At 43.4% G+C, this 288358-nt stretch overlaps 2 protein-coding genes and 1 long non-coding RNA gene across 7 annotated transcripts; 1 reads left to right on the top strand and 2 right to left on the bottom strand.

Annotated features, from left to right (window-relative positions):
- Nucleotides 1–38011: 38011 nt before the first annotated feature.
- Nucleotides 38012–39366, bottom strand: LOC135989779 (uncharacterized). Of its 2 annotated transcripts, none has more exons than XR_010606335.1 (3): nucleotides 39043–39366; nucleotides 38290–38408; nucleotides 38012–38192 (listed from the first exon to the last, which is right to left on the bottom strand). It is a non-coding gene; the product is annotated as an uncharacterized LOC135989779 (long non-coding RNA). The 2 variants fall into 2 exon arrangements; XR_010606336.1 differs by having other exon boundaries at nucleotides 39096–39366.
- A 48579-nt stretch (nucleotides 39367–87945) lies between these two features.
- BRF1 (BRF1 RNA polymerase III transcription initiation factor subunit) lies at nucleotides 87946–267284 on the bottom strand. 3 transcript variants are annotated; one of them, XR_010606245.1, is made up of 19 exons: nucleotides 266958–267284; nucleotides 252147–252227; nucleotides 220908–221081; nucleotides 194858–194889; nucleotides 185788–185860; nucleotides 177293–177442; nucleotides 175570–175663; nucleotides 164846–164972; nucleotides 163306–163345; nucleotides 163124–163216; nucleotides 162146–162424; nucleotides 136169–136230; nucleotides 133906–133987; nucleotides 133760–133815; nucleotides 131631–131887; nucleotides 96855–96915; nucleotides 93622–93790; nucleotides 91413–91552; nucleotides 87946–90479 (listed from the first exon to the last, which is right to left on the bottom strand). XR_010606245.1 is itself a non-coding variant. In XM_065635197.1 (18 exons), the coding sequence occupies exons 1-18, from the start codon at nucleotides 267142–267144 to the stop codon at nucleotides 91515–91517; spliced, it is 2055 nt and encodes a 684-aa protein (XP_065491269.1). In that variant the 5' UTR covers nucleotides 267145–267284; the 3' UTR covers nucleotides 87946–91514. The 3 variants fall into 3 exon arrangements, 1 of the variants encoding a protein (XP_065491269.1); XR_010606246.1 differs by having other exon boundaries at nucleotides 91423–91552; XM_065635197.1 differs by having other exon boundaries at nucleotides 87946–91552.
- Nucleotides 180457–183961, top strand: BTBD6 (BTB domain containing 6). 2 transcript variants are annotated; one of them, XM_065635199.1, is made up of 5 exons: nucleotides 180457–180990; nucleotides 181256–181550; nucleotides 181766–181856; nucleotides 182129–182247; nucleotides 182475–183960. In XM_065635199.1, the coding sequence occupies exons 2-5, from the start codon at nucleotides 181345–181347 to the stop codon at nucleotides 183505–183507; spliced, it is 1449 nt and encodes a 482-aa protein (XP_065491271.1). In that variant the 5' UTR covers nucleotides 180457–180990; nucleotides 181256–181344; the 3' UTR covers nucleotides 183508–183960. The 2 variants fall into 2 exon arrangements, with proteins under 2 accessions (XP_065491271.1, XP_065491270.1); XM_065635198.1 differs by having other exon boundaries at nucleotides 180457–181550; nucleotides 182475–183961.
- Nucleotides 267285–288358: the final 21074 nt, after the last annotated feature.

The following is a 288358-nucleotide window of genomic DNA, read 5'->3' as shown; positions in this document are numbered from 1 at the left end:
GGTCTTCCCTCAGCCTCCTTTTCTCCAGGCTTGACAACCCTAGGTCCCCCAGCTGCTCCTCAGAAGACTTGTTCTCCAAATCCTTCACCAGCTTCTCTGCTCTTCTTTGGACACACTCTGGCACCTCAATGTCTTTCCTGTAGTGAACACAATGTTTTAGGTGCAGCCTCACCAGTGCAAAGTACAGGGAGATAATCACTTCTCTAGTCCTGCTGGCCACACTATGGCTGATACAAGCCAGGATGCTGTTGACTTTCTTGGCCACCTGGACACACTGCTGGTTCATATTCAGCTGCTGTCAAACAGCGTTTTCCGCCAGACAAACTTCTAGCCACTGTTCCCCAAGCTTGTAGTACTGCATGGGATTGTTGTGACCCAAATGCAGAACCTGGCACTTGGCCTTGTTAAACCTCATACAATTGGCCTCAGCCCATCAATTCAGCCTGTCCAGATCCCTCTGTGGGGCCTTCCTACCCTCAAGCAGATCAACACTCCACCCAACTTGGTGTCATCTGCAAACTTACTGAGGATGCACTTGATCCCCTTGTACAGACCATTGATAAGGATATTAAAGAGAACTGGCCCAAATACTGAGCCCTGGGGGACACTACCTGTAACTGACCACCAACTGGATTTAACTCGATTCATCAACATGGAGCTTCATCTCCTTTGCTTTACCTGGCACTTTATATAGATGCGAGTTGCCACTGACGTTCAGTGTCTAACATTCTTGTTTTCAGCAGGCAACAGCTCTAGCTGCACCAGTGGTGCTTCACCGGGCTACAACCAGGCCAGAGACTCATCCTGTAATTCTGCTTAGCAGATAATTTACCGCACTGACATTGGCTCCCTTCAGTCCATCGAATTACATATAATTGGAATTAGCGGCAATATGCGCTCACTGCAAACTGCTTAAATTTATGCCACAAAACTCTGGATCACTTGTCAGACCTAATATGCTCTCTGAAAATGGATGTGATAGGTATCATCTCCAGCTTTGCTGATCTTCTAGTAGGACAGTGTTATCAATCCACAGTGTCTTCAGCTTAGTGTGCCACTTTTTGTGGTACCTCACTTTGAACATCCCTTTTTTTTTGTAGATCTCCTTTCCTACAGTGTTCTGGGGTTTTGTGTGCTTTATATATTTCAGTTTAGGCTTGATAACTTCCTTTGCTTTTCGAATGTGAATTTTCACCATGCCATTCTTTTTGAGTTATTTTTCCCCATTTCCTAGTCATAAATACAGTGAGGATCTGAGACATCTAATCTTTCCATTAAACCAGTTCAGTCCCAGATCAGTACCAGATCTACCATAAACTCCAGTTCTGGGATTTCTGTACACTGCTTCAGCTTTGCCCTCTTGAGTTACAAGGAAAGAAAAAGGAAAAAAAAAAAAGAAAAAAAGAAAATACACCTAGTGAAAACATCAACTGCTTGAGAAAAAGCTATTATCAAAATCAGGTCACCTTCTGCCACATTTCTATTTGCTGGCACTTGTACCCTGCAGATACAGAGTAAAATGTTGGGGCCTTTTTCCCCTCGAATTGCATTCATGAAAATGTTTAGCTCTAGCAGGACTTTCAGTTGGTTTTTCACTCAACACGACTTCTTTTTCTCTGGGTGTTTTTTCTTTTACTTCTGGACCCACACATTGTTCAGAACTCACTCAGAGCCAAGGCATTTGAGAGCGGTTTGATTTGAAACGTTTCATCTCAAAGATGCAGTTCCCTGTGACTCTGAGCCTCTGGGGCATCAACATATGTTATAGAGAGGCAGCAGTTTAGACACAAATGGCAGGAAAAAACTTCCCAGAGCCAGAACAGTAAACATGTATGAACATCAGCATCAGAAGAGGGAATGGAAAAATACCAGTGTTTAACAACAGAATTGTGACCTCCTGACGAAACAATCAGCAGAACAAACAGCATCTCTCCGGGCACAGAGAGAAACCATGGGGAGGGAGAGCCTTGGGGTGCCAGAGACAAGAAAATCACATCTGTTGTACTCTCCTGATGTGGCTGGCCACCAGCCCTTAATGATCTCTGGCAAAGCTGTGTTCATGTCAATAAACCGGTGTTCACATTTTACCAGCTGGATCAATGGACACCGAAGTTCAAACCGAACCAGCTTTCTCCTGAAAAGCCATCACTAAATTGTTCATGTCCAGTCATTAAAAATATTTCAGCCTAAACAGATGGACTTTAAAGATTCAACAAATGGTTACTATAACACCAAAGTGTTACTAGCGTTCCTGTTCCTGGACACAATGCCCTAGTGGTAGCTGTGCCCATGCATGAATTTGCCATAAAGGGAGGGCAGGTTTTTTCCCCTCTCTCAGGCTCCCGGCTTGCTGTGAACCAAAGGTGGAGGGTGGGAATGGGGAGCTGCATGGTGCAAGTCAAAGGGGGCCCAGCTAATGACAGACGTCAGCAGCAATCCTGTTACACACTGCTTGAAAGAACATTTCAGATAGAGAGGCCTCAGGGGCACAGGACAACATGGCAAAGCTGACAAACCTGCCAATGTTGCATCATGTGTGGGAATGAAAAGGAGACCAGGGCTTTGAGAAAAGGTTAAAAAAAACATCAGACCAAGGACTGAGATGGAAGGGATGCAGAGAGAGAAAGTAGAGTGGTAAAGGCAAACAAGGAACCGAAAAGATGTCTAATTCGTAGCAGTCAGACAGCACCACTCCCATCCCTTTAGCAGCTGGAGCATTGGGCAGCTGAACTCTAATGGAGTCAATTTGCTGCTAGAAATAATGACTAAATTACTCCCATTTGCCCAGTGAAGAGGTTGAAGTAGATGGACGTCAGGAGGTAACAAACTCTTAGGAGCAGACTGATGTGTTGTGAGGTTTTTGCTTGCCTGCAAAAGGGACCTGACAACCCCCAGTACTCTTCAGCACCACCAGGCCCCTCTTGCTTACTGCAGAGCCCTTCCACCAAGTTGAACAAATTTCTAGCCCAGTTCCTGCCAAGCCCCAGGGAAAGGCAGCTTGGCCAAAATGTCAGCTGATAAATGAAAGGGTTTATTTGAAGAACAAACAAAGGACAAGCCTCTCAGTAGCAGGACTTTCAACCGCACTCTGCCCACCCCTTGCAGAGTGGGGGGAGAGGATCAGTCACTAAAGAAAAGTGGGAAAGGGCTGGTTATTTAACACTGCTGCACAGGCAACAGCAGTCAAGCTCTTTGCTCTCATGCCACAGGGGCAGCCGAAGCTGTCGGGGCTATGACAGCTCCTGGGGAATATCTACACCAGGGGCACAAAGCCCCTGTAAGAATCTCTGCATCTGAAGGTGTCTTTAGGACAGCACTGCCGGAAGGTCTGAACAGCATGTAATAGAGCGACTTGTTTATTGAGAGACTCCAGCAAAATCCTGGTCCAGATGGATACAGTTCAGCCGTTTCACCTGGCTGCCTCTGCCAATTGCGGGGTCAAGGCAGGATCCCAAAATGGAAACGAATGAAGACCTCAGACAAAATACCCATGCAGCTGAATTCCCAACTGCTCTAAAATAAGCAGGGGTTTTGCCAAGAGGCAGATCCAGAAAACTGCTTAGGCATCAAAGCCCTCGGTATTTCTCTCATTCCTCGCTGTCGGAGCTGCAGGCTCTGCCAGCAGGCAGGAGACATCTCCCTGTTGAGCACTTCAGTACTGCTTTGGGGCTGACCCTCCTCTGGCCCCACAGGCTGCTCACACTAAATGTTCTGTTGCAGCATCAAGGCCAGGCTCCTCATACTTATATCCTGTGACACCTGGCTTTTAGGAGCTCAGTTTTCTTTAGATCTTTTCCTAAGAGCCATCAAGATGTTTTTCTCCCCATCCCATCTAGACAATTACTCAATTACTGTTCCCAGGATAAAACCAAGAGTAAGGCCTTGACTATACAAGCCTCGTGTGTGACGAGCCCTGGGGAGCCCTGTCAAAGGGGAAACGAGAGTGATGGAGATGGTAGCCCCCCCTTCAGTACCAGCTGATGATTTATATGCTGCCTGTCATTTAACAGGAGAGATATTGCAACACTCCATCAGCATCACCTGGCCCTGATCCACACAGACATCCCTCAGCCTGGCAAACTTCAGAGTTAAAAGCCGCAGCAGTAGCAAGGGAAGAAGCCGAGATATTCCATAGTGAGCCTGGAGCACCTGAGGACAGCTGTGAATATACTCCTGTGGTCGTGTGGCATTTCAACAGCAGGTACCAGTCCATGAATCCACTCACCTCTCTCGTTCCTGTTACTGCTGACACTCCATCTTCCCAGTGCAGCCATCTGAGTGAAGGATCCCCACAACCCCCAGCTAGTGCTAATTTTGGATATTTGTCAATTCAGTAGTGTGTGTTCATTTTATTTCTTAAAGGAGATCAGCAGTTCTGGCCCTTCTTAGTGCTTTGGCAGGATTGACGTATTTGAAAAGGATTCAGCTTTCTGCAATGCCCCTCTCCTGAAGACGATGATGAGCAAATCCTTACACTTTGCAATAGGCAGGCATGAGCCAGTTTATGCCGTAGACACATAAATCACAGAATCACAGAATCACAGAATGTTAGGGATTGGAAGGGACCTCGAAAGATCATCTAGTCCAATCCCCCTGCCAGGGCAGTAACACCTAGGTGAGGTTATACAGGAATGTGTCCAGGTGGGTTTTGAATGTCTGCAGAGAAGGAGACTCCACAACCTCCCTGGGCAGCCCGTTCCAGTGTTCCGTCACCCTGACTGAGAAGAAGTTTCTTCTCAAATTTAAGTGGAACCTCTTGTGTTCCAGCTTGAACCTGTTACCCCTTGTCTTACTGTTGGTTGTCACCGAGAAGAGCCTGGCTCCATCCTCCTGACACTCACCCTTTATATATTTATAAACATTGATGAGGTCACCCCTCAGTCTCCTCTTCTCCAAGCTCAAGAGCCCCAGCTCCCTCAGCCTTTCCTCATAAGGGAGATGCTCCACTCCCTTAATCATCTTTGTGGCCCTGCGCTGGACTCTCTCCAGCAGTTCCCTATCCTTCTTGAACTGAGGGGCCCAGAACTGGACACAATATTCCAGATGAGGTCTCACCAGGGCAGAGTAGAGGGGAAGGAGAACCTCTCTCGACCTACTAACCACCCCCCTTCTAATACACCCCAGGATGCCATTGGCCTTCTTGGCCACAAGGGCACAGTGCTGGCTCATGGTCATCCTGCTGTCCCCCAGGACCACCAGGTCCCTTTCCCCTACACTGCTCTCTAATAGGTCATTCCCCAACCTGTACTGGAACCTGGGGTTGTTCCTGCCCAGATGCAAGACTCTACATTTCCCCTTGTTATATTTCATTAAATTTTTCCCCGCCCAACTCTCGAGCCTGTCCAGATCTCACTGGATGGCAGCACAGCCCTCTGGCGTGTCAGCCACTCCTCCCAGCTTGGTGTCATCAGCAAACTTGCTGATAGTACACTCAATTCCCTCATCCAAGTCATTGATGAATATATTGAATAGTATTGGTCCCAGAACTGACCCTTGAGGCACTCCACTAGATACAGGCCTCCAACCAGACTCCGCCCCATTGACCACGACTCTCTGGCTTCTCTCCTTCAGCCAGTTTGCAGTCCACCTCACTACCCCATCGTCCAGTCCACACTTCCTCAGTTTTGCCGTGAGGATCATGTGGGAGACAGTGTCAAATGCTTTGCTGAAGTCAAGGTAGACCACATCCACTGCTCTGCCATCGTCAATCCACCTTGTTACGTCTTCATAAAAGGCTATGAGGTTGGTCAAACACGACTTCCCCGTGGTGAAGCCATGTTGACTGTCCCTGATGACCCTCTTATCCTTGATATGTCTTAAGATGGCCCCAAGGATAAGGTGTTCCATCACTTTCCCAGGGATGGAGGTGAGGCTGACCGGTCTATAGTTGCCCGGGTCCTCCTTCTTGCCCTTTTTGAAGACCGGAGTGACATTTGCTTTCCTCCAGTCCTCAGGCACCTCTCCCGTTTCCCAAGACTTGGCAAAGATGATGGAGAGCGGTCCAGCAATGACTTCAGCCAGCTCCCTCAGCACCTGTGGGTGCATCCCATCTGGACCCATGGATTTATGGATGTCCAGATTGCTTAACTGGTCCCTAACCCAGTCCTCACCAACTGAGGCAAACTCCTCCATTGCCCTGCCTTCCTCTGGGGCCTCAGGGGTACGGGGCTCCTCAGGACAGCCTCCGGCAGAGTAGACAGAGACAAAGAAGGCATTCAGTAATTCTGCCTTCTCTGTATCTTCTGTCACCAGGGCACCCACCCCATTCATCAGTGGGCCTACATTGCCTCTGGTGTTAGTTTTATCTGCCATGTATTTGAAGAAGCTCTTTCTGTTGTCCTTGACCCCTCTCGCCAGGTTTAACTCTAAGGAGGCCTTAGCTTTCCTAGTTGCCTCCCTACATCCTCTGACAACAGCCTTATATTCTTCCCAAGTGGCCAGCCCCTCCTTCCATGATTTGTAAACCCTCCTCTTCCACTTGAGTTTGCCCAGCAGTTCCCTGTTTAACCACGCAGGTCTCCTGGCTCCCTTCCTTGACTTCCTGCGCATCAGGATGCACTGATCTTGAGCTTGGTAGAAGCAGTCCCTGAATGTTAACCAACTATCTTGGGCCCCTTTACCTTCAAGCAGCCTTGCCCACGGGATTTCCTCCAGCAATTGTCTGAAAAGGCCAAAGTTGGCCCTGCTGAAGTCCAGGGTTGCAATTCTGCTCGGTATTCTGCTCCCACCACAGGAGATTCTGAACTCCACCATCTCATGGTCACTGCAACCAAGGCAGCCCCCCACCTTTACTGCTTCAACCAGACCCTCCTTGTTAGCGAGGACGAGATCCAGCAGCGCACCTCTCCTAGTCGGCTCCTCCACCATTTGCATCAGAAAGTTATCGTCAATGCACTGGAGGAACCTCCTAGACTGAGGCTGGCTGGCTGAGTAGTCCTTCCAGCAAACATCAGGGTAGTTAAAATCCCCCACAACAACCAGAGCCTGTGACGGTGAGGCCACGCTCAGCTGCCCGTAGAAGGCCTCATCAACATTCTCACCCTGATCTGGTGGCCTGTAATAGACTCCCACAACAGTGTCACCCCTGCCAGCCTGCCCCTTAATTCTCACCCACAGACTCTCAACTCGCTCCTCAACCGCACCTGGACAGTACTCTATACATTGTGGTTGCTCTCTCACGTAAAGAGCAACTCCACCACCACGCTTGGCTGGCCTGTCTTTCCTGAAAAGGACACAGCCATCCATGACCACATTCCAGTCATGTGAGCTGTCCCACCATGTCTCTGTTAATGCCACCAGATCATAATCTCCTGACCGAACGCAGGTTTCTAACTCCTCCTGCTTATTCCCCATGCTGCGCGCATTGGTGTACAGGCACTTCAGGGAGCGAGCCGAGTACACCAATTTCACCCTGGGGGCCTGAGGGGCCTCAAATAAATGGCAAAATACAGATTGCATTTACAGGTTGTCTATCAGATGGTAGGACCAGCTCATTCAAATAAACAAAGCTTCACCTTGAGAAGAGAGGGGACCTGTCAGCCCATTACGTGCTCTTAATATAGTTGCGTTTTCCAAGCACGCTCTAGCTGCCAGCTGAAACGCTCCCTCCCCACTCCAAGTCCTCTGGACACCAACGACAAGCCAGGACCAGAGCAGCAGCACGAGACAGTGATCTCATCTGCAGTCCTGCCCTGCCATTTCAGCAGAGATGCCCAGAGCTCTTGGACTGCAACATCATTGCTGGCTCAGAGTTTCAGCCCCAGGACCAAGGGACACGGTTTGCTCAGTCCGCTGCCCACCAATACCCCAGCTCAGAGGGGGTTTGTCAGCTCCAGCATTCAGATCTCTCACCGTCATCTTTCTGGCAAGGGCCTGTTGTGTGAGTCATGCATTTAAGCAGATTAGGGATACAGATAAGGTGCTCTGCGTTAGCCATGACAGAGATGCAGGTAGTGCATGAGCAGAGCTGTTTCAGTCATCTTCCTAGCTGGAATGATCTTTCGCTCTTCATTACCCAGCCTGCTGCATCACAGTATTAGCATGCGTGTCCCGATGATTCTCAGGGTGAGTCACCAAATGTAACATATTACAGTGCAACCGAAGCTCTAATAAACAGGGCTCTTGTTTTTTTAACTTGGTCTATATTTCCATAATAAAAGCTTTCTGTTATTATCAGCGCATGTACTTGTCAAATCAGAATATTCACAGGGATATTCTCAATTCCCAATCACTCAATAACTTATAAGTGATGCAGAGCAGACACGAAAGCCAGGACACCTGGGTCCTGTGTCTTGGAGCACAAACAGAGCAATACAACTTGAGTGAATATACTGTGTATCTGCCCTGGGAAGGTTTCCCAGCCTGCTTCAGACTTACCCCTGCTGAGGTTAAAACCTCACAGCTCTGTGCCTGCACCACACCGGGGTCTGTGATACTTGCCACTTATTTTGCCTATAAAGGTAACTGGCACTCCCCAAGCTCAGTACTCAGGTCGTACCCACACACCAAAGAAGGAGCAACAGCGCTTTCTTCTCAAAAAGAAAACTCCAGTTAAGCTCTGTGGAACAGGGCTCTAGTAGACACCTACTTGTATTTCCCAAGGGATGTGCCACCTTTCTCTCTGAGCAATGACTGCAGTGTCCTGGACCTTGCACCATGCTGCATATGTAGGGGGTATAGCATTGCTTCTAGATGGGTCAAGTGTAACAGCCCCTACAGCAGAACTTTCTGCAGTCTCCTCACGCCTCCAACTGTTCATTCAGTGTGGTCTGGCTCACCTTGGATTGGAGACAGACAAAAATCGATAGTTGACCTATCTTTTGGTGGCATGCCTGACATATCTCTCCTCAACGCTACTATCATGTTTGTTTACCTCCAATGAACTAATGTTTACAAAATTTTTCTAATCAATATTTGACAGGACATTAAAAAGGTGCTGAGCAAGTTTATTCAAAAATAATCTAAATTAATCAATGAAGACAGCTAGACTGCCAACAAAGTTATTACTGCCATCATATCAGAAAGACAGAAGGGGATGCTGGGTCAGGCTGATGTTTTGCAAGTTTACTCTGTGACTCTGCAGCAAAATTCCTTGGGGCTGGCACCTTCATAAACTTCTAATGATGACAATCATGGAATAAATACAGCAGACAGCAGAGTCCTCCCCAAAATATCCACAGTTAGAGCTGGTTTGAAAATTGGTTTCAGGAAGTGCTGGAAGAAAAGGGAGGCGAAGGGACTGGAGAGGCTGATACTGGGATCTGTGCTGGAAGCCCTGGGAGAGAGAAGAAGTAAGGAAGAGGAGAAACTGGGACAGGAGGACATGGGCAATCCAGGGTGAAACCTAGACTGTCCAGAGAAGGCCAGAGGAGGGGGAGCAGGTTCCAAAGAGCTTCTCCACCTGGTCCCTCAAATTAAACAATTAAATTAATTGTCTCCTGGCAACAAGCTGTGACGGGAGGCATTTGGACTGCAGCTGTGCCCTTAGAGACTTGGCAACCTGGTCCTGCCCCGACTTTAGCCACAGGAGAGGTGCAGGGTGCCCTTCAGGGGACAGCATGGTGGCACGGGGATGGCAGGGTCCTGACACTGCCACCATACTGGAAACTTCCAGGGCTCCAGCAGGTCCCACAGCAGCACCAGGACAAAGGGTTTCTGCACTGCCAGGGGCTATAAGTACGTGTATCCTTCCAAAGGGAGTGGGGTGCATTCCAACCCCTTCACTAGCTTTAAGAGCTAAAGGCTTTGCTTCTGCATTCTTTTTAAGGAGACGTCTTTCAACAGAGCGAAGGGAAACACCCCAAGGACAGAAGGAGCTGAAGACGGGCAAAGGCCTGCTCTGACCCACGAAGCTGAAATGTGGAGATCCCCAGATAAGACTCGAAGCATGCTCTGATGTCCCAGCACCAGGCGTGCTGCAGTGAGTGGCACCACGCGGGGTCTGTGTCACTGCCAGCTCCCGAGCAAGCTGTCACGCAAAATTTCAGTGCCAGCCCTCTCCGTGCCCCCTTCTCCTTACCTCTCCCCCAGCCCACATCTCGCTGACATAATCCCACGTATGAGCCTGACTTTAAAACTCTTCCTTTGAACTGTGTTTTCTTTTCCCCTCTGCAAAATTGCAGCAGCTTAGCCTCAAAAAGGTAAATCTCTCAAAGAAGTGTGGAGGGATTGCTCTGCGGTGCCTGCTAAAAAACAGTGTGATTCATCCAGCAGCATCCCCTGATGCTCTGCACAGGAGGACACGTCCCTTGGACGTCTCGCTCTGGGGTGTCACAGTCATTTCCTTCTGTCACCTTCCAGCGAGCAGAGAGGCAAAATCTCTCCCTGACTCAGTGAGTATGCTGTTAAATTATGATTTTTGCCCACGGGGATTTTTTTTTTTTTTTTGCCTAGAGTTAAAAACAGCCACTTGGTCAGAGGCAGGACCCCTGGTGACCTGACCCTCCGATTTAGTGGATGTACTCTTCCCCCTCACAAAAGGTAAGCAGCAAGCAATTTGCAGTCTGTTTGAATGGTTAAGGCTTACAGAACAGCATATAATCTGTTCAGACATCCTAAATCTTGGGAGCTAAGACTACATGAGGGAGTGAGAGTCTCAGACTCAGGCTTTACTCTCCAGCAAATCCTGAAACAATTTCTGATAAATACGAGCTTGGAAAGAGATTTAGAAATGAACTGCCCCAGGTAGGCACAGGCAGGGAAAGGTTGAGTGGATCAAGTCTTGAGCTCCGAGGAGACAAAAGAACAGCCTATAGGGAAACTATAGGGACTGCCTGTAGGGGACACCTCCTGGAGCGAACCATTCCCAGGACAATGCGGGATTTAAATTCAAAGGGAAATAGCTAATTGCTTCTGAGGGCCCTTTTCGGGACAGAGAGACAGCAGTGGACTGCTGGCAATCAAGGGACCAGGATGCGGGAGCAAACAATGGCACAGGTTTGTTGGACAGTGCAGGTAAAACCTCTGAATAGTGGTTCATTGTGGAAAAGTCTTTTTTCTTCCTAAGAGGGAAAGGGAGTGGAGGACCTAGCTTTCCATTTGGCAAGACATATCTGAAAGGATGATAAATAGACCTTGACTATCCCTCCTGCCTCGGTCAAGGTCCTGCTCTGACCAAGTTGACCCATAAGAAATGGCAATTTCTGAATTTTCTTCTGCTGTACCAATGGGAAGGTCTTTCACCTTTTTTGGATCCATCTTAGGCATCGCCATAGGACACTGTGACGCACTGACAAGACGTTCCCAGAGAGTCTTTTTGTGTCCCTACTAATTACCTATATTTTTAATTGCAGAAAGGAAATTTTGAAAGCCACACAAAGAGAAAAATCTAAAAGCAGATTAGTTAGGTGAAACAAAAATGCCTTGAAAGTATACATTCAGGTAGCAATAAAAAGACTTTTTTATCGTTGCTTACAGGCATACAATAAAAGTATATTTTCAGTGCTTGGCTGCCACAAATAACTGTACTACAATTAGATGTGTGTATTATAAAATTGTGTAGGCGTGGTAATTATCACCCTTTGCAGCAGAATGTATTTATACAGATCCTAAATTACAGCACAAAGAAACATCATTTGAGAAGGTTTAAAAAAGAACAGGTTGAGGGGGGAGGATTAAAATTTCCATTTTATTTTGGGGAAGTATTCTATGAAAAAGTAAGATGCATCACATGTTGTGTTGGTCTTGGAATGTGTAACTATGCAGTCAGACTAGGGGCTGGGAGAGGCAGCCTGCATACACCTCTGTTCCTCATAGGGGTGTGTAAATGTGTGTGCGTGTATGCATGCACACTCCAGGCAGGACCATTATAGGTCTATTTTTAGAGCCACTCACCGCATTAAGTCCTCCTTGCAGTAAACTGTGCCCAGTGCAGCAATCCAGACCTTACTTCAGATGTACAGCCATACGATGCAAACTATACATGCATAAGATGAGAATGAGGCCCACTCTGTACAGCGTCATCTCAGCTTTTGGTGGGACTGCATCTGCAAGTACATCTTTGGCACAGGGAAGAATCTTCCTTGCTTCCCAGTCTTTTCAGCTCTAACCTTGCATTTGGTTTCCAAATGCAAAAAGTCCTTGATCCTATAATCTACCTACTGTATAGCCTGAGAATTAATTAGCCTCTTGTACTGTAGTTCATATAGTTGCCTCAGATGAATCCATCACAGCTTCCAGCTTTGCCTCTGCTATGATTTTTGGGAGATTCTCTTTATCCTAAGAAGTGCTTCTACTACATGTGGATCCATCATATTTATCTCTTATGTAAGACTGCTTAAGAGCTTGCTTGCAACCTCTTAACATCTGCCTAAAGCCACTACAGCTCTTTGCAATGAGAAGGAGCTTGACTGGGAGCTTTTTATTATTTTGAATCCAATATTCCCAGCTTGCATATTATATTTGCAGAAGCCTTGTGAAGCTTTATAAAAACTCTGTCATATATACTCTATTCTGATAAGGCTATTTTCATTGTGTTTCCAACTCTATTATTTAAAAATTGTCTAGCTTGGTCTCCTAAATGTCATTTTCAGGCAATTTCTCCTCCTAATTTGATGAGCATCTACTATTTCTTTCTCACTTTTTATATAGTTCTGTTAAAATTTTCTGAGAGGTCAACTTAGAGGGCAGAACATGTTCACTATAACTGGTGTGTTCCGGATTTCCTTATCTGTGTAAATGAAATTAATGTATTATCCTTCAGCAACATTGTATTGACTCTCCATCTGTTGAGGGCTGCAGTCTTATCTGGTCACAGTATTGTTTGTACGAATACAGGGCCAGAGGTTAGTAAGGTCATGACTTTACTACAATAGCACTGTCTCCATGTGCCTCATTTCCTCCCTTGCACATCGGTGTTTTCAAAGGACCGGCAGAACCAGCCCAATGAAACATAGTTGTGTGCAAATTCAGCATGGAGCAAGACAGAGCACCGACTGGTCTTTGTGCTGATATCACAGAGCAGGATGATGCCATTGACAGAAGTTTTTTTAGGGCATCCTTGAACTAATTCACACAGTTACTATTCACTTTAAGTGCTTCCTCAAGGCACAATTTTCTACGATACCCGCAGCAAAGCACCATATTAAAAAGATCAAGCTGTCATGACCAGTGCATACCTATGACAGATCTACCATTAGCAGAAGTCAGCGCTGCACCAGCGTGTCTCTTTTGGAGACCAGGAGGAGGCTCACATAGCCTATACACAGGAGTGCTTGTGCTTTCAGCCTTCCTCAGGTTACTGGCCCTGGGTGACACTTAGGACAGACCTGGATGACGAGGTTTCAGGTCAGGTGTGTGGGCTGCAGGTACCATCTAGAACATTAAATCAATGTTCCCTGCTGCACTACTGACAAGAAATATGTCAAGCCAGCTTTTCCAGCTTGCATAGGGAAGATTTTCCTGCTTGCCCTCGGCAAACACCAGGATTCTTATGGTGGCACTGACAGGGCTGATGAGGGCCAGGTCAACACTGTCCACTTGACACTAGTCAGATCCAGCAAGTCTATGGATTTTTTTTTTTATTAATTTTTTTTGTGAAATATGTATTAGAAGAGTCAGTATTTCTGTGAAGCTGTGAGAAGAGGTTGAATGCTGGAGACACAAAGAAACAAACGGAACGATCTCATCAGCCCATTCAGTTTGCACAAGATCACCTATAACAATAAAGTCTCTGACTACAAACTGATGCCATAGTGAAACATCACTTCCAAACTGCACCCACTGATGAGACTTGAAGGCTTTAGAATGAACAAAGAGCTGAATATCCCAACCAAAACAAAACAACACATTGTCTTCAGACGCTAGTGAAGAGAGCCAGCCCTAGTCAGGTTTCTGAGTTGCTCACCAGCCGTAGCATGTTCTTTTACACAGCAATGCAGAGAACCACCACACTGGCAGAAACAAACAAAATTTCAAGTGAAAACCGTTAGCAGCAGTTACCACCCTACTACTCATTCAATTTTTACTGTGAACGTCTTTTTTTCTTACCCCTGAAAACTTTAAAGAAAAATAATATTTTGGCCAAAACCAGGGGCTCTAAGCCCTCGTAGGAACTGTAGTTCCTTTCCATCTACAATGCCAGATCCTCAAATGTGCTATATTTCCCGTAAAGCTTCAAATCTCTGGGAAGTGGTGAGAGGCATGAAGTGCTATTGAAGAGGAGGGGGCACAGCTGAGGAGCACAAAAGAATGGAGCGCAAGGAACACCTAAAACTCACGCAAAGAACAACCACCCTGGTTTAGTTCTTCGACAAACAGTTTAACAAATCCCACAATTTTCTACAAAAGGCCTTATAAAAAACTTATTAAAGACTTTAAAGTGCCTGTTACCAGCTGTTTCAAGAACATTTTTTTGCTGAGCCACTCAGATAACCAATTTCCAAAGAAAGATGCCCGGTAGCCTTGAGAGAAGTTGCCCATACTGACCCTGTTTCTGCGTAGTCCACAGCATTTCAGGGTGAAGCGCTGGATAGAAACAAGAGGCACAGTTATTGTATGAGTTCTTGTCACTCACAGAACTTCCGAGGGAATAATCTAAATATATTTTAGTACGAGCAGCACAGCAGCTACACAGACCTTGCCGCCCTCCACCACAGATCACCTCTCCAGTTGCACCCACATAACGAGAGCCCTGCAGTGGTCAAGGAATGATCATGCTTACAAACAACCTTGCCAAGAAAGAGAGAGAGGATTTTTAACTGGGACCAGTTCACATATCCAGTTTACCACTCAGCTGTGGTGTAGGCTGGGTGCTCTCTAAGCAGGAGCTGGCAGTAAGAAACTGCTTGGGGAACCCTGTGCAAGCAGCACCTTGGTGCAAGGTGCTACAAAAGCCAACGAGGCATGACACATCCTGAGGAGATACATGTCGATATATTAAATTGAACGTAATGCTTCAACAACAAACTTCTGACTAGCTGAATCCTGAGAGCCTGAACCAGTGCTCATTGTGCCAGACCCCAGGTGCTGCCCATTGATTGCACACGGGGTTGCAGAAACTCTCACTGGGGTCACCACAGTCATACAACCAGCAGATAGCTCAACTGCTGAGATGGTTCTTGTGCTCTCCCTGACCACAATCCCCTCACTTGGACAGAAAATTCTCTTCCAACCCAAAGACTTTCTTTTCCCAGGCTCTATGATTGCCAGGTCCCTGCTCTTCCATGTGCTCCACAGGCTACGGCCTTCTAGACACCTTCAGCCTTGCTAGTTTGCAGCCTGCTCCATGCAGTCCCAAAGGCTCATCATTGTTCTTTCAAGGATTTAAGGTCAGAAGCTCATCCAGTCTGCCCCACCGACTACTGCAAACCACAGAGCCACACCACTATTGGCTAGATTTGGCCTATAAGTATTTCTTGAGCTAGATTCTTTTTGGCATACACCACAAGTATCAGAGCACCCATCCCAAATGTAGAAAGGGCCCACAGATAAAGCAGCACAACACATGGCATCCTGGTTATAGAACCATTTGGGAATCATAGAATCATTCAGGTTGGAAAAGACCTTTAAGATCACCAAGTCCAACTGTTATGAAGCTGAGTACATCCCTACAGAGCAAAGGAGACTAATGTCACGCTCATGCCGTCCCAGAGCCCTCCTGACGCACAAGTCCCCCGTGTCCTGCTCTACATCCAGTGTAGTGGCAGTGCAGTTTGGTCCGTTTCTCCAGGTTCTCTATCTGCAGTTATTTCAGGGCCAGTGAGGATGTTTTCTTTTGTGATATGACACTGAGATTTATGACAAGATATTATTCTGCAATATATTTGCCCTTTTTACCCAGCAAAAAAAAGCCTAAAGTATTAGTAACATGCTCTACAAATAACTGTGTTAAAAAAATAATGAATTGAAAATGTGTAGAAGTTTTATCTCAGAAGGTTTCCTTTTTCTGCTTGTACTTGAGGTTTTGATGAAAGGCAGATTTTAAAAAGAAGCATCTTCTTTCCTTGAAATTTTCCATTTTTAACTGCAAAAGAACAACCACTTCAGAAAAGAACAAGACTATTCAGCCAAAACCCTTGAGATTTTTCACTATTTCAGACTCCTTTTGAAGGTCCATTGTTTCTATGTGGATGAAAAATCTGTGCAAGAGTGTTTTCCCCAGTCAGTTTTGAAAATGAAAATTAGAAGTTCCTGCTTCTTTTATTGCATTTTTCTCCTATGAGCCCTTCTCACTCAGGTTTACTATTTTTACATTGTGTCCCAGCTGCTAACTAAGCCTTGGCTTAGTGCTCTTACTGCAATGATGAGGCATTTCCATTTCTGATTTCTAGCATATGTTGCACTTAATATAGCACTGCCCTTGTGCACCAGTTACCCCAGAAAAATTGCCATGCCAGCAATATAACAGTGGTATAGTCCCTCGAGAACAACCAGAGCATGAGCCCTGTGCCAATATGCAGATGTCACACAGTTAATAGAACAATAATAGATCCTTGAACTATACAGAGAGGTATTTTTTAATGTATACAGAAAGATGTTTGATACTGCAATGAAAGTTTCTTTTTTAGCTTTCCCTTAAATTAACTTGGAAAAAAAAACTCTGCAAAAGAGCCAAGAGATAATGATGAAAAGCTGAACAATTAATTCTGAGCGGATTATTTTTTCTCTCTTAGGTCTGTAGCCTGGACTAGAGGATTGCAAAGACCAGGCTCCTGTGCATGATTTATGGGACTTTATCCTTTTCAAAGAGGAGGAGACCCTGTACTGCAAGAGCTGCCTTTGCAAGGCATTTTAGGACCTTTGCTTTGGGCAACCAGAGTGAAACATCTGAAAACAGAAAATAAGCAACAGATTTGAAACCATTATTGAACATACTTAGTAATAATTATGTGCTGATCTCTGATTCTTTGCATGATCAGTGCCACAGGAGATTTTATAATGGCTGCATCTTGCAAGATGCTGAGCTTCCTTCACCACTTGTGGAGACAACAAGAGAGGACCATTGCCAGCAATTTGCCAGACCAGCCCCACCACTGACCTGACTGGGTTCTGCAGAAGTCAGGCCTGATGACTCCAACCCATTTTTTGCTTTGTTCTAGGAAAGATTTAGCTGAGCAAACAACTCCAGGGTCACAAGGTGCAGACAGTTTTCAGCTACACATGGGAGCAGCTCGTCTCCTTGCCCTGGGACACAGCACAGGCAGCCTTTGTGAAGGTGCAAACTGGAATTATTCCACAGCTTCCAGGCTTCTGGGTGGTACAGCTAGATCTGCACACCAGATCTGCCGAGCAAAATCCACCTTAAAACGCAGGTTTTGGCTGATTTTGGAGTTTTCGAACACTAGTGTTATCTCCTATCCATGCAGTGCAGCAGAAGTCAGACAGGCAAACATGGGGGTGGAAGCACTTGCAGGAGGGGCAGCTTTCCAGGCTGCAGGAGTCATGTTCATTCTTCCAGCTAAGTCGGAAGTCAAAAATAAATTCTACCCAGGAGAGAAACTCTGCATTACATAAAAATTCATGTAAAGTAAATTGTCATCTGATTTACTGCAGTTAGAAAAAAGGCTGTTCTGTCTGTTGATAAAAAATACAGACTTTGTTTTAAAAGGCTAGTGGAACAGAAGGAAACTGTGTTTGGGTTCCTTGTTTTAGGGCTTTCTGTGCAGGGACCTATCAAGCTTTTTGAGCCGAAATGTTTTAAAATGGAAAATAAAAAAATCAAACCAAACAAACAAAACCACAAACCAAAACAGATTTAATGTCCCACAGTAAATTCTCATCATTTTTTTGTTTGTTTTTCTCTCCAAGCTGGAGAAAAGGCTGAAGTATCAGAGTCCTTCTCAAAATTTAAATTCAAATATTATTTAAACCATGAAAGATCTCATTTTAACCTGTTGTTAGAAACAGCTTGCTTCAAGGGTATTTGACAGTGACTGCATCAGCTTACAGTCCTTCGTGCCTACTGCAAGTGGGTGTTTGTGAGTGCATTACTCTTGTCCTTTTTGTGGGTTGGGCTTCATACCCAGAGTATATCTCCTATGATGCCTCTGTAGGAACAACTTCCATAATGCACCACAAAGCCCAATCAAAGCAGAAATAAGCCAAGGGGCCGGGTCTGTGCAGTAGGCAGCACTTCCAAGACATGCACAGACCTAATTTAACAATGAGTTCATCCGTAATAAGATGCTTTTGTTTGGTTCAACAAACAAAATGTTTTTATTCACATCAAAATATATTGGTTTAGATTTTTTTCACCTTCTGAATTATTTTTAAATAAATAAAATATTTCCTTATATTAAATGCCAACTTTGTTTAATCTTGGTGGGGACAGTTTCTACAAAGTGCACAATTACTTATCAGGTCTTATGGACAGGAATATTTCATTCAATAAAAAGATGATTTAAAAAAAAAAAAAAAAAATCACTACGCTTGTGGTTTAACCCCAGATAGCAACTAAGCACCACACAGCTGCTCACTTATTCCCCCTCCGATTGGGATGAAGGAGAGAATCAGAAGGGTAAAAATGAAAAAATTCGTGGGTTAAGATAAAGGCAGTTTAATAGGTAAAGCAAAAGCCGTGCGCACAAGCAAAGCTAAATGAAGAATTCACTCACCGCTTGCCATGGTCAGGCAGATGCTCAGCCATCTCCAGGACAGCAATGCTCTATCACATGTCATGGTTACTTGAGAAGGCAAAAGCCATCACTCCAGATGTCCCCCACCTTCCTTCTTCTTTCCCCAGCTTTATATGCTGAGCATGCTGTCATTATGGCAAGTAACATCCCTTTGGGGTATGGAATATCCCTTTGGGGTCAGCTGTCCCAGCTGTGTCCCCTCCCAACCTCGTGTCCATCCCCAACCCACTCACTGGTTTGAGAAGCTGAAAAGGCCTTGACTGTGTGTAACAGCTGCTCAGCAATAACAAAAACATCCCTATTCTACCAACACAGTTTCCAGCATAAATCCAAAACATAGCCTTATACTAGCTACTATGAAGAAAATTGACTCCATCCTAACCAAAACCAGCACAACTGTAAAAACTGATCATCTTGGTTCTTTGTCCTTTAAGCTGATACTTTCCTGTAAGTCACACAAAAAAATCTCAACAGACAGGAAAGACAATGAATCTTGATTGGAAAGACAAGGAGGCCAGTCAGTAAACTCAGATCACAATTAGCACCAGCTGTAACCCGAGTGAACTCCCCAATTTAATGGTTCACAGGAGAACATATACATACAGTAAAAGCTACCAACCAAATCAGTTCACTCTCCTTCCCCCAGACTCCCCTCCTCCCCCAGATCCTTCAGACAAAAGTCTATTTCCCTCCCTAGCTGTTAAAAATATTTTTAGAACTCTTCAAATATGGAAAGCAGAAAAGGAAGAAAAAAAACAATAGAATTTGACACAAAAGCACCCTTCTCATTAGGGCTTTTTAAATAGCATTAGAGCTCATTGAATTTCATGCACTAATAACATTCCTACTAAATCCAAGGCAAACCAGTCAAATCTAAGTCTATCAAAATTTACAAGCAAAGGAATATTGCCAAGTTCTAATATTTCTCCTACATTCATTGTCTCATTGTCAGAATAGGGGAGTCTCTTCCAAACTCTAGATTTCCTTTATTCAAATCCCTTTTAAAGCTACTATTCCATGGTGATTGGGGGAAAAAAAAAAAAAGTTAAAAAGGAACTTAAATCTCAAGAGCAACATCTCTACAAGATTCTCAGATACACAGTGTCTGGGGAGTGAAGCAGTTGTGAATCTGGCTTTAACACAGTAATCAGCCAGGATTTGAGATTAAAAAGTAGCTAAAATCCTATCAGACAAAGCCCTTGGGCAGATGAAGCTGACTGCACCAGTAATAAAGCCCCCAAAGACACAGAGCTCTGTCTGAATCTTTGGCCATTTAACACCAAGCTGCATCTTCGAGTTCAAAACAGCAGCCAGTCTGGTGCCACCGAAACCAGTGAGACCAGTCACAGGCTGGAAACCCAGCTGGGATGTTGGTTCCTCTTGTGCTGCAGGGTGCAGGACACTGCTGGATTGAGTCCCTCCTGCATAAGCAGGGTAATGACAGAGACCTGGCTGTCCCAGCCGTCTCCAAACAGCCTTGCTACAAGTGCCAGATGCTTGCAAAACCTCTGGAGGAGCTGCACGAGGTGCTGTGGCTGCATGAACAGCTGCCTGGTGTGCATGTAGTACATTTTCACTGAATGGCTGGTGAATATAAGTGATAAGGAGGAATAAAGCATGTAGTTAGAGCTCATTTTGTATGGTATGGTATGTCTGGAGGGTTTTATGGGTTTAATATATTCGCTGCTCGTGCTGGATCTCAACACAGACCTCCAGATGAGAATATCTACTTGTGATGCAGGTTGCACTACAACTCATTTATAATGAATATAACAACTTGTGAAGTGGATTTAGAAGTCATTGAGTTATAGATTATTTGGGTAAACGGGGCACAAGCACTGCAGCAAGAAACCCATTTAAATATTAAGGAGACCTATAAACCGAGAAGAGAACGGATGGCAGTGTAATATCATGTCAGAACGTGCCCTCCAGAGAGAGACTGCTACTGCGTATTGATCAGAAAGAGCTTCAGAAGTCATTCTGAAAACCCATAAAGCTGGGTCATAAATGTGCCCAGAAAGGTGAGCTTGCAAAGGCCAGTGGAGAGATGGGATATATAAATCGGACCGAACCCTGTCAGCCTTATCCCATGCATAATCCCACAGCAGGTTCCTCTACCCTGGTCTGTAGCATCCCCACCAACATGCTGTTAATCCAGTGAGTAGGACTGGAAGAGTAAGGTGGTGGGACAGAAAATCCATTTCTGGGAGGATTTTCACCCTCTGTATATCAATTCTTCTAGTGTCCTCAGACACCTTTCTTATGTGTAAAGAAGCACATTTCTGGAGAGGTAAGAAGATGACTTGTAGGCATCTGTTATTTTGCATCACACCCAAGGGTTCAATTGGCATGGAATAAGGACCACATGATTAAGCCTCTGCTGGAAATACCATGTTCAAGGCAAAGGCAAATCCTGGAATATAAACTGCCGACTGGACCTAGCACAGGGTTTTATTCCTGCTACGGCCATTCAGAATGCTGTTCCTGAAGGTAAGGGGAAAGCCTTACTGATTTCAATCTAACACCAGGGGCAGAAGAGGAGTGAAGAGAGAGCCCAACACTGCATGGTACAGAGGCCTTTCAGAGAGACACTGAGCACCCTCTGAGTCTGCTGAAAACCTACAGCTCCTGACTGCTTCAAAGCCACCCAGCAAAGCAGAGTCTGACATATGCACCCAAAAAAGCATGAAGGGCTTCATGCATAGTGATTCAGATGAGTAACCTGTACACAACCGCTGCCAGCGGTCACCATTGCTTGTTGCAGCACTCACCAGGTCAGACATACCTCTCCAAGGAAGGGCTGCAGAAGCAGGCTCCGACAGATGACTGAACGGCAACAAAAATAGTCCAAAGACTGTAGAGAACAGCCAGGGAAGGAAGGAAGAATGAATGACCACTCAGGACAGAAATACTGGTGGTTCTTTCAAACCGTAACATAAGCAACAAGTGGGCTTTTCAAACACGCCTAGTGCACAAACCCTGCTTAGTTCAGGGGCATTTCATAAAAGTTTCAGAGCTTCTCTTGAACCCAGCACTGTCCCTCCCTGCTGCATTATGCACACAGGTACAGCGAGATGAGGTTGCGTGATTCAGCAGGAAGCAGCTTTAAGAACTCAGCAAAAGACACAAGCATCAGCCAATTCAAGCGTATGCAGTGCCTGAAAAACAAGAGGTTCCTGTTTGGCATGCAAGGGCCTTTTGAAATACAGAAGCACTATTACAGTTATTTATTTCGAGTTTGTCCTCTTCCCTTCCCCCACTCTTGTTCAGAGAATTCTCTTCCATTTTTTGCAGCATCAGGGAAAACTCTCGACATCTGGCTGATGGGCCAGAAGCATCTGACACCACCTACATGAGGCTAGCAGTTGCTTTTGTCATGAAAATTGAAGCTGCTTTGGAGGATGAAGCACTCTAGACAGCTTAAAAAATGCTGAGGAGCAAAATTCAGGGTGAAGTGCAGGAAACTGTGAAGGTGTGAACTGCTGTTGAATGAGCACAAAGAGAAACATGTTCCCAGGGAGATGGAGACTGGGGAGACGGGATAGCTCTGTCTCAGTGCTACCGCTAGTCTTATTACAATTTATAGCACGACATTATAACCGGTAATAATAATCTAATGGGAGGGCATAGTTGGCACTTTTGAAACTCTTGGATGTGAAGGTCACCCATTTTATCACCGAGGCAATCTTTTAAAAGCACCATAGGTGTGAAGCATTAACAGGATGTGATCAAGGCTTTTAATCTAAAGCCTTCTATCGATAGCAGTCTGCAGTGGCACATCATGCACCTGAAGACTGGGATGCCCCGCTGGGCAAAGGCAGTATCAGCCCCTGAATCAAATTGCCCAGACATCCAGGAAGGAGACTTTGCGCTACGTTACTCCTTGCAGGCTGCCGTCTGCGGCGGTGGCTGCTCAAGTGGTGCAAAGGCGAATTCCTGCGCACGTAACTCCATCCAGTGCGTCTGCCGCTCCGTCACCTGGGTCGTGGTGCAGTGGAGGCACCACGCCAAAGGAAGTGGCTTTTATTAGGATTGGACCACACCTGTAGGACTTAGTGGCAAAGCTTAATAATAGGATTAATTAGGATATTGCCAGAAGAGACTCATTTTCTATTGCAAGGATGAGTCTAACCAATTTCTTGGCAGAAAGCTTCTCAGTGGCTTATGTGAGAGGTCAGCAAGCCAAATGCAGGCATAGATCTATAAAGAAGGTGAGAAGGAAAAGCACAGTAAGGGGCTGTGAAGAAAGAGAGAGAAAAGCCCTACAGTCGTAGAACTTCTTTTTAAAGGACATGGACAAGGTCCCACTGAGCCTTGCCAGTTAAAGCCACACTAACACCAATCAATGGATGACAAAGTCTCATCTCTGCTAATATCCATTTTTCTAATGGATAGGTAATTTATGTTTGAATCTACACTGAAGAATAACAAAACACCACAGTTATTTTCCCCTTGGCTGTGACACTAATTCATTTCAGGCCAGAATTAGAAACATGCTAAATACAATTAATCTAATGTCTTCTGTGTCTTACCTTTTACACCCACATCAACTGAGAGGACACATTACTGCCTTATTAAAACATGCAAACAAAAACCAAAAACAGAAAAAACCGAAACCAACCAAATAAAAAACAAACACGGGAAAAAAAACCCACAATGTCATTGCTTTTCACAGGGATTTTTGCATGTATAGAAGTGGAGATGTATATGCACAAACCAAACTTACACTCTTCACTCTTGCATTTTATAAAAATCTAGGGATCAGAAATCACGTTGCACTTAAGGAACGTGAACTACTGGATATTCCTTTTCTCCAAGATAATAATAATGAGATTTTCAGTTAGAATTAAGCCCTGAAAATCTGGTCCTTAGCATTTTGCTGTTGCCCTGGGGTTATGAATTAGAGGTGCCGTAAGACAGTAAGACAATTCCACAGTATATCCATCTCAGTCCTCCCTGGGGCTGCATGGGAAAAACACGCTCCAGTTCCTTACAGAACTGCAAAGGTTTTCAGAAACATTCTTCATCCCAAACTGTGGCAAGAGGCCAGCACTTCAAACATTTTTTGGTTACACTGAAATCCCCCGGGACCCCATTTTGGAAACATCAAAGCACAACGTGCTCCCCAGCATTCTCCAGCTGCTAGTCTGGCACACAGCAATGAAACCGTAGCTGCTTCAGATTAAAAATGGCACGGTTTCTCTCTTACCTCTTGCTTGAAATAAGTTTAAAATGCATTGTTGCTGCTGCTTCAAAGGCCTCCACCATCAAAAAGCACACCACAATCTGCAAGTGTGAATCACAAACTTTGGTGCAGTCAGCCAGCCCTTATTGGGTGCCTGGGATGCTTAAGCACCCATCTGGGATTCATGGCTCAGCACACTGATAAGAAGCCAGACAGGTGAGCGGACAAGAAACTATCAGGAGTTCCTTGGAGAAGTCTAGCAGTGAGAAAGACCTGCAAGAAAAGTCCCAGCCCTTGAGGAAGTAGGATTATTCACCAACAGCTTGCTCTCATCCTCATTTCGCCCACACCAAGTGATTGCAGTAAATCCACCTACGGGAATTACACACTATCCAGTTTCCTGGTATCGCGCCACAGTGAAGAGCTCAGGTCACACTAATTGCTGCTTAATGTTCAGTGCCCACAGCTTTTAGCAGCAGGATTTATCTTACCAGGTGCATCCAGCTTCCCTGGAGAAAGAACCTGTGCCAGCACCAGTCAGGTGTGACATGGAGGAAGATCTAATCCTGGACAAGGTGGAGAAGAGAAGGAGGGCAAGGAGCAAACAAGTGAGGAGTAATGGGAACAGATGAGAGCTAGATGTGAGAGGGAAAAATCTGGAATAGTCACAAAATGATTCTTCCAACTGGCTGGGAGTTGCAATTCCCTCCTGAGGAGCATATGATAAAGTAACTGTGTGTAAGGGCAGCTCTCACCCTGGCTTCCACCATACAGGATCACCTGCTAAAAGAAACTCTTTTTCAAGATTAGGAGGGATAACTTGCCAGCTTCCCTGTCCAAGCCTGACACCAGGACCCAATTTCCCTGGCTCACAGCAAGGCTGTTGAATAAATACAGAATACTCACTCCATCACCTGAGCAATGAGGCTTCCCAGCAGGCTGAGTAGTTGCTCTTCATCTTGATATGCCGAGCTGATGGCTAGCCATTCCTCACCACAAAACTTTTGTTTACACTGCACATTTGGGATGTTGGATAATCACATGTTCTCCCTCCATTTTATTCCCTCTTTCACTTATCCATGTAAATATTTTATTGAGTTAAAGTAGTTACTCTGCTCTGCCTTCACCTTTCCCCCCACCACCAGTGTGATTTAACTAAAATGAATTATTTGTTTATTCCAGTAAAGTTTTCCACACTCTAGAGCCAGGCAAGAGGGAGAAATAAGCTTAATTTAGAAAGATTTGAAATTCCTGAAATAGATGACAGCTGAGAGAAGACTGGCATGTTAAATCATTCCACTTCATAAACACCCTGCTCTCATTTAGGCTTGACAGATGTAAATGCCAGCCAGGTACTACCTACCAGTGATGCTGTCTTTATTTATGCAAATACATAATACAAAATCCTTTTTATGTACATTAGCCATCTGCAGAAGAGTGGATCTATAACTGTTTTTTCCCCAATTTTTCATTGACGTCATATGCAATGGTGGGAGGACAGGCTTGACATCTTCTTCAGGTTAAATAACTAGATCATCAAATGCTTCACTTTAACCTTACAAATCATGTCACAAGTTCTGCCAGTGTCCTGTCCTGAATAACATACATTTTTTAATTTAATCACCAAGAAAAAATACTGACTAGGCCAGCAGTAACTGTGGTGATGGGATAGCGGGATAAGGCAAATCTATCAGAAAGACAGTCTTTGCAAATGTATGCTGTATAAAAATGCCTACCAGACAAAATAAGAAACTGAAGCACATTATCCATTCAGAAACCGTGCAAAAAACCCACATTCAATGCCAGATTGAAATTCAAACTGAACAGGAGGTTTCAAGCCAATTGTCAGGTCCACCAAGAAGAAACACCTTCTGCTCTGCACAACAGACTCCTGGTTATATTGGCAGGTGCAGAGAGATCTGTCTCGGGCACAGAACTAAGGTCACGATGTGAGTTTACTGAAGGTCACTCGGAACACAATACACTCCAGAGACTTCAGTTATCTTAGCTGAAGATTGCAAGGAGTGGAAGGATGGGATGGTGATATGCTTCAAATAAGAAGATCCCCATATTTTATGGTTTTCACTAAACCAAGGGGATTTTCTACCAGGAGAATTCCCAGAGGCAGCCTCAGACACAGCATCTGCCCCTTGCTTACAAGGTGGTTTACTCAAACAAGCAGCTTCCAAACCATGGACTTTTCTTGCTCAGTGTGTGAGTGCCAAGCAAATAGTCAAAAGCGGTTGTTTTAGAGGTGTGAAGTTAGGTTATTGCAGTGCTCTCTGCTTTGCAGACGATGCCTTGCTGTAGGAGGGGGGAACCGGAGCCTCTTCTCATTTTTGTACTTTCCAAGTGAGTGAACAACCAAAAATGCAGGGACAAGGGATTCAACAGCAAAAAAACAGGTAATGCTTTCTGTCTGATACAAGCAGTTCCTGCTGCTATGACAGTCCATGCACCAAATATCGACATGTCAGATATCCATCCTTGGGGCCAAGGGCTTCAACTGAGATCAGAGCCTTTCTGTGCAGGGCACTGTGCAGTTGTACATACACATAACACACATAAAACCAGTCCATGGCCCAAGCAACTTACAGAGTGTTTGAGATACTATCACTAAGTGAAGCAAGAGGGGAAAGGGGGAAAGAACAAAGACAGGTCAGTATCTCCAGATTTCCTGTCTGGAGTGGGACCACCCCATCCAGCCACCTGCACAACAACACCTTTATCTTCCACCTCTCTGCCTTTTTCAGCCCCATGTGCTGGGTAAAAGCAGTTAGGCTACCTAAGGCTGACACAGAGACCCTCTCCCATCATATCACATCACTCAAAGTGCTTGGGAGAGAAAAAAAGATTCCCAGGTCTGCACCCAAATTTCAGTCTGATTCTCCCTGTATAACCTCCTTTGGAAAACACTCAAGACTTGACCTAAGAAAATGCTTCCTAGAAGAAAAATAAACAAATAAACAAACACACAGGGACCTCAGGATGTGTCCCAGGGATGACAGAAACCTGTGGCACCTACAGGTGGGCAGATCCAGTTCTCTGCATTGTCCTACCTGCAGTTGTGCAGCTTTAATATGATTGTTCACTGCTCTTCCTTCTTGAGGCAAACACTGATAATGAGAGCTGAGCTCACCTTTTGTTAATTATATCATTCACTGGAAGAATGTCCCAATGCTTCAGATGTCTCCTAAAAAAATTCAAGGAGAGAACAGCACACTTGCTCTCTCCACCTTCTTGTTAATTCAAATCAGTTACATGCTCTTCTGAGGTTGCTCAGCTCTGCTGCTGTGTGGGTAGGAGAGGCTCTTGTAAAGGGACAAAAAAATTCTTGACATATCCTGAGAACTGCAGGTAGTTTCCACATTGCCAAGCGCAGCTGAAAACTTTGGGGCCAGTGATTAGAAGGACGACAGGTTTACACCTGCAGCAGGCTGTGGCAGTTCCACCCCAGGAGCCTCAGAGATGCCAAGATGGAGCCAATATACAATCTGCCCAAGAGAAACACATCTCAGAGCAGTAGCTCCAGCACTATGAGCTCCACAGGGGCAAGTAGGCCAGGGACCAAGTCCAAAATCCCCTGCATGACCCCTCCAAATGCTCCGCTGGGACTGCCAAGCAGTGCCATGGCCAGGCCCTGACAACATGTAATCTCTGGTGAGAGGCTGAGAGTCTCTTACCTGTATGGCCCCTTGTGAGACTTCACGGTATTCATCTCTGCCCAGGAGGTGTTCATATAGCAGTAAGGTCAAGACTTGGGCTGGCAGGACCAGGGGCACACTGTATCTAGAAAGATTATGATTGCAATAAGAGCAAATGTTAGCGTGCTAGACACTGTACACCTATATATTTAATACAAAATTCTGAATCTATAGGTTGTAAAATTTTGTATAGGTCATGAAATATATAGAATACCAAATTCTGCACTAGAGTGCCCCTTAGATTTCTAAATTGTGTCGGCTCCACTGCATTTCGGACATACCCAGATGGGAGCTCAGGCAGGGATATTTCCCTCCCTACTCAGCAGTGTTGCCTGTCCTCCAGGAAGAGTTCAGAGAGAGGTATTCCTCACTGCAGGGAAAACAGCAGCACATTGTAAACCTACCTCTAAATAACCCTGACAGTCTCTCCAAAAAAAAGGATTTGGTTTCCTTTGGCAGCAACTTCTACTTCATATCCAGATGCTTTCTGTGCCCACCCCAGCAGGCTCAGCCCAGTCCGAAATCTGTCGGGATCTTTGTCAGAAGCAAACCCCAAAGAACAGCCCTTCACTTCTCCTCAGGATGCACAGAAAAAGCCCTTCTTCTCCACGATGCAAATTCCATCTCTATCCACACCTTTCACGTGCCCTCCTCTCTGCTACCATCCCTGAGCTCAGCTGCCACCAAATTTGACTGATGAAAGATGACAGCTCTATTATATTAATTCCCCCCAGAAAATGGAAAAAAAATCTTGCATGTTTTTCATATCAAACACATAATACATTTTAGAGTTTCTCTGTGTGCGCTGGCTTGTCTTCTGCAGGAAACGTGGCTGTTGAGCTCCCCAGGCTGGGGGATGCTCTTGTCAAACAAACGGCAGATTTTCACTTATTCCTATTTTCATATTATGCATGCATGCAAGATTAAGTATGCTTGTGCTATCTTTGGCTTATGCAGCCTGATAGCTACCTACAACTGCTCCAGTCTAATGGACCCAAGCCCCATCTGTATGGCCTGAAAGGTGTGTTTGTATAAGACAGCCCTGGGGCTATAGTGCTCCAGTACATGAACTCACACCAGAAACCTTCTCTTATCAGAAAATTAACAAAAGAAAAAGCCCCAGATTTTCCCAAAGTAGGAAACCTTTTCTCTCCAAATTGTCATACTGTATAAACTCAAATTATAACAGCTCCTGTAATTACATCTTCATTTTAATGACAGCTTGCTTCCATCCTCACAATCCTCTGCCCATTGCACCATTATGGATGCTTCTTAGAGCTTAAACACCATCTTGATATCAGCTAACTCCACCAATCAGTGCAAATATTCTCCATATGACAGTAATTCCCAACAAACACTGTCATTTGGTCTCATGTGTCTCAAGACTTTTTCTTTACTTCACTTTTACAAAGCCTATAGTTTGTCCCAATACTGTGCCTTGCATGTTGGCAAAACTCCCTCTTCACAACGAGATTAACCACAAGAACCCATCTCACCTGATTAAAAGGTTATTTGTTGACAGCCTTCACTCTTTATTCAAGCTGGACTGCACGGAGGGAGACAGTTGTTTCAGGCATCTTTAGGAGTTGGTGGTTTTCCCACAGTACATTTGCTTTCTGAGCAAGGCAGTTCACACACCCTCTGCCCAGGGCTGAGTCTTTCTTGGAGGGCACCCTCAAGTCCACGTCCATCTTTTCAGCATCTTCCCCAAGTTCCCAACCAGGCCCTCTGTCCCCAGAACTTGCTCAGCCCCAGCAGAACCAAAGCAAATGTCCCCAGGACACCAAACCCACGTCAGGAAACCGGCCCAGGCAGCCAGCTTTGTAATAAGCACGAATCAGTCAGAAAAGCTGAAAACACTTGACCCTTTTCTCCACCCATGTACAAAGGAAGGAGCAAAGCTCCCAGACTCTGGTCACAGCCTGAGGACTCGGGAGCACAGCGGGTCCCAACTGAGCCCCACAGAACAGAAGGCAGCAGGATACGGAAACTTCCCTTGGCAGCCAGACATGCCTCGCACAAAAGCAGGGGAACTAAACTGCGTTTTGCCACTCCTCGGTTTTGGGCCAGCTCCAAAAGCCTCTTTGTGCTGCATTGGGCAGAGGAAGCCGACCACCCGGATGAACAAAGAACTGGGGGACAGCCCCGGCTTCGGGCTGCTGCCGCTCCCCTTGGCAGCAGACTCTTCCTTAAAAATCCCTCCTGAGTCTATTCCTTTAATACTTTGTCCAAAACCCTCCATACTTCGGGGACTGCACACCATTCGGCGACCTTGGAGCCAGCCCCTTCCTTTACATCACCCTGCTGACCACAGCGGTAGGGAACGGCTCTACAGAAGTTCTGGGAAACTGAGAGGAAAAGCAATAGGCGGTCGGACACGCATCACCTCCTTAACACAGTTTTCTGGTACAGCCCAGCCAGCGCTGCTAGATGTAGGAGTCGGCCTCTGACAGAAAAGGATTATTTAAAAATCTAACAATGAAAGATTGTTCTTCTCATTACAAAGTGAAGAAGAGAGTCAGAGGAGGGAAGACTTCTGCAGTAGTTTCTCAGGCATGAGAGAGGGTTATGAGCCGGTTTTGCAGGAGCCTACAGAAAAGGGGAATTGGGAGCACCCTTTTACCCTCTTACAACACTGTTCTGGAAAGGAGGGGAGATGCATATTTTCAAAGTGATTACAGTAGATGCACATGCAGACATGCACGTTTATTCAGCATTGCTCCTTGAGGTGGTGCCTTCCCCCTCCCAGTGTGTCCCCTCCACTCAAATGGGCCGGTTTGGGGACCCTCATGGACCCCCAAGCACGTAGGAAAGTAGGGCTCACCAAAAGGAGCAGTCTCTCCATGTCAGACCACATCCCCTGCTTCACTTCCCCAGCACAGTAACACCTCCCTAGCCCACTAAAGTGGTCCTTTGGATGTGTCAATGAGATCAAAAGCCTAGCAAAGGACAAGGGGAAATCATGCGGATGTTTCAACAGCAAGAAGACACCCTCTCAAGTAACTTCATGTGTCCAAAATGTCCAGGGAAAGGATAGCCTCCGACTGCCGCATGCATGTCTGATGACATCAGAGAAGCAAGAAAATCTCAAAGCTTTTGGATGACAAACTGGAACATAACTGGAACATCTGCATCTGTCAAAGTCAGGCACAGGAGGCAGCGTGGGTGAGCAGAAGACACAGAGGCACTTGGGGACAACTGTGTCCTGCCATGGCTCCACCATTGATGTACCAAACAACTTGTGAAATGTCATCCCTTTTTCCAACCTCCTCCAATCCAGCACGATGTAGGAGGGCTGTGTGAGTACAGTACCTTGCTGGACGCTGGGTCTGACCTCAGCTAGGGCCTTTGGACCTCACTGGAACAAAAACCAATTGTGCCATCTGTAAGGACGAGTGCTTACATCAATTTACTTGTCTTGGAAATCCATCTGCCAGTGGGTTTAGTGAGGAGGAAAGTACCACACAATCTTGTCATCCAGCCCCATCACACAGCCCATCTTCTGCCAAACCACAGTAGCACCACCTGTCTTCCCAAAGCCAGATCTGAAAACCATCAATTTAAGCTTCTTGACTGCCAGGAAAGTAGGAGGCCAGTAAACTCACCCACTATGGCCTATGCACCTTGCATTTAGGAGGTTGTTTCCCTGACACTGGGGAGATATGGCTCTGCTGGGGACAGGAGCAATTTTGCTCCAAGTTGCCCTCCTATCCCAGGCCATGGAGCCGCGCTAGGCAGTGTTAATGGAGGGGTGAGATTTTGCAGCCCTCCCTTTTTAGCCTCTCTGGGAAACCTGGATATGACATACTCAGTGTATCCTCTCTGTTTTCTATGTTAGCTTCATGGTATTAGTCTGTATTAGGAGCAGCAGTTCAGCCACTGACTTGGACAAAGAAGTGGGGAAGACCAGGCCTGTGGTTTCTTCCACAGCTGAGAGATCCCACATGCCTGAGGAATTTCCCTCTCTTGCTCTATTAGTAGCAGTAGAAGTGAGTGATGGGGGCAAACCTGTAACTGTATTACAGCCTGAAGTGTCTGTGCTCTCTCTTGCTGCTTCCCCACTGGATGAAAAGCACAAACATCTCTCCGTCGCACGCTGCACCCCGGCACACGGAGACTGGCAGCTCCACCATGGAGGTGCCCAAGGAAAAGGGGTGCAGCACGGTTTGGGTTTCTTGCCAAGGGACTGTAGGGACAATCCAGCACAGTGAAAAATCACCAGAAGGGCTGCACTTTGAACTCCCCCTGCTCTGTCTCTATCAACTCATTCCTCATCCAGCTGCTATGGAAAAAGTCTTGGAGTGTTCAGAGGTTATGTACTATGGTTTGGCTGTTTGCCAATTCAGTGAGGCTTTTTTTTTTTTTTTCTTAAGATTAAGGTCTTAAAACTCCTGTTAGAACAAGGTCTTACGACATAAACCTTCATTGCTATGGCTTAGCTGCCAAAACATTGCATCAGCCATCACAATAACCTGGCACCAACTAAAGAAATATTGCATCTTCTCCTTGTGCTCAGCTCAGATCACAGATGTCAAAGTCATCAATGGCTTGAGCTGCTCGGAGATTTCGTGATGAGACTAAAGTTTTGTCAAAACATTCAAGTCCCCTGGAGGAGGAATTGTTTTATCCAAAGCCTCTCGAGTTTGATAAACATTAGCTCGGTGTAAGGCAGGGGTTTCCAGTGGGTCAGCAACGAGAGCTGGGACCAGTTTGAAGGCAGGTGATGAATGCAGGCAAGACCACGGGACCCCAAACAGCTGTATAATGTCATTGCAATGCTGGCCACCATCCTGATAACAAAGCTGCTTTCACCTAGCAGCTGCATGGTCCAGGGACATCTACTTTGCCAGAAAATTGGAAATATTTTACTTAAGTTCATAGTGAGATCGAAAGCAGACATGCAGAGCCCAAAATTTCTGGCCAAACAGACTGACTGGTTTCCAGACAACTGTCTTCATGATCTCAGATCCAGCTTTCCAACTCCAGCCTCCCTGCACTCACCCCAACCTTCAGTTAGTCATCTCACCTTCCTAAGGATTTATTTTACTTTGGCTTCCACAATACTCTTCTGTCCTGTACACACACCTCTTTCACCATCTCTCTGAATATCCTTCTCACCCCGCTTTTCCCATGATAAGAGGACCCTGCTGGGTTCTGCCCTCAGTGCTTACTTCTCTCGCTGCCTGCAAGACCACCCGCATCCCAGACGCAAGTTCAGCCATCCTTTCCATGTGGGTGGCTCTTGGTTCAGTCCTGACTCCAGGTCTGCTCAAAGCCTTGCACTGTCCCTCAACTGTCAGCATAGACCAAATCCCTGAGACAGACTCTGCCCTCCCTCTTCTTTCCATGCCAGAACCCAGCAAGATCACCTTTCCAGGGACCATTTCCAGCTATAGTCTTCCCCAGGATCAGCACCTCCAAGCTAAACCTTCCAGATTCAGTCCAAATACCACCACTCAGAAATTGCCTTTTCTGTCGTTCTGCACAGAGAAAAGCCTGGCCAACTTCTCAGCTTCTCAGTTATGACAGCATCATCTCTTCTGCCACTCACAAATACAATCCTCACCCCTTCAGAGCTGCTCTGACTGCTGCTGCAGAGACCCACCACTCGCAGTTTGTACTGACTGCAACACAGGCCACTTCTTTTTCTTTTCCACCCATGCTTCTCACTACCTATTATCTCTGGGCCAAGAGGACACCTCAATAAGCCCAGCCTATGATGCAATTTTCCACAGCCATGCTTCCAGATAGGCACCTGATATGTTCCACATCTTGCTCTGTGAGCTGAGCTGATGCTTCAGATTCCCCTTTGTCACGACACCTCCAAAAACCTGGACCCTTCGTAAGCTTCTGCTAAAGTGCCACCACAGCCTACTCTGCTGGCTGGCATCACAGCATAGCTTCCTTGTGTGGCTCCATCTCTCTGTACCTGCCTGCTGTTGTTAATCTTATATTTAGACTACACACTCTGTAGGGCAGGCTTGGGTTTTGCTCTTTGTTAGTACAGCACCTGGTACCCCCAAGTCCTGACTACATTAAGAAAAACAACTGGTAATGGTAATAATCATAATACATCTATCCAGACTAGTGGACTTAATTCAGTTTTTGAAAAAGCTTTAAGGCATCTCATATTTTATCAGCTCCATTCACTTCTTAAAGCACTTCAGCCTGAATATGCCACTGTTCTCCATTGCTTTTGTCCAAGTGCAGCTTCTGCAAGTCCACCAGCATTGGTACCACAGCAAAAACTGTGGTCATACCCACTTGCACTGAGCTCAAAGCACTGACAGGCAAACATCCTGTATCCCATTAGCACTTCCCAAGTATCCAAGATGGTTTCTACACAGGAACCCAGCCAGCTGCCTTATCCTGCTTGAGAAAGGTGTTATTGTCCTACAGCTGAAGTAACACTTTACAGGCTTTAATTGAGTGTGCTGTGCATGGGGTTTTATGAGCCACTTCACCATGCTTGCACAAGCACCATTCTTGAGCAGGAAATAATTCAGCAGCTACTTTAGGCTGTGTCCAAAACAGTGCTACTAATATTTATGATGCATGGTGCATTAGTACCGTAACATCAGGTTTGTTTCAATGAGCACAGAATCGAGCAGAGACCAAGCTCTAAACAGACCTTGTTTAGTGCTGGCACTAGATCCAATTTTGATTTTGCCAAGCCATTCAAGCTCATGGTTGGCCAGTGACTGTGTCTCATTTTGGACCCAGAAAGACCAGATGTAGCTGCTCATTCTGTTTTACATGGTCAGCCCAGCTGGGTCCTGCTCCATACACTCATCATCAGACATTTCCAGTTTGGTCTCTGTAGGACCCACAGTGGAAGGAGCTGCTCTGTAGGATCAGTGGGGTGGGTGCTAGGGCTGTGCTGTGTGGTGGACCACAGCCCCACGCTGAGATATCCGCTCACTGGGGAAAAAGCCAGCAGGAGCAGCAGCGCAGAGCTAGAGCTGCACTGAGCAGAACATTTTCCCTGCTGATCAGGTCCTGGCACTCAGAGTGACCCAGCTATCCCATTCTAGGACCAGGCTAGTGTTGCCATGCAGCCCTGTGCTGAACAGCCATGCCATCCTGCTCAGAGGCACCTGGTGAGCTCTGTTCATATGATGGCAAGCCCTTGGCCAGCTACAGCCATGATCCTGCCTGGAAGGGCTTTAATGGCATCAGCCAGACAAGCAGAGTTGAATTTGGCTCACCTCTGACTATCTTTTTTTTCCCCACCCCAAATGCCCTCTCTCAAGCCCAAAGACTGTCCCTCTCCCTCTGCCTGTGATGTGCAGTTCACCACATATCACCCATTTACCCACCCCTGAGAGGTCCTCTGTGTCCCAGCCTGATGCCTCCAAGATGTCTGACTGTACTGTAGACCACTTATTCTCTTACTAGTCTTTCCCTTGGTATCCTTGCCAAGGACAGAGACTGTTTCAGCTCCAGGTCTGTTTGCACGCTACTGGAACATCATCTCAGGCTGCAGCATTTCTAGGTTCATTGATACTGAACTAATCTAGATTTACAGACCTGGAGCCTTTCACACTGTCATTCTTCATAAGGCACATGAAACATGGTGGCCACAGCCATCCTGGAGAGATACAAAGTAGAGAAACAACAGTTCTGTTTGAGCAGGACAGAGACTCCTGGAGCTGCCAGGCTGGGTAGGTACCTTGGCTACATCCTGACCTTGTGTTGGAATGAAACTTATTTATCCAACTTCCTACAACACCCATGTTTCCACCATAAAAACACCCTGCATGGAAAAATTATTTATAAGTCTGAAAAACAAGTTTGTGTTTCCTGTGCAGTGTAGTTTGCCTTAGCCCAACAGAAGATTAAGGACAAAGAGTTGAGTGCAAGCCAAACAGCCAGCTACAATAAATGCCACAGGCCAGAGACTGCTGTGCTTAGATGGGCATGTCTGCATCTGGTCATCAAATGCTCTATGAAGAAGTGGCCAAGGAAGACCATTGAGAGACAACCTCACCCAATAGAGGCAGTCAGACACCCGGGGCAGATCCCTGCCAATACTGATTGTACAAAAGTGCCACAACACTAGTTCAAAGCCCAGCACCCCTGAAGGACAAAGACGCCTGCTAGGCCATGACAGAATGACAGTAAAAGCTGTGCCATTAGGGTGGCCAGCATACCGGCAACCACTGGCTCCAGCAAATCAATAAACACTTAGATGAAAAATAATTAAATAAAAAAATGTTACCAAAAGACATGGTAGCCTGCCTGTAACTGGAAGAGAGACATCCAAGTTGTAGAAGGGAGAAAAATAACTTCTAAGAAGGATCAGAAGTAAACGAGGGCAGTATAAATGCCATCTCCAGGTATATTTGGGAAATAATTCTGCTAATAAGGAACCTCTGTCATTGTACAAGAAGAAAGTCTTTTTCTAATCCCCCAGCAACTGATGCACGGAACAGCAAAGGGACTCCTATGTAAGCACCAACTCTGCCCAGATCATTTTTAGTTCATGAAGTTGTTGCCACTTCTGAGCCTGTACTTCAAAGCACCCAAGACAAACAAAGATCACTCAGATGTATGTGAAGAGAAGGTAAACTGCCTATCTAGTAAAAAAATAAAGTCTAAGGAAAGGAAAATAATTTAGGAGTTTTCGTGCAAAAGAAACTTGCATGGATGGAGGAAGCAATCCGGTATTGAGCTGAAAAGCAGCACCAGCAAAATTAAAAACTCCCATAATGGTGTCACCCAAAGAGAAACTGGACTGTAGAAAATATAAATCATGTCAGAGGAAAGAGCTGGGGTGCAAATTAACAGATGGTGTCACTGAAATGAGATCGGCATTTGAGCGTAAAAGAAAAAGGCCCTGCAGTCCTCGGATTTCCAGCGAAGAGGGTGCATCCAGCTCACAAGCAGAGACGACCCTGGCCAGACCCTGCCACTGAGAGCAGGGCCTGCACACTGGCAGAACGCACACGTATTTCCATATCTGAGGAAAACACATTGCTATATTTGATAGAACTCAAAATGTGGCAATGACGACTTGACGGGTATGCAGAGACAAGGCCTGGAGCCTCACTTGGATTTCACAGTAAATGCACAATGGAAACATCACACAAAAGCCTCAAACTACTGCTCAGAAACTATCCACGGCTTCCACCTTCACACCAAGACCCCGTCCAAACCTCTGAGCTCCTGCCACATCCAGATAACATCTCCCCTTTATCAGATTTTGCCTCTGTTTCTACTTTTTGCTGGAAAGGGGAGGAAGTCCAGCTTGTCCCTGGTGCTCTAAAGCTGACTGTCAGAAATACAGCAGCTCGGTCTTGAATCTCCTTAATGTATTATATCAATTCATCTTCACTGCCGTAAACTGTGTGAATAGACCTAGGTGTGCAGAGAGACGGACAAACACAGAAGGAACAATTCTCAGGCTATGAAAGGAAAAGGGTTGGAAAGCGCCCACAGAAGGTCTCACACAGGTGAACACAGGAGGCCCGGCTCTGTGCCACCGCGGGAGGAAGCAGCTTCGTGTTACTGGTGGGTGAGGTGTGTGAAAGTACAATAAAACGCTTCAGCTGTGGGACACTTCAGGTTACAGAATCACAGAATCACAGAATGTTAGGGATTGGAAGGGACCTCGAAAGATCATCTAGTCCAATCCCCCTGCCAGAGCAGGAACACCTAGGTGAGGTTACACAGGAGGCATCCAGGCGGGTTTTGAATGTCTCCAGAGAAGGAGAATCCACAACCCCCCTGGGCAGCCTGTTCCAGTGTTCCGTCACCCTCACTGAGAAGAAGTTTCTTCTCACATTTAAGTGGAACCTCTTGTGTTCCAGCTTGAACCCATTACCCCTTGTCTTACTGTTGGTTGTCACCGAGAAGAGCCTGGCTCCATCCTCGTGACACCCACCCTTTATATATTTATAAACATTGATGAGGTCACCCCTCAGTCTCCTCCAAGCTAAAGAGCCCCAGCTCCCTCAGCCTTTCCTCATAAGGGAGATGCTCCACTCCCTTCATCATCTTTGTGGCCCTGCGCTGGACTCTCTCCAGCAGTTCCCTATCCTTCTGGAACTGAGGGGCCCAGAACTGGACACAATATTCCAGATGAGGTCTCACCAGGGCAGAGTAGAGGGGAAGGAGAACCTCTCTGGACCTACTTTGGACGTTTCACATGGCACTTTGGACGTTACACTTGGACGTTTCACATGGCACTTGAATTAGTATGTCACAAGTGATATTCGCGGTGGAGGTGATGCCACTGAGCTGCTGCAACAACAGCGCAGGGGTTTATGACACTCTCACTTACAGAGGGGCCCCTTTACATCTGTCTGGCACTGGAGAACGGCCTTACAGGGGGCACAAACAACATCACATTCATCTTCGTGCCCTTCACCCTGGCAGGGGGCTGCAGAGGGGACCTGTAGCATAAACAAGAACTTGGTCCAACCAATAGTTTTAAGGGACTATATAGCCTACATCAGCACAGTGAACATCTACTACAAGAAACTAGGTTCAGGAGACAGTTTCAGAAGGAACGCGATTTTAATATGTATAAGCTATAAGACCCTATATCAAGTTTTCTCATAGAGTCATCACAAAAATTTCTATTCTGTTACACAGCTTTATTAGTATTTTCTTAACATTGATGATGGATCCATACAGCACCTTCCAGATGCACAGTTGGATTTTCAGCTTAGGTGTATCAGCATAGCTAACTTCTTTTTTTCCACCTGAATTAGTTGTTCTTCACAGCTAGGAATAAAAAAAAAAAAATTTTTTTAAAAAGCACTGATCTTCCCTGAGCCTAGGGCATTTCAGATCTAGGTTACTGCTGAAAAATTAGCCATACTCATTCAGATCCAATTTCTGCTTTCCCAGAAACTTCAGTGGGGGCCCAGTCTTCCACCACCAAGCCCAAAATTCTTTTCCTTCCAGGCAGCGTGGTCTGTTTATGGGTAACAAATATTGCTGTGGGCAGAGAAAATGTTTTAAGTGAACCCCCACCTCTCTCCACGTGCTCGTGCACCCCCCAGCGATCCCACTGCCAGATTCTGCCGTCAGATACGTGAGGATACCAGGAACAGGACGGGGCGCAGAACATCTGGCTCACAGGCAGTACCCGAAATGCTGCAGATTTGCACGAATTCTTGACAGTGTGTGGTCAGGAATTAGGTTAGCATTGATTTGGGTGAGCTGGCGGGAACATCCTTAGCTGTACCCGTAGACAGGCCGGTCACATGAGGAACAGCTGGAGTGCACACAGAGCCTTCTTTAATTAAAGTGCTACTCGCCATTTTTCTGGCAGGGATCCCAGAAAAGCAATAAAATGGCAGCAGAGAAAACAAATGCTACATAACACACTTCCACTCTCCTTTATGTTCCCAAGTCCTCTACTCCCTCAAGCATAAAAAAATAAAAAACAAACAAACAAAAAAACATAAAAAGAAAGTAAGATTAATTTTCTTTGTTATTATTTCTGTTAATAATCATTCTTCATTTGACAGTCTAGGAAAGGAAAAGGTCAAGAGGGAAGAAAAAAGGGTCAGGAGAATTGAAGCAGCTATTCACTGACGTTCATGATTAAACATGTGAAACAATGTACCTGCTTATTAGGACATCTCCAGCTCCAAGAAAACATCTGCAGAGCATACACACCTTTTCAGGAGACGTGTGTGCCATGAAAACACACCAGCACCTCGCGGGAACATGAACAGCATTCACATGTCAGTTGTTATGGAAACATTTTCTTTTCCCCCCCTTTCTCCCTCAGATCTCCTTCCTAAACTGAGCTTGGGATTATCACACACCAATTGCTGCTGTCGTTTCCCAAATTTGCCAAAGTTCACTGGGTTTTTGCTCTGTGTTTCTCCAACCTCCACCTCCCACCAGAGGAGCCCAAGGATGCAGAAGTTCCCTGTCCTGCGGCACATGGACCACTGCACAGACTGGGTTCCCAGCAAGAAACCTATCTGACACTAATAATAACCACGCTGCTATTTTTGTTGTTGCCGTTGTATTATTAGGCTTTTTACAGCACAGGGCATGGAAGGAAAGACACAGGGACACGCGGAACAAAAATGTGAAACCAAAGACAGGTACAGGTTGCTCCCATTATAGAGGAAATGCATAATCATCTTCTGAGCAGGAGCAAGGTTATCGGGGACACACATGCTGAAACACAAAGGGTGTTTCACTCTGGGAAAGCACCTTGGAGTCAGAGAAAGCAGGAACTAATTCAGTACACGTAGTATAACTGGGGCTCAGTGGGACATGGGATCCGAGAACCAACCGTCTCCAAATGCAAGGGAAGCAGCTCAACCTAAATGATAAACCAGTCCCAGATCCTCAAACCTGAACCCTCAACAGAGCTAATCTGAAATAGAGAACATCAGAAATCTGGATTTGAATTTTTCAGCTTGAGCCCATCTCTGTGTCTGAGATTTACAGTTTGACATGTTTATATTGAAACAAGATGGCTATAAATACAGTATATTTCTCTCTCAGTAGAGTCTGAGGATAGGAATGTTTAAAAGCACTCAGCAGGGGACTAGCACAGCTCCCAGTGAATTTAATTATAAAATCTCCCTGCTTTTACTCCAAGTAGTTTAGGCTGGCAGTAGTTAGACTGCTTTTGAAAATCCCGCTTTATTTGTATATAGCTACAAATCATCTATATTTATATAACTGAATGTGCATCCTAAGAACATACACAAAACATATTTTTAGTAGCACAGATGAGGAATTTTCCATGCAGGATTTCTTTAGTTTAGAGGGTGAGGAAGAGAATACAAAATTAATTCAGTGCATAGGCAAAAAAAAAAAAAAAGTAACTTTGACCAAAAAAAATTGATAATATGAATATTCAAATAAATTATTTCACTTTAGCTCAGTTAGGCCTGAACCATCACCTCTTTGAACCGCTGGCATGCCCATGGGTGCTGTGGATGGATGGACCTGTTCTCCTCCACAAGCTGGGCTGAAACCATGAAACCAAATCTCCCTGGCCAGACCACATGCCCCATCATGCATAAGTCTCATTACTGCTTTAGAAGCAACCTGGTATAATTCTGAATAAAACCAAAGCTACTATTAACTTATTGGGCAACACTGGCTTACTTACGAGTTTTATCAGATCTGATGATCCATGGCAGGGACAAGAATCTGTTGCAAAATATTATCTGTGGCCATGTAATCCTACATGATTATTTTTCTCATCGTCTGAGCAGAATTTTGTCTCGTAAGCATTTCTGGCCTTTCACTCTGCACAAAATGAGCCAATTTTTAAAATTAAAAAAAAGGTTGAAGGCACAAAAGCTATTGTGGCTATACAGCGCCCTTAATTATAACACTTTACCTTTGGAGAAAACTATTTTTCATTAACTGAACAGGTAATAGTATATGATGGCGATTAAGTTTAATGGAGCTGAGACCAGTGTGGGGAAGATAAAGTTACAATCGAGAAACCACTTTAAGTGCAAAACCAGCTTCTGTTTGGAGAGGTGTTTGATGGAAAACTGCACTTCTTCTAACTAAATGAGGCTCGAATAAGTGTAATTTGTATGTATTAAAATTAAGATTCCTTTAGGTATAAACCATGCAAGTTTCCATGCAATTACCACTCTTGAGAAGCAGGAGAGAGCATAAACTGTAAAAAAATGGCACTTTTTAATTTTATAAATGAGACCAGACACATGCTTTTCCAATGAGAGAAGGAAATAGAGTCATCAATGAGCTAGGTTTAGCCAAAATAACTGAACAAACTTCAAAACCATCCACTCCGGCGAATTTTGTCTGTTCTAGCATAAGGGAAATATTTTTCTTCCTTTACCCTGACTTGGGCCGTATCACATCTCCTGGCTGAGTCCATCTCTCCAGCCTCTCCACCTGCTTCCTGCGGACCCTCCAGCCCCTCTGCCTTGGCTGTAGCCATGGGGCTGTGTACTAATACAGCCTTTTGGCATCTGTCACCTGCCTCTCCTCCCTGCATTTAAACCAGAGGTTTCTCCTGGGAAGGAAGGGGCAGATCTTGCAAGTGGGAATTTCTCCATCGCACTCTAATCTGGAGTCAGCCCCCACGGGCAATGCAATTACCTGCCCCCATCTCTCAAGCACCATGAAACACAGAAAAGGCTGTAACTTCTTCATTAACCGTTGTCAGCAGACAGAGCGGAATAATAGAGTAAAAAGATGGGAAGATAACAAACAGACACCATCTCACAAGGATGTTTTGACGAGACAAATACGAGACGCCGAAAAAAATGCGTCCCCTCTTAAGTGGCATTTCTATATTTAACACCATCTAAAATGTGATAATTTACACTGTCACAACATGTCTCTTAGAAACAGTCCCATTTTATTTCCAGTCAGCTAAAGCCTGGAACTCAAATTCTGACCTCCTTTCTAGTAGGGAAAAAGAAGGAAAAAAAAAAAAAAAAAAGAAAAAAAAAAAAGAAAAAAAAGGGAAAGCTAACATCTGGCAGAGCTGGGTATTTATTAGACTTTATAAAACTCTGCGCTTCTGTTAGACATAAGACAGGCACAAAACGGGCCCCCAAAGTGTTATTTCCCCACCAGTGTGAAACAAGTGGCTTATTCAGTAAGTTTTCAAAGAACAGAGGCAAATGGATTATCTCAAGGAGAAGTTAAACACAGAGAACTGCACTGTAGCTTACTGTTGGATTTAGCTGCCTGGTGGATGTGGAGCAGAGAGGGGGGAAATCTATAAAATCTATCATCGTGGTGTCCAGCTGAGACTTTACACTTCTCAGGGAAATCTGAGCTGTGAACCACCAACAGCTGCTTTTCTCCCAACTTGTGAAATCACCCATGAAAGGAAAGTGTTTTCTTAAGAAATTCTCAAAACACAGCAAGGAAGAGCCCTCTAAATCCTCCAGCTCCTGACGCCCAGTCAAGATGACAAGGTTTTTCCAGCCTAGCTGTGACTGTCAGGTGTGATGAGGTGTGATTTGTGACTAACGTAGCTGGGCTGGCAAAAGCCCTAGTTTATGGAGAACTGCGTGGGCTTTTCCTTGTTTTCCTCCAACATCAGAGGTAATACAGGTTACCCACTCAAAACCAGGTCCTCCCCAGGTGTGCTCAACCAGTTTCCCACTGCCAGGTTTCTGAACATGGACCCAGGCTTAGCCCTGACACACGGGCAGGTCTGAGGTAGAATCAACTGTCCCCTTCAGTTCCCACCCTGGCGTGGTGCTCCTGGGATCTGCTTCAATCACTGTGCCCAACGCCTAGGTCACACACAAAAATAGCGTTTTCTTAGGGGCATGGGGTAAAAAAACCATGAGTGTTAGGCAGCAAAGTTCAGCCAGAAATAGCCAGGAACGGAGAATGATCTGTAGCAACAGGGATAATTTTTCTACTTAATTTAAAAGCAGCAAAAGTGCTCTGAAGTTGGACTTTTGAGTTGTTACCATCGCTTTTGCTGACAACACCCTTTTCTGCTCATGCTGCCATCACTAAGGTCCTTCATGGCAATGAAGGAGGAGAGGTTTGCACTCCCACATCTGGATGCAACCCTTCATCTCATACTGTGTTGTCATTGCAATGAGGCACAGGCAGCAACAATTCACATGTGTGGTGGTAAACTGCAGAGTTCAAACACTCTCTTTGGAAAACAAGAGGTGCTTTTAAGGCAATCAGCTTTGAGTTTGAGGTGTTCCTGGTCTCTTTGGGATGAAGGACACAAGGGAAGATCAAGGATGAAGGATACAAGTGCAGGATAGAAGGTGGCTGGTGGGTGTCCCCATGGAGTGAGCAACACGGTGCTTCGTCCTAGGGCTTTAAGGCACAGAGGTAAGGGGTGAGCACCAGAGTGAAGCAGAGTTGCTGGACACCGGGGGATGAAGTCCTGGCTGACTCCTGGCTCTGACCATGACACAAGTTTCCCCTACACTCGGGACAGCACAAGCAGCTGAAGCTGAGCCCTTTCCTGGCAGGACCAAACTGCTCTGTGCACCGGATGAGCTAATTCATTTTCCTTCTCCACGCTGATGAAATTAGGGCTGCCATTTGCCAAAAAAAGCAGGTCCTTAACACAGAGATACCACCAACCAGTAACACCAGTTTGCGGATGGGCTGCGTTTCTTCTTGGCACAGTGGAGCAACAGGCTGGAGGAGGCAAACCTGACACAGAGAAGAGCAATTTTTTAAAGCATGCAGTGAATCTGCTAAAAGATCCTGTTTGGGCCAACCTCAAACAGTTTGGGTTGCACTCACCGAGTACTCTTCAATGTATAAATCATTTCAGGACATTTGGCACCTTTCACAGATTGAGAGACACAGGTGATGTCTCTTCTGTCGTAACACCTCAGGCATTAATCTCAGTTCAGATCCCATCCGCGTTGAATTCAAGGTCTCTCTCCTCCAAAAATATCCCAAGCATCCAAGTACAGGGCACATCCAGGGGTGGGCACAGCAGAGTACCCCCACATACCAGGATCTGTGTTTCCATCCTGAGCTTGGCCTTACCAGCCTGAAAGCAGAGCTGGTCAATCTGCCTCTTCTCCCCTCTGCCCACTCGTGTTTCACACAAACAGCAGTGGAGACGGGTGGTTGTCCATGCCCAAGGCAGCCTCCTGGAGGGCCAATAACTGAGGCCAAAGTCGAGAGGAGAGGAGAGCAGGGTCATGGCAGGTATTGGTACCTGTTCTGTGGGTGCAACCTTTCACTCTTAGTTATAGGGCTCATTTTTGGTCAAATAAAGCATTCATTTAACACTGAAACATCTCCTTTTTTTTCACTTTGCAAATGCAAAAGCAGTTAATTTGGGGCCAATCTAAATAATTGCAATAATTGCTTTGAGGTTGAGCTATTCAATCAACCTAAAGCAAATTATTCATTCAGCCTACCCCTTTCACCCCAGAGCCCAGGTTTTTACCACCCAGCAGGGGTGACACCCAGCCCAGGGTGTCTGTACAGTGTCCTACCACCCCTGAGGACGGTCCCCCCTGGCAGGCACAGAGCAATCTTCCTCTGTGTCAGGTCCTCTCAAAGCATCCAAAGAAAAAGACTGAAACAGCATCCTCAGTCCTTGCCTTATTCAGTCTGCAGCAGAGATGTGCCAGTTACCTAATGGCATCAAATTAACAAATGAACAGGTCTGGTAGACCAATTAGCAGAGAGTGCAAGCAATTTTCAAACAGGCTGCAATTGTCAGCTAATGACCTTGGAAGAAGCTCTTTTTTTTTTTTTTTTTGTTCTCCCTCACAAAAGTCCATATTAAAACAGAGTTGATAGCAGCTGAGTGTCACTTACTGGGCTTTCATGTCATGGAAGTGCACTGGGTGAAAGAAAAAAAAAAGATATATATATAAAAAAAGAAAAGATGGCAAAATTGGGAGGCTGAGTCGGTGTAATTCAAGCGGCACCTCACTGCTTTACCAGTCACCTAAGAGCACTGTACTTTGCTCAGCAGACATATCAGCTTCTCCCCAGGAGCATTATCTTCTCAACCCTGAGTAATGCACCCCACACATGCCATAATGATCCCGGGGTCAGCTGCAAGGTCCCCCACATTTTCTTATAAGCCCAGGTCTTCTCAGTTGCATCATGCTCTTTCCAGATTTAACTAGGGCTTTCATTAGTAAAAAGCATCTGCCTTCTTACACTGCTTGAGGAACAGCATAGGACTGAGCATTTGACCAAGAGACTTTTCGTGTTGCTGCTCCTGTTTTTAAAACAAAACCAAGTGACTGTGTGACTCACAAGCAACCGACAACTTCCACCCAGGAGTGAATAACTTGTATGTGCCAAGGGTTAGTTGCACTTCAGCATCTCACAGGAAAACATGGTGATGAACATAAAGTGGGACAAGATAGATACTTGCATACCAAAGTATCTTGTTTGGGACCATGCCTTTATGTATCTGGGGTGTATGTCATGTTATCTCACTTCTCCAAGTGGCCCCTTCCAAGGAGCTGAAATCAGTCCTGGACCAGAGAATTAACAGCCAGTACCACACCAGCCCTCTGGGCTGAAGATGAAAGGCTTCCTCGCCCAGAGGGAGCTGACATGGCTGTGTTGAACCCAACAAAGTCCCAGTGACCTGCATCATGGAAGAGACATGACATCACCAGGAAGGAAAATCCTGAGTCCCCAGAGCTTGCGGGTTTTGATCCATGCCCCGCTAACGTGGCACAGCAAAGTCTCAACAGGATGTCAAGCAACTTAGAGCAGGTTCCTGGTTTGTCTGGCATTCCCCACCCCTTTCCTCAGACAACTGGATTTCATGATTCCCAGAGAGGTACCACAATAGATTCCCAAAGGGTGGTGGAGCAGTGGAACAGGCTTCCCAAGGAGGTGTCGCAGCTCCAAGCCTAGCAGTGCTCAAGAATAGACTGGACAACACCCTCAGACACACGGTGTGAACTGTGGGATTGTCATATGTAGGGACAGGAGTTGGACTCGATGATCCTCGTGGGTCCCTTCCAACTCAGGACATTCTATAATTCTATGATGGTCCAGGACAGCAGAGCTACTGCTGCTTAGCTTTCTTGTGTGCCCTGGATTTTAATGTATCCTTTTGCAACTGTGCACATCCCCCTCCACACCTGCGATACTTCAAGTGCTCCCCTATCTACCACCCAACTCTGCCCACACCTGGGAAGGTCATGCTGGAGTCTCTGGTGGTGGCTGGTGGTGGCTCTCCTGCTGCCAGTTTCACAAAACCCCCCAGAATGGTGTATCTTTGAGATCTCTGTCACTCTGTCAGCTGTAGTTGGAATCAACGGAGGGGCTCACCCTTATTAAAGGTCAAGAGGAAGATGGAGAGACTGCCAGGTCGCTCCTACATTTGTATATGCCTTGTTCTTTTAGGAAAGCAGGTTAAATAAGACGTGGAAGGGATTAAATTATTTGAAAACACTTCAGAACGGCTTCTCTAAGAAATATACTCCATATCCACAACTCCTCATGGGAAAGAACAAGATGAAAATATTTTAATGGTAATTTGCCTAAGAGGAACAAGTTATAAATTACTTCTGGCTTGGATGCTACTGAGTAAGGGATCAAATGAAAATGAGCCTGACAAAGCCTTTGTAATATCTGCTTACTATGAGATAGTAATAGCATCATCTGTCCTACAGCATCGGGGTCACAGATAATTATGTAAATCAATAAAATAGGCAAGCATCTTTCATCTGAATCAGCTAACCTGATGCTGGTAGTACAGTGACTCAGAAACCTAAATTCTAATTCTGTTATTGGACCTGGTCTGAGACCTTAACAAGGCCCCGTGCTCCAGTTTCCTCCCTACAAAATAGGGGCATTAGCCTAAACCTTCCAGAAAGGGCCTCAAAACAGAAACAGATATTAAAAGGTTACTGTGAACTACATCAAATCTCCTGCTGTCACATAGCCTTCAGCATTAGCACTTTCTCAACTTGCTATTGCAATAAAAAAATAACACTTCAGTACATCTCCACATACAGGTGTAGACAAGCTGTCCTCTAGACGTTACCAGAATCAAGGAAAGATCAAAATAAAGAGAAAAAATGGACTGCTGGCCACACTTTACCACTCTTGTCTTGCAGGTGTGGGCACAGAGGTGCCTGATGCCCTGGGTTTGGGGTTGCTCCCCTGCAGCCTGCCCTGGTCCCTAACCAGTGGTGGGATGGAGCTGGGCTACCTCTGCTCTGCTGTCGTGGGGTAGTTGTCAGGGTAGTAATGAAATTCCCAGAAGTAAGACACAAGTGTTGCCAGTCCTTGCTCATGGCCAGTGAATCAACATCATAACTTCAAAAAGACTCTCCCGGCCTTGTTTTCTGTGATCTGTTTTATGCCGAGCATTTTCGTACAAGCTCTATCCCCACATTGCATCTGGGAAGCTAAAGGGCAGAATCATTCATCTAAATAAGAAGCGAGAGCCAAGAAGATTCACTAAGAGAGAAGACATTTTCTGCTGAGATAGGAAGTGAGATGATGAGCTGATAAGTAGGAGAGATTTTATGTGGCTATGAATACATTGTGTTTATATGGCCTTATACCATGAGTTAATAAACAAGACGTGCTTATATGGCTATCTATCACATCCAGCTGGCAATAAGTACATTGTAATGACACAGCTATACATCCCATATATGCAGATATAAATACATTGCTTCTTTTGGCAATACACTGTCCTGTTTCTGGACACAAGTGTATTTATTTGGTATTTATTTGGCATACATTATGTGTGTGTGTGACCATGATTACATTTAATCCACTTTTCTCTTGAACATGTGTGTTTGTACACATGTGTTTCTACCCATCTTACAGACTTATTCAAACATACCCTGCTCCTGCTGCTTAAAAGCTCACCTGCATGTTTCTCCAAATCTGTTTGGTTCAGAGCACTGCCAGACTGGATTGGTGCAAAGCGCAAGGGAACGCCACACCACAGAAATTAATACCCTAGTTTTAGGCCATCACTTTGAAATCACACTTAACATAAACCAGGTTAAGCTAAGGCTTAACAAGAAAAAATTCCAAACTGGACAATAAGATGCCAAATGTTTGTAAAGACAGAAAGGAAAGAAAAGGGCATTTCATATGGTTGTTGCAAGGTCAAAACCAACAAGAAATTTTCTCCACTGTTATAAGTCAACAGTCTGGAGACAGTTACCTCACCAGGGCCTTGCTCTTAGGATGCTCTTTCTGCATTCTCAGTTTGAATTCACAGGAAAAAAAGAAAAATAGGGTTGGTGCAATCAGTTTCTTCTCCTTGAATTCAAAGCTCCCTGTAGTCATTGCATCAAGGACCCTCCTCCAACAGGAGGCAATTTCATCAATTTTCCCTCTGGGCCAGGGAGCGCATTCCTCCGTTTGGAAATGCAAATGTACAATTGGGTGGCCAGGTGCAGTCATCTCCTGTGCTTGAAAGCCATTAACAAGTCATTCAACTACTGAAGGATAAGCTGATCTTTCCTACCTGGACAGGTGCTTCTCAGCCTTCAGTATGAAGCCTTTCTGCATACTTTGCCTCATGGACATGCAAATTACCAGCTCAAGTCTGTCTCCAGGCATGCACATATGCTAACCCAGGGTGCTCACAAATGCTTCTTGAGATCCAGCTGAAATTAGGATGCAAATGGCCTTTGGGGGAGCTGAACCCCTGAACCCCCCCACTTCTATCTGGAAGAAATACTGTCAAATTCTCCTGCTCTGCTGGAGATGAAGCACCTGAAACACCACTGTAGGTGTGAACACCTACAGAAGGGTGTCCCCCTATATTTTCTTTGGGTATCTATCATAAATAGCATTTGTCATTCATTTACAGTGAAAAAATTGTTTTAAACTTTTTACAAGATAAAGTCCACTTGGAGTGTTCTGAGATAATCAAATTTTAATGTTTGCATTCCTTCAGTCAGATGAAAGGGGTAAATTTGAAAAAATGTGCTCCTTTTCAATTTTTTTCAATTTTTTCCTCCTCGAAATCTCAAAACTTCTGGCACATTCTCCCTAGGTCTAATTCTGGAACAAGAGTTTGATCTCAGATTTCAATAATATAGTAGTAAGTTTTGGGTTGGTTTGTTTAATTTCATTTTAAGAGCATTAGCCATGGGTTAAAATGACAAAAAGGTCCCTTGGGCAATGGCCTTCTAATTTTCTTTTTGCGAGGATGTGTACCTAAATCACCCCATTTCTGATTATGGAATGTTATAAGTGATGGAGTGAAACTGTGTAAACTTGGATACGTGCATGAAAGCAGTAAGTTGCCCCAAGGATGTCACTGCAAAAGCCCTTCTTCTATACTGCCTTTGGCACGAGGAGAAAATGTTTAAACACATTAACCAATTCCAATAGGCAAGAGGAAGGAGAGTTATTTCCTTTAGAATCTATAATGCACTGTAAATCAAAGAAACTTTCTGGAAAACATAGTAGACATGCAATAGCAAATAAAAGACAAACCAAAGAATCTCAGCTAATTGCTGTAGAAAACAAAGAAAATAGTCAAAAGTGTGGTGTGTTAGATCTCTTTTCCCTGGGTGCTGGATTTTCCTTCAGAATGTAGGTCTGGTTTCTGTCTGCCTTAGTCCACCCAACATGTGCCCAAAAGATAACCAAGAGAGTTTGTTCTGTGCTGTCGTCCGTCTTTAATATCTCAGTTAGCCAAAGGGATGCTGAAGATGTTAGGGAAAAGAGCAGCCCTGATAGCCCACCTTTGATCTTTCATAAGCGAGCTATACAAATAAAACATTGCACATTAAAATTGGCTTGGTCTTTGAGCTTACAAGGATAAAGAGGCCCTCCTGAAGCACAGAGATGACTGAAAAGGAGAGCGGGTGCTGGGTCAGAGGATGCAGAGCTCAACTAGTGGCATTTGAAGACCATTTTATGCACCAGACCCCAGCTGAGGTTCACAGACCAATTTCACCATGGTGGTGGAGGAACAGCCACTGACTCCTGCTGTCCACTTAGCCACGGTTAGCAGGACTCTTGCATGGGGTGTAGGGCTTATTTGCTAATTTATAGTCCATTATATCCTTGAAAATTGCTGGTTATCTTTGTTAATGCTCTTGAATATTAAATTAAACCCTGAGAAATATGGTTGCTCAGGGACTGGCAGCCTATTCAGCCATCCCTGCTCCAGGAGGGGTCACACAGGGCAGAGGAACAGTGTGGATAACTGGACAGAACCTGGTTTGTCTCTCTCAGCCCACCCTGACAGGCAACGTGTCACAGCTTAGTTTTGCCTGTCTTCATCTGCTTTTATCTACAATGTGGGGCAAGGATCTGTAATTTAAATGTCTGAGACCGTCACTTCAAATCACACATATCCCTGCTGGGAGCCTGAGACAGATGCCAAGGATGTTGTCTGATAGTCAGCAACATCAAGGCTGACTCACATTATGAGAGAAACCCGTCCTCTGCTGAAATCAGTGAGATTCCTTTGCAAAGTGCCCCACTGTTTGGTTTGTGAACCATGAGACCCTGGGAAGTCATTTAGTATATATATATATCTTGTTGGCCAGTTTCATGACGTAGCCACTTGACATTTCTTCCACAATGTCACTCCTCACCATAACGAACATGCTTGAGGTGTGAGTTAATGCCAGGCAGCAAAGAAGAGCAATTACTGCCTTCTCTTCTGCAAGGTTAGAAAGGTGCATAAAGGCTGGGAAGAGAAGATAAATCCATTTGTTTTAGTTGGAAATCACAGTGTGATCCCCACTTCCCTCTCCTGCCACTTATGATGTGCTCAGCATGGCTCAGTCCCCAGAGCTCTGCTGGTGATGAGGGCTGAACCCTCCTGGGTGCTACAGGACATTTTGGTGCTATAAGAGGTGAGGTTCCCCAACAAATCACAGAATCATGGAATGGTCGGGGTTGGAAGGGACCTCTGGAGATCATCTAGGCCAACCCACCTGCTAAAGCAGGTTCACCTAGAACAGATCTCACAGGAATGTGTCCAGGCAAGTTTTGAATGTCTCCAGAGCAGGAGACTCCACAGCCTCTCTGGGCAGCCTGTTCAGGGCTCTGGCACTCTCAAAGTAAAGAAGCTTCTCCTCATATTCAGATGAAACCTCCTGTGTTTCAGTCAGTGCCTGTTGCCTCTCATCCTGTCACTGGGCACTGCTGAAAAGAATCTGGTCCCATCCTCTTGACACCCACCCTTGAGCTATTTATAAACATTGATCAGATCCCCTCTCAGCTTCTCTTCTCCAGGATAAACAGACCCAGGTCTCTTAGTATTTCCTCATAAGAGAGATGTTCCAGACCCCTAATTATCTTCATAGCCTGCCACTGGACTCCATCTAGTAGTTCCTTGTCCTTCTTAAACTGGGGAGCCCAGAACTGGACACAGATACTCCAGATGCAGCCTCGCCAGGGCAGAGCAGAGGGGGAGGAACAACCTCCCTCAACCTGCTGGTCACACTCTTCTTAATGCACCCCAGGTACCATTTGCCTTCTTGGCCACAAGGGCTCATTGATGACTCATGGTCAGCCTGTTGTCCACCAGAACTCCCAAGTCTTTCTCCGCAATGCTGCTTTCCAGCAGGTCAACCCCTAACTAATCAGGTACACTGCAGTAAGGTACTCAGCCTCCCTGCACACCCTTGCTCTTAATATCTCTTCAGCCCTCCACTCACTCACCTAGCAGCATTGGGCACAAGAAAAACCCAAGAGAGCTTAAAGCCAGCACAATAGCTCACGCCTGGGGCTGTGCATCGAACAATAAGGAGCAAAGCGTCTCCGATAGCTGCTCGGTAAGTGAGCACCAACGCTTCACTGCATTAACTGAGACAGGCTTCACTGGAAAAAATAGTCTGTGACAGGGTAAGTGAAGATGAGGTCATGGTGAATTAGGGTTGCATGAGCAAGCCTGAGCCTGGCCTTCCCTAACACTGAGACCTGAACAATGCTCTGTGAGCAGCAGTGGGATTTCTGGGGAAGTAGCATGTAACAGCCCACACTGAACAGGACAGTAATCACAGTGATGTGGATAAGGCAACTAAAAATACTCCAGGTTTTCAGCGCTTTTTTGAAACGTTGTTTTCCTCAAAAGCAGACAGAAAGGATATAGGACCTTCATAGCACCGTGTTCCCACAAATGCTACACAATTCCTTCCCACAAATATTGCATGACTACAGGTCACATAGTCCTGCAACACGGAAGATAACAGCTAAGCCATGGGGCAAGCTGGACGTCTCTACTTCTTGGACCGAAAATTGTACATTCCCTATGATCTCATGGCTTCCTCATCTGTTGATTTTCCTATTCTTCTCTCTGATGATGGTCTCCCAAAAAAGTAACCATTTCTGGTTATAGGTGAAGTTTAGTTGGAAGTGTCATGCCCTGGTCTTCATGCTCCCTGAGGACAGAATAAAGAGAATAGATTAAGCCTGTAACATGATGAGTTTAGACCTGACAGTATGAAACACTTACTAATGCTCAGAACAACAAAGCACTAATGCGAACCCTTGGAGATATGGTCCTGATTTCTCAGGATAGACAGATATACCTGCCAGGAACAAGTCAGGCTGAGGTGAGCCTGCCAAGGGCCGAGAGAGTGGACAGATGAGCTCCTGACGCTCCCTCTAGCCTTTGTTCCTGTGATTTGTGGCCACAATTAAGGCGTTGGGGTCAGAGAGGATTCATAGAAGCGTGGACGAGGGTAACTTGTCTGGCTGAAAACACAACAATAAGATAGTAAGAGTAGCCGTATCGGTTTATTCCATGAGTCTATCTCACCTGATGTCCTGTCTCCAAAATCAGTTATCCAACAGTGGACACCTGGGGAGGAGCAGGAGGATGGGGCAAGTGTGTAGTAATACCTCCTCAGAAAGCTCTCCTAGCTCCCAAAGTTCACAATTTGAAAACTTCCTGTGTCAAAACCAGCAACTTTGATGTTAATAAACTCCAATGGACTCTCTTCCAACTGTTTCTCCATTCCTTTTAGAAATGCCTAGTGATGAGTTCCAGTGAAGCTATGAGCCATTTGACAAACCACCTCCTGTGGTTTACTTTGAACCCGCACCCATCTAGTGAAGTCCCATAGTATTTTCTACAGAATTAGAGAAAAAAGTGGCTGAATGATGAGTTATTCCTTATTCATCTGCTCCTGATGTTGTAAGTACTCTTTCCCATCCTTGGAGGACAGCTGATGGCCTCTGTCTTCCAGACCCTCATGCAAGCTGAAGACGTCTCTCTAGCCAGGGACACATCACAAGGAAGCCACTCCAAACCTCCCCTCATCTCTGCAGCATTTCTAGATCTGTATTTTGAGGTGGGTCCAGTCATAGCTGCACACATTGATACCATTGCAGAATGACGCTGCCGGTTTTTATTATCTTTCCTATTGGCAATGATATGGCAGACTGGGGCTGGAAACAGTGCAGGTCCAACAAAATACACAGCCAGATTGTCAGCTTGATTTCAAGCTTCTGCCACTGCATCTCTACTGTTTGCATTTCCAGCTGTAGTCAGATTAAATGGTCATAGCAGGAGCGCAGAAGTGCTCTGTGTGTGTTTACAGCTTCTAATACAATGGGGATGACCCTGGGATGATCGTACCACGACGCAGTCCACAGCCCTTCCCAAGCACACGCAGCTCGTTCAGCCAGTGGGATTAAGACACACGGATGCCTGTTGCCAGCAGGACCTTTTGACTCCAACTTCCAGCTCTGAACAGCTATCCAAGAATAGCAGGGTCAGTTGGCCCTCACCTTTAGCTTGCCTCAAGAACGAGGTTTCAAATCAACTCAGGTTTATTCCCTCTGGAGACACTAGAAGTTCTTCCTCTACCACAATGTACCTGAAAAAAGAATTCGGTGAAAAGACTGACACAAACATAAGTACAATGTTCCTCTCCATAAGTTGTTGTTTTGGTTTGGTTTTTGGGTTTTTTTAATAGCAGCCAAAATGTCTAGTTATGCAAGTCCAAATTGTCTGACCACTTCTGCCTGCTCTCCAGGCTGTTAGAGCTATGCCTGTGCTAAGTGGAGTTTTACTTTGTCAACAGTATCTCTTTCTTTTTTTCCAGACCACTGCTTCTCATCTTCTTGGGAACATTTGCCATCTGTTTTATAATTTCACCATTATCTGATGGTAAGACTCAATGACCTTTCTAGACTTTAATTAAAGTTTCTTTCTTTTTAAATCATCTTCATCAAATTCATGTTTCCAAGCCACCTCTCCTGTGAATATTTTATCATTCTGACTGCAAGGAGATACATGACAGAAATATATTAATTACTTTTTATTTTATCAAACTGATGAATTAATCTGTGATTTGGTATGAAAAGGCTGGAAAATGTCTCCTGGAGTCTATATAGATGTCACGTTAGTCATTTTATAAGTCACTTTACAAGTCACTTTACAATTTCTACACTATTTGAGATTTCAACTGCAAGTGCAGGCTTCAGCAGTTCGAACTCGACATGTAACCACCCAGTTAAGCCTAGTTAAGCATTTACAGAATCTGGACTTGGCTACATCACGCACAGAGCAGTGAGATTGCTTTCCTCTGCAGTATGTGCTTAGGATGGTAGAAAGGAGGTAACGAGGTCATTATTTGTCTCAGATGGAGGGAACAGGATGGGAGTGATGGGGACATGAACCTCAGGCAGGTGACCTGAAAGCATGGCTGTGGACCAGGCTTGGGCTGAGGGGTCTACCTTCCCCTCCAGAGTGTGGGGCTGGGAGATGCTCCTCCAGACCCAGCTGGGCCCTCTCTGGTTCTTGTAGTGGCCCTGTTGGCCAATGCCACTGACTTCCTCTGCAAGCAGGAGAAATACCCGGTGACAGGCTCCTTTCTCTACTGTGGATTTCTTTGATGACTGTGGCCAAGACAGTCAAGCTGAGCTTTACCATCTCTGCTCCACTCCTCGTCCATAAAACAGAAGAAGAAGAGGAGAACACACTCTTCTGCATCCCAGGGAGCCGAGGATAAACACATCAAGCTCTGCCACGCTGTCAGATGCTGTGTCTGTGCAGGGACATGCAAAATCGCAAGCTTGGAAAGTCAGCCTCTGCTTTTGAGTAATCAGCAGGACACGAGAGATTCTGTCTCCCCCTGTGCTAGCTTCAGAAACAGACTCTTTCCTCCAGGCTGGGGAGGGAGGGTCTGTTTTCTCCACTGAAGGCAATATAACCCCAGCGATGAACTAAGTGCAAGTGCAAACTGGGCTGCATCTGTTCACCCACAATTGCTGGCAGAACTGCCGCAATGGTGCATCCTCGAGCACACGCCTGTAAGTGCAAATCTCTACAAGGGCTGAGAGATGTTATTTGAATTAGGAACCACAGTCTTCATTTAACCATCTGTGATACAATGACCTCTTTCGTGTGCTTCCAGAATAGTATTACAAGTAAATATCACAAAAGACTGTGCGTTTAATATCTTTGTAATACGATGTATGAGGTTTTACAAGAGCATGTCCAGAATTGAATTAGAGAAACAAGTAGCCTAATGTTCAGACTGATAGTTAAAGCATCAAAAAGAAGTATTACTCAACAAACCTCTGGGGAAAGCAAGGAGCACGTAAGGTGAGTCCATCCCTCTCTGGTCCCAGAGTATCCTCTGGTCTCATGCACCTCATCTCTACAGGCAACAATGGAAGGACTCGGAAGGGTAGCACAGGCAGGTCTGGAGGGTCTGGAGCATCTTAACTTCAGATGGGATTGCATTTGTTCTGTACCTTCCTCTCCCCTAGGTAAACCCTTCAGGCAAGGAAACTCCAGCTTGAGTTAACAGAGGCTGATTCCAAATTCACCTAAGGGAAACAGAAACAAAAACTGAGAGATTAAGCCCTGGATATTAAAAATGGGGTCCTGGACATCACAACAAGCGTCCAGCTCCCTAACACACAACCCCTAGGCCATTCAAAGAGCACCAATGTGCTAACAGAGTAAAAGCACAACATGGCATGAAAATTGCTGTAACGGGGTTCAGGAAAGGAAGAAGGGTCTCTCATTGTCCAGCCTGATCTGGAAAATTGTCTGGCATGGAATACAGCAGGGAGGAGCATAACTGAACACAAAGGAGCCCCAGGGAGTTTGTGAAGGCCACTGGCCATTTCTAATGCCAAAAGACAACACACTACTGCTGCACCCATAGAAGACCAATTCTTAGGTTGTCCTACACCCCACCACAGCACTTCTCTGTCTCACTGCCAGCTGTACTTGGGGAAATCTGCCTTCTGTTCAGATGCCCAGTACAACTGTGCAGAAGATACCTCAGTTATGTATGAAACATGCATGAATTGATACTCGAGTTGGGAGTTTTGGCACAGAAGGAAGGCCCTGGCTTTACAAGTGAGCAAGAAGGGAAAGGTCACAGAGCATGGACTGCTTCTCCTCAAAGGCAAGAGACCCATCAGGGCAAGTGAACACCAGCTGTGCAGTGAGCACCTGGGTTATGGATGGTGGGAGGATACATGGAGGCTTCCTGTGTCACCTGGAAGCCAAACTGACACTAACTTCTAGCACAGCAACCCTGAGAGATACTGCAGGTCTTGAAAATTTTAGAAATGAAACTAAATTTAAATTGATGGAGCAAAGAGACACCATTTTCATGAAAGCAGGACAGGGAGCAAGGTTACTTCTGCTCTGTTGTTTGGTTTACTGTAAACTATCTGTGCTAATTGGTGAAATGTGCCTCAGTTTCCCCTTCTTTTTGATGGGGAGGATGCTGGTCCACCTCTGAAAAGTATTTTAAGAGTACACAGACCCTCGCTAGGGACGCAATTTTTTCTTGACAACTCTGGCACTCTAACTGGACAGTACTGTGCCTGTCCATCCATCCCTCCATCTGCAGGAAGCATTGCATGCAGTCTACTTGGAGATCTTATCCCTGCCCCCCGGCTCTTGCAGGCTGTAACTCTTCACAAACCCTGCAGCACAGCTGTGCCTCTGTTTCCCCACTGCCCTGTCTATACCACAGAGCAAAGTGATACACAGGGCCTTGGGACCCTTTGGGACTATTAGCTGCTCTGAAAACAAATCTTTTCCCCTCCCACGCTGGAGTCTGCTTCACATACCAGCACCTTGGGGAAATAACTCAGCTCCATTGCCTGCCGTTCACCTCCCTGACCAACGATCCCACTGATGATTTCCTCCCACCAAGCAATTCTCCACTGATTTTATGACACAGTCCAAACAAGCATGTTGTGCTTGCGTTTTTTTCCCCCTCCAGTTGGAGAAGGAGGAGTAATTGCATTTGTCACCTCTGATCATACACCCACAACCCACTGAAAGTGAGCCATTATTCTAATTTACAAACAAGTAGGTAATCTCTTCTCGCATGCCCTTAAAAATCATTGTGCTATCGGAGCAGGCTGTGCAGATTAGCCGATACTGGGAGATTGTCTTCAGCAAAGCAGTAAAAGCCTTAAGTGCACTAGATTGGTTTTTGATTGACTTTTGGAGGAATAGTATATCAGAAGAATCCCAATAAGCTCTCCCTGTGGTATTTTAAGTGGATATAATGGTCAGAACTGACAGACAGTAATGAGCCTTGTAGACAGGGGCAACTGTATGTTATTTAATTTCCACTAAAGAAGATATCACAGCAAGGAAGCTCAGGTTTAAGACAACACACAAATACTCAACAACCAGATTTGGTTCCCCTCAATATGCTGAAGCACAGGGTGGTCCCATTCCTTCTACAGCTTAAAATTTGGGGGCAAACATCTTAAATGTCACCAGTCAAGGAAAGCAAATAAAAAATGACTTCCTCTTTGCAAACACTGAGCGAGAGCATCTCTCATACACCCCGCTTCCTAGCATCTAATGGCTTTCACACAAATTGTTTCAAGCTGAAAATGTGAAATTGCTGATTAGTACCTGGGGAATTTCGGCTTCGATGTGGGAGAATGAATCCCCTTTGCATCAAATGTCAGACAGCAACACACGGACACCCTGCAGCCAGAGCTACTGTGGGTTTTTTCTTTGAAGTTGTGAGACTTGAAGGAGAGTTTCTTAGAGAACATCAATTAATTACTCTGTCAGGCACTCCGCACTGTGTCTTGGGAGGATTTCCTTGGCTTTGCACTCTCCCCTGATTCAGAAGGACGAGAAGAAAAATCAAAAATAAACCTTTAATGAAAATTCCTGACGATTTTGCTAAAATAAGCAGGGGCGGTTGGATGTTTTCATCCACTCTACCAAAGAAGTAAACAGGCTCTTTTCTGACTCATGACATCACTGTTTTCTCATGGTTTCTTCCCAACGGACAACCAGACTGGATTTCGGCTCTCCCAAGCTGGGTCAAACGGGGCCACAGGCAGAGGAGGCAGCAGCCAGGCCAGCAAGGAGGAGCCACCACCCCATCCATACCCTGCCAAGACCTCTCCTGGGACAGAAGCCAGCACCAGCCCTCGCTGCCTTGGCTGTCCCACCACCCAGCTCATCGCAGGCAGCCGGATGCGCTGCTGCTCCTAACGATGCTGGAGTGATCAGCAGCAATATTTTAATTGGGAGCCCATCCAGCAAACCCACCTCTCCCAGGCTTCCTTCCAGCACCTCATCCCACTGTCTGGCAGATGCCGTTCACCAGCCTACCCATTTCCTCTTGAAGGGGGCCTGAGGTGTTGGGTAAAAACATTATAATGCCTTTTTGCCCCTGTTTCCATACGGATGGAAGTACTTGGAATGGGTTTATGCCCCACCCTGCAAGGATATAATGTCCTTCAGTTTCTCCAGAGCCTGCAGAGGAACCAGTGGCTCCAAAAATCAGAGCTATTTTTAGCATTGTTTCCTATTTTTACTATTTTCATCTCAGTTGTCTCAGCAGTCTCCCTGTTGGTTTCTGCTGCTGCCTATCCACTTACTTGCCTGTCCTCTCTTGTGGCTTTTTAATTAGATGCAGACAAAGACATTAAGTCCCTAAAAGATGTGGGTAAAACAAGCCTAAGACATAAAAGTATGTCTTTACAGTGAGAAAAAGGTTGCTATGACTTGGCCCCATACTTATTGTTAAACGCAGTGGTCGGTGGCAAGTGGCACATGAGTGTGCTGGCCTGGCAAACAGCAGGCATTGTGCCCAATAAATCACAGTGCTATTTGCCACTCAGATGTGGAGCTGGCCAGGCTGGAAGGTGCAGTGGGTAATAGGATAAAGCCAAATCTATAAGATAGTAGAAAGCAGTAGTTCTGCTTGTTTAATGAGGGATTCAGGCGCGGCGACTTGGTCTGCTTTCAGGAAAAAAAAAAAAAAAATTATTTGCTGCTCAATCCATCTAATGCCAAAGCAGAGACACCAATATTGGGAGATGCTGCAAGATGTGTAGCCAAAATGTCCTAGCTAAAATTTGTCAAGTCCCATGCAAATGACAGCCTGCGAGTCCCCTGACAGCCCGTGCCTGGAGCCGCACACACGCGTACCCGCTGTCCTATGGTGATCCTCACCCACGCAGCAGGAGCGGATGGATGCTTCTATACATCCCCGAGGGAAGGGAAAATGTCATGTCCAGAAACTCCGGTGGAGCCCAGAGCCTCAACACAGCTCCGTAAAATAACTTTTTAGTGTGTTGTGTTTTCAGCACACAGGCAAGAAGAAACCAGGCTGTGGCCAGGGCTGTCCACCACCGCAGTGCACGGCTGCATCTGCACGGGACAAAAACTGTGCTCAGCTGCTGCTGGGCCGAGGGGCTGATGAACGGTGCAACATCCCCGTGTTTCAGCTCAAGTCCTATGGACAGGAGAGGATCACAACACACTACCTCATGCTGTTTTCCCTAAAGCCCTGCTTTTGGCTCATGTAATGTCTAAGGGCACTGGCAGTGAATTAAAGGGTTAAAGGCTGCCTAAAAAGCGTGTTTCTAATCTCACTAAACCATCACAGCCCATTATTTTTCTGACTGTTTTTCTTCATTTCTTTGATTTTTTTTTTCAGCTTTTGCGGTATTCTGTGCTCTCCAGAGATGGTCTGAGACACGCTGTTTGCATGTGCGGGGGCTGCGCTGAACACCATGACCCTCCACCCATCATGCCCTCATCCTCCGACCCACATGCAAATCCAAACTATATTCACTGAACCCAGTCCTAGAGGTAGGAGAGAGACCTTTTTATCCTCCCCTCTTTTAGCAGGGGGCTGTGACAGCAGGGACACCTGACTCAATCTCCATGATTTAAATGGGTTTCACTGGGTTAGGTGTGAGCTGGACAGCCAGACAGCTCAGGGCCTTGCTTTGACTATATGTAGAGGATTTAAATAACGAAAGACGATCCCAATATCCTGATAACTGCCATAGCATTCAGAACCAAAAATTCACACAGGAGCAGTAATTCAAGACACTGATCTAGATACAAAAATCTCCTTTCACAGAATGTTAGGGATTGGAAGGGACCTCGAAAGCTCATCCAGTCCAATCCCCCCGCTGGAGCAGGAACACCCAGATGAGGTTACACAGGAAGGTGTCCAGGCAGGTTTGAATGTCTCCAGAGAAGGAGACTCCACAACCCCCCTGGGCAGCCTGGGCCAGGCTCTGTCACCCTCACCATGAAGAAGTTTCTTCTCACATTTAAATGGAACCTCCTGTGTTCCAGTTTGTACCCATTGCGCCTTGTCCTATCATTGGTTGTCACCGAGAAGAGCCTGGCTCCATCCTCGTGACACCCACCCTTTACATATTTATAAACATTAATGAGGTCACCCCTCAGTCTCTTCTTCTCCAAGCTAAAGAGCTCCAGCTCCCTCAGCCTTTCCTCACACGGGAGATGCTCCACTCCCTTAATCATCTTTGTGGCCCTGCGCTGGACTCTCTCCAGCAGTTCCCTATCCTTCTGGAACTGAGGGGCCCAGAACTGGACACAATATTCCAGATGAGGTCTCACCAGGGCAGAGTAGAGGGGAAGGAGAACCTCTCTCGACCTACTAACCACCCCCCTTCTAATACACCCCAGGATGCCATTGGCCTTCTTGGCCACAAGGGCACAGTGCTGGCTCATGGTCATCCTGCTGTCCACCAGGACCCCCAGGTCCCTTTCCCCTACACTGCTCTCTAATAGGTCATTCCCCAACCTGTACTGGAACCTGGGGTTGTTCCTGCCCAGATGCAAGACTCTACATTTTCCCTTGTTATATTTCATTAAATTTTTCCCCGCCCAACTCTCCAGCCTGTCCAGATCTCGCTGGATGGCAGCACAGCCCTCTGGCGTGTCAGCCGCTCCTCCCAGCTTGGTGTCATCAGCCCATCTTTCTAAGCCCATCTCCTGGTGCCACCCCTTCCCCTCCCAGTGCGATGAGAGCTCCCCTCTTCCCAAAGGTGTTGCCAGAAGATGCATGGTTTGTAACTTCACTTTTACCAAGCTCTCCATCCCTTAGCACTGGCTTAATGGGCCTTGTCCTTAGAGGAGGGTTCAGGAAAATTAACCCACGCAAGAAACAAATAAACAGGCTTTGGTTTGCTTCTCACACTGGGAGAGAAATGACTGAGGGGATATGTGGTAAAGGTCTACAAACTCAGGAGTAATATAGAGTGAGTAGGGAATGATGTCTCACTGCCTTCCACAGCACAAGAATAAGGTGGGATCAAACTACTGGATAGCAGGTTAAAAACAAACAAAGAGGGTTTTCTCAAAAAAAAAAAAACCAACCCTCTGGAAGATGCTTGCAGCATTGCCCCAGGGATGTTCAGGGTTTAGCTGTCTTCTAGGGAAAAATTAACACGTCCACAGAAAATAAATCTTGTTGGGGATGGTTAAGCATACAGACACCATGTCAGGCTTGGGAAGTCCCTGAGCCAACCACTGGTAGGGGCTGCGGGTTGTTGAGGGGAACCATTAGCTCATGTTTGCTTTGCTCTTACCTTCTTCGCTGTGTGGCCGGGATCCAGGCACACAAGCAGCCTTTGGGGTCCCTGGGCTGTCCCCGTGCTCAGCCAAACCCAGCGACCCCACGGACATAACCTGGAGAAGCCACTCCACCGGCAAGCTCATCTGGGGACACCTGCCACACAGCCAGAGGCTCAAGGCACAGACCGACTTCATTAGAAACATTCACACCTAAGCAGTCCAAACAAACTATTTCACAAATTCACTCAGATAAGCTGCACGGAGCATGCCCACGCAGGCAACCTGTGCCCCAGCTGAGCCCAGACCATCAGCGGTGCAGACACGTCCCGCGACACCATCTCTGACCCGCTTCATTTTCAGCTGCGGATTCAAAGGAAAAATAGTGTTGAGTGCTTAGATAGTGGTTTTCATTTTCCACCACTTTCTAATCAGCGACTAATTAATTCTCAATGCCCCTGTGAGGTAAATATATCTGTTTCATGCATTAATACATATATATATGATGTTTGATCTTTCCTTAACAAGTCCCCATAGCCCTGGAAATCCACACTGAAAGCAGAGGCGGGGGGGGAAACAGCAGCAGCTTTGAAATCCAGAAAATCTCCATTTGTATGTCAGATTGAAAGTAAAAAGAAAATAGTTATTTGGCAGGTCTGTTCCCACTGAGGGATTGGTTTGCCTCAATTTGTATTTAATAAGCATACCACCGAAAAGTATTTAATGCATAATGTATAATATAAGTAGCACTACACTAAATAATAACCTGTGACTTTAAACATTAATGACTGTTTGTGACTATTTCTTTTGAATTTCAAACTACACAGAAAATATTTGTCAGCAGTAAAAATAAGCTTGCAATAAATAAATAAAATATTAGTGCAATAAACCCAAGTCGTTATGTGCCTATTTAAATGCATATATACCTCTGTTTAATGGAGAACAGTGAACATTGTTTTTGTATAATATTCTACTAATGTGTACACTATGATATAGTAATATTCAACATCTTTTCACTTCAGCTGCAGAAAAATTGCCAATACATACAACACTTGCAGCTGAAGAATATGTTTATATCTTCTCACTTTTTTAACTTCTTGGTTTTTGTGCAAAGATGAAAGAAATACTTTCACTCACATACAGACGGAAGATTTCACACTAAGTGATATTTAGATGAGATAAATCCAATTATTGCCGCTTCACTTAATTACAGTTTTTACACTTCTGGAAACTGTACACTAGGCTCATTCTCTTTACCCAAGGAGGCAACAGCTTCCACAGGAACCTTTTGGACAGCAATGAACTAACTGAGCTCTGGAAAGCACATAGGCACCTTCGGGTGTTTTCTTAGGTCCAGTTTAAGCAAGTTTAAGTAGATGCTTAAGGCTGGAAATGCATTTAATTGCTGTCCTTCATATCTGTTTTCTGAGCCAGGGCTTAAGCTCTTTTATTTTTATTTATTTTAATTTAAATTGGATCTGATATCACACTCAGCTAGCAAAATAAGATGCCCTGCTACAGTGTGGATGCCATGCGACAGGCAAACTTTTCACAGTGATGGTTACATAGAACAGAGCCTAAAAGTTAGTCCCTGCCAACATTTTTTAGTCCTTCTGTTGCTCAGAAAACTCCTGGTCTCCGGGAAGCTGCCCTGAGTTGTCACTGGAGACCATCCTGAAGGACCTGCTGCTCTTCAAGCCAAAGTCACACTTGACAACACAAATGTCAGTTCGCCCAGAGCTTTCACGTGTGGCACGGTGCCAGAGGCAAGACTTGAGGGCATCAGATTGGGTGCTCCCTGTAGAAAAATCAGCCAGAAGTACTAAGGTGAAAGAAGAATTTGCTAAAAAATGAAGTTTTCAAGATGGTCAGATTTTGTTAGCTTGGACTGAACTTCTTGGGTATGTTCCAAACGGGGGAAAAAAAAAAATAGGGAAGTGGAATTCTCGGAAATTCAGGCATGAAACACATGGCTTTGTTTCAAATTTCATAATGAAAAAATAACAAAGCTAAGTATCCGAACAGTTAGACTTTATGTTCTCAGTAAAATAAGACATCTTGCTTAATAGTTCACCTTGCAAAAATACTTTTAAAAAAAAAAAAAAAAATCTAGTTTTAAGTGATTCAACTTGAGCTTCCTTTTCAGTTTGGTCAATGAACAAAAAGAGAAATGCAGCATTTGCAAAATTCCCTTGTGTTCAAGTGGACGTTCTGTTTTGTTACGACCCGAAAAAGGTCTTTCGCTCCTCTGATACCCAGTAAGAGGGAACACCAGTACCTCCCGCCTTGCCCAGTTGCTCTCAGGATATGGAGCTGGGCACAGACAAGTGTCTCAGGTGTCTTAAAAAGTGTTAGAAATTCTGTTTCTAAAGAAAAGTTACAAAGTGCGGAAGAAATGCAGCTGATGCAGAGATATTTTCCTGAGTTTGCCGAGAGCCTGGCACAAAGGTCTCCAGAGTGCTTGGCGCAGCTGATTGAGGGATGACTTGCAGGGCATCTGTGCTGGTTTACAGGTGTTCAAGGCAACATAGGAAAAAAAAAAAAACACCCTAAATTTATAATCTGGCAATCTACCTAAATAGCAATAGGTCAAGGGCATACTCATTTTGGTACACAGGGGCCTTTACAAGCCACTCAAATTACAAACACTACAGAAGTGCTCAGTTAACTTCTATGCTGGTAAATGTGATTTTAAGCCAGGGCACAGGCATTCCTGCAGCACACAGTTGTCAGGGTGGGGTCATGGTCAGGAAAGATGGTTTCTGAGGCATTCAGATCTGCGCCACTGCTTTATTACTCGAGAACCACTGATAGCTCTGAAGTATGGGCCACATGCTGCTCTCTGTTATACGGGATTAAATCTCTAACCCATAGGGTGCTAAATCTGGATTTACACTTGCTCTGAAAATGCAGAGTCTGGGCTTTGCCCCTACAAAATGTCAGAACATGCAAACCCCTCAGTCATTGCAGCATCTCTGGACCTCCCTGAATGCAGCATCTTCCATGACCCAGCCCTCGGTCATGAGCACCCAGCCAGTTTTCCAGACGGTCTATCAGGAAAAAAAAAAAAATGATGATAGAGTAGCAGAAACTATTCCCAAAACATAAACTGCTCAGTGTTTTAGTATGCTGCTCTACTGATGTTAATGAGGTCGCTTCAAAGAGCTACAGCGGACAGTCTGCGCTTTTACAAAGAGCCCTGCAACCTCTGTCACCTGAACTTCAATTATCCAATTTCCCTGGTACCTGGAAAGGCAATGCATGTTAATTACATTGAAAGTTATTTTAGTAACTTAATCATTTAGATTTTGCCCAGCTTCTTATAAGTTCAGAGAAGCCAAGGTTATGCTATAGACATGGATGTGTTCACATGTCCGCTTTATGTATCTAAAAAATTAAAGACTTGACAGCAATTTAGAAAATTAGTTGCTGGGGTTTTTTAAACACCAAGCAGATCAAAGGTTTGATGCAATCTGGGGATATGTGGTAATTGTTAACTATTTTAGAAGGGATCTCCCAGCCAGGCGTTCCGTTTGAGCAATTGTTTGCAAATGTGTAGGATCTCTCCCTATCTTCTAGCCTCAGAACTAATACAGAAATATGCATGTGATTTACTGCAGCAGGGAAAAAAACCCTCCTCATTTGAAGTTGGGCTAATCTCAGGGCAAGACAGCTGAGGCAGGAAAAGCCATTTAAGTAATGTAGTGTTTGAAAGGCCTGGACTGACCTTCATTTCTGTCTATCTGCTTTCTTGCAGTGCTGCCTCTGAAGTGCTGTGCAACATAAATAGCATCTGCCCTGGGATTTTTTAGCCTGAGCTTAGCAGAAAAGGCTCTGGTGGCTGTGATGCACCCTTTCACAGTGATTAGTCACTGAAGTTTTTCAGTTCTTCTGCCATTTGGGGCATATGTTACACTTCTCTTTACCCAGATGTGATTGGGGAGGTGGCTGATTAGGAGTGACTGAGGGCACTCTTGCTCAGCAAACCTGTGCACTGGATAAAATTAGAAAGCAGAAAGCATATAAAATGAGAGGACAAGAAGTGGCCCAACAGAGAAGGCAGCTTTAGGACACAAACTTCTCCTTCAGCCTCCAAGTATGTTGGATTTAAACCTGTCACCAGTCAAGTGATCAGACAGGCAAGGACTGCAAGGACTGATTTGCACCCTCTGTAGCATGGGAGATTCCTGGGGCAGTTATGCAAGAAACTGTCATTGCAGAGATTTAGGCATTGCTGATCTCTCAGCCTCTTCTGCACCCTTTGTGCTGAAATTTGTTCTTTTCTTTCTTTCTTAGGAGAAAAAGGAAAAAAAGTCTGGGGTGCTACAGGATGCCACAAAGCATCTGTAACCTACAGAGGGACATTACATGACTCCTCCTCAACATAACAGTATCATAGAATCACAGAGTGGTCAGGGTTGGAAGGGACCTCTGGAGATCCTCTAGGCCACCCCACCTGCTAAAGCAGGTTCACCAGAGCAGATCACACCTGAACGTGTCCAGGTGGGTTTGAATGTCTCCAGAGAAGGAGACTCCACAACCTCCCTGGGCAGCCTGTTCCAGGGCTCTGGCACCCTCAAAGTAAAGAAGTTTCTCCTCATATTCAGATGGAACCTCCTGTGTTTCAGTCTGTGCCTGTTGCCCCTCATCCTGTCATTGGGCACCACTGAAAGGAGTCTGGTCCCATCCCCTTGACACCCACCCTTGAGATATTTATAAACACCTCTCATTCATGACCGCAGGAGTTCATCTCCAGAGTCACGGTGGTCTCTGGCATCCCACGTGCCTTGGTATGATTTGGTGGTGCCCAAGAACCAGACAGCCCTGCAAAGTCTCATCCTTCCAGCATGAAACGCTCGCAGCTGGCTGGCACGCCCCGCTCCGAGGCTGACAGCCATCCTCAGTGCACAAGGAGCCACTGCTCTGTGCTCGCCTGGGGACACACATCCCCATGCAGCCCAATATGGGGGGGGCTCTTCCCCAACCCATCCCACAGCACTGGCTTATGTCCTGCAAAAGCACCAGGGGCTCTCGAGGTCTGCAGATTTCAACTTAGGCAGAGAGCCTGGGATAGAGACGGCAATGCACGTGTGTGACGAGCACAACCCCAGGGAGACACAGCACAGGCCACGTGCTCTTCTTCCTCCCAGAAGAGAGGAAGAGGCACAGCAGAGCTGCATCTCAGGAGGTCTTTGAACCACCACATAAGCAGACCAGCCTTTTAGGTGGAAGAAATACCGATGTGGTTTCACACCACTCCTGGCACAACCACAGAGCAGAAAAGGTCCTCCCAAATTCCCTGGTGGGCAACAATGATGACAAGGACCAAGTATCATCCGCAGTTCATTTGCACACAAGCCACAGAGCTGTTGCCCATTTCAGGAGGAGGCTGGAAACTGCAGCAAACTTTTATGCGCAGCTCAACCTGCAGCTGCTGCAGTTTTGATAATGCTTCTCTTCAGTTCACAGCCCCCTGCCTAATTGCGTTTGCAGTACCATCCGTTCTCTGGCCTCTGAATTATGTGGCCACTGGCTGGAGCTGGGGAGCAGCAGGGATAAAATGCTCCTGTGGCCAGGCAGGTGGACAGGGCTCACATCAGTGCCGCAGCAACGGAGTGACACAGGGGGGGATGCACAGCTGGCCAGGGGACAGCCATGCAGAGAAAGGAGGCTCAAAGCATACACAAGAGCAGGGGTGAGTTTGCAAAAGCACAAGAGAGGATGATAAAACAAACCCTAACTGATAGCAGAGTGTAAAGCAAACCAAATACTAGGCACGTGAATGGCCCTATTTGCTTTAACAATATTATTCAATTTTTTAAAAGCAAGCCCATACTCACACCCTTTGCAGTTTTCAGAGGGGCTGGCAGGTGGGTGCATTGCCTGCTCGTACAGGACAGCGAAACCAGAAGAGCGGCTCTTATTCCAGCAAACATTTTGTGACAAATATTTTGAGACATTTCCAAGGTCAGCCTGACCTTTTGGGAACCTTGCAAAGTTTCTCAGAGCACTGACAAGGGTAGGCTATATATTAAAGGCCTTTTAAAAGCCCAGCAATTCTTAACACGTTGCTCCTGATGGAGCAGAATCAACAGTCCTGACTGGACAGTGAAATCATTCAGAAACGTTTAGCCTTAGGCTCTCGCTTGTAACAGAAATCTGAGCACAAAACAATTTGAGCGTTTCTTCTCACAACATCTCAGATGTTATACAGGGGGAAAAAAAACAACCATGAGACATCTTCCTAGTGTAAATCTAACCTGCCAGGCTCCTAATCCAAAGCTCTGGAGAGCAAGAGACATAATTTCTCCATAGACTTACCTGACCCATCAGGAGGTGGGATCCTCCCACACTGCCCCTCCTGAAAAGTCTGGGATCCCTTTTAGCTATTAATATTTGCAAGTTTTTGCTTGAGATTTCTCACACAGTTTCTGCCTGGCCACAACACAGTGTTCCTAGATGCTCCACACAAGTCTGTAGGCATCTCACGTGGTACCAGAGACCAAAAATACTCCCTGATCCCCTGGATTTACCACCTAGGTCACTTGGACAGATGAAGGATGGGCAATGGGAACAGCAGCATCCTCAGGCTACAGACTGAAGTGTAGCCCCTGAACAAGGTATGTCTCTGGGCTCCCCTGCTTGCTCTGCCAAGGAGGCAGCTCTGCTACAGCGGAGGGGGTGATGATTCAGAAGACCCCAAGTTTGGTGGTAAATCCTCTTTCTGAAGTTCCTCCTCCCCAGTTGGCTCTGCAGCCCCCATTGCAAATGGACATTGAAATCATCCTGGGTTTGGTTTGGTTTTTAGCTGAGGCCATGTATCAAAGAAGGGTATCTTTAACCTGGATCATTTCAAAGGTTTGATATTCGGGGATTCAAAAAAGCCCTCAGTCATCACCAGGGCAAGAAAGGGCATGGTGGTCTCTGAGTGACACATCCGTGTTCCCGTCACATCTAGATGTGACCCCAGCAGTGCCACTGAGCCCCCAGGGACCCTGGGCAGACCATCATTCCCACCATGGCACTGGAGCAAGTGATAGGACAAGAGGAAATGAACTCAAGTTGTGCCAGGGAAGGTTTAGATTGGATATTAGGAAAAAATTATTCACAGAAAGGGTTGTCAGGCATTGGAACAGGCTGCCCAGGGAAGTGGTGGAGTCACCATCCCTGGAGGTGTTTAAAAGGTGTTTAGACGAGGTTCTTAGGGACATGGTTTAGTGATAGAGTTAGGTTAGGTTATGGTTGGATTTGATGATCCGGAGGGTCTCTTCGAACTGAAATGATTCTGTGATTCTAAGGGTTTGCAGAGGTGGTAGAGATATTGAAGAGTGTGCAAATGCTTTGAATTTCCCTAAAACCAAAATTGTGTGGCTCTCCAGCGGCCTGGCTGCTTCCTTCTGCCAAGATGGAAGATCACATCCCTCTTGAAAAAACCTGGAGCAACACATGCCTCATCTAAAGTTAGCCATCACAAATGGGAGCCTGGTGTTGACCTCCAAGGTGGAAACTTACAGTCCTTAAATAAACAGTGTATGAAATTAATATAGAGAGCAGACAGAAAGGGCTCATCATTTCCCGCACATTTCCAAGAAGTGGCCTTCGCTCCCAGAGATTGAGGAGGAATCCCAAGAAGACAGCAGGAAGAAGTTAATAAAGTTTTTTCCATGTGATTTTTATTTGGTGTCAAGTGTCAGCCAGTTTGCCCATCTGGGATATTAATAATTCAAATAGTGCAAAGGTTGCTTTGCTCAGAATAAGCCACAGGAACTTACAGAGTTCATTAGACTCACATATTTCCTCTTCTCCCATTTAAATAAAGAGGGGATGGCGTGCCATTTCCTTTCGCAAAGAACTGTTGGGTTTTGGCAAGGTTTTTACATTATTTAATTAGCCCACTCAAATTTCACTGAATCGGGAATATTCTAGTGACAATAATGTCTCTCTCCTGCTGAGTATCAGAAGGTGGAAAATAAAAAGCTCTGTCATGCAAATGCAGCCTCAGCAGAACGCCTAAGGTGGTTGGAAAATATCATTTAGTCAAATTATTCTTCCTGTGTTTGTTTGTGAATTTGGGGAAATGAAAACGAGCCAGAGTTTTTCCCCTCTCTAAAACTGGCTGCTGTCTCACCCCATGGAAAAAAACCACTCCACAGTTCAGCGTCACCCACTGTTGGTACAGTATCCCATAAACCCCTGCAAACACATCTTGCAATCACCAAAAAAAAAAAAAACAAACACACACCAAAACTCTAACACAACACAAAATATGATAAGCAGCCAAAAGCCTGATTCAGAGCCTAATGTAAAATATCCTTCTACTGTTCATTGAAGTTAGCAAGCAGACATATTACTCACTGATTGATATATTATCCTCCCTGCCAACGCATCTGGGCACATCGCAAAGTGGAAAACAGTACATTAATCTCTGTCAGAGGGAAATCAATGGGAATCAGGCACCTAATTCCCTTAGCTGCTTTGGGAAGTCCCATCCTTACTCCACTTATCATAAATCAAATATAAAACCTTTCTCTGTCTGTGAACATACTGCATCTGCCCAGCAGTCATCTCTTCCCTCTGAAATTCGTCCTTCAGCAGCTGGTCCTGGGGTCCAAGGACCGTGTGCCACCACGATGCTTCCTGAGGTCCACAGGCGATGCTGCAAGAGGCTGTCACGGATTTATGCACTGAGTGTAAATCAGCTCCTCTGCACTCAATCATCCCTGCACAGGTGGGTACAGGGGAAAGTAAAATGAAGGCGATGCCTCAAAATAAATACAGAATCTAGAATCAAACATTAATTTTGCAGTCGAGTACCTGCTGTCTGAGTTATTCTGTGCCTCAAAGTGGTGTAGCTTCTGCCTGTGGTAGGAACATTTGTCAAAATCACATTTGTTATTTGTTTGGTACCAGTTCAGCAATTTAGATACATATCTATGAGCAATCACTTTCTCATTCCTGGCTTGCAATGTTCTGGGTAGGTTTTTCATAAGAAAAGCTGATTAATTACAGGAATCTGAGGGTAAGGTCAGGAAGCAAGATGGACACCTGGTGGATTTGCCTGCTGCACGTTATAGAGTTGGGTCCACAGCAAAACTTTTTCCCTGCCAACAAGCTTCTGAAGGTCACTCCCAAATCCATGCCTAGTGGCGAGCTGACCAGATGCACATCTCTACATTTCTCTGGGGTGCGACAGTCGGAAGAGTTACACATAGAACAAGGTTTCTTGGGGCATCTGAGGAAGAGCTGGTGCTGCCTTCACACAAAGTGGAAACAGATGATTGCCTACCTCCCTTTTCCACACCTCTATGGCAATTAGTGCTCTAGAAAGCATCTCAAACCAAATGACACAAGGACAGGGCAGCCACTCTCGGTCCCAGCGGGCCTTACACCTACCTCGGCCATGTCTCCAGAAGCCCTGCCAGCCTTGTTCTGGCTGAGACCCCACCAGCCAAGATGTGAGTTGCTTCCAACCCTGCCGTCCGTGCTGCCTGGGCAAAGAAGACGCCACTCTCCAGCATCCACTACTGAGCAGTACAACCACCATGGTGCTAAAAGCAGATGCGTTTTCTTTTTTGTTCCTCAGGTGGTGTCTTGAGGTTTTGGTTTTTCTTTTTTTAATCTTCGAGAGACATTCATTCATGTTAAATTGTATAGAAATAATTTTCCTTTCACAGCACCGCCAGAGTCCCTCTCTGTCACGAAGTCCCACCTCTGTAAAGCTGTTGGTTCCCTGCCTATTAATTTTCTCCTTCAGAAATCAGCAGGAGGACAGGCAGAAACTATCCCCGCAGAGACAAGAGCACAACCAGGAGCAGGGAGCACGGTAAGGCCCCAGCCGCACCCCTGAAAATGCCAAGCGCGTCAATATAGAACATCACTTTCCTGTTTTAAGAGCTGAAATTGCTGTTGTAGCAAAGGAGCGATGTGAACACTTCCCAGCCGAGAACAAAAGGCAGGAGGGGAGCAGGGGCATGTGAATGCATTGGGGGCAGAGGAAACAGAGCAGCTTTCTCCAAAGCAATGAGGAAACCTCTTTGTTCAGAGCTTATGCAATTGAAAATGCAGATTCAGGTGGATCCAAAGAGTTCACAGATCCATCTCAGACTGGTTAAAGCACAAGGGAGCCTAAAGGATTGTCTAACAGGAAAGTTTGACTACAATGTGGGTTTTTTTTAAATCATCTTGTCTTTTTGAAGCAGTGTTCCAAAAGTTTACATACAGCCCCTTACTATAAATATTAGAGCAAACGTACATCTAGATGTAACTTACATTTAAGTGCGCAGGGGGAATAAATACTACCAAATACAAAGTTTATCTAAGTGAAATAAGAGATCTGGATTTAGATCAAACAAAATGTTTAGAACTGCATTTTTTTTCCCTCAGTGTTTTAGCTCAGCTAGCAAATCTAAGCATCCATCATCACCCTGCTAATTCTTCCGTCTGGTCTGAGCGCACGGATAATGCATCTCCACATGAGGATCAGAGGCAGTGGCTTCCCATAAATCCCACCTTCCAAACAGCATAAGTAAGAAACCACACACGTGAAAATGAACTAGATCAAGTCAGGGGCTGTGCATGCATTTGACAGGTTCTGTCCTCTGCAGTTAAAATAAACCTACTGTACCAGAGATGTTTTCATTGTAGTGCACAAACATCAAGTGCTAAGAGCATTTCAGTTTATTGTGAAGAGTCTGTTTCCCAGCAGCTGCTCTGAATCGAATCTCATTTCTCTCTGATCTTGCTATTTTTGCATCTATCAGAGACTTTACTCTCCTGCTACTTCTACAGCATCTTAAAACCCAACTCTGACAGGCTTTGGGAAGCAGGGCAGCCCCTGGAAACCGCTGGCAGAGCAGGCTCTCCTCTCACAAGCTGCTTTCCAGCAAAGCAGTTTGTGCTGTCACTGAGATGAGGGTTTGCAGACACGTAAAAAAAAGTACAACATTTCTCTGAAAGCAGGAACCACCAGGGTTTGCTAACATACCTGTTCCAGCACAGTTCAGGTGGGTAGGACAGAGACCAAGGTTTCCAGCTCTGCCTGTCCTGCACAGGGTCAGCAGCCCTCCACACACACCTGAGGCTCAAAAACTGATGTGGCACCAGTGGCATCGCAGCTATACTGCTGTCTAGGGCTCGGGCAATGGGGAAACAGGGTGGTCTCACCTGTTTCTGTTGAAAACTGCACCAAAAACCCCCCAGTTCCTTGTGCTTTGTGGAGCTAAAGAATGGGAACCTTGCAGTCCAGAAGCCAATTGTATCCCGGGCTGCATCAAAAGCAGCATGGGCAGCAGGTCAAGAGAGGTGATTCTGCCCCTCTGCTCCGCTCTGGGGAGACCCCACCTGGAGTCCTGCGTCCAGCTCTGGAGCCCTCAGCACAGGACAGACATGGACCTGTTGGAGAGGGGCCAGAGGGGCCACAGAAACGATCAGAGGGCTGGAACAGCTCTCCTATAAAGACAGGCTGAGAGAGTTGGTATTGTTCAGCCTGGAGAAGAAAAGGTTCCAGGGAGACCTTATTGCAGCCTTTCAGTATTTAAAAGAGATGGGGACAGGCTTTTTGGCAGGGCTTGTTGTGATAGGATGACAGGTGATGGTTTTAAACTAAAAGAGGGGAGATTCAGGCTGGACATGAGGAAGAAATTTTCTACAATGAGGGTGGTGAGACCCTGGCCCAGGTTGCCCAGAGAGGTGGTGGATGCCCCATCCCTGGAGACGTCCCAGGTCAGGCTGGACGGGGCTCTGAGCAACCTGATCTGGTTGAAGATGTTCCTGCTCATTGCAAAGGGGTTGCACTAGGTGACCTTTGAAGGTCCCTTCCAACCCAAACTATTCTATGATTCTATGAACCTGGACCTACAGCCCCAGGGAGTCCCCCAGCATGGTTGCATTTTACTCCTCCTACAAGAAGGTGTTTATTTTGCATCGCAGATGTAGAAGGTGCTTATTTTGCCTTGTGTACATGGCAGCATTGCCTGGTAGCCCTACCAGCACCCTGCCTCGCTGTGCTCTCAGGTGCACTACAAACCACCCCACAGCAGAGCAGCATCCTGCGGGAAGCCCAGCTCATTCACAGCCCTGGGGCTGCAGCTCATTCATGTGGTGGAGACAATCACCCTCCATCCTCCCAGCCTGCACTGCATGTGCTATTAATAAATACAAGGGGGAAACATGAAACCTGCCACTTTTTTAGCTTCCTTCAGCCTCTGTGCTGGCCTGGCCCGGGTCCAGCACGTCCCACTTGCTGGCAGCACAGCATCATACCAAAATAAGGATAAAACAAATCCTCAGCCATCTGAGCCTCTGCTGGCTGCTTTCCTGGGGGTGAAGGGATGAGCTCCATCAGGATAACAGTGCTGCCTGCATAATCCCGCAGCAACACGCAATTCATGCTTAACTGTTTTGAAAGCACGAACTTAGCCAGCACAGTGGGAAGATGCTACCCCAGTGCAGCAAGAATGGGGATGGGAAGCTCATCCCCAAGAACCTGCAGACATGGACTCCTGGGAAAGGCAGATAACACGATTTTGGATGAAGGCCTTTAACACAAGTTGGGAAACTCCAGTTTCACTCATTGTATCAAATCCCCTTTGCCCTCATGACTTGCAGAGCCTGCGGCAGTGCATGGACAGATAGTTGGCCAGGATGTAGCTGCCAGCAGGTTTTGAACTGAAGCTGAGGACACATTTGCAAAACTGAATGGCAGCTAGGTAAACAGAATTAACTAAATGTTATCACCTTCCTCGGCCTTAGAGTGCCTTTTGCAGCACATTAGCACACCTGACTTTTATCCTTACCTGGCTGCAACATCTCACTTCACTTTCGTTTGCCAGCTCAACTGAGATGACACCCCAGCATGCACTGTACTGGAAGTGCAGCCATAGCTTGGGAAGCAAGGGAGAGTTTTTCCTTAGAGAAGAAATATAGGTGAAACTGCTCAAGTTTGTTTTAAGGAGAATTTTGCTCAGTGCCCCTGTCAGTGGGTCCATTCTCCAAGGGATTGGTGTGACACTGCAATATGATGTGTGCCGGGAAGTAGTAGGAATGGGGGAAACAGCTGGCAAGGGAAAAGTCAGGAGCTATAAATGTGCAGAAAAAAAAAAAAAAAAACAAAACACCACAAAAACCCTGAGATGAGATTTCAACTGTTAACACAAAACTTCATCTGACAAGTGACACTTGTCACCTACCACGCGAGGGGAAGGAGCTGTCCTTGTTGCGTTTGCAGGTCACCTCACCAGCCCTTGCCACTCCATCGGGCAGGCAACCAAGGTAAGGCTCAGGTATAACCCACAGGAGGGTTGCTGCAAGGGATCCGTGTGCCAGAAACCTTCATCTTCCAGAGTGCTGGAGCCACCTTGGGTCCCACTCACCTGGTGAGCTGTGTCCTGTGAAGTATGGACACTGCTGCATGCGAGGGCAGCTGGCCGAGAAACCTGCACCCATCACAGATCGAAAACCGTATTTTATTTAATTAAATGCCAAAAGTGATCATGCAAATCAGCATGATCTCATCCCTCCCCTCTTGCCATGATATCTTTCTATTCGGTTTGACTTTTCTATTAGCCTAACATCTCTTGGTTTCTAACCAGAGGTTTTATATCACCAGTGCTTGATTCCGAGACACCACCAGGAGCAGCAGGGATAGGAAGGAGGGTGCTGCCCACCACTGGGTGCAGGGCAGAGGTCTGGATCATTCATAAGCATATTAATTTTATACTGCTTCCAGAAGCAAACAGCAGCAGGGTGGTCAGTGATGTTGTCATAGACCCGGTCAGTCATTACATTTCAAATTCATCCTCTGGGATGAAGGGAACAACCTTTACCTTCCTCCCCCAAATAAACAGAACATAAAATGAGGACAGACTCCCCAGAATACCAACAAATATTCCAGTTTTCAGCCTAGATTACTTCACGGTTAATTTACTCTTATTTATTCTTATGCAACCTTGTTTTCTTTGTTTTTCCCTTCCCTAGTGCTTGCCCCTTTGAAGTATTTATAGATTGAACTCAGATCCCCTCTTTGCCTTTGCTGGGTGAGACAAGCCACACACTTCTGAGTCTCTTTTCCTACCAATCTGTTTTTATGTCCATCCACATTATAGGAGTGACCAGGACATGAGATCTAGTAGCCACACGCACCAGGCCAGGGACAGCCTCACACAAACTCCTTCTCCTTTTGGGCCACATCTCATGGTGACTCCTCTCTTGCTCAATGTCCCATGGGCCAGACATGTCTTCCGTAAATGGGCCCCAAGCACCGGGTCTGACAGCGAGGACAAGGACGTGACTCGGTCTCTCAAGGTGGGAAGCCTCAAGATTTGCACAAAGCTCCTGGACCCCTCGCTTTTCGGTGGCTGCTCTGCTCCCACCCCTCCAGCCGCAGCTCCACAGTTCTGCCCCCGTGCCTTTCATCTTCTCTTCTCTGCCAGCAACACTTAGGGGAATTTCACAGTGCTGAAGCTACACAGTGATCAGTGGTGTTTGCCTGGGAAACAGCAAATGGCAGAAACGGTCTAAATACTTTCAGGCCTCTGGCAGTTCACAGAGCAATACCCCAGGCAAAGAAAAAGATATCTTGATTAGAATAATTATAATTGTCTTTTCCTTCGTTCTTTCTACAGAAATTCCAGGCTAAATTATCATCTAATTTCAGAGAGCTCCATGACCAAGATTATCTATGAGTCATTTGTAATTATGTGCCAGATTGTATTAGAGCATGAAAATACAAAGGTTTCTCATCAAACACTAAGAGAGGGGAGAGAGAATCGAATTACATTGGAGCAAGATAACTGTTCCAGCCACTTTCTGATTCATGGCATCCAGCAAATGCAAATTAAAAAAAAAAAAAAAAAAAAAAAATTCTCATTTTAATAATTGTAGAATTGTGAAAACTGACAAATTACAGGAAATTCCAGTTTAATGCTAACATACCATACTCTTCCAGTGCTGCTCTAGAAAAACAGTGAGAAGAGCTTTAAGACTCTCCCATTCTGGCTCTGCACTGATTCCCACGGGAATTTCTACCGCAGCTTCACCCTGGGCCTGAGTATAGCATCAAAAAATGGATTAAAACTGCCCATTTAGAAACGCAGCCCATATCTATCCAAACAAGTTTAGCTGGGAAGCAGCAAACACGCCAGCTGCCTTTCTGCACAGCCTCATACCCAGCAGCAGGCAACGTCCTCACAATTCTGCATCTCTCCCCAGCCCGGCTCTCCCGGGGCAGGAGCTGCATTGGTAAATTCGGGTCTTCTCCCATGGCGGCACATCCGCAGCCCCAGGTTTGCGGCAGCAGTGATGAGCCCCAGAGTCAATCCTGGCACGCTGCATATTGGATTTTAAACAACCAGAGAGAAACAAAGGCAGAAATGGTCCCCACGTGGAGGGGTGGGGAGGAGAGAGGTTGTTGGAAAGAGGGTCATTGGTTGCAGGGGCAAAACACGGGGCTGCGTATCAAGGGAGACCCAGCTGACAGTCTTGACAAGGCTCTAACATGTGTTCGCTTCACTTCATAAACAAATGCACACATGAATTTTAAATGAACTATTAACACACTGTACAACTTGGATTGGGCTGCTTCTCTTTCCTGAGAGAATAGAATCCTGTTTGCCCTCTTCAAAAATGAGCATTACTGTGCAGTCATAAACAACAACGAAACATCTCAAACCCCAGCAGACATGTAAAAAACAAAGCACAAGATGATGATATCTCCCATGTGACTCAAAGGTCTGAGATCTCCCACACACACACAGATTTCCATGATGGGCTGGCAGGGCAGGGACACTCCTGTTGTTAATTTGGATACTGCCCATCCAGCCATGGCTGCAGCTCCCCAGGTGCACCCACCTCTACATCCCAGGGCAGCTCACACCCAGTTCTGCAACCCATGGGCATGCAGCAGATCAAACTTACCATCACACATAAAGCTCTTCCGAACAGTTGTTCTGGGAGGAAGTGAACTCTTTTCATTTGGTTTTCTTGGCTGTGCCAATGGCCTCTCCCAAGCCTGCAGTGAGAGCTCTGACCTGTCCCACAGGGTCTCTCACTGGCCCCAGCACAAGGCACTGGGAACATATTTCAGTGGGATTTATGTCCCAGCACCCTGCTCACAGGCTCACCCAGCCCCTGAGAGAGAACAACAACAGGGCTAAACAGGTGCTTTAAATCACATTTGGCTGACACAAACCAGGTGAACGTAAAATGTCAATAGCAGCACTTATTTACTCAGCCTCTGTGAAACAGGTATAACAATCACAACTGTTTGTAAAAGCCAGGGAGAAATTAAATTAAAAAAAAAATATTTGCATCTAGTGTCTGTAGGGTGGCATGGGAACCATGTCCCTTGCCCCCGGGCAGGCAGCTGCGTGAGCCTCGAGCCACCCCTGCCAGCTGGCCCCATGGCACACCGCACTGGCAAGAGGGACCACCTGTGCCCACAGCCCACCTTTGAAGCCTTCCAGGAGACCTGGCAAATTGTATCATTTTCCCAGAAACTCAGCCCATTCCTGCTGTCTAGAAGATGGCCTGCCAGTTTTGCTCAACTAAAACAAGGGGAGGTTGCCCTCCGTGCAATGAGTCTCCTAGAGCCTCACACATCTGCCAGGCCCCTTAATGGCTCCCTGCCTCAGGGGAGGACAAAAATTCCCCTTTCCATTCTCCAGCACACTGGCATGTCTGAAAACAAGAAGATCATTCAGATGAAACTTCATTTACACAACCTCCACCATGCAGCATTTCTCCAATACATATGGTTGGCACAAACCTCTACATCAAGGGTGTCAAACTCATTTTACCAGGGGCCACATCAGCCTCGTGGTTGCCTTCAAAGGGCCGAATGTAATTTTAGGACTGTATAAATGTAACTACTCCTACATTTGACAGTGTAACCCATGTGCTCTCTTGGGAGGCAACTTGATCCAAAACATACTTTAGTTTTAGAGGGTGGAGAAAGTTCATGGTCACTGTGACTCTGGGTCAAAAGAGCTCCAGAAGCGGTTAGAAAATATGCTTTTGGAGGGATCAGAGCACCCTGGGATTGTTCCTGGAGGGTTTCTGGTGAGTCTAAGTCACAGCACAAGGACACAGGCACTGCAGCCATGGGGCAGGGACAGGAGGAGATTCATAGCATTCAGGATGTGGCTTAACTCAGCTCACATCAGCTTCAGATTTCATTGATGGAGCCCAAATTAACGACTCACATGCACCAAGACATGACACAACCTCAGTAATAGATCTGCATTGTGGGAAACACCACAGAAAGAAGCTAGCAGCAGTAATTAGTGTGCAGGGCAAATAGGCCAGCTGCAGTTTATTCTGCATGTTCTTCAGACATTTTAAATTGCCTTCATTCCTCATAAAGTTTTTGTGATGCCTGTCGCATGAGCATATTTTAAATGCCAAATTTAGCTGCAATGAGCATCGCTTAGCAGCCTCACAAATGCTCCCACTGCCTATTGTGCAGTGGCAAATAAACAAATTATTAATCTAAGATATTTATGGTGCAATGTTTTACAATGCCTAGTCAGCCTAGCTATATATTAAAAGCTCTTCAGTTTTGTTCTGTGGCACATGATGTCTAGTTAATAGCAGAAGGAACTCAAGCCTATTGCTCTTTAGAACAATTATGACTTTAAACAAAGGCTGAGAGAGATGGGAATGGGATTTCCGCACCCCACCTCACTCCTGGTGCCTACAAGGCAAACAGCTCTGTCCCAGCAACTCGCCAGCAGCTCCTTTATAGTCAGTGGAGAGAAACAGGCAGCCCAGGGAGTCATCAAGCAAAGATGATGGCTTTAAATGAAGTGAAATGTTCCTAGAGAGTTTAGAGCCCTCCAGCGTAGATATCCACATGTATTTATACAGGCACGCCTGGCACTGCTGCACCTCAGAGCTCAGAGTGGTGGATCTGGGAGTCAGTGGGATAAACAGGCCACAGCAAAGGTGTGTTGTCCAAACAGAGCAAGAAGGTGAGACCCTGTACGTTTTTGCAAGACTGTGGAAAGGTGGGTCTGTTTGTTCCCAGAATGACCTGGCCTGGGAACCTGCCCAACTGCAATGGCCTTTCTTCACCCACCTGAAATGGCAGAGGACCATACTGCTCCTTTGCCCCCTTGGCCACCACACAAGTCAACGCTGTTATTTGAGAGGAGCAGAGCCAGCAGGAGTGGTCTGACTTTTGTTCTGCAAGAGCCACAACAGTGTGGATGGCAATTTGCTGCTCAACAGCCCTGTGACCACGAGAAAGGCATGTGCCAGTGCTGAGGAGATGTTCTCATCATACAGTGCCGCTGGGGGCACAGATGCTTCTCTTCCATCCCTGGCAAACAGATGAATCGTTTTTCTCTTGGCAAGAACTCAGTCTTTCAGGACAGGCTTCCACAGAAATACTCACTGTTGGACAGAGAAAATAGCAGACTGGCAAGGGTCTCGAGTAGCCCTGGAGCTAATGGAGGTGACTGTAGGGATGGTGACAAAATGACGACGGATTCCCCCTATTTGCTGCTTAATATTAGTATTGCAAAATGGGAGAAGATGAAGAGCTGGTCCATCCCTTGATACAGAGGCACCTGTGTTATTTAGATCTCCAAGGGCAGTTCACCCCGACCTCCTTCCCGAGCAAGTCCTGAGCAGCGGGGCAGGGAAACACATCGCTGTTAGAAGAAGGAGCCTTCTTCATGCCAAATCTTTGGTGCTCACAGGGCTCTTCAGAGCAACTCTTAGGGTCCTTGGGGTTGACAAGGAGAGAAATTATCCTCTGCTGAGTGTTGATATCCCAACAAAATTTCTTGTTTTCCCTTCTATACATTTCTAACAAGTCCATCACTGTAGTTACTAGATACATTACAGCACGTTATTTCTTGCTGGTGCGTAGGTGATCCTACACACTCTATCTGGAGAGAAAGGACAAGGCTTTCCTTAGTGATCTGTGTAGCACATGTAGCTGAAAGGCTTTTCCAAACCTGAAAAATGGCTTTTGAGATTAGATGAGCCAGATCTAGAAAAACTAGGAGAACAAAGGCCTCCAACAGTGCAAAAAGCTGACGGTGAAGCTTGGCCAGGTGTAACAGGGTCAGCAGTCCAGGGGAGGAACAAAGGATCGGGCAGACTAAGAAGGCAGCCAGGCAATTACTCATTTAGCAGGCATTTTTTATTGCTTTTGTGAAGCATGATTCATCTCTTAATATGTGCAGGGACAGTGAATCCTTTGGCTGTGCAAATGAATCACCACACACTCACTATTCCCCGCTCCCATGAGGCCAAGACCCTGCACAGCCCAAACAAACTCTTGGAGGAAGCAGGTCTGAAAGTCAGCAACCATTCACCTTAAAGAAGAAAAAAAAAAAAGAGAAAAAAAGAACTCGCACATTTAAATGTATATAAGCCATCCTTGTGAACTGGCTGTTCCAGATGTGAGTCCAGATTATGAGAAGAGCATGCACCTCCAAAGAACATGGCATTGGTTGCTCAAGCAAGAAATATAGGCCTGGAAGAACCACCAAGTCCCTGAAAGGTTTCTTTGACAACAACCATGTTCCTACCTGCTTTCAACACAAGCATCTTATACCTCAGGAAATTTAGCATGGGTAGAAGAAGAAAGCCAAGGCTCTCAAGGCTGTCCCACATGGACAGGGTCTCAGGGCTCCACCTCTTCCTTTTTCTTCTCCACATGCTGCCAATGCTGATATCCAGAAAGAGATGGCCAGAAGTGGTTGGCACACTGCTGCCCTGCCTGCGAGGGGGCTGCCTATAAGCTTTCCAAAAAATCTCTTGACCATGGTGATGGAGTGAGGTAAGTATACAAGAAATGTAATATTTCTCTTGAACCGCATCAAGTTAATGACATTTCCCTCTCCCTTTGCACCTCTGTAAATCATGGTGTGACTGTGGAACTCAACAATGTCACACTGATGTAAAACCACTCTTGGGAGGGAATCAGTCAGCATAAATCTTCCCCTTCTATTTCCTTGTACATAATCTGGTGCCAAGCTCTGCCAAAAACAAGGAAAAAACATTCCCGAGATTTTTCCAAAGGCAACAGTCTGTCTAAGCACAGTTTTAAATGTCTGCCATTAAAGTTTTCTTCATCTCATTAAAATGACTTGCAAAACCATCTGCTAGCTAATAAAGACTTTTTAAAGCTTTAATATTGTATTTTATAATGAAATATACTAAGGGGGAAACAGGACATGTATTTAGAAAGACAGAACAGCAACAATCTGCTGTTCTTTCATGGAAAGCCAATGTTGTTGGCTGCCATGACTAATTAAAGAGACTGAAGACTTCAACCCTTTGAACATTTCTTGTACAAATACCATAATTCCTAAATGCATCCACATTTTCACTCAGACTGCTCCCAGACACTGCAGCATTGCTGATATCACAGTGTTTTCAAGTTTAAAAAGGCAGATTTCACTTTCATGTCTGACTCCATTCTGTTTTGTTAGCATTTTACACCTCAAATATTTATTGCGGATTGCAGGGATTCCAGTGGGTAATTTTGCTTCCTCTAGAGACATCTCCTCTTTTTGCTGGTAGATGGGGTGACCATGAGGTAGGAATTGCACCAATGGCTGCACCAGCCGAGGATGCAGCCCAAGGCGTTGATGAGCTGCCATCCAGATGCAGAACCCACTCCTATCCCTAAAGCTCTCCTCCAGCATCAGTTGGGAAGTAGCTGTCACTCTTGTTTTCCAGTTAAGCCAGACTGTCTGTGCCGTGCTCCCAGCTCAGCCCTTTCTCCCGTGTTGCACCCTCAGACACGAGGACTGTTTCCTTCCTCATGGCTCTTTGCTTTGGCACTTCTGGATGCTGCTGTGGCTGGGATGTTGCTGCCGCTGCACTGATCTCACGCTATTTGCTACACTGCCTAACACAGAAAATGAGAGCACCATTTCCAGAAATTATTTTACAACATCCTCTTCTAGAAATACCAGCAATTATTATGTTACAAAGAAGAGCAGATAACACACGGGTCTATGTGTAAAAAGGACTTAGCAGTCCCATGCCAATTTGCCAAAATCCCTTGGTGGTTCTAGATTCCCTCAGCTCCCAAGTTCATTTCCTTAAGCTACCCACAAGAAATGATACAAAACCCCAAGATATTGTCTAGGTAAAATAAACCAAACAGAGAAGTAGCCAGACGCAGCGCTGGGTGAGAACTCTGAGTAACAGCCCTGCTCTCCTTCCAGGAAAAGGAGTTTTTGCTGTGATGCCCCAGACTCTTCGCCTGCTGAGCTGTGGATCTGGGCAGGATTTGGCAGTGAGCGTGTGACCATCACTGCTCAGAGGAGACCAAGTTGGGAGTCATGCCCATGTGAGCAGTTAGTGGTGAAGAGCAAGGGATGTTGTAGGGAGCCATCTGAGATAGTTTCGCCACCTCCCTTTGCAGAATTAGGAAACACAGAGCATGTCTCAGAGATTAATTGAGGAGGAATTTCAGGTCACAGCTTACCAGACTAGATTACCTCCACTGTTCTTGCAGCTTGCTCCTCCACCTCCGATGTGGGACATCCCTGCCTCCGACACCTGAGGAACTGATGTTTTCATGCTCCAATTTCACCACAATTCTGCTTTCCCCCCCTTTTTTGTATTATTTAACATAAACGATCTTCAGTAGTGATTGCTTACTCGTGCTGGGCACTGAGGACTCCGCTTAGAATCACAGGATGGTCGGGGTTGGAAGGGACCTCTGGAGATCATCTAGTCCAACCCACCTGCTAAAGCAGGTTCACCAGATCACACCCAAATGTGTCCAGGTGGGTTTGAATGTCTCCAGAGAAGGAGACTCCACAATGTCTCTGGGCAGCCTGTTCCAGGCTCTGGCACCTCACAGTAAAGAAGTTTCTCCTCATATTCAGATGGAACCTCGTATGCCTCAGTCTGCGAAGGAAAGCTGCAATCCCCAGCAAGGTCCTTGCAATTTATGGCAATAGAGGGAGTAACTTTAACACACAGACATGACTCACAAAAGCACTTTCTTGGATGGCAAGCCACCTTATGCCCCAATCAACATAAGATCTACCCAAGAATTTAATGATAGTTAAGCTTGGTTGGGAAAGTAGGCTTGAAATGACACTGGAAGAGCCACAGCCTTCCTTCCAAACCTCAGCTAAGTCTTGTAATAGCTGTGTCTTCATCCTGCCTACTGCTGATCTTCACTGGAGGTGTCATGTGTGACTCAATTGCTTGTCTCCTCCTGAGCATCACACGTGCTGCAGTTGTCAAGGTGGATCAATGGATGGGACTGATCTGTGGGCTGAACACAGCCATTGAGGCCCCCAAACCACATCTCTGCACAGTAGTATTAGTACAACTGCTTCTCCTCGCTTACGTATGCAGCAGACTGGGACAAATACAATCTCCTAACAGATGTACCATTGTCTCTCAGCTGAGATGTAGCTCCATTCACACCGGTATTACAGACTTGAGGTCTATGCTGGGCAGCTTTACCAGGGTTTGCAATACCCCTGTTGATAGAGACCTTTTGCTAAACAAGTGGCCAGGGGAGATGAGAAAGTCTACACTTGCATGTGTGCCAAGAACGCTGACCAACAGTGTCTGAGATGGCATTTTATTAATGCAGTGCAGGCAGCTCCTCTGAAGCAATATAAAATATACAGGGAAGATCAACAAGATGAAAGATCCTTCATCTTACCAGAGGCAGCAAAATCCACTCAGACTCTTCCTTGTGGTGCCTGATGGTCCAGAAAGAAAACATGATGATTCACAATGCACTGATTTGCTGTTGGAGACCTCAGACCTTACGGTAGGTCCTACTGATTTAATGCAGCCTGCAGCAGTATCAAATAATTTCCCAGTGGTCTTGTGTAAGAGTTTGCTCGAAAACACTGACTAGTTTTGAAACCATTTGCTTTAGCTATATTTTAGCCTGTGTCAAACCATGAATCTCACTTGAGTTGTGCTGGTACGTGTGTGTGGACCCTCCTTTGGTGAACTCTCAGAGTATGGGCAGGAATCAGATGCAAGGATTCAGCCTGTTTCCCAGACAGGATGCTGCTCTGAAGAATCATGATTCCATTAAAGATCCACGTCAGAGTAGTCTATGACCACCTGGAGAGAGAAGGTTTTGACAGCCACAGCCATTCCCACGCAGAGCCGCAGAGGGATGCATTACGTGCCCTGCCCTACTATCATCGCTAAAGTTCCATTTTCTCATTTATTTTAAAATCAGCAGAATAGGTAACTTGCCTTCGCTGGTTAATCAGGCAAAGCAGTAGGCTGTGCTTGACAAATGGAGTAAGACATGGCTTTGGGCAACATACCACGATATCACAAACTGTTTTCACCCCAGAGCACTCTGCTCCCTTCCTTCACTACTGTCACCATCTCTAGGGACTGTTGCTAGTGGCACAGATCCTCAACTGATGTAAACCAGAAAAGCTCTGATTACCTGATGCGATGTTGCAGGGACTGCACCAATTTACAGCAACTTTATCAAGAACGCTTTCACGTCACCTTCCTATTAGTCATTTGCATTTTTATGAACTGGAAATCCCTCACTGCCAACAGACACCTGCTTAGGGCAAAGATCACACTCTTCGCATGGGACTTCTACTCAAAAATGGTTGCTCCGAAATCTTTATGTGTCCAGGCATATTTAACAAAGACCAGGATTAGCACTTCTGCAAGAACAGCAGACTTAGGAGACCCTCATCAAAAAGGGCAGGAATTGGGGAACACTTGCAGCCACACACAGCTCTACCAGCCAGGAGCTGCCCTCCAAAGCACGCTACTGCTCCAAGGCAAGGTGGGACACAAGTCCAGCTTGGGCTGTGCAGTCACCAGTTTAGCCTGGTTTTCGTCATGGTTGCAAAAAAGCAGAATTGAGAAATGAGCATGCGTTTTTTTTTTTCTCCCCAAAACTTCACAGATTCTTCTTTAGGACTGAGTGGCCATGGGTGGGGGCAGGAAACATCTGCACCAAGCCAGAAATGTGTCCACCAGCCCATGGGAGGGGAACATGTCTGTCCATTAACCAGCTTGGGGGCAGTTAGAAATCACACCCGACAACAGCGGACGCATGTCAGCAACAGCGGCACGGCCAAAAGCTTCCATTTTTTTAACGCGGGAGTGAGACCAGTTGGGTTTCCATAGACATGAACGTTGTCCACAGTCTGTTCCTGTGCTCACTGCTGGGGGTACCTCATTGCAATGAAATATCTCCTCCTCTTTCCAATGTTTTTAAACACGGCTTTGTCCTTAACATCAAACTTCAGCCCTTAAAACCACCCTGAATAGTTAAGCTCCTTTGTTTTTACTCAAGTGAAACAAAGACACGTCACCATCTCCTCTTCCTTACCTGGCTATGTGTACTAGTCCTTTTAATATGCTCTGGTGGACTGGCCAGTCTACAAATGATGAAGATGGTGCTGGATATAAAGGGGAGGAGCCAGGAATTCTTGTGGGGAAAACAGACAATGCTGCCTCACCTCTGCTCCTGCCAACATTCAGCTTTTTCCCCTCCGAGTCTCTGTGTATAAACACCTTTCACCTTTCCCACAGAAGAGCACTGTAGAAAAATTACCTGGTAAGCACATGTTGGTGCTGTTTCTTTTCATTGTATTGTTCAAATTCCTTTAATTCTCTGTATTCTTCTGGTTTGGAAGAACTGAGGAACACTAAGAGCACTCAGAGCAGTAAGAAGACATTCTTGCTGCAATTCTGCAGTAGAAATGTCTAATATAAAGACTGCCATCCCAGTGTCCAGGACAATGTCACTTACTGCCGACCCATACAACAACAAATGTAAGTTTCACGCTAAAATTCATTAAATCCTGTGCTCCTAGAGTTGCATGGCAGGACAGGAATTTCATTTTGCATGTTTATGAAATGTATGCGCCTCCCTCATTTCCATGAAAATGCACAACAGTCCCGTAAGAAAAAATCAATTACGATTAAGTAAATTACGCCAAGTAAACTTCTTATACTGTAAGTCATGAATTTTTACCCAGACTCCTTTCTCGTGTGCTTAACCCCTTTAAAAAACCATCACTCACCAAGACCACGGCCAGGTACCAGGGTGAGCATAAGAAATACTGAATAATATGCCGTAACTCTTCCTACACATGTGATAGGAGTAAAAATTACAACAGTCTCTTCTGCATTACAAAATATGAACCTAAGAGCAAGTGTGCTATGATCTACCGGTGACAAATGAAGCTAATATAAAGCTTTGCAAGATTTCAGCGTTATTAACATTATTTAACTTCTCAGGCCCTTAAGGGAGGTGTATTTGATGAACACAGCTGGGCGAACTAAATGGTTTTGGTTATGAAAGCCTTGTCTAGTAAGGAAGAGAAAAAATATAGGATAAAGCCAATAACTGTACAGCAGAAAATACAAGGCCAAGGTGGCCAGTACTTTTTAACAGCTTAGATCAGCTTAGCTTAAATGTAACTTTACACTAGAAAGTGTACTTTATATAGTCCTAAAATTACATTTGGCCCTTTGAAGGCAACTGCAAGGCTGATGTGGCCCCCGGTGAAAATGAGTTTGCCACCCCTGGAATAGATGTTATGAGTGAGAGAATCTGTGATGGACATCACTGGAGAAGTTCCCAACTGCCAGTGGAAAGGGTTGGAATGGCTGAAAAAGAACAAAGATAAAAGCATCCTGATGTCCGTGAGAGCAGAAGTGCACCTACATGAGAGGAAGGGGACCCAGGGAAAGGCTGGAATGACACACACTTACTGCCTTAGCAAAATTCCTGTTAATTGTCCAATGACACGCTAAAACTTGGCAGTAAACTTTCCTCAGGATCCAGTTGTAGCTACACTTCCAGAAAAAAATAAAAGGAGCAAATACTCACGTGTACAAAGGGTAGATGTGGATTCTGGCTTCCAAAGTGTGGCAATTGGATGTTGAAAAAATAATACGATTTTTTACTCAGCACACACCTTATTTTTCAAGATATGACTTTCAGAAACAAGCACTGGAACAATCCCACTAAACACACACATTCTATATTGTTCCCACAGTTAGTTAATTATACAGCTTAGTGGAAAAACCTTGTTAAGGTTAAGCAGTTTATAGAAAGTATCTACATTTATCCCTGGAACAATACCTTGTAAAAACACTTCTCTGATTAGATGTGTCTTCCCATTTAGAGACAAAAGAAAGCCCTGAATTACAGATTTTGGCCACTACCAACCAATCATGCAGCAATCAAAAATGAATGTTCAAAAGAATGAAGACAGAAAAGTGAGAAATTAGTAGCAGAGCACCATAAAAGATGGGTTATGCAAGGGTTTTACTTTTTATTTACAGCAAATATATTACAGTAAAAAAGCTTAACATGGCTCGTATTGCGGTTGTGTAAGGATGATACATATGCTTACATCAAACAGGTTTAATTTCCTTGGTACTAACTGAACCAAACGCAAAAATAGGAAACAGAACATTTATTAGGCAAACTCTACATTAAGTGTACACATCTGTGACTGGAGTTTCAATGCAATCCAAAGAATACAAACAAGCCATCAGGATGGCAAGAATTTTTTCGGCAAACATGTTCAAGCCTCAAGACAAGGCTGTCTGGCACCATTTAAAAGTTGCTGTACTGAACGCAGTGATTTTAAAGAAATGTCATAGATGATTAAGACACTGAAAATGCACTCACCATAGTGAAGAATCACATTATTTTCCTTATTTCTTTCATTTTTCACTCCCACAATATAAAAGTGTTAAAAGGCTGCATGGCAGACAAGCTGGATGCGACAGCTGAAGGGTTTTGCCTGTCAAGCAAAGTGACTTGCAGCAAGAGACATGCTTTATGCAACAAAACCGATGATACACAGCTTGTGTGGGTTCAGATACGAAGACCTAAGAACAACAAATGTTGAGGCCTTATAAGCTCTCTTCATTATAATCAGAATCCTGAGAAAAGCAGGGTCCAAATTACTCCAAGTGAATTTAGGCTCACTTATATACAACAAAATCGTCCAGATACATCAACAGCAGTAAACAGAGTTAATGCAGTGTTAATCTTTTTACGTTTTAATGACTAGCTATAAAAACAGAAACTAGCATGTTCTAATCTGTTTACATTTCCTGAGCTTAGTTAAATCAAGAAGGAATGAACATTATAAAAATCCCAGTAAGCCACCAATAAATTAAAAATGCACATAACCACTATAGCTTAAGAAGCCTTACAACGCCCCGAGTGAAGTCTGACTATCCCCTACCATGGCCTGTCCTTTAGGACTCCTGTACAGAAACCACGTCATTAACTTCACCAGCAATACTGAGATGCTATGGAATTGTAGGTCTTTATTTTTTTCTCTCTCCAAGTGCCCTTCTAGCAGACTATGCGATAGCCTTTCCTAACCAAATCATATGAGAGCATTCAAAAACTGCAATCCTCTACTTCCAGTGCTGGAAACAATGTTCTCAGAAAAAACAACATGCTACTGAAATTCAAATTTACTAGCAGTAGTTATTTGGGTGGATTCTCAGCTCCTGCTCATAACATCGGTACATGGCGGCAGGTTTAGTATCCTTTGGGGGAACAAACCAATGAAAATCTACATGAAGACTGGAGGAAAGACCCTTAGCAATAAAGAATTCATCTTAGCGGTTTCTTTAAGAGCCAACATCATGCATTTGAGAAAAGCACTCGACCTACGTGAGTCATACACGTTTATTTACGCCTGTTTATTTCCTGCATACAGAATAATGTGTACCTTGGAATAAAACCCGAGGTTTGAGAATATACTGAGTGTTATGGGTATTTGTGATAGTGCTATTGGCAGATTAATTCAAACCCTATTGGCAGATTAATTCAAACCCAAAAGCTCAAACTTAACTGTCTCAAAGACTTGCAGAGCATGAACTTTGATAAAACAAACTACTTTTTAAAAAATTGTCTGCTTATAGCATGATTTTGAATTTATGGTGTAGATAAAAGAGAGGTAGAAAGGTTTATCTCCTCAGTATCATTTTCTGTGCTGTATTTAAAAAGTATCAGATAACAATCTAGGGATTTTCGGCGAAAACGCCGGCTTTCCCCCTATGAATTATATGGAATCTCTTCTTTCCACTGAAGTGCTGCAAGCTAAGTAACTGAAATCTGGTTCAGAAGAGCTGTTCTTCCCATTAGCCTTGCTACTTCATTTTTGCTACCAAGTTCTGCTTTTAAGAATTCATTGCAGAAACAACCCTGTACAGGGCACAAAAATATCTGGCAGATACAACCCACCCAACAAACTGCATTTACCAGCCAAATAATGTCAAGTCTGCTCCTAAAAAAAAACACTCACTCTTGTTCTCCTTACATGATACCTCCTATGCAGGGAAAGAAGAGGTATGGAAGGTCATTTGGCCCTTCTCCTCTTTGGTGATGACCACAGGCATGAGCACCATCATCACTCTGACTAGTAAGAAAAACACCCATCTTTCCCTGGTGTAAGACAATCCTACAGGGATACAGCTTTCATGATTGTCACTAGGCATGGGAGAGAGCTGAAAACATCTTAGCTCCTGCAGCTGCGGTCAGCCAGACCATGATCCGGAGCACAGCACCTTTCCCGCTGAGCCGAGCACCTCGGAGCCAGGGAAAGGCAGGTCAGAGGCAACAGGGGATGGCACCTGGCATTGGAAAATGGCAACAGGGGCTCCATCCCCGACCCTCACTGCCACGGCACTGCGAGAGCTGATGGATCTGGATGAGAAGGATCCATTTCTTGACTTTGCGGGGCGCACAGGGTTGGAGCTCCACCGTTATCCACATAGCAGTGACTGTTCGAGGGTGGGATCTGAGCCACGAAGAGTCAAGACTGCTGCATGGTGACCTTTAATTTACCCAGAGAAAGTTAAATAAATTACATTCAATTAAATTCAGCCAAAGCAGATGCTAGCTTGTTTATTAAAAAGCTCAGCTTTCCCTTCCAACTGCTTTCAGAGACAGGCAGCTCTCGGGAGCAAACCTGTACTGTGACTCAGCCGGACAAGAGCAGCCCCGTGGCCATGGCCAGAGGGACTCTCCTGCAGCAACGCCAGCCGCAGCAAGACCTGGCTGTCCCTGGGGACGCCCGGCAAAGGCACAGGAGCTCGGCATCATCACCTCCTTGCTCTCCACACTTCTTGTCTCACCCAAGTGTTCTCCCTCCTTCCATGTAAACCGCACCAGACTGGCAGTGGAAGATGATTCTTCACTGCTAACGTGGCCTTCTATTGTCATACCTTTTAAGAAATCTATGAATTGATTAACATAAAGAACTATTTCATTTCAGAGAAATAGATACTGCCCTGAAAATACATAACTTGTCATTAATTTTTGATAGCCTTGGGTAAGGAAGCCTGTATACAATAACTGGGTCATGTTTACAATACAGGTTGGAAATGTTTCCTTTCTTTCGGTTGTAGCATCATGAGACAACTAATGCTACTGTACTCAGATAATCAACAGGCACACTTCTCATTTTTCCCTGTCCTTCTATCTGTCCTTCTATCTGCTCCCTTTCAACAGCATGCCTAAAAGCAGAGTCACATAAATAAGACATGTGTTGCTTTCAGCCACACAGACACAGCCTATTTTGTCTCTTTTCTTTTGTTCTCTGGAAACATTACTCCTGTTAATTTCATCCTCAAACTAAGACCCACCAAAAAAAAAAAAATTCAAGTACAAACCCAAACTTTATTGCTGGGTTAGGGGTCAATGTAAACTGACCAGAGTCAATACCAACCTAAAATTAGCTTTACAAAAGTAAGGATTGTTCAATTACATTTGCTGACCATAGACAGCTTCTTTCATTATTCATACAGTTTGAAGACTGAAGATTTGCTGGGAAAAAGACACAGTCCATGTCCTTTGGAAGTAAATGGAACTAATAGCCATCATCATCCTCCATATCACAGCCATAATCTGAAACACACAAAGACAAAGGCATATAAAAATGCAAATATTCCAGGCAGGTGGAAGATACAACAAAAGTATTGCTACTTTCAGGTTGTTTTCCTGCTGTATAACTAGATGGAAAGCTTTGCCTTAAGCAACCATTAAAAAAAATCATATATTTTCTTAGAGCTAAGTAAAAAGTTCTTGCAGGTACTTTCCTCAATGAAATAAAATTATCTGTAAGCATGTATGTGTAACTGTCTTTTCTCATTTGTCACTGGCCCCTCATTTAGTAATACTTGGCACATGGATATGTGAAATACTTGGTTTAATTTAGAGGTTAGGGTGATCAAGCCTGATTGTCACAAGTAATTTGGACCAAGGTGGCTGATAAGCAGCAGCACACGTTTACAAGTAGGCACAGTTCTCACTCGACAGAGCCACCACGAAAACAGCTGGCTTGTTTACATCATTCATGGATTTATAAGCTGAAACTGCAAGGGTTCGGAGATAGCTCAGGGTTCCCATCGACATCAAAGGAGTCGTGCAGCGAGTCCTGACCAACACATCTGACTCAGATCTCCCGTGTCTACTTACTCCTAGAGGAACAACTTAAAATTTTGCCCCGTTTATTTACCCAGTTTTGTTTTCTGAAACAACACCAAGTGCAAAGATCATGCGATGTGTGTGTCAGAAGGTACATCTGTGTGTTTCTAATGCACTGATTTCTCTTGTGTGCTTCTGAATGCAGTGGAACAGATATTTTCTGTTGCAAAGTTGAACCTAAGGATAAATACTACAAATGAGCATTCAGTAAAATTAACCTTTATATTCCAAATTCAATACAGTGCAACATTTCATCCAAAGAGTCAAGCAAATGCTCAGAAGCAGAATTAAGTGCAATCGATAATAATTTGTGCAGAATGGGTGAAGTTCACCATCTGTAATACCTGCAGTTATTCCAGGCAGACAGGTCTAAAACCCATGAAGAGAGCAGTTAGCAAGGAGTTATTTGTTTTGCTGAGCAGCTCTGCACACCTGCATTTGAATTCTGGGAATACTCTTTTCCTTTTTTTTTTTTTTAACTCTGATTTTTCAGCTGTCGTCCAGACCAGACAGGGAGTAGCAGAATGTTCTCAGAATGGTTTAAAAATAGGAACATTAACAAAGAAAAAAATCTCAGTGACCTTTATTCTATTTTTGGGGGGGGGTTATTAATAAACATAGACCCACCCTCCCCCACATGGGTGCCTTTTCTTGGGAACATTATTCTAATAATAAACGCGGGCAACAAACTGTTTTTCCTATGGTTCAGCAATCATTTTCCAGTGGAGAAATCAATTTAAAAACAACACACATTTTTGTGAAATGTATACATATTGTCCATGAAAGCTGAATTAATAGTACTGGAAAGATTTTTGCAGTAAATAACATTCCGGTAGGAAACTTATTCCCATCTTGCTTTTTCACAACCCATAATTAGCAGCTCTCATTTAAAAAATATTTTTGTATATTTTCAAAGCTTAACTTCTATGGGGAAGTTTTTAATAAAGGATAAATGTGGATGTGTCCAGCTAGGAAAAACCGCAGCGGAAAGGATACTGCCTTTTCCTGCCAGCAAAGAAGCCTAATTAAATGAGTGGCTTTGCTGGGTAACCCAAAGAAATTAGCCCCACATCTGTGTACCATACAGCACACCATATGCATTCAATGCAATTTCTGTTCTTTGTGAAGAACTCTTTCCCCCTAGCACTTTCCCCAGAAATGCAGCGTGAAATTTGTTTCGTTTTGAGCTGGACCACCACGTCCACAGGCTCACGGACAACCTGGACGTTGGTGCAGCAACGAGCCCCAAGCTCTGCTAATGGAGGTGTTACTGACCCCGTAATTCCTCAGATGCACATTAATAAACCTAATTGTAGAGAAGACACAACTTCAGTTTGTTTCTGAGAAGCCCTCTTAGCCTAAAGCTTGAGATGTGAGGTTTTCTCAGGAGGAGTCTCAAAGGAGGTCAGGTTTTGGCCAAGGGTGACTTGACTCCAGGCCAGGAGCCCCACAGCACCAGGAGACGGTAATTTAGACAGCATTGCACTTACCGTTTCCTCCCATTAACTGCAAGGCGCTCATGCAGTGATCATCATCCTCTTCTATTTCTTCCTCTTCCACCTCTTCGTCAGCGTTGTAAGCTACTGGGCCACTCTCCACTAGCACAGCTGCTGTTTTTTCTACGTCGGGGGCTTCTGCCTGTGCATTTGGAAAGGTCATCTGCAAAAAAAGAAGAGGGGACAGTAGAGCACCCGATTCCTTTTGTTCAATATCTGTACGAAACGTTACCAGCTTCCAAATGAGAGGGACAGGGGAGCTGGAAAGTGCACGCCCAGTGCTAGAGGGTTAGCTCTTCCAGGGATGTGCAAGATGCCCAGTTAAACACTGCCTAAATGAAAGTCAGCAACAAATATCCACAGTTTTAACATAACGCAGAGCCAGGTAACTGAAATATCCAGAGACGGTTACAAGGATCCTCTCACAAGCACAAGATAAGGAGAGATTTGGGAGTGAAGGCTCCTCAGCAGTGCTCTGCGGGAAAACTTACCACCTTTTCCTACTTGTGTTCAACTCACATCAGGCCTATTACACATTAACAATGTTATTGACACTTTAATAATAGCAAAAATGTACCCTTCAAATCAGAAAAAAACTCAACATGTATTAGTTTTGACAGCTCTGGTTGGATTTATTTGGAGGCACAACAAGCTGTGGAACAAATAGCACTCTTTAGACAGCACTTAATGTGATGGCAGAGCACTAGGTTGATAATATACCCCAGCACCTGTAACATTACCTATGAAATCCATCAAAATGATGATCCCCGAACACTAACTTGGGAATTGGATCACCGACAGGACCCGTTCCACACGTGCACCTCCCCAGCTGCTCCAAGGTTAGGCAGGACACAGCAGGGAGGGAGAGAAAGGGCAACACCACAAGGACAGGTGAGTTTGGAGGCGAAGGTAATATTGTCTTCAGTTCACTAATGACTGATCCAGGAACGGGGCAGGAACCAGCAAGGTGGTCTGTCCCAGCACAGCCTGGGCTCTGGTCTCTCTGGAGCTCCCATTTCCACGGTGTTCTCAGTAGAGCGCTCCATCTCCCTCCCTCACCCAGGGAAGAACCATCGCAGGGCCTTCATCTCCACCAGCTTTGCAACAGGGCACTTTTCGCCTCTGTTCTGTACTTGGACCATTTGGGGTTTGTACACTAGAGCCTGTGGCCCGAAAAGGCATCCCACTAGTGGAAACTTGAAGAACATTAACCATTAATGCTGCTTTGTCATGCAAGTAGTGGTGAGAAATGGGGACGCTGAGCAGTACCTGTCACTAGTCAGCAATTTTCAGCACTGAGTCATCATCTCCTCTGCTAGGAGAGACTGGAAAAGACTGGGAGTGCTTCCTTCGGAAGGACAGTGGTAAGGTGCTCCTAACAATGGATGGTCCAAAGGAGACCAGCAAACTCCAACTCCTCTGGTCCCTACTACAAGAAAACTCCTACAGTGCTTTACGTTTTAAATTACAGCACAGAAATATATTTTGCTGCATCTTCTCCGATTCCATTGTTAATAATTCCGATTCAGAATTGTAATTTATTTTTATTTATTTATAAATGTATTTACTTAGGATGCAGTAGCTCCCAGAATCCCTGTAACTCCAGGCACTTGAGAGACACACCATAAGAGAAAGTCCCTGTACCATGAAGTTGATGATCTAATTATTCAAACATCAAAGCTGTTCCTTAACTTGTCATATACCATGCCAGTCAACCTAAAGAATCTGCCTGAGATTTTTCAAAGTCACCTAAGGGTTTGCTCCAATAGTTCATTAATAGGGCAAAAGACACCCATTAATTTTAATTGAAAATCAAGTATTTAGGTATTCGGATCACTCAAAGACAGTTTTCATGATTTTTTAATGCCCATATTAATCATATTATTTAGTGGAACTTCCCTCCAGTTTATTTTATATTTCCTACCACTGCTTTTGCTTCTAGAGTGATCAAATTGAGTCCATTTAGGGTTTTGGTATAAGCAGAAATAGACACGACAGTTTGAGAAGAATCAGCACCATAATATATATCAATTTATATGCTTAAAAGTATCCATCTGCTCTGAAAAATGGGTGAATATAAAGGAGCTACAATTGAGTCATTATTTTTTAAAATTGTACCATGCTAATTAAAATGTGACCTTTTTCTAATTACCATGTCCACTTCCAGACTGCAATACTTCTAAAAATGTGCAGAGTTTTCTAATGAGCATAGCATAAGAAGTGAAAACGTATTTCCCCAGGCAGGATATCAAACTGTTTCTGAAAATCAATGGGTTTTACTGATTTTAAAAATAAGGCAGTCAAACAACACCTTTAAATAGAACTTCCTGAATCCACTTCCAGACATCCTGGACTTTATTTTGGCATATAGCTTTATGTATGGATGGGCAATTGGCAAAGCATGTTAAACTACCCAATTAACTGGTTCACTTTCAAAAGGGTGTCAGTGTCACACGTTCATGGGAAAATGAAGAAGGACAAATACCTCTGGTATATTAAGAGCAGAATTTTTCGACACATGGTAAACATTTTATTGTACGCAAAATGCATATGTCTACACTGTACAGCGTGAAAATAATAGTGAAAGAAAGCAGTTATCGCTCTATGATAATAATCATGATCCCTTCAGCAGAAAATGCAGGTGCACAAAGCCACCCATGGAGGGTTTCTGGTGGTGGCCGGTTACTAGCGCTAACTTTTCCATGGTCCTATTACATTTTCAAACCAATCAACCAGCCAGCCAACCCCAAAGCAAGCCATGCTCTACGGGGTAAGCTGTCGGTCTGTGTTCCGTCACCCATCTCGTGCAGAAGTCCAGCCGTCCCTCGGGCCGGTCCTGGCTGCACAGACGGAGTGTTTTGCATCGTCCCCCTTCCCCGTGGGGACAGCCCAAGTGCTGAGAAACAGGCACAAGCTCTGCCCCCTCCTACCCGCTTGTTCGATATGTACCTTTTTATAATAGATGCTTGCAGGGTTTTCTCTTTTTTGCTGTCTAACCAGGCACTATGAGGCTGTGCCAATGTTTCTCACGGATAAGTAAGGGCAAGACTTGATCTGAAAACAGGCAACCTCGGCTTTGCAGTGTTTGCAGTAACCAGCTCCTGGTCTGATCAGAGAGACAAGACTCTCTTTTGCCCGTTATCTACCACATAACCAGAACTGGGCTGAGAAAGGCTTGCGGGAATTTCCAAACTGTTGCACGAGGAGAAGTGCTGGACTTTACATACCTCTTCAGTGGCAGCCTTTTTAGCCTTTTTGGCGAGTTGTGTTGAAATCAAGGGTCTTAATCTGTGAAGAAGGAGAGAAGGAATGGTGAGCATCAGAAAAGTTACACCACGCCCAAGAGTTTGACACAGAGTATTCACTCTCCAAACAGTGAAAGCACTTTGTTAGTGTTATATTGTGCAATTAATTTTTTAAAGATGTAAGATAAAGAGCGGAGAGCCACAGACTCCACAATAATTAATATACACATTCTCTTGTAAGCGTCTGCCCCAGTTCAGGGTAACAAGAAAAGATGCCTGTCAACATGCACAATGACAAAACCTCATCTCAATCTGCAGCCCCAGCTCAGCCCAAAGGTCTTTGAATCAGGTGGTTTTGTCACATATTACAAAAGCCAAAAGACTCAACTGGTTTTTTGAAGAATGCAGACATGGCAAAAATGAGCCACACACTGAATTAGCCAGCATCGCTCTGCAACCAGTTCCCTGTATCTGATGATATACTGAAGATACCAGTAGGATTATGCACACAGTATATTATAATCATTACAGGTGAAAATCTAATCTCCAGCTACAGAAATCATCATCAAAACCAAAAGGACCCTGCATACCTTGCATGAAAAATGACAGAAATGGAACATAAATGTTTCTAATAATTCTGCATCAGATATGAAAAAAGACCTGCATATTTGGGTAGAAAAGATGGATCAGTATTACTCCACAGCTAAGTGTTAAATATTGTTCTTTCTGAAAAGCATTTCATAACCTGTTGTCTCCTCACTGCCATGAAGGCTGTTCTCAATCCATCATTTACTGCTGTTTTCTGGTCTCTCCTCCTCATCTAGATGTATCTAGTCACAAAGACGATGACTTGCTTCCTACTGAAACACTGCTCAGACAGCTCCTCAAGTATGTCTTTTAACTAAGTCTGGGCAAACAACTTAATGAATACCAATTTATGTCTCCAGAGATACAGTCTTTTATGATAAGCAGTATCTTTCTTCTCATTTTTCTATTAGTCATTCCTCCCTGTTAACACACAGATACTGGTTGTTTTCCTGCTTATTTATATATTTCAAATAATCAGCAGGAGGGAATGAAACCCCAGAGAATGAGCAGGGAAGACTCAGATCATTATCTCTGATGGAGAAGACAATTTTAAAATACATTATATTGGCTAAGCTCCAAAAAGGTTCAGAAACTGGACATCTCCGAACAGCTTTGCAAGACCCTAAAGGCATTTCAGCAACCAAAGTAGTCTAAGGTGCCTCCTTACAGTAGATCTAAACAGAAAGAAGCCATGGGAATGCTTCAGGGGCTGTACCACTGAAGAATCCAGAACACATTATTCTGTTACTGATACTTCTTGTCATATTTCATAATTATCAAAAGTTTCAAGAAAGAGATACTTGTGACCCACATAAACTATCTATTACTTACAAATCCTGGTGGACTTCTAGGCTTAGAGAGAATGTACCTGAAGGTATGGACGCACTCCTCCTCATGTGAGTGGCTTTCTCTTTTCTTTATTTAACCTGAATTGTAGAGTTTTCATGGAATCATAGAAAGGTTTGGTTCGGAAGGGACCTTTAAAGGTCATCTAGACCAAACCCCCTCCAGTAAGCACGTACATACAGAACCAGATCAGGTTGCTCAGAGCATCTCCGGGGATGGGGCATATACCACCTCTCTAGGCAACCTGGGCCAGTGTTTCATCACCCTCATCATAAAAAATTCCTTATTTCCTAAAATCTGAGACTATCTACTTAGTGTCAATCACTGTTTTCCAAAAGTCACCCTGTTTAGATGCTTACAAACACACAAATGCAGCAATGTCAAAAGGTTATGTAGCTGAAGGATGCTAATTACCAAACAGGTTGTATTTCATTCGCATGACTGGAAAAAAAACAACAAGGGTAAGAAATGAAGGACCTTTATTTTAAACCAGTACTAGTGATTATTGCAATTAACACTGTACCAAAGATAGCACCTATTTCCTCCTGCTACCAAAAGACATCAGACCTCCCTGGAGCACCCTGAAATCTTTCTTCCCCCCAATTAAAATCAAGCTGTTGAGTAAGACTCGCAAGGTAATCAGAAACTGCTGACATTTCTTTTAGAGCAAATTATATATGTGCTCATACAGTGAAGAAAACAATCACAGCTATAGGAAGCAAAGAGTAAACATTCCAGTTTCATTTTAATTAAAATGGTCCCCTAATGAAAATAAAAAGATTCACGCTTATGAAAAGCGTATTTGCAAACTCTAGTGCTAAATCTAAGAGCCCTTCTATACTATTCTTCAGCAGCGAGTGATTCTCGCACCCCAACCGAAATTAAACCTGTATTTCCTTTCCCTGATAACTGCTCACAGAGTATACAACTTCACTTCATTACCAGAAATATAGTGCTGCTGTTCAATTTGGGTAATACAGTTTCCCTCTTGGCACAGTATCTAATGCATCCCGAAGCAGCGGGTCAGATCCTGCTCCTGCTCTGGCTGGTGTGCGGACCTGAGGGGGTCACTCTGAAAAAAGCTAAAACCATCGCAAAGAGAGACAAAAACTTATTTCCCCCCTGAAATAACATATTTGATTAAAATCATACAGAAGTTATTAAAGTTATAAATGTATAAAAAGAAAAGTTAATTTTCTCCCCTTGGCTCTCTATGGGGAACTCTACTATTACTGTACAAAACCATTCAGGAAGGTTTTAAACTGGGGTTTGGTTTTGTTTCTTAAATGGCCCGATGCCCTGACCTCCTTAAACCAGAGCAGCTGCTGCCACACCAGCCATATGGAGCAATAAATTACTGGCTGCCATGGTTACAGATACGGGCTCCTTCTGCTGTCTGGCTGCACCACAGAGGGTGGAAAAAAGCGTCTTCATGGAAGAGCATGACTGCTTTCAAGGCTGGGATAGGTTTGAGTATTAATGATCACAACACAGCTCAAAAAAAGCAAGTAGCTGAAGTATCTTACCCAACTTTTAACGTGCATGACTCAACCTCATCTGTAAAAGGCTACCAAGGTATGCACAATGCACATATGTACTACATGTGAAGAATCCTGTCCATCGAAGCCCAGACTGAATTCAGAATTGCCAAGTTCCATAAATAACAATAATATCTTGCGTTAAGATATGATCCTATATATGCCAAAGCAACAACAGCCTCTGTTTAAAAGGAAATATTGCAAATGGAAAGTAATGGGGCTCTCGGTCTTCCCAAGTGTTTCAGAAGTTTTTCACTATTTATGATGATTTCTAGTTTGGGGCACTTTCGTTATGAACTTTCCAAATTAACACAGTACCTTGTGGGAGGGAATAACAAAACAAGCAACTTTCTGAACAGCAACGTGATCCGTAAAAGAGGAAAAAAAAAAAAAATATTTCACAAAGCCCAAGTGTTATATCCACATTTCAAACGACTTCAAAAATTATGCAGATCTACAAATGCTCATGTCAGCCAACACACATAACACTGGAAGCAGATAATCTTGACATGTTCGTGACAAAAACTAACAGCACAGTACATGGCATCAGAGGCTGCTCCCTGCTGAATCTGCTCCGCTCTCAGCTGAGATGTGCACGATAACATCTAGGTTTGTCCTCCAGCTTAACAATTTAAAAGAAGATTCAATATAATAGCTCCTGACAGGGCTGGAGATCACACAGACTGAACTTTCAAAGTGAGCAAATTCTCTGAAAAACAAGCTGGTTGTGACAAACATCTGTTTTTATTTTGCTTATTATTTAATAACAAAAGATTACACAGCACAGTACATCAAATTGAAAGAGCACTGCGAGGCAATAAAGCCACCTAACTTGCATCAGGCTGTTCACCCACCCAAAAGGTTTACGATACCATAACAATCTCCTCAGTTCAATCCTGCAAGTAATTTGGAAACTCACCCAAAGCTCTGTTTCTTACTGAATTTTAATTTAATCCATCCAAGTAGGGAACATCTTATTGCTGCTTACCGCCCACACTAATTTTATACGTGGATGATCCCAGAACATACGATGGAAAGCAGAGATGCAACAGAGCCCGCAGCCACGAGCCCGCAGTATAATTATGCAGGTCAGCTAAGACAAAAGCCCATAAAACCTATATATCCATACCACAGGCCTTTCTGTCATACTGTTTCAGGTATGCCACCTCAGTGACAGAAAAAGCTATTGAGCAACAATTTGGCGAGACCCTGGTGAGGTTCTCCATGGGCTGAGATCCTCTTCCCACCTGAGGCCAGATGGTTGTGCCTCAGGAGGTCAGTTTACCAGACATCTGCGTGAGAAGGAAATCAATATAAATGTTTACCCGGCTAAAAGTGCCCTTTAATTAGGTACCGTCAATGTTATCCTTACCGGAAATCTGGGATTTACGTCTCTGCGAGGATTTAATGCTCTTGTTGGAAACACGACAGCACCAGGAGATACCAACCCACTGTTCCGCCATCAGGTCAGGACAAAGGAGTGACCCTCCTGGACTCAGACCACTGCACTTTTCCAGACGGAGAAACAGAGACTGCAATCACAACCGCAACCCCAGAGCACTTTGAGGTTTGCACATCCAGCTGTGGACACCACTGTCTTCTACATCTGTTTCTGGCTGACAAGCCGGGTGCTCACAAGAGCCATTCCCACCCCCATAGAGGAAACTGAAGCCAAGGCCACGGTTGGTTGTCACAATGATGAATGGCTGCCTGATGCCTTGAGGAGGGGGCCGAGGTGTCAGGGTGCACCACGGCACGCCAGAAGTCCAGATACAACCACAGAGAACACCATGCTCTGCAGAAAGATAAAGCATCTCTGATGCTCACACCTTGAAACTGCGTGTGCCCGAATGTGAGGCAGGCAGGTATTTTTGGCTTTCTGAAGGCCAGGCTGACCAGCCCTTCAGCCTCACCATCCGTGTGAAAGCCCCTGGGGGTTTCTCTGAATAACTCTCCCCCCGCAGTGATAGGGTTGCAGAGGCTCCAACCAGTGACCAAAAGACACCAACTGAAGGGCACGTCCACATTGCAATGAGCTCAGCTCACGCACAGTGAGGTCCCTTGGAGCTGGCTAACGCTGGCGCTGCCAGCTCCGCAAATGTGACTGCTGGAGCAGCAGGCAGGGTCTGAGCCCTGACAGACATTACCAGATACGTGGGCAGCAAGACCAGGATGCGCTGAGCAGCGCCTGAGGCTGTTCCAGCACACCTGAGTTAACTCCACCAACTACACCCACACAGCCAACCTTTTCCTCCCGTTTCCGAGCAAGCGATGCGGCGGAAAGAGCCATTTCAAGTAGAAAAAAAAAAACAAAGCTGAAGTGGCAACAAAAACTAGAGTGAAATGAGAAATTGTTCCCACTTCTGATTCCCACTCAGTCATCTTTCATGCCGGATCAGAGGAGCTTCGCTTTCATCAGGGCAGCATCAGACAACGCAGTGCTGAGAACATCTTCAGCGCTAATGAAATCGGCCTCTTCTAGCAAATGCCCAGGCTTAAGTATCTGGGCACCAAAACGCACAGGAGTAAACTGGCAAAAAATAAGAATCTGTATCATTCACTAAAGGATATATTTATCAGTGAGGAACTAAGCATCTACATTAGTCACCAATACACTGTTTAAAAGCAGAAGCTTTGCTAATGTATCATGAACTATACACCTATTTCAGGCTTTTCAGAGAGAGGCAGAGGCCATGAAATCTGTCTTCAGTAACGCAACTCACAGCGGGCAATATTTTTCTGCATAGGTGCAACACTCATTCCTCAATTAGATGCTGCCAAATGGCAACTTGCTGTTCTTTCCACTGACTAAAGCAAAAGATTTTCAAGAGCAAAAATGAAAAGAATGAAATCTAAGGCCACTTTATCGGGCCCAAATGAATTATGCTACTGCAGCAGATCCAAAACAATCTCTGCACATATCTGCTTCTAAAGGAAATTGCTGCAGACCATGGGAAATTACAATTGCTTCAGGACAAGAAAGGTTGACTGATGTAGTATTTCTGGTCGACACACCTTCTTCCTGGGTTTGTCAATAAAGACAGTGATGAGCTCATCTCTCCACAGGTCAGGAAAATATTAGTTGAAAATAAGCTATTCCTTTCACCATGGAAATTTTTCCAGATGAAATTATGGCAGCAAGGCAAATCTGCACCTTGCTGGGAAAAGCTACTTAAAATAAGGAAGCTATGAAGCATTTTAATGAAGGTAAATGTGTAATCATGATGGTCTCAGTTAAGTAAGTCTAATGACAGTGTCACTTGTAAAACATGAGTGTGAGACAACTCATGTGGTGCCAATCCAAATAGGTCTAACTATCTTGTATCACCGTCTTTCAAATGCCAACAGTGCAGAATGCATCTGTGACGGCAGAAAGCACCATTATTAGCAGACAAGGCAAATATAAATCATTTTTAAATCACACTTGGAACTACAGTAATACAAATGAAATTTTAAAAGTTAAATGAACACGTTATCCTCTGAACAGAAATATTACGCTATTGAAAAGTTCTCAGCAGTAGCACTGCTGTCTCTGTTTCTGGTGCAAATACATTTTTCTAGACTCAAACAAGGAGGGTTAGAGATATTTGCTTTTGGACAGGTGTTTTGATCAATCTTAACTTCATAAAAACAGCTAATGAGGCAAAAGATGAAAAGAAAAACATCTCAGTAACCTGCAGTCTCTGAGAACAATCCGCTGAGATTGTTATACCCAAAGGTGATGCCAGATTTTTCGTTAGATCTTCCCCACTGACTTTACAAGGACAAAAATCATGCTAGGCAAAATACTAACTCACCTTTTCCACCACCTCTGATAGCATATACCACTGTGCAAATTAAGTTTCTCTCATCCAATTATGCAGCCAAAACTAATATATCAAAATTCAGGTAACTATAGATTGATACAAGTAATCCATCAAGGAATAAAGATGGATGACAGATTTTTTTTTTTCCTTCTGTCTGGCCTATTATATATTAAAGAGCAATTTCACTGCCAGCCATCTGGAAATCAATGTATTCCAAGCTTTATTTTATGATTACCAACATTCCCCTTCGTAACTCATTTCTAATTATAAGCAATAAATCATTCCTTCTTGCTTGTAATTTATAACAGCCAATTAAGGCAAACCTCTCATTTGAATAGCAAATCTAGCTTTAAAACATCACATATTTTGACGTATGCGCAGAACAACTAATCAAGCAGCCGAATGGCAGAACGATGATTTAACATGTCTTTTGCAACCACCGAGGAGACAGACGTGGAAGAACTCGCTCTCCCCTGCGCCCAGGTACACCAGGACTTTTGAAAGCCAAAGGCACAGGTCTCATCTGTCTGATTTAATGCAGAAGAGATTGATACGTAGGGATACGTGAGCCAGGACACAACTCAGGGAAGTCTGCTGTCAAGGCTTCCCTTTACCGCATCAGGAAATGAATAAAGAGGCTGAAACAGGAGAAGTAGCTGCAGGTTGGTCTGGTAAGCCATTCTGGATGTTTTCTAATTTCATTTTAGGAGCTAAAGGTGAAAGAACGCAGCTCTAAATTTAAAACATAATAAAAAAACAACTCAAGCAGCTTTTCCCGGGCACGGATTTGCACTTGAGAAATGGACCGTCCTCCTCCTCCCATGCCCAAGGACACCACCTCGCACCGCCCCGGTGCTCTCGCTCTCGGCTGCTCTGTCGTGCAAGGCTTTGCAGGTATTGACCTACACCGTGGCGCTTGGCACCGGCACGGCACTCCCTCGCATCACTCTTCCCCATCCCTCACGGCCGGGAGAGGATTAGGCAGAACAGAGCAGTGAAACCATCCGCAAAGAAAAGGTGTCACCAAATAAATCCAGCTTGTTCCTTCGGGGAGAAGTCCTTAGCGGTGGTTTCCTACGGCAACTCTTACCAACAGAAGAATATCAAAGAAATGTAGGGGAAGATGTCAGAAGAGACCAAACAGGGTGGGTCCAAAAGCACATGGAAAAGTTTTTTACTTATGTTTGTTCTTCATTGTAGGTCTGAGTAACAGGCATGTGAGTGCAAACACAAGAGAAACGCTTCTTATAAATATCTCTGCTGGGATTTGTCCGTTAGGAGGAAAAAAAACTTGCTCTTGTCAGAAAAGTATTTGATACAATTTTGGATACAGAATTTATTACATGAGAAACTGATCTCAGGAACGTGGAAGTGGTTCCCACTGAGATTTTATTCAGTCATCACACAAGTCAAGTCTGTTCCAGCTCCACATCGTGTCATCTGGTAAGCGTTTACAGCAGGAATCAAGGGAACTGGATTTGGAAAACGTCCATCACAACTGACCTAAATCTGATCTGACCTGAATAATCAAACTAATTCCAAATTCCAAAATGGCTAGACAGAAGCGAGGAGAGGGAAATCATCAACTGCAGGAGTTCTCTCATGAGTTTCCTTTCCTTAGCCACACATGAGGGTTATGCACCCCATTCTGCTTTTCTTCCCGAAGAGCAGTGGTGATGGAAGTTACGTGAGCATCCGCTTGTACCAAAGGTGTCAAAAGCCAAGTGCACGAGTGTTTGCAGGCTCTCGTGTATTCCCTTTCCTTTTTGGACACCATTCGTTCCTGAGAGAGCAGCACTTGGAGGCATGGAATGGAAGACAGCAAGTAAATGAGCAAATCCAAAGAGAACATCACAGAAGGAGAGCAGTGACCATGTCCGCACCATCTGGCCTTGCCTGTGCCGTACGGTTATCCTAAGTCATCCCAGAGAGTGACCACTGGGGTGTGGGCAACGCTGTGGTAGATCCACAGCTATGGAACCCACCTCACAACCATGTGTCCTACTCACGACCCGTCTCGTCACCAAGGCTTGTCTGTACTCCTGCTCTGGAGTCTAACGGGGTGACGCGGCAGCTTCGCTTTATTCCTAAGAGACCGAGCTGAAGACCTGCGGGTGCAGCGCCATCTACACAAACACATAGCAAATCTCCACAGATGGATCTTTATTTATATAGACCTTGTGCTGATGCGTTCAACAAAAAGTTTCGCCCCTTTCAGGACTCCTTATGTTCTTTCTATGAGAGGTCTAAGTATTATTTATTAATCTTCTCCGAACACAAAGCTCGAAGATATCTTAACATCTGGTTTACTCTCTCAGCAGTGAGAACTAAACACTCAGAAGAAAACTCAAAAATCGCTGGCTTAGTGTTGGTGAAACTTGGGTAATATTTCTGGCATAAACTTTGGATGAGGATGCAACAAAAAAGCCCATACAAAACTGTAAAGAGAGAGAGAAACAGACACTAAAGCCTACAAATTTCATTTTGAAAACAAGGCGTCACTCCTATGATGCCTGTGGATGTATATCTTTCCCATATAAAGTTTTAAGAGTTTTATATAAACTATACTTCTAAGCAAGCTTGTCATTAGCTAGGGGCAGGCTTGGCTCTAATTATAACTTGTGGAGACACACATTATGGAAACACTTAGCTAATAACCATAGCGATGCTCTGTTGATGGCTGAAGTCAGGCGGGCATGTGGTTGCCGTGTACTTTCTGTCTTGTGTAAACTGGTAGGACCGGTGTGTCAGGTCTTCCTCCCAGCCCTGCCAAGCAGGGTAGGCCAGGCCTCGCTGCCAAAGACACTGCCATGTCCCATGTGCCTGCATCTGGCTTCCCCGCTCCTTACGAGTACACTGTGGGACACCTGCTCTCACCTCAGCAGGAGATGCTGTACCAAAGGGACTGGGGAACCCGACAGAGACAGTCGAAACGGCACCATTTCAGCAACAGGCAGGATCAGGCTGCATCCACTGCACGCACCGGTCAGATGCCAGCGTGCACCGTGAACACGTACACGTGAATCTGTACAGCCTTTTTCAAAGTTAAAATTAGGCTGATCCCACATCGCATCACAAAAAGCCAATGGGATGCTCGGCTAGAAGAATATCCCTCCACGTCAAAGTTCCTGTAAAACTGCAAGTTCATACAGGTCTCTCACAACTTTGGATCCAGCCTCTACTGACATAAGAAAGGTCCAGAAAGTGAACTGTACCCTTTTATTCCAACCTTGGAAGCTGCTTTCATGGCAATCTCTACTGCGGCATAAGCATGCAAGGATAATAAAGTGCAAAAACAGTACAAATCACTGGGAAAATGGCTATTTACCATCGAATACAACACAGGTTTAAAAGATGCATTGCTGCACACTATGGGCACTTGCTCACACATACTGTTACATACCAATAAATCACTGAACCAACTCACACAAGCTCTTCATGTCATAAAAGTCCTATCTCCTTTGCAATGCATTTGGTACAGATAAATAGATGAGTGTAAAAATACAGCCACATTTTCTTATAGAAAGAAAATTCCAAATGGAAATGTTAGGAAGGAAAACAAAATTAATTGCTGGTTTAAAATCTGTGTACAATATGTACAACTCCTTTCAAGAAAAGAGGACACCGCTTGTGATATGGGGAGCAGACAGCACCATTTTCTCTGATGTCTTGTGTAAGCTCCACGTTGCAGGTCTGTAATTAAGTCAGGTTAGCTATTGTAGGGGTTCCTACATGTAAAGCAGACATATTTAATAGTGGTTTGCTTTAATACAGCTTAATACTAGTGTTAACAAATACAAATTAACCAACAGAAACCTCATTCAAACTGTAGGGGAGATGCCTCTCACAGCCTCTCGTGCTGGTTTAACTGGATCAATTAGAAAACCTCTCCAGGCGAAACCCGCACTGGCCACAGTCGGCTGCATGGGGTCGGTGAGCGGGGCAGCTCTGCTCGGGCCACCAGTCCCTAATTTGGCTCAGCCAAAACAAGCCAGGTCAGCCTAAGGAGACCTTTGCTAACTACTACCCTTTGAAATTGCTGGAGTTTTCGAAATCGGTGAAAGGGCGCTTGCAAAAGCAGGTCAGCCGGCAGATCTGAGCGACGGGAAGAAGCGGCTGAGTTCAGCTGGGAAGTTGTTTCCCTGACCTTGGCTTCCAGCCCACCCAGATGGCTCCCAACGCCTCCTCCCCACCGAGCCCTCACCGGGACGGGTGGAAGGCTGACCCCACTCTTCAACATTCAGATGGCCGAAAGTTCTGTAACTGGGAATTAGTCACTCCTCGTCAAAGCAAAACACAGCAGAACGCACGTGACAAGATTTGCTTAAAAAAACCTTACTCCACCTCATTGTTTTACCCATCCCATCCAAGAAACTGTGGTCCTGCTGCTTAGTTCTTCGGTTATCAAAAATCCATCTTCTGAGAAAGGTCAGAGTAAAAGCCAGGCAAGCGACTCCTATTGCTGAACAACATCCTTTACTCCGCTTCACCGTAGCTACAGAAGATGCATTAAAAAGAAAATTACTGCAGCTACAAGGCTCTATCCGAAAACTGCTCATGCGCCTCCTCAACTTTGTGTACACGGCAATACTGAAAAGCTCTGATGCTGCGGTTGCCTTTCAGCCCCGTGCTGCTCCCTGGGACACGTACAGCCACAGATGACATCAGGCCATCTGAAGAGCCACAGACACGCTGTGCGTGCTACATGCCTACCACAATTATTAATATATGGGCTGTGAACAGTAGAAGGAGTTCAACTGACCGTGAAATGTGCAAATACTACAATAAATAGATACTTACACACTGTCTTATTTACATAAAATTCCTCCTTCCCATTCTATCATTCTTCTTTTGTCACTGTATCCTGTCAAGCTTTTCAGACAATTTTTGACATACAGCAGATTTTAGTACAGCTCGAGTGAGAATGAGTAAAACATGAAACAAACACCGTCCACCTCAAGTAAATCCCTACTTCTTTCTTTGTACTGAGGAGAGCTTGCCCTCAAACCGCATCGTGAAATAACAATTGTATTGAACAGAGAAGGCAGTAAATTCCCACTGTAGTTTAAACCCTTCTAAATAACCTATGTTTGAAGATCAATAAAAAACGTACTTTCAGGTTAATCTTCTACCTTTAAAAAAAACCAACCAACCAAACAAACAAACAAAGAAAAACACACACAAAAAAAACCCAAAACTGTAACTCCTTGCATTAAAAATTCACAGAAAATAAGCCAATATAACTGCAAGACCCGAGCTACTTAAAGTTAAGCGCTGAGAAGCATTGTGAGATGTGGTATATATGGACCCTTCGGAGGCTTTGTGCAGCATGCACCCCTCGGCGAAGGGAAGGGGCTCCCGCCGCACACAAAGAGAGGCTGCGGGGGCTGAAGTCACGACTTCAAAGACCAGTAGCACAAAATTTGCCAACTCGCTTGGCCATTCACGCAAATGTCAACCGAAACAAAAGCACACCGAGGAAAGTTGGTACAGAATGCCACGCCGGGAAAATAATGCAAATTTGTATTGATGATCAACTTAGCTTTAACGAAGCCTAATGAGCAAGTTTGCTGCTGTTCTTTTTCATCACTGTGCTCTAAAGGCACTTCTGAAACATCGGTTAAAAAAACCCCCTCTAATTAAAAAAACCCACAACAGGGACACCCTCCTCCTTTTTTTAAGAAACATTAGTCTTGAATGCATGAAGTTTAGATTTCCTACATTCTGTACTTGGCCAAAATATGTAGCAAATGCCTAAGAAATGCTTGGCCCCAGCAAGACAGCACTGCACAGACTCACTCGTAGTACATGTCTGCCTTTCAGCTGTTTAATCTCCATACACTGTATTTCCTTTATCAGCACTACAGCATCATTCCAGTTTGCTTTAGGTTTTTTGTGTCCACAAAGTATCGTGGGAACATCAATACTTGGCAACCTAACAGTTAGGTTTTTAACATGACACCACAGATCCCCATGTTACTTAGCTCAGTTGGTTAGTAAAATTTACAGCAAATAAACAGATGTATAAAGTTTGGGGGTTTTTTAATGCAATGTAAGTACCATACTGTAACGTAAACACTTTTCACTGTGCATATATTTATGGAAAAAGCTTTTCAGAGTAAACAATTTTAAAGGAACTGAAAAAAATTTAAACATATGCACGATAGACTTCCATTTGGAAGTTAGTTTGGTAGCAATTAATGACCCTTTGAAGGGAACTTTCACAGTCATTCTCAGAGCAAGAATGTATTAGTTCAGAAGTGTTATGTTTTGCCTGGCCTCAATGGGGAAATTAGAGGTGAAGCTCCTCTAAGGTTCTTGTTCTCTCTACACTTCTGAGTATTACTAACTTATTTGAAAATCTTAAAAGATTAACAAGAAAGCAGCATAAACCTCATAAACAAAACATATGCTTCTACCACGAATCTGCTTTACACGAAGGTGGTAAAAACAATTGCCAGTGATGGCAAAAGTTGATCCATCCAATACTGAACTTATTTATTGCCTCTGCATCTTCCCACTGAGTTATGATGTCCGTGCAAGTGATCCAGACAGGCAAATTCCCCATCCATCTCACAGAACGAAAGCAAAAAAATACACTTCAGAAACGGCATACGAGTGATGTGGTATTTTTACCAAATGGCAGCACCACGCAGAGATCCCTGGAGCAGATTTCTCTCATCTCTTGACAAAAGAAACATGGGGAAGCCCTTGAGCGAGCGCTGTCCCAGCGGCCGCAGCCCGGGCTCCTGGCAGCACAGCAAACGTGTTTGGCAAAACCACTTTAGAACAGCCCTTCCTCATCCGCCATACGTCGACCCCTGCAAAACCTCATTGCCCCCATTAACAGCTGACAGCAATTAATGCACACGAGCTCAGACATAAAATTATGCCTACAGGGTGTTACAGGTCCCAGGAAGCTCAGGAGCTGGGGATCACCAAACCCTTTCCTGTCAGCAACACCTAAACCAGGGCGTCAAACTCATTTTCACCGGGGGCCGCATCAGCCTCGCAGTTACCTTCAAAGGGCCGAATGTAATTTTAGGACTGTAGAAATGTAGGAGTAATTACAACCGCGAGGCTGATGCGGCCCCCGGTGAAAATGAGTTTGACAGCCCTGACCTAAACAATTCACCCAAGATGATGCAGGAGCAGCCAGGCTGATGCTCAACCCACCGCACCAGGCTCTATCCTCCTCTCATTTTCCAGTTTTCAAAAGAGGACTCCATCGGACTCTTCCCAGCTTCAGCAACTGCATGACAGACCCAACCAAAGCTGATTGCTCCCAAACACTGGTTTTCACCTTGGCCGGAAAGCACTTTGAGGTCTGTACTCTCTCACACGACCAGCATTTTTACAGCTCAGCTTTTTGCTTTCCTTTCACGTACACACTTCAACATCACAGTTTAGATAAGATGATGCGCAAGCCCCTCACGTTTTTAACAGGATAACAAAATCATAAGTTGAGCAGGTATCTTCAGGAGCAAGACCTAAAAAGTTAGACTCTACGTGTCAAACTGCAACACAAAGTTGGCTTCATTTCTGATATAAACAGTGTGCAAGCCTCACATTTATTAAAAACAGATGAAACAAGTCCCAATTATTTCTGAATAGCAGAACTACTGAAGAGACCTGGGGGAGTTTAACATAGCGGGAGTTTCAGTTGTCTGTCACCATACGTTTAAACACTTGAGGACTTTGCAATAAATGCTGAATTGAATTCACCATCAAAAGACAAAATCCATGTTCTATCTGCCAAAACCTTTAGCAGGCTAAACAGAAAATGTCACAATTGATTTTCAGTAACGGTACAGAAATAAAACCCAACATTTTAAAGTCTTTAGGGGATAGATAGATAGACAGATAAACAGCATGACAGACAGATGGATTTATTGCTATAGGTAATTTTTTACTCCTCTTAAGCAAAAATCAGGCTTCAAATGGACTGATACAGCTAAACAGATTAAGAAAAAAACCCCAAAAAACAACTAACAAGTAATTTTATTTTTAAATTCTCTGGTCTGTCAGAACCATCGGCCTAGAGGTATAAAGTGAACACGTTTTTTTTTTCTAAAGCACTACTGTTTTATTTGCATTAAGGTTAAAGAGCTCCCTCTCTCCTTGACTGGTGTCAGATATAATAAAACAAAAACATTTGAAAGGAGAAAAAAAATACCCTGAGCTACTAAAAGTGCTGTTTGGGAGGCTCTTTTAGTCGCTCTTCATTCCTCTGACAAAGCCACAAATTACCCTTCAGGCTTGCTTCGCACCCCCCGAACCGCTGGTGGGGGTGGGTTTGCAGGGCCCCCCAAACCCCCGAGCCCCCTCGCACCCCGGCTGCCTCCCTCCAGCTCTCACTGGGCAGGAGATGCATTTTTTGTGGGAGGGCTGGTATATTCACAGATTCCCTTTTCTCTCTAAATTTAGAAGGATTTTTAGTACCCCGATTTAAACAGTGCAGCGAAATACGGAGAGAAAAACACAGCCAATGTCCGTAAACTCTCAAGGTTGACTGGAAGCATTTACCAAACATACGGTATTGGCAAGGACCAGCGGTTGCTGAGCTGATAAGCTGTCTACTGTGCTTACAGACAGGCTCCCACATCTAAAAGGAGTGAAAAATAAGCAACTTTATAAAACAGCTATAAGAAAATTAATGCTAATATTAGAAAAAGGAGTTTGAATAATCAGGCTCTGCAAAATGCAGTCCCAGTAAGCAGCAAGCTGGACCACTTTCAAAATTACCAAGTAACCTGTTTTCATATAACCTTTTTGACATGAACAACTGACCTGCATCCAGGATCACAGTAAATCAGATTTTAGTCTCCCCTTCTGTCGAAGTAACTGTTCCTACCTAAAATGGCAGAATGTCTATGAGAATGGCAACTGGACTGGGGAAAAAATTAGCCGAAGATTTGTTTCTTTAAGACTAAACCCACTTTAACAGGGTCAACAGAAGCAATGGTGCAGAGAGGTCGAGACACGTCCCCTCCATACCGGGTGGCCGCTGCCCTTCCCAGGCGTTTCCCCTCGGTCACAGGCAGGAGCTTTCGGCTGCCCCCACTCTAAGGAGCCTGCGACAGCTGAACTCCCGCAGGAGAAACAAACCAGCCCCAGGGATTTACAAACTGATTTTAAGATGTTTTCAAACCTTTTCACACTTTTGCTTGGGTGACTAGTTGAAAAAAAGCCTTAGTGTGCTGACTCCCAGGCAGGGAGATGACACTGGGCCAGCTCAGCATCCTCCTCTCGCACCCATTAGTGACGGGGACATGCGGTACCCTCTGCGTTGATGTGGTTCGAGTTCACTTCCAGCTACAGCCGACCCATGGCAGTGAGTGAATGCTTCACCATCACCATTCATCTCTTTGTTCAAGCCTACGAGTGACTTAAGGAACAACTTCAGGCTTAATCTAATCAGATACAGCTCCAAAAAGAGACAAGGATCTTCTTATGTCACTTCAGTATTTGGCCCTCAACCTGTCTTTTGACTAGGCTACCTTTGAACACAGCATTCAGCCTTACCGTCACCAAGACTTTCCTTCTGCCATCCCACTGAAATCGGCTTTTTCCTCACTGCAGTCTGGTTCTGCCATGCCGTGTGTTGCTGTTTCCCTCACCTACACTCTCAACCCTCACACACTCACATACGCGTAGGCTCCTCTCATCTCCCCACGGATAGCGTTTCCTCCAGACCATCGCCATTTTTGTTTCTTGCTAAAATCAACCCTAATGACTCCAATTCTCTCATCCGCAGAAGAGAACGGTTCTCCAAGACAGGCCTAATGCCTTCGCTAATCTGTCATGTGCTGCTTCTCCAATGCGTGGCCCAAATTGGCCCTTTTGTAGAGCCTCATATCTAATTTGCAGCCCACTATCTCTCTATCTCTTTCAGCCTTATGGCTTTTACAGCTTCTGCTCCCATGTATGTCTGCATTTCAGATTATATTTCTTTGGATGCATTAGCCTGGATATTTTCCAAGATGCTCTTTTTTATTTCCTGCTCTCAGTTATATTTTTTTTTCTTAGTGGCACTGCTCTGCACAGCCTTTTTCAGTTGTCTTTGCTGTATGACTCACTTTATTGTCTCCTGCAGATTTCATTAGCACAATTCTCCATCTCATTACAAAGTAGGACTGGATTTCACACATTGTTCGAGCTTTCCACAAAACATCTTCTCGCAAGTTAGCACTGTCCTCGTTGTTTGCTAGGGCAGACGTGGTGCTCCTCTAAATGAAAGACCTCGGGGTAAGAGAATCTGCCTAAATAGACAAGTTTCCCGAAGTGCTACGAGGAAAACGCTGATGGCGTTAGAGGAGCAGGGTATGTTAACACCATTAGCTCCTGGAAGATTTTTGGTTTTTCCCATGACCTGTTTTGTTAGGTATTTGAAGGTAACTCCTGCCAGGAACAGATGGAGTTCAAGCAGACAACTGGCAAGGGATCTAGAAGAGTGCACTGAGATGCTGGTGTGCCTAAGTCTGGCCAGTCATCCAAAAACCAGTATGAATACAACAGGAGCTGCCAAAAGGCATTGCTTCTGAAAGAAAATGCAGTAAGTAGGACAAATAAACCTGTAGGTGAGGAAATTTAAGTAACTTTCTGACACAAGGATGGTGCCTCGACTATTAGCTCCATTTTTGAAGTATTTGTATCAAACAGTCTACGGATGGCTGGAAGGGAGTAATGCCTATACAAAAGCATATGATAATGATCTTTCACAGATGTGATGGCACAATTGAAATAGCCGACAAGAGAAGCACAGAAGCACTTTTCGTGAAACACTGAAAAACAAACAAATCTTAATCCTCCACGAAATGCCTTCAAGTGGCTGAATAAATTTCCTCCAAATTTTTACTCCAATATTATCTTACTTAAGACCAAAAAAGGATAATATAGGAGACCTTCAAATGAATTACACTATACATTATGTATGTGTTTCGGATAATCCCTGCTAACTGTCCAAAAACATTTCATTTTCAGAAATTGCTACTCCTCCAGCCTAAACATTACTAATGACGCAAAATAAAACCGGAAAGGATTAATCTCTTTTCTAATGCTAAATACTGCACAAGTAACTACCATCTATGTAATCTTAATGCTGCCTCAACACAATTACCAAAATCAAATACAAAATTGAGAATAAATTGTTAGGAGAGTACTCTTCAAGAGAACTATTGCCAGTAATCTCCTAATAGGACCTGTCACTTTGACCTTCATGCATTTTTTTTCAAACACCTTCACTTGCTGCAACGTTTGTGTGAGTCTAAGTGCAATGAGGAGCCCATTTAGGAAGAAGTCCCTTGTGCATTTACGCCTGAAGAAGCCACAAGCTTGAAATATCCATGGAACTGTTTAAAATATTTATGGCCACCAAGGTCAAGCTTCTGGACAGAAATCCGTCGTGCTCTGAGAAATGGAAATATTTCTTTCAAAAAAGTATGTTTAACAAAGACTTCAAAGCATTGTTTTAAGCAAACCCTGCAGATACAGGAAACTTATACAGAATATGTCTTGTCTGTCCATAACTCACCTCTCTGCAACATACAGATAACATAAATCTTCACAACGTCCCCTATAAAATCTAGATGTAAGGGGTCCTAACCACAAGATTTCATGCCTTTGTTTTGAATTACTGTATTTCTAGGGAGCAGGGGATGCTGCAGGTGGGAAGCCAGAGGCAGCATTACAATTCCAAGTGCCAAACACTGCAGCAGAAAAGCCCCATAAAGCTGTTTACCCAAGATAGCCGTGATGCGCCATTACTCACCAGGGGACGGGAGGGCCAGAGCAGCTGCTGCACTTCAGATCGTGATGTAATTCAATGTACTGTTGCAGGAGCTCCACTAAATGTCCTGAGGTTTCATCACCCATCACACGACAGCTCCATATTTCTCTCCTATCAATGCATATATCTACCATTTAATGGACGTACAGGCAGCTCCACATTTTGGAACGTCACAATTCATTTAGAGTATGGGTTTTGCTCCTTAAGTATCCCTGCTTGGTACATGATCTTCAAACAACTTTGATAAGGGCATCTTAAGCACAGCCAAATGATTTTGGTTATAATATGACATTTTCATAATTGAGTAATTCAGGGAAAGTTATTGTTTTCAGTAGGAACCATTTTGAAAAAAGTTGCTTGCTCTGTTCCTCCCACTCAAACAGCAACATGTTCCTTCTCATTCTAACCAACAACTGAATGCTATGAAAGAGCGACAAAGCCCACAAAATGATACTTGCATAACCATTAACTAAATGCTCGCTGCGATCAAGCCAATAATTAAAAACCATTAAAAACAAGTTACAGGCTGACCTAGTATCAGTCTCAACCCTTTCAGGCAATAAGAACTGTCACTAAAAGTGACAAATTTCTGGCTCATCAGGACACTGGCAAATAAAAAGGCCCCAAGAAATCTTGTAATTTTTTTAACAAGATCCCAGTCTATCTCACAAGTGAGGTTTTCTACTGCCAGATGGTCGATAGGAATGCTAATGGAAAGAGTTGAAGCTGAAATAAATCTGCCACTTTTAATCAATCACAGACAACAGTGTCATCAATAAGCGACTCTTGTTATGACAAACTCCCTTTGGCTCGCTACAAGCAAAGTTGATAAAATGCATCACACCTACGTATTCACTGCTGATACTGGGCCACTTTAACATGGGCATTTTTGCGGGTGAAGGATTATTCTTTCACTAGCAATGATGTGGTTTTTGATTCACTCTGAAAATTGCTCCAAAGAACAAGTTACTAAATGTTAGAAGATATTTAGACAGTAGCTCAAGTGGGGGGAAAAAAACCAAACCAAACCAAAACAAAAATCCCACCACTAAAAGCTCCAAAAGTACTATTAAATCAGCTACTATATAAGAGATATTCACTCCTTATTTTCAAGTCAGCCTACACACACAAGGTGCACCCTCCACTGTATGGAAAAGATAATTATAAAAGCATAACTATGTGACAGGCTGACAGCCCATCCATCTCTCTTTCACTCTACTCCAACCCCTTCAAATACCCAGGGGCCAAAAAATCTGAGGTAGAAGTCACAAAAATAACCGAGTTCCTGCGTCCTTTGTGAAAATCTAAAATAGGAAGAGGAGACCCAAGAGTTCCCCTATGAAGGGGAAAGAGTCGACCGCATCCCATGCAGGTGCCAGCTTGCCAACAGCTACATGCTTTGCACCAGAACATCCAAGAGCCGGGTCTCTTGCTCTGGGGGAGAAAGGGAATGGCCAAATGAAAGAAGACGACAATTGGTAGAAAACGAGACTTCGCTATTTCCACTGCTCCTGGCACAGGTTGCTTTATAACCATATTTTTAACAGAGGCTTCCAAATCTGGCCTCAGTAAGAATTCTGCCTTTTTGCTTTCACTAACTATTGCCCATCTGTGTTTCAAAATATAATTGCAAAAACAAGACTCTACGATTAGGCTAAGGAAATCTAATATTTTCCCAATTTAGAGGCAATATGGCATTCAGTTGCTTGAAAGAAAAAACAGTAAATGACAAAAGTTAGTACAGCACAAGAGCAAACGAGCCATTTTGAATCCACTTATGGAGACAGAGGAAATCATAATTAGCCCAAACTTCATAACTTGTCTATCAGTCCAGCAATAAATTACTAAAGATGCTTCTCCATCCTCGCCAAATTACAAACTCCCAGTACCTAACTTATAAAGGCTGGAAGTCAACACAAAAAACTTTCAAGCTGGTTTTGTGACTCTCGCTGGGCAAAATCATGCTGACGCGGACACTCCTTTGCCTTCCCTTCATCAGCCAACTGGGATGACACCTTTGTAACACTGCACATCACATACAAAGCAGCCACACTTTGCTTGGGTTTCTTCCCTGCTTTTTTGCTTGTTATTTTTAGCATCCAAGTGTAACTGCACTGGACAGGATCACTGGAACAGCACGATCACCTTTCAATATCATTTTGAAAGAATATCAAACCGTGTGTGCACACAGAGAACACTGTTGATCCATTTTATGAAATAATGAATGCCAGGATGAGTATTCCAATATCTTCAAAATTTAAACCCAGCAATTTTTATTCCAGTAATAATACTCTTAAAGATAATACGTTAGAGTTATTATAGACTGCTCCAGCATCATAGATTAGTCTTACAGTATTGATCTTCAGGAGATCAAATGGCAGATATGTGAATGTTCCCTACAGTTTAATCAGTGAGCACTTTTCAGTGTTTCTAAACTATTTTTTCTCCATTTTCCTACCTAATCCTTTTTTGTGCTTTTGAAGTGCAAAGGAAAAGAAAAACACAGCTATTTTTTGCTTTTCTTTCAAAATCAAATGTTCTTTTTCTAGATTTGGAGAAAGACTGCGGTGAAAACTACCTAAGAGCCTAAGTTAGACAGAAAGACAGTAAATAACACTGAGATACACTTGATAAGAGCCAAAGAAAAGCAAGATCATTAAACACAAGGGTGATGTCCATCCTAAAAAATATCACACAAAAGGAAGGAAAATCTTTGCAGCAATAGTGATAGACAGCATGTTTGGTAATATCAGTGAAAGCTGTAGCACAAATTGGCAAAAATTTAGATGTTCTTAAGTAGATTGTTTTACCATTTCCTTCCAAAACCTTGCACAAAGCCTGAGAACATCCATTCAGTCAACGACCTGCCTTGTTAGGAACCAAGTCTCACAATTCTTTGCATGCTTGCGTATGAACCAAAATACACATTGCTCCACCATTTGAAAGCACGACCAAATGTCCGCCAAGGTCAGTAGGACAAAATTCCAGCTCTAGGTATGTTACAGTACAGAAAATCTTGAGGTGAGCCATTAACAGAAGACTTGGGTGACTGAAATTACTTACCTAAAGCACTCCCCATCCCATCTTAATGACATTTTTAAAGCCGCTACATCTAAATTCCTCTTTAAAAACCCTCTTGAACATTAGTGCTCCTACAGCTCCTGGCTTTGACCCTCTGGTTATGGTGATAAACTGAGAGTGTTTAAATCATTCCAGATTACCCTGTTAAGTGAATTTAAACTGGACGATGGCCAGATATCTCTGGAGCTGCCATGTGGAGCATGGCACACGAGCGAAAGGAGCTCTGCTGTTCAGAGAGCTTTACTAAGTCTCCCAATAAAAGCCTGGAAATCAAGATTTAAAATTACTTCAAAATTAGAGCCTAATATGGATGCCCTCAGCTCCACTATGTGTCCCTCAGTGTATGCCCAGCACAGGCAACAGCACCACAAACATCTGCTCTTAGAACTGGCCTGTAGAGAGGGAGGGTATTACGGGTCTTGATTACTGAGATCGAAAAAAGTCCTGGCTATTTTGTTTGCTTTAAAATGGGATTTAAAATGAAAAGAGCGGATATTGACATTGAAAAGAGAGGGAAAGTAATTTAGACAAAAATGCATCTGTTACTGTGGCTGGCTACTCTGTAAAACCCATCTTAAATCTGGACTTCCCTGAGTTGCAAATCCTATCAGCAAATGCTGAACCATAAACTTGAGTTTTCTAGTGTCGGGTTTTCACCAAAAAGTTACTATAATGCTGTGCTTAATGCCTGTGAGCTACTGAAGCAGCAACAAAATAATGAATATATACTATACTGCAAGCCCACTCAAGGCCGTGGATCTCAGGATTTCCTACTGCTTTGTAATTTAAGACCTCCTTATGTTTTAAGGAGAAATTTTAAATTGCAACCCAAAGCTAATAGAAAACTACAGCCTAGTAATCATCGGATCTTAGAAATGTTCTCTGTCACAAATCCTCCCAATGAGAGAGAAATAAATGCATAAAACCTGCATTTTCCTCCAATAGCTATTTAAAGAACTTTTTCTGTAAAACTTGTGGTTTTATATATAGACACATATGGGCACATACATAGAATCATAGAATCAGTCTGGTTGGAAAAGACCTTTAAGATCATTGAGTCCGATCATTAACATCACCAAGTCCACCTCTAAACCATGTCTCTAAGAATTTAATCTACGTGTCTTTTAAACATCTCCAGGGATGGATATATACACACACGTATCTATAAATAAAAAAATCCAGAACCTCGAGATTACCACGTGCTGAAAGACAAACTTTTGATGTGATTTAATTATATTTGTATTTTGTGTAGTTGAACAAAATATGAGTTATGTCTCCACTCCTGAATAAAATACAGAGAGCACCTGAAAAATATTGATTCAGTAAAACCAGCAAACCTTCCAAACAAGTTTGGGCAAACGAATCCCGGAGCCGGGTTTCCCATCCATCAGGTTGTTTGCCCGAGGCAGGTTTTTGCTGGCCAGCCAGGGCTGCAGGGCTGGTGCCAGCGGGCGCAGTGTCTGGAGCAGGGGGGCAGCTGCCTCCGATAAATCACTGCTGAACACAATGGGGCTCCGATAAATCACTGCTGAACACAATGGGGCTCCGGGAGACAACAGTGTCCACGGTTCTTTTTGATGTGAAGGGTTTTTCTAATCTCTTCAGGTTAGATTAAAAGAGAGGCAGCCAGGGTCGGCAAAGTTCAGCGAGATGAGGTTAATTTTTACAGAAACCTTCCCCTTCCAAGCAAGGCCTCTCTAGCTAGTCAGTCACTTGCTAGTAAGTTACTTCGCATTATACAGAATTTATGATTTCTTATGGCTTACACACAGCACACTTCACATTGGACTCAGTTCACTAGTTGCAAAAAATCCCAAACCCCAGTGGCTTTAAATCCTTAATCAGCCCTTTCTTTGTCTTCCCTTCAGGCATCCCCTCCGTTTTTTTTTTTTAAGAGAACAAAATTAAGTATCCTCATTTCATGCTTTTAGAGTTGATGAATCCGTATTTAGGTATATTTTTATGGAAAGACAGTCTATCTGAGCCATATAAGATCAATGTACATAATCCAGTTAATTCAAATTATTTCATTACCCCAAATGCTTTGCTGGTGAAAAGCAACAGGAATATTTTAAGAAATAATAGGAAAATGAAAATATGGATGCATGGATCAAAAGTAGTTCTATTCCTACAGGGATTTAAGGAAATTTAAGGTTTATATACCCTGAACTTTTTCCATGATGAGACTGAAGCTTTTCCAGCAAGCTCCTGTCTTGTACTTTTGGAGTATATATGTTCTAACTTGAAAAATAAAAATGAATTATATAAAATCTGACAGTAAGGCCCGACAATTTTTTATATCCCAGGTTGCCCAAAGGTCAAAATCCCATTTGGACCAGACTAGATTGTATGCAAAGCAAGCTCTTATTTCACCAATGCGTTCAGCAGATTTGAAGAGGTGTGGCAGAGGCGATACCACAAATGAACATGTCAGCAAAAGGGAGGTTTTTTGCACTGCCACATCACTGAGAGCCATTAGCGATCCTAATCTCCTGGACACTGTCCAGAGGAGGAGGAAGAGGAGGAGGAAGAGGAGAGGCCACAGAAGGTGCAGCCTGATGTAGGAATACCCAGAGGAATCCCCACAGGAGGCATCACCCATCGGCAACACGAGTAACACAAACTGCTCTCCCACCCACCTTGTTCCACAAACAACCGACACAAAGGGGTTCACCTTTCTTCTGCTCTCTTCCCATCAATTTTCTTCTGTAATATTTGAAAAGGTCTGAATAAAGTGCAAACATGTTTAAGATGTGCTATATTTGCATATCAATATTTTAAGCCAGTATTGCTTGCACACAGTTCATTTGGCAGGAATGGAAAAGGAACAAGTCTCTAAAGCACTTTCATCTAAGTAGCACATTTAGGCCCAGAATTAACCCTTAAATTGACTTACTATAACACAAACTGGAAGGGTCTGTCTCTGCCACCCGGAGCTGGGCAGCAGGCGATGCTCACTGGGTATCTGGGCTTTCTGCCTTGTAATAACCAGTCGTATGTTTTAAACCACCCTGATTTCTGTCTTGCTTCTCTTCATCTAATCATTTGATTCACTGTTGACTTTAATCTCCATTACTAATTCATCAGATGACTGATTGATTCAACTACAGCTTTAACCTGACGATAGTCTCACTCAACTTCAGCAATGATAGTTTTAGTTTGGATTCCAAATTATTTTGTTTCTTTATTGCTGCATGATAAAATCCATGCAGAAGCGTATAAAGCCATTTTTCTATTAAAACTACCATGTCACCACTCTAGACAGGCAAAGATCACCCTACAAAATAAATATGCCAGTTTATTCCGCTTCCAAATTTGTATGCGTGCCCTTCATACTTCAGATCTCAAAACACTCAGATTAAATACGTTGATAACTTCTTAAAAGAACATTATGCTGTAATGTAGCATATATTTCTTTCACATAAATACCACATCTAAAACTGTTTCTGAATAAAGAGACAACAAACTATTAAATATTATAGATGCCCAACACTTCTGTATGGGACCTGAGCGCTCTCACTGTCCGAGCGTCTTTCAGTGCTCCAACTCAGCAAGGTTGCACTCTACTCCAAGTATCAATACAGATTTCAAATCTATATTTGAAAATATATGTCAAAGTCGGTGTTTTCCTCCCTTACTTCTTTCTGGGTCACAAGGAAGGGGCCTGTATGAGAGAAGAGGAGGAGATGGGTGGCTCTAGAGCAAGTGGAGAAGTTATGTTGGTTCCTGCATGTCCTGAGCACGGCAATGGGTTTGTTCAGTCTATCGTTGTGTTGCACTGGAGGAAGGGGAAAACGCTGGGCAGAAATTTCTCACTCACAGTAAACTGGAAATTCAACAACAGAAGAAAATGTTAAATTTGCTGCATATATCTTCCAAGACAACATTTAGAAGTTATCTCAGTATGTTTCACCCTATATTTAGTAACAGCTGCAGCAAGGTAAAACTGAAATCAGTCAGCACACCAGAAACATCACTGGGTAATGGAACAGCACTTACATAAATGGCTAAGTTACAGTACATTGGCCAATTTAAAACTAATTACGTAGATGCTGTTAAATATTATGTGAACAAATAGTACTTCAAGTTCTGCAACAAACTGCTATAACTTTCCAATACTTTACCCAGCCATGGTGAAAGAACTGCAGTCACAACCACATAATGATTGCCAGCTACGCGGTCTGGCAATGAGTACAAACATCAAGAAACAAAATGCTTCATGTGACTGCTCTCCTAGTTTGGGTATTAGTCTTCATAAAATAACGTATGCCATATTGTAGTGAGAAACAGTTAATTTTGTCTGTGTTTTGTTCCATTTCCTTCAACATTTAGAAATATTCGCTGAAGACTCAACTTCATTTGCAAATCTAAAATGTAGCAGACATACACTCCCCTTGGTTTACACTAAAAAAATGAGCATATATACACTGTAAAGATCAACAAGCAGACTCTGCTGGACCAGGGTCAAAGGAAAATCAATTCAGAAACCAACCTTTTTCCACCCGTGAAAATACAAAGAAATAAATCGGAAAAATCTACAGACTGAGAATGAGCATTTCCCAGCACTGAAGCACTCTCAGCCGTGACAGCAGGACATGCACCTCCAGGGTTTGATACCAAGAGCTATAACACTCTCTATTTCTTTGTTTCTCCCCACTCTCCTCACCCCCCACAGCACATATAACTATTTTTGTTAACACACTATTAAAGTTCAAGAGACTGCGCATACATATTTATATTAAGTCTCCCATTAGACCTACTGAGTGTAATTTGGAAGAAAAAAGCTCGCAGAGCATTTTCTTATAACCAACCTGAAAATGAGAACATAGGAAAACAAGGCGTCCGCAATCCAACTGTCACACAAAATTATCTTCCGGGCTAAAATTGCTACTATTTGGTCTTAAAACGTAAGGCAAAATTATTTCAGGCAGTCACAAAAATCCTCTCTGCATTTTTGCACTGCCCAGTCGGCCTCCCCTGGAATCCAACACGGAGATGATTTTCTTGAGTGGGAGGCGGAAAAGCAATATCAAATTTATATTAAACAAACAAGAAGGCTGCTGTAAAAATAAGGAGACTTGACCTGGGTCTGGGCCACGAGGTCGAACCAGATCAATGCCTTTTTAGTTTTAAATTGAAGGCATTTCAATCATTTGGGGTAAATGGAACCGAGCACTGGATTTGGCAGACGCTTGTTATTGCTGAAACACTCGCACAAGCCTAGATGTGTCCTCACCCAATCTTGAAGGGTTAATTTAGATTTATATTTATGAAAGGTTCTCGTAAGCCCAAATAAGTGACAGCTCAGGAACACTCCTCTGCAGTCCCAGCGGACCATGCTCCCTTATCCTTACACTAAAGCAAATCTTGACAACATTAAACGTCTGTACTATAAAATTTGAATGCTCTTAATGAATGATGTACAACTAGATTTGCAGCATCACTGAACTTACACAAATTGGTACAGTTCACATCGAGAAGGCGCTTTTATTTTTTTTTTACATTATTTCTCCTATTATTAAGCTGTTCCAGGGACTTTTCTCTCCAATTATATGCTACAGGGCGAAAATACCGGTGGGTTTGTTGCCCTGCTGAAATATTGGCATTTTATTCCAGTGTTCAAAACCGAATGACTCCAAAAGTGGGGCTCTCAGCAAAAATACTCTATTTTAATAGCATAACAAGCTAGAAATCCTTTAACTTCATTTCTCTTAACTCACTGGCAGAACAGGTGTGAAAGAGCAAAACGATTCTGTAACTCACCTCCTGCAGGAGGATGGAAAGGATGGGATGAAGGATGAAGGAATGAGCTTTTTGGTAATCTCGCCCTAACGAAGCAATGCCGCACAGCAGAAAAGTGCAGAGTTGCAGGAGAAACTGCTGAGATGAGCTGGGAGTTGGTGGCCGAAGCGGCTCCTGCAGCAGGAGCCCAAATGCAGCCAGACCCTGTGGGCTGGGGATGCAAGCGGGGCCGGATGACGGCTGGAAAAGAGCTCCTTTCTCAGTGGTATGGAGCACAACCACGCGAAACACCATCCGTACATGCTTCAGAGTTTATTGCAGCTGTATTTTTAGGGATATCATGCTCGTCAGACAAGAAAAAGGCTATCGTTGGTATCAGGGGAATCAGTCTTCAAAGTAGCCTGAGTAATGAGAATAAGCATCAAATCCTGACAAACGTCAGCCAGCTTCTGGAAGGATGGGTTTGGGGAACTGGTTTTATTTTTTTCCCTTTTTCTGGGGAAAAAAAAAAAAAATTCTTTCTCCATCCTTCTGTCCTATCTCAGTGTCAAGAGAAATGAATTTGAGGGTAACGGGATCACCTGCCGCACCATTCCCCGGCCAGTCTGCTGGTTCTTGCCTCCCCAGTCTCGCGGTTGCATCTGCTTAACTCCGCGTCCTCTCAGGACCATGGTGCTACACACAGAAGAAATGCATTGTTCCTCCTGTGTCCTCACTTAATAAAGAGGGAAAGGCTCTCGGTCGTCACATTTTAGCCTTCAGAAGTTAAAAACACACGCTCATTTTAAAACATGTTGGGTCAGATATGTTTCTTCCCAGTCCTTGTCTCTGATTTATCTCCTTATTACAAAAGGCTGCTTAGCTCACGTGAACAGCAGTAACCTGCAGCATTAGCCAGGTTACAACAGTGCTACAGGCTTTACTAGATCAACTCCTCAAATCAACTGTGAACAAGTACATGCACGTGTCAGCTCCTTTCAAGGTCACTTGGAAAGCTCTCCCCCGTACAGCTAACTTTAATAAGGCAGATGCATGGCTTGAAAAGCAGAACCTTGGAAGTCTTGAATTCATTTTTTTCTTGGCTTTGCTTTTTGTAAATAAAATACTAAACATAATTTGTGCAAGCTTGTCCCTTGAAAAGTTACAAGACTGGAAAATACTGGTAAGATTTATTTTAAGTGGAGGTACTTACCAAATGTCACAGTTTTCCTGTTCAAAATGACTAATCATTTTGATTAACCTTTGATTTAAATGATTATATACCACAGCAAAGCACAAACATACATAAAATTACACTCCAAAGAAATTCTCAAAGCGCAGCTCACGTAAGAAAACGGTTATGTCAAAGTGGTTAGTGAATTTATTCACCACGTACATAAAATTCAAACCAAAAGCTGACTCCACACTCTCAATGGGAAGGCTCCCATATGTACATTCATACCCAGAAATCAGAGTCTGGTTAATCCTGTAGCCAACAGGAGACTGCTTCCACAGGAAAGGCCAAAAATACCAAGCAAATAATAATTAAGCTATAGAAGAAACTCCTAAGTACCATCTCAACAAGTACTGCCAGTATCTTCTGTGAGGAATTTTATTCCAGGTGGGAAATTGGTGCTAGTGAACTAGTCACATATAAAAAGAAGGCCTGAAGCACAACAAGACAAGAAATAACATTTCTCACTTTGAGTAAATACACATGAATTTCAAGTCATGTAATAGACTTCAAAGCAGAGAGAGAAAAACAAGTTATCAAAGGTAAATTAGACAAAGAGCTGAAGGCAATTCTGAAAAATAAAAATATATGGCGGAAAAATTAAAGCACATAAAAACCCCCTTAAGATCCCACCTCGAAGGACCAATTTGTACAGGGAATGCATGCCACCAGAGTCAGCATGGAAAAGACTCTCTCTCAAAAGCTTCCCAACACAGAGACTTGTCCCTCTTCAGCAGCTCTGCTCCATCACCCATTGCCAACCTGCTAAAACAATCGCTCCCTGTAGGTGCCCATCAGCCCACCAGGCTCCATTGCATCAGTTGCAGTCAATGACCTTCTAAAATATTCATTCTCAAATTTTTAAACCACTACTGCAATGTCATTTTTCCTAATGAAAAAGGTTCTGAAATAGCAACTCTCTTCTTGACACAGTCAATCAAGAGTTCTTTAACCTTTATAATCACCTCAGTCTAACAGATATAGAGGTTTTTTCAGACACCCCGGAATCCCTTGAATTATTCAAGTTGGGCTTTGTTTCACACTGGTTTGGGTCAATCTGTGTCATCTGGAAAACATGAGCTCATGCTCCTCCCCTCCACAAATACCGGTCTCGTAGTGTAAAATAAACTAAAAATATCGTACATTAAAAAACCCACTTGCTTTGGGTTTATAAAAATAAACTATAAGGCATAGCCGATGTAGAATAAACATTCAGGACATTAGCTAGGAGCACCCAACCAGGACGTGGCAGGGCACTGAGCACATCATCTCCACTCGCCTAAACAGTAAAACTACAAATAATGTGCTTATGGTTATCAGTGATCCTGGATGTGAGGGAAACGGCTGGCCTGGGGCTTCTTCCCTCCTTATTCCCCAGGAGAAAGAAATACAGATTCTGCTGGACATCCACAGTATCAACAAGTGAAGAGGAATTTTTCAGGCTGGGTGTGATAAACAGCACCCCATCTCCCTCTCTCCCATAGAGTTACCAAAAAGAATCTGGCAAAGCCAATGAGATGGAAACAAACTTCTACTTTATGGGTTAATATTCCCATCCTGGACACCAGCCGGGGCCAACTGCAACAGAGGTGGGAGCTGGGGGTAGCTGGGGCCGTGCTCCCGAGGCTCCCTCCTCCAAAGTACCTAAACGAGGCTTCTGCCCGTATTTTACCCCCCTGGGGGAAGGTGATTCCAACCAGAGCCAAGAAAGTACCATGTAATTTATCAGGTTAAATGAGATGCCAAAACCTAGGCTGTGGAAAAGCATTATAGACATAATAAAGGGGATTTTTCTGGAATCATGATGCCAATGATGAGCCAACAAAAATGTAACCGGAGCAGATAATACCCAGGTCCCGTGGCTTCGAAGCACAGGTGGAACCACGTGCCAACGTGTACCAGTAAAATGGATAGTCGGTAAATACAAGTCACACCATGGAGAGAATTTGGAGGTGAATTTCCAAAGCTAATAAAATCTGAGATCTCTTCCAAGGGCTTTTGTCATTTCAGAGCAGGCATGATTTGGTTTTCTATTATATATTCATACGCTTCCATTCAGAACAACGTTGTTTCATTACAACGGATTCAGCTGTCCTTCGTAGTCCTGCTTCATTTCTTCCAAGGCAAATTCTTCAGAAGATTAACCTGACACATTTATTCCCCTGATAATATATCCTGTCTTTTCTGATATCATTACCAATTTCAAGCACACAGCAATAAATAGGCTTAAAATTTTTAAAAAGTAGTGACTTGAAAGCTTTCTTGTTCCCGCATTTTCTTGGTACAACACATTTCACTTCACAAGTAATGTTGTAAGATTCAGCCCCAGTAAATATCAAATAAATTATTAAGCTTCTAAGCAAAAGCTTCTAGTCCTAAAAACCCTCTTTACTGGACTTTAAGAGCTGCAGAGCACAGCACAGCTCTAACTGGAGTTCAGGTTTCAAGTAGCTCGAAGTGGCAATTGTTCTTTTCTAGGAGTTCGACATATTATTCTTATGCTTCATATGCACTGAAGACATTAGGGAAAATAAACTGTGCAACTGGTAATTGAATTTGAAGTTGCAGCATCTATTACAGTAACATCCACCATGCCACATCTCTAACACACAGAGAATGAAATGGCTTTTGTGTATGAAGCAACAATCGTGATACCCACTGCAACAAAAATGCATTAAGAAATGTAATGAAATATATCCACGCAACATAACATTTCCTAAAATTACTTACATTGTCATTACCAATCTTCCACCATCTTGATAGATACAACAAGTAAAACCCCAGTATAATTCTGGCAGACGTGTCCGAGAAAAGCACGCTTTTTTCTAAAACGGAAAAACTTGAATAGCATTCAGGGTAAAGAAACCTGTTCAAAAATCCAGGTTGCTTCTCAACATATTGATGTATATAATGCCTACTCCTCTTCAAAGGAGTAATCTGCATGATCTTTGGAAGAATTATTTCAAAGTACCTTCCTAACAAAATTTCAGAAATACTAAGCACTGCTGAGACTTCAAAATCAGGATTTTGTAAATGAAATAACATGTAGATAAACTATATCATCTTTGGAATCCAAATAACTATTAAGAGTGAATATAATAGCAATAAAGCTGTATTAAAAGAGCCACCAACTGAAAGAATATCCAGTTTAAGTGTGCTCCCAGGACCACGCTGAGCATTCCAGCTCTTTCTAAATTTCTTGCAAATCAACAACTTTTTACAAGGCTGTAAAATTTGCTTATCATTATCACATCAGTAAACAAAAGCTTTCCCAGTATTTTAATGGATTAACACTATAACTGTTATTTTGCACCATATTAAAAAAAAGAAAAACCACCCAGAGATTGTACCATGTCTGGCTGCGGTAACCATTTTTTTGAGATAATCTGAAGTTCTTGATGCAGAAATAACAGTGCAGAGTATTTTATAGCAAGTGACAATTAGAAAGATGGAGATGAAGATCAACTTTCTATTTCCAGGGTGCTACATACTGTATATTAAGATGATTCCTGAGACACATGACAAACTTGGTTCCATCATCTGTCCAAGCCTAGTGAGGTATGTAAAATCTTGGCTTGCAAAAGGAAAGCAACAAGGATATTTTTTAAATTAAAAAAAAAAAAGATCTATTTTCCTACCTTCTAATTGAGATCAGGGCTAAATCACGAGCTATTTAAAATCTGACTCTAAGTCAGAAGAACTGAAGGACTGGATCAAAGCACGGTTATGCAAAGTGCTACTGCAGTCAAATGCAGCCTACTAAATATTTAAGACATCTAAAGATAAACACGCAGGACTCTAAATCACTACAAATCAAAACGGTTACCCGGATCTCTGCAAACACCTCCTGGATAAAGATACATTACGTGCTTCATTCATTTTCTAATGAGCAATGTTCAGGGGTTTTATTATTATTAATTGCATATAAATTACCATGATTTTTGTATCACTGTGAAAGTATTTAGCCATTCACCTCTCAGAGGAACAAAGCTGAACACAGGCAATGAATGCATGGCATATAAGAACAATGCAGAACACAGAAATTTATGCATGCCATTTAAAAGGCATGGCATTTAGACTACCAGCAAAAAAATCACAAGTATGTCATAAGTCTTTAATTGTGAGAAAGAAAAAAAAGAAAAAAGTCCAACTAATGTTTTGCCAAGTCCTTGGTGTTATTTAAGCAAGAACGCTGCCTGATTCTGGAGTGCAAAATCTCCTGAACTCATGTATCTGTTTGTATCCCCAACCTCCTCTGAAGTGTTCTGCCACAAAATTCATTGTAACTGAGATCTGCTAATCATCATCAGGAAACTCTGTTATGCATCTTAAGGACGTACTTTACGCTCTCAAGAGGAAAAATAAACATGTTTTATTAGCTGCTTTTGGAAAATACTGATTCGTATTTATTCAGAAACCTTTTCAAGTTGCACCACTGTTAAATTAAATATTTATGGCATGATTTTCCAAAGAGTTTAACACCTGCTAAAGGGTTTAACACGCTGACTTCAACAGGAGCTCCGAGTGCCCAGCGTTTCTGCAAACCCCAGGAGGGACAAGGTTTGGCCGTGGCAAAGCAGTTCGAGTGTGGATGTTACTGCTGAGCCCTGAAACGCAACCGGGATCCTGACCTGCCCCTGCGTCCCATCGCAGCATATCATTTCAGACAACCAAATCGGCCGCGTTTTACTAGAAATACCAGAAACATGGCTCATTACTAACTATTAAATCCAAATAAAGCATAGGCTAAGCGCTGTTAGTTAATCTGCAACGCATCTTCACTCTCGCTAGTGGAAAACGTCTGTGCTTGGGTCCTTACACGTGATCTTAAGTAGTAACTTACACAGGAGACTAAAACCCACAGCGAGTCCAGAACTGGAAAGCAAAGCTGTTGATACTAAGGGTGAGAAGCTGAAGGAGGATGAAGCCATCTTGGTAAAAATACAGAATAAAGAAGGAAAAGATGCTCGGTGCATTGCAAAAACCTGTATCCAGGTGACAGTGAGGCGGTCTTCAATTTTTGGCTGAGAAGCCGAGTGCCGACGCCAAAGCTTAGCTTTGGCGTCGGCACTCGGCTTCTCAGCCAAAAATTGAAGACCGCGCTGCCGGCCACACTGTCAAATGAAGTCAAAATAAGAGCTTTAGGTCTAGTCATTCTTATTTTGCTCAGCTTCTGAGAGACGTCCACTGACTATCCCTCCCAGCTTCACATTTTCAGGTATCCTACGTCTGCCCTTCTTGTACAAATAGACGATTTCTCGCACTTTGTGGCTGGCTGCCCTCCCCGACCCTGTATCTGGTTGCAACACAGAGCTAAATCCGAACTACGGTGCAAAGACACCATTTTACGTTTCAGAATTAAATACCTGTACTTCTGGGAGCAAAAAGCCAGGCCTTTAAGACAGCGGCTAAACAAACAAATACATAAATAACATCTAAGTAAGAAATTACTACACTTAGGCATGATGCAAACGATCAGCCAACATGATTTCATAAACTGGAGACGAAAAAAATACTTGACTAATTCGGATAGGACACATCAACCTCCTTATACACTTTACAGCACACGACAAATCTGCTTGGCAAGTCAAATATTTTACTCATTAAAACAGTAGCTTTCATCACACTATAAAACATTTGCAAATTCCGACCAGAAAACCGACATGCGTATTTACTGTAAAGCTTTACATTTGTGTCATCAATTAACAACAAAAGTTTGGAATAAAACTAAAATAAAAGCTAATCAAACCAGATAGCTGTCAAAACAGATGGGAACTATATTTTTTCAAATCAAGCAAAAAACCAAAGCTTTTGAACATTTAGTGTCATTTCAGCTGATACAGACAATTTAGAAAGGAAGGACAGCAAATGGCAGGAGTATATGAAGAAAAGGTGTCCCTGGCTGAAAGATTCACATTTATGAATTTCCATTGATTTTTTTTTTTCGGCTTCAGGATGATTAACTCACACCAAAGCAGCCTTCTGATATGTGATCTATAAATAAGGTGCTGCTGTGACACTCCAGGCAAAATAAATAAAAACAGAGCCTCGACATTATTTTAGCCTCAAACAAATGTTTCAGTCCCTACATTGTCTGGCTCAGAAAGATACATAGACAGTCTCACAGACAGAAATATAAATGAACAATTGCAGTACCTTTTTCCCACACTGTTTACAGGGTTGGCTATACTCCTACTGGCAATAGATTTTCTTCTTGACAGCTTCTTGGTGTTGGTGCTGTCATCAGTGCTGTCATCCTCTTTCTTTGGTGTGTTACTTCCTTTGCTGTTCAGGTCCCTTAGCACATTATAATTAATTTTACTCGAGATTTTCTTCTGTTCTAACATCTTTTCAATTGCCTCTCCTGCTGTGCTGGCTTGAATTGGCTCCCGCTTCTTTGCAGATTTCTTTGGCTTAATTAAAATATAAAATTAGTGATGTAGATACAAACAAAGTTTCTGTGAAGCAGAAGGGCGAGCTGCGGGTCAGCAGCCCCGGCTCAGGTGCTGCTGATGCGGGGATGCAGGCGACGCGGTGGGGCTAAGCCAGCGCTCCCTCTCCTGCCACTCACTGGGACTGAGAGGTCTGTTTTCTCCAAGAGATAAGTGTTTGCTTTTTGCCAAATGCCCACGCAGTTTATTACAAATTCTTTACTTAGTATTTGTAATGCTGCCAGAGGAGGAACACGGGCCATTTCTCACGCATGGAAAAAAAATGGAGTGAACTCCTGCTACAGGAACAGGGACCCTGATAGTATCACCCAGCATGTAAATAAAGAAATTCTCCTGCTAAAATTGCCTTTAAAGCAAGAGTTGAGCTTGGCCACGACTCTCCTAAGCACTGACAACTCCATAACGAAATGGCAATGGTATTTTATATCAAGTCCAAATGCGGTGTGGGAGACCATCTGCCCAACTCCTCCACACTGCGAAAGGCCAAGAATATTAAAATCACGGCAGCTTTCTAAGCGTGGACTGGGATCAATGCCGACGATGGGAAGCAGGAGGCTGCAGACACACAAGTGCAGTGACAACGACACCTGCAGCAGCAATGTCACTGGCAGTGACAACGTCACCTGCAGCTGCCCAGCCCAAGGCCAGCGTCACACGGCGAGGCTGATGCTGTGCAGAGCCAAAGAGAAACGACACCCGAGAACGTTTCCAGCCATGCCCCATGCCTGGGTACATACAGAAAAAAAAAAAAAAAAAAAGAACCTCTGTTTCTCACTCAGCATTTTCCTTTTCAAAGGAAGGTTTTAACACCAAGCTCTGCAGGAGATTTATTTTTAATGGATAATAGACCCTCTGTTTACCTACACGGGTCAAGTGCTACCTTGAAATTGGAAAGCACTATATTAATCAAGTTCTACTCGAGCTGTCAGAAACAATACGGAGTCAGAGAAAAACTCCTGTGTTGTTCGAACAAAAAGGTGGGTGTTTGGGTTACTTGGCGGTGCCAAAAAGTTATACAATTTTAAAAATTGCTGGTAGCCTGCCATGTCTGTGTAAGCGCAGGATGAATGAGAAACTCTGATGCGTGAAACAGTGTTTCATTGTCTGGCTTTGTTTTTATTATTGAAATACCTAGGGGAAGTAGGAAACTCTGTCTTTTGCATTAGTCAGAAAAAAAGATAGAGGATATAAGCACTAAAAACTAACACGGATTTTAGTTGCATGTGGAAGATTTGACTTGTCACTTGCTCAATTACACAAAATACTAATGCCATAAATCGTGAATATACAGCCAATTAGGCTGCTTTAAACTGCTAAAGATGGAGACAGGACATGCCATTTGTTAACATAACTGTTGCATTCTTTATGAAAGGTAGAACAAAATATTCCTTCAAGTGACTGTAACAAGGATCTGTTCAGTTCTTCATAAAGAAATCATTATTGTAAGAGCAAAGAAAGCTACTGAAGTTATGGCAAGTACAAACAAATTACCCATGCACATGTTAAAAAAAATATTAGGCATGTCTTAAGACCTGTATTTAAATAAGTAAGCAATTGGGACAGCAATCATAAATGCAAAAAGCTAGCTCTGACTTTGCCATGCACAGTTTTCTCATAATAGCAATTTAAAATAAAAGTTTGGGCAAGAAAGTGTTTTACTCACCACCTGAAAAATTATAGCCTTGTAATTCAGTAACAGGTAGAGATACAAAAGCTTTCGCTTGTTTAGCGATGACCTGTACCATTATGCCCATACATCATGGAGCTGATCAGCAAATGTAATGAATTTCCAGGACATTTTCAAACAGACACAATTAGCACACAGTTTAATACCTTGTGTTCCTTATAAATCCCAAGTTCTTTTTCTTTTGCTATTCTTGCTTCCTTTTCTGAAAGATGACAAAAGGGTAACCAGCATGAAGATTACACAGACTGCAGATTTCAGAAACACCAGCCAAAAGGAGAACCCAGTCACTTACCTTTCTGTTCCTTCAAATAATCTGCATTTTCTTTCATCCACAGCTCTGCTTTTATCTGAGCTTCTGTTTCGTTAAGTATATACTAAAAGACAAAACAAGTTTATCTACTTTCAGAAATCAACTTGAAAACCATAGAGCAAAACCAAATTGAAAAACCACTGGCAAGGTCAATAAATATATTAATAAAAGAAAACATGACTAAGATGTGACAACCAGAGAGCATTTCTAGTAACTTCTAAAGCTGGCAAAAAACGACGACATGTTTTCAAAAAACAGTGCTTGGTTTCCAAACTATGATGGGGTGACCAAAACCCATCCAGGACTCGTTGTACGTGCTCTGTAATTAACCTAAAATGATCCTGGGTTTGTGATCTTTTTCAGATGATGTGAGACGGTATCATGACAACATGGTCGTCTGCAAGTAATTCTGCTTGTTGATGGTGGTCTGTAATTCAGAACAGTTTGGGAACCTTTGCCCCGTGCTACCAAAACAGAAACATGTGCCTTCTGGGTAGGTTTCTGTGGAGGTTTGGGTGCAGTTACTGAGATTATTAGTTCATTGGCCACATCTGTGTGAATGAAACCAGCTTAGGATGCTGGAGTTTTAGTCCTCTAGGTTTTAGAGAGCTAGTTTCAGTAACCACGTATAAGCCTCTTTCAGTTAACTCCACGTAGTCTCGGTAACATCATTAGTAGGTGTGGAGCTGTAAAACATGTCTAGAACTATCAATATGAATTACAGAAACAAACAGGTAGGCAGCAGGCAGGCTGGCAGGTTGGTAGATAGATCTTCTCTTCAATTATTTAAATGTAAAAATAAACCCAATATTTAGCACAACTGTCCGTGAAACAGAAGTTCTCTACGGTTGGTGCTGTTTGGGAGTGAAGAACTTCAGCAGAAAAGAGAAGACAAATCGGGGCATCCTTCACGAACAAGACACTGTATTTTCAAGTAGCGGAACCAAGACTTGTAAAACGAAGCTTAAGTGCAAGAAAAACAAGTTGAGATTTCTCCATCTTAGGGGTTTGAGAATTGGAAGTTTTTCTCTGAAGTAAAACGTACATACAGGATTTTGTGAGAAAAATAACTTGAGTCAAATGAAACTAATTCAAGGAGGAGTTTCTCCTCTGAGGGCAAATGAGGTGAGCAGACGGCTGTGCAAGTGCTGGTTTATCAGACCAATATTTTCACTCTTTCATCTGCTTCTATTAAAGGTGAGCCATAATAGTAGAACTCCCTCCCAGCTCAGTTATTCATCCTTCTTGTGCTTTTAGGGTGTTCGAAATCTTTGGCTTACAATATTACAAGCTATTGTGACGGAAATGAACATGAGGTCGTAAAAGCAGAGTTATGAGCTCATCACAGAGCCTAGGAGGAGGAGAAAATGTGCTTGTTCTTCCCTTGCGATTGTTTAAATTATGGAATTGCTATATTGAAAACCTTCAGCCTCCCCGCTCCCTCCATATCGCATCTGCTTGATTCACAAGAGCCCTCCTAACACCCAGCCTAGCAAAACCCGGCTTCACGGCTGAAGTCAAGCTGAGCATGTTCCTGCTCCTTCATCCATCGCCAACAACGTTCTGCAGATCAGTAACCCCTATGCAATCTCATCGCTCTCAATGATTTTGTACCCCAAAGGGAGTTTTTAGCACTGGCATTATGTGTTCAAATTACAGTTTAAACCAGCGTGGTGGCTGCAGAGGGCATTAGGCTCAGTCAGGAAAGCCGGACTCTGTTGCATGTTCGAGCGCTGATCTTCTGTGTGGCCTTCAACAAGCCGTTCGGCACAGCTGCCTGTCATACCCAGGCTATATGGTAAAGTTGTCACACAAATAATAATAAATCCAGAAAATGTTACAGAAATATTTGAAAGAACGCAGAACCTGTACGTGCTGATTTTACAGTTTGGTTTCCATGGCAGCCTCCTATGTTGAATGTATCTTAATTAAATAATGAATGTAGAGCTCCATCAAACTTTAAAAAGTCCTTCTTCAGAATAAAAGACATTCTAAAACATCATTATTCCAGCATGGTGAGAGTGAGCAGCAGCAGCAGTCCCATAGATACATAAAATGCGCAAGAAACACCAAATTCACAGGTGTGCGTGAATCTAAGTTTTGATCTCAGATTACTGACACCACTTGACCCTCTCTATAGATCAGAGTGAAGAGGCATTGATGGGAGAGAAGAAACTAGATAAGAACCATTTTTCATTCCCAGATATCCAAATGCAGAGAGGACCGGGATACGAGGGCACCTTACCCGATCGATTTCACTGTCGTCGATCCCACTTAGATCTAATTCACCATCTCCTGTATTTTCATCTACAGAAAATAAAAAAAACCAAACACATTTTAATTAGGCAGATGTTTGTTCAAAATCAATCGCAATTTAAGTTCTACAGTACAGTAACACTTAACAATTGTCCTTCAGAGATTCACATCCTTCCGCGTTCATCCAGGAGATTTAACATGTTGCCGAGTATTTTCAATACGGGGGGACATACGTGCACAAATTTAGCACATTGAATTCATTTAAAATTCAGGAATCTTCTTCAGTATTAAAAATCTGTTGGACACTTCCAGTTGCCTTTATTTCTCGATTTTAATTTACAGCTACAAACACTCAGCAAGAAGCTAGGGAATCAATTTTAGGAAGATGACCATTTTTCTTTCATCATAACATGAATTTCCCTGTCAAAGCCTATAGGTCAGCGATTCATCCATACTTATGACATAGAAAATATTTTCTGTTTTCAGGGAAGCAGCAGGGACCACATCATGCTGACAGCTATAGCATGGCTTTCTTCTTGATTTTGATCTACCATTATTTGAAACACTTACCTCATACCAGTTCTGTAAAAAGATGGGTATTAGTTTTTCTATCTGCAAAATGGGAATTATTAAAACATTTCCAAATTTTAGAATAACTTTAAAAAGTGAAGGAGGGGTCTAGATAAATGTTAAATAAAAATGAGTTTCTGTAATTACAGTTTCACTGTAATTTTTCTAATGTTGTATTTATTAAATTTCTTCTGAAAACAATTTTTTTTTAAATATTCTATCCATTAAAAAGCATAACAGCACAGAACTGAGGCCTAATTTGGGACTGGCACAGTGTACAGCAGCAAAACCTGATTTTCCACATCACAGCTCAGGTAGAGAAGAAAACAAATTATTCAACAAAGACTTACGCAGGGGAATGAAGGAATCTTCTTGGTCACCTCTATTACATCTAACCAAGACTAGACAAGAGATGACCTAACCAGTTTACTTGCAGAAAAAATAAACAAATTAAGTTTCAACAATCCGCAATAACAAATTAAAACTGAAATGCTGCAGAACAGCCTGGCATCTTCATGGCTCCTGCCCCCCAGTCCTGGGGATGTGTCTCCCCACAAACCAAGAACTTTGAATGGTTGGATTTCCCAGCCTGGTGCTTTCTGGGGCTGTTCAGCCTGGAGAAGAGAAGGCTCCAGGGAGACCTTGTTGTGGCCTTTCCATACTTAAAAGGGGCCTATAAGAAAGGTGGGGACGGACGTTTTAGCAAGGCCTGTTGTAACAGGACAAAGGGTGATGGTTTTAAATTAGAAGAGGGGAGATTCAGGCTGGACATGAGGAAGAAATGTTTGAGGGTGGTGAAACACTGGCCCAAGTTGGCCAGAGAGGTGGTGGATGAACCATCCCTGGAGACATCCCAGGCCAGGCTGGACGGGGCTCTGAGCAACCTGAGCTGGTGCAGATGTCCCTGCTCATGGCAGGGGGGGCACTGGATGAGCTTTGAAGGTCTCTTCCAACCCAAACTGTTCTATGATTCTGTGATTCTCTTGGAGCAGAGCTCCTGAGCATCACAGCGCTGGACTAGTGATGGGGGGAGGCAGCTGCAGCTCTTTGACCCAACGTGGATTCTCAAGGCTTGAGGAGCACCAAATGGTGAAGACAAGCAAAGGTAGGAATTATGAGCATGCCCAGAAGATGCAAATGATGCTCTGCTTGGCAAAACTCAGGCATGTAAACCAGTGGCCTGAACTATGTGAAATCACAGGGTTGGGAATCCAACCCTAACACTTGGTTACGAATAAAGGCTGCACTTCTTGAGGTGGTGTAAAGGGTCTGGCTGCTCAGCTCAACAGACGTTTATTGGTATCAGACACTGAGCACTTACAAACGTCTTTTCAAAATCCACCTTAAACAACCAACAGAAAGTTTTAAACTCCTTCCATACCAAGTCATACACAAAACAGGTTTCGACCTGACAAAAATGCCTTGTCACAAGGAACGACATAACACTGAGCTCTAATTTTTTTCTGAGATTGCCTTGTAAATGTAAGATCAAATTTATCAATTCAGACAATCTGATGCTAATGTGACTGAAAAGGCCTTAAGGAACATTTTTCACCGCCATTGCATTTAGAAATTCACTGTACTTTAGCGCCAGGCACCAGTTTTGCTTTACAACTTTTCTCCCCTAAAATACTTTAAAAGTGTTGAGATCTTATAAGGACTATGCATGTGTTCAGTACACACGCTTTTCTTCTGCTCTCATCTCTCCGAAGCGCAATAAGAGCAGAACTTTCGGCACCAGGGCCACCAGCTCCTCATGCAGACGCCCCAGCACGCAGGGATGTGACCCATGGACATGGCAAAGCCCACCCTGGCTCGAGGCTGGAGAGGAAAAGCCAGGTGACAAAATACATCCCAGTGGTCCGCTGCCTCTTTAGTATAACTCAATGGAAATGTTTTAGCAAACAGTAATCACGCAAAACACAGAGAGGAATCACGGTGCTCTGCATCACCCACAGGAGCCCATGGTATGCTCTAAACCAGCATTATACATCCCTCCTGATGCAACCAAGATATACATTTCCAGTGAGCAAAATGCTTAAATATTCACCAAGAAAAAGAGTAAATACTGTAGTCTACTGTCTGAGACATCTTCCCAGGAGACTGTCCACGTGGGTCCAAGAAATGGTTCATTACACCAAATAAAATAGCTGGACAGCAGAGTGTAAGAGCGTGCCCAGGCCAGAATAACCTGTGTCCTGGGTCGGAAGGAGTTTGTGCAAAAATAGGAATCAAACTGGGTCTGCCATGCTCTGGGTAAATGCTTTAACCACCAAGTTGTAGGACAGAAGGGGGTTGGCCTCCCCTGTCTTTGTGTTATCTAGCTTTTGTTCCCTCAAGGGTTTGGGGGCAAAAAAAACAGCCAAACAAAAAAAAGGCAGCTTTTCAATTTGGTTTATCTGAACGAATAAAGGATTCTTTTTTTTCCCAATATTCATTGCACTAGAGAAAGTAAAAGGTCAACTATCTACACAGGCTTCAAATTTGGGATAAAGGGAGCCAACTTCAGAAATCACTAGTAAGTTTTGAAAATTGCAGGCTAGAAAATAAAAATTTGGAAGTGGTGACAGAGCTACTGAAGTCACTGCTCAACTTTACATAAAACTGCATCCCAAAATTTTTTGTTGTAAAAACTGCCACAGCACCTTAAGAACAATAAAAATATCCCACTGAAATCAAGCTGCCACTGCTTTTATTCATCATTAAACACCTCGCTCCTCCTATACCTTGCTATATTTTTGGATCGGAGGTTTAAAATTTAATATGTACAGTAGGTGTCTGCTCCTTTACACAGCCCTAATAAGCCAGACTGAAAATGATGTAATTTCAGGCACCATGAACAATTTCACGTGTCATTTTAAATACAACTTGTTACTGAATTAGGTGCTAGTTTATCTCACTGGATCAATTAGAAATGGGGACGGAAAACTCATTCTCCAACTGGTAAATTGCAGAGAAGAATCTAGAAGCAAGCTATACGTAATAAGCATTTCTTAGACCCCATAACAGCAGCAAAGGATGTAATTACAGGATATCCCTCTGCGGGCAAGTCGTCCTTTTTCCTGCCAAGGCGACAGGCAATCATTAAACACGAGGGGCTTTTCACAAGAGAAGGTGCCTTCAAATCCCTAGTTTAATGCTTTCCCTGTTTTGTTACAGAATGCCAGTTCAAAACAGAATACATTCATTTCGAGCTGAAAATTTTCACGGCAACCGTTTCCAACGTGAGTAGACCCCACCAGCCATAAATATCTGTTTGCTCGATCTTATACGGCTCACTCCACGGCAGGGAAAGTAAACCCCTTGCTTTTTTGTATACCAGAAAGATCTTCCCAGCTGCTAAACTTTTCAAAACAATTTCCAAATGATCATTTTCTCTTGTAATAAAAGGGTCGAAATGAAACGTTCGCCGAAATAAAAACACAGATGTGGCCAACATCTGGTCCAACCTCTTAAAAGCTTATTTAAAAGCAACGGCATCACGTGGCACGGCTCTTAGACATCGCGGATTTCTCCTGTTAGGAAAAACAACCACTTTACTGCAGAGCGCAGGCAAAAAATAAGTCGGGCATTAAAAACAACCCCTCCCCATCCCCGATCCAGTTCTTAAATGAAAGTACTGCTGGGAAGAGCATAGAGTGAGGCAGGAAGGAGCAGCCTCCTTCATCCTCATCTAACATTTCTGTAGCAAGCAGAGGAGGACGGGCACTTCCAGAGCTTTCCATCAAGGCCCCGAATGAGCTACATTCACGGCACTTAAAATCACCAGCCAGCCAGCCAGCTCCCCCAACATTTAAAAATAAAAACCCCAAAAAGCCTTTTCTTTACAGCCTTTTAACATCTTTCCAACCAGCTCTAGTAGACGTGAGGGCTACAATCAGACACAGGGGATTAGGTTTGTAAACCTGTAGGATTATTTACTGTTCTTGTCATTACTAAATGCACGCTAAGCCCTCTTTTAACACGCCATCTCCCCCTCTCCCTGCCTCTGTGCAGCTAGTTAAATGTACACATAGCACACTATTATGGGGATTTATTAGAGAAGAATCATTCCAACTGCTATATTTTAAATCCCGCATTTTTAAAAAGAGCCATGTGAAGAATGTGTTTTTCTGTTTCTATTACAGGAGGCAGCACTATTTATTGCTCTGCCCAGATAAGAGGATTTCCTCACAGACAGAAATGGAGGCTGAACACTTCCCAGGAAATCCTCCGGAGCAGATAGAACAGAAGGCACTCGGTGCTCTGGTCCCATGCAGCAAATACATCCTCTGTCACACCATTTCACAGCAGTCAAAGAGCCGAAAGAGTTTAAACAAAGAACCCTTCCACCTATTCAGCACAGCACCAGATGCTAAGCACCCCCAGCATTTAAGAAATACTCCGGGGCTAGTGCACAACAAAGTCTGAAAATAGTTGGCAGAGGCTTTTTCACTAACAAAAATCCTTAAGGAAAAAATGACCTGAGCAGGATTGATTGCTGCTCTCCAGGGAGGGATTAAAACCAACGGGAGCCACAGAAAGCTCCTGCAGATCGTTGGAGGAACGTGATGGAGCAGAAACGCTTTCGCGGCTCAATCTGATGAGCGGGGCCGGTGCCACTTCAGGAGCTGCAAGGAGCGCGAAGGGAAGGCGGCAGCTTAGCGTCAAAAAAGGCACCGCACAACCGCACCAGAGTCTAATTGATTAGCTGATCAGAGGGGACAAGAACCCTTCTGCAGGGGAAGATAACTGATTTACCGAGGGGCATGAAGAGAACAGTCATTAAGCCCGGGTAAGGGGAGGGGAGCATCAGTGGCGCAGGGCAGACAAAAAGTGCCGTACGATCAGGTAGGGAAGAGAAATGCGTGTGAAAACGCTGCAGCAGCAGCAGCGCAGGATGAAACGCGGTGTACGAGGATCGACGGGTGTGCAAATGAACCCGTCGCACATCCAGGTGTGCTCAGGGTGCATGGGGCCGTATGAGTGGAGTAGGCTGTGAGTGATATTATTACGGGGCTATGATTCTAGGAGCCCCCGGAGCAGGCTGGGAGTTTATCTCAGCACTTTTAAGCTTGTTGCCTATCTCACCAAAAAGCCATCTCTCCGTGCGATTCCAGCTGGCCCCACCGTGTCCCCGTCCCACCGCATGCACCCCGCGGCTGCCAAGGGCTCGGGTACCCCCAGTCACCTTTGGCAATGTCATCATGTGCTGTCGTAACAGAAGTACGCCAAAAAAACAACACATAAGGACAGAGCAAAATGAATTGCACTTACTGACAAAATAAGGTCACAAAAAAGCATGACATGTATCCTCATAGTAAGTGAAAATGTCTTTTATTTTAATGTACCTGAAGCCACCTTGAAAATTACAGCCTACTCCGTCAGAGTGCCAGTTCAACACCAGGATTTCGGTCTGACGGCATACGGAGCACAGGAGGCCACGCATACAGCACAAAGATAAATGAAGTCTGTCACTTTATTATTTCCTTCTGCCAAGGCAAGGTTACGGGGTCCTCCCCAGACGAAGCCAAGTTTCCAGCCTGCGAGCTCCTTCAGAGGAAGCCAACACACGGCGCCATGCAGAGCCAGGCCCCTTCTTCCCAGAGACTTTGGCTCGTGGCGATGGCGGCCGGCGCCGGCCTGCCCGGCAGCACCGGGACACGCAGGCCTGGCACCGCGCGGTGCCCGCCGGCCGGCCCCTCGTGCTTGGGCTGTACAAGGTGTAGAGGCAAAGCCCAAAGAGGTGCAAATGAAGAGCAATGAGAGGACAAGGGGTGACGGCTTTAAATTAGAAGAGGGGAGATTCAGGCTGGACATGAGGAAGAAATTTTTTACAGTGAGGGTGGTGAGAGCCTGGCCCAGGTTGCCCAGAGAGGTGGTGGATGAACCATCCCTGGAGACATCCCAGGCCAGGCTGGACGGGGCTCTGAGCAACCTGAGCTGGTGCAGATGTCCCTGCTCATGGCAGGGGGGGCACTGGATGAGCTTTGAAAGTCCCTTCCAACGCAAACTATTCTATGATTCTATGAAAAGACTTGAATAAAACCAAAGCAATTTCACATCTCTGTTACACACCCTGCTATGGCAAGCGTGAGAGAGCAGCTGTGCAAGGTAAGCCTGTCCAAAAGCAGGGATGTACAACCTCTTTAGCTCCTTCCCTACTCCCCTCTCCTGAAAATAAGACCCTCTCAGCGAGCAAAGTGGAACAGGAGCCGGGGTCAGCCCCGGCTGGTTTGCAGTCACCGGTCCCCCACATCGCCGGAGGCAGAAGGAGGTTTCCCTACAAGATTCCACCTTAACCTGGCACAGAACTAGAAACCCATGTTTACTTGTATCTCTATGTCCTCACACCAAGACTCGAGCTCTGGGTGTCAGGTCTGTCCTGCGGCAGCTGACAGACACCCGACAGCCTCAGCCGCCTTCCTACAGCGGTCACAGAACTATTACCCCATGGCACGTACAGAATTTCAAATTTGTGTGCTCAGTGATATATGGGAATGAATTATAAGAAAAGCTTTTCCTACATCAGTCATTTTTCACAGAATTTTTATTAGATACTGAACACATTTTTTATAAATTAAATTTCACTTTAAAAAAAAAACAAAACACCCCAAATCAACCCACCAACCCTGCTGCTTTTCTGGCAGCACATCTGAACTGAAACAAATGCTATTGTTTCACCTCGCAGTCCACGGAGAATCCAACCAAACATCATCCATGCATTTTTTATCCAGTTAAAGGCTATGCCACTAGTCTAACAGCCATGGAAACTTGTTATCTTAAACATTAATTCATCAGAAAAACAGTTAATCACTCCATTGCTTCCAGAAATCCCCCTGCAATATACGTTTATTTTAAAGCAAGTAGTACAAAAATAGTCCAGTAATAACCAATGCCATTCTGATTCTGGAAGATTTTTCTGTGAAAAGGTAAACTTGTGCTTATTGAACTACATAGCAATATAAAAAGCCCTTAAGAAAAAATTCTTTCAACCTCCCAAAATAAATACAACAGAAAGCTAAGCTTTCGAACTGAAGAACATCTTGACACTGTCCTCAAAACCAGAAGCAGATGTTCCTCTGCTGGAATAACATTCGTGTCCCCCAGAACACCTTTTAAAAATAGTGAAAAAGAGCATCCTTTATGAACCTACTTGATGCAACTCGTCATTCTTTTTCAAGCTCCCAACCCTGTTGCCATGACCAAGTGCTCGGGGGATGGCTCTTCTCAACATTATGGCAAAAGCTATTTTTTGCTGATGAAACCAATAACCGTCAATGATCACCTTGACAAATAACTCACCTGGAAACATAATAATTAGCTACCACACATGATATTTTTCAGCCCCAAAGCCCAGAAATGGTACGAGCACCCATGCAAAGACACAAGACTTCTCCAGCTCGTGATTTCTGTGTCTAACAGCGCCAAGGTCGATCACAGCGTTCCTGCCAAAGGTGCAACTTCTCCACGCATTCGCTCTCTTCTGCCTGAGAAGTTATAGACTTAAAAGTTTTCAAAATGGAGACTATAAAGACAGATTTCCCCTACTTATTGCTGTTTTCCATCCGATCACTAATTCCCCGCTGTATTTTCCTCCTTTGCCTTTTATGCTCTTCCTGGCATCTTTTTCTCTCCTTTCCCTTCCCCCACCCTTCCTTCTTTTTGGTGCCTTCTGGCCTGTATTTTCTGCATTTATTTTTTTTTTTTTAATCTCTGCAGGGGTATCCAACAGTAACAGTTTATATAAAGGGAGAGGCTTGGGAGAAGAACTGACCGGCATCTTAATCAGTTCCCTTCTCCAAACCCTGCAAGCGCAAAGCGTCGCCGTATCTCTTGTGGAAGGCAAGGGCCGTACAATGCCACGGAGAGCCGACAGATCAGCCTCCAGCTCCATTTCTCTGTGCCGCCAGACCACTGTGTAAAATCAGCAAGGGCGCTTTACACCCCAGCCAGCCGTAAAGGGAACAGCTGGTTTAATGGTTAAGTGCTGAAGCATCGTTTCAGCAACTGCAGCTTGCCGGTGAAGCGGCCAGGTCTTGCTGTGGGTGCTAAATGCTCGGCTGTTCCCCCCTGCAAGCCCAGAATCCTTCCCCAGCCAGCACTCAGCCCCCCCAGCAGAAGGACATATGTTTTATGGAGAAATAAATCTACCCCTCTAACGTGCTGCCCTCCCCGCACCAAATAAAACGAGATGGGGAGCTCTGCACTACAGAGAACTTGAAAGCAAATCCTGGAATTTTGCTTGGATTATTATTTTTTTTAATCATCAATCAATATCTGTTCCAGCAGGAAGAAATTTTAAATGTATACAGCCATATAGACACACAGTTTTCAAGCTACAAAGACACAGGAAAAATTTGAGGAGGCTTGCAATATTTTACAGGCTAATTTGACTGATTGGAACTCAAGAGCAAAGCTAACCTCTTCCTAGGACATCACTGAAAAGTCACAGTTGGCTCAGGTGATGGCCCAAAAATCAGAACGATTTTTCCTTTGGTAGAAGTAGAAAAGGTTGAACTGTCACGAGGAGGTGCAAACCAGCACCCAGCCTGACTCCAACACATCTCTTGCAGGTCAGAGTGCCCAAACTTACCCTCACACCCCCACCTCACAGCTCCCCAGGACAGGCACACGGGGAAGTGCTGGGCGTCCAAAGGCCATAGACTCGCATCTATGCCAACCTGGCCTGTGTCAGCTCTGCCATTGAAGACACAGCCTTCTTCTTGCTCCCAGCACTGTGGTCTGGACCAAAGAGCTGCTCCAGGTTAAAAATAGCCCAGCGAAATAACTCGCCCAGATGAGATAGAGGACCGGAGTTGAACTTTCCACTTATAATTTTCTTCTAATCACTCTTACCTTCCACCAGCAACGGTGGGCTAACTTCCACCCTGTCCTCTGAGGTTTAGATCTCTGGTAGATCTGGTGAGAAGTTCAGTGCCAGCCACCAGAAGCCATCCAGACGACAGAAATACTTCAGCAGGCAATTATTAGTATTAAGACAACACCACAATATAGCGTGCAAAATTATATACCTGACCCTTTATTTAGAGAAAAAAAAATCAATTTGTATCCTGGCTATTTATTGCACTGTCCAGTCAGGCTGAATGGTGAGAAGCTGTTAACTGAAAGAAAATTATCAGGTAAGAAATTTCTCATTTTGCTACTCAGCTTCTTCCTTCCTTCATTGCTAATGAGAAATAGCAAGCAGGGAATTACAGAGACAGGGAGAGGAAAGAGAAGGTAAAGGTTGTGTATTATTCGTATTATTTATTATTACTACAGTAGAATAACAAGAACAGAAACTCCCCTGCAAAAAAGCAAAAGCTTTGTAAACGATGCAGTTAGGTGGGAACCTGGCCCAAAGGAGAAGGTCCCTGCGGTGGATGGGGACCGGGCTCAGAGCAGCTACCAAGCAGTGGTTTGTGCCACCAGGACTCCTGGGGACATGGAACAGAGAGAGACCACACACGTAAGATCCTGACTCTGGTTCAGTGACCAGGACCACCAGTTGGGATTTACAAACCTGCAAGTGGGAGAGATGGGTTTGAATTCGTAAAAGGTGGCAGCTGCAGAAATGCGGATCTGTGTTAACGGGGCTAAGGGGCACAGACTGAAGCAAAGGAGGTTCCATCTGAATATGAGAAACTTCTTTATTTGGAGGGTGGCAGAGCCCTGGAACAGGCTGCCCAGAGAGGCTCTGGAGTCTCCTTCTCTGGAGACATTCAGAACCCACCTGGACACATTCCTGTGAGATCTGCTCTGGTGAACCTGCTTTAGCAGGTGGGTTGGACTGGATGATCTCCAGAGGTCCCTTCCAACCCCAACCATTCTCTGATTCTCTTAAGAGCATCAGTTCATTATGCAACAGATGGCTGCAGCCAGCACAGAACATGCTTTTAAATAAAAATCACGGAGGTTGTGCCATTTCGTGTTAGATGAAGCTCTATCGTTTTGTCTCTGGTCATGCCTAAGGCTGAGAAGTAGGAGGTACAGTGCTTCTCTGTCTTGCTCTGAACCCAAAGCTCACATAGGAGCCCTGCACCAAGGACCAAGGCATTTTTGTGTCCATTTGGGCAACTCTATGAAGTATATAAGGACCTCCACATTGCCTGAGTGCCTCCAGGTGTGCGTGGAGCATGGAAAGCTCACTTGGTCGTACGGCCAAACTGCAGCACGGTCCTGCTGCAGACAGCACACATAATGCAGCAAATTCCTCCAGAGGACATGCATTTGTTCCTCCTCCTCTCCCCAGATGTTCTGGGGACTGCAGCAAACATCTTCCCAGATGCGCAGTAGACAGTGGTGAAGGATTTTAACAATTTGCCTGCAGCAGCTCTGAGGTCCCAATGCCTTGGCATTTAGAGAGGCTGAACCACCAGCACAGCGTAATTAGCATGTGTACTCCATATGCTTGAGATCCATCATTACAGCGCTGGAATGCCCTCCGACACCACAATTTTCCAAAAGAAGACAGTTGTGGAGAAGTTCCCGGAGAATAATTTGTCTTATTCTCCAGGAATGGTGGAAAAAGGCACTTCGGTGCACAGGAGGTTTCAGTGGAGCTGGAGAAATAACCTTTTCCCGACAAAGCCCAGCAGCATGATTCACCTATAAATAATGGAGCCGGTTTCAAAGCCAGCCTTTCAAGCTAATGGCTATCAGAAAGGCCAGCCATATGCTTGTACAACCTGTCATTCTGATTAATCTCAACATCCGACTTTGTATATAAAACTTATATAGCAACAGAACTCTATTTAATATGTCATTTTTGCTAGGTTACATATTGCTGATTTTACAGTTTCTCACCAATCTGCCATTCTCCAGGGTACAGGCACCCAAAAGACCCTGTTTAAATGTTGATTAGATGCAAAGTGATGAGTTTGGAAAGATTTTAGTAAGTCTCAAAAACCAGGTAGACTGGTAACACATTGCAAAGAGAGCACTGGAAAAGATAAGGTCCCGCATCCCACCACATGTAATTAATTTTGCATTTCAATATATTAGGCCTCTTCTTAACATGGTATTGCAGAGGCAAGAAGAAAGTCACAAATCATGGCTCAGTCTCGCATACACTAAAAGGATTCATGGCTCTTCTGCCATGCGCTCATTTTATTTTACAGCATATGGCATAGTATCAAAGTTGTTCTTCTTTAATTAACTGAATAACGATGCTTTCCCATGAGGCTTAATCTAAGTTCACTATAACATACTGTATTATGGCACCAATTCTCAGAAACACAACTACGTGTCCACAGCCCATTTGGAGACAGTGATGCGCATTTTATGTCCAGATTCATTTAAACACATTCAGCATTAAATGCAATATTGATTTCTTTGAAACCAGCAAAGTTTATTTCGAATTAACTAAAACAAAGTCATCTTCTGAAAATAAGCTTCGGATAACTTTCTACTATTTCATTAAAAAATGAAACCCAAACCACCAGATCACAATTTCAAATTCAGATCCACTATCCTCTCCTATGGAATAGACGTTTATTCATCTTTTATTTCTTTTACTTCTTTAGGTAAGACTAGGATCGATTGTTCTTTATGCTAGTTTTAACTAGGTAAACTCTTTCCACAGCAGACTTCAGCATCATTAGCTGTGCAGTGAAATAAGCCCAGGATAATGGGCTGACAGACGGGATAGATGAGGGAAGCGACAGCAAGGTGCACAGGCCAAAGCTCCATCTCCTGAAAGTGCAAGATTTTGAATCTTATGAGCAAGATAAAGCAGAGAATACTGAAGTCCAGAGAAAACACTCCCATGCAATTCCCTACATGCCATCAAAATCAACATAAAAATCTTAAAGTGCTAAAGTAAAGCCAAGCAAAAGGAACATTACTGTCAGTGACTGCCAACTGAAATGAATGATCTGGGTTGAAAGTGTTTGCTGACGTAGCTACAAGTCACCACAAGGACCTCAGGGCTGCGGAAGCAAACTGGCCTGTGGAGTCAGCTCCCGCTGAGATGAACCGGGCCCATGGATCCCAACCCTTCCACCACCCCCAGGAACAGCTCCTCAGCTCCTGCCGAGAAGAACCGGGCACGTGGAGCTCAACCCTGCCACCACCGCAAGGGCTGAAGGCCTTTTGGGCGCAGGACCAACTGCACCCTTCACTCTAAACCAGGCATAACAGACCCAAGATAAGGCCAAGTCACTATTTCAGGCAGCAACAGCAGAGTGCCTGTGACTTTTGGCCTTCACTCAGAAGAGGTTTGCAAGTCAATGGAAGCACCTTATAGCGGGGACACCGCAGCCGGGCAGAGACAGCCAGCGAAGGAGCACCACGAGGCCATGCCGGGGGCTGCGGAGGAAGAAATCCCAACATCTGCATCCACAAAAGTTTAATTCTCAAGGTGTTTCTCAACTGCTACCGAGAAGTGATTTCATCTCTGCGGTGACGCCGCAGTCAGTCAGCTTGACTGGCCGAACTGACTGTGTATCTCCTGGCCATAAAAACTTACAGACTATGTTATTCCACATCTTGCCCAAAAGAAGAGGATAGATTTGAACAATACAAAGTCATCTAAGTCACAGCCTTAATTATACTGGCATTTAAAAAAAATAAAGGACATAAGATCAACAATTTCAGGCTTTCATGTTATTTTTAGAAACTACATTTTTCTCAATATTGCAGTAAAATCAAAGGTAGAAATCTTTGGATGCAGCAAGGAGAATGAGGAAGCTTGCCAAATTTTGGGTAATCAACAATTAATATAGTAGCAATTAATTCAGAAGAGTAACTATGTGACACAGCGGGGTTCCCTGTCTGTTCTGTCCCAGTGATTGCTTAAAAAATTTGTTAAGCAAAGAAATAAAATAAAAAATATTATTTGATTTTTTTTTTCTAAATTACCAGCATAGCAAACTCATGGTCGTATTTGAAAGTCAGTCTGGGTTCCCCCTAGTTATACATCCTTATTATCATAAGCGTTCCACAAGTGGAAATTACTTTTCATGACGCCAAAAAGAAAATAGCTGTATTGCATCTGCAGAACCAAAAGTAGTAAAATGTAATAAACATTCATCTCTGTCAGTGGCTCTGCAAACCAATCTGTTCGGCACATAGGTACCATTTTTCCACAGTTGCTTTATTACTACATAATTATTGATGGATCAGCCAAGTGCTCTCTCAAGGAAGACTGTTCTCAAAAACAAGCTTGTTAAAAGTTTAAGTGTAAACCTTAGGATAAAAAACAGCAGTTAGATTTCATCTGATATAAACTTTAAAAGAGAAAAAAAAATTGGAGGGACAATTTCAGAAAACGCTGTGTTTGATGCGAGCATGAAATTGAAGCACACAAGAAACTGTAATGTGATAGAAAGAAAGAATTGGGGACATCTGTACAAAGAATAAGTTAAGTAGCAGGAAGAATTATCAATCTAGTGATGTGCCAGCTCTCTGCATTTCAATCACTTCAGAGACCGTACCATAAAAAAATGTTTTCAATGAAAGCAGTATGAAGAATACCTACATTTTATTGCTCCCAGTGATATTCTACCCTGTTTGTGCGTGTACACCGATTGTGGCCTTTCAAGTACAACACCGTTTCATATTAGTACCTGTTTAAATTACTCACCCACAAACATCGTTCCATGTTCAAAATGCCTGACTATTAAATTTTCTGTTTCAGTCAAAGGACTTCGAGAGTTTTTATCAAGCTTTCAAAGACAAGAAAGTTTCATGTGAGCTTTCTAAAAGTCAAGATAAAGCAATGAACTTTAAATTTAAAAGAAGGCTTTTTTCAGGAGAGAATTCAGCGTACCTTTTTTGAATTCCCTCCCCACCTTGTTAAACCAAACTTCTTCATTGCTCCCAGATTTCTGAAGTGTTGTATTTCTGGAGCTAAACTTCACGCATCAACCTTACTCCCTGTACAAAGACTCCGCATATAAAATGCTCTTGGGCAACAGCACATCTAAAACTGCCCATTCCCATTCACCGACAGATCGTAAAATCTCTCCAGCACCGAATGCCACTCTCAGTCTCCAAAACACACGTTCTTTGCTGCTTCAAAGCCATGGTACAAAGTTGAACTGGGGGAGCTGGTTTCAGCCCCGTGCCCCGTCTGTCTGCAGTGGGTACCAGCTCCACCCCACCTTCTGCTGTCCTGGCCAAGGCATCATTCCCTGACAAGCACCTCTCGAAATGACCCTGTTCTTAAAAACATCTGCATGAGCCCGTGACATTTTTGACAGACCCAGTGAGCGAGGCAACTGCCTGTTGAGAAACCCCAGGAGAGATGAGGGGGATGAGCCGGTAAGACACTTCTTAACTTCAACCAACAACACCCACATCACATCCCACACACCTGCTCCGCATTGAACTGGAGGTCAAATTAGAATCATAGAATCATATCAGCTGGAAGAGACCCTCAGGATCATCAACTCCAACCATAACCTAACTCCAGCACTAAACCATGTCCCTAAGAACCTCGTCTAACCACCTTTCAAACCTCTCCAGGGATGGTGACTCCACCACTGCCCTGGGCAGCCTGTTCCAATGCCTGACAACCCTTCCAGGGAAGAAATTGTTCCTAATATCCAATCTAAACCTCCCCTGGTGCAACTTGAGGCCATTTCCTCTTGTCCCATCACTTGCTACTTGGGAGAAGAGACCAACCCCCTCCATGCTACAACCTCCTTTCAGGCAGTTGCAGACAGCGATCAGGTCTCCCCTCAGCCTCCTGTTCTCCAGGCTGAACAGCACCAGTTCCCTCAGCTGCTCCTCATCAGACTTGTGCTCCAGGCCCCTCACCAGCCTCATCACCCTCCTCTGAACTCTCTCCAGCACCTCAATGTCTTTCCTGAAGTGAGGGGCCCAAAGCTGAACACAGGATTCAAGATGCGGCCTCACCAGCACTGAGTACAGTAGCACGATCACTTCTCTAGTCCTGCTGGCCACACTATTCCTGATACAAATTCAAACAGTGCGGTATAAAACGGATTTTATCTTTGCTCCTGGGGAAGAACTTAGCACGGGAGCATCGTGTGGGTTCTGCAGCAGCTGCTGAGACGTGGGACACGGGGGCGGCACGGAAAGCAGCGCTCCCACCGAGCGTCAAACACCCTGGCTTGATGTGCAAAGAGAGACTTTAAGGAAAAGCAGCTTCTCGCTGAAGTATGTTTTATTTAACAAAGACCACCGCCAGAAAACAATAAGAACACCAGTGACACAATTTCGTGTCGATATGGACGTTGCTGCATTTCAATACATGACTGCTATGGTCATGTGGAGCTGCATTTTTTACCCTTAGCAGGAAATTAGTAAGGACCATTAAACATAACTTCCAAAAATCAGTCATTTGCCTTGCTCCTGTAAGTGTTAACGACTTGGTCACAGAACACTGTTTTGCTTCCTTCCCATCTGTGAGCACACGGCGGCTTCCCCACTGTAACTAAACACGACATTTAAGCGGTGAATTTTGTGAAAAATTGTATCCTTCCAGCCACTGCACAGTTATTTACTTCTGGCTTCCGCATTTATACCAGTTGGACTTGATGATCCTGAGGGTCTCTTCCAACTGAAATGATTCCATGATTCTGTGATTCTACTCATCTCAAGAACCTCGTTTCTTGCTCCAAATTTCTTTCCAGGTACTACTTAACAGCATTATTTACTCTCTCATTTCATATTCATTCCCTTATTTCTCCTACACTGTTGTAAAGGTCTGGGTCTTTCGTCACAGAAAACAACAATCTTAAGTGTACACGTTTCCACGTGAAAGCTCAGCCTTACCTTAAACTGCTGACTTTAAAAGCAAAAGAAAATATTTTCTGCTTCCTTTTAGCAAAACTTGGATGCAATAAATCCCTGGAGTCAACTCTTTGCAATTTTACACCTGAATTTGCAACTCCCATCCCCATGCAGCCTGTCAGCATCTCCTCATCCGACCGCTCCAGGCACTCCTGACCCAACACAGCCCACACAATCCTAGATAAAAGATCATTATTTTTGTTATTAATAACCAAGCCAAAGCTGGTCTTCTATGGCTTCGCACCACTGTAATTAATGAACACCAAAAACTCTAAACGCAATTTTTTCAGCCCTACTGAATGCATTCGGGTGAGTCCGTATGAAAATAAAATTAAATTGAAAAGCTGAAGAGTACAGTAGCCTCACGTTGACAGGTCACTCTGGTTCCAGGTCAAAGCGGAGTCTATATTTGGCTGCTTTGATTATAATAGCTTACAGGATAAAAAATAAATAGCAATTATCTCATTGTCATGCAGGAAAAAAAAGACCTAATAAATGAACCAATCCTAAAGTAACATTGAAAAACAAATTATTTCAAAAGCAATCAGGAGTAGTCAAATTCGGTTTCCAAAATCGTTTTTAATTGCCAACAGTGTCAACACTAATATTATTCCTCTATTGGATAATACATCAATTTTAGTTACAAAAGCATTTAGCAAACAAAAAGTGTCAAATTACAATTATAAAAGGCTAAACTCCTGACTGTTTTGATCAGCAGTCTGTAGGGCCATATCTGAAATCCCTAATTACAAGGGTCATCTACGTAAGTCGCGGTCCAACCCACGCGTACACATGTTTATCTTGACTACTATGAGTCCTGTGGATTTCAGACCAACAAACAAAACAGCTGAAGTGTGTAGGGGTGTGATGAAATTAATCTTTAAGAGGATATAGGAATTAACTTTTCAAACTAAACTCAAAGCTACCAAACAAAAGCAAAACAACAAACTGCTACACAAAAATATTAAAGCCTCGCAGAAACAGAACTCCATTTAAAGGCTTCACTTCGGTGGATTTTCAGTTGGCAGGTATTGCCTTTACCAGCTGAACCTGTACCACAAGAAAATAAAGTACTAAATGGAAGATTATTTTCGCTTTTTCAGAAGATGCAAGACCAACGTGAAGTGGTCAGGATCCACCACAGCACTGCACATGGCTTTATTACTCATCATTAAATCCAAAGTAGCTAAGCCTTGCAAATCTCTCTGCACTGTATATCCTCCTTCCAAGGGCACGTTTTGTGGCTCCTTGACCTCGGTTAATAAGTCTTTATTCTCAATAACAACTGAGACCAGGAAGCCTCCCTGAACTGAACCCAGGCCTCCACTCTGGACATTTCAGATACCGTGATGAATTGCTCAAATAACATCCTCCCGAACAGGCAGCTTTCCGTGCAAATTTAACATCCTCTCCGTAGCCTCCATGCATTTCGCTTTCTGCAGCTCTCTTAGGAACAATTTCAGCTTTCAGTTGAGTTTTCTGGTGAAAGCCTTTTCTTCCTTTTTGGCAGAAGGGGCAGAGTAGGAATGTCCGTTTCTTCTTCAAACTGGCCACCTAACCAAATACCTGTGAGCATTAATGGGCTCACATTCTGGCAGGTGCAGAAAAGGAAATATAATAAAATTCACATTCTAGCAGGGGGTTATTCAGGTTTTTAGCCAGGTTTCCTGTGTGCCTGTAGGTGTCTGTGTCGTCACCCCCCAACACCACGTCCCCTCGTCTTGTTTTAATCTGCAGCCTATTTCAACCAAGATTTAGGAGAGGGACAGTGATCCCTGAGATGGTTACATTTCCCCAGGTTCCTTGAAAATCAGCTCCCAGAAGAACAGGAGCAATTAAAAATGCCTCTGAAAGTATCTCCCACACTGAGAACCAGCCATCCTTTTAGATGACAGGCAGTGCCGGTAGAAGAAAACCTTGAAAAGAAGCCCCAACAGAAGGAAAACCTTAGATGGGCACCTACAGATGCTGAGGCATCTAAGTCAACCATGAAACACAATCCTCCCTTGGCATTTGGGGAACAACTGTTTTTGTAATCCTACTATTTAGGTATGGGAAAAGGACCATTTCTAAAGCCCCAGCTGAGCTCTCCTCTTCTCCCTGCTTGCCCAGCTCCGTGCTCCTGGACATTTCCACCTCCTTAAGCCTCAGCCCAGGTAGAGCAGACATTGGTAGACCTGGGCTTTTCCTCCTCGTGAGGGAAAACAAAGCACAAAAACCTGCTCGGGCTGATCGCTTCTCCTTGCTCCTTTAAAAAGCTGTATTGATGCAGCAGCACACTCATGCCAAATATCAACCCGCAGGATGATGCACCAGAGCCCCTGTTCGGCATGTTCAACCTCTCTTCCCAGACACGGGTCTCTGAATCGGAGGGACAGCCCTGCTGCCACCTCCTTCTCCAGCGACCTGCGGCCAGCAGCTGGCTGAAGCAGCAAGGGAGGAGAAAACAGCTTTTTTGCCTCTGTTTTTTCCTCAAGCAAGGGAGGATGAGGCCTTAAGTGGCTGGTTAGCCTCATCAAAGGCCAATGTAAGGCTTTTATGCTACTCAAACTGAAAATAAAGCGGATTTTTCCATCACGCTTTTATCAGAGGAATTCAAGACAGAAAGGACGTGTTGCCCACTGCCCACTCAGCAGTCGAGAGGAGGCAGGAGTCAGGCAAAATAAAATCCAAACATGGAAAAGCTTTTAAAGGTTATGAAACATTTCCAATTACAGACCAGAATTTTATGAAATGAAAAAGAGAAGGAGAAGAAAGAAGGAGAAGAAAGAAGGAGAAGAAAGAAGGAGAAGAAAGAAGGAGAAGAAAGAAGGAGAAGAAAGAAGGAGAAGAAAGAAGGAGAAGAAAGAAGGAGAAGAAAGAAGGAGAAGAAAGAAGGAGAAGAAAGAAGGAGAAGAAAGAAGGAGAAGAAAGAAGGAGAAGAAAGAAGGAGAAGAAAGAAGGAGAAGAAAGAAGGAGAAGAAAGAAGGAGAAGAAAGAAGGAGAAGAAAGAAGGAGAAGAAAGAAGGAGAAGAAAGAAGGAGAAGAAAGAAGGAGAAGAAAGAAGGAGAAGAAAGAAGGAGAAGAAAGAAGGAGAAGAAAGAAGGAGAAGAAAGAAGGAGAAGAAAGAAGGAGAAGAAAGAAGGAGAAGAAAGAAGGAGAAGAAAGAAGGAGAAGAAAGAAGGAGAAGAAAGAAGGAGAAGAAAGAAGGAGAAGAAGAAGAAGGCACACTCCCCACACCTCAAAAAAAAACCAACCAAGCTAACAGGACAGGCAGGCTGGTCAGAGAATTCATTCACGTGGGATGCGGCCAGTTAAGGTTTAGGAGATGGCTTCGGTCTGTTCAGCTCAGGAACCTGAACCCCACTCTCCATCACCTTCTCCTGGCCATAGCATCCATTACTCTGGGGTAGTTCTTCCTGGCCAAGCCTTCTGACAAAAATGACACACATTTTCCTATAAGGAGTGTCTGTATTCATAAATCGATAATTTGGAAAATTCCTAAAACATCCACAAATGTTTTAAAAATGTATTCACATGCTTCAGCTTATGCTTTCACTCAAATTTATCTCCCTGATGGCTCTAACAAACTGCAGGTTTCTCTCCAAAACTCCTCTCTAGATTTGTTTGGAAATCTTTCAGCCAAACTATATGATTAGTTTTCATCCCTTAACCTTCCTAGTTACTCGCAGCATGAATATGGAATGAATTTATAGCATTCCTATCCTTTAACGAAATGCAAAGATCATGCATGAAGAAATGCATACACAGATATTGGAGTAACACATGCACATGCAATACTTGTGCGTGAGTGACATACACAGTCAAGTAAGAAAATCACGCCATCTGTAATTCATACTCAAGACTTCAGGTATCAAAAAACTGCAGTCAAAGCAGCTGGTGGTCTCCTATTACCATGCTGGCTGCAGCAAGCTCTTCACATCTCATTAACAGCATAATGAAGGCTCAATCAGGGATACAGTCTATCAGGACTGCCAAACATGGGCATATAGAGGCTAGATTAGAAAGATGAGCTTGTACCAAGGTTTTTATTGCTTAGATCTCAAAATTGGGAAAAAGCTGGTCTTGCCATGGAAAATATTTTCCAATGAGCAAGTGGTACATAGAGACAAAGAGCAAACCCTCAAAGTGCTCCCAAAGCATTGCACGAGGAAGGTGGCACCGAGCAGGTCACACACACTGCTCATTGCCACAGGTGGGGCTTAAAACCAGAAAAGCAACTGCAGCGTTGAAGCCAGAGCCAGAAGAAGAGTGATCAGGATGGGGACACACATGCTTATGCTGATGACCAAGTGTACTTTGCATATGTAACACAATTAGTACTAAACTCAGCAGCTTTATTTCTCGTGTATGTGGTAATTATGATTTAGTAGGGCTTCATAATGTTCTCCCTAATTACTGATTATATCTTTTCGTATACTTTTATATGCACATATACATTTATAAATTTTCAAACAGTTGGCGCTGATGTACTCAGACAAAATCTGAGGAAGAAAGGAGGGTGCTGGAGGAAGAAAGCAGAACAGGGAGGGGGTCAACACCCACCCGCTGACGGAGCAGCAATGGCAAGAGCAGTGAGCCTGTCCCCACCACGCAGGAATCTGAGCTGGGATCCGGATGGGACGAACAACCCTCCTCGGCACATGTGGCCACCGATCTCCAGCCATTTGCAGCCTGTGGGCTCTTAAGCATCCTTCCACGGCAGCTCAGACCCTGCTAGAAATGTCACGTTTCTGCAAACTTCCCTGCCCGCAGTGCTGCTGGCACTGGTCGTCTGCTGCTGCCGAAAAAAAGGGGATCACAGAATCACAGAATGTCAGGGATTGGAAGGGACCTCGAAAGCTCACCCAGTCCAATCCCCCCGCCAGAGCAGGAACACCCAGATGAGGTTACACAGGAAGGTGTCCAGGCGGGTTGGAATGTCTGCAGAGAAGGAGAATCCACAACCTCCCTGGGCAGCCCGTTCCAGGCTCTGTCACCCTCACCGTGAAGAAGTTTCTTCTCATATTTAAGTGGAACCTCCTGTGTTCCAGTTTGTACCCATTGCCCCTTGTCCTATCATTGGTTGTCACCGAGAAGAGCCTGGCTCCATCCTCCTGACACCCACCCTTTACATATTTATGAACATTAATGAGGTTGCCCCTCAGTCTCCTCAGGTCGCCCCTCAGCCTCCTCATGCACACGTGTATTTTCCTCACTGGGTGAGGGAGCTGAGTCTGCTCATGGAGGGATCCAGCAAGCGCCAGGACCAGGACAAAGTAAGAAGTGGGAGCTGGCAGCTGGAGGGGATGAAATCCAGAGGATAAGAGCAAGATCCTGGAGGATGAGCCCATCCCTGTCTCGTATAACTCATCTTTAGCCACTTTTCACATTCTCCTTTGAGTAAGAAGTTGGAAAGCGCTGGTACACAGGGACAACTATTCGATCAATGAACACTGTCTGCATGGGGTCTTTAACACTCACAGAAATCAATGGCAACATCTTTTGACCTCAGCCCGTGTCAGATTATGCCTGCAGCACTAATGGAGGCATAAATACAAGGAGCAATAAATGAGCAAACTATTAATTATGAACAAGTACAAAACCTTTCTTATGTATTCTTTGTGAAATTAGCAGCGAATGCAGTTAGCCAGGTGCCTAACCAAGCACAAGATGGTACATGCACGGTGATTTCTCACTGCAAAGCCACTTACTTTCATGAGGATGTGCAGGAGCACGTTCCCACCCACTTCACATACATTATTTAAAACTACTGCCCTAAATGACTGCATGTGAATTTTAATTCAAAACAAAAACTAAATCAGGTCTCAAACGCTACCTAGACTACGAAGGAGAAGGTATATAAAGTCAGTTGGTAACTTATTCTCTGTATTTTACCTTTATTTCTGTTTTTGTCAGACCTTCCTCACTTTTAGCCCTGGACAAAATTGAGTTTATGACTTTTGATTTATGTGGCAAGAGGAGATGAACGGCTGGTGCACGGCCAGCAGCGTGACACGGGAAAGACAGGGTGACAGCCAGCAAACATCGGAAGGACAGAAACAGCAAGAAAGACAATCAATTCTTTGAAGTGGTACAAATGGGACATAAAAATAAATTGCAATGGGAAATTTTACACCAAAGAACATATTTGTTGAGAACAGAGTCCATGGCACTTGACTGTGGCAGTCTTCTAAAGGAAACAGTGCCCTGTTTGGAGGAACTGCAGAACCAGAAAGAACCCGCAGAGCGTGGAGGGGATGCTGGGATGCTGCACAGCCAGAACCACGGACAGACTGATCTGCCTCATCTCCATCTTCGACACTGAGATCTCGCAATAAAGCACTTCCATAATGAAGAATAAGAAAGAAGTTCTTTGCAAAGACTCAAACAGATTTCAGCTTACTTGTCTCTGCAAATTAATATACTTTGTAGAAAAAAAAAAAAACAGTCAAATGTAGTGTTTATTCTAAGCACTTTACTGCCTCAGACTCATTAACCCGGTACCTTACATGCTCTCTTTGTAATGCAAATTTGCTAAAATACTATGCTTTCCATAAAACATTCATATAGACAAGCTTACACTGCTCAAATACCAATATTAAGTGGAGAAAAAATACAGTAGTTTCTTCTTAATACTTGCGCTCTGCACCTAAGTCTTATCTGCATAAGCAGTTCGTAAGAAACCTTCTGTTGTTGCTGCAGCCATCGTAGCACAAAGGCGGAAAATTTCCCAAAGCAGCTGATGTAGGCAATCATAAACTGAATTATCACACGCACAAGCCAAACGAAAAGACTTTGTAGAAAGGTACCTACAGCAGAGGTTTATTTTGAGGAAGAGAGCTCATTACAGAGAGGAGATGCCCTGTATTTAAGGGGGCCAAACATTGCACATGCTGCACCTGCTTGCCGAGCTCCTGTTCAGCAGTCGCCTGCCCAAGCACGTGGCGTATCACCGCGAGGGTTTGCTGGGAATCCTCCCCACGTAGCACCAGACATGACATTCCCAACCACTGCACTGACCAGACATGATACACCCATCCAACAACACGTGGAGCCCAGCAGGAGACACAAATTCACCCCAACTAAGGTCTCCTGCCCAACCTGACCCAGATGGTCCAGATGGTGGAAGGTGACTCAGGGCTGGAGATGGATGAGAGGAGGGAAAGGCTCCTGGGTTATGACTTACACAGCTGTGGAGAAGGACCAAAACATCACCTTAAGGATGCAACGTTATGACGACTCTCTCCCCTCTCCAATGGACTTCGGTGTTGGAACATGAAATATCACGGCAAACCTATGGCCAGCTGAGAGTCACAGTATAAATTATACTAAACTAAATTCAAATACACAGGATAAATGAGCTTTTTGATCTTTTCTTCCTCCCTTCACATGTACCAGCTACTTTTGTTTCGAGACGATCTATAATTGTGCCATCTCAAATTAAACTCTGAGCAACTGCTCTCATCCTATTTTTAGTTTTAAAAACTACTGCTTCCTTTTCGGACTTAAAGAAGGGCCTGAAAACCTGGAAATTGTCTAATTTTTTACAACTATACCAGTTGGCCTGATAGAAGGTACTACCTCCAGATACAAATCTTTCCTAGATTTCCCAGAACTCAAGACATCATTGCTTGAGGTGACGGAAACATCTTCACTGGGGTTCAGAGCTAAGACGCACAGGTGGCCAACTGGGAGGCATCTTAACAAGACGTTTTCTTTATTCTGTATAATAACATGACAACTGCAAGCCAGGTGTACCTCCCAGTCTGTCTGCCAGTTCCCAAACATCGAAAACACACAGAGGCTCCACTGCTGCTCCTGAACTCAGATGACTTGGAGGAAACCAGGTCCTCAGGGGGTTGATGCGCACAGACCGCGATGCATCCACATCACATTGGCATCACACGGCAAGGGCTTGGAGACTGGGAACTGCACCCCAGCATGACTATCCCATGGTACAGACACAGCCAAAGTTAGTCTGACTTAACGTGAAACTTTAAAATTATTAAAATAAATTAGCAGTCGCTGAAAAAATAAAGAAGTTTGGAGCAGGATGTACAATCAAAATACAACCAAAACATTAATTCAGCATATGAGCTTCGCAGAACATTAAGAAAATAAGTACTTGTTCGAACACCCGCAGTGATCTCTCAGATAAATTAAGAGAATGAACATACTGAAACCTATTTGGTTTTGAAATTCAGTTCATTTGGCACAATGCTCCACTTTTAAAAGAAAACAAACAGCAAATGCAGACAAGCCGTGGCATGAGCAGCCCTGCCTTCTCCTGCCCACCCGCCTGAAGCTCGACTCAGAGGAACACACCTGGCTACAGCAGCTTCATTTCATCTTTAACCTCAGTCCTCGGCCTGTCCATTAAAACGGTCAATAGCAACGCCAGCTGAGAAACGTCCAGTGCTGGCAACTCATTTTTACAGGTCACCGGTTAGCCAGACAACAAGAGCTCCTAGCCATTGCTGACCTCTCGTTGACATGAACCGCTGATTTCCAGGAGAAAGACAAGCCACGAGCCATCCATTTTCTTAATTGTAATTAAAACAAACCCAAAACCACTCAGCTGTTTCTATATGATTTTGTTTGTACAAAATACAAATGTGCAATCACCCTGCTATGTTTCTGGGATGCGAACACTAACATAATAAGAAACTGAATACATTCAGTTCACCTATTGAGGCAGGGAATGTCTTATTATAAGTAGGTGCTGTTGAACAGAAATTAGCATCAGAACAGTTTGGATAACAAAATGTTCTGCCACATCAACCCCCAGGTAAGCTGACAAAAGAGATTTGGACAGTTGTGTCTCATGATGGAAAAATCAACCGTGACAAAGAAAATAACAAAATGCCCTTTAGATAGGTGCCATTCTCGGTGTCATTAAGATGCAAAAGGAATTTTTAAAAATGCCATCTCCATAAAGCTCAAGCGCACATAAGGAAAAGCAAACAAACCTGCCTGGATGACTGGCTGTTTGCGGTGCTGTCTGCTTTAAGGGCTCTGGCAAAATTGCCTGCCTTAGCTGATCAGTCCTGCTCCCATTGTACTATACAGAGCCATATGTTACAGATAGATCTGGGAGTCTTAAGAAAAGTGGAGCAAACCCACCAAAACACACACCAAAGTTGGTATCAAATTAAAAAGCATACAACCAGTTATTTCCTCATACAAACATATTAACTATTTGCAAATATTCTCGATCAGAGAGACAGCCTGCATCATGCAGTAACACATCTCCTGAGAACGTCTGCATTGATCTAAAATGCTCACACTTGGGTTTTAATTCCCAGCCATATTTACAGGAATCTGCTTCCTCCAGTTTCCTAATTGAGACTGCATGGCTTGAAACATGTCCATCAGCTATCATATGACTGCAAATCTACTCAACTAAGAGAAACACATTCTCAGGCTTCAGAAAATAATTTGGCACTCCAGATTTTCCTGCAGCCTCCTGAGGAGCAGATGCCAACAACCAACATCAACGACTGCGACCCCTGGTCCCATCCCGCCTCACGGCTCCTGCACCTCAACATTACAGTGATTCATGGAACCGCTACCACAGGAACCATCAAGATACATGGAAATGACACAATAAACCCACAACTGGCTGCATGTGTCCAGGTTCCATTCTGAGCTGAACTGATCTCCTACTCACCAGGCTCCTGGTCCTTAGTGGAGATACATTCCTTTATGGATTCTGTTATGCCAAGACTAGCTGCGGTGGGGAGCGGGCCAAGCAAGGATTCCAGGGCGGGCGGTCTTACAAAAGCTTGATTTCCATTTTTGCATCCCCCGTTGTCATTTCTTTTAACTCCATCCTTCTCATGAAGTTCATTACAAAAGTCCTTGTTTAAGTGATTAGCAGCTGCTTCCAGTTCTTCATCTTCTGCCTCCTCCTCTCCAAGTACACTAGAGGTATTATCTTCTATAGAATCTGTAAAGGAAAGGAAACCCCAACAGATCATTGCATACCATCTGTTACAGAAACTAAATAAATAGAGAGGCATTCACTTAAAGAATAAAAATCTTTAGAGAAAATCTGTAGAAAAAATACATAATATTTTAGCACAATGTATGAATACATGGAGTCTCCAGCTGCTGTTCAAATTCATTACCTTGGCTATTAAAATGTATTTTTGTGAACACAGTCATCATTTAAAACAAAAGTATTGTGTTATCAAATGATGGCAGGCAAAAGGGCTTTGCAAGAGAAGTCAGCTACTTACTGGTATAATTACAAATCAAAAATAGCCAGTTCAACCTGTACAAAGCCCTTCCTTATCAATTAGTCAACTGGGAGATTCGGTGACAAAAGCATCTACATATCTGTCCACTGCATTTTCAGTGATGAAAAGGAACATTCCCAGGTGCCAGTGCCCACCTTATACTGCACCAAGAATGAAAAATAACTGAAGTCATTAATGAACTGTCATTGTAATGAACAACGTAGTTGTTTTGAAGATTGATACTTGAACCAACTAATTGGCAGGGAGAACCCCAACGCAATATATATCTTATACTACGGAAGCATATATATGATCGCATTTATCACAATAAAGTTCATACACTTAAGACTGCCTGCAGGATCTGAACCTGTTATTATTTAAGTAGACACAAGACTTTACAGACTTACCATCTTTAGTGAAATTTGCAAATACACCTTTTGCTTTCGGTCTACTGTTTTCTAATTCAATCTCTATTTCATCTTGATAGCTCGATATTTCACCTGTAGTGTTGAAATAAAAATAAAACTCAGCAATCATTGATGTAATTTTGAACAAATGAGTGATACGTTACACTAAACACAACTTATACCTTCAAAATCCTCCAGCTTTTTTGATAGCGCTTTCTCAAGCTGAAATAAAAAGAAACAAAATAAACATGAAATTACTAAAAAAACCCCAATTTTGTACCATTTGTGAGAGAGACGCAGAATTGTAGGGTATTTTAAAAGCAATACGCAAGTTTTGAATTCCAACTCAAACTACTCTGTAGTGCCAGACAGGTAAGACAGACATGTTCCAAAATACTGACCGATTTCAAATGTTATCTCACCCATCTCTGTACTTCAAAAGGAACCTTCACTCTGACAAGCTGTAAATAAAAGGCCCCATTCTTCAGCAGTCAGACTCGGTGACTGTAGATGTGAGCAAGTGCAAGGACAGGGCTGAAATCACAGTGCCCGGGCCAGACGGAGCACACGGGCGACGGCAAAGAGAAGGACTGACTTAAACACCCAGCAGGCTCTTGAGAACATCACAAACACGCCTACAGACCTTTAAATGATAGCATATTTAGAACAGTAAAAAACAAAAGCCCCAAAAAACTAATAATGTCAGAATTGGCTACGACAGTAGTCAAATCTTCTCCTCTGGTGCCAGCTTTAGCTCGTGGTTTGTCAAGAAATTAAGCCACATGAGAACTCATCTCTGTGGAAGCAGGTGTTGTACCACACAAAAAAACCCCAGCAGTCTCATTAAAGTAATTGGGTTATTGTTTTCGTATGTGTTTTTTAAAAAGTTATATGTAATGGCACTTCCCCTGACCACAGGTATCACCTTAAAAACACCTTTGCACCCCTGATTCTTGCTGACCAGGCTGGAAGAGCACAAACAGTATAGAAAAGAGAAGTACAGATTTTAGGACAGCTACTCGAGACCTCCACGCCACAAGCTCAGCTTAACTTGTCACATGAGAGCCTCCGGTTTTGTAAGGACAAAAAAGATTTGATGCTTTGGTAAAAGGTCAGGGTGCAAGAAGTGAAAGGCACATGCAGCAGGAAAGTAGGTGTAAAAGAAATAACAGTGCTGAGCGTAACGGCAGCAGCTTGTAAATGGGGGGGCATCCAGGCAGAGTGTGCTGAGCCCCCACCAATACAGCCACCGTGGGCTGAGCACCAAACACCAGTTGCCTGCAAAACACAGGAGCTCAGCTGGTGCTCGTTTGCTTGGCCACCCAGATGTCCTGATCTGCGCTAACGGGAGCAGCGAGTCTGTACGTCCCACAGCGGCTGGCTAAGCCGGTTGACATCCTTCGATCCCTCATCAGGGGATGTTTAAAGCTACATTAGAAGCTAAATATCTGAAAGGGCAGGGAGCAAATAATATACAGGAGAAAAACTTATAGATATTTTTTGTTTAACTGGGAAGCTGTCCCTTTGACAGTAAAACAAAAAAATGTCCTTTAGTTAATGGGTCTCATAAGCACTGATGCTCACTCTTTTCTTAGGAACCTCAAAAGAAATGTGACTAAACCTTATCAAAGGCTGGTCAGTTAGGATTTAGTATTAACCAATTTAAAAAGGAATATCCAGAGAGAGGAGAGAAATACAGAGAACATTTGATTCAGAATTCACCTGCTGTATCTTCAGTTTTCTTTGACCAGCTGTAAATGAAGGAGGGTCACATTCTTCTTCCAAGTCAATCTTCATAAACTCATCTATGGTTAGCTGACTTGTCGGTGTATCTTCAAACTCAGTCAACCTACCGAAGCATACAGCACATTACGATAACAACTGTAAGAACGTCTTTAAAAGTAACAAAATTTGTCAAACTGCTATGTTACAAAATAAACATACCATCCTTAGAAAATTTGGCTCCGATGCAGAATACATTAGAACTGATACTAATTGTTTCATCAGCTGCAAAGAAAGTATATTTCCATATCACAAATTAGCTTTCGGTTTATTAGATTGTGTAACACACACTTCCTTCGATGAACAAAGTCTGAACAGAAACACCACAGCCACTAAGGTCAATTAAGCATAGACTGAGAAAACTGAGACAAGAAACGCAGCCCATTCCTCCTGTCTCATCGCTTTTGTTATCAACCACAGCAATAAAACAGATTCCCAAACTATAATGTTTAGGAGTATGATAAAAAATATTCCTGATAGGCAGCATGATTAATTTATGCAAAGCAAATGTTAAAGTAATATGTCTTCAGGAGACTGGAAGAGGGACAAGAAGTAATCTTCCCAGGACACACAGAAGCAGCAGTAAAATAAAGAGCTTGTCTGCACACTGCACAGATGGAATAGATGAATGCATGTAATTTCACAATAATATACTCTGTATCTGTGTAATGTTCACATTTTAAAAGCTGCTACCTATGTGAGAGGTAGGACTAGATCCATGGGGAACTGCCATGAAAGCAGCTGAATCTTTCAAAGCAACTGAATCTAAAATGAGACCACGTTGTCATAACTTCATCCACGAATTTCAGCATTTTATACAGGTGGTTGAGAACGAGCACATCCATTTCACAGATGGAGAAAGTGAGACAAAAGGTTAAGTACAAAGCCAGGTCAGGAAATGTCTGGCAGAATGCTGACAGAAAGTGCCCTTTTAATAATATCAACATTTTCCATGGGAAAACGGCAATGATGGGTCTGCAGCTGCTTCAGTGGAATATTCCCATCTTCCAGAGGAAGCACAGCTGACAACAGCTTCCATCTGCAGAGCTAGGAAACTAAAAACTGATTCCATACACCCAGCACAGGACCTTTCAGCATTTTTCCCCTTCAAAATACAGTTGTGGTTTTCTCTTTTGCCTCCGACTGCAATAAAACTCTTTCCAAAGAGGGAGTTTTCTCTAGGACAGACATTCAGTTTCACAGAATCATAGAATCATTTTGGTTGGAAGAGACCCTCAAAATCATCAAGGCCAACCATAACCTAACTCTAGCACGAAACCATGTCCCTAAGAACCTCATCTACACACCTTTCAAACACCTCCAGGGATGGTGACTCCACCACTGCCCTGGGCAGCCTGTTCCAGCGCTTGATAAGCCTTTCCGTGAAGAAATGTTTCCTAATATGCAATCTAAACCTTCCCTTGCACAACTTGAGGCCATTTCCTCTCGTCCTGTCACTTGCTACTTGGGACCAGAGACCAACACCCTCCATGCTACAATCAACTCCATGTTTCCAACCAACTCCAGAGTCAAAGCCAAGAGCACAGGGCCACACTCCCTTATCAGTACCTGTATTTCTTATTTTGATGAACTGAGGAGCAAGACAAGACGGCCCATACAAAGGGATGTAACCTGAGGACACTTTGCCTATGGACACTCTGCTCCCGGAGCAGAGTCCACAGGCCACACACAGCATCTCGTGCCATGAAATGTGCAGGGAGAGCGAGGCACCTCCACGTAAAACCAACAGCAAGGAGCACGCTGAGCCCAGGCACGGCTGTGCCAGCCACAATTAGTGTTGTCAGCGAGAAGAAAGCCTCTGAAACCTAGTCTTGCTTTTGGAGTGCAGGCATCTCCACGAAGCCCCAAATTAACCATGTATTTGAGAGTGGCTGACAACCCGAAACCATCCCTCAGAGTACCAGGGACCAGCTCCCTCCTCCTCCCTTTCAGATCAAATTGGAAAGGCGAGGAGGATGCTGTTGGCAGCGGCAGCACCCAGCTTTTAATTAACAGACTAGAAATCTTTCTCAGTGTTAACAGGCTTCCAGCGTGCACTACCCACCTTCCAGGAGGGAGCCTCATCACCAAGCTAGAGGAAAAACCTGGCCAGGCATTGTTATTGCTGTTTTAATTCAGGATTCATTTAATGTCACTTTAGGAGCACGGATCTGCCCAGCCACCACCATTAAATTATCATCATGCACCTCTCCACAGATGAATCATGCAGTCACAGGTAATCCCACTTCAGCAAGACTTTTCCTCCCAACCAGCCTCGCCTCATTAAAATGTTGTTCTCTTCCCACTGTAAAAAGCCAACGTGCGCTTTGGCAAAGGCTCCCGGTTTGTTTACCCCACACTTGCTCAGAGTTTGAGATGAGCAGCCAGACCCTGAGCCAAAACAGCAACACCTCCAGGCGCGCAGAGCAACATAGAAAACACCAGCAGCAAAACCAGTCACTCATGAAGCAAGATTGGGGATAAGATGACCATGCTTGGGTTTCAACACTTAACCCCGTGCACGTCTCTCTGCGGACACCTGAGGTTCCATCTGTCCCTCTCCTTGTCCACAGTGTCGTGTGACTCACGTCACGTTCTCACATCGTCCCCCATGGGCGAGCGGACATGCCGGCAGCTGTGGCACCGGCTTTAGCTCCAGCGCCGGCTTCAGCTCTGAGCGCTAGAGCTAGGTTATGGGTGGACTCGATGATCCTGAGGGTTTCTTCCAACCAAAATGATTCTATGGCACACCAGCATGGGCCTCTCCTAAGCCCTTCAGTACATCTGCGCTAGGACAGGGCTGAGCTACCTCATGGTGGTGCTACCAAGGAGCTCAACCCCCCAGCACAGTTGGACCATCCGACCAGCACCCAGCCCCATGCCCGTGCCCTCCTCTTCCTCAGCCCTGACCCAAGCCAGACAGGGCAAGGGCTCAGCACCCGGCGGTGTCAGCACAGCCCCACGGCAACTCCAAATTTAGACCGGCACATTATTTCTTCACTTCTTGCCGGTCTTAAGCACGAGGCTCCAGCCTTCCTCCTGAAATGAAGAACCATCCCTGAAGGTGGGGATCACAGCTTGAGCATCACCTCTGTGGGAGAGCGAGCTGTTCACTCAACACTTCCTCCTCTAACTTGATATAAATAAATATCTGCATTTGCCAGCCACATGCCTGCCTCAGCATTTTACATTGTCTGATATCCTGTCTACATATTTTTAAACATTTTTTGATTTTATCCAGTGTTTGGACACATGCCACCAAGGCAACACACTGATGCACGCAGCAGTCTGCACCGCGCGAAACAAGGTAACATTAGTTTGGCAGCTACGAAAAACTGATGCAACCCTAATTATAAGCACAATAATTTCAGAGGCTAGGGAGTGCCCTGATGAAAAAAAAAAAATAGCTACAGGCTATTTTTTACCTTCCACATAAAGATGATATCCAAGTTCATTTTGCACTTCTGTTAATATAAAAAAAAAACTAATAAGAGTTGCCATTTCAAGTTATGCACAGAAGGAGAAAAATAAACAGATATACAAATCAAGACATTATTTCCTTGGCATGAATTTGAAAGGGCTCTAAAAATTGAAATTGGGCAGATAAGTATTTTCTATTTATAGTCAAAGCAGAGGCAACCACTACAGCTCAGGCTAAGATTCAACTTCCAGTATAAACCCTCCTCTTATAGTTTCTCACAGCAAACTCTTTCAAGCAAATTCCTTCGGGAGAAAAGTTTTTCCAGAGCTTGGTGTCATCTGCTTCTAACCCCAACCCTTTTTTTCAAAGAAAAATTTCCACGGCTTTTGTTTCATCTGTTTATAGACAAAACCACACCTCGTCTTCTGATAAAGCACTTCTGTGCACAAAACAGTAAACCAATTCTGTTCACACTTAACTTAGCTCCCAATAAGGGAAAATGGGTCAGTCATTTTGAAGTTATGAGCAACGTGGTTTTTTCACCTCGTTTTGTTTCAGGGATACCATCCAGTGAAGACTTATGAAACCAGTCTACAGCTGAGGCAAAAAAAAAAGGCTCCTGCGTGCAGCTAGCTGCTCGGTTTTAATGTTTAATTGAAATACTGCAGGGTGTGACAAAGCACATAGAAGAACAGGCTTTTCTGGAGTGCAACTCATAAATGCTTCAGGAGTCCAAGTTCAAAGTCCAAGAGGGACTTCTAAGCAGAGACCACTTAGGAAAAGCCACGGCATCATCCTCCTACGTGTGCACAGTCAGCACCTGCCTCTAGAAACAGGCAGCACCCGGCAGAGCTGTCTTGTGCCAGACCTCTGTACAGAAGGGCAAACTGATTATAACTTCAGAGACAATAGTTTTCTTTAATGAGTGAACGTGAAATTTAGCCCAAGCAGTCAGCCTTCAAGTAGTCAGCCTTCAAGTAGTCTATTTAAAGTACTTGAAATACTTTATTAATGGATTTTTAAAAGTACTAAGCAGAATATTGGCATATTGTTAGCAGAAATACACAAAAAAAAAAAAAAACTTTATTGCAAGATAAGCTAGTGGTGGTAATTAAAATTCCCCTGTTTTTTCCCAAACTAAAAATATAATTAAAACCCTAAGTAATAACCTACATGATATCTACATAATCCTAACTGTCATATCAATTACAAATATTCTAGTAATAGATCAGCTGATTTGACAACTCTAACATTTGCAAACTCCAGAAAAGTGATTTACTTTTGTATCTTAGTGAAGTACCGAAATATTACAGCATACCCCCACTGTTTTAATTTAACATTCATCAGTGCTGCCTGCCACGCTAAGCCTGCGCACTCACTCATAGGAAAAAAGTTCAAAATTTGCACTGATGTGGAAAACCATCACTAGTGTTTATACTACAAAATCAACATTCTATTGCATCGTCCTTCTCCCCCCATTTATTTCCAAGCCATACAATGTTTATGCATGAACTATTTATGGAAGCATGTAAACACATACCCTAAAAGTGACAGTTAATACAGTGATACTTAATACATTACATAAAAAGTTTCCCAGTATTCATCAGTATGCAAATAAACAGAAGTGTAATCTCCTTATATGTAATCATTGTACATATATATAATTTCACATGAACTTGCAGCAATATAAAAAAATGTATTTTTAAAGCCTATACGAATGAGTATCTCATTACTGAAGGTAGGGACAAAATTAGAGGCGATCCAGTTACTGTGGTTTTACAACTTACAACTTATCACCTGAGCTGTGCTAAATTAGTCTGTCTGTGTTTCCAGCCCAATGCAACTGTAAAGAGAAATATTTTCACTTAAACAACTTCTGCTACATTACTACATTAATACATTTCACCTCTTTTTGCAAATGAGTAAGAGCATACACACACAGAGTCATTAACTGCAAATTAATTGGTGTCTGATAATTTATGGTGCTCATTTGCTGGCAACTCTCTGTCGTTTTTCTATGTATTAAAGAACAGGTACCTGGAAAGATTTATTGTGCTAAATAAAAGCACCCTTTAGAATTAGCTGCTTTTACTTGCTCACACTAAAACAGAGATTTAAAATTATCACAAATTTGTTAGCACAAATTTTAAAGCCCTGACTCTACAAACGCTTACACGTGCAGTTAGCTCAGGTTAACCCATGCGCACACGGCTGGCCCGCCAATAATCCCACGACAGGTCTCCCTGGCCGTCCCAGAGTCTGTCAGCCTAAACAACCTGCTATTTTTTGTTCTTTGATTTTGTTTTGGTTTGGTTTTCCCCTGATTCGAGTGTTCACACCATGCTAACAGAACAAAATGCTTTAGCATTCCTTAATATTTCGTTTCATTAGCATGGTTCCTCCGCTGCGGTCTGTCAAAAACCCTCTAGGATCTCCTGGAAAAGAAAAATAGCATGCTGCTCCATTTCTTACCAGCCACTCAGATGAGGAAAGTCAAACACGGAGAAAACTGTTTACAAAATCTAAGCCTGAGTTAGTGCTAATAAGTTAATTATTGTATCAAAAGTAACAGACACCAAATAATTTTGAAATGACATTTTTTAAATAAGTAGGAAGTACTAAAATATATTAGGAATCTAATTAATGTATTAGTTTACTGGCTGTACAGAAGCCAGATTTATAAAGAGGAATGTTGCCTGTGAAACTGGATTCCTCAATAATAAAACCTTTTTTCATTAAAACAGACAATCCAACTTACAAAGGTATGCAACACCAACCCGCACGGATCAAGCTGCGTTTTACTCACCATACTGGAAAGATTTCCGGAAATCACCTATAAGCGGCTTGAAATCACTTAATTTAGTTTTCTAGCTTGTCACAACAGCAGCCAGCAAAGGAGCTGCAGGGCTGCTGACCCGAGATCAGAGCCGACACCACCACAAGCTCCTTCACATGAAGGCACTTGCCCAGTTTTCTGAGAGTTTCTCTCCACACCGCGCTTCAACCAAGAGCACTTCGACACCTCCGACGTTCCGAGCATCCTCTACCCCTCCCTGTGCTCAAACACCTTCAGTAAACAGCTCTCACCCAACCCATCAGACACAGGGTTTCAGCACGGCTTGGATCACAGCTGAACGCAGACTTCTTCGTGCCTTTCCCTTCAGTCCTGCCCTCGATACAGCTTTGGTGCTTTGGAAAATGTCACCTTGCAGCCACGTCGCAGCTGCACAGGTCCCCGTTACCTCCTCCTCCCGTCCCGAATCCGGACTCACGTACCCACCTGCTCCTCACGGCGCCTGCGCTCGCAGAAGCCCGCGCGGCTTGAGACCGCGTTGGGAGCTTGGGCATGAAGTTTACGTGAGCTACATACTGCAGAAACGAAAATAAGAAAAGCTGCAGGCGATACATTTATCTCTATGCATGAATATTTAATTTTTTTTCCAGAAAATTACCAACGCAGTGATTGAAAGAGCCGTAGCTGAGTCCCCAGGATGCGAGCAAAGGACCTGCAGTATCTCTACCCAGCCTGGCAAATGCCATTCCTTTGTAAGAAGTCTCATCTTCCTTCCCCAAATATGCTATTTTGTTGTAAGAAAAAACATTCACCTCAAAAATGAGCCCTTTAAACCCATTCTAGCCTTTCATTCCAATTCCTTCCAAAATGAAGCTTTACTTCTAAGTTCATCACAAATAGGTTTTTTTAACAGATAGTATTTAATGGAACTGAGAAGAAATATTTTTAATGTAAAAAGCAGCTCAATTTAAAGATAAAGAGAGCAAGCCAAAGAAGTAAAATGCAAGTGTTAACAAAGATAAGCTGACTTTTTAAAAAATTTCTATTGAAGAAGTGCCTAAGATCTTCAAACGGGCGTAAGGGCCACACGGTGTTACATAATGGACAAATATCACAAAAATTATTCTCACTGCAAATAAGACGGAATTTAATATGCAGAGAAATTATGTAATAGGTGAATAAGCAGATGAAGGGGCAGAGTATGTCAAGGTTAAAAAGGCAGCAGTGAAGACAGGTGCATTGAACACAGGCACAAACGTGAGGATTAAACTAAACAAAAGGGTTGGGTTTATTAAAAGTTAATTTCTGCTGTCTCCACAGATGATTATGCAGAAAATAACAATTTGACTAATTAGTTAATATTTGTACAGTACTTTGAATATATAAAGTGATATATAAGTTAATATCATTTCAAGTAGACTGGAAATAAGATAGACTTATCAGTGCATTTATTAATATTTAATATATGCACTTTCAATAAGAGTAACAAGCTTTACATTTTAATTGTGTGCTTCAAAACATAAAGCTAGAAGGCCCTGTGAAGTAACTACAAAGTTGTCTTACCAAGATCCTTGCAAAAAAACGTGCATATAAAAAAATAAACACACGCTGGTTTTTAGCCAGATAGTGAAATTATGAACTCTTGATTCAAAGATGGGTGACAGGGTCCATGGGTTGTTGTTTTTTCTTTCTAAAATCGTCCCTTTATGATCACGTCATTCATGTGCAGATGAGGCTCTTAGGGACATGGTTTAGCGCCAGAGTTAGGTTAACGGCTGGACTTGATGATCTCTTCCAAACAAAATGATTCTATGATTTTCATGACCCGAAGGCATGTCACATTTTTGTGAACCTCCTCCCAAGAGCTGCTCCTCTGGTACATGGCAGTGAAAGAGGCGATCAACTACGGGCATGTAGGGCTGGATGGACAACAGGATGAACTAACCCCCTTTTACACAGTCCCATCAGCTGCATTGCCTGGGATTAGAAATAGTGCCCTTCTTGGGGAATCACAGAATCACAGAATGTCAGGGGTCGGAAGGGACCTCGAAAGCTCATCCAGTCCAATCCCCCCGCCGGAGCAGGAACACCCAGATGAGGTTACACAGGAAGGTGTCCAGGCGGGTTTGAATGTCTCCAGAGAAGGAGACTCCACAACCTCCCTGGGCAGCCCGTTCCAGGCTCTGTCACCCTCACCATGAAGAAGTTTCTTCTCATATTTAAGTGGAACCTCCTGTGTTCCAGTTTGTACCCATTGCCCCTTGTCCTATCATTGGTTGTCACCGAGAAGAGCCTGGCTCCATCCTCCTGACACTCACCTTTTACATATTTATAAACATTAATGGGGTGACCCCTCAGTCTCTTCTCCTCCAAGCTCAAGAGCCCCAGCTCCCTCAGCCTTTCCTCACACGGGAGATGCTCCACTCCCTTAAGCATCTTCGTGGCTCTTGCTGAGATTCTTCCCAAAAGAAGCAGCCAAGCGGGGCTTTCTTAAAAAGCATCACTCCCATATCCTCAGCCAAGCCACGGGCCAACACAGCCTTACAGACTTCTGCCACAGAAATCCTTCAGCACCAAAAGCACATCCAGCGACATGGCTCTCCAAGAGCCGTGTAGCCAACTGGGAGCTAAATCAAACCACCCAGCAGAACTTGCTGGTTGGACATCTCAGCATTATATGGGCCCTGGCTTGGTTTGGTTTCCCTTCAAGAGCAAACCCATCCGCAGCGAGTGCAGCATCCAGCGCTGCCCATCGCCGCACGCTCACCCAGTGACACTCAACACCTTCACAACACACAAAGCAGTGGTAGCTCTTGACAAACCTTCGTAACTATAGCAATAATTAAAAGGAAATAAAACTGTACATCAAACTGAGAAGCAAAGAAATTTTTAAGAATGTGAAACAAGGGCTTATTAATTTAGACAACTTCTACCCGATGGCTTTTTGAGAGGAATTCTTGAAAGAAGAGGAAAAAAAAATGGAGTGCAGAAAGAGTTATTCGAAAGTATTTTTTTTATTTGCCATCATAAATACTATATAACATGCTCTTATTTGAAAAACATCAATCAAATTTATAGATTCGTGATAAATACAGTTGTAATTATAGCTGCCTGAAAATAATTCAGCTGTCACATTTACCCTGTCAAAGTAAATAACGCTGTCATTTTAGTTGATGTGTGTGACTTGAGTAAACATTTCAAAGCATGAATTTTGAAGTAAGATTTCTCCGCTTGAAACAATTGCTCAAATTAATTTTCCTTCCAACTCTAATTTATTATGCTTATTTTCTTAGTAAGAGCGACCTCTTTAACTATTTAACCAAGGCATCTTGAAGTAGATTGTGGATGCATAAATCATTAATCATAGAAAATGCACATTAAAAAACATGACCTATTGACCAGAGGAAAAAAAGTGGCATTTGTACTATTCCATCCTTATTGTTGCAGTACCTTAAAGCACTTCAAAGCTTTAAATCTATCCCTATATCACCCATGCATGGTAGGGAAATAGTATCATTCCTGTTCCACAAATTAAGATCTAGGGCAAAAACATTTTTCACAATTAAGAAGTGAATATTATTAACAAGTATTAGACCCAGCTGGATGTGCTTAAGCTGGTCTGATTGAGGTGGAAAGAAAAGAGAGACACCAGGGGAGCTTTCTAAAGAGAAACCTTGGTAGAACAAACTTCAGAATATATTGGTGGTACAAAAATTTCCAACTGGGGCAACAGAAAGCATGGTATGTCACTGGTCAATTTTTACTGAATCCACAGGGAAAGAAAATGTTACAGCTTTTCAAAACTAAAATGAGGGAAACTGGGTGACTGCTTACTTCATCAAAATATGGAAAACACTACTAGATGTTTAAAAAAAAATAAACAAACGCAAAGGTACTTGAGAATTTCCCACTTTCAGCCTCACATTCTGCTGATAATTCCACTTCAGACCCTTTCAGTGAACTTACCATTAGACTCACTGCGCTGTCTTCTATTTATTAGCAGCGCAACTGTATCAAAAATGAACACTTCAGCAAAATATTTTGAAAAGTTCTGTTCAATAACAGCTAAAGGACAAGACTTTTAGGCACTGTGTTCTGGATTAATAATAAAAAAAAAAAAATTCCCCAGTACATCCTCAGCTCTGAGAATCAATCAATTATTTCTTCTGAGGACATGACAACACTGTTAACAATTCCGACCCAATGTTTTTTGCCTTCAACTCTTCACCTGTTAAACGGGCACAATGCTCCTTACCATCTTTGCTGAGCATTTGAGGCCTTACAGGTGTTAGTACTTAAAAATGACCAGCTAAAACACGTTGTACTTGTTTTATTCTTGGCACTTCTGACAATAAAAAGAACCTGGTTTTCTCTGATATACATTCATTTTAGACTACACCACTTTTCAGTACTATAAACGAAAGATAAAAGCAATAAAACTGCACTGACCTTTTCCTTAATGTAGACTCACAAACCTTGACCACCCTGATGACCTCTTTAACAGTACGTCGGAAATCATGCATTCTTGCTGCCACTAGCAGAGCTAGAGAATAAGCAGGGAAAGTCAATGTCACAAAGAGGAAAAATTACTGAAGAAAAGCAGAAAACAGCTAACTATACCCTCTCTTTGCCCAGCCTTCAGCTAAAGAGCTGTAAGTGCAGCTGTGTCCCTGAATCCAAGTGATTGACTTCACTTTACAATCTTTGCTTCCTACCCAGTAAAATTAAGCTGATTGCAAACTGCACCCTGAAAAATTTTGTGCTTTAGCACTGGGGAAACCAAGGTCAGCTGCCTGAATACAGCACAAGAACATCTCATTGACCACATATTTTCAAAGTTCTCATATCTTTTTAGCAGAATTCACTAGTCCTGAATAAAAAGATCTCTAGTGAACCCTTCCAGAAGCCAGAACTCAATCCACTTCAGCTGTTATCCTCATTGCTGTCACCACTATCAATGTCCCAAGTGCCCCAGGGCTCTCGTGCAAGACCCTCCCCATAGCCAGGTAACTGGCACTGGCTGCGTTTACGTTAGTGTGTCGATTCAGAGCATTAACTCCGTTTTGAAGCATCACCCCCACTTACCATACAGCAGCTCAGCGCTCAAAACCAGTTTTAAGCACATAAATGGGTCTGAGCAACCTGATCTGGGTGAAGATGTCCCTGCTCATTGCAGGGGGTTGGACTAGATGGCTTTTGAAGGTCCCTTCCAACTCAAACTATACCATGATTCTATGGGAACATCAGGGACTGAACTAACAACCGGTTGCTCAGACAATGTGTGGCACAGACATGTGGGCCAGGGAACCAGACTAAATCCAGTCCACAGCAAACCACATGAACTGCATATTGTGTGGATGGGGACTCAGCACCACCTGCTTCATTCTATTGATCCGTGTCTGCTGAATCAAATTACTTGCTCGTGTGGATAAAGACCAGGCTGTTCTCCCATAGAGTTTATATTCAAATTTTTAGCAATGTGCAATAAGCAAGTAATAACAAAAAGAGGCTAGAAACTTCAAGAAGATTGCATAGTCCTGGGTTCTCTAAAGTTTGAGCACTATTTCTCATTCCAGCATGCAAATGTAAGACCTTTCACATAAAATCAAGTGCATATGTGAACTCTGTGACTATCTACAGTCTTCGTTACTCTGACCTCACTGGCTGGTACTAACTACCTTTTAACCTAGCCCTCCCAAACCGGCAGGTTTTTTGTGAGCATCGTGACAGCGATGGGTCTTGGAAAAAGATGGAGAGGAAAATAATTTCACAGAACAGGTCAAAGAGGGCATTTCTTGCATAAGACTCTGCGTGAAGACACAAATCAAAGTGCTTGCACTAATGGTGTCATTTTAGCTGACAAAAAAACCTTTTCGTATCCAGAGCCTGAGGAGAGTAGGGGCAAGAGGAGTGCCAGGAAGGAGGTTAAAAAATCCAAAATGTAAGACACAAACGATACGAGCAAGTAATATAAGAGCAAGGGTGAAACTGAAGTTTGAGTTTCAGAAAATATTTCGATGAAGACCTAAATAATCTGTAGGTGCCCGACAGCACAAACCCCAGAGAATATGGCATCACCAAGGAAATGGGAAAGTCTTCATCCGTTCCTGACTCCCAGACTCTCCCGTCCAACCCGCTGTGGGGGAAGCGACACCCCCATTGCCCAACGAACCTGCTCCGCAGAGCCCCGAGGGCCGGCGGCCGGTGTGCATCCAGTCCCGCTTCATCCTCTGCAGCAGCCTGAGAGCCGTCATGGACACCTCGTGGTTCTTATCCCCGAACTCCAGCATGTGTGCAAAGCGAGGAATATACAAACACGGATCTGCAAGAGAAAGTGAAACAATTAGTTCTCATCCTCACCTTTAATTCCGGAAATGCGGCGCTTCGCATCTCAGCAAACAACACGGACTGTGCTGCTGGGCCACATCTTCTGATCATTAAGCTTTAGAAGCACCTTTTTAGTTAAGCTAAAACAAAATCCTTTCTCGCTTTATAAACAAGAGACCTTTAAAGCACTGCACAAAGTTTTTCTTACATGCTTTTCAGGGTCCAAGGCTGCACATGCTGCCTCCGACACGTGAGCACTGTTGCTGGTATCAGTGAAATTATGCACAAAGCAAAGCATTTGCAAAAGCTTTCTGCAAAATGAGGACATGACTTAGACCCAAAATGTTTAACATCTCCTGCAAAGTAACAAATAAGGTAACTTGCATGTCCCATCTCATACCTAACCACAAACTAAGCTTTGAAAAAAATTCATTTGCTTAAAATCCCATGTCCCTAACAAAAGTCTGCTTACACCTTCAAAGCTAAATCCAGCTCCTTCTCAGACTCGCGTTCCAACAATACAAAACACTGTTTGTTACAGATACCGAGACACACTCTCCATCAGCATAAATTGCCGGAACCCAATTAACGTCAACAGCGCTATGACAATTTACATCGGCCACGGATCTGCCTCCAGATATATAAACTTACTTCAAGTGTTGGTGTTATCAGCTCAAACTAACTGAAATATGTCAGCACGGGTTGTGCTTTGCCTAAACCAATCTATAATTTATCAAACAATCCTGTAAAAGCTACACTTAACACATGTTTACTCTTTTTTGAGGTATCAATTTCTCATTTCCTGCCAGCCTTTTATCACTTGACCGAAAATCCATGATGTACGGTAAATTGTTAACTATTAGTCTCAACTCAATTTCCTTAGCTGATCCCCTATGTGGGCACTTAAACTGATAAAGATGAAAATTCAGTTCAAAACACTGGAACAATCTTAGGGATTTAAAATTAATCAAAGCAGTTTCATTTAGCACCAAGTTCTAACAATGATGCCCTGTTGCTATCCATAATTACCAAGATCACGCCATACGTGATTACCGCTGTCAGCCCTGCAGACGCATTTAAATGAAAGCATTTATCAAGCAAGAACTTCCAAACACATCTCCCTCCAGATTTAAGAAACACCAGAGTGCTGTCACCTCCTAAACACGACCCTAAAGACCAAAGGTTTAGGAAGGATTAACTGACCCACATGATTCTTAAGGGTAGTTGTCTCCAATTATCTATGTCCCACAATAGCAGGTACTCACCTGGCAGACACACACTAAGGTGCCTGTGACAAATCATTTGTCTTATCTAGAATGTTTAGGAAAACCCACCTTCAAACACTTCCTTGTAAAAAAACCATATTAATACAACCGCTTTTCTTGGAAAAGCATGATTCTGTAAAACCATACTCAGCAGAAACGACCGATTCCAAAATACAACGACAAAAAAATACCCTTTCGGAAGTGATGCCCTGGTTCAACAGACATTAAACTTTCATCTTCGCACTAAAGGAATGCATCACAAGTTAAAAGCAATGCCCGGTTTGCTCCGCCATCTCTTCTTATCCCGATAGGGCCCAACTTCAGCTCCTGGGGCCGCCGGAGCGGAGCAGAGCGAGGCAGTTCACAGCTTTCCCTGCCCAGCTGAGTTTCGGGAGCGCTTACACGTTTGCACTGTAGTGGTTCAGACATTTCTGCTGGCACTCATGCCCACAGATCGTCTTACAAAACGCTACACATCGTTAAGTTAAATCCTGAAGCTACCAAACAGTCAGAAAATGAATACGCAGATCAGTTTGAAGTGAAAGTGGCCATAAATGGCTACAAAGTAATACTACCGATATCTAAATTAAAGGCAGGGTCAAGGTTAAAATAAACATGTCCCGCATGGATGCAAACATAAAAAAAAAAAAAAAAAATTAAAGTTGTACAAGCCAAGCACTTTGAATCCTTTCCAGTGTACTAAACAACCACCGCCGCACGGAGGGTGTCCTGCTCCCCAGCCAGTCCCCTTCGTCTTCGGGGAGACCCCTGGGACTGCCACCCTTGCACACAAGTGAGCAAGTTCAAGTGGGGCAAAACCTGTTGGTTTTCCTTAACAGGGGTAGAGGGGTCGTGAGAGAGATGGCATGGAAAATAAATCATTTTTTAACAAAGGAGAATCTGTTTTTCTCAAGACTTTCCCTTCTTTCCTTATCCTACTCATGACTTGGAACTTGGGACTTCTGGAAGCACCTAGATGCCACACCGTCATTCACAGAAATATACAAAAATTCCTCGGGAACTGTTGAAAAGAGTGACTTTCCCAGCAGCAGCACGGGCAACCGGCCCCGCCGCCAGCCCAGCCCCGCGGGAACGGGCGCGGAGAGCGCGGCCGAGAGGGGCCGGTCCCCGCCGAAACACCCCCGGGCGCTGGTCGGGGACCCCAGCCGGGAGGACCCGCACAACCGGCGCACGGCGGCTGCGGGGCTGCGAGAAAAATGGGCAGGAACAAACCCTGCAGCTCGCCTTGAATTAAATAATTCCGCCCCGGCCGGTCCCCGAGCTCCGCAGCCGCCGCTCCCGGCGGGGCAGCGCGCCGGCCCGGCTCCCCCCCGCGGAGCTGCGCGGCGCGGCGGCGCCCCCGCCCGGGCCGGCCGGGAAGGGCGGTGCGCGCAGCGGGGGCCGCCAGCCCCGCCCCACCGCGGGAGCCCCCGGCCCGGTCCCCCGTGTGTCCCCCCGCTGCAGCCAAAGCGCCCCCGCGGCCTCCCTCCGGTGCCAGCGCGGGCGCGGCGGCGCTCGGGAGCGCGCACGGACACGCTGCCCAGCGCCGAGCGCCCCCGGGCGGGCGCGGGAGGGGGCGCAGCGGCGCGCGCGCGGAAGACTGACACCCGGCGGAGCGGGGAGGGGCGGTGCCCCCGCCGCGCCCCGGCGCTCCCCATTGGCCCGGGCGGCGGTGACGCGGGGCGCGGAGGCTGCCTATTAGAGCGGGAGGCGGAGGCGGGCCCGGCAGAGCCGCATCCCGCCGCCGCCAGCCGAGCGCCCAGGGCAGCGCCGCCCGCCCGCCGCGGAGGAGCCGGGCGCCCCGCGGCCAGCAACACCCCCGACGCGGGCGGGAGCAGCGCGGAGGAGCAGCGCCGTGTGGCGGCGGCCGCCGCGGAGAGAGGAGGAAAGTTGGTGGGAGCGGCGGCGGCGGCGGGGCCGCCCGGGAGCGGGACTGCAGAGAGCCGCCGCCTCGGCCCGGCCGCCGCGGATGTGCCCCCGCCGGGAGGGGAAGGACGGAGCGGAGCCCGGTCGCTGGCGGCGGGGATCGGGCGGCTGGCTGCGCTTCACCCTTCGCCGGGCTGCTGCACTCGGAGGATTTGTGGATTGACTCTCGCTCCTGACCCACCGCCTCGGCTGGATTTGTGGGGTTTTGTCGCTGGATTTTGGCTGGTTTTTTTCTGTTTTGTTTTTCTCTCGTCGTTCCTCGGGGGAAGGAACTGCCTGCCAGCCCCGCTTGGGTTCCCCAGTGCAGTCGTGGCAGTGCTGTGGAGGCTGGGACCCCCCTCTTCGAGCCAAGGTGAGCGCTGGCACCGATCCGATACAGCCTCATCCCTTTCCCCCCGGAAAGGTGCGTCGGGCTTGTAACCAAAGAGCGCGTACACTCCAAAACAAACAAACAAACAAACAAAACCAAAAACCACCCTGCATCTAGAAGCATACAAAATATCCAGATAGTGGGACTCGCATTTGGGATTTGTTAGTTCTCTTGCTCATGCCACTGCCCCATGGTTGCCTCAATGGCAGGATCATGAAGTGTTTGACTTTTTTTCTTCTGCTTCCAGAGACCTTAAAGAAGTCCAAAAAGAGTGTGAGGTCAAACGGCAAGGTGCCAGGATGCTATGAGATAGTACCCCTGTCCGTGAAGAAGAAGATGGCTGCAGAACTTTACCCTGCCAGCACCAACACCAATATTGCAAACAGTAACTCGGCCGCCGCCACCGCTGCCAACAGCAAGAAGAACGCCCTGCAGCTGCAGCAGAGCGCCCAGCCGCCCCCGCCGCCCCAGCTCCAAAACCTCAACAACAACAACTTGGAGAGCGCCAACTGGCAATCCTTCCACCCCACCCTGCGGGAGAGGTAAGGGCCAGGCCCCGCCGGACCCTCCCCGGCGGGCGGGAGAGGTGCCCCGGCCCCCTCGCCCCGCACCTGCAACCGAGGGCGAGGCCGGAGGGCTGGGCGGCCCGGGCCGGGATGGAGCCGCGGGGGCGGCCGGCGGGAGGCCCGGGGCTGGGGCAGCCGCTGAGGGGCTGCCCGCGGCTCACGGGGCTTCTCCCCCCTCCCCTCGCTTGCAGGAACGCGCTGATGTTCAATAACGAACTCATGGCCGACGTTCACTTCATCGTGGGCCCGCCGGGGGCATCCAAGAAAGTTCCTGCCCATAAGGTTTGTGCAGATAATTTTTGGCTTTTTAATGCTGCTGTGTGTCTCACCTTCTCCCCCCGCCTTACAACTAGATTTTTTTTTTTCCTAATTACAGCTCTTGTCTAATCCCAAAAGTAATTCACATAACACTGCAATTAAAGGGAACAGTCTAAGGCAGTCTTCTGCCTCCACTGCTGCTTTTAACTTTCCCTAAGTGTAGCTCTTATCGAAAGCCAGCACGCTCAGCTCTTACCGATACGTATTACTGAGGCTTCTCTCTCTTTATTTTCCAGTATGTTTTGGCAGTTGGTAGCTCTGTCTTCTATGCTATGTTTTATGGCGATCTCGCAGAGGTCAAATCTGAAATCCATATACCAGATGTGGAACCTGCAGCCTTTCTAATCCTATTAAAGTAAGTGGCCACTACAAGTCTACTAATTACGTGGACAGAATCAAAGTAGCTTATAAAATATACATCTCCTAATTGGCATTGTGCAATATGCACTTATTACTGTTTACTTAATGTGCTGAAAGATACTGAATGTCAGATTCGCTGCCAGTGATGATGACCATAGATCAATCTTTCATAGCCTGCATTTTTTTTTTTCCCCTAAGAAACTATTTTTTTTGCCCATCTAGATACATGTATAGTGACGAAATAGACCTGGAAGCTGACACAGTTCTGGCTACGCTGTATGCTGCCAAGAAGTACATCGTGCCGGCCCTAGCAAAAGCTTGCGTCAATTTTCTGGAGACCAGTTTAGAAGCAAAAAACGCTTGTGTCCTGCTGTCTCAGAGCAGGCTCTTCGAGGAGCCAGAGCTGACGCAGCGCTGTTGGGAAGTGATTGATGCTCAAGCAGAAATGGCACTGAAGTCAGAGGGCTTCTGCGAGATAGATCAACAAACACTAGAGATCATTGTAACCCGGGAGGCACTCAACACCAAGGAAGTGGTAGTTTTCGAGGCTGTTCTCAACTGGGCAGAGGCTGAATGCAAAAGGCAAGGGCTGCCGGTGACGCCGCGCAACAAGAGGACTGTGTTAGGAAAAGCTTTGTACTTGGTGCGGATTCCCACCATGACTTTGGAAGAGTTTGCCAATGGAGCTGCCCAGTCCGACATCCTCACCCTCGAGGAAACTCACAACATATTCCTATGGTACACGGCCGCCAATAAACCCAAACTAGAGTTTCCACTGACAAAAAGAAAAGGACTTGTACCTCAGCGATGCCACCGGTTTCAGTCGTCTGCGTACCGCAGCAATCAGTGGAGGTACCGAGGGCGGTGTGACAGTATTCAGTTTGCCGTAGATAAACGGATATTTATAGCAGGACTGGGATTGTATGGGTCAAGCTGCGGCAAAGCTGAATACAGCGTCAAAATTGAACTGAAACGCTTAGGAGTTGTCCTTGCTCAAAATCTGACGAAGTTTACCTCTGACGGTTCCAGTAACACTTTCTCTGTGTGGTTTGAACACCCTGTGCAGGTTGAGCAAGACACTTTTTACAATGTAAGTGCTATTCTCGATGGTAATGAACTCAGTTACTTTGGGCAAGAGGGAATGACTGAGGTGCAGTGTGGGAAAGTGACGTTCCAGTTCCAGTGCTCCTCGGACAGTACTAATGGAACCGGAGTACAAGGAGGACAAATACCTGAGCTTATTTTCTATGCATGATGCATTTCACCTTGATTGTATTCCAGTACTGCAACGATGCACATTAAGGGATTTTTCAATTTTACTACAAACTGCAGCAGTATGGAATGTTACGCTACTTACCTATCTGCTACATCAGGCTATACAAATAAGTGAAGGAATGCTCTTGAATTTAATCTTATTTTATTTATTCATAAGCTATTTGACTTAATTATTAAGACTGCAACAAGCAGAAAAAGGTTAAATTTTGCACGTACTGTGCATTTATTTTGTATATAGATAACTAACTTGCAGACTGCAGCTGACTTAAACAGAATGTTCTAAACTAGAGCAGTTTACAAATCTGTGAAATATAAAATGTTTTTACTTGCCCTAAATCCTGTGTTCTTGATCTTATGGCTTGTGTCTGTTAATTCACCTACAGTACAGTTAATGGGGGGGTGATACTGTGGTCTGTCCCCCGTGTGCATATGCACAGCGCATCACTTATCACTGCAAACAGAGGGTTCCCTTGCCTGGGAACTGTGACTATCCAGCAACAATCTTTATTTCCCTTCATGAAAAAGGGGCACTGACACATGTGGAAGCTCGGGGTGTTTTTTTGTGTTGCCTAAGCTGAAGACAGACAAACCCTGAGTGTAATCAAAGTTGTTCAAAATCATCCTGTGGTTATAGTTGAAAGCTTCTAATACCCATTTTGCACACATCAGCTGTGTTAACCTCCAGCAATCCTGACACTTGCACCTGTCAAACAGCACCCCTCATAAATGGCCAGAATCAAGTCGTACAGATGAAGCTCAATGCAGTGATAGGCTTTATCACAGGTTTAGTCCAGAGCTGTAACACTGGCAGCCACTACCTATATCTGATCCTCTCATTAAGGAACAGACATTGGAGAAATACTTTTGAAATATGGTCTTTAAGTTCACTGAAAATTACTAATTAAAGTAAGCCACCTTAAAACATAGATGCTGGATCTTTCCTTCCTCCTCCTTTATTTTTTTAAACATAATCCTTTCCATCTACCATCAGTAGTCATTTTATAGCTATAGCCTTCACTTTTCTCAGAGTGATAGAAGCTGGTGTTTTCCTCAAGTGTCTGACAATCATTACAGATAAGCCAGTTAGAAATACTTGGTTTTTATAAATCTGTGTTCTCATAATGACCTTAGAAACAATACTCAAAGAGCAGGCTAAACCAATATTTTTTCATGTTTAACAAGTAGCTTTACATTCAATGTAGAAGGGTTTCCATTTGTCTTTTCCTAAGATGCATTAATTTTCACCTTGAAACACAAATGCAACAGAAAACAGATGTAACACAAACCTGCCTGTTCTCTCTTAAAAAAAAAAAAAAAGTAACGAAAAATAAGAAAGCAACTGAATTATTGGAAACAAGAACTTTTTACCAGGCACTCAGCTATGCTAATGCAGCCAGCACGCCCGATGGCTGCGCACTGTCTGGATGTTGTTATGCTGATGCTCTATGTGCGAGCTGCTGGTTTTCCTGTGCAAAGGACAGCAGCTTCGTGCCCAGCTGAGGACACGTGAAAGGGGTTGTGTGTCATGTTCTTGAACACAAAGGCATCTCATTCCATCAGTCCAGATTAAGGAGAGTGGGCGTGAGAGTGGGTAAAGATACAGGAAGAAAATTCCATCATAGAGGTGGGTACCAGTCACAAGACCTCTCTATATTAACTAGAATTGGCATTAATTCCCTTGGCAGAAAAGCTACAGCATAGACAGTAGCTTTTTTTACCCTTTAACAGGTTAAAACCCACCTTCCTATCACTGGGCTACCATTTCAGTGATGACTTAGTAATTAAAAAGTTATTTGCATGCTCGGAAAAAGTTGCTCCTTGTTTTCCATCAAGCCACTTGTATCTCAAGCATTGAACACCTCAGCTACACGTGATGGACAGATAGTAAATTTGGCAAATATTTATCGAATGTTGCACCTCTGTGGAACTGAAGTGTGACAGGCCGTGCGAGCTTGTAGACACACACAAATTTATTATACATCAGCTCATTGTCTTGACTACTCTTAGGAAAAGCAACAAAATTATTTGTAAGAAAACTAGCATCTAGCTCCCAAAAACCTCTTAAATTAACGGAGAACAGGCTCTCATAGTCAGCAATGCTCTTCTGCCTGGATTGATTCCAGCCTCATTTTTAAGTTACCACTTTGGTATTCAGCACACAATACTATGTATATATACACACATACATATGTATTCTTGTCAAGTAACCATGCAAAAACTACCACGCAAATACTCAAAAGTCAACTCATTAAAAAAATACCTATGGCTGGAGCATTTATGCAGAGTTCTCTGGCCAACAGAAGGAAAGTTTTTCCCAGCACATAGACATTCACCTATTAAAAGACAAAACAAAAAATTCCATTATTTAAATTTTAACCACAAATGTTTTTAATAGAACAGTTATATGGAAAGGGGGGGAAAAAAGAAAAAAAACAACAAACACTTTTGAAATCTTAAACAACCTGCTTTGAAAAAATTAAATTGAAGTAATACAAGCAATATTCATAGGTATAGAATAATACTTGGTGCTTGTCAAAAGCTGCAAGAATTAGCATTGTAAATCAAAGCGTAAGTTTATACTGAAAAAATTACAAAACATTGTTAATCATGCTCCTCAGTGGGCTCAGTGCTGCTCGGTAGTACTTGGACAATTTTCAGTTGTCACCTAACATCTTAAAGCATTAAGTAGACTTTAATACAATATCAGCATATACAAAGTGCCATTTATCTTGTAACGTAATAAAACCTCAGCAAATACTCACAAGTTAGTGCAAATTTCAGCTCTGCATGGTCATGCGAAGTGGGATAATTAAGTATTGCACAAGCGCACACCAAACTTTGCCATCAAAGCAAGGAGTGGTGCTTCACGCCCCAAGGGTTATTTGTCATTTCTTACTTCTTACAATATGGACATTGCCCCAGCTCACCCCACTTTAAAAAAAGATAAATAAATTCAGGAAAACCCTAAACCACACCAAACCAGGGGTAGAGCTCTGCTCCTCACCCCCTTCATGTAAACTGAGGGGAGGAGTTACTCCTCGTACTCTGATTTGCAATTTATAGCACAGGCAACTATATTTGTATTTTTCACTTCTGAGGAAGTTTTCTTTCACTATCTTAAGATGTGTTTTTGTGGTCAGCAAGAAAGGCAGGATATACTTCAGTTCCCAATCAGCCCCAAACGTTCCCACGAAGCTCCACCAACACCTTGATCCCCCCAAGGCACGTATAATGGTCAAAGTTAGTGGAAAAAAACCTTTCTCCTCCCACACTGCAAACAAATAGATTTTTTTATTATTATTACTTGTAGGATAGTATATGCTCTATTGCTTTTATGTAACAGAACTGCCCCTCTCTTTTCCTATGCCAGGATAGTGAAGGTGTTTACTAAGCAGTCAATTACACAACCGAGCTGTTGGTTATGGTAGAAGCCTATGGAAATTAAAAAAAAAATCCTGTTACTAAGTGTATTCTCTTTCAGTTTCTCAACAGAGCTTTACCAACATTAGAAAGCAAGCTTTCCTCCCAAGTGTGTAGATACTTCTACCAAGCTAGCATGAATAAATACATTTAACAAAAACAAGTACTGACATATATTCACCTAGCCGTGTATGTCAAAATTTTCCTGTATGTAAAGATATTCTTAACATGAATTTTTCTCAAATTTAAAAAATTTTAAAAACAAGAACTCGAAAGAAATCCTCAGAATGATCACGTATCCTGAAAGTGACTGCCCATTCGAGTGTAGATGAGATGATGGTAGGTAATTCGTTCCATATTTTGTGGAAAGAGTTGAGTATCTTCCGTGCTTTGTCTGACCAGTGGTTGGACTGGCCTAGAGGATGCAAAAGTATAGTCTTAAATTTTACTGTCCTTTTTGTCCTGAAATACCAGACAACTTAGAAATACTATTCTATGGGAAGGAAGTGAATATACTCTTTTAATAAGAAGTATATTTTTTAGGAAATACGTCACTGAATTTTATACAGAAAAATAAGCATCTACGGAATCTGGCAATTCATACAAGTTTGAAAGCGTGTGACTTTCCATGAGCCACAGAGACGGAATAGACATTACTCCAGCAAAATATCTGCAGTGTTTCAGTTGGCTTGAGATGCTCTAGATTCACTGCAAGTTTGGCATGGCTTGTCTTGACCTTTTGTCTACGAAATATTAACATAAAGAGTGGGGGTTTGGCTGTAGCTTCAGCCTTCTAAGTTGGCCGACCAAGTTATTATAAATCTTAAGCTTCATCACTTAGATCTTGTTCTGCAAGGATGATTTCACGGCACAAATCAACAGGGCCAAGTATATATGATGTTTCCATCAGAAGCTTCACAAACTCATCTAGTTCTTTCATTTTAGTCTAGGAAAAAAAAAAAAAACACACACCTAAAATTCAGACAAGTATTTCTCCCTCTGTCTTTTTTTGTCACAACATCCAAATACTTGATGTTTGTCCCCATCAAACCATGTCACTGTCTAAGAAACCCGTGCCATGCAAACTTTCCATAAATGCAATCAAAGAACAAATAAATGTGAAGAGCCCCATAAAGAACCAAGGTTTTCACGGTCAAAGTGGGTGCCGAATTAAATCTAAAGCAAAAACAAATGCATAATAAAATTGCTCGATGATTGTTTATTATCCTCTCCTTGGCCTAACTAAAAGGATCCATGGTCTCCTTGAGAAATAATGTACTTAAAACTAACGTGCTTTTCCACTTCACCCACATCATCAGTGTTTTAATGACCAACTTCAAGGTGTAGGCACCGTTATTTACACAAAATAATAAATTCAAATAGAAATGGTACATCAGGGAATTTCTTTCTTTTGATCACAAGTGCATTTCTTTGCAGTTTCTAGTTACTACCAATTTACAAAGAAAGCGTAATATACAGTGGATTACATGCTCTATATTGTTTTCCTCATGAAGCTCACATGTTTTTAATGCCAGGGTAAACTCACAAAAAATAATCAGGAATATTTAATTGCTTCCAGTTTTCCTGGCGAATCAGTAGGAAAACAGACCTCAGGCCCTCTCAAACAATATGCTTCTCATCTTTAAAAGTTACCAGATATTCACAGGTTCTGGGACATTTCTCATTAATGGGAAATTAAAGATAGCATAAAGCTCAGCCAGCAATCTGTAATGGCATTGAACTGCTGAAACACGATATTCAAGAACTCGTGTTTTTAGTGGAAGAAGGCCCTTTCACTAAAATTTTATATCACTGTCACTAATTTCAACTATTACTCATGCATACACATCCTGTGGCAGATATGATGGATATATAATAGGCATATAGATAAGAGTCTTTCTTGACTCTTATCATTAATGTTTTCTTGCACTCTATTAAGCTTAGAAAATTAAGAAAATTAATTTAGAGGCCTACTTCAATTTCCAGTTCTTTCTTCATTAAGAACTTCTTATAAAAATTCATATACTCCAATCCATCAAAAGCTTAATGCTCCGAATTTAGAACCGTATGACATTTGCAGGCATAAAACCTAATTTTATGCGAGTCCTTAAAATGGTGAATAAACAAAAATGCCCTTCTGAAAGGATGTCACTGGCTTAGACTCGAATTGGTGCAGCAATGAAGCTTACCACAGCAACTCTGGCCTCTTTTCCCCCTTCATTTAAAAGAATAATACTGAAAAACAGTATTTCCCCAGTCAAAATTGTCCAAGTGTAACAACCGTTTTATAGACTTTCGTAAGACTTGTGCTCTCTCTTTGTGTATTTTGATCAGATATTAACATTTCCTAAACTCAATGCAATTACTAGGCTTGAACATCAACACCTAATACAGAGAATGGTGCCAACCTCTATCAGAGGAGATATTTTAAAATACCTGCACACCCTGGTAGTTTTTACCATGTTATTTTACATTCAGTTCACATTTAAAGAAATACATTTACGAACATTTGGACCTGCCACTGAGGTTTGGGGGGGGGCTTTTTTTTTTTAATTACATTCTTCAGCAAGAAGACATCTTTCAGACAAAAAGTATGTGCTCACCAAGGCACTGGAAAAAAAAATTACCCCTAAGTTTTTTCAGAACTTAAGATTCTGTAAGATGTTGTCCTTTACCAGCAGTTAATTTCTGCTCTTGTTACAGAATACTTTATATTAGTTAAAAGGGGCATTTGGAGAAGGAATGGCTCCCAATTACTCAGTTACATCTTTATAGAAAGATCCTTCTACTTGTTATACTCTTTGCCCTTCACGGTATTTTTTGGAGACACAGCATTTTCATTTCACATCTGTCAGTCATCAGATGCTGATTTCAAAGGGGCACTTCCATAGGGACTCTGATCCTTTCATAATTCCCCCTTACTTTCACATCATGCCCGATGTGTTCGCAAATACCAATATACTTCCACTTTCAGAAATAACAACAAATACCTCCTTTCCAGTGAGATGGGAATTCAGCTGTTCATCAGTCTAACACCTTCCATCATTTTAAACTCTCTTTGGGAAGCAGGGAATCTCCTATTCATACAGCTACCACGTCACTTTAACTTCCAAACAGTAGCAAAAAATAAAGCTGCAATCACTGAATGGAAGTTTTTGCTTGACCATTTTGCTTGTTCCATAAATTTATAAATCAAAACTCTTTCACTATGAGCAACTTCCAAAAAGGTTTTCCAAGACTATGGTGGGGCATTCTGGAAAAATATTACAAGTGGTGACAGTGGTTAAGGGTCTTCTGCCTTTCAGAAAGACAAAGACCGGGCAGTTGGAACGCGATGAGAATTCACACTGTGAAACATCCATGGCTGCTTGCCTAAATAATTAAGCAAGCATGAGAAGCAAATGAGTTTTTAAGGAGAGTGTTTGTTGCTGGGGAAAGAGGCACCTGTGGTTATTTGATTCATTATTAACATTTCTAGTATAGTAATGCCTGAAGGTCCCAACCAGGTTGTTTAAATTAACTCAATCAACATAGCAATTTGCATAGGGGCTATAAAGGCAAATGCAGTCAACATGTTAATAACTTTAAATGAACAAAGGGTATTAAAAACCTAAGCAAGTATAGTCTTCCAAAAAAATACTCTGTTTTACCCTTCTCCACACAATAAACTGAAACTTCTTATTTTTTGGATCCCTATTACAACCAGAACATTACATTTAACTTCAAAAGACAACACACGAAACTACAAATATGTACCAAACCCAGCTTGTCAGACTGCAGTTCAAAGAGAGACACAAATCAAATTTAAGCAGCTTCCTCTCATGCTTTTCTTTAAAGTGTTGCCTTCCGTCTGGGGACTCCGACGGGAGAGTCGGCTTTTGCTAATCACGTATGCATTAGTCCCAGAATTCTTCCTCTGACACCACAGCAGTACAATACACCACTATCATACCATCTATGCAAGGAAGCCAATGAATAATTTGTGACAAGCATAGAGGAATCAGGGAGGCCAATGCTGCCTTTAGAACAGATAAATAAAAACGAGCGTCCAAAAATAACTCGCAATAGAAATCCTTCTGGATAAGAGTGTAGTTACTTGACTAGACAAATTGAAGATAAAGAAACAGGGGGTAAGAGTTGTCTTTTGAAGTGGCAAAGAGACCAAAGGAGGATGAGACCAGGCAAGTACTAGTTACTGATTTTCACTTCTAGTGCGCCCTCTTCCCTCATCTAGAACCGTGGTACAGTTCAGGCTGGAACGCACCTTCAACAGGTCTCCAGCCCAACCTCCTGCTCAAAGCCAGGTCAGCTACAAGAACAGACCAGCTTGCTCATGATCTTGAAAACCTTGATGGACAGAGACTTCAAAACTGCTCTGAGCAACCTGTTTCAACCCTTGGCTGTCCTCATGGTGAAAAACCTTTTTTTTGTTATCAAGTCAAAACATTTTAATTCATTCTGTCCACAGCTGCTAATCGTTCTGCTGCTCACTCCTATGAAGAGCCTGGCTCTGTCTAACATCTTTTCAGTATGCATTAGCCTTATTTAAGAGCAGGACACACCACAGGGCACACTAAAAATTATATTTTACTAGGCTGAAATTGGAGATCAAAGCACTGCCAACACCTCTTCCCAAAATCTTTTATGACTACACTGCAAAGACCCTGACAGTGGAGATTACAAGAGGCTAAAAAAGAAATTGCCGTTTCCCAGGATGCAAAAAGTGGCATTTCCCCACCCTGAGATCAAAACTTCAGCCAACTAGTTCTCCAGGTGCAAGGAACAAGGTGCCCTGAAACAGATGAGCAAAGCTGAACTGCTCAAAAGTTGGGCCAAGGCTAGACAAGCTCCGCAACTCTCCTAAACAAGCAAGGCCTGTCGCTTAGATTGTACTAACAAAAAAAGCAAACAAAAGGCCTGATTACAGACCTCTCTAAAGATTGTATTTGCAAGTAAAATGCCGTATCTGAAAATATAAGCAAGTGCTTTCCCTGTCAGAGACTGATGATGACTGATCGTCCTTCCAACTCAATCAGCATTCATCGTGGCTCTGCCCGGTTTGCTGCCGTGGTCTGGACATTTGCAGTTCATTCCAGATAATGCTTTAAAGTCTAAATGTACCAGAGGTATACTGAATCTGACAACACTTTATAGAGGAGGTTTGCAAGACATGTGACATATTTCACCTGAAGATAAAATGGGAGAAAAACCAAAGTATGGCTTTTCCAATTAAAAAAAAAAAAAAAAAAAAAAGAGAGACAACATTTTGGCTTTTTCCTGAGACGACAGCAATTTTGAAGCTCCAAAAACTATTCTGAAATGTAGCAGTTCTCCAGTAGAACAAGACAAACTCCCACATCTCAGTCATCAGCATAAGATGAAAACTGATATGACTTCTTGAATAGACTGCCATTAACAGTGAAAATCAGCCTCCTGTATTGCGAAGTTTTAGCAGCATAACACTATTCTAAAAGCATATTACACTATAAGGGACAGCTTTTTTTTTTTTTAAATGGAGAATGGGGAACCCAAATCCCAAAGCAACTCAATAAAGACAAGTACAAACCAAAGTCTTAAGAGGTCATGCTTATGATTTCCTCTTCCTTTTTTTTTTCTTTTTTAAAGAAAAAGCTAAACAGAACAACAAGCAAGAACACAAATATCATAAGTCATTAAACAAATAATGAGCTGCAGGTAAAAACAGATTCTAATGCTTCATATTATTTTTATCTCCCACGTTATGTTGTGAGCTACAGAGGGTGTTGACTCTTCCAGTGCTTGCGAGACACTGGTTGAAGGTCATGGATGCGGATGTAAGCTGGATGCGGAATGAAACAGCTAATGTTGTTTCCAGCTGCAAGATGGCAAAAGGAAGCCACAGATGGCCTTTTTCACAGGCTTTCAGTTTTCTTTTTTCCTGGTAGCTGGAGTTAAAGCTTACTTTTTGGTTTGCTTTTAGATGGAGCGATACCCAAAAGGCTGTTATGCTTTTTTTTCCCCCTCAAATGCACTGAAACCTATTTCAAGGTGATCTGATAATTCAGTCAGTAGGCTCCATGAAGACACCCCATAAGGATGTTTCACTTGGAAACTTTTCTTCAAAAACTTCTGAGGCCGGGTGATCAGCAGCCCTGCAGGTCACTTCACCTCCCGCAGCAACTGAGCTGCATCAAGGACAGAATTCTGAACAAAAATCTCAAAATTTGCTGCTAGCCTTGAAGCATGAGTTGGTGAAGGTCAACAGTAGCTCACTTTTTAGGCTTTCAGATGCGATTTTTTTCTGATACAAGATTGACACCTTTCTCATTTTACCAAGAAAATCAATTACCTGGAGCAGTATGACATATTTTGTAGATGAGTCTGAACAAGTCAAATATTTTGGAAGGATCATACCACTGCTATCACTGCCAGTGCTAACAACCTTTCTTTTTCTTTAATGACATTCACATCCCAACTTCAAGATGGCAGAGCTGTCCTTGATAAAGAGAGACACTTCAAGGTAATATAGTACAATCTAATTAACTAATTGCTTTTCTTTTTTAGGCACACAATCTGTGGGCAAAAGCTCATCTAAAGCAGAATGTGCTGAAGTTTTCTGCCTGGGCCATAAATGTTTTGCCACTGAGTTTGTTTTGTTTGGGGTTTATTTCTGGGGTTCTGGTTGGTTGGGTGTTTTTTTAAAAAAAAAAATAAACAAAACAAAACGACAACTTAGGGTGGAGGAGAAATCAAGCTAGGACCTGAAAAACTCATTTATATGTTCTGAAACAGAACTTTCTGGATAGCTACAGTTAACAATAACATTTAAGACTCCTGTTTGCTCAGATCCACCTTAAAGAAGCTATAAAGTAGAGCACATCAGAAGTCTTCACATAGCTAAATACCTATCTATTTTGCATTTTCCTCTTTCCAGGAATGATTAATTCCCTACTACTAGCCCATTTCTGTCTCTCCCATCTCTTCAGTTACCCCTCTTTAACCCTTTGGTCCTCATATGCCCCGTGTTGACACCTTTTCTGGCTGGAATGTATAGAGGGGAAAAGACAAATCATTAAATCTTTCTTGTCTGTTCCTGTGGACAATACTTTTTTTTTTTTTCATTTACAGATACAATACCTCCTCTTCTTCATATTGTGTGACTATTCTTCATATTACTGTGATCATTCCATTTCATAACAATCACCATGAAAAATCACCTGTGTTAGAAGAAAATAAACCTCCCATTCTACACATTACAAGTAATCAAAATAATTCAATAAGAGGTTGTAAAAGAGAAAAAAAAAGTTACTAATTTGAAGAACTAAGTATTCATTTGACTATTGCAATTCCAGCAGATTGCTTCAAGCAATAAATAGTCTTCAGAGGGATGCCATTTACCAAGACAGCTGGGAGGACAAAAATAGATGCAACTAACCTACTCACATTGTATGTAAAACAGTTGTAACATGGAGAATGAGGGTAAGACAGCGTATGCCAGCAGAGCTTTCTGTTTCCACATACAGAGCAAGTACATATTTCTCTCAAAATACATTTTATAAAAGACGTCTCTGTAGTGCACTAATCCATTTACACAATATTACCTACCAAAAAAGTTATTTCTGTCTTTAACAACTGTTGTTTTAAACATGTGTAACATCTGAACCTGTGCCATTGCAGTGACTCTGAATCCTGACAAAAGCATCATACTAACTCGATACATTATTTGCAGCAGTAAAAGCAAAATATATTTGTTTGACATTTAAATTTACTGAGCAGTTACTCAAATTTACAAAACCAGTGATCTTCCAATTTAGAATTCTTAGTCAGAAATTAAAACATTCCAAACACCCCATGCGGATGGCTCTTTTCTTGCAATTAATCTTAAACTTTAACAATTCAACAGAAGCTTTAAATAAAAAAAGATACAATACCTGAAGAAGGTCACTGAGGTCAAGTAACATGTCTGCGAAGAAGTCAAGGAATATACATGCTTGTTGAATGTGACAGCGTTTCTTAATTTCATTAACAACCCCAGGTTTAACAGTCAAAGAAACTAAATACCGACCAGGTACTTGGCTGCACCACTTCGGCTACCAGCCAGCATCCAGCTGAGAGCTCAGCTCCCCAAAAATCCTGCCAGCAGAATCACAGAATGTCAGGGATTGGAAGGGACCTCGAAAGCTCACCCAGTCCAATCCCCCCGCCGGAGCAGGAACACCCAGATGAGGTTACACAGGAAGGTGTCCAGGCGGGTTTGAATGTCTCCAGAGAAGGAGACTCCACAACCTCCCTGGGCAGCCCGTTCCAGGCTCTGTCACCCTCACCGTGAAGAAGTTTCTTCTCAAATTTAAGTGGAACCTCCTGTGTTCCAGTTTGTACCCATTGCCCCTTGTCCTATCATTGGATGTCACTGAGAAGAGCCTGGCTCCATCCTCCTGACACTCACCCTTTACATATTTATAAACATTAACGAGGTCACCCCTCAGTCTCCTCTTCTCCAAGCTAAAGAGCCCCAGCTCCCTCAGCCTTTCCTCACACGGGAGATGCTCCACTCCCTTCAGCATCTTTGTGGCTGCGCTGGACTCTCTCCAGCAGTTCCCTGTCCTTCTGGAACTGAGGGGCCCAGAACTGGACACAATATTCCAGATGAGGTCTCACCAGGGCAGAGTAGAGGGGCAGGAGAACCTCTCTCGACCTACTAACCACCCCGCTTCTAATCCACCCCAGGATGCCATTGGCCTTCTTGGCCACAAGGGCACAGTGCTGGCTCATGGCCATCCTGCTGTCCAGCAGGACCCCCAGGTCCCTTTCCCCTACACTGCTCTCCAACAGGTGGTTCCCCAACTTACACTGGAACCTGGGGTTGTTCCTGCCCAGATGTAAGACTCTACATTTTCCCTTGTTATATTTCATTAAATTTTTCCCCGCCCAACTCTGCAGCCTGTCCAGGCACCCATGGCATTCACTGTGTAAATTGTCCACGTGGAGTGACGGTCTGAAAGAACCAGCCAACACCTTGTGTGACTTACGGTACTCACCATATATTGCAGCCTAAGAAAGACGCAATGATAACAAAAATAACATCAGAAGGTAAAAAGCATCGTCAGTCTCCTGTGCCAGCTTAGGAACCCAGTATCCCAGAAAAACAGACGGAACAGCAAACTAAGGAAACTGCAATAAGTTTATTTTGTCCTGTTCTGTGAGGACCTGTCAAAGAGCTGGGAAGAGAAAGCCACTTTGGCTACTCTCTCTCCTCTGGCCAAGAAAACCAGCTGTTACCTTTGAGCTCTTACTGCCTCCCTCATACCCTGTGCTGCTGCAAAAAATAGCAGGTCACTGTCTACAGCTCATTATGGGCACACATGGAACTCGTAATAGCTAAAAACAAGCCAAACCCACTACAAGTCTCCATTAGATTTTACTGAAAGCGAGCACACTTATAAATATATTACCTTAACAATAAACAAAAGAGGGGGGGAAAAAACCCACATCATTAAGCATAAGATGCAAAGGTTCTTGCTGCTATCAAGCAAGAACACATGCTGGATTTCCTATCAGCTACTCAGGTGTGGCTTACACGTCGTAAAAGGGTTCCGGTTTTACCATTAAAAGGAGTGTCAAAGTAAAGTGTGAGAGAAGGAGAGAGAGAGAGAGGCAAAGGAAACATATACGCGGGGGTGTATGTACGTTTGTGTATATAGCAACGTGTTAAGAAATGCAGTATTAAAAAAAATACAGGGACGTCAGTATAGTTTGGTACATCATGGTAACGCAAGTATTAGCATATGTTCTTCTTAAAGTGTGCCTGAGTAATATAGTGCACGTTTATCCTAAATATTATCAGCCGTGGAAGGAGAATAATTCAGATAATGTAATCAGTTTATACATAAACATTTGTCTTGCTAAGAATTTTTATCCTTGAGCATTTCTATCCTTAGTTTGCATTTAAAATTATATTAATTTAGTGCTCTAAATCTGTAACAAAATTCAATACATTATGTTAATATTATTTGGTGAAAGTTTATTTTAGCACTGAAAATAAGACAGCATAGCTGGATATTTAATTAGCTGAAAACTCAATATGTCTCTGAAAAAATCCAAAATTCCTTATAGATAATATTATGCAAGACATTAAAGTAATCTTAAATTTTAACACAGTATGGAAATTGCTAACAAAAAGAAATTTGTAAACTATAGAGCTCAGAAATTTACACAGAGCAATACCGAATTCAACGCAACTTTTTGGTCAAAGTAGTGAGAAAGGAAAAAAAGGAAAGTCTTTAGCAATGAAATTGCCAAGGAACCATAATAGCAGCTCAAACAGATCTAGGAAGAAATCACTACGTCAATTCTATGCTTGAGAAACATTCTAGGTCTGAAAATGTTCCTAGATTGTTACTGACTTGAAGTGTCTGGTTACTCCATGCCCACCCTGAGATACCTTCGCCACTGAGATAAACTAATATTATCATTCATACCTGATAGATTTTGTTGCAATTTAGAAAAAAAATAAATTAAATTAAATTAAAAAGGCACCAAAGTGAGTAACGGGGTGGTCCCAGAGCCTGTCCGCTGTCAGTGGCGAGAGTGGAGGGGACAAAACGGAGGGGACAGAAAGAGAATATCCTTGCCCGAGGGTGTTTCACATCCCAGGTGAGCCACACAGACACTTTTCTAAGCCAGGTGTTTCAGTAACAGCCACGAAACCTGTGTACCAAAGTATTTTTCGTCTTCCTCAAACTGTTAAAACCACTTTGGTGAAAGACCCAAGCTTAGTAACACATGACAAGTGCTCAGGCCTTATTACTGTAAGAAAACAAAACAAAACTTTTTGTCCAAGCAAGAAGAAATAGAGAGCATCGCATGCATTTATAGTGACAAAAAAGCAGAGCTAAGAACCGGGAAAATTCACTTGCAGGGTTCAGGCAACTCTGAAACAATTCAGAGCTACACTATATCTGCTTTAACATACAGTAGCTTTGCTCCCGAGAGAAGTTAGTTCAAGTGTCCACTGAAATCGTAAGCAAAGGTCACAGTAAAAATGCGGCATTTCTGGATTTCATTTAAGGTAGCCTCCAGCAATCTTGCTCCCTGATTAGACGTGTAGCTGCTACAACCAAGCAAAAGCAAAGGGGAAATTTGAGTCATGCAGTAGCAAAGGCCTTTACTGTGAATATTGTGAGCACAATTATCAGCAGGAAGTAGTTGTAAAAACAGGCCGTTGTTTTCGAACTTCTTTTCAGAGTCGGAACAGTTCAAGAGAATGTACAACAACAGCTGAAAGCAGCAGATAATACATAATATGTATTCAAAAATTATACAATCCTAAGATAAATGTTTTCTTTGAAGCCAAAAGAAAATAACGATAATTTTACACACAGAGACTGCTAGCACATGGAAAAGTTCTCAAAGGGATAGAAGGCTACTGGTATTGGAGATATACACATACAAAATAACAGGACATAAACACAAGGGGACTTAGGTTACAAATGCACTCGATTTAAAAAAAGGGGAAAAGAAAAAGCTAAAAGCATTAACAGTTTCAACTGCTTTTCCTTTGCTATTCATTTCACCAAGGTATGCAATTGACTGTCCATCACTAGAGACTTTTAAATCAACATGAGATGAGACTAAAGGCTTTGCTTCAAAAGATTTAATTCAAGGGAATCCTTTGACCAACGTTATACAAGAGGTCAGACCGAGCGGCCACAACGCTCCCTTTCTGCTTTTATAATCTGCTAATCTGTGGATAATGTGAGAGCACCATGAATCTCAGCAGTAATGACCTCATTCTCAGCACCAGAGCAAACAAAAGTTCGTGATGAAATGAATCGTACCGGAAACCTAAAACCCAAAAAACCAAAACAAGCATGCATTTGTCCTTCAGATAGACCCAAGTACTTACATGCAGCAAAATCCCTGTGGTTTTCAATACTAGCATTTAGCAGGAGGCAAAACTGCCATTTGCCAAAGTTATATACAGAGATGCAAGAATAAATTGTGGAAGATGCTTTTATAACAACAACTATAATTTACAATAGTTGTCCCCCCTCCTAAAAATAAATAAATAAATAAAAATCCCGATTTTAGTGTCTGACAATCTACAATAACCAGGAAACCTTCAAACAGATTATTTCATGCTATTGTGTCAAAATTCTTCCACTATATCGTAGCATGTCATATGTGGGGGACAGAGGCACATATAAGCAGCACAGAGATGACGAAGAGTCTAATATTTATTTTATTCAGTTAGGTAGTTTTCATAAGTTATCCTCAGGCTTCTTCTTACTTATTTTTACAAGCTTACTACCAAATCAGCCGTACCACAGGAAGAGGACTATTGCCAAGGAATCGTGACTGCAAGCCACTCATCAGAAATTCGACATCCGTAAGAGCCGTACTGTCCAGTAATGAAGCGTTACCTTTTTTGAGTTGAAGCTAAAATGCTTTCTGTTTCTAGCAAAAACTAAAACCAGATCCATTAAATATATAGAATATTTAAACATACAGTCTATCTTCGTACTCAACAAGAGCAATTCAGCTAGCTGCAAACAAAAAGGCAAAAGCTTAATAGGTAATCTGACTGAAGAGCAACAACATTTCTGAATATTAAAACAAATTTTTCTCAAGTTCTAAATGAAATTAAATATTTGCAATTTCAATGTTACAGTTCTGTATAAGCTACATATGAGACGGGAACTCCCCAGAAGCAATTACAATAACAAATATGTGGAGATAAAACAAAAGGGAGTGTGATACCAGGGTGAAAAACCAGTGACAGCATTTGGCTGGCCCTGAACCCAGTTTTCCACCTTTCAGTTCAACACCCAATTCACAAACTTCCCTTTCCATAGTTTCATACGCCAAGTGATTTCTGATTATGACTTATCACGACTTTATCTCTGCTGCTTTACAAACGTTCACTATTTTAATTAGCAATTAATTAAAACTGACTGGCAGCACTAATTGTTTAAAGTAAACACTTCTCTTCCCAATGACACTGAACTAAAATGATTAGAAAATAATAACCAAAACCAATTCTGTTGTAGAAAACTAATTCCTGATAGCTCTAATAAAAGCTTTGCAGTGAGGCTGAAATCCTACAGAGCCAGTTTCCAAAGTTTCTTAAGTTTACAATTTTGTCTGTGCAAATAAGTCCACACAGCACAGGCTGCACTTGAGTATAAAAACAAACCAGCATTTAACAAATCAAACCGGCAAGTAGAAATGCCATTTTCATAAAAAGCTATCTTTATTTATGTGTAGATTAACACATGAGCAAAAAAAAAAAAAAAAAAGGCATTTTGCTCTGTGGGTTTTTTTCCTTCTTTGCACACAGCTGCACATCTGTACCTCAAAGAATTGTATTTTTCTGTCTCGTGTATTCTCAAATCCCCAACCTAAGGACAAAAAGCAGTGCCGCACTCCTTCCCCAGGTAAATAGGGCTGCTTCTTCCACAGTTCCCTTTTAGCACATGCAACGCCTCCGTCTTCACAGTTAAACCAAAGTTCTGGGCAGTAATTCATCCCGGTACAACCACCTGGGCAGGTGATTAGGAAGGAAACAGGCATTTCAGGCTGCATTCGCCCTACCTCGCTTCAGGGCGTCACTGAAAGGGTTACAGGCGTCACTTTCTGGCTCACCCGAGATCTGAATTAGATCTGAATTAGCCCCCCGACACCAGTTCTCTCCCCTCCTCTATCTCCAGTGACTGCAGACAAAACCCAGGGCAGCTGGGCTGGACGGGACGGACGCAGCGCCTGCTGCGCTGACTCCCCAACACACACACAGCTCCGGCTTTCCTAAATTAATGCCGTAGCTTTTCTTAATAATTGGCTTCAGAGCCATCCCCATTCAGAGGAACATTTGCAAAAGCATGCCAGCCTAACTGAATCTTCAGCACTTTCGCAAACGCTGCCCATACAGAATACCATCTTCGAAGGATTCAGGCCAGGCTGTATTCTTAGTGTCACTGACTTCAAGTAAATAACCTGCTTTGTGGGATATTGCAAAGTATTTACATAGTCGCATGTAAATTTATGACACAGTGCAACAACAAAAAAACCAAAAAAATATATTTCTTGTCACAAAATGCTTGTACAGCCAACTCTCAATTATTCAGAATACCAGATGGATAAAATATGCGAAGAATATCCATACTAAGCTACTGAAAGGTAATCTAGTTGGTGTATTTCGTTTGGGAAAATAAAATGTAGGCACAGAATGAAAAAGTAAATATTAATTTAAAAGTTTTGAGAGACATGAGGTTAATCTTCAAGCTGGGTGATGTGACCATGTATAAATAACAGTTGGCTATATTCAAACAACGAAAAGTCTCCAAACAAGAAAGAGAGACCCCATCCCCTGAACAGTAAATTGAGCAAGTGCTGGTGAGGGAAAACAAGAGAGGTTGCTAGGAGAAGAGAGGTTTAAGGAAGAACTTAAAAGAAGTGTGGGGCTGGCAGACAAGAATGGGAGAGAGGCACCAGGAAATGAGCAAAGCTCAAGCTGTAAGGGAAAAAGAAACAAGAGTAAATAGTGAAATCCCTGCAGAAAACATCCTGCGTCTGAAAAGAGTTCAAAAACATAAGCAGATATGAAATTGCACAGTCCGAAAATCTGCACAGGATGATCATTTGATAATAAAGTGGGCATGAAAAAAGCAGCTAGGAAGGAGGATACCAACAGTAAAGATTTAGGTAAACTTAAAGAAGTTCAGTTCTGTCTCTTTTCCCTGTATGCAAACTCTGTAAGGGTTACGACTCCTGTACCGACAGTGAAAGAGAAGTTTCACAAAACTCAGAGGTGCAGATTTTGAAGAACTATTCTGAGGTGACAATCGGGTATTCACCACAGCAGCATCATGTGCATTTGGAAATGCAAAGCAGGGGGCACAGAGAAAAATGGCAAAAACTGAAAGTAGAGAAAAATCACTGCCTGCTCAGAGGCGGCAAAGGAAAACCAGCGCTGCTGTGAGCCTGATAGTCTGCTTTACAGAACACTCCAAATGGAAGAATTTGGAAAGATGAAAAAAAAAAAGTAAAAAGAAAACAAAAAGAGATAGTTGAGCTATGGTTTGCTTGGCAATTTACACCAACATGAATGAACAGAATAATCTCAGCCTGCCTCAAACTGGCTTCGTTCTGGCCCATCACCACCCCCTTCCCTGGGCTGCTGTGGCAAACCAGCCTAGGGAACTGTCTGAATTTTTTTTTTTTTTTCCTTTTATTTTCTTTTTCCCCTCCTGTTTTCAGCTGGATTCACTCCCCAGTCCACACGTAGCTGCACAAACACCTGGGCTGATAGAAGGCAGGGGATGGACTGGGGGAGGACTGAACAGGCAAGGGCAGAGCCAGATGAGTTCTTTCTGAAGCTGCGCCAGCTCACGCTGGCTTAAAACCTTCATCAGAACTAGAGCCTGAGACAGTCTGTCACTCACCCATCCCACCTTCTCGAATTTCTCTTTAAAGTAACACTGTTTGCAGAGCTCTCTCAGGCTTGCTCCAAAACAAAGACCTGCCTTATCTGAAAGAGAAACCTTAGAACAAATAAGGAGCAAAAGCCTGCAGAATAGCTGCTTTATAGTAAACCAAAATCTTATAAAAGTGATAACACCTTCCTTGTTTTAAGTACATACACAGTTCCTGTGTGAAAGTTCGTCGCAGAACTGCTCTGCTTTACCCACAGCAAAACCTGTTACACTTTTTGAAAAGTAGCCTTACGGTGCTCAATTAAACCAGAACAAAACCAAATTCTGCAGATACAGAATGTTTTACATTTTCCATGCTAGAAGCCAAGCGTTACATCTTTGCTTTCATGCCCATACTGAGTCTAATGCACTGGTATTAAGTGCTCCTCGGAGAATTATCTCAGCAGAGCTTTGCTGGGGTGGGAGCGCGGCAGCTGCTGTACCCGGCACGGGGACACGGCTGAGTTTGCACAGAAACTCAGACGCTGCTTTCCTGCCAGTATCAGTGAACTTGATTTAACCGTGCACAGGCAGCACTTAAATCTTACACGTAAAACAGTGCCGCTCGCTTAGCAGAAAATTCATGATACTAGAGCCTTTGTTTTAAGAAAAAGTGCAGCTTCAAAAAAATGAACTGCATCCCTGCCATTCTGAGGCTGCTGACTCCTTAATGGCCTTTGGTGGGAGATCCAGCCATCAGATGTGTTAAATTTCCCATTCTCAAAAGCCTTTAAGAGAATCGTATCAGCATATGTCACGTAACACAATGAGAGAATACGCCCTTCTCTATCGGATGCCCATGGGCACATACCTGTGAAAACCTCTTTTGGTTATCTGAACTGGATACCTGCCGCCGTGCACCAAAGGGAGCCCTTGTATTCAGCAGGTGGGCAGTCCAGGAACGCCCTTCTCCCTAACGGGGTGTGTGCCTGTTGATCAGAAAAATCTCACCTGGGCAGGCGGGAGAGCTCTCTGCATCCCCACGCTCCCTCAGAAAATGCCAGACGTGACGGCTTCACGGACACTTCCACAAATCTGCCACACTGTTAATTACTGGTCTTGCAGTAATCAAAGCGAGTCTGATTAAAGTCATTACAGTAACTCGCAATAACTTCCCCAATCACCTGTCTTTGTTACAGAACTTAAATGCAGTGTGGAGCTGAAAACTCGGTGATTGGAACTAGTTTATCGGCAGTGCTTGGAAGTCAGGACAACACGCCACTTCTGCACTGGCTATCTTCTCAAAATAGTCTGGTTTAGTCATTTTCAATAAAATAAATACGAAAACATGGAGCTAAACTGATGCGCGGCATCGGTGAGTTGAAAAATCCTCAGCCCATGCTTTCACTTTAAGAAATGCCCACGCTAAATATATATATATATAAAAAAAAATCACTGCCAGGAACCTTCATAAGTCGTAACAGCACAGAGCTATATGGAATCTGATTTTTAGTAGAGAGAGTACATTTTCTAAACTGGGCTTGCCTTATGGTTCATAAATAGCAGCTTATCCCAAATGAGTTACTAATAAAGTGTTTTACCAAATATAAAATAACACATCTTGCAAAGGCTATGCTTTGGAGTACCACTGTAAGAGTACTCAAGGGAGGTTTATTTAGCAGTACAGGAGTAGAAAACTCACATTACATCCTTGGACGGTTAGCCAGGTGTCTTGGGATACAGTAACAAACACAAGCAACTGAGATAGCACATATGAATTTACCAGCCTGTGGACAAGATGCAATATGCAAACATGTCTTCATTTCTACTTCACGCCAATGCACAAAGGAGAAATCACCTTTAGCTGTCACTGGCAGGGTGAGAATACACCTTCAGTTCCCAAGAGCCCAACTGACCAGGGCTCAGGAAGAACTAAAAAAAGAAAAAGAACTGCAATAGCTTTTCTAACTTTAAAAATATCAAATACCAATTTTAAATACCTTTCAGGGCTAGAGACGAGTGATGCATCATACTTTGAAATTGATACAATTCTCAACATGACACATTCCCCTTCAAGGACATAATACACTGAATATTAAATTTAAAACAAATGTCTTGAAAAGTTGCCCCTAGATTACATTTGGTCCTTGAACAAGTAGAATACAGCAGGTAGAGGGAGGAGTTCACATGGCAGGGAAGAAGGATGACGTATCTGAGATTTTAAGGCAGCTAAATTTTCAGAGTTCAATTACAAGAACGAATCTTTGAGATGATCTACTGAATAGGGAAAATACAGTCGCAGGCATTTGATACCCTTTATATTTTATCTGCCTGAAACGGCGGGAAATAAGTGCTTCTCCTTTGGAATGAGTTTTCCCCAAGAAAATGAACACTGGGCTGTGCCTCAGGACACTGGGTTTCCATTTTTTCCCTGAAAAAAAAAAATAAATTCATCCTTCTTCATCATGTTTTTATAATGAAGACAACAGTTCCCCTTTCCTTCGTAAAATGCTCTGAAATCTTCTGATTATCTTCCTATCATAATACACATTTTAACTCTGGGGTTCCCAAGTCTCTCCAAAGGACTAGAGAAACAAGCTTTCAAATGTGCTTCTGCTATAATCTCCCCATCATTAACTAACTTTATGGTCAATAATTATTTTTCGGACCATGTCCTCGCCTTTGTAAGACCTAAGAAACATCCTGTCTTAATGCAACGTCCTGATATAATTAGTGACTTTATGATATGCAAGTCAACATAGAAGTGTGCCCACCTGTCCAAAACGTGCAAAAACGGCTTAAGAACTAAGTGACATCCTGAGCGCCTGACAATGAAAACAGATGCAATGCGTATCAGAGATTCAACCCCTCCTTTCAAGTACACCAGACCTAATTTTCATGCCTTTATTACCCAAAACACAAAGTTAAGAAGCTCCTTTATTCAGTTTAAGAGTTAATTTGATCTTGCACCAATTTTCTCTAAAATCACTTTGTAAATACACACACCAATTCTCAGTGTTAAAGAATATAAAGCAAGCGTCAGCTCCTTGTTTAATGGTTACTCATCTTTATGAAGGAATCCTTAAGGAGCAAAAGGAAAACCCTTTACTGGGACAGGGGGAGAATGGTAGGAAGGGACCAGAACACACATACCAGTGTTCTACTGAAAGCTCAGGTTGTCAGTAAGCAATCTGCTGCAATTCTCTGCTTGTCACGGGTACTGCAATTCTGTTGGCATTACTGTCAATATTTACCTCACTTAAGCAGGAACTCCCAAAGCATCGCAAGATGACATGGCACAGCATCAGTTAGTGAACACAATGAAGTTCATTTACTTGCAAATGGCATTTCTCACGTTCTTAAAAGTTAACAACCTTCATTAGATGGTTTTAATCAAGATGGAAAATGAGGAATATTTTCCTGAAGTGGCATTTTAAACTTTTATCCCTGTATTATCTTTTTTTTGAATGCTGTAGCAATGGCAAGTACTTATCTCATGTCTCTCTTACAGCACAGAGACTGCTCTTTCATTATCAGTTTTTAAGAAGCTGTAAACTTATCTCAGCTGCTGGAATTCTTCACAAGAGGGAAAAAAAAATCAGTAATGATGTACATATCATCTGCCTCTGGGAAAATAAAAACTGCCAGTGATATGCTGGGAAAGATCTCCTTAAGACTCCTTTCACACAGTCTTGCAGTAGTTTTATTGTAACCAAGCAATGTAATTTCAAATAATAATCTACAGCGCGCTGAAGGCGAGCTCCTAAAAATACAGCTCTGCTTCAAACAACAACCAAGAATGCTATTGTGGGTCTCGTGTTTACAGCTGCTCGCTGATTGTGTCATATTTGCAAAGCTTTCAGGAAAAATGATAACTTTTTTTTTTTCCCCGCTGCTGAGACTTACAAATTCAGCCTAGGATTCTGATAACAAGCTCAGTATATAACACCAGAGCTAGTGAGCCTGCAGACCTCACTCCTCTTCACAATTTTGGCTAAAAATTCCTAGTGTTTTAGCCAATATACTTTAGGAAAATCTAATAGGAGAGTAATATGCAGAACAGGGCTTCTAACACTGTGGGAGGCAACATACTACTCTATGAGGTATAGATGCACATGGGACACAAACATATCTACATGATATTACTGCCCTGATGAGCGAGGCAGTTTGCTTCCCTTCTGTGCCTCAGCTTCTCCAACCAGAAGATGGGGATGGTAATACTGACCTCCATAAAATGCTATAAATTCTACACCTCCATCACCAGGACCCTCAGCTAGGAGGGAATAAACAGGAGTCGCAGTCCTGCTGCCAGAACTGTTTACATATTTAAAAAAATAAAGAAATGCATAGAAATAACCTGAAAGAAAGAAGCCAAGCTAGGTATACACCCGCTTGAAGCCTGGCCATTCACCTACAAAAGCTTCCACTTGTTTGCTCTTCTGGCCCCACAATGCCTGCGTTTCAGATTGCACAGCAACAGCAGCTTCAAAAGAAGAACAGGTAGGGTTCAGCCCTGACTGCCCTCTCGGCTTTGAACTCCCATTACAGAAGCAAATCTGGGTTTTCAGCAATTCAGGAAGGGGCTTTAGTCAGCAGCCCTAAAAATAGTAATTTAAAAAAATTAAATTAAAATTAAAAAAAAAAAAAAATCAATAAGCACCTGTTGTTGTGTCACCCAGCAGAAGATGGATTGCTCTGGACTCTGAGCAAAGAAAAATTCTCTGTACAGAGCACTAGGCAAACACCTAAACCGCCAACTGGAAGGACGTTCAGCTGCACTCCTGAGCAACGTGTCACCTACCCATCCACTTTACATGGCAGCCTAAAGAACACAGGCTTGGGGGAAACTGCTACTGTGGTGCATGCTCTTTGCCTTGACTTCAGCACAGCTGAAGACACAGTCAGCCATGTGTTCTTAACGCCAAACTGTTGAGACATCACGGTTTGGCTAGCTGGCCTAGAAGGTAAGCATGAAATTGGCTGGACTGGGCAAGTTTGAAGGGCTGTGATTAACAGTACAAAGACACAGGTAGCAGACGGGTACGACAGGTATCCCTCAGGGGCAACACTGCCTTGATTAGCAATGAGCCGGCAAGGCAGAAGGCACCCCAGGCAAGTATGAAGATGACACCAAGCTGGGGAGCAGTCAACACATCAGAAGATGGGGCTGCCATTCCGAGGGATCTGAGCAAGTTGGAGAACCGGGCTGACAGGAGCTACATCTGTCTTTGAACTTCTTGACAAGTCTCACACGCGACACAGAATAACCCCTTCAGTACAGGCTGGGAGTGACCAGCTAAGCAACAGCTTGCACAAAAGGAGCTGGAGGTCCCCATGGACAAACTGAGCAGAAGTCAGCAGCATGCTCTTAGAATCATAGAATCATTTTAGTTGGAAGAGATCCTCAGGATCATCAAGTCCAGCCATAACCTAACCTAACTCTAGCACTAAACCATGCCCCTAAGAACCTCATCTAAATGCCTTTTAAACCCCTCCAGGGATGGTGACTCCACCACTTCCCTGGGCAGCCTGTTCCAACACCTGCATCTTGCACCAAGAAAGGCCAAACACATGCCAAGTTGTATTAGCAAAAGTGCAGCCAGCAGTCGTGGGAAGTGGTGATTCCCCTCTGTTCAGGGGCTGCATCTGGAGAGCCATGTTCAGGTCTCAAGCACAACATCAATACTCTGGAGTGACTACAGCAGAGGGCCACCAAGATGGTTGAGGGGCTGGAATATGTGATATATGAAGAAAAGCTGAGAGTGCTGGGCTTGTTCAGCCCAGAGAAGGCTTTAGGGGAGATCTAATGCTGTCTTAACTACCTCATCAGGAGGCAAAGAGAATACAGAGCCAAATTCTTCTCAGACACACACAGACAGAATGAAAGACAACCAACACAAGTTGCAGCAAGAGAAAATCTGATTAGATATTAGGAAAAAAAAATTGCCATAAAGGTACTAAAGCACTGCCCAGATGCCTAGAGAGTATGACGTGCCCATTGCTAGAGACAACCAACACTCAACCAGAGAAGGACTTCAGCAATCTACTGAGGACATGAGCAGAGACTGGAGAGCTGACTTCCAGAGGCCACTTCCAATCTAAATTATTCTACAATCCTACATAGGGCCTTATGGATCATCTCCTCCATATTTCATCACCTTCAGATCCATGGCCTATACAAACATTGCCCTATACGTACCCCACCTTCATTGACTGCTGGAGAGCTGGTGGAAATGCTCTGTATTCCCTTTCCTCCCAACCTAGAACCTGTCAGCAGGAAGGGCGGTTGTGTGTAGCTTCTGTCAAGCTACTTTTTTTGCAGCTTCTTTGTTTGATGCAGTCCTCATGTTCTGGATAGTACCTCAGCCAATGTTCTTGGCTCCTGATCCTGGTCCCAGCTGCTCCAGTTGCAACAGGAGGAAAGTGACCAGTTTACAGCTCTGCTGGGAGGGCTGCCAATATTATCGGCAAAAATCAAGGGCTGGAGTGTTCTCTTGTTTCATCATTGAATGAGAAAGAGCTGAGACACTGAAGTCACCAGTTTGAAGACTGAGGAATGAGTACAGCAGCAACCAATACTTGAGTTGCTTTCCTCTGCCACAGTGAGAGCTTAGAGCCTTGGTGGAAGATGATAAATATTAAACCAAACATTGACAAAAATCTTTTTCAACTGAAAAACTATAATCTGAATATGAGCTGGAAATAATTATTGGCAATGAACTGGGTCCTCCAGATGTGAGAAGAATGCAGTGATTCGGGAGTCCCTCAGAGGCTGCAGCACAGATGCAGTCCATCTGTTGCATTCTCTAGAAGACTGATCCTTTAAGGACCAGAAATCTTCATATGGAAAATTCAACTTATATTCTGCAGTAGTTAACAGCACCCATGTGGGAAAACCAAACTTTCAACTCCCAGGTAAGTACAGAATAAAGTGTTCTCTGAATTCAGGTACCAACTGAGACACAGCAGCTGAAACCTCCAGATGTTTCTTTAAAAGAAGGCTTCTTCAGTAATGACTTAGAATTATTTCACATTTCTTTCCTCATTTCCCTGGAGATCAAGGATGGTCTGCTGGTGATTTCCATGGCAAATTTCAAAAGAAATATTCTCAATTCAGACAGCCCAGTTCTTTTGCCCAAGAGGAAAAGTCACAGAAAAGCATCCATACTCTGACAACCTTTGGAGCTGAATAGGCAGAAATTCATTACTCTCAAGCCATGGTTTCATTAGGCAGGGGGAAAAATAGGTGTATTTTTAATGCACGTTAGCTAGAAGGGGATAAAATCCTTGCAAAGTAAGGACACTGTGGTGCTTTCTCTGAAATGGGAAAGTTCAGGTAACCTCTCAAATTTTCTGCACTCTAACTTGAAACACCAGCTCTTTGTTTGTCCTAGAATTGTGCCACGCATTACAGTACCTGAAATGACAATAACAACTTTGTTTGCCCTTGGAAACTGCAAGGCCAAAAGGCCCTCTACAAGCACAATAAAAAGTTAAAAGGACCAATTATAGAAGGAAAAATACTGTAAAACAGATAAGGTGAGAAATTCTCCTGATGACGGGACACAGGCAATGTTTGGAGTTCTGGTTTTTACGTAATAAAGACTTTCACATTTCAGTTAGCACACATCATGTTGCTGAATATGCATTTTTACTGTACATTTTTCTCTTCATATTAAAAAGATTCTAGCACATTATAAGTTAGATACAGTTTTTAGTCCATTTTTCAGTCTATATCCCATCATTCAAAATTGGCTTTCCATCATGAATAGTTCATATATGATAACATTAAATATATCATTCACCATTCCTCTCTGCTTACCGATACAAAAGGAATCTGAAGAGCACTCTGATTTCTACTCCCTGTTGAGGCATAAGCTAAGACTTTATTTTTGGCAGACAAGCTGCTCCTTCATTGAAGAAACAGTTATATATCTCCTTTTAAAAATACTGATTAGCAAATCTGATAGCACTTTACCAACACATACAGTCAAAACATCAGTCAGACTACTGTGTTTCTCCCAATCTGGAAGGATGTTGAAAATTTAAATGATTCACTTACAACTGATCTGAAGATGAGAGCTCCACAATTTATGTTTTATTGTCAAATGTTTAAAGGATTAAATCTAAATAAAATGCACAATACGCAAGCTTCAAAGCACACATTATCTTCAACATCTTATTTCCAATTAGCAAGTCAAAATAAAGAAGGCATAGGGAACATTTGGCTTCAAAAGCAGAGTTCTGGAAGAAATAAAGATTTTGGTTGTTTTGGGTCTCATTTAAGGCTGCTATTTCCCCAAACTGCTGAAACTGGATAAGATAGAAAGATTATCCTCTCTCTCAAAGGGGGGAAAATAGCAGACATACCACCACGTGATTGAGTATTACATCATTCGTATTTACAACAATACTGAGCCAGTTTGGCAGTTAAACTTAAAAGACATTTTCTTTTGCCTTCAAGGAAGGACACGAACTTGCCACAAAGGCAGGCTAACAGTGAAAAGGTTAGAAAAAGCTCAGTTCACAATTTTGCTTGCCATGAGATTACAAAATGCTAAAAATCTTTCACTGAGAAGCATTTCCAGTATGAAGTTTACTTACAAAGACTATGTCATGCTAATAAAATCCTAGTGACAAACATCTGAAGAAATAAGACAGCTCTTGAGAAGTACTTTCACCAGTTTTTAACAGGCTTATATACTTTATTAGGATGTACGAAATCATTATCAAAATCACTTTCAAGATATGAGGACAGGCCAGGTATGAGAATGAATCCTGTTTTATAAAGACAAATTTGAAAGGTAATATTGTTTCTCTGATATACCTTCCCTTTGTTCTTATAACATCAAAAAGCGCAAGACAAAAAAGCTGCATAGGACTTAAAAATATGATGAAAGTGGACACAGTTTTAGAAGACTTCAAGCTAAAATAATATTTGCAGATAGCAAGCACAAAAGTGCTTACAGGTCTGAACGCACTGGCTTTTATTCACCCTATTTTGTATTACTGATCTTAATTAAACTATTTAATAATATGAATTTGTCTTCTAAGGCATCATTCTTACAGCATTAACATGCAAACACACAATCTTTGAAATGATTTTAATGAAGGGGAGCATTTAATTTTCTAATTGGCTTCTAAAGTATTAAAATGCAGAAAACATTAGTGATGGCTACAGCCATGAATATTTTTCAGTGACCGCATCAAAAACATCGACCGTAATTGATCATGTTTGCTACCAGCATTCAAACAAAGTATGGGGTAACACTTTTTTTTTTTTTTTCTCCTCTTTTTGTTCTTTTTTTAAGGGGGGTGGGCGTGCAGGGAAGGAAGGGGAAGCGGCTCCTCCACATCCCACGCCACCTCCAGCACATCCTCTGACAAAAGCAAGAACGTGCTACACAATGACCGGCGGTACCACACTGTTTTCTATTTAACTGGTGTTTGTAACATATTAGCTCCCATCGGGTCGAAACACCACCCAGTTATAAGGCTGGGTTTGCTGACATAAGCACCAAAATTCAGATGCAGAGATAAACTTCTGAATTCAGCAGAGAGCCAACCTAATCATTTCCTCTTTTAAACAAGCTTTAAGGAGATTGTTAAATATTTATTTTCACAAGCATGCAAGGATCACTGAAGGTCAAAGACATCAGAGGTGTGATCCCCTTCCTTATCGTCCCTCCTTTGTATTTATTTCACTGGAGGGAGGCCTCTCTGCCATCACACTTCCCTCCCCTCATCCATCACGCACAACTCGTCCTGCCCTCGGTCCCCTCGTTATTTCCCATGTCTCCGCCGCCACGTTTCAAAGCATCGCTCCCTCTCGGTGCTGCTGCAAAGTGAAGGGCGTCCCTCATATTTTTACCCCAGTTTTACTGACACCTTCGTAGCTCTGCTGTTCCTTGCTTTTGTTTCTTTCCTTATTTCACCTTTACCACAAAAAAGTCTCATCGGTTCAGAAACCCCAGACTGCAACCTAATTACTAAGAGGACAGGCCATGCAATGAATTCCATTAATTATTATTTTTATGTACGCAACAACAGACCACTATTACACGTATTAAAAATCTGGCTCAGATGCTTCTGCTGTAATATTTCTGTGTTACACAAGGCCTGACACAGTGACGGAGCACAGGATCGCCAAACAATAAATATTTCTCTTACCTGCCCCTAATGTAATTCAAGCCCTCAGCAACAAAGGCTTCAGTGGACCTAATCCTACAGAGTAAAGCCTGTCCCTTCCTTTCAAAGAGGGACCGTGGTGACTGGTTTTGTCCCAACACGGAAAGGTATGATGGGCAAGGGCAAAGGATCTCCAAAATTAAAACAATCAAGGTGCAACAGCTCTACTGATGCAAAGCCCATGGTTTTCAGCAGTCATACCCATCAATGTGCTTTGAGAAAGAACTGCCTAGAGAGAAACTCAAAACACTCTGCTCTGTAAAGTTTAAAAGGCTTTTAGATGAGGTTCTTAGGGACATGGTTTAGTGCTAGGGTTAGGTTAGGTTTTGGTTGGACTCAATGATCCTGAGGGTCTCTTCCAGCTGAAATGATTCTATGATTTCTGTGGTCAAATTCAAGAAGAGCATTATTTTGACCTTTACAGTTGAAAATTTCCCTTAAATGAGGAAAACAAACAAAGCTATCAAAACCAGCCAAAATCTGTAATCTTGATAGGCCATCTTGTGACCCCCTCCCCCTCTATTTCTGCAGATACTGTGTTTAATGCAGCATTATGGAAAAGTTGACAATCTGAGCCACCTGCTGGGTACCAGCATCCTGAGGGGACAAAAGGTGGTCACTCCTCTACACAAAAGCTGGTGAGAATTTTGTCAGCAAATTCAATGGGGCAAGATCAGGCCCCCCCCTTGCCAGTACCAGAGGCCAAATACTATTTTATCCTGAGTTAGTATAATAACAAGTTAACAGAAAAGCAGATTTTCATAGCGTGCAATTCTTAAACAAAATATTAGTCTGAACACACACACACACACACACATGCGTGCAAAATTACAGTCCTCCTGCTTCTTTTGGATGATATATTTAGAAATCCTATTAGCTGGAGAGATCAACATTCTTATCTGAATTTCCAGGATGCTGTAACATGCAAAATTAGAGCAGCTCTCTTAAGTGGGTCAATTATCACTACTGCACTTACAGCTGCTTTTCCCCTCCCTCCCTGCAGCATCCACAATGGGCATTTAGGACAAGGATTTAAACAGTAAGACGTTGAGTTGACACCACCACAATGTTAGGTTCCCTTCCCCTTTTATATTTTGAAAATCTTAAAGGAACAAAGAAAAAAAAAAATCACCCAAGTACAGAATCTCCATATTAAAATTACAGTCTCCCTGCAGAAAGCTTCGATGACTTTTCAGAGACAGGGCACCCCGCAGCGTAAGGCCAGTCAGCAATCACACGATTTTCCTCCCACATCCGAGTCATGCACCAGTCAGGTTTATGGCTTTCCCCGACAAGGAAAACACGAGGGAGATTGTCCAGAGGAGGGCCACAAGGTTGGTGAAGGGTTTGGAGGGGAAGCCGTATGAGGAGCGGCTAAAGTCACTTGGTTTTCTCAGCCTGGAGAAGAGGAGGCTGAGGGGAGAGCTCATGGCGGCTACAGCTTCCTCACAAGGGGAGGAGGAGGAGCAGGCACTGATCTCTTCTCTCTGGTGATCAATGAAAGAACGAGAAAGAATGGCAGGAAGATGTGCCAGAGGAGGTTCAGGTTGATCATCAGGAAAAGGTTCTTTACCCAGAAGGTGCTGGACACTGGAACGGGCTCTCCAGGGAGGTGTCACGGCCCCAAGCCTGACAGTGTTCAATAAGAGACTGGACAACGTCCTCAGACACACGGTGTGAACTGTGGGGTTGTCCTGTGCAGGGACGGGAGTTGGACTTGATGATCCGTGTGGGTCCCTTCCAACTCAGGACATTCTGTGACTCTAGGGCCACTTACCACCTCCCCAGCCCTGTCCCCCAGATGCGGGGCCATACGACCAGTTCGAAAGGCTTCAGGTTATCTTCTCCTCGAGAGGGAATTCTCTTTAAAAAAAAAAAAAACAACAATACACTGCAAATCACCAGACGCAAGTGGAACAATTCAAGTACCCAGCATCACTTCACATACTACAAAGACACCTATAGGGGACTGACAGATATGACACAGGGCCCAGGGAAACACAGGCTCTTCTTCAATCCATCTGGAGGCCAGGCAAGACACCCCAGAGTGACAGAGCCCCGACCCCTCCTGTCCCCTGCCCCGTCCAGGAGCAGCCCCTGCAGTGAGGGGACGCAGCAGGGAAGAGAACGGAGCCGCACACCAGAGCACACAACGTCAGCGAGTGCATGGAGAGGAAAATTTTACTTTCCCACCAACAGGAAAAGTGAAACATCTCATTCTCACAGCAACATCCTCACTTTATACATCTCTCTTTAAATGGCAAAAAAAAGTGTGAGGCAGTACTGCGAGTGAAAGAAAAATCACATGATTCTCCTTCACTCTGTGGAAAAGGAGAGTCCATACATGACTGCAGGTCATGAGCCCTGCTGTTGAAATTCAGCAGTCCCAGCCCTGCCTGGAGGAGGAGGTGACGGGGAGAAATCAAGGTCCAGAAATCAAACTTCTATTGCTGCCCCTGGCTGCCGTCTTCCCTGCACCTCCAGCATTTTCTCCTGTGGTACCAAACAGGAATGATCACACAAGCCAAGCATTACCAAACACATGAACTATTTGGAAATAGATGCAAATAACATGGGGTAACAAGAGCCACACCCTATTTCAGGTGGCAATTTTTCATTAATAGGGTGAAACTCTCTCAGCTAAAATCCACCCACTCAAAAGCATCCTAATTTTAAAACTGCATTTTGCAATGGACGAGGCTTTTCCAAGACTTCGAGTCCAAACAAATGCTTCATTGGGAAGTAATTCTTTAACAAGAGGGTGGTCAAACCCTGCAACAGGCTTCCTTGAGAGGTGGTTGATGCCCCAAGCCTGTCAGTGTTTAAGAGACATTTGGACAATGCCCTTAATAAGTTGCTTTAACTTTTGGTCAGCCCTGAAGTGGTCACACACTTGGACGAGATGATCATTGTAGGTCCCTTCCAACTGAAAATATTCTATCCTATTCAACTTTCTATGAATAAAGATCTTGGTGTCCTTTACCACACACACACACACAAAATCTAGTGAAATGAAATAATGTGCTTTTGTAAATATTATATGTGTTTTTAACTGTGAAATTTAAAATACATGTTTAATCTCTTATCTCCTTGTCACACTCAACACTTAAGCAAAACACATTTTGAATGCAACTGTATTTAATCAAAAGTAAAAGGTCAGTTACTAAAAAGAAAGTCCTTAACCAACAAGAAATACAAACTGGTTTTATTAACCTCCCTAACTACGGCTCTAAAATTTTGTTGATGAAAGTCTAATTTCAAAACTTAACTTTTTAATTGGGAACACTAGGGCCTGCTGGCTCCAGGAAGTTTTAGTAGAGGTCAAAAGATTGCTGGAGATCTAATTTTTCATTTCTAATAAAAAAGGAAGTCTTGCCCTTTTCCTTGCAAAGATAGACCTTGACGTGTTAGTCGGGAAACAAAGAATATATCCATCAAAGGCTCTCATGGTGAGTTTATACAAAGCTTCCCAAGACAGTATGGAAGCTGACGGAGCCTGCTAATGCTCAAAGGAAATTAGCTGAATTTCTCTTGCAAAGACCAACAAGGCAGAAAGGCTCAGTAGCTGCTGCCTAATCTAGGATGAAAGAGACCAGTTCCTCACTCCACCACAGATTTTCTGGGTAACTTTGAATGTGTCACTTAGCCTCAGTTCTGCACCTGGAAATGAAGATAAATACACCCGACTTCCCTTACTCTGACATGAAAATAAACACATTAAACCAGGAGGCATTCAAGCAGCTTGGCAATAAAGTACAAGTACTGCAGACAAATAGGAAATAACAAAGTACTGCCCCATTCAGGGAGGAGATGCCCATTTTTTTCCCAAATCCTTCTTGCCTCCTGCAAAGCCTTCATGATCTTCTCTCAAACAAAAGGGAGGTTCATGGGGCAGAGGAAGCAGGGGAGGAAAAGCGCCCTACGCTTCCCCATCCAGCATAAGACACGAAGGCACCAAACCTCCTCCTGTCAGCCTTCTCCAAACGCTCCTATTTAAGAGGTTATTTTTCTGAGACATTTTGCGGAAAGGTTCTTCTGCAAACAACTCGGAAGAGAAGCCTCGCTTGGCTGCCTTGGGCTGACCCCAGGAGGACCCAACTCTTTCCTCTGACCACATCAAGCCACTGAAGACCACCTGAATAACTTGGGCAACCTCAATCTCAGGAGGCTTCTCCAGCCCCAGGTGGTGGGAAGGGCTTGGCAAGCCCCCCCGGCATCCAGACTTTACTGGAAGGGGAAAACCTGCCCCGAATTTACCTCCAGAGGCAAACAGTGGGATGTTTACACAAGATAGCCAGTGAGGGCACTTTGCAACGACTCTTCTCATGTGAAAAAGGTTTTATTTACTATGCTCTAACAAGACAGGATTTGGTTTACAACTACAGGAGAGAGCTTCAAAGGAAAAGAATAAATAAATAAAATTAAAAAGGTGCATGTGTGTGGGACAAAAGACATTTACCATGTTGCTGTAAAAAAAAACACCAGCTGGTAGTGTTGGAAAAATATTACAAACAAAATAGTGGACAGTTGTACATGTTTGTAACAGTTGTGTACAGTAAAAAGCATTACGAACATTCCTTCATTAAAACAAACTGATATCCCACCTGGAAAATCCTGGCCAGGCTCTCATTGTTCTGAGTGACCCCGGGCAGCCCCGGGTTACAGCCCAGCCCCTAAGTCACTCAGACACCCTGCCCGGCTCTTCCCGAGTTCCCTCTCTTGGGAACGGCAGGACCAGCTAAAAAAACCCTTTGTTTCCATCCAAACATATGTAGGGGTGGAAAAGCCGTTCAAAACATTAAAGAGAAACAACTGAGGACTGTTACTATTCCAAGAAACAAATTAAGAGCCAGATTCTGAAATGCCCGGAGCGCTGGCAGCGCCGGCCAAAGTCAGATGTCGCTGGAAACGCTCGGCATCACTCAGCCCCTGCGAGGGGCACAACCCGCTCCATCAAACTTGAGGATTTAAGAACCACTATCTCCACCAGATGTATTTTTGGCATTATACCTCTCGTTCGGATAATGATGAGATAGACACATTTCATAAAGAGAATAATAAATTAAAGTTTTTATGGGTAGCTCATCAAAAGGATGAAACACCTCCCAAATTCAGCTAATAGCTTGTAAGCCATCTTCCCTTTAAAACATTAACGCTGACAAGTAATATAAGCAAAGTGAATGAAAAGCTGTGCCAAAGTTGCTGCATTGTAGGGTTTTGTATCGAATAAGCTAAAACATAAAATTATGTAAAATCAATTCAGATCTCATATATTAAACTTTTTAAAGAACTGTAAATAAAAGCTGCACTTTAGCTAAACTTTTATGTTCACTTTAAGTTTTAGAACTATTTTTTCAGATTAAAAATATTGTGTTACTGGAGTATTTTGCATTTTTATTCAACAAAGCATAAAAACCAAGGAGAACTTATGCTTTCCTATTTCAGGCTGAGGTTTATTCAGGCATGATTCAGACTGCACCAGTAGACTTGGCTACAGTTTTCCTCGCATTTTCACAGAGGCTGGCTGGTGACGTGTACATTATGAAAAAAGAAGAATAAGCAGATATCCATGTCAGATAAATACATTCCACTCCCTCAAACTGAACTCAATGCAGACACAATTAAACCCTGTTTTCGCTCTCCAAACACTTCCCACTCCTTTGGTTCTGCCACTGGAGAGGACAAAACATTTCTGGTCACTTCAGCCCCCGACTACATCCCACTGTACCTCCCCAGGCCACATACTTACTTAGTTCCTTCTACCATAATTTTTTTTAAGAAATATGCTGTCTTCTGTTTCAGAGACTAATCTGTTCCCAGCTAATCCCTCTTACCTCTACAGCTCCTGAGTCATTCCACTGTTTCATTTGTGCCACTCAAAACTAGGATGCTATCTCTGAGCTCTCAGGATGCTGCTGCCCATCACTACTTCTTCCACATTCTCTCTTTCCTCTAAAATACATCAATTCATCAACCCTTAGTCTTTAACTTCCTTTTCTAAATTTCCCCCAAATCACTTCATAAAAGTTCTATAACCACCATAATGAGAATGAACACTTTAAACTCAGTAAACCTACCTAGCAGTGTATATAAACCTCAAAGCGTTACAAATTCTGTATGTCCTTTGTATAGTATATTACACAGCATATTTTCCTCTTTGCTTGCCATCCTCTGCGGGCTTCTCCAGAAGACCAAGCCCAACTCCAAGGTTATTACCCTAAACAGGCATCTTCATCTTTCCTAAGCATCTTGTCACCAGACCATCCTCTACACCTGCTCTTGGTCTCTCTGCACCAAAGGTTCCTGTAGCACATTTCTGTATTGCTAGATCTACGCTGGAAACAAATATAACATGCCAATAATTATCATCATAATTAATCTATGGAGGCTTGAACGTATTTTATTTTCAAAGGTCAGCAATATGCACCTGTGGCTCACAGGTTTTCCAGTTTTTAACGAAAGGATAAGATACCAAATAAGGAACTTATAGTTCAACTTTCAGAATCCATAACTCATTTGGGGTTTGTTTTTCAAACTAAACTGGATTTTAAATATTAAAAATCCAAAACAAAACAAAAACCCAGACAGCGGAACAGAAGCTGAACTCGCTCTCCCAAAGTAACACAGTTAAATTCTTACTATCAACTACAAAATTAACTTTATCTAATGGATTTTTAAAAGGATCAGCGCTAACAAAATTGAGCCTTACAGTCATGTGCATCCACTTCTTGATTCCCAGGTGGCACAGTAACCATGCAATGAAGATGGAATATTTTGTGATACTGATACAGAAAGACAGAGTCCATCTTTGCAGTCTTATTCACACCCTGGTCCTAGTATTTTAGGTGAAATATCACACAAGATATTATCTCAATTTAATTAAAAAAGTGGGAAAATTAATTTAGGTATTTATGAAGTGTCAACCACACCAGTACATCTTGCACATGCTGAAATATTTTAAAGAAGGATATGTCAACCAAGAAAAGGACTTTTTTTTCTTTTTCTAGAAAAGTTAGCCACACTTGCTGCACAGATGGCCACTACATTACAATGTACCTACTTGCCTATTAGAGCTCATACTGCTTCGAATGCTTTTTTATCACTACCGGTGGGGAAAAATGGATTTGCATATTATGGTTAGGCTATAATTCACTAGCATCAAATAACGACTGTAAATAAATTACTTTAAAAATGTGACATGGGCACAAAAAATACTGGCAATGCTTTTAAATCAACACTGTTTTTATGGTAATGCTAGAGTTATACAGTTCAAAGTTCACGCAGAGATTTTACATTAGAAGAGAGCAGTGTAAGAGGGAAGCCTCCCTTTTAATGCCACTATTCCAGCAAAACCACTTTTTTTTTAAACATGCAAATGCAATGATCACAACACTATCAGAAAGCACTAATTTTAGACTCCCGAATGTAGTTTCTGAAACTCAAAAAAAAAAAAAAATCGTCTCAATCTTAAAAGGAAAGCTACACTGTCCAACTTCTAAAATATAGAATGAAAACAGCAATCTAGAAAAAGCTAATAGAATACTGATGATATGCACATACTGCTTTAAAGTAGAAAAGAACTAAAATAACACAGAAGAGATTGTTTGATACTAAACTCCAAATTCAAGCAACTGAAACAGAACATAAGAAAGAATATAACAAACAAACAAATTCGGATGGCCATCAGTATTGAAAGATTACATGAACTTTAATGAAGTTCTACAAGACAAAAATCGGGATGGTCTAGAGGCACAGAGTACTCACTTGCAACTCTGGCCTGCATGCAGTCCCACCTCCAGCCACTGATTTCCCGTATGATCTTTGAGAAAATTTCAGAATTTATCAAATGCCTTTTTCCCCAAAACTAAAATGGGAGTGATGCTGTCCTTCCCACAAGCATTAAAAGAAGGAAATTCAAATATCTTACAGAAAATCCACTGAAACTCTGATCTGTTCTTTAATGCTGACATTAGAGGAGGTTTGGGGTTAATTTTTATTTGTTTTAAAAAGTAAAACCAAAACAATAACAAAACCCACTACATCATAAACAAGTAATCCCTAGCAAATCACAGGAAAAGTACAATCTTATACTAGAAGAAAATGGTGAGAAAGAAGAAATGTAGAGTTATTGATGAGAGAGAGAGTAACATTTATAGCTCCTTGTAAATACTGAGTATTGTACATTTAGAAAGGGAAAAATTCTACTTGAACCACAGGAAAAACTCCCATTTACTTCATTATATAAAACCAACAGTGACAAGGTCAGGTCCTAACCACTTACCTTTGCATATTCGAAAACAAGGTCTATCTATCTGAGATAGTTGACTTGCTAGAAGCATGCCTTTTATTTATTTGGTTTTATTTTTTAAATGTGAAAGGATACGAGGAGTTCCTTCTGTCCTACACACCAGGTAGAGACATGCAGCAATCACGTGGGTCATCTTCCTCCCTCGGGTAAGGTGCTTGCTCACAGCCATCTTGAAAAAATTAAAGGCAGTATCCAGACAATGTTGATTGAGTTGAAGCTGGTTTCCCAAGTGGTGAATCTGACGTTTCCCTAGAAAAAATAACAAGGAAAAAAGACAAAAGCTTAACAACTTTGTAGTTGATGTGCTTTTGGGTTGGGCTTTTTTTCCATGGGTTTTTTCAAAGACAAAATTTATGGTGCGGACTTCGGATTTCATCTGTGTGTGAAATACAATAACCTCTGAAGTTTCGGGAACCGTATATCCTCAGCTTCTCAGAACAACCGAAAAAAAAGCTTTGTTTTGGACTGCTAGAATTGAAATACATGCAATCAATTAGCCCTGGAAAATGAAGCTGCAAACATGAACCCCCAGAGAGGACCAAAAACATAGCCAAGACTTCCCAGGCAAAAAGATTACGTCCCCCCGCTCCAAACATCATCTGACAATTAGCACTCGGTTAGCTGTAGCGATTAATTTCTGAATATTGGAGATCGTGGCATGTTTGACATTGACGTGCAAACAGAACAGACGTTTTGCTGCAACCCTCCAAGAAGTGATGAAGTTTGCAGTTCCTCTGACCACAACCGAAGCCCATGAGGAAAGGAGCTGAGCTCTGGGCTGGCCCCTCACCACCACCGATGGGAGGCACTTCCTTCCTCCCAACACTTTTGCACCAGAGCTTGCATCTAAGGCTTGGCTGCCAGATTGCCGAGGTTAGTTTGTGGCTAGAGGAAAACAAAATGTGCCTTTACTCTTAAATAAAATTTAAAGAAAAAAAAAAAAAAAAAGTGTGTTTCGGATGATTCATGGCAGGAAGTGGCACAGCTGCTGGGACAGACGCGGGAAGCGAGGTCTGGTCCGTCCTCGCAGCTCCAGCTGTGGAAGAGTGCACCGAGAAGACGGCTTAAGAGAAAGATGGGGGAAGTCACGAGGAAAACAGAGCGCTGGAGTTCCTCAGCATACGGCGTCAGACGGCACATCAAGAAAAATCCTTTAATTCAATGTGCCGGGCAAATGTTTCCAGTACGTGTATTTACAGGAAACGCTCATCTGTTCCCTTCGGAGATGTCATGAGCAGCTTTGCTGAGGGGGGCACAATGCCCAGCATGTACCTCGGCCACCGTCGCTCACAGAAAAGCAATGGTGACCACTCAATGCTCACCAGAACACCACCAGCACCTGCACAGACTGCACACCTCAATTTTGTGCAAATCCCTACCCCGTCTTCATTAATAATGTGGTAAAAATGCTTAACCTCCAAACAGCCTTCTGCCAAAGACGCTGCTTCAATTCGGCTTTAATAAAAAGTGACTCCAGACACAGAGCCAGGGTCAGCAAGACTCCAGCCAAACAGGAGCTGCCACAAAGCGACAGCTTCTCCTTCCTGCACAGGTGGCAATTAACGCCCTCACCAACAACATCTCCTTTAAGGCACATTGGTCAACCAGGTGTAACACATTTGGATGAAGAAGTAAGGGCAGAGGAAGGATAAGTCAGCTTCTGCAGGAGCTGCGGGTACAATAAGCTACTCAAGAGTAATCCAAAGCCCATTAACTGAATAGTTTTTCCACTGCCATCAGCAGGCCCTGGACTGCCACTCACCAGACTCGAATACAAATATTACATCTTCCCAAAACTAAGATACTAACTAGCACTCGCCCTCCCCTCAGTTTTATTACATGCTCTACAACCCACGTGCTGAAGCAGGAACAAGACTTTTATGTCCCTAAGAAAGAATCAGTTTGTACTCATCTGTGGGGTGGAAAAAAAAAAAACAACAAACACAACTCATTTTCTCAGTGGCAGCAAAGCAGCTTCCCTGGATCAGCCCCTCCCTGGACGTCCACCCCAGAGGCCAGCGTGGATCAGTGAGGCTACAGAAAGCCGCCTCGTCCTATCACCTAAACCTCCTATTTTATCTGGTTGTGTTTTGCCGTGCATGGCTGCCGACATGAAGGCACAAAGAACCGTCATCTCTAGAGATCTTAGGCACTACGTGCAGATGTACAACCATTAAAAAAACCCAACAAAACAGACATGGTCATGCCCATGTACGTCTCCCTCGGGGATCACTGCAGCAGCAAGTGCGCTGCATTCCCTTTAAGTAAGATTGTCCAGTTCAATCTCCTCAAAGTCACAAAGGCAGCTGATAACAAGAAACAATTTCAGCCGCTTTAAGTGTTGCCTGAATTTTGCGTTAAGGTAAAGCTTTTGTAAAAACATAAAGAGAACAGTGGCTCCTACACCGAGGAAGAGGTACATGCACTCCTGAATGCTCCTTGGGCTGATGGTGGAACCATCAGGGCTCCACAAGGACCAGGACGGTGCAGGCCACCACACGAGAGGTGATGAGGAAGCTCCTCATGCCACCAGCATGGCAGCAGCTGGTGCGGTCATAGGAACACACCAGAGAACAACCCAAATGAGCTGAAGATGCAGAATAAGAACAGGACAAGCATCCATGAGACTTCTCTCCCAGCACTCGCCTGGCCCATCCCCATCACCAGGTAACCCTTCTCCCAAGAACACCACCCTCATCCAGGGCTCCACACCTCAGAGGGCACTTCAGTGACAACATAACAGAACAGAAGGGAAAAAAGACCACCACCAACAACATTGGGGAATGTATTTGAAATTCATTTCTTTCACAAGCTATTTTGTCTCACTGAGCTGGACTCATCCCCAAGCTACCACCAATACTGAGTATTTAACCTTTTCTTAATTTCAAATGTTGAAATATAAATCAGCATAATCCATTCTAGGTAAACAGTATGCTTCTTTGAGTAATAAAGACTTTTTTAGCTGAGCTCTCCATCCACCATCAATGTTTTACAATTCAATTACTTTAGGGGTGACCAGTCATTGTCTACTGACAAATATCAAAGAGATCTAAGAGCACAGAAAGGTATTTGTCCAATTCAGAAATGCTGTTTCATTTAATGTTTTAGACCAGTGAAAGCTTCAATTCTGTGTGCTAGTATTCCCTCAAGCTGCTTTGTAGAAAAAATAAGACAACTGTTGCACTGCCATTGATCCCTAAAATGAACAACTTAACACAGGACAAGCAGCATCTCCATAATTATGTGCATCTTGATGCCTAACTTGGTTTTGTCCTTATCTGCTATGAGAGAGAAAAAACGGTACTGCTTATAGCATCATCTAAGAAATTTACATTCTGTAACCACTCTCCTATTTACTAAAGAAAGATCAAAAGCTTTGTTGCTCCCCCACCACCCCAGCCCCTTGAATTTAACATGGCAACAAAACTCTATTTTTCTGGCACCTTATGTAACACTAACCAAAAAAAAAAACCAAACAACCCACAAAAATAGCTGCAAAACTTAGCATTAGCAATCGTGCTTCTAGATTTCTCCACAGGGAACACAAGATCCCTTGTACTCCTTCTGGTCCTTCACAGATTCAAGAAGCATCTTGGTTCAAAAGGTAACTCCAAGAAAAGGCAGGTATCAGCTAAATGGCTATTGCCCCAGCCCTGCAGTGCAGCACCAAACTGTTGTACTGTGCCCTCATCCCAGTCAGTTGACAACCAAAAGTATGTAATTTTGTGACTTCCAACCTGTCCTGTCAATCTCACCAATATGACATTTCCAGAGCTGAAAAATGTGTCTCTGTAATATTTTATTTAACAATAAATACAGTGATTTAACCTGTTGGTATCTGAGGAGAAGGTATTATTAATAATACTTAGAGAAACTGGGCACAAGAAAATAACCCATCAAAATAAATTCTGTATCCAATGCTCCAGTTACTGTTGGCAAACATGAACAGAGACCAAATATCCATTCATACAGAATCACAGGATGGTTGGGGTTGGAAGGGACCTCTGGAGATCATCCAGTCCAATCCATCTGCTAAAGCAGGTTCACCCAAAGCAGATTGCACAGGAAGGTGTCCAGGCGGGTTTGAATGTCTTCAGTGAAGGAGACTCCACGGCCTCTCTGGGCAGCTTGTTCAGGGCTCTGGCACCCTCAAAGTAAAGAAGTTTCTCCTCATATTCAGATGGAACCTCCTGTGCTTCAGTCTGTGCCTGTTGCCCCTCATCCTATCATTGGGTACCACTGAAAGGAGTCTGGTCCATCCTCTTGACACCCACCCTTGAGATATTTAACAACATTGGTGAGATCTCCTCTCGGCTTCTTTTCTCCAGGCTGAACAGACCCAGCTCTCTCAGTCTCTCTTCATAAGAAAGATGCTCCAGACCCCTCATCATCTTCGTAGGCTCCACTGGACTCCCTCCAGTAATTCCTTGTCCTTCTTAAACTGGGGAGCCCAGAACTGGACGCAGACCCCAATACGAAAACGCCTTGTACCTGTGCGATGGCAGCTGCAAGCCTTTGCTAAGCATTGAGATCCCTCCTGATGCGAGTGACTGCCCTCCACAAACATGGTCAGTGCTGGGAGGAGCTGCAGAGCAGCTGCAAGCTCCAAGTCTGGGAAAACGAGCAATTCCCTCCAGCAAACCAACCACATCGCGTTATATCTATCAGCCTTGGAACGTGCTCCCACTCCCACTGCTCCTCGCTAGCTGGGTGGCATTTTATAACCTTCCATTTGCTGTTTTTATCTCTTGGTTGTCTCTATGGTTTGCTCTAGGCTACCAGCACGGCTGCAATCAGCCCTAACGTTTGGTTAATGCCCTTTCCACCACTTTGACCATATGGTCCCAGTGGGCGGCGAGCTGGTTCAGCTATCTGCAAGAATGCAATAAGCCTCATGACCTCAGCCCAAACAGTGGGAATATCCAACATTACAATGCAATTTATTAGCAATCTGCTCAACTCGGTATTCACCAGATTACACTGTGGCATTAGAAACTCCTCAAACAAACTGAACTGCTCTATTTGGATGGAAAAGAAAAGAACTGCCACATCTTTAAAGCCTGCCGTGCTCTGGGTTATAAAACAAAACTCAAGACAACAGCCTCTTGACTTTCTTATCCATCTTATCCAGTAGAACAATTTTTTTTTAAAGTTAGAGTGGAACACTACTCTAAAAACTCGTGACGACTGTCTCAGTTTTATACAGGAATATCATCATGTGGAACAGTCAGAAATATGTATTGCATTTTTTTTCTAAATTGTTAGGTGAGAGTACAATATATAAGACAAAATATACAGAGGTAAAACAAGCCCCCTAGTACGTGCCTCTTCTATTAGTAACTTGCAATAAGAGTTGCCTCTTTGGGGCCTTACAGTTTTTTGACAGATCCTGGCATTTTTTTGTTTAAACCAAACTAAACAGAGCTTTTAAGGTCAAAGCTTATACTTCATGCTGCCCTTGCAATTTAGTGATGGCATTAAAGTGGTGTCTAAGTATCTTTGGGAAAAGGACAAGGAACGGTGTCTTTTTATAGGCAAGACAGCTCATCGGCAAGGTTACAAAAATCCTCCCCCTTCCCTCATCAGTAAAACAGCAAAATTATTCTCCTTTAAAGAGCAAAAGGAAAAAAAAGTCTAGAAACTACAGATTTTTTGTGACACAGAAGACACATATCAGGCAGTTCCCATTTATTTCTCAAAGGCTCATCATGCCATCGGGGGAGGCGGCACGGGGAAAAGAGAGAGAGAGAAAAGCTGGCACTTCTGTAAGCAACACACAACATCAAGTTCCCAGGCTACCAAGTAGTAAAGTTTATCACGCTCCTGAATCTGCACCTAAAAACAAAAGACCCTTTTCATTTTTTAAGTCCCAAGCCTGCTAAAAAAAAGTGTTTCTAACCATTTACTCCCAGCATGCTGAAAGAAACACCATCATCTTCTCAACCGATGCCAACCTCAACGCTTTGAACAGGCACACAAGACCTGAGTTGACAAGTTCAGATAGCACCGCTGAATGCTACTGTCCTTTTATTTCAGAAAAATTCTATTATTTTGCTGGAAGAAACAGTGGTTATTACAAAACAACATGTGTAGGCTAGAAACTGCTGTCACAAAAAATATATTCGCAGAAAACCTTGGTAGTATTAAATGCTTACACAAGAGGCAGTTGATAGTAAAACTGCAGCTTAAGTTATAATAGGAGAAATATAGAAAAAGGGGGAAAATCAGACCCATTCTTTACAAGCAATTTTCTTTCTTTTATGATCTCGTTACGACAGAAACATCTTGTTCTCTTCCCCTATTCAAGAGGAATCACACCTTTTTTTGGATCCCTTAAAAGTCAGTAATGTCAAGCAGCTACAGCTATATATTGCTCTCATCTGGTTTCTGCCTGCTCATCTGCAACCTTCCCCTCAGACTGATGGTAACGCTGCTATTTCAAAGTGATACTTTTCAGTATGAAGCATAAGTTTCCAGGGAAATAACAAGCAGTACACAGCCAGAGCTTAAATGAATTGTTATAACGACACTAAACTGCATCATCAAAATCCAGGCATACAGATTTTCTCCCCCTTTCTGCAATTTGCTCGAGGGGCCCTGGAAACCAGCAGTACCTGAATTAGGCAATGGAGTCATGTTAACAGCGCTAATCCTTTTTTTGCAAAAAGGATTGTTATGGTAACAGCCACTAGATTCTATTCAAGGAAACATTTTGGATGGTTTTTGCTTGAGTTTTCATATCCAAATTTTGAATTACTTTACTGACTGAATTTTATGTGCAGATTTTATTCTGCATTTAGTTTTTCACTCCTTCTATTTTCGTTATTTGAAAAAAGCTCCCCAAAAGAGCACCCGAAAAGGGGAAAAGAACAGTTTTTATGTGTGGGCATCCCTGCGTGCTTTGTCATATGTTTCACTTTCGGCAAGTTCCAGCCCAGAGCCTGAATGAATTTCCTGCTCTTTGCTCCATGCCAGGCTTCTATGTTATTTGTATTACAAATAAGTTAAATAAACAAACAAAAGCCACAACAGGGAAAGTCCAGGAACTAGGGCTACTCTTATGAAGGCTGGTCCCAGAAGCCTAATCAAGGGTAGAGTCCCAAGATCAAAGCCAAGAAAACATTTCAAGCCCAAACAATGGGGGGAGGCAGGGAGGAAACGCAGGCGATGGCTGCAGCGACCACACGGAGCTTTTCCAGCAACACGTACAACGCCGGGAGTGAGAAGGAGCTTTATCTCCACCAGCCTGTAATGAAAAAGGCCAATGAACAGTAAAAGTAGCAGCACAGTCGGGCATTACAGCAGTGCTGACGCAGCACAATAACAACTTTAATGTTATGAAAGCCAAGAGTTATTCCCAGTAACACCTAATTGCCTGTGAGGAAAGTGATGAACATGCTGGCCTCGTTCCCACGCTCTGCCTAAGTTCATCCTGGCCCCAGATCCCCGCTTTGCCACCATCTAATTGTGGGTGCACCCCACATCCCCAGGTCCATGCCCTTCCACACGAGAGCCTCCCCAGCTCCTCCACGGGACGTGTCAGTCCCAGGGCTGAGCAACCTGGAGTCCTCGCACGCTGGGATCCCGTCCGACCGATGCGTCCCCGTGTCCCCTGGCAGAGCCGCCCAAGGGAACGTTCTGCTCCTGTTATCTCAGCAGAGTAAAGCAGTTCCCGGCCCTTTCCCGGTGATATTCCACCAGCTGCGCCAGCACAACTGCTCGTGGGGATGCCCAGAAAACCAAACCAGTAAACGGATCCTTCTTAAAAATAACCTTGTGAAATAAAAAGACTTAATCCAGACCTGTTTACTGAAGAACTGATGCCTCCACTTTATCTTCTTAGGGCCAGAATGAGACTATCTTTGAGCAGAGAGACCTGTATTCAATTTCTCCGCCTGCTGACAACGATCCAACCCATCCGTTTTGCCTCCCATGAGAGCACCCCAGCTACCAGGTGCAGCTCCCTGTCTCTCCTGGTAAAGCCCTTCCACTGCATGTCAAACATTCATTCATCCACTCAGCTAACAACAACTAGCGTGCATCTTTAAGATTAATGGCTTAAAAATCCAGATAGTGGTCACTACTCCAACCACTTCTTAAATATTTGATACTGAGCTACTTTTCTTTCACCTCGAACATCTGCTGTTACCATCTCTTCCCAGCACTTATCTGTATTTTGTCTAGTATTCATCCCCTCAAAATTGGCCCTTGTATTCCATTAATGCCAAAGCAGGCCTGCAAAGTGCCCACGTAACTTCCCCCACCCCCATTCTCAAGCACTTTTTCCATTCCCCGATTATATGATACTGCTCCCACATGGTCAGCTTCTTTGCATATACAGCAACCGGCCATTTGAATTCATTTGCCTTACCCACTCTGAAAAATTTCGCATTGTAAGTGGTTCCTCTGACTTCTTGCGTTCAGTTCCTGGAATTCAGCTTCCCTCCCAGGTGGCACTTCCACTGCTGCCACTTCATTCCCATTCCCATTATCCATCTATAACTGCTACCCTCCCTTCAACCTATTGCTAAACTTGTCCCATCGTCCTTAGACAGCAGCTAGCTTGCTTCTTACCCACGGTTAATTTTGGTTTTTTAGCACAGCTAGAGAACTTGTTGCTCATAAAGTCCTGAATTAACTCCACTTCTGGTGTCAAGTTAGAAAACCACAGCCAATGCTGACGTTAAAAAAACAACACAACACTGCAGTCTAGAATCTGAAGGCATGGGATTAGGACTGTTTTAAGTCAAGCTAAAGCCCAAGCTCTTGCTGCAGACAGTGTTCGCACCTCCAACACCACATCTACATGGCTGAATCCTGATATAGATGAGGGAACTTGCTCTGCTGAAAATCAGCCCAAACAACGAAAAGCTAAATTTTAATTTGGACCAGCTCCCCCATAGAACTCAACAAGCAGATCCCAAGCCCTAATGGCAGCAGAATGTCAGCAGCAGCGTGCACGGGGATCAACTCAAACCAAATGCGACACTGCAGCCTAAATGGCTCAAAAAGAAAAGTCCACACTATCCTGGCACCTCCTCCCGCTTCCCTGCTACTGCCCAGTCCTCACCACCCTTCTTATACCAGTGTGCTTACACCAAAGTCTAACTTATCACAGTTTAAACAAACACTAACATGTTCATTAGTTGTTCGTATATTAGAACGCTTCAGGTCGTTTAAGATTAATTTTGGAAGCAAGCAAATATGGACTTTTTTAATTCCAGAAGTTTTGTCAACCGCATTTTTTACTCACGTAAGATTTGCAGCTGTTTCAAAGCTGAAACAGCTGGAAGGCCACATTGCTGGCAAGAACTGTGAGCACATGTATGATTAATGTAGCATAGTCCTTACCTATCTGACATCAAGGGAATTTGAAAGAAAAATTTAAGATACCGAGAACTTTCAGGCAGTGGTAGCTTTTGAGCATGCAAGGCTTCCTTCTGAAAGCACCATCAGTTAGGCTTTGCTTTAATCTTCCTCTATTTTGTTTGGACAGTGATTTATTTTTTTAAAATTACATTTTAAATGACAGTTATTCTTAGAGATTTTTCTATATGTATATACATGTAAAGCTTTTTCCCCACACTTATCAATTACCAATTGTTACTCTTGTCACAACAAGAAATGAAACATTTCTGCTGTCACATAGCATTACTGCAGATCCAAGCACTACCTTCAACCATCCAAAATCACTTCTACATCACAAGAAAAAAAAAAAAAGAAAAAGAAAAAAAATTACTCACGACATAATCTGACAGTTTTGAAAAGATCACTTTGTAAAAATTTTTTTAAAACCCATAATGCTGGCATTATTAGAGAGATCAGAACCTGTTTCCTACCTACAAAGCAAAAAATGTTTAACTAAAAAGCAACTGTCATCAATCGACACAGCTAGAAAAACTCAAGAATACAGCACAATATAGGAAAAAAAAGTCTGTTGCCTATTGGTAAACATTATCAGAATCTTTAAACCAAAACAAAAATGAAGACTCAACACAAAAGGATCCATTGCTGCAATGGAAAACTTTACAGATGCGAACAGCATATAAATCAGTGCAATGTTATCTGCTCGCTGACAGCAAGTTCTAGTGCTTTCCCTGCAGATCAGAGCTTTTGCAAGGCAAAGAAGAGTGAAAACTGACGGGAGCCATTTTTCAGCATCTCGCAGACGCCGTGGAAGCGGCAGGAGCCCCAGGAGCCCAGACGTTTTGCATGGACGAGGAGATGGCAGGAGCTGAAGGTGTCCCCTGGCCAGAACCACCCCTGAGACCAAGGGGACAGGGCTGGCAGCAGAAGTGATTGAGTTACCGCAGCTGAACAATTATCGCTTCTCAGCTGCACTGCAGCAACTATTAGCTAAGGGCATGCATACTAACATCGTTCAAAAAAAAAACCAACACCATGAAATCTTCCTGTTTATTCCACCTTCTCTGCTATAAAAGCCAGTCCAGCCTTTCCCTTTTCCTGCCAAGAGGCTCCTGTGGGTCTCTCTGAACCTTCCCGACTTTCCTTGTCCACCTTTAACACTCACCTTTCATAACATGTCTGAGAATTTACTTGTCCTCAGACACGTGCACAACAATTTTCCTCCCCTAGAGCTCAGCCCTGCTCCTCTGCATGCCAGTTGTTCTGTCGAAATACAACTGCTAGTGCTAAATTATTCCACTCTCCATCATCTGACTGTGTAGGCAAGAAAGACCTTCCTGACAGAGACAAATACCCATTCTGCTCTCAACTTGTACTTGACTTACAGTTGATGCTTCTTCTCCAGGACTGAAAAAGGTCTGTAAGCCCAAAGCTGCTTTTTTGGTCTAGTTTTGGGTGTGATTTTGGTTTGGTGCTTTGTTTTGTTCTTTCCTCTTTCTTTCCTTTCCCTTCTAATTCTACATGCAAAACTAACAAAAAATCACTTTGTCACCATCCAAACCTTATCTGATGACAGCCAAAGAAGATGCATGACACAATAATTCCAAAAAGAAAAATTTCATAAAAATCAACTAATTGGCAAATTTCTTAAATCATCTCCAAAAAAAATGAAATACGGTGAGAATGCATCAAGGGAAAAAGGATGCAGAGAGAAGTAGCTGAGAGGGGTGAAGAAAAAGAAGCAGTTATTAAAGATATCAAAGGGATTAGAGATAAAACATGATCTAAAAATGGAAGCAGAAAGAGAGAAGAAGCGAAATCAAGCTGGGAAAGGCACGGTCATTACAAAAGCAAGAAAGAATGTATAAGGTTAATACTTATTTAAGGTGTTTTTATATGAAGCTGACGAGAACGGTCAAATACTTCTTCCTTTATACGGAAGGGATAAGAAACCTGGCAGTTAGGTAGGAGAGCATCAATCTTTACTCAGGCTGCAGCTAAAGAATGAAATTCTGCCCTTAGTTTGTCCCTGGCAGCTGAGTCCATCAGCTACAGATAACAAGCGAGGAGGATGAATCTGAGGGGGCTCCTCTCCTTCACCACGACAAAAGGCCTATTTAGACCCGAGCCACAACTGCTCCTGATGATTTTATCTGTGTAATTCCCACAAATGATGGAAGAAGTTACGGACAGCCCTTCGGCCTCAACTTTGCATTTCCTTCCTTTATAAACTAAAAATAAGTGAAGGTTGCCACAAATCTCAGCTAAACAATGTGGCGAATCAGGGATGCTATCTGTCAAGCCCGTCTCTTGTGCTACGTGCTTCAGCTTAGAGTTGAAAGGAAATTTATGTTTAAAGAGAAAATGCAAATGTTTCAGGAACAGCCTTATATTTCTTGAAACAATAACATTTATATAAGTCAGATGTACAGACTGTTCCAGTAAAGAATTAAAATTAAAATGCCATCTATGTATTTCTACAGAGCCAACGTGACCCTCTCAGAAAATATTTGGCATATCTGAATAGTATCTATCTGTATGTATGTGATCTCTTCCATCTATATGAAGCTGCTCTTCACATAGAGGATGTCATCAGCAACTTTTCTGGGAAGAGGGAATTCTCACTAGACTTTGCTCCCCTCCTCAGGAACCCAAATCACCCTGTAATTAAAGATGGAGAGCACGGTGGGGGGATAGAGGATGGGCATTTAAAGACCTAGACATTGAACTTACAGCCTTCACCAAATTACCAAACATAATTTGTTAAGAGAAGGGCAGAAGATCACTAGATTTCTGGAAGACGATGGAAGTTTAAGCCATAAATAGATATAAGCGTGATTTCATGCCTAAGAACTAATAATGCGAAATTAAAGGGAAATGTAAGCACCACGTTAACAGGAACTTAGAACAAAACTCATTGTACCTCCTAATAGTTTCCAAAGGGAACTGGTGGAAACTCCCACTGCTTGGAACACATGAACCCAGCAAGGGCAAAACGTAAGAAAAAATGCATGATATGGAATGAACATGTGTAAGAAAAATGGGCTAAGATGACTGACTAGGTTAAAGTTCTTATGCTTTTCCAAAACTGTAAAGCTTAAGAGAGGCTGCTTTGCATGACAGAATCATTCTGTATTCTGAATGTACAAAACAGGGGGAAAAATCCCCCCACCCTTTCCTCCCCAAGCAGCCATCCCATCCTCACTCACTCGGTACCACCAGCTGGCTCCCAATTTGGCAGCAGAACAATATAAACAGTGTCAGACAGACCAACCTCACCTGTACAGCAAAGATCAAGTTCCCAGAGTCACCACGGCATTCGAGTTTTCCTAAATTAAATATTGTATTAACAACACTTTGGGAAGGAGGGCAGGAAAAAAAAACCAACACAAACTCACAAACAAACCACCAACACATACCTCAACTTGTTCATGAACAAGTAACGAAGTCTGGAAATTTTGTCCGCAACCAAATCTTTAGATACCAACTTTCTTTGTTCTTCTAGACAATCCACTCACCTCTACTGTGCCAGTCCTTAGCAGCTAAAGAAACTTTCAGGTAAGCACAATTACATTTTTCTGTTCTTTATGTGCTAAACCTCAAAGATCAATTACAACAGGGTTTCTTCTGTGCAGTATGACTCCAAGATAGGATGTGAGATCATCCATTAAACATACATATCCAAGACTAGATGCATTATTAATTCATTTTCCCCTAGGTAATATGGCATGGTGAAAAATCGCTACCAGAGAACATACTGACTAAAGACTTAAACAGAAATCAGTGGATTTATGTGATGATTGCTATGCAGCAACCTAACGCATCTCATTAAAGGAGATGTGGATTCTTCTCCCCTGATACTGTCGCTGCTGCTACAGAGTAGATGCCAATGTTCGACACAAGCAAGAATGTTGGTTGCAACCTACCCCAGAAATGGTTTACACCAGCTGTGAAAACGATCCGTCTGAATTTAATAACATCTAAGTCTGACTACAGATAGGTCTCAACTTTATAGCATTTTTCTGATAAGTGACGGTGTTTGGAAAAATCTTTTTTTTTAAATAGATTTGCTGTAAAACATACCTGTGTCAGAGTTGCAGCTAGGCAGATGCCATGAACGCCAAAATGAGTTTTTACTGTTTTCCTCATTGTTCAGCTGCAATCAAGGAAGCCACCCTAAGAAACCGCTTAACATCAGCATCCTCTTGAACCCAACTAACATATTGCTTTGGTAGAGTCCATAGAGTAAATTCTATTTACTGGCCTCTTAAGATCCACGAGAATAAACAAACACTTCAATCACCCGCCTGCCTCTGACCTGTTTATGCTACAAGCTGCTCCTCACGGAAGGTCTCAGAAGTTCTACTGCTACATTAATCAACCTCAAGGACCATGCTTTTCCTGCACAAAACAATTATAATCTGGCCCATCCTCCTTTTTAGCTTTTGTATTTTACTCTGGAGTGTTAGGAAAAGCAGACAGGCAGATGAAATACTGCCTGGCTTTATGCAAGATGACCTTACATCCACATATCCATGGCAGCTACAGCTTCAGGACACACTTAAGTTAACATTCCTGTACGGTCAAGCGCCATCCTCCTACATTATCATGTAACAAGAAATATAGGTGCCACTTTGTTTAATCCAGTTTTAATTATCACAAGTATTCAACTTCTACAGAAAGCCATGCTCCTATAGATGGGAAGCTGATCTTGGCACAACCCAATGTTTCTGAGGGCCCCAAGTCAATTGTGGTTTTAGCTTCTGGTAACTGTGCCTCTTATCATTTTGAAATCACAGCACTCGAACTTCAACAGTATTTTGTTCCAAGTGGCTGTTACTGTGTTGTCCCCCTTTTATGCTTTCCACAGGCTAAATCAGGAATGGATATCTGGCATCAGGATCCTTCTCCTTAGCTTAATAGCGAGCGGAGACAGAAAACCACCCGCGATTCTCCGCGTTGAACCACGGAGGCAGGTGGCCCTCGCAGTCAAATCACTCCAAACATACTCTTTGAAGAACTTCACTTTTGTTTCCATGCCACCGCTTGAACTCCCTTATGCTCATCTTTATCTCCTGCTGAAGTTTTCTTAGGATTATATTTGGTATTTAATACTCAGTGTCACTGTAAACCCATAACTTGACTTTCCTAGCGTTTGTCAGAAATCCAAAATAACCTCAAAGCTTCATTTCTCTGTGTCAAAGACCTTGATCAACACCAAGTCACTTTTTCTTATTAAAGCTGGTATCAATCACTGCAATGATCTCAGAATGGAATTCATTGGATATGTCAGGTAAAAAGTAAAGAGCAGAGTTGGGGGGAAAGCAAAACTACCCGCACGTACAGTAGGAAAACTGTCTAGTCAATGGCAAAAAGAATATATGAGCACCACTGCAATCCTTCAGAAATAACATTACGTCTGTTCCCAGTTCTCCAGGATCTGAAATAAGCTGCAAACTATCCTTGAGGAGACCATCAGCCATCAATACACGGTAGACTCACCACAGACCAAGAATGGAAAGAGACAGAAGTATGTTTATGATCCACAGGATGTCGAACAATTTTATTTTCACCAGAGCTACAGACACCCATTTGCTCTCAAGAAAGAAGCTGGCAGCAAGCAAGAGTTAACTTTTAGTATAGGGCCAGCTGGAACAACACAGACCACTCAGACAACAAACGTCACCTCACAAGCACCCTGGATTTGTTCCAAAAATCACTTGAAAAGTGGTATTCTTTCTTGACACGCTCAAGGACCGATTCAGCTTGCATCAAAAGCAGTATTTTTTTTTTCTAGTGCATGTCAGGAACCATAGTTTCTAAATCTACTTCGAGATGATTTTGAATTGCCTCGAGATACACATTTTCCCACAGTATCACTAAGCAAGATTGTAAATGGTTTTCCTTGTATTTAAGCTTAAAAACAAAGATTTCATGCAGCTAAAAATTTCAGATTATTGCCCCACCTCCACCCCCCCCAAAAAAGCAGCCTTTAGATATAGAAATATATATTTTTTTAAGGTAGAAAGGGACTGTGTTTGCAAAGCTATTCACCCACATTAGTACCGCCATGAAATCACTTACAAGATTTCAGCTGACATTCAATAATTTTATTTCTAGCTATTTCCCTGAGCTCCTGGAGCTTTCTCAGCCAGGGGAGTAACCAAACATAACACCTGCTCGGATTTGGCAAGCCGCATGAGGCTCAGAATAATAATGCAAGCCTTCTATAATCTCCCTCATTTACAGAGGCCAATTTGCTGACAATAGGAAGATAGCTGCGCTCACCTTCAGAAATGGGGATGAATCTGGATTAGCAAATACTGAAGATTCATCTCACATTTAAAATGGAGGTTGGTAGTTAGAAAGGAGTGAATGATAAACTAAGAGCTATTACTGATTTACTGCTTTTTCATAGAAAGTCTGCTTTCGTCTCTTCACTCCACAGCAAACATAGGGTAAGGAACAGGAGAGGACACACAAAATCCTCAACCTGAAGATTAGGTACAACTGGAGCAGCAGGGGCTGTACTTTTCATCATTTTAATTTTGTAAGAGCATTTTCCTAATCTTCTAGTGATTAGAAGAAATCTGCTTTCTTCTTTTCTACCAAATCAGGTAAAATATCAGAGGATGAAGTTACCAGAGAGAGTTGAAAGGGGAAATCCGACATCCCCCATCCATCCCACCACCACCCCATGCACCAGCTCCCAGGGCTCTTCAGATTTTGCGCTGAGCCACAAACCAAGGAAAAAAAAACCCAAAAAGCAGCCAGTTTTCTACAGGCATCAGCCAGAGCAAGGAAGAGACGTGAGACCGGCATTGGCAAGAAGTACAGCAGCAGCAGCAGCCTTGAGAGCAATTCATCAGCAGCATGCAACTCTGATTTGTCGGAGATGCTACAAAGAGTTTGGAAGGAGAAGTTCACATCTGTCTGTGTACTCCCTCAAAACATGCAGTATACATATTCCATGAGCAATGATATCAGTCTCCCAACCTGATATAGAAAAGTGTCTTTGCCCATGTAAAAGGATTCCTGTGCATCTGTATAAACTTGCACGTACATGCACGCATGCCCAAAGGAGCTAGAAATGGCTTTCTGCAGCAAGTGGTTCTGCAAAACCCTGAAAATGAGTCCCCGGATGACTGCTACGGATGAACACCCATGTTTTAGCATCCAAGCTACCCATGAGAGTGAGCCTGGAGACTCTGCAGTGTTGATATCACACTTTAAGGCACGATAATGTGATGCTTTCTAAAAAAGAAGAAAATCAAAGACGGCTGCGTCTTATACATTAATCTTGCAAGGATAGGAAACAAGTGACTTTCAGGTTCAGTATGTTCTATACTGCTACCAAAAACCCCCTCAGAACAGATCTAACAACCAGTGTCTGGAGAACAAGCCTTTTGCAGAAATTTATCCTAAATGGACTACAAAGCAAAGTGCAAACTACTGAACTTTATACAGCTCCCTCTGTAGTCATACTAAGTTCATGATTCCTACTGAAAAAATGTATGGAATGCTTTCCCTGAATATTGCTTTATAAAAGCAATCAAATAGCATATCTAAGGTACAATGTAAATACTATTATATACACTCTCTCTAATGAATGACAATCATATAGAAAAACACGTGTGTCTGATTCTTGTACATGAGTCCAACTCTGTGTATACCCCCAGAAACTGGAACTATGATCCTAAACTGCTTTCTTCTTATTATGCATTTCATAATATATTGCCCAAAAGCACTACTAATCAACTGTGTGGTTTTACAGCACATAAGGGAAGAATATATGGCTTTCTTCTAAAAATCCCATTCCTAATTGATTTTATTAAAAAAAAATTATATGCTCATTAGCATAATAGAATTTCTTAGGGAATCACATATTTGAATATAATTAGCCACTTGTTTGGCTGTATTCAGTGCTAACGACCTTTCTTTGAAGAAAGATCCATGTTTGATTTTTCCATTTTTCAAACTTAAGCCTCTTTGGTTGAAAACGCAGGAATCCTCTGAACTGAGTTAAAACAGCTAAGCAATCAATTACCTTTTCAGTTATTTTATGCTGTGTTTGTTTGGGACGGTTTCGTTCTAAGAGCATGAAGGCTTTAAATCTAGGTGATTAAAGCTAGATTTGGGATCCCAAATGGTAATGCCAAGCAAACACAGCTCCTGCTGATGTGCAGAGTAGGTCTAAACAGCACAGCTCAAAACCAGGTTTAAACATGCTGAACCCAGCTCCTTACCCAGCCTGGGTTAGAGGAGACCATGCTGTACTTCTGTCTCTACTTAATCGTTTGCTTATAATTTCTATTAAAAAACAAAGTTTAAAAAAATGACTATGTAGGAAACAATTCAATCCACTTTTCAAGTGTTACATTCTCGATGTAGAAAGTCTAAAATGACAGCAATAGTATTGCCTTCAGGAGAGGTGTGCATTTGATAATCTTCCACTCTCCCACAATTAAACTTCCTTCGTTTCTATCTACATCGTTGATGGTACTTAAGTTTAGTCTAAGACTAGTACTTAGTTGTCTTTATTATCCAAAATTATTCAAATATTTGCATACAAACAGGAAAAAAAAAAATCTTCATCTGAAGGAATAGTCTGCAACTTTAAATTCATAATTTCCCATTCAACAGTTTATCCATAAACAGCCAGCTCTGCAAAGCCTCAGGAAAAAAACAACTTTCTTTGCCACTCTAATTACTGTACAACTGTAGAGGGGAAAAATCACTTTATTTTATATGTATGATCTAAAGACTTAAGTGAGGGGAAGAGTATTGCATTTAATGAAGACATTAAAAAAGCCATGTATTAGGAGCATGGATTATTTTTGTAAGGAGCGCCCTCCCACAGCAGGCTGGATTTTTTTTGCCCTTCAAAACTCACAAGGTTAAATCAAATGCCATTCAGCAAACAGGTCATGTTCAGCTTACGAGGAGACATCACTCTTCATCCTTCTACTTTTGATTAAAACGTGCAGTGCCCACATGTTATCCTCCTTCATTACTCACTGCAAGATTTCATGAACCCATCACCCAAGAAGGAATCACAAGGGCTACAGCATCCAACCTCCTGAATTAGCCCATGTACCATTTTTACAGCAGAGATGGTCATAAACTATGTGTGGGAAATTCCACTCCGAACAGGTATTACAACAGAAGAGCAAACTCAAAATTTTCAGGAAAAGCTCTACTTTAAAGAAAGAAATCCTCTTTCTCACCACTCCTCCCATGAAATTACAGTTGAGTAACTATGACAATGGCAGATTTTAAACTTATTTTCAAAAAGTGTTTTAAGCAGTGTGTAACAGCACCACCTGGTGATCTTAGCTGTACAGAATATTTTAGACACCCACTAAGTTAAAGCATAGTAATCGGCACGGAAGAACAGATTTTAATTCCGGTTGTGTACGGTTTTGAATTTTTTCAATTAAAAATACATGCAATTTGTAGCAGTAAACAGTAACATTTTCTGATTCTGTTAAAAAAAATAAAAATAAATCAAACTCCTCAGCACTAACATCAGTCAACTTCTACCAGTAAGTGGGGAAAGCTCTTGACATAGCAACAGCTAGCTCAGTAAAATTCATGAATTGGTTCAAATGTTTTAACCCACTAAGTTAATGAACTGTTTGTTTAAAGGTTTGGTTTGTAGTTCATATAAATGGAAAGGCCACCTCAGAGCTAGAAACAGTCAAGCCTAGGTTATTAAAATCACTTGAAAAATCAACCAAGATGTCATGCATGCTGTATATTCTGAATTGATTAATATGTAAACACAATTAGCTTTTTCGTCCTAATGAATTAAGAATTTTACTGCTGTTCCAGTGAAGTATCACAGAACATCTAATACACATTGCTGGAAAAATCCTTAGGGATCCTGAAATGAAAAAGTACTCCCTAAAGACGTCGCAGGCGACAAGAATTCTGTTAGAATGGAGCATTTCTTCTTCATCATTCCTTTTTAAGTTGCGACTAAATTAGCACAGCCCGCGCACTCCGGGGTGTGTGCTGGGCGGAGGGAGGGGGAGCAAGCGGAAGATATAAAGGCCTGAGGCACTTCAAGCAGAGAGAGCATCCATCTGCCGGCAGCAGTCAATGAACACAACATCGCTAAAAAGCTTCCCACTCGTATTAAGTCAAGACGAAAGAACAGAAAACACCTTCCTTCACTCTGACTGTGCAGGACTGAACGTAACAGGACAGTGGGTTATAAATATGTCTTAAAAAAAAAAAAACAAAAACTTGAGAGAGAAGCTCAGGACGTGGTCCTGCGTTCAGCCTCTCCTGCTGCAAAGTGGGTTTAGGAGGCTCCCGCTCATCTCTACAGCGCCTGTTCCCTCCTCCGCTCTGTGGTGGCGTGCGGAGGAGTGAAATGATCAAAGGGAAATACGAAAATAAAAACCGGGGTTGGTTCTTTTTTTATTTTGCTTGTGAAACGCAAGTCTTTTCGCTGCCCCAGTAAACAGATGCATTGCCCAGGCAAAGGCTCAGCACGTTTGGAAGAGGTGAGTGGGAGAGGGCAGCTGAGGGATGGAAAAGGCAAGGATCAAACTGGGTTGGCTATTAGAGATGCTGATTGTGGAATCGGACTCCAGAGCTGCTGTTCTGCAAGACAAAAGCCTCTGACGGCAACACGACCCAGAGAATTTCCCCACCCTTTAGACAACAGCCCGTTCCCACCCGCACACAGCACAGCACATCAGCTCGCTGGGCTGACACAAGTACCTACTGGGAGCACGGCAAAACATCCAGGGCAAAAATAACTGGGACCTGTGTGCAGAGTTGTTTTGGTTGAGGCTGGGACCAGGGCTTGCTTTTCTGAGTTTTTTGTTGGTTTCTTTTTTTTTTTTTTTGAACAGGAGGTTGACATAGGTCAGTCTGCTGATGCATGTGCCAGTGGGGCTGTCTTGGACATAGGACCTTCCCACTTAAGCACACATTTCGTAGCTGGTACAGAACTCTGTAGTTTCTATTTATTTGTATCTAAGCATTTGTATCTAAGCCCTACAGTTACATTTGGGTCTTCCACCAGCTGACACAGCAATGGCATTGAACAGGAGCCAAAGTCTTTGCCTTTCCAATACTGTACACAACAGCAGTGCTCGTCCATCTAGGAGGACACATCGCACAACCGGGAAGGCAACGAGGATGATCAAAGCCACACGTGACCTTCTGCACAAGGAACGAGGTGATAACATTGTGGAGAAGCATCACTGCGCGCACTGCTCTGACACAGCTCCCTCAGCCACCGCTGATGCCTGTGAGACACCATGCCAGATGTGCCTGGGCAGGTGCTGTCGCAGCCCTACAATGGGAATACAGCGTGCCTGCAAATCCCTTCACAGGGACACTTGAGCTGGTGCCACCTGCATCCCACAGCACCAGAGGGACGCTGGTTCCTCCAAGACCAATAGCCATGGCGAGATGGAAGCAGCTTGGGATCACACCTGTGTCCAGCTGCGAAGTGCAGGTGAAACGAGTACAAGCGTCTCTGCAAGAACACAAGCAAATAAATCATAGTCTTCCTTACAGAAACAGTGTACATAGGCACTGAATTTTCTCTGTTATTTGTTAATCCTATAGAGCAGGGGTGTCAAACTCATTTTCACTGGGGGCCACATCAGCCTCGCAGTTGCCTTCAAAGGGCCGAACGTAATTTTAGGACTGTATAAATTTAACCACTCCTACATTTATACAGTCCTAAAATTACATTCGGCCCTTTGAAGGCAACAATGAGGCTGACGTGGCCCCCGGTGAAAATGAGTTTGACACCCCTGCTATAGAGGGTCCAGAAGTTTAATGCTGTGGCCATTATTGGAGAAAAGCCATCTTCCAAGAAAACTGCAATAGCTCCACCAGTAAATCACACTTGCAGACCCTCAGGCTTAGGAAATGCTTCCCTGCACTGTCACATCACCAGCTCTCCAATTTATTTCATAGAGCAAAACAAAAAGGCACCTTCAACACATGAAAAGGGAAACAGGTGCTATCAGAGAACACAGCGTTAAAAAGCAACAACATTTTCCCTCTCAGGTTTTGAACCATAGTGCCTGTAAAATGACACAAGCACTTCAAAACTCATGTTTGAATGTTTAAAAGACAGTCCTATGCATACATATTTTTCATTATCAAAAAAGAGAGGAGCAGCAGCTACATGAAACTTAAACCAAGGCTATGTTACCTGAAGTATATTTTAAGCTTTGTATAACAACGTTCCAAAGCTAAAATAGTTTAATTCAGTAGTTTGTTCAAAGAGGCAAACTACTAGCACAGAATTTTAGACACTACTAGAGGGTGAGGAAGAAGGAGAGAGGCAGTAGCCTATTTTCTGCCACGCTGTTCGAGAAGGAAGATAGACCTATTAATATCCAAGTTCATCTCCTTGTGAATGGTACTATAAAAAGCTAATGTTTTAAAAAACATTAGCCCGCTAGGTAAACTGTCTTTAAGTAAAGGATTGCTCTCAAGAGAAATGACAGGTTCCAATTACCTACGCAAGGCTGTAGGGAGATAAATCTCTGGCAGTGAATTCCACAAACGTGATATATATTGTCCTACTCCATGTCACATAGAAATTCTCACAGTTAACAGTGAGAAATTTTAAGATACGTGAGGCCAAAACTTTAATATCTAAGCAAGAAATTTCACAAGCATGCGGGATTTCAGAAGGCATTTATTCTTTTGTTTGTCAAAATGAAGCAGAGACTTATGCTTCCCTGGCATAACAGTTTTCCTGCCCACAGCCAACTAATAAACTAAGAGACAGAGCACAGACACCAGAGGAGACAGAGCAAAGGAATCATGAAAGACGCTTTTAACTCCAGAGTCACAAACAGACCAATTCAAAGCAGCTGAACACGCAAATATTTTTTGTTATTAGCTAAGACAACAGAAGTCATCTGTTAACTCATTTGATTAAGACTTCAATTTTTTCCCTTATTTTTTCAACTTCAAGGAGAATCTTCAATGTTAAAAGTAATAACAGAGATCGTCCTGAGTCCACAATTGAACCAACGCCTCCAAGGAATATCAGAAGTCTCTTTTCTATTTTTTTCCCTCTCCTGGCTAAGAAAACACAGGAACAGAATACAGAAGACTAGCAAAACTGGACTCACATACTTCAACCAGGTGGGACACTGTGCTCGAAGTTTTAAGTTGTCCAAAAGCCTCTTGGCAAAATCCTACTGTTATATTACCTCCAGCAGATCCTCTGCTCTTTACTTACAGGATCGCAGACCCCCTTCATTAGAAACATAATAGATCTAATTAAAGGAGACAAAGCTGCTTCTCCCCTGATACTGTCACTGTAAGGACAAGCAACGCATCAAAAGTATCTCTCAGACAGGTCCTTTATTCATCATTCCCTATCAAAACACAAGGATGGCCAAGGCTTAAGACAATAAAAATTTTCAAATCTGAACTCAAGTAGGAACTAGTGAATCAATGCATAATCCAAAGGTTGTCCCAGATCAGCTGATGAACTTAACTGGTCTTTTTACAAAGGTGACTGGAGATCATGAAGCAGAGGGTCTCATCAGCCATCTGAGAAAAGAGATTCTCCATGTGCTGGAGGAGAAACCAAAGTACCAGAAGGATCTCAGCTTCCATAGATGCCTCTGAATCAAACTCCGTGGGTCCTCAAGAGTAACAGGGAAACAGGCAGGGAAATACATTATTTCTGATGTTTTTATCCAAATTCCTGGAATAACTTATGCTGGCTAAAGAGTGGGTTTTCTGCCTCTGAGGTACTTTTGTGTGCTTTTCTTTAAGTGGTTTTTCTGTCTCATCTTTGCTGATTAGTGAAGTTGCCTGCAAACTCTGAAAACTGAATTTCCAAGAAAGATGTGTAAGTTATTGAGATACCCTGAAGGTCAGCCATCAGGGACTGCAGCATCTGAGCTACGGTAGCCTGTGCTTCTGTGACTCACCAGAGCCTGCATCAAAGCAGAGGATGAGGAAAGCTCATATATACTGAGACTCAAGCAGACACTGTTTCAGCAGACACTGGAGACCATGGATCTACAAGAGAGGGGGAGGCAAGGCTGTGAGTGGCCTCAAAGGGAGGAAGCTTGAAGTTGTTAACGTGCAAAAGGGCAGAGCAGTAGGATGCATTTCAGTAGTTCAGTTTTGGCCATGTTAAGTCTGTGTCAACAAGGAGACACACAAACGCAGACACGAATGCGTAGGATTCATCACCCTTATCTTCACAGATGAGCATCTGAGTTTAGTCAATCTAGACTTCCTTTTAGTGAGTGAAGAGAAACAGACACTTAAGAGAATGAGTCATTTGACTTCCTCTCAGATTAAATTAATCACACGCTAAATCTGTCTGCCTCTATGCAGAGACCCTGAAAGGAGCTCAGGATGAGCTCACAGACATCTAAACTTTGCCGGCTGAATCCCACCCTAGCTAAAGTCATAACATGAGACTAGATGGAAAAGGTATGTTGAGAATGAAGAAGTTTACCAAAGGAAAAGGTTACACTTGAAACGATAACCAAAAAAAAAAAAAAAAAAAGAATAAGAAACCACACACACACAAAAAGAGAACCACCCACCAAACCACCCACAAAAAGACATTTAAGATCATCAGATCATCCCAAAAGAAAAGGGGAAGATGCCCCTTACCCTCCTTCAAGAAGAGATGGTGAAAATCAATTCAAATGCAAAGATGAAGGAAATGAATGAGACAAAGTTGTTAATGGTAACAAAGGACTCACAAAGGACAAGGCAGTAAACATATCAAAGAGGGTAAAACTGAAGCAATGGTCTGGCTAGAAGAAGAAGTCTTTCAAATCCCTCGTGAGTTAAAAAAATCAGGAGGATACAAGACAAACCCAGAAAAGGAGAACTTCAAGCAATGGTTAGTTTAAAAGACAACAAGAAAAGAAGACACGATGGGGTACTAACTGAAGGTGGAGATGGGAGGATTAGGATTAGCTTCTATCCCAACAGAAACGGAAGCAAGGACAAGAAAATAGCAGAGGGACTAGACTAGAAGTTTCATTATGGAAATCGAAGCCAGAGACAGGAGTTGATACAGGGGGAGGAGTCAAAGAAAATATTTCACCCAGCAAAGGAAACAATCTGGAAGAATTCAAAATCTATGCAGAGCTGCAAAACTACAAATTCACCAGGGAGTGACAGATACACGGTGGAGCAGCTCACATGACTGGAGCCATGAGATGGATGGTTACAAGCTCCACAAGGACAGGGCAGGTGACACGGGACTCGTTTTACACAAAGAAACAGCCTGAATGTGTGAAGGTCTGCTGCAACACAAGTGACAGGCCAATAAAGAGTTAATGCGTCTGGTTGAGAGGCAAGGCCAAGGGAAACACTGTCATGAGCACCTGCTACAGGCCACCTGCTCTTGAAGATGAAGCCTTCTTTAGCCAACAGGAAGATGTCCTGGTTCTCATGGTGAACTGTAACCACTCCAACATCTGCTGAAAGAGAACCATAGTGGGGCACAAGCAATACAATGGACTTCTAGAGCGTGTCAGGAACAATCAGGAGAAGCACTGTGATACACCTACCATTATCTAGAAAGGAAGAAGTGATGGAGAACGTGAATTCTGATGGCAGTCTTGGTTACAGCAACCTGGAAATGATAAAGTTTAAGATCTTGAGGGGTGTGAGGAAGATGGGTAGCACAGTGACAACCTTGGACTTCAGAGGGCAGGCTTCAGTTTGTTCAGAGAAGTGGTAAGCAGGACCTCTTGAGGTACTGCCATGAAGGGCAAAGGAGCCAGAAGGACTGGTCAGTCTTCAGGTACAATCTCCCCAAAGCACAGTGACATTCCATATGGATGTGCAGGTAAACTGAGCAGTGGGGCATGTGGCAGCTCATGAGCCTCCTTGGTCTTCCACGGTAATGTCTGTTTTCAGGCCTCACAAGTCTCTTTACATGAGTTTGGAAGAAATGAAGAATTACATACACAATTCAACAGGACTGGATGGATGCAGCTGGGGATGCTAAGGGAACTGGGAAAACAGGCATTTTTGCCATCTTTAAAAAGCTGTAGGAATCAGGGTTGGTTCTCTATTATTAGAAGCCAGAAAGTGTCAGGCTTTTCTTCCAGAGGAGGAGGTAGGACACAAGAGGTGAGTCAGCCTCCCCTCAGCCCATTGGAAGGCTATGAAACAAATCCACCTGGAAATCATTTCCATACACACAAGAGGTAAGAAGGTGACCAGGAACTGCCAGCACACATTTAGTGAGGGCAGATGGTGCCTGAGTGCAGTAAAAGCCACGTTGCAGTCAGGCTAAACAGTAACCACTGCTCTTCTCTCAGCCCAATTCATCATTCTCCCACAGTACCCTGGCAGCCGAATTGAGGAGATACAGATTAGACAGCTACACCACAAGCTCTGTGAAAAACGGGCCAGGTTCAAAGGGCAGGCAGCACTCCAACCATCAGAGTTATGAGCAGGACTGATACTGAGGTCAGTACGGTCTAATACCTTCATTGACATGTACAATGGGACAGGAGGCACCCTTTGCCAACCTGCAGACGTTGGGACAGTGGTCCATATACCGACAGCCAGAGCTGCTATTCAGAGGAATCTTAAAACGCTGCAGAAATGAGCTTACAGAAACCTCATGAAGTTCAACAAGGCAAATCCACCACTTCCTTGGAACAGGCTGCCCAGGGAAGCGGTGGAGTCACCATCCCTGGAGGGGTTTAAAAGGCTTTTAGACAAGGTTCTTAGGGACATGGTTTAGTGCTAGAGTTAGGTTAGGTTACAGTTGGACTGTATGATCCTGAGGGTCTCTTCCAAATGAAATTATTCTATTCCATTCTAAATGCATTTCTTTTTTCGTGCCTGGGACAGAAAAACTGCAGGACAATACAGGCTGGGGACTGCCTGGCTAGGGAGTAGCTTTGCAGAAAAGGATCTAGATTCCTCATGGACAAAAAGATGAACATGACTCAGCAGCACCTAACTGCAGTGATGAAGGCTAACTGCATCCTAGAGCTGCGTGACTCAGACTGCAGCCAGCATGTCAAGGGAAGTGATTATTATCCCCTGATCAGCAGTTGCAAGATTATATTTAGAGTATTTTGTCCAGTTTGGGACTCCACTGCACAAGAAAAGGCATTGATATATTGGAGCAAGTCTGGCTGCTGAGACGTTTAGGAGACTGGAGCACATGGCATGAGGCTGAGAGCTGAATTTGCTCAGTTTTAAGAATAGGAAGCTGAGGGGGAGGTCTCATTGGTGTCTTCAGCTACTCAGTGGGAGGTTATAAAGAAGATGGAGGCAGAATGGACAGAGATGCACAGAGCAAAAACAAGAGGCAAGAGTCACATTTCTTCAAAATAAGTTCTGACTAGATACAAGGAAAAAAATCTTCACAGTGAGGGTGATCAAGCATTAGAGAACAGGTTGTCCGAAGAGACTGTATCATGTCCTTCCTCAGGGATACCCAAAGCTCAGCTGCATTAGGCCCTGAGCAGCTTAAACGCAATTTAAAGCAACCACTTTGACTGTGGACCTTCGGAGGTCCCCTCCGATCTAAATTATTCTAGGATTCCACTATATTCTCCTCCCTTGCCATTTTAGTTTTGTTAAATAAAGATGTGTTTTCTGTTCCTATTCTTTGGATACTTCAGTTCTTCACATGTATCATATATTGTCCTGGTCTAATTCACACTGTACAGTTCTGGCAGGAAGTAGAACCCTCCACAATTCCTTGTAATAAATTGGCTATGAAATTAGTAATTACAACAAAGGCCAAAGAATTAAGCAAATAGTTTAAATGTAAACAGTCAAAAATGCATTAGAGAACATCTTCAGAAATGCCTGCCCTTCTAGAATTAAAATACTGTTAGCTATGTTTGGGTATTTAAAAGGACGGAGGGAAAAAACACACATTCATTTAAAGAAATTATTAAACACACAGTACAACAGTTCAGAAATTGGATTAAGCTAGACAGAGCTGCAATCTTCCAACTTAGTTTAAACCACACTTGAATATCTGCAACTGAAGCTTTCAAGTTATAATCATGCCATTGACCTTCCTTCCCCTCTCCCTTTTCTTTTTGGCCACTGAAGACTATTGAAAGTATCAGAGCTCCAAGTCAAGAACAACTCCCTTGTAACTATGACACAGATACAGTGAGAGCAGATTGCCTGCAAGGAAACAAGAATAAACCAGCTATTTAGAGAGAGTGTGTAATGCAGCACAGAGCTGTAAAATGAGATTTAAAGACACAGAACTCTGCATTTCAGCCCTGTAAGTAACCATTAAAGTTGGGCAACACTGTACCAATTTGAAGAGGCTCAGACAACAGCAGAAGTCTTGTCAAAGGGCCCCCTCTCTGAACTAGTAGGTTATCCATAATTCTCGTTTCTTGAAAAAACAGTACTGTTTGGCTATTTTGTCAAATCCTTTAAAACGAAGTTGAAGCATCTCTTCACATCATCTCACAGATGAGCAGGTTTTTACTACAAAAATGAGCTCTATATGAACAGATACAAAGCATTTTGTGGTCCTGAGCTTGCTGAACTTGTGGAGCTTAGCATGCTCCATTAGCACAGCGCTGCACACCGAAAATCAAACTGATTATGGACAAATACAACAGTATTAGGTCTTTCCTGCATAAATATTTTAACAAGTGCAAACAAGACCCCGGGTTTTATAAGCAGCCAGTTCCCAAACAAACACCCACAAACATCAGCTGGTTCAGCAAAGAAAGGCAGAGACTATGAACTGCCAAGCACCATCCCATTATAAATAGCGAGGAAACGTACAGCAAAGGCATGTGAGATAACAGAAACTAGTTCTATGTATTAGACATTCTTACATAAACCTAGAAATTATAAAACCTTCAAGGTTTGCCCATGGTTTTGTTTAGATCAGATAGATAGATAGATAGATAGATAAACAGCAATGCATAAAATAATGATTTTGTAGAAGAGTCCAGAACTGCTGAGCAGCTGGAATATTTTACTTCTGCATTTCTTCATTTTAGAATGGATGGGGAAAAAAAATATTGTAAAAGTATTATCTTAGGTATTCTAATGAAAACCTGGTTTTCATCTAACTCTAAACATCCTTTAATTACAAGCCTCAAAAAAATAGCAGCATCTTACATTCAGCCAGCCCTGGCTGCTTTGCTAGTGATTAAACCAGAGCCAGTTAGCCCACATTACCTCCCTTTCACCTCCCCTGAACAGCCAGACATTACGGCGAGGAAGAATTTGGCCCAAACTACATGGGGGAGGGAAGGGAAAGCAGGGGGAGGTGGTTGTTTTTTAAACAGCAGCAAGTCCCTGCTCCGTGGCTGGACTGTTCCCCGCATCACATCAAGCCAGCAGGTTGCTGGCAAGTGCCGCGCGAAGGCGGCCAGCGCACCCGGACCACACACACACCCGCTCCAACGGCACCCCGGGGACCATCTCCAGAGCAATCCGGGCTCCGCCGCCCGTCCCCGCCTCCCACAGTCTGGTTCTTCCTTTCGGCAAGAGCCCGTACAGAGCATCGCGCGGGAGAAAATCGCGTGTTGGCGCTACCGAAGGCTGCGGGAAGCCTTGACGTGAGAGCCGAGGGGGAGGCGCGGCACAGGCTTCAGGAGCTGCGCTGCACCAGCATCCCGGAGAGAGCTCATCCCAGCACATCATCTGCAGCTCGGTCAGCTTCGGAAACGGAAACGCAGTAGTCCAAGCAAATAAATAAATAAGTAGCCCAGGATTTTTTCTGATCAGACAGCGTTGCGCTCCTAGGATAACTGTTCATTTTTCATACAGTTGAACAGCAGTGCCCTTCAGTTTCACTCAATGAACAACCTCATAATTTTCTTTAAAATACATACAGTAAGTTCATTTACTTTGCTACGTTTTCAAGTCCAAACACAATGGATATTAACATAGTTTCAACAAAAAAAAAAAAAGGCGCTACAATCATGGACACACAGTGACAGTGCGAGATCTTGTAAGTTCACTGCCATAGTTCAATTTGCAATTAAAAATGATGTGAAGCTAAAAGTGTGATTAAATGCAGCAGACAACTAGTTCATTATACAGCAGCAGAAAGAAAAGCCTTTCAAACATCAATTGCTCTACCTGAAATATCAGCTGCTGTCATCATGCCTGGGACTGAGCAAAACATCACTTAGCTCCTTGAAAAGAACTTTCCCAGAGACAGATTGGCAGCATGACAAATGCAGGTTGGCCACAGAAATCAAAGACCAAACAGTCTTTTCCATGTAAAGGACAGCCACAAAAAGGAGCAGAAAACCCGTAAAGAGCCTCAGACAGGTATAGGTACAAAGACAAATTATTTGCCTGTTTCAGAACTGTTTGGGAGGATAATTTCATTTCAAGCAACTATAATTTATTTTATACGATGCTGATAGACTTTAAGCAAAGTCAGAATCATTGTGTACGATTAGGGGGGGCCTCATGAGTCCAGTACACACAAAAGCTGTGGGGAAGGAGGATGCTCAGGCATATTCCCCAGGAAACACTCACCCAAGAAAGAAACCATATTTATACTCCAGAAAAATGCCTACACTGTCTTTAATTGTGATTACTGTTGAGTATAACCAAAAGGGCTTTTGAAGGATTCAAACACTCCAAAAAGCAAGACGATAGCATTTTCTCCCCTCAGCATGTCACTCCTCTACAACTAAAAGACAAGGAACTGGGCAGACCTTATGCACAACGAGCCAATTTATTTTTAAAATACCTGTGCAAAATTACGGTTCTGATTAAAGTGCCTTCATCCAAAGACAAACCTCACTAACTATAAAAGGTGTTCTAGTGGTTTTATTCCACTCCTCATACAGGTTACACTTTATATAGGCATTTTTAAAAACTTCTAAGATAGTAACTGGCCCACATAAAGTGCAAGCTTTACTCTGCCAAACAAGCAGGGCTCAATGCTGTTCAGTACAAACAGCTGAATAAAACATTCTGTATATAAAACAATCCGTATATAAGTCAGCTGTAAAGCAATCTGGCTATATTTCAATAACAGATCAATCTTACCCTTTCTATACCTATGTAGGTATAATATCAGATCCATCTTATCCTTTGTATACCTATGCAGAAATATTATCAGTTAGGATTTTCTGTGCTTGAGTAGCAAGTGTAAGACTTTAATTGAGTAAAATACCTTTATTTAAAACATCCCGCAAAATGAGCACCATATCAGTAAAACCCATCTACATCCCTTGGTTAATTACACGTCAGCTTCTCAGTCTTTGATACGGCAGTCCATCAGCTGTCATCTCCAAGAGTCTTGAGACAAGAGTATTAATTATCCAAAAAATGACAGCTCCTGTCCATTGATATGAGTAACAGCAGTTGAAACTGGAAGACCATTCTGTTTCTGGAATTAACACTCTTATTATTCATTCTCTTTCAAGAGCGTAGATTATGTACATATTAATTAAAATGTATAGCATGTAGAGAACATTTCTTTAAATATTGTCTGGACACTATTTTTTTTTTCATTTTTCCTCTCCCTGTTCACAGTCACATATTAAGCACATGATTACTATGAAGCGTGCGTAAATATATGCCTTATTTCACACAATGCATAAAAGCAAAAACATTTGAGCAAGTAATATTTAAACATGCATAGAGCATTTTGAAAACCCTGAAAAATCATAAAATAAAAAGCCACAATAGGTTAACAGATAATAAAAAGGTGCAATGGGCATTTCAACCTTGAAAAAGCCCTCTTAAACTACGATAGTATTGTCAGGTGCCATTACCCTTTGTCGGTCAGCTACCCAACCTCATAAATCAGGTGTAACAACCAAATGAGAGCACAATGTAAAATCAGCACTAGGTACACTTATCTAATGACTAATGAGTGACCTGCCAAGGTTTTGAGGTCACATTCAAAACTCAAAATTAATTGTAATCAACCATATTAATTAAAAAAAAGGCTATATCAACAAGATCACAGCTTGCGAGTACCATTCTGTAGAGTCTGCGCTCGTGACTCCTTTCCCAAATTGGCGTGGAATCCTCCTCCTAAAGTCGGTGTTTTGCCTGCACCTATTAGGAAAAACAAACAGACATGTTAAATGCAATAACTGGATTAAAACATTAAAAAACTTATTCTCCCATTATATCCAGTGACTGTATAATTTACAATATGCCAAATTACATCAAGAAGGCCAACAGAAGTGCTTGAAGGGCTTAAGACATCAAGTAAACACCCTGTGCAATTTTTTTCTTCCTTGGGATATCATAAGGAACACATGGCTCAAAAGTCCCTCCAGTCTCAGCTCCAAATAAAGTATCAAAATGTTGCAACCCCTATTTTAGGCAGAACATGAAAATCAATATTGTAAAATATTTCTCAAAGTAAATTATTAAACAATTGCTCAGTTAATTTTTTTGTCTGAAGAATATTCAATACAGAATTTTAACAGGTAATTACCGGCACTGCAGAATATAAAATGTTTTTAGCATTCGGTAATGACTGTGTTAGCTACTACAGACATAACACTTACTTTAAAATAACTTCAGTTTAACATTAGGCACACACAGTGACGCTTGGGCTACAAAAACTGCAAGTCTGGAACTGCTACATTTACACCCTGAAAGGCTAGAGACAAAAATAAGCCAGAGTTGTAAATTAGCATAAACTAGAGGCTGGTTTATGCATCTGTGCCAATGCTGAGGAGCTTGAACGCAGAGTCCTCTGGGAGTCCGTGGAACCACTCATACAAACCAATCTTGCAGAACAGGGAATTAAACTACCGAGGACAGAAATAGTCTCCCGCTAAAGCAGGATTTTAAAAAAAAAAAAAAACAAACAATCAGGCTACTTCAAGCATAATATTCGAATCTATCAGCTTAACAGCAAGTGAGACCAAAAAGCTAAATTGCACAGGATTGAAAATGAGTAATTTGTGAGTAATTGGACTTCTACTTAATTCCAGTAGTCCGCTCTTTAGAACAGAGAAAAAAGTCACCTCGTTCTGTATGATGCCTACAGTATTTCCTCAAGTTATTGTAGCTATGTTTTCTCATCTTGCACCAGTTCTCTAGAACAAACTAGAATGGCTTTGGCACAGAAACACACAGAGGAGTGAAGTGTCACTTGAAAGCAGTTCAGGACATTTCTCCTACACACCTGAACAAGCTCCTTCTGTAGCAGGTACAAGTGATTCAAGAAACTGGGACCTAAACTGTTCAGTCTTACTAGGCCTTCTTAGTTAGTCTCCTCTCAGCTGCATTTAACAGACATCTATATTGGGGGAAGGGAAAACAAGCACACACACAGAAAAGCTAATATTCCTGCAGAATTATTGTCTATAAGCCTTCGAAGATTAATTTTCCATACAACCTTTAAATTAGGTTTCCAGCGCTATCCACAACAGAAACCAACTTCACTTTCACTTCATTAACAGATCCTTTCAACAAACAATAATCAGAAGCTCTCGCGTAAACGCCCCACAGCTTAAGTACTTCAGTTCAACATCCTAATTAGAAATGAAAAATATTCAATAGTGACCTCTTCACTGGATATAGAGGTAACTCTCCCAACTCTGTATTTGCTCCAGACAATTGCAGACAGCAGTGTGTCCTTGCTATTCTTATGGGTACAGTCTCATATTTCCACAAATGCTCCAAAACAAACCAATGAGGCAAAACAGAGAGAGGTTCCCAAACTACCCTAGCACACATAACATTTTTGATGTACATTTAATAAGTATGGTTTACCCGGTAAAAAAAATATATCAACAGCGGCAATAGGTCTGTGTTCTTTTTCTTCAGTAGCAAATCTAACTTGAGGAATTCTGCCTCTGCATCAGCGGAGTGGAGGGGACCACAAACTGCAGGGCAAGAGCTGGAGCAAACAGGGGGACAGGTTGGAGTTTCCCAGCAAAGGCACCATTGCCCCCTCCTGTGCACAAAGGCTCCACTTTTCAGTCCCCTCCATCTCTGAACACATGAAAATACTGAACTCTATTGGGCTGTCATTGTCAAAACGGCTTCATTACTCTTTCACAGGTTTCCCTGTTGCCACCAAAAAGCTTACGCAAAAACAATCTTAGAGAGGCAATAAACAATGCTATTAACAAAATAAATTACCTTACTCAGAAACTAAAATCCAAAAAGAATACAAACAAAATAAGATTAAGCTGAAATTTCAGCGGTTTTGTTCTTTAAGATTCTTTTCCATCAGACATCAAGATATAACATTGTACATAAAAGTCATTTCCTTCCAAGCTACAGAGTCTGCAGCAAACACTAGCAGAGCTATCTGAAAGACAAATTCTGCTATCAGAATTTATGTGCTCATTTCTCAGTGAGTTAACTGGAAAGACTGTACAGCTCTAATTAGCATTTGGCTTTGAAAACTAACAGAAAACCAGTCTGCTGAGCACTTACACTCTCGGAACTGCAAACTAATGTTGCCATTGACTATGAAGTCTCACCATCAGCTTTAATCTTTACAAGCAGAACGCAAACCAAACCCACTACCGCAACTGTTCAGCTGGGTAATAAAATGATAAACTCTTAAAAAAGAGAACTGTGAAATCATCAAATTCTTTTAAAGACAAAAATCCCTACAAAGCTAGTAATTTGAAAAGTACAAAGAAAAGGAACAGCAATCGCTAGGCACAACCAAATTAACATCCCAGCTTAGCTGAAACTTTTACGTTTCTTGACCTTTTCCATTTTCCCTTTACAACTTCAAAAGTGCATTAAACAGGCTTTTGGTTTTTCACATTCAGCTTTCAAGATGTACAAAAATATATCTGAGAAGTATTTGGTGTCTGCAAGTACTGCCTGCCAAATCTTCAACATTAACACTAACATTTCCCCAAGCCAACTCAAATACCCCGCTTCGTGAGGCAGCACCTCCCAAGGTACATTCTCATCTACTGATCATTTTTAGAAACTAACTCAGACTCTCAGCTTTGCTCATCTGAAGCCTCCTCTCCTCTTCAAGTTAGCTTTGGACACTTAAATGAAATTTTGGACAACAAGGTGTGGAGAGATACGTTAGGCAGCTCAAAAGTAGAACAACTCAATTTTTTGTGGTCCTCTCAGTGGACTACAGTGCCCCAAGACACCAAAAGAAGAGAACTGAAGATGCAGGAGATGATCTACCTGGAAAGTTGACGATACTCAGCCAAAGCTTACGCAGGTCCAGACTCAACCCTTGTCCCCGCGTTACTCAAGCGCTGAACCACAGTGACTGTCCCTCAAGCAGCCAAGAGCAGCCGTCCCCACATCTGCTCCTGGCACCACAGCTGCCGTGTAGGGTCAGACCCTGGCACTTCAGCCATTCCTGGTTTTGCTCCACCAACTCACTTACAAATAAAGTCACATCACTCGGCTTCTCTACAAAGATGTTCCTCAAGCAGTAAAAGGAACAAGCAAAGGTTGGAGTCTGTGATAACCCTGAAGAGCAACAGAAAGAAGACAGAGAGCAGGAACAGCACTTATCACATCCCTCTGTATGGAGGAGGCCAAGAGCAGCCACTCAAGCATCTGCGGCTTAAAGGGCATTTTTCAGAGCTTGTGACATGTTGAGTTTCAGATTCAACACCCAGAGAAGAAACAGCTTCAGGCTTAGTGTTATGGATTGTGTTTCCTCTGCATAAATGAGCAAGCGAAGACAGGGAATGAAGCTGCCTGCAACTTAAACTGAAGCGTATCTGACATTTGATAGGAGCAGTCCTACCACAATCCTTCCCTGTGAAATTTAAATTGAAAAAAACACCAGCCCTTTCTGCAGTACAAGGTTGGAGAAAAACTTTCCGTTTACAACCCACGTATTTACAGACCCAGCATAAAATCTGGGTCTGGCAAAGAGTACAGACGGCATCACACCAACAGTTTCATAATCAGGGTAGACTCGATAATCTAATATAAATTTAAAAAAAAAAAAAATCAATGAGCTTCCTACTTAAGGTAGACCATAAAAGTCAGAAGGAAAGTCAGTGTCCCATTACAATTCATGCCTACAATAGCAAAATTATGAGATTAAATTTTCTGAACACACAAAACTACTAAAGTCTATTGCCAAAATAACTATTTCTCACTCACTTTTGCAGGCAAGTTAACGGATCTGTGTACACCATAGCCTGACAAAATGCTACTGCTGAATAAAGCTACGTAGAAAAGCTTTTAATCTAGTCCATCATAACCAGCTATCTATAGGCTTACTTTCATAATTACCAAGCAAAGAGATAAATATACTGTTGCATCCACCACACCCGAGTTTAGGGCTGCACAAGTCTATGAAACCAGCCTGTGTCCAAGTTACGTGCAAGATCCAGCATTTTCACAACCGACGCCGCAGCGCTTCAAACAAGCGTTTGTTGCCATCACAAGGACAGCATATAAAAGACTTAACGCCAGAAAAAACACGATACACTTAACGCTGGTGCAAGATTGCCACCTGGAGGATTTCAGAAGAGAAGCAAAAATTGATTCAATTCATCTCACTCAAAACGTACAGCGGATAATTATTTTTTGCACGAAGTAGGTGCGAGTTTCCCCCTTCCTTCCCAACACGATCATGAATTAGTTTTGTAATGAGAAAACCTCGCACAAAATAAAACACCTAAATACTCTTCAGGATTTCCTAAAAAAGGTCTGCAAACCCAGCATACCCACACTTTCTTCTGTGTTGCAAATTACATCATGACCGCTCTAGATAATTTAAAATTAACTGTGAATTAGTCTCATCTTTAGAAATCTGGACCACAAGTAAGAGGAATTTTGCTGATATTATTATTATTTTCACTTTTCAGTATCCAGGGTTTTCATTTCAAGTTTCGGGTGTGTATTACTGGTGGGCCCACTTGGGGACTGTTCAAAGCTGCGCTACAAAAAATATCTTATGTCAGGATTTAGTCTATCAATATATCCTACATGGAAACCAATTAACAACTAGCAATTAAAAACGAAACCCCTGCTACTTCTACTTTTGTAATATTAAAAAATACAGAAGACTCCTTTATTGTACGTAACAACTGGCCAGACAAAAACACAGAATGTGATACAAACACAGAGTTCATCCTCTTTACCAGCTGTCTCACTAGCACTTACTGCAACAGTAATTGTCCATCTTACAAAGTTCTAGAGGAAAAAAAGGCATAGAAGACAAATGGTTAGTAAGCTTAACTCAAATTTTCTGAAAGCTTTTTCCTCCCTGTATCTAGTCCCTCTCTTCTTGACAGATTGCTGATGGTAACTTTCCATTTCCACAAAACCCAAAAGACTGAAATACTTCGATCAGGGCAAACCCCAGTAAAGTTCTGCACTTGAGGTCAATGTAGCTCACACACCTCAATGTAAAAAACATAAAGAAGTTTTTAAGGATAAAGTAGTATTTACAAAACATGTCAGTAAGCTTCCATAGGCATACCTGAAACATGGAACATACCACAGCTTTACTAGAAAGATACATTCAGTTTGTCAAGGGACGCTGCAGAGTAAGAGTACACATTCAGCACCTCTGGCAGTGAAAATGGGTCACTGTAGTAAGTTGCTTATAATTTACTTGCAACAACAAAAAAAAATGTATTATCAGGAAGAAACTTTTACTTGATATTCTAATATTTGAAACGGCCCACTTACAAATGTTGTGGAGCCTCCTACACTGGAAGTTTTAACAAACACTTGTTGGTGTGTTGAAGGCTACTGGTTCACAAATTTCCTTTCTCCCTATGAGCAAAAGCAAGCAGATACCTTTCCATAAGCAACCTTCTTTCCACCAGACTCAAATTGGAATCCTGCAAACTCATGTACATTTGATGATGAAGAGTCTTAATGTACATATGCTGTACAAGAGCCATGAGCCCAACGTGATCCTGACTCGGTGCAGAAACTGGACTAATGCTGTCAATGCCCCTTGCAGCTCCACATTTCTATGACTATGTCAGTGTAGTTATCACCATCCTAAAACCTCCTGGCCTAGTCATAGAATCAGAATAGTTTGGGTTGGAAGGGACCTTTAAAGCTCATCCAGTGCCACCTCTGCCACGAGCAGGGACATCTTCACCAGCTCAGGTTGCTCAGAGCCCCGTCCAGCCTGGCCTGGGATGTCTCCAGGGATGGGGCATCCACCACCTCTCTGGGCAACCTGGGCCAGTATTTTACCACCCTCATTGTAAAAAATTTCTTCCTCATGTCCCTCCTTTAGTTTAAAACCATCACCTCTTGTCCTTTTGCAACATGCCCTTCTAACAAGTCTGTCCCCATCTTTCTTATCGGCCCCTTTTAAGTACGGAAAGGCCACAATAAGGTCTCCCCAGAGCCTTCTCTTCTCCAGGCTGAACAACCCCAATCTCTCAGCCTGTCCTCACAGCAGAGCTGTTCCAGCCCTCTGATCATCTTGGTGACCTCCTCTGGGCCCTCTCCAACAGGTCCATGTCACTACATTAAAGTTAAATGACTTTCATTCACACCAATTACTGTAAATCTCAAATAACAAATTCCAACCTAGCATTTAAAGAAGAGAATATACACGTTCATTTGTTATGTATTTTTAATCAAAAGTCACCAAAACAGACAGAAATTCCAAGCAATCAACCATCAAATAGTAAAGCTGACTCCAGACAGTCACCCTGTTCAGTCTCACACAGACATAGGGGTGATGTACGTTCACCTCAGACCCCAACAGCAGTGTAAGTCCTGTGGGGTAAGAACCCACGTTGCCAGCCAGCCTACAACCACTCCATAACCCTCCTCTGAAGTACTATCCTGTATCTGGACTTGGCAAGTGCCCCTAGCTCCACCACCTCTTCTCCATCCCACAGTTGTGTCACCTCAGACTATAGAGGCTGCGTTTCATTACACTAACCTCCATTTTTTATCCTCCTTTCCCTGGGGAAAACAACACGCACGGCAGCGCTGCCCGTTCCCCTCCTCTCTCTGCTCAGCTTCAGACAAATCTGAGATGGGGACAGAGGCCTCAAAATGACAAAGTTTCTCTCAGTTTCGTAAAAATAGGCAGCTAGTTGAAGACACATGCTAAGTAAGAGCTAACTAAAAGCTTCTGCAAAATAATTCTGATTTAAATTTTTACTAGAGATGTGACCCCAGACTCTGTAGCAGGCCAGGGGCAGCCACAGCCCAGGGATTGGGCACTTCCATGGACCCAGGGATGGGCTGAGCCAGGCGGGACATCGCTCTGCATGTGGGGGCCAGGATGGGGCCCAGCGAGGGGAACCGGGTCGGGCACAGCCCCGGGATAGCCGGGCAGGGCCACAGGGACAGGCTGAGGCCATAAGGACATGGGCCTGGCTTAGTGGGGCTCACCTGGCTTAGTGGGGCTCGTGGCTGGGCAGGGCTGGGAGGAGCTGGAGACTGACCCTGATGTGGCATCTCTAGGGCAGGGGCTGACATCTCCAGGGGTCTGACACGGGGTCCATGGGCAGGGCTAGAGGGAGAAGTTGGTTGGGGACAGCAAGAGCCAGCAGTGCCAGGTGAAGCAGCGGGCTCTCCTGCCACCGGACCACAAACACACAGAGACCCCCGACACTTCTAAAGGGCAAGTTTCCAGACTGCCTTATGGTTTGTGCCCAAGAAGCTTATCAGATGCTATTTTTCTCAACTTACTATCAAGCATTTAAAGGCAATTTCTGGAACAAAAGCAGCTGAGCTTCCCCAGACACAGTATGTTTTAGCATCACAAGCACAGTACGCCTTGCCTTGCCCTTTTCTCATGCTGCATTTTCTCAGTCGTGTCTCCCAGCTTGCTGCTGCGCTGACGGCACATCAGCTTTCTCAGGTGGGACTGTTTTCTTCTCCTTTGATTAGTGCCAGATTGAAGCCCTAGACTTCCACTTTCTCAGCTTCTTTAAACAAAAACCTGATGAGAGATCTGGACTATCAGTTTTTGCACGACATTGAGCTTTCCTCTCCTCACTCTCTTCAGCTTCATAGTTGTCTTTTTACTCCTGTCAGCCTCAGGGAAAATACTTGTGAAAAGTTTCTCCCAACAACTACAAGACAAGGGACTCCCACCCAGACACAGTGAGAGTGATCAGAGAATTTGCTGCCTTCAAACGCAGCACACAACTCATGACTTGCCTTTTTGCAAAAGCAGCTGCCATAAAATTGATGCAGACTGGCAAAGAGCTCGGTGGAGCGTTGTTTTCCAGGACGCAATTACAGTATAATGGAGAAGGAAAAACGTAGCTCACTCTTAGACTCTATATTGCTGTACTTCACGCTGAGATGTGTGCAATTGTTATGACCAATAGGAGTCTGTTATGAACTTAGATATGAAGAGAAAGAGAAAGGAAAAGGGGAAAGGGAGGAAAAAGGGGGGTAAGGAAGAGGGGGGTGGGAGAGGAAGAGGGGGGGAAAGAGGAAGAGGGGGAGGAAAAGGAAGGGGGGGAGGAAAAGGAAGGGGGGGAGGAAAAGGAAGGGGGGGAGGAAAAGGAAGGGGGGGAGGAAAAGGAAGGGGGGGAGGAAAAGGAAGGGGGGGAGGAAAAGGAAGGGGGGGAGGAAAAGGAAGGGGGGGAGGAAAAGGAAGGGGGGGAGGAAAAGGAAGGGGGGGAGGAAAAGGAAGGGGGGGAGGAAAAGGAAGGGGGGGAGGAAAAGGAAGGGGGGGAGGAAAAGGAAGGGGGGGAGGAAAAGGAAGGGGGGGAGGAAAAGGAAGGGGGGGAGGAAAAGGAAGGGGGGGAGGAAAAGGAAGGGGGGGAGGAAAAGGAAGGGGGGGAGGAAAAGGAAGGGGGGGAGGAAAAGGAAGGGGGGGAGGAAAAGGAAGGGGGGGAGGAAAAGGAAGGGGGGAGGAAAAGGAAGGGGGGGAGGAAAAGGAAGGGGGGGAGGAAAAGGAAGGGGGGGAGGAAAAGGAAGGGGGGGAGGAAAAGGAAGGGGGGGAGGAAAAGGAAGGGGGGGAGGAAAAGGAAGGGGGGGAAGGAAAGGGAAAAGGGAAAGAGCGTTCATTCCAATTAACCCAATGAGGAATTCTAATTCAAATGCTCCCCAAATTTGACAAGAAGCCACAGAGAATCTCCTCTTTTGGCTAGTCTGAGATAGTCTGAACTGGTTATCAATAAGGTGGATAGTTATTCTTCAAAACTAGACTCAGGTAGGAAAAGCACATTCCTCAAACATTTTCTGTGCAATTAACAGAGTTCATTGGAGCTCAAACATGCACGACAACCCTTTACCACCAGTATTGGACTTATCCAGAGTCAAACCAGTCAAGCTCAGAAACTCAATTTCAACGCATGGCCTTCACAGCTTCAAGAGAATAACATTGCCAGGGCTAAGTGTTGAGGCTGGACTCTTATCTGACTGTGACCACCTGCAACAGAATTAAGAATTGTAACTAATCAGACCAGTACAAGACCTGCCAAAACTTTCACTTTTTGCAAGGACTTTCCTCTCAGAAGATCAATAGAAAGATACACAGTAGCCCCCTTGTAGAGCATGAAGAGGGCATCCCTTTGCTAGTGAAAGAACTTACCAGCTCATGACCCAGCAAGTGAGGGGTCCCTCACAAGAAGAGATGACTTGCCACTCCCGAGACAGATAGCATTAATAAGAATTGCGGAATTAGGCTAACCTGTAATCATATCCTCCATTTCCATCAAGATCATGGCAATGAAGAGCACTGGTGTTATTATTCTGAGATGGAAAGGTCATGCCCACCTCCAAAGGGCATCAGGACTGGGATGGCCTAGCTCTTTCTTTGTGTATTTATATAAAATGCTATCTTCTTTTATATGCCCCAGCTACCACCAGGGAAGATTTCATGATCCTTGTTACAAAGTACTGCATATGCAACTTCATAAACCTTAAATAAATCTTCACGTTGCAGTCTGGATTTCTGGACATTATCGCAGACCCTCACAATTGTAAATATCTCTACTATTGACTTCCCGTAAGGAGACTGGAAGAATTAGCTAAGCATTTTCAAGAGATAACATATCTATATAAGCTGTGAAAGTCAGGGGAGTTTTGTGCTCATCACTTCCCAAAACACAAGCTGAATAAAACCAGCAACACCTAGGGACGCCTTCATTTTATGCTGCAAAACCCACCAGCTCTTGGGCGAGTTTTAAAAGAATGGTCAAAACCCTCAAAACCATCTTTGCAGAGCTCAAAGAATGTGATCTTTCACTGGAGACGCAAAAGAACAGCTATGCCAAGTCAGATTTAAGGACTAACTAATCCAGTATCCCACCTCTGAATGGTAAAGTCCATTAATATACACGCCTGCAAATGAAAACAAAACATAGGAGGAAAGCTTGTTGAGATACTTCTCTCATATAAACTCGCAGGGTCTAGAGATCTGTGACTCAAGGATTTCCTCAGCCAGAAATAGTATCTTTTTTTAATGGCTATGATACTTTTTTATTCTGTTTGCCCAACTATTTTTTAACTCATGTAAACTTTCAAAATCCACAACTTTAGATTCACATGTAATCACTTTTTTTTCTGAAAAAAATGAAAACAAACAAAAACCAAACTCCTAGCGCTTCTGAACTTTCTACTTGCCACCTTTAATATAAGCTCATTGCTACATCTCTTAGCACTCCCTAGTTTTTGCATTTTGTGATACTGAACAATTGCTCATCCTTGCTGTGTTATGCTACTGTATTTACAGACCTCTACTGTGTCCCCAATCTTCTCTTTTCCAGTCTGAAGAGGCTGAGTCTATTCAGTCTTTCTAACTGAGGAGCTCTTCAAGAAGCCCTCCTCTTGATCACCCCGTCCTCCTCTCTGTATCTTTTCTAGTTCTATTAGAGGTTCTCTTGACGATGGGGAAGGAAAGAGATAAACACACCAGAACTGCACATAGTATTTAAGTTGCATATAGTGCTGTGGATACGTAACAGTGTATGTATATGCGGTCATATTCTTTTCCTGATAACTTCTAACATTCCCCATCCCACTCTATTCTTTTTTTGTACTGCAAATGGACATTGAGCTAACTGTTTTTACAAAGCTACCCTTTAAGACCTAGGGATCTCCTTCCTAAGTTATATTAGACAGTCCAGATGCTACCATGCCACAGGTGGAAGAAAGGAACAATCCTACCTCTCACTGCAACCCTCGATCCCATCTGCTAGCCTACCACCCAGCTACTAAAAGCAACAGATCCTTCTACAGTCTTTACTACCCCAAATAATTCAATGCTGCCAGCAAGCTTCATTAAGTCACCGTTCACCTGTTTTCCAGATCATCAGCCTGGAATCTGTGGAACTTCACTGGCACCTCCTTCAGGCTATTTATTTCTAGTCTATGTTTCTTATCATTTGAGTAGTTACTCTGCTCTGTAAGGACTTTCCCTTACCCATGACAGCTCAGATTCTTTAAAAGCTTCTGCTGAAGGATCTCACTGACCTCCCTTTGCAAATCCAACAATCCGCTTTGTCCACTTCCTGACTTCTTTAGAAATCTCCTACCTAAAGATCTGCAAAGCATGCCACTTGGCCAAAAACACATTCTTCCCTCACATTTACCTGTAGAGCCACCTATTCTGTCCTTCACTACGTCTGCCCTTGTGCCCAGACTTACTTGTCTGCATTTCCCCAAACCTTCGTGCAGTAGCAAAGCAAAATCTCCCTCATATCCAAGCAAAAGCCCCCACTTTCTCAGCAATGTTCACTTGTTAAAATGGTCAAAACAATTTAAAGAAACAGACTCACACACCTGCCTTGGAAAACACTGGTTATAGCAAACTTCTGTGTTGAGGCTGTGGCTTCCTACACTAAGCACATTGATAGCTGAATGTAAATACTGCCTGGGAAAACTTAACTGTGATCTCACACCTTCTTCCAACCCCGAGGGAACAAAAGGGATTTCCTATGTTGTATAGTGAGGTTGCTGGGCTTATTAGCAAGGACTTGGCATGATCTGGACAGGACACTTTGTATTAATATAGAGAAGTACAAGACTCTTTTCCTCCTTCAGCAAAAATGCAAGATTCTGAATTTTTAACACACAGCTTGGCAAAACAATAGGTTTTGCTGGAAGTACGAAAGAGAAGTCAGTAACTGTATCTTAGTCCTTTCCATTCCCTTTTGCTTCGTGATGAAGATGAAAATAAATTAAGAATAAAGGCATCTATAACTATTTGACATATATTAGCACACAAACAAAAGCCGTGGTGGATCTGGGAAGGGTTTGGGGAATCTTGTTGCACAACCAGGATCTCTGAACTCCATAGACACTGAAAGCCCCATTCTACTCCCAGCTCTGCAAAAGAGAACCCGACAGACCTCTCATACTTTGCAAAAACAAGACGACGGTCTCTGAGTCACCCAGCCCTACTGACCGAGGGTCTCAAGAACAGTAGCGCAGGCACCTCTGACACTGCAAACACTCCACACATTAGAGCCGGCCATGAACAACAGGCTGCAGTCTGAGGAGAACCAGCCCAAGGCATTTCATATACAGGGGATCCCTCTGAGACAGACTTAAAGAGCCTACAAAGACAACAGGAAAAGGTGTTAAAAACAGGTAACTTTGATGGAAACCTGCTTACGCAACCAGAAGTCACTGAAAACTATAGCTTATTAGAAAATGTTGCTTTTAGCAGGTACATGTTTTCTGACTTAAAAGAAATACACATTCCATTGGAAATTCTCCAGCCAGCACAACACTCAGAGATAAAAATTCTGTCTTGCTCACACAGGAAAGGGCTTTTCTCCCCATTCCCAAGGATTTATATCAGTGTCATACAAGCGTAATAGACAAGCACACACCATGAAGACACTGTTATAGCTGCACAAATGCATCTTTTTAAACTGAGTGATGCAAACTAATCTAAGTCAAGCAAAAAAAATTATTCACAACAGATGCATCTGTTTTGGAACATAAAGAATTGTACTAAGATACACTATCCACATCCAAATTTCACTAAAATATTTACTGTGTGAAACAGGGCCTGCACTCATGCTTGCAGTAACTTGGCAAATTTACAAACAGCATTGTTTTGAAAGTCCTGTTCTATTGTTTCCACAAACAACAGTTCACCAAAATACATACATTAACATACACAGGGACTTGCTACAAGATCATAGTATGAACACAGTGAAGCCCCTGCAACTGTATCTTGTGCCAGTCAGGTAAAGCCACCATAAGCAAGATAGAATGTGCTCCAATTGGGTTTTCACTATTACATACCCACTGATCATCACAGTGCTTACCTGTCTTCATGGGTGCTAGAATTATTTTTCAGAGTAACATATGACAGGTAACAACCTATACAAGATTGAGGAACTAATGTACCAGCCATCAAAAAAGATCAGCCAACAACAGCACCTCAGGACTTGCACAAAATGAAAAAAGGTCCTTAAAGGAACTTAGGAAACTATTAATACTGTGCAGTTCGTTCATTCAAAAGAAAAAGCCTAAGTATGGTACACTTCTCTCTTTCCCTTGTGTATCTTTTTTTGTAGGATAAAGGCATCCCAAAATGAGCTCTTGCTTACACGCCATCTGTCCTGCATAATTTGGGGTGGGAGGGAAAAAGCAGTATAAGCCCTTAAAAATGTATTCTCCACATCACCACAGGAAAAAGTAAAGGATACAAGAGCTGCTCATAAGCCATTAAAAAAAAAAAAAAACGTCATGCCAGCACCCTGACTTGGAAGACAGTAATGGCATCAGATAAATCCTAGTCTGCACTAAACTCCCAAACTTCAGCATGCAGGACTGCCCTCTCCACCCCCACTCCTTTTTCTTCCCCGGAGCCATAAAATCCAGCAGTCCCACTTGTTTCACTGCTAAGCTCCTTCCCATGCTTCTTGCTTATGTTTGTTTCTCTTATACATATTTCCTTCTCTCCCCTTTCAACCACTACGTCCTCCTAACATGGCCCTTTTCTGGGCACACAGGCCTTACCCTCCAGTGCATTCACACAAACACCCCAACCCACCTATTAACAGAAGGAGACTCTTGACCCTTTACTTCCAGCCTCTTTCACACTGCCCCTGTGCCTCCAGGCACTCTCTCTGCCCGTCAAACACCCAGCTCTCCTGTTCTCTACCCCAAATAATTTCATATACCTCCCCATTCCCCATGCACCCAGTCCTTCTACACAGAGCCCCAAACCTTCTCTCATGCACCCACACCACCCCACGCAGAGCTCCAGTCCCTTGGGCACTTACTCCCACCACGCACAGCTCATTTTTCCCACTCATCCCAGCCTCCCCACACCCCATTTCTGTCTCACCTTGCACATCACTGACCATCTCCCATTTCCCCTTTGGGCAGCGCAAGCTCCCGCATGCACCATCCCTGTCCCTCCTTTGCAAAACATTCTTTTCCACGTTCTCCATCCCCCACACCCCTGCGCACAGCACGCTGTCCCCCACGCACAGACCCTGTACCCCCTTTGCAGAGCACCCTTTTCCCTATACATTGCACTCACCCCCCGGTACCCCCAGTCCCCCATCCACCACCCCCATAACCCCACCCCCGGCACAGCACCCTCACCCCCCTGCCCTGTCCCCATCCTCCACGCCCCTTGCAGCACCCTCACCCCCACGCAATGTCCCTTGTCCCCCCGCCACTCTCTCCCCTGTTCCCCCAACATCCTCTCTCCATACAGTGCCCCTCATTCCCCCCATGCACTGTCCCCCTGCACCCTCACCCCACACAGTCCCCTGTCCCCGGGGACCTCCTCCCCACACACCGTTCCCCCACGACCCTCTCCCCACGCCCTGTCCCCCCCGTACCATCTCCCCAGCACTGTCGCCCGTCCCCCCAGCACCCTCTCCCCACACATTGTCCCTGTCCCCGCCCCCCGCAAGCCCCTCACACCCCCGGCCCGGCGACACTCACCGTCCAGCGACACGAACTGCCCCACGGCGGAGGAGCCGCCGCCGCTGTTCTCCACGAACTGCACCTCGGACACGATGATGTTGTCCTCCAGCACCGAGCCGCAGCCCGTGCACACCGCGTCCCCGCGCGCCGCGTCCACCTCGATCTCCGAGCAGCCGCAGGCAGCGCACACCCGCCCGCCCGGCATCTTGCCCAGCGCCCCGGGCCGGGCCGGGCCCCGGCTCGCCGGTACCGCCGCCGCCTCCTCCTCGTCCTCGCCGGCACCGCCGCCCGCCCGGCACCACCCGGCCTCGGCACAGGCCTCGCTCGCCGGGACCGGCACGGGGCGGAGCGCGGCGGCGGCCGCCCCCGAGCGCTCTCGCGAGGCTTCGTCTGCCGCTCCCCCCGCCCCGGCGCGGTCGCTCCCTCAGCGCCGGGGGCTGCGGCGCCTCGGACGCCCGTGCCGGCACCCGCGGCGGTCAGGGCGCTGCGGCGGCTCGCCCGGCCGGGGCTCCGGAGTCCCCTCAGTGCGCTTCGGGTCTCCCCTTCTCCACCCCCGAACCACGCCTGGCCCGCAGCGCTCCGAGCGCCCCGTTAACGAGGCCGGAGCCGGCGCCGGAGCGGGGCCCGAAGGCCCCACGGGGCGCTCCGGGGCGGGTACGGCCGTTACCGAACCGCCTCTTGGAGCTGTGAGCGCAGCGCTGAATCCCGAGGCCTCGCTGGGCTGGAGGGACACGCTGTGCGAGCCCGTGGCTCTGGAGGCGCTTCTTGAGGAGCAACTGCGGGCCTCGTGCTCCAAAGGGACATTGTATTTGCATCTCTTCGTTTTTAGAACCATAGAATCATTTCAGCTGGAAGAGACCCTCAGGATCATCGACTCCAACCATAACCTAACCCTAGCACTGAACCATGTCCCTAAGAACCTCATCTAAACGCCTTTTAAACCCCTCCAGGGATGGTGACTCCACCACTGCCCTGGGCAGCCTGTCCCAATGCCTGACAACCCTTTCCGTTAAGAAACTGTTCCTGATATCCAATCTAAACCTCCCCTGGTGCAACTTGAGGCCAGTTCCTCTTGTCCTGTCACTTGCTACTTAGAAGAGACCAACACCCTCCATGCTACGACCTCCTTTCAGGTAGTTAAGTTTTTAAATATTCTGCTGCCAGCAGTGAGGGCCTGCCAGCAGCAGGGAACGAGACCGCATCTGGAATATTGTGTCCAGTTCTGGGCCACTCGGTTCCAGAAGGACAGGGAACTGCTGGAGAGAGTCCAGCGCAGGGCCACGAAGATGATGGAGTGGAGCATCTCCCATATGAGGAAAGGCTGAGGGAGCTGGGACTCTAGCTTGGAGAAGAGGAGGCTGAGGGGTGACCTCATTAATGTTTATAAATATGTAAAGGGTGAGTGTCACGAGGATGGAGCCAGGCTCTTCTCGGTGACAACCAATGATAGGACAAGGGGTAATGGATACAAACCGGAACACAGGAGGTTCCACTTAAATATGAGAAGAAACTTCTTCATGGTGAGGGTGACAGACACTGGCCCAGGCTGCCCAGGGAGGTTGTGGAGTCTCCTTCTCTGCAGACATTCAAACCCGCCTGGACACCTTCCTGTGTAACCTCATCTGGGTGTTCCTGCTCCGGCGGGGGATTGGACTGGATGAGCTTTCGAGGTCCCTTCCAATCCCTGACATTCTGTGATTCTGTGATTTGCAGCTCTGCAGAACAGGGCCCGTGGTGGTTCAGATGAGGTGATGGGTCTTGTGCTTCAGGCAGAACATGAGGGCTCCTAAAAATTCCCCAGGATTCATTCATTTCATCATAGACTTTTTACCTAACTATGCGTAAGTTGTTAATAGCTTCATGCAGTGGTTTCTGTACAATAAAACAAGGGTGATAACACTTTCTTTTTGCCAGTCTTTTTCCTTCCTCCCAGTTCAGGTGGTTTGATTTGCAGGAAAACAGTATCGCTAACAAACAAAATTTGCACTGCAGCTGATGAGTGGTACTTTTTTTTTTTTGACATCCCCAAAAGCCTGAAATAATTAAAAGTTGTGCAAAAATATGTTGCATGCAGTAAGAAATGTGAGCCTTGTGTTCTCATCTTCCATATGCCAGTTCCCGTGTTCCTTGAAAATAAAACTGGGACTACGATGTTTGCATTTCAAAAGTATTTATGATGCTTCAAAGACTGATAAATTCATCAATAAAATCTGATTTGGTCATTCTGTCATACATAGATAAAAGTTTTGTGAGGCATAATGAATCAGTTTCACTCAAACACTTTGAACTCCACGTAACAAAGGTGCCATAACATTAACGTTTGGTGCTTTGTAACTCTCTGATTATTAGTTCCCAAATCAAAGAAGTCAGTTCACATCCAAGGAAGTTATTGCTCACTTCAGCACTCAACTCACATGTAGTAAAAGAGCGTGGCGTGACACAGATGGGAAAGAAACTGAGCAGAATAGACACTGTAGTTGGATGTTTGTATTGACTTTGATCTGTTGGCTTTGAAATACACAAGTCAGTTAATGCAGAAGTAGAAACTTTCGCTTTCTCACCAGCTCACTGCTGTCACTATCTCTGTTCCACCAAATGACACAGAGACAGCCAAGTATCGGATACCGATCTCTACGGACTGACTGGGTAGAGGGTACAAAATTACCTGCTGCAGGACATTTAGAGGCACATACTAAAGCTATATGGTTCCATCCAAAAAGCTGAGCATCTCATAGGCATGAGATTGTGTCACATGCCTAAAAATTTGCAGGTCTGGGCTTTTGCAAAAGGAAAATAGCAATATCTTAGTGGAGATTGTGCCACTATATACACAACTTGGCTTCTTTCTTATTGTCCTCTTAATCTGTACTTGGAGATGTACTTGTGAAAATAAGAACTTTTGATTTCTTCGGATTCCTTCTGCTTCTGGAGCTTGTTTCCTTCCCAAAGTTCGTCCTGCTGCTGGTGAGGTAACAAGTGCCACAGCGGCCAAGTGCGATCTCACAAAATTATGCACTGCGTACATCATGCCAGGAGAAAATTACATCCCTGATAGACACATATTTTTAACAATAACAGGAAGAGAAAAACACATGAAATAAATAATTTTACTCAGCAAAGCCCCTTGAATATCAGAATATTTTAAGTAACAGCTGTCAAAACAGATCAGCTTATTTGTCATATACTGTGCCTCTGAGAGAGGCCAGCATGGACACAATAAATCCTGCAGCAAGCAGTTGTGAAATTCCTTTTCATTAAAAAAATTATTCTTAACTTACTTAGATAGAGACTAATGTAGTCCTGATCCATGAGGGTTTAAGTTTTACATCACTTTCGATTATTTTAAGTGTTATAAGCCTTTCCTGGGAGTCCCAAACAAGTTTGGAGTTTTTCACTTTGAATGTGAGCAGCAGAGGGCCCTAGTGAGAGTATAATATACAGCTGCTGTGCAAAAAAAAAAGCTCATTTAATGCCATAGTGAAGAATGTGTGGTTTAATTTTTGTCTTCTTATAAGGTGAGGTTAGTGCTGATGAAGGAAAATGGGTTCCAAATCCTGAAGACTGAAGTCCTTTGCCTCATGAAAGCTTTCTTATATAATACTCCTTAAATATTTCGGCATTTCTCTAGGACTATTTTCTACCTAAGTAGTTTTTCACCTCTGTAAGATCTTTGTCAGTTCTTCTTGCAAGAGGGTTGACCAAAATGTTTTTGACTAATAACATTCAGCCTGCTGAATGAATAACCCATAGCTCTGTTCACTTAGGCTAACAAAATAATAACCTTTCACTAAATTATCTGAAGCCTGAACCATAGCAAGAATTGATCAATTGAAAAAAAATGTATTGACAAAACTGCATTCTCTGCCATATTGTGCCATTTTAGTTAAGAGGAGGGAAGGACCTGTTTTCCATTTCATCTACCATCGTATTTCTTACCTTCTATTTTCTCTCCCAAGTGTGACAAAAAGCGGTGATCAGGATGTCTGTTAGCCCAGACCGACCAATTTCCTTCCTGCCATGTCTGCAGGAACCCAAAATATAACCCACTCGTGGATGTGCGTGTTTGATGTTCAGTTGGTGAGGTTTCAAAGAGAGGAACTGTTCTCATTTGCTTGAAAATTTGAATATTTTTTCCTACAATAGTAGGGAGAACGCGAATGGGCTGTACAAATCCAGACTGGAGCTTGAGGGAATCCCATTCTGCTCCTGCAAATGCTGAGCAGTGCAGCAGGGAATATACTAGAGCAAGCCGATGACACACTACTGTACTTCCACAAGAGATGGATCCTCTTCTATAAATATAATTATTTGAAGCAGATGCTTAAGTGTCATGTGATAGAAAACCCCGAGACTCTTTGGCTTTTTGGTCGCAGCTCAACGTTCTGGGTACTGAGCCTCCCAAGGCACCAGCGTGTGGGAAATATTTTCAGTTAGAGGCAGAAAGTTTAATCCCTTGATTTGATCAGCTGCTGTGAGCATCCTTGGCTCCCTGGCATTTCAGCTGAAATCACTCCTCTTAAAATCAGGCCTAAGTGTGTTGCCAAAGTCTCTCAAGAAGTTTGAATGATGCGTGTAACTCGGGACAAAACACAGGCAGAGCGAGATGCCTTCTTTGGTTTTGGACTGTCCAAGATAAGGCATAAACTATGCATTCGACCTGCGAATTTGCACATGGATTCCTTGGCGATGAAGTCGTACGGGTACTAGATAGAGGGGGGAACAAAGGATTTCGAAATGGATTGACCTTATAAGGTGATAGCAAGTGGATACTTCGTTTTTTTGTCTGTGCCAGTCTACATGCATTTGGCTGCACTAGTGATGAACACGAGGGGGCACCCGAGGAAAATGAAATGGTCGAGAAGCAGCAACGCTGCCCCAGGTTAGACTGGTTTTCCATCTGATTTCTTTTTTTTTTTTCTTTTTTAAAAATTTCTAATTATTTCCTGACATTGTTTTCATGACGTTCGTCAATACACGACGATTTTTAAAGCTTTTGGAAAAAAAATTCTGAGAATAAAAGTTTTCAGCATCTGTTAAATAAAGTAGTAAAACAGCTTAGCAAACCCTTGAACTTACCTCTGTGCAATCTCATCCCTGCTGTGCAGAGACAGCACTTTGACACTGCACCTTGATCCCTGAGCAAGCGGCAGAGATCCCATGGCTTTCCCAGTTATCTTCCCAGGACCTGTGCCTGGTGCCATTATACACATGTAAGTACAGCAGAAAGCACAAATACTGCAGCTTAGAAAATCCACCACAAAATTAGCAGAGGGGAAGTTCAAGGATATTGAGTACAAAGGTGCAGAAGCAACCACCAGACGAGGAAGCCTCTCATCAGCAAATCACTACTTGAAGATACACGGCTGATCAGCGAGTGCTTTTAGGAAGGATGTAAGCAAGGTAAAAATAGATACACCCTGCTAGTTTCTAGCCATCTGCAGCTTAAGGATTTTATCATCTGAAGGCTCATAACACACTAGCAGGCTTTTAATCAGTTTTTGATTTGTGCGTGCTTTCAAGATCCACAACATCCGGTGGTTTGGTGCGTATCACAGTTTAGTTGGGTGAACAAGTTTTAAAATGGCCTAAACATTTCAAATGGTAATCCTGAATTCTTGTGCTATAATGTATGGTGAATAGATGTCCCCATCACATCTCTTTAATATCGATCAGGGTTTTTTACACCTGTGTTACAGCTTCTCTCAAGCAGGATCACTCCACAAGAGCAACTCTTCCTCCAGATAAGTAGTGCAATGCTAATCAGCCACAACCTGAACACAAAATAATCTGTTCAGGGAAGTCATTTAAGAGGAAACGATTTTTAAGGAAGCGTTTGTTATATTCTGCACTAAATAACTACAGGCCTCCATCACTTGGGGATGTAAGAACAGCAAATGTTCCTGTGAAAACACAACTCCACTTGTCTGCAGCTCTTGTATTCTGAGACTTGTTCATTCAAACCTTAATGAATTTATCACTCACCGTCGGAGAACCATTCGAGTCAGCTAATTGCCTATTTAAGCAACTGGCCAGGTACCTAGAAATTGAACTGAAATGAGGAGATGCCTTGTTATAAGTGCCGGTTTTGTGTACACTCTTGATAAGTGGATACTTTGGTGCAAATACATTTTCTATATAGACTGAAAATGAGGCTTTCACTATGTTAGTATCCATGTACAAGGGGAAAAAAAACAAGGACATTAGACTGGATGGATCTGCACACTCAAACAGAGAAACAAACCATACATCTTACTGATAGTTCCCATTTTATCTCCAAATTTGGAACTACAAGCCAGAAATTCAGACCAGTGAGTGGGAAGCTGTAGAAGTACATCAGAAAGTAAATATGAGTGTCCTTTAGTTTTGAAGAATAAGTTTGGAAAAGTAGTTGCACAATAGTGGATCATCCGCTTAGCAGCAAGGTAAATCCAATAGAGTTAAAAAATAATGCTATAAACTATGTCTGTAAAGTACCTAAGATAGTGTTGGGCATTTATGAATTATACCTAACAAGTCATAAATAGGATTAGGAGAAAAGATAACCTCTTAAACAGGAGTTCGCTATCTACATTAGAGCAAGATATTAAAAATCCTGCTGCCACCAGGTGATATTAATAGTCCAAACTCTCTTTATTGGCATTTCATAGGCAGAAGTCTGCCATAATCAGAATGCCTGTGCTAGCATCAAGTAAGGATATGCCAGTCAAGTGTTATTTAAGGCCATGAAACGTCTGTGTGTCAACACAGAGTCAAAAGTGTGTATTTCTGTATGATAATGTCACGACTCCTTTGGCCATCAAAGACCCCCTTCAAAGCTGAAACCTGCAGGGAGAAGAGAGAACATTGCTGTGGTCGCACACAAGCCTTTGCCTTTGCCAGTGTGGATGGACGGCTGGACGCAGGGTAAGGAGCACAGTGTTCTCCTTCACACAGCCCGTTAGCACCAGGAAAGGTACGATGGAGCAAGCAGCATGGATAAGTACTGGTTGGCCTGTGGGCGAGGCCAGTTCTCTCCAGTTTGGGTTATAAGAGACATCAAATAATTACCCTTTCAATGCGCTGTGTGTCATTGCCTGCTTTTCTGTAGAGAGAGTCCCAGTATCTGAAATACACCAAAGTTAGCCCAGTGTTAAAGAAACCATCAGGCAATACTACAAGTTGTTGCCCACTATCTAAAGCTATGACCACGCTAAACAAAAACAACACTAGATTTGAGAGAAGCCACAGTATAATCTTTTCCTGTCTCTGGAGAATTTTCAAGAATTTGACAGGTCTCCTCGCTTGAATTAGTTGAATAAATCAGATGACTAACATTTTTCAGAGGGTAGCCATAAAAATACTTGAAGTAAATCAAACTATTTCATACTGATAATTTGAGAAAAAAAAAATCACTCAAATCATTTAAATATTTTCTTTAAATGTGAAATTATCAAAAGGGTAAAATCTGCCACAATTTTCAAAAGGAGATATTTATAATCAGTTTAGGTCTCAGTGCATCCATTTTTCTTAATTAAAAATAGTTTAAGAGAAAAGTTTTAGTGCTGTGCAAGCCACATGTTTCCTTCCCCATTCTTACCCAAAGGTAGCAAATCTCTTTTACACCTCCAGAAGCAAAACAGGCTCCCTCCCCAAAGCAGTAAATCTTGCAATTTCTTCAGAAAAAAAAGGCCACAGCAGCAGTGCAAAGGAGGAATGCTGTAACCATGGCCGTGATGATCTCTTTACTCAAAGAGGGCTGAGATCGTCTCTCTTTTCTGCATTTTACAGTGCGCCCTCTTAGATGGGAACTGGGAGCTGTGGCACTTGTGGTCTGACTGAGGGACAGGTCTGGAAATCATCACTACCCTGGAAGGAGCAGTTGGTTCACATCTCTTTGCTCTCTCTTTCAAGGTGCTGGATATTTGGACTACCACTTACACCATTTTTGAGTTCTTCTTCCCCATCGCATGGGGTAAACAGATATTTTTCCAATAATTTAAAATTGGGAATCTGATATAGTAATATGCCACTAAGATCTGGAGCCTTCTGCTTGCCCCTCCGTCAGTCAGCTCGCACCAAGATTATAAAAAACCTGACCCAGGAGTTTACAGCCTGAAGCCCAAACTGAACAGAGCAGTCAGCAGATTATGTATTTCACTGAACCATGAGGTCTTCAGTCCCTTTTGAGCCAGTTTTATGACGAGTTAGGTTTGTATCATATTGCTGAGAATTAAACAAAACCATTATTTCTGCAATGAGTACAGTAGCCAACAATGTTCTCAATAATTCATGTTGTTAGTTCACTAGCATGTGTGTGTACATTAATGGCAGCATGAGAAGCATTTCAGGGAGCTCTGAGCATGTTCAATTCCACACCCATATGCATGCAGCATTTCAGAAAATGTTAAGCTTAATTACTATATGATTTCTTTTGGAAGGGAAAGCTAGAAGAGGATGTTCCCATACATTTTTGCATATGATATTTTACGTATGTAGAGCTCCTACTGAAAGGGGCTTTATATATGATGTTAGTAGAAAGGATGGCCAGAAAATAATAAAATTATAGTGGTGGCATTTCTAACAAATATCCTATCTTCATAGTCTATCCCGTGCCAAACAGTAGGAGTAGAACTTTCTTCCTCATAAAACTTTAGAGCTACTACCGTGACTTCTCACCCGTGCTACAGAAATACTATCCAGATGACCAAAGATTTTGTAATCAAACAAGCTGCAACAAATATCCAGCTGAAACAGCAATTTAGCAGGCTCAGAGCAAAAACAAACTATTTTTTGTGGCATATAAAATTATAAAGAGCCTTTCCCAATACACACTGTGACTAATAATCATCAGCCCATACAACAATGTACAACAATGACAATTTAGCCACTCCCTCTGCGGTCACCTTCATTTGCAACCATTATGTCTGCTAAAAACAGGATGAGAAATGGCAGTTAAAAAGTGAGATTTTATCAGCTTTCCCAGACAGAACCAGGTTGGGAAAGGTGAGAAAGAGAAAACTTCCTCTCACAGTTTAAGGAATAAATGAGCAACTAATAAACATTCTAATTTAATAAGTGCATGTGTCCTGCTAATGAATTTTTGTTTGAATAACACAACTGAAAGGTTGTTGCAGTATTTTGGTTTTGTTTGGGTTTGGTTTGTTTGTCTTTTTGTTTGTTTTTTGTTCTCCAAAGAGTAAATCCCACAATTAAATTATAGGAATAATGAAAAAAAAAAAAAAGAGTGACGTCCACATTGAGAGTTTGAGCTGGGAAACCACAAGAAAATGTTCTTTTTCCAGTCCAGAAATAAAATCCTAACCTGCCAATTTAGGTTCCCTCCACACCATTTTTCACTCAGTTGTGATGCAGCCAGCACTGGCCTGGGCTGACAGTTCTCTTGAAAAGCCTATGAACCTTGAACGGCATTGCTGAAATCCAGTGTTTCTGCTACAACACGCCTGGCAGCTGGGACAGGGCCATGTAACTGGCTTCAGATATGTATTCGCCATGTCAACAGAGCTCTTGCTTTCCATTGCTGACATGGGGGGATGCTGACATGCAGCAACCACAAGGTGAGTCAGAAGGCAAGGCTGGGATACCATGGTCCACCTTACCCAAGGACTCTTTCATGCCTTCATCAGCCCAGTCCAATCCATCAAATCCCATGACTTGAAGGTGAGACCTTCTGAACCAAACTCCTCTGCAGCCAAGCTTATAGCGCACATACCCGTGGTACCGTACCATGGCCACTTTCCTTCTGCATGATTGTTCTCCTGCACCGTGACCCTACCAGGTCTCAGAGAGAAAGCAAGACTAGGGACATGCCATCTAACCCCATGCAATTCTACTGAGTAGCTCATGCATGGTTTTCAGAGTGTCTGCCACAGGACCATAACCCATCAGAGCTTCCCACTATCCACAACGCCACCACTTTACCCCTTCACTGTCATGTAATCCCACCTAAGTGACATTTCCTCCAGGGTGCAGGAGGCTTTGCATTATCTCTGTACTAGAAAAGGTGCCTGAGAGACCCAAATGACAACATCTAGCCAGCTCTGAAGGAGGTTTGGAAGAGCAGCGCAGGACTCGTCAGGACGTTAGCAGATATAGCACCTTCCGGTTGTGGAGTCTTCTGGGGCAAACTTCATCAGAACCGGAATCTTAATATAAACAAATGACTACTTCTGGGTTCTTCCAGCCCAGCAGGCCAGAACAGGTAAATATCTACTATCTCAGCATTCCAGCAACTATTAGAAATAGCCGCAGAGGTTTCAATCATGCTTAATAATTAAAAATAGGGAAAGGAGTTTCAGGTATTGTGTTAATCAACAGGTGCTAAAGGAATATGACCTGCCTCAGAGGCAAAGTCTAGCATGACAGCCAATTTTTTCCATGACACACACTAGAAAGCAGAGAAACACAATCAGCAAGATGATTTCCTTGCTTCAAGATTCAATATTTTAACAAATGAGTCACTGATACATGCTTCAGATATTCCTATGCTAAAACTAGAGTATAGGTCATACGTATAAAATCCACTGCTGCCCCATAAGCTGCCCATGATAGCTTTTTCCAAATACTGACCTAGAGAATGTCTGGTATGTCCAGACTGATGTAAGAAGTCTGGATTTCGTATTCAGGATCCCACAATTTATCAGCAGAAAAATGTCACGCGAGTGGACTTGTCTCAACGCTGAGTTCAAGAATTAAGGAAAATTCAGCATCAGAAAAAACTTTGCTGGTCTATTAGCTGAAGAAGCCAAATCTCGTCAGAAGTATATGCTTCCATTGCTTTAGTAAAGGGAAAGCACAGTTTTGTCAGACTGCGTCTGAGTACACAGTAACGAGTTCATGACAGAAATTGTTATATATGGAAGGAAAAACACTCATTAGTACATGCAAGGAGAAGTGTAGAAGAGAGCTGTTATGGGTGCTCTAATGACTAAGATAAGGGCCTTGGATTCAGGAAAACTGGACACAATTGCTGACTCTGACACAGACTTTCTTTCTGACTTTGGACTACCCACCAGGTATTGCTGGCTCCAAGTTATGTAGCTATGAAATGGAGATATGGATACATAAAGCCCTTTATTCTTTGTTTGGCTCCTCTAGATTGTTATATACAGACATAGACGAAGAGAGAGATTTCTTGGACCATGAAAGAAGGGAAGGATGAGGTGGAAGAATCCACTCAAAGATTAATGTGGACCTGATCCAAGAAACAAGCAAAGCATAGGTTTGGCAAGCTTGGAGCTGAAGGAGAGGCTTCATCCACGCAGATGACACGGTGGTGAGCTGGTGGGACAAGGATCACTGTTGAGATGTCAGGAGCATTAGGGCTGCGGGGAGGAAAGACTTGCCTGGGAGGAAGGCACAGGTTGTACCAAGCCAAGCCATGGCTAATGACGTGACACTGCGGCTCACACGTTGGGAGACAAGGGAGAGAAGGGACAAGTTTTTAAGAGACCTCACATCAAGAAGATACTGACGAATGAAGAAGCTCACAGAGCTTTCAGCAAAGAGACTGAAAATGACAGTAAGGGGCATCTAAATATACAGCCAGGTCCTCAGCCCTGGCCCACTCTCAAGGGATTTGTCAGACTAGCCTTCTCCATCACAATTGCAAAAGAATAACGCTCATCGCGATGAGAGCTAAACCTTGTACCGAGGCCGTTACCTCAACAAAGCAGCGTCTGCTGCTCTACACCCCTTTATGCTGAGGGCTGGAATCCAACCTACTGCTCAAAGCACTCTCTTGTGGATACCAGCTGTGTTTCTGCTTGGAGGGTTTGCCAAAACAGATATACTGGCAAAGCAGCTAAGGTTGTCAAAGCCAAAGCTGTCTCCTTTTACTGCAAATCAGAGCTACACTGGTTTGCACCAGAGAAACAGCTGGCTTGGGAACCAAAATAGCTCATTAGTCAAGGGCATATTCCAAGGCTTGAATCATCTTTAGCAAAGGAGAGGGGCTCAGTGTCAGTGAGTTTGTCAGGGGACACAGGAAAGGCTAACTGACCTTTATGGAGAATGTCAGCACAGGGAACCAAGGCTTAATCCTCAAAAAGCCCTGAGGTATCACTGTTGCCAGTGCCAGGAAATTTGTGTCCCTCTGAACAGGCAGGCACGCTTACCAACAGAGCACGCAGGTCCAGATGCAATGTGTGCCTTGATTATTGCATAGTGTTATCAAATAGGATTTTTAAAAACACTTAAAATGCCCTGCTCAAGCAAATTAAGCTTTCCTTTTCAGAGGTCAGCCAAAAGAGCAGCTCATTTCTTTGATGTAAATAGTAACTAATGAGTATGTTGGATCTGCTCTCTATCCCTTGTATCACCCCTTTCCTGAAGAGAGTAAAATGGCATGTTGTTGGAGACAATTAATTTCCCTTTTGCCAAACTAGAATACCATCACTGAAGCATGAATTGAGTGAGCTAAGGAATTTTCTAAGCATGGGGTACCTCAGGAACTAACTATACGAAGCACAGTGCGAACAGCTTTGCCTCGTAGGGCTGAGAAGTTCTTGACATTCATAGATCTCCAGATTTCCTATAAACCTACTGGGTTCCTCGTAAAGCATTTTTAATTGACTTGGCAAAACCGCTAAGCCTTTATGGGGATGCCTTTGCGACTTGCCCTTCTGAACTCCATCTCCCTCTTTCCGTTCCTTTTCCAGGTGAGAGCAAGCCAAGAATTCCCGAGTTCTCTGTGATAAATTGCCGTCATCACTGGACAGCCTGCCACTGCCGGGGGCCAGCTCCTGCGTTTTGCTCGCCACTACGAATGCCATTGCACTGAGAATTATTGATGTTGTTACCGAGAGTGCTATAGTTGTGCGAGTATAAATAAACGCAGTGCTAGTAAAAGACACTCAAGGATAAATAGCAAAGGTACTGCACTTTGTGAGACCAAAATAACCCTGTGCTGTGCACTGAAAGTACCTTCTGCTGGCTGCCATGTACCTGCTGTGACCAGCCAGGGTCCTTGTCTTCCCCTGAAAGGCAAAAAGCGTTTGTGACTTCAAAAGCCATGGGGCTCCTCTCTGCCCCTCCAAGACTCTGAGAAGCTGGGACCCACTTGTACGTACACTGTGCATAACAGTGCTCAGTCTCCAAAATCTGCCGACCCTCTCAGAGCTAGGAAGAGCAAAATACAATCATACACATGGACTCTTTCTCTCTCTCTCTCTAGTCCTTCCTTGCAGCTGTGAGGTCTCTTCAGCAGCTCGAAGGTCCACTTTGGGGAGTTTCAGCCATGCTAGGTGCTGTGCTCTGTACCCCCAGCAGAGGCTCATGGGCAACACAAAATAACTAAAACATACAAATGGGTGAGCTCAACGAGAAGCAGAAGCATGGCAGAAAGATCTGGGCTAAGTTGAGTTGCATGTTTTGCCTGACTGTATCTCACCAATTCGGGTGAAAAGTGGTGGGTGCTTGGGAAAGGGAGGGGAGAGAAGGATGTGACAGGTTCAAAATGCTCGTGTTTTGTTGCACTGGGTGGCTTGAGTGAGAGCCAGAGGTCAGTTCTGCAGGCCAGACCAATTAAATACCAGTTTGATCCTAGACTAACGGTACCAAATGAGCCACACTCCTGCTGTGTGACTCTATATTAATTCATCAGAGTCGAGCTTGTCTTGGATGATACCTCAGATGAGAATGTGAAACCTCGGAAAAATATTCTGTCAAAATACAATATATAGACAAGTTTCTAATCTTCACTGGAAAGGTAAAACAACGTTCTGGCATTAATAAGAGTGTTTGTAAATTGTCTTAACAGTTGAATTCTGTTCTTTTATGCTACAAAGTTACTATTCCACTGCTTTCTTTTTTCTTTGCCTATTCTGTTTTAAATTAGAACATTATGGAGAAATTCAAAACTTAGAGCTGATTTGTCTGTTTGTTCTCACTTGGTTACTCTTTTACTCTCCTGGGTACAATGATGTTTATTTTGAAAGGAATCTTTCAATTTTTTTTTATTAAAAAAAATCCAGAGACAATTCTTATCCTGCCGTGCTTATTGTATTACATGTAAGCCCATCTAAGCAGTAGATTACCCTTAATATTAAAGCTAGATTTCTGGATTTTTACCTGACTTCCCTGCTTTGCTATCAACCTTCTGCTCAGTGTCATGCATCAGTTTTCTCTTCTTTGAAAAGAATGTCCCCTCTTGAGTGGTATTCTAGTCACAATAGTCAGGTGTTTCTGACTATGGAGAGAAGGTCTAAAGCTAAATAAATAATATAATTCTACTCATGCCAAGTGGACACTAATACAGGAATCAAGCCCTATTTGGAAAGGTACACTTAGAATTGCACAGAAACCTATTATTTTAATGCATATATGCTCTCAGCGAGGTTTCTCACATGTCCATAGTCGCGCAACTTCTGCCGAAAGATTATACATGGGACTGACATTTGGAGTTTCTTCAGCCAATAGTTCAGACTCAACATCAAAGAGAAAGGCTGTTCAAAGAGATAATATAAAATGTCTACTTAATTGCGAACAGGCACATGCAACTTTGTCCTGTTTAAAGTTACATCCTTACTGCAAAGTTAAGCTCAGCTCTTTTAAGGTTTTGCTCCTCAAGATTTCATCATCCACAGAAAGGCTCCAGAAAATCTCTGACTTTTGCTCCAGGACATTCATGGCTCCATCTGGTCAGTCAGCAGGGGACAGAGTGTCTCACTTGTAGAGATCCACGTTCTGATGCTACGGGCCTGGAAAATCTGCTCGTGCTTCCAACTAGAAGTCCCTAGAGGATTAAGTAGCCTCCAAGGCAGCCCTTCTGAGATAGTGTTGAAATAAAGAATGTTAACATGCCCAAAACACTGATTAAACCTAAATTAAACCTGAAATACTTATGGTAGCCTTTCTGAGGGTGTGAACCTGCTGAACCAGCAGCTGTGCAACAACATCTGATGCAGCAGCTGATGAGGGATGAGGTAAAAGCATAACAAGAAAACCACGGTCTTCCTGGGGAATGTTTGCACTGTGCACTGGAGGTGTGCATGGTGCAAGCTCCCAGGGTAGGTACCAAGAGCTGTGAGGATCCAGTGGCAGAGGTGCCAGCTCACCCTAGCAACCTGAATATATGCCCAGGGATCTCAGAGAGCTTGGCTGCTGGTGACTAACCCCTGGCAAGACCTGCACTGTACTCTGCTGCTGTTGTAACATCTGCCAGCTCAGTAAAACAAGAACAGATCTGCTGTCAGCTGCCACAGCTGCTCACATTTGTGGTAACACAGTCTCAGAGAGGTATCAGCCTACTCAGGACTCTTGGAGAAAGATCTTCTAGGGTCTGATGAAGTCTGTGGAGAGTGAGGCACCAACACCTTGAGCACTGGGAGGTTCAGGACAGGAAGTCCTGAAGTACCTACAGCACACCTAAAGGATGACAGACTAGAGTGGAGCAGCAAGAGAGCGCTGTTTAAACTCTGCTAATCTTTGTGACCAGAGGTTAGAGACCTTCCTGGCAGCTGCAGTCCCTGTACCACCACTATTATCCTCTTCTCCTACTACTCACCTTTCTCTTTTCTCATTATTTTAAATTCTACTACCTCTTGGTCTCTCCAAGGCTGCAACTGACCATCACAACCCCCACCACTTCTTCCGTGTTTGTGAGCAGCAAGTCAATCCAAATTTCTCTCTATTCAGACTGTCCAGCACCTATGTCAAGAAATTGTCCCTAACTCACTCTAGAAATCTGAATTGCTTGTGCCCCACTGAGTCTCCTGCCCAGCGGATGTCAGGTCAGTTAGTATATCCTAAAAAAGCCAGGGCTTGAAACAGTGATGCATCTTCTACCTGTCTAGAGCAGGCTTCATCTGTTTCACCTTCTTGACCAGGTGATCTGTAGCACATGCCTACCACAGTGTTACCTGTGTTGGCTTTCCCTTTGATCCTGGCCCAGAAGCTCCTGACCAGCCCATCACACAGTCCATAGCAGAATTCCATGAGTCTGAGCTGCTCCTCTCTGTGCAGAGCATAACGCTCTCGCACATCTCACCTTCCTCCTTCTGAAAAGCACATATCCATCCATCACAGCACTTCAGCTGTTAGAGCTCTTATAGCTTCTCAGTTCAAAGGAGCAATGGGTGGGTCAATCCCCTGCCTATCCAGATCTGCAATACTGTGTCTCCCAATCCAATCAATAAAAGATCTGGGCACTGTCTGGAGGTGACTTTCTATGAAGACCTAAATTAGATGCTGCACCTTCATCTCATGATTATTACACTGAAAAAAATTCTAATAACAGCCTTAGGGAAAGCCTTTAATCCACAATCCCCACACATCCCATTAGAGTCAGAAATATGTCAGACATACTCTTCCAGGTTCAGTAGGAAGAATAACTATTCCTTTTTAATGTAGTAAAGACTGATGAACAGTGAAAGCCCTCTCTCAAGAATCTAGTTTCCATGGCTGGACTTTAAAATGTCAAACACTTCCCTGCTTACCCAGACATGGTCACAGCTGATGTGCTTGTGTTGGCTTATAAATACATATACATAGACGAGGACACTTTTAAGGTCAGACCTTGTCAGGATCAGCAAACTTGAGAATGTGCGTCCAGAAACTACTTGTTTGTGTTTGTTTCTGCTGTATTCAAGGAAAGGGGGAAAAAGACTGTTTATCCATCTGTAAATAAATAAGAACACGTGGAGAAATACACTACATTTATGTTATCAGTCTATTACAAATAGAAAGGCTGAAACAGGCGACAGTATACTTACAGCCTGTTCTTTGAGCCTTTGAATGCGCTCTTTCACATGGAAGAACAACTAGGGTAAGAACATCTTCATATTCTGTGAATCGCAGTTTGGTTTCTTTGCTGCAAGTTGTAAAAATCTCACTGCAAACATTTACAATTTAGCCTAAGCCATAGGAACAGTAACTCATACATGATGCTTCCAATGCAGTTTGTTTACAGGATGAGGCTCTTAGTCCCAGCCAGAGCAGGAACACATAGCCACCAATATTTGCAACTTTTGCTTAAGGAAATTCCGACTGACAACCTCTCCTTCTACTGCAAATCACTGCCTGGTCCAATTTCCAGTTTGGCTGCTGCTCTCTTTCCCCAAGCACACCTGCAGGTAAAAAGGCATCACAAGCAACACGCCCGTCCCCAGGAGAGAAGCAAGTGAGGTGCTGGTGCCAGGTGTCTGTACCAAGGAGCTGCTACGGGTCCTCCTTGGCTGGAAGGATGGTTGGTCGGTAGGTGCAGTTTTGGCTTTGAGAGGGCAAGGGAGACGAGCCACAGAACAAAGAGGAGCATTAAGAAGCATCTTCAGAGATCTGTAAGGGATTCATGGAGTGTTTTGTCTCTCTGAGAGGGGAAAGAAGGTGGACTGAAAAATATTCCCCCCTGCCCCAGGCAGAGAGGGGACACTAGCAGGATCGGGAAACACAGTGGCATCTTTCACCACTGCAGCACCCAGCCACTTGGCTAGTGGTAAAAAAGAGCCACATTCCTGAATGCATATTGGAATGTTAGTCCCCTGATCTCACTGGAGCTTAATGCTACTAAAATGCCTGTATAAGTCCAAGTAAAAACGGACAAAACCTGTCATTTGTTGGTGAAATGCTGCTTTTGGACTGTCTCACAGAAAACTGGGCTCAGACTGCCTCATTTTTCTCTGTATATCAGGTACTGGCCCTTAACAGAACAAGAAGAACAGGACAGAACCAGAGAGACCAGAGACAAGGAACCTGCAAGACCTCCAGGTCCTGCCATGCCAGCTCACAGAGAACTTGCTGAGCCCTATACCCCTGCTACGATGCGGTTGCTGCCTTCATAGATTACTGCTCCAAAGCCACCTGCAACGTAAGTAGGATGGGCTTGAGCTAACTTTTCTTCTTTCCATACCTCAAGACACTCAACTACTCATTATGGTCACCCCACCCCTAGTCAGCTGCCCTTGCTGCACTGCTGTCTGTCCCAGCTGCAGTGCCTGAAACCCCCAAGGGCAGAGCTTCCTTGATTAATTATCAGGCAGATTTTTTTTTTTTTCACTGTCTCCTTTTCCAGTTGCAACGTTTCTTGCCAACTTTCTGCTTGGCATGATTTCTACAACGGAGCGATATAACTTCTGAAAATAGATACACTGGAAAGCCTGACACACCCTATATGGAGCCTACAAGTGGCAGAACCATAATCAAAAGCCAGTCAAGACAGTAGGCCATGCTAGCAGCATTCAATTAAGGCTCTGAGTAAAGCAGCCCTAAGAGAATAAAGTAAATGGGAACCCTATGAACCCTGTTGCGCAGAACCCCCAGGCACTTCGCATCGCTGAGAGGCATTTGAGTTTGTGCTCTTTATGGTAACCCTAGGTGGGGCGAGTTATGCCAATAGAGCTGGCACGTTCAGAACCCCTTTAGAAAATAAAAATTCATGGAAATGGCCAATCTGCTCTGATTTCCTGATACAAAACTATGTGCAAAGCCTATGGGGAAAACAAAACAAAACAAAACAAAAACCAAACAAACAAACGAACAAAAAAAAGGAAACAGTAGTTGTATGATACAAGTCTGAGCTCTGCCTGTCATTAACAGGGGTGGGTTTTTCAGGGTAAATTCTCCTGGGCCAAATAACAGGAGACTGATAAATAAAGCTTGTCCACTGCCCTTTCTGACTCACTGTTTCCCACTGGAAGGATGACTCACTGTCATGTGTGAAAGGCTGCCAGGTCTTGCTTACATGCTTAAACAAGCATGGGTTGTCTGTGTTAGATGTACTTCACCTCAGAAGCAGCAGACACTTAGCACTGAGAAAGCAGCCCTGGAAAAGACTATGCTGACTAAAGGATCAGAACTTCAAGGTATTTCTCAGTCCTTTCTGGAAAGTTCAAGGTTGTTGCTAAATTACCACAGAAAACTTAGACCCAAAGCCATGGCTGAGAGCTTGGCTGATGGTCACAGGATTTTATACCAGGACTCACTAGGACCGTCAGATTTTATCCGGGTAACTCCTGCAGAGTGAGCCAGACAGCATGTTCTAGGCGAAGATAGAAGTAGCTGAGACCATGCCTGGTCCAGAGCTGCCTTTTGTCCAAGGAAAATGGTGTGCTGAAAGCAGTCACTTGTTGCTCACTGTTTCATGGTGAGAAAGTAGCCCCATGGAGCCACTCCACTTAAGGAGACTGTGAGGAACCTGCCTTGAATCTGGAGAGGGGCAAATATAACATGTTGAACATCATCTCTCAGTCTGAGGAGCTCATCGGCCGCTTTAGAGCAACATCAGTAGCTGCTCAGCACTTCCTCTGCAGTGACATAGACCTTGCAGGTAAGTGACAGGGCGCGAAAGGCTTGTCCACATCCAGGAGCTTTGCTGCCTATGTGAGTGTGTGCTCCACCCTTTGGTCTTCTCCTGTCGTCCTGGGCCCACCACAGGCCAAGTGTGCAACTCTGTGAAATCTCTGCCCCAGGCACTGCAGGGACTGTTCCCAAACCCCAGTTATTAGCAAATGCCACAGGCTACATTGCCCTGCAGGACTGATGTAGCAAAGGCCCACCTTTCCCTCATACCCTTTCTGAGGCCCGTACAATGCCTGTTTGCTTGCCATGACGAAGCAAGGCACTTTTGCAAGGACTAATGTAGTGGGATGTCAATCCACAGATCAGAGAGGGGCTGGTGTCACAGCTAGAGAGACAAAGTTGGACCCAGCCTTTGGCATATAGAGGTCTCCTAATGCAGGAACTGAAAGGTTTCTCCCAAGACCAAGAGACAAAGCTGGGCTGGAGCCTCCCTCAGCTCCAGGCATTAGCCAACCAAGACGAAATGGACTCAAGTAGCACTAGGGAAGGTTCAGATTGTATATTAGGAAAAAATTATTCACGGAAAGGGTTGTGAAGCACTGGTACAGGCTGCCCAGGGAAGTGGTGGAGTCACCATCCCTGGAGGTGTTTAAAAGGCGCATGGACGAGGTTCTTAGGGACATGGTTTAGTGCTAAAGTTAGGTTATGGTTGGCCTTGATGATCCTGAGGGTCTCTTCCAACCAAAATGATTCTATGATTCCATGATTTTATGAACATCTTTCTGCATCATTTGGTAGGGAGACCATGCTGCTGCAAGGCAGTGATACCACCACCACCTGTTGCATCTTCAGCCAGGCAGCACCACCCAGGTGCTGCCCATGCAGCCAGAAAAGACAGTTGAATGTGCTTTGTCCCAGCCGGGCTCTCAGGAAACCTGCAGCTCATGCCCTGTCTCAAGGTCCCATCACCATTTTTCAAACCGCCCACCAAAAATGAATGCAAATGTACAGCATAGAAATGTTCATTTTGAATAAAGAGTGTACACATCATGTATATGAGGAAGACATAGCAGTCCCTCATGCAGTTCTAAATAGAAATCTTTTATATTTCTTCTCCTTTGGGAGAGAATATGTGTTTTCCATCCCATAACATTTCTGAGAGGTTATTTTTAAATCTTTTTGTTCCGTACTAATGTCTAATGAAAAGCTTAAGAGAGAAACTGCAAAACACAACAGCCTCATCCAATGGTAAAAGGACTCACCTGACACATGGAAACTAAGCCTAGGCCACAGTGCTACTTAGGTGTTAATATAACACGTGCCAGTCTAAGTGAAGAGACTAAATAATAGCTGCGAATCTGCAGTTCAAGTGTCTGTCTCAATAAGGCAGTGCAGGGCCATACCACGTAAATAATCTAGTCCCTGGACTACTGGTTACCACAGAAGAAGGAAATTTCTCATCATAATTGTGCTGCAAAATTTCATCCTTTTAAAAACTGAACCACACATTTCAAGGAAAAATTGTATTATTTTTATCCAGCATAGAGATATTTTGCTGAAAACCTTCCAAACTAGCACCAATGTGTGGAATTTCTCCTCTTAGCAAGGATGAAAATATTAATGCTTTGGTTTTCTTCCACTCTTTAATTATCCATTATTTTTTCATTGATTCTTATTGACTCTGATAAGGTCAGGATTCCATCCTAAGTATTCCTCCTGATGCTAATGATTAGCATGTACAGATAGTCCTATAGGTAAAATGATACCACTTCTTACCATGAGTTAATTTTGTTTCAAGATACTGACCTCTCAACTGTATATGTTAAGTTTGCACATCTAAGAACTACTTTCCCAATCATGTTAAATCAATGATAAAAATTAATGTATACAATTTAAAAGATAAAATGAAATTAAGAACTGGTAGATATTTTAAATAACAGCATTTCTCTTTGCTATACTTATTTCACAATGAGTCATAATTTAGGCTAGCTATATCCAAGAATCAAATTAGACCTGATGGAAATTTTTTAAAAAAGTAAACACAATATATTAAAGATTCCAGAGTAACTTCCTTCAAAAGCAAAATTTCTGCAACTTTCAGACTGAAGTAAGTCATGCCTCCTTGTTGCTTTGCTAATCCTTTGGAAAAAGAGGGTTGACATTAAAATTAATAATCATATTCATCTTCA

The sequence above is a fragment of the Caloenas nicobarica genome, chromosome 5 (assembly GCF_036013445.1).
Source record: "Caloenas nicobarica isolate bCalNic1 chromosome 5, bCalNic1.hap1, whole genome shotgun sequence".
NCBI lineage: Eukaryota > Metazoa > Chordata > Aves > Columbiformes > Columbidae > Caloenas > Caloenas nicobarica.
This window is presented reverse-complemented; position numbering and strand designations above follow the sequence as displayed.

What these genes read in the sequence shown, in the direction of transcription:
- BTBD6 (XM_065635198.1), top strand. Translation starts at nt 181,186, where the DNA reads ATGCCACTGCCCCATGGTTGCCTCAATGGCAGGATCATGAAGTGTTTG. An exon ending in CACCCCACCCTGCGGGAGAG is followed by an intron (nt 181,551 to 181,765) that starts GTAAGGGCCAGG and finishes CCTCGCTTGCAG; the next exon opens with GAACGCGCTGATGTTCAATA. An exon ending in GCCTTTCTAATCCTATTAAA is followed by an intron (nt 182,248 to 182,474) that starts GTAAGTGGCCAC and finishes TTGCCCATCTAG; the next exon opens with ATACATGTATAGTGACGAAA.
- BRF1 (XM_065635197.1), bottom strand. Translation starts at nt 267,144, where the DNA reads ATGCCGGGCGGGCGGGTGTGCGCTGCCTGCGGCTGCTCGGAGATCGAG. An exon ending in GGATTTATAAGGAACACAAG is followed by an intron (nt 131,888 to 133,759) that starts GTATTAAACTGT and finishes ATTTTAATTAAG; the next exon opens with CCAAAGAAATCTGCAAAGAA. An exon ending in GTAAACAGTGTGGGAAAAAG is followed by an intron (nt 96,916 to 131,630) that starts GTACTGCAATTG and finishes CCTTCTTCACAG; the next exon opens with ATTAAGACCCTTGATTTCAA.